A 288,358-nucleotide genomic window follows, 5' to 3' on the forward strand; every position below is an offset into this window, starting at 1 on the left:
GCTCTCACCCAGGGACATAATGAACATCCTAATCAGGCAAAGTAAGTAATCAGCAAGTATCTTAATTAGGCTTGAAGAGCGGTGCTTCAATCAGTCAAGCCTTTACCTGTCTCATTGTGCAGGAGAGGATCTACTGACAACACCTCTTGTAAGCATTCACACAGAGTGGCACATTACAGTTATTGTCACAAAGAGACCACAACTTTTCAAGATACACTACCCACAAAACGTAGGGCATTTAAGTAGAAGTATACAATGATGATTTCCTAATCTGAAACAGTTTATTGAAACAAAAGCATTAATTATAGCTTGGGAGACATCGCATGCTGTTCACAAGTCCACTTATTGACTGTTTAGGCATGGCATCCCACTCTTCTTGAAGGGCCCTCAGGTCATTGATGTTTGGTCATTGAGTATTGTCGTCCATGATGATGGAATTGGGATAGTATTCAGTTAGTATGGGCTTGTCACTGCAATATCAATGCCTGTACAAAGGTGCATGCCAAAAAATAACAATGTCATTGAATAGGCAATTTATTTCATTAAATCAACAGAATATCGAAAACTCATATTATAGAAATTCTTTACACACAGAGTGATCTAATTCAAGCTTTTCTAATTTTCATGATTACAACTAATGGAAACCCAAACTTTATTCATTTTATAGGACAAATGAAAAATAATGTTTAATACATATGTACTGTTCATTAAATACACTTAATACTTGTGGGGGCTCTTTTTGCACAAATAAGTGCATCAATGGTGCTGTGGCGTGGAGGTATCACAAGCAAAGAGTGTATTGATACCATACTCATTAAACCTTTAGCAGTGTGGGTGCCAGATCCTGCTGGAAAATAAATTATTATCTCCTTGGTAGATGACTACTATGACTTTGGACTTGTAAAATACAGTGGACCAACACCAGCAGATGACATGGCACCCCAAATCATGACTGACTGTGGAAACTTCACACTGGAACTCAAGCCACTTGGTATCTGAGCCTGGTTTACCCTTCTTGTGAAGGGAGTGAGTCATGGCCTGCTTGACACCTATCAAGTCAGACAGTCTTCCCCATGGTTCTTAAAGGGACACCATACTAGGGAGGGAAGTGGAGTATGGACCAATGAGAATGAGAGATGGGAAATCAGGGGAGATGGAATTCAGGCGTGGACCAGGCTGTAGAGAACTGAGGGAAAGTGAATAGTTGCTAAGGTGACAAGGCTAGAAACAAAATGAAACACGAGAGCTAAACCATAACATAAATCCAAAGGGGAAAACATGAGGGAAGCTAGACAGTAACATAACCAAAGGACCCTGACTACAAAAACAAAACTATAAATAACAAAACTCAGGGAAAACAGATCAAAGCAAAACTATGGACGAAGATAATAAATCAAAAGAAACTTAACCTAGAATAATCATTAACTAAAGCAAACTGTGAAACTAAAGGGAATAGAAGAAACACCAAAACCTAATAATTAACAAAGAACCCATAAAGGAACCCTGACAGTAAATAAACAAAACCTAAACCACAGAAAGGGAACCAGGACGAGGAGGAACAGAGAAAATAAACTAGTAAACAAAGAGTGCAGGTGAACAAATACCAAAACATAAATAAACACAGATGTACTAAATGGGAAACTAAACTAGAAACTACAAGGAAGACAAGGGAACTAGAAAAACAGCAAACATAATAATTGTTATAATCATAAGAAAACCATACCAAGTAAAAGAAAAGAAACCACTAAAGGAACTAGGAGCGAAGGGAGAGAAAACAACAAACACTAGGAGGCAGGAAATAAATAAACAAACAACCATGACTACAAAACCAAACTAAAGTCAAAACATAAAACCACAACAAAGTCCAAAGATGTCGCCTCACGACAGTGTGCAAGAACATTGACTTTCCCTGTTGTAGACTGGCAGTCAAAAACATGTGCACCTGTATTGTATTGACTGCAAAATGCCTTTTTTCTTACTTCAACACTAAGCCATGCTCCCAACAGGATGATCTATAACTCCAGCTACAAGTATTTCTAGCACACTTGCATGCCATTATTACGAAGTACCTAGCCAAATGCAGCTAAAGTGCTGTATTCTTGAAGGTTGTGTTTAACAATCATAACTTTAAACACATCTTAAATTATTCCAATATAGACCAGGAAAAATGATTGCATTTACCATGTGTAAAAGTTCAAGACAAAAGGGATCTTACTAATGAGTGAGTCCAAAATATAGATTTGGTATACTGATCATCAATCCCATATAACTCCTTCATCAACTGCCTCATTTTTCCAGTGTTCCAAAAATGAGTGTCCAACTGCAAGGTTGAGACTAAATTTGCACCTTGCACTGTGGAAACTTGAATTAATTTGCATATCTCTAGTAACAGAGCAGTCAGTCATCCAAGTGTAAGGCAAAGTGCTTCTCCAGGGGTCAAACGTGGTTTTCACTCTTAGGGTTTGCCTCCTTCTGACCCAACAAATCCAGGACAAGGAGCTGAAGTGAGATGCATTAGCATAAATCTTTCCCATGTCTCTTTTTTTTTTTGCTTCCTTTTGTTTGCCCTTTGGTTTTACACTGATAAAACCTATTTTCTATCTGTTAATTTGAATAAACTTGAAATAAACTTGACTATTTAGAATTTGAGTATTGTTCTTTTCTTTTTTGTTTAGACAGTTGTTTGGACTCAACAAAGGTCAGTTCAAATCATATGCTCTGGGAAGTTTGCTTACCAAGAGGTTTGTTTGTTGTGTGTTTTCTTCCTCAGAAAGTAATTCTACCTACTGCTGCTGTGTTCATCTGTGTCTCTTCCCCAGACGAAGCCATTTCTGCCATAGATGTTGTGTACTGTCCTCTTTTTTTTCATAAAAACTAGTCCTGACAGCTAACTTTGTTAGCTGTGTCTCATACCACTATAGAGGTCAATAACAGAGCTATTGCTGTCAATAACTATATGTACTTTACATGTTTGTTTTTCCTATAGAAAGTACTGGCCCAGTTTTTATGTTAGGTTGTTTCTTTTACCTGGTGAAGCCATTTAAGGAGATATTGTTTCCATTAATTATGTGTACTTTGTTTTCATTTGCATAGAAAGTACTCTTGGCCTGGTGCTTCCATGTTAGGCTGTGTGTGTTTCATTGGTGGAGCTTTTACTGCCATCACCTTTATGTAGACTTCTTGTTTTTTTTCATTAAAATGACTCCTGGCCAAGTTTAGTTCTGTCTCTTCTCTGTGCTAAGCCACTGATGGAGGCATTGCTGCCATTAGCTGTGTATACCTTTCCCTATTTCTTTTCCATAGAAAGCAGCACTAATTCAGTGTTTCTTTTTTATTTGTCTCTTTCCTGATGGTCACTGTTTTAAATGATTGGGCTTATGGGAAACATCAAAGAGGCATAATGTAGGACGAATGGGAATACAAAATTGCAAAGTCAAAGTCAATAACAAAACTCATGCTGTGGTGACAAGACTAAAAATGTTTATTCATGTCGGACTGTTACACAAATTTCTTTTCTGTTTGCAACTTATCTAATAACCATCCCTTGTTTTTCTTATGTGATTTAGTGTGTCAGGCCCCCAGCTCACTACACAGATGCACAAACAACCACTTTTTGACCCTTTATCATTAATTACAAAACAAACTTCCCAGAGATCTGAGTCACAATAACCTCTCAAAGCAGCTAATAAAGTCTGCATCTCGGGACTAACCAAAGTCATTGCTCAAACGTTTTGAACAGTTACAGAATATTTAGACATAACAACATTTCTAGTCACAGATAATGGTCTTTGTGATCCAAAACCTGCCGATGGAAATGGCTAATATTAGATATTTGTTGTTTTCACTTTCGATCACTATCACATTTAAAACAATGAGAGATGAGGTAAGAAGAGTCTGATTGGCCCTCTGACCATCTGCGTGCCACTGTCCCCTCCTCTAATTGACTTCCTGGTGTTTCCTCCCACAGTGATAATCTCCAATCAGCCATCTGCTGTGTCATCTCCGCGCACCACTGCTCTGCCCTTCCCTCTGTCCCCTCTCCATGTTGCCCCTCCCCTCTGCCCCTGCTGGTAATGTTAACAATTTCTATTCTCTCAAAACACACATTAAACATAACATTAAAAAAAACACAGTTTGCCCTGACCTGTCCTGCCTTACATAGTTTTTGTGCCACAGCATTTATGGGGTAGTGTGTTTTGTGGAAAGGCCCTCTTGTGATGGACGTAATACACCAGGACAGATGGCCTCCCCTCCCTCCGACCCCACTACTGCACACACAAGCATTAACATGCACAGACACATGCCTGAAGCACAGCCTGAGCATTTGGTTCGATTGTTATTGCCTGTTCCAGTACTAGCCTTATTCTGTCGCTCAGAGCAGTAGGAGAGAACTACATCTGTGCTGCGTTTGCTTGTGATCTGGAAACAGAAATAGAAGTGAATGAGCCAGTTTTTTAAAAGGACATTCTGCTTACCCTTTGTAAAAAAGTGTCTATGTTGTGTTTGGCTATCCAGTGCTTGCTCTAACATATGGGTATCATAACCAGTTGCACCTTCATGTCATGATAGGGGAACAAGTGAGAATGCATTCTGCTGAGAGTTGATGAGTATTATTTTGTCATTTAAATGCCAAATGCCATGATATTTAATATCATCACATTTAACAGTTAGAAAAAGTATGGAACATAAATAAATCACCTACCTTTTACCTCACTACCTTTCCATTGGTTTTCAAAGCGTAATTTTAAAACACATTTTCTGACACAAAAATTGTCCTTTAAGTCACTCCCTTCAAACTGGATATGCACTTTCATATATGGTCTGATATTGCACTGTCTGGAAACGTGTCCAGTTTGTTTACATCTGCTGATGTAAACAGAAAATATATTATTTTCCTGACAAAAGAGATCTTCCTTAAAGGAATTTGATGAATGAATTTGTGGCCACATGTGTGACGAATGTTTAAAACAGTAAAACGAAGATTTGCAACTCGGATTTAAGAGAAAACATGACTAAAATTTAGGGATAGCACACAGCATAGCTAAAACCATGGCTAACTTTATTTGTGAAAATAAAGTTTATCAGGTGAGGAAAGTTGTTCTTGTTGACTGTGATTTCTATTTTCTATGCATAATCTTTCACTACAAAATGTCTATACATCCATACTCTCTCTGTCCTATAAGATTATTGTGCAGAGTTGTGCTGCTTAGTAGTCGATACATTTTTTTGGATGATGTTGCCCATTGCTTTTTTTCTCCCTTTTTTTTTCCAAATTTGCGCACACCACCTTGATAGCGTTGAATGACAAGACCTCTCACCATTATCAGCTGTTTTTGCTGCGATCAATAGATGCAGAAGGAAAGCACACAGGGTATTAAGTGTGTATGCTGCAGCAACAGGAGGAGTAAATAGAGTGCATCAAGCTGGATTGTGCTGCACCCACAGTTCTATCATTGCATGGCCGCCACTTTTACATTGTTACACACTTTCTATTTATTGTAAAGTATCATGTCACTTTAAGTCAAATGGTTCAAGTCCAAGTAATGTCATCAGTCATTAGTGTGAAAGTCCAAGTCAAGTCTAAAGCCAATACATTTGTGACTTGGTTCTGACTTGATGCATTAGTGTGCACATCAGAGAAACGATGCTAATCAGAAACAGAGCAAAATGTTGCTATAGTTCTAAATGTTTCCAATTACAGTTTTTCCAGCAAGCAATTATTCCCTACCATGGTGAATTACAGGCAAGGCAAGGCAAGTCATCTTATTATTATTAGAGTATGGTGAGTTGATTAATATGTAACATAGTAAAACACATTTTTATGGCATGCACATTATGAATTGTCAACAGAAATTAGAATTAAACTCCTTCAGAATAAAAGTGTTACAAGCTTCAAAGTCATTTTATTCATGGCTTTTGAGTAATCCACTTAACAGATTCACCATTTTCAGTCATAGCAATTTACAGAGGAAGGGTTCATTAGGAAGTGTGCAACAATACTTGTTATTACAAACTGAAAAATCATAGATTAAAGTAAAAAAAAGTATAAAGTTTGTTGTGGAAAAAAAGCCTCCAAGCATTGTTATGATGACGATGACTCAGTCAGGTTTATTAAAGTAATCTTGTGCCATGGAGAGCAATCTGTTGTACTTTCAGAGTTCTTCTGTTGCTCTAACCTACATAGTTGTTATATGTTTGTTATTCACCAGACAGAAGGGGTGTGAAAAATATTTACAGACAAACTGTGGGAAACTGACTTGCTCAATAAGTCTGGGTGAGAACAGACCCTGCCTCTATCCTGCTTTACAGCTTCAGGGCTCGTTCTAACAGGCAGGCGACCTTCAGAGGAAGAGCAGAGTCTCACTCAGTGTCTATAAGCATATTAGGCAAATATAGACAGAAAATAACCATGTGTTAACAGTAATATGATTAGAGAAAGCAAAGTTCAACCCATGAAATTCGATGGAATTTAAGCAAACAGTAAAAAAGTAATTTCAAAATATATAAACAGAAAGTAGCATAAGTTAATTAATGTTTTAGATAAGATTTTTTTCACAGCAAATAAACATTTGGATAAGCATAGGAAATCAATTTATTGGCCTTATCAGGTCCAAATAAGGGGAACTTACTGAAAACATTTCAGTTGAAGACACAATCTTTCTTATCATCACTGCAAATTATCAAGATAACCCTAACGTTAGTCTGCATCATGAATCTTGTGTCTCATCTTCATCTTGATAATATTACTTTCTGTGAGGTTTAAACCTAATTAGGTCAGGCCAGTTTGATGGCCAATCCAGGATTCTGTGCTTTCCCACTCTTCCTCCAGACTCTGCTGAGCAACAGTCCAGTGCTTGTTCTCCTTAGCCCAGGTAACCCATTTCTAACATGACTGGTTCAGGTGTGATTTAACACGAAGAATATGGAAGAATTAGCCCATGTTCCAGATGCTTCTGTGTCTGGTGACTCTTGAAGCAGCAACTCCAGCGTTGCTCTATGTCTTGTAAATCTGATTGCTTTGCCTCTCACCACTGTGGTCATGCATTGAGCACTATGGAAACAGCTAGCTTCTTTAGCAATGACTGTTGGTGCTGTGGTGGGTGTCAGTAACTGCAATTAAACACTTTAGAATGTAATTGTTTTACAATTTTGTGTGTAATGAATTTATTGAATAAGTGAGTTTTAAGTTTTGAGTTAAACAACTGAAATAAATCATCTCATGATATTCCAATTTCTTGAGATGCACCTGGATTTGGATAATGGTTTTTTATGCCGAACATTCCTGTTTCATTACAAGACAACATGTGCTTCTCATATTAACAAGAAAAACAGGTAAGAACATGTCCATGTTAGACTGTGAAAAACTATAGCACCTTCCCCTGCAGATATTTGCATATTTATATGCAGAGAAACATTAATACAAATTAGTTGACTAGTAAAAGTAATTTGAAAACTGTCTGTGATCAAGCTTTGTTTTGTGCTCTGTTTATAAGCATGATCACACCAATCAAAAGATCTCACCCCAAACAACCATCAGCACAAGCTTAGGACACGTTAATTAAAAAATTCACAGATATGCTAAGAAATATGGCCCCATCGAATTGAGCATATCCCAGAATAATGATGTGTTGCAATTCATTTTAGCAGCAATTGTTGACGATTAAACTTTAAAAGTAATTCCTCAGTTTCTGATATAGGTTTTTTTTTTTTTACTTATTTTTATCATTTTAAATCCTGAAATTGTTAAAAACCCTTCTGTTCTTGTTTCATTTTGAAGAAGTTATAATTGACTATTATTGATTTTAATATTTAACATATTTTAATATTGATGTATTCTGGGCGTAGTGTGGTACCATCAAATATGCAACAAGTTTTATTAGTGGGCTGTACAGTGACGCAGTGGTTGGCACTGTTGCCTTGCAGCAGAGTTTTCATGTTCTCCCCTTGCATGCGTGGGTTCTCTCTGTATTCTCCGGCTTCCTCCCACAGTCCAAAAACATGACTGTTAGGTTAATTGGTCTCTCTAAAATGCCCTTAGGTGTGTATGGGTGTGTGCATGGTTGTTTGTTCTGTATGTTGCCCTGCGAGGGACCGGTGACCTGTCCAGGGTGCACTCCGCCTCTCGCCCGTAAACTGCTGGAGCACCAGCTCCCTGGCGACCCGGTATGGAAGAAGTGGATGTAGAAAATGGATGGATGGAGGTTTTATGAGTGAAATATGTTGGATAAAAAGGCTTGCTCAGTGGAGTTATGTGGTTGACTGTTAACGTCATCATTGCCTTAAAGGTTAGGACACAGAAGCTCTCAGGGGCACAACTGTCCTCAATGAGTTACAAAACACGAGCAGTTGGATCCATCTGAAATCTCACTTGCACCTAACAAATTGATTTGTTTACTCTAATCCTGAACCTCTAAGATGTCAACGACCTGTAACAGAAGCCCATAAGTGAGGCCTAGGTTTGCTACAAAGATATCAGGGTTGATGATCAACTATTATATTTAACAACAAGCCCTGAGCAAGGATCTATTTAAGTGATGGCCTTCATTTAGTTGAGAAATTAAGCCTCTGCTACATGTGCTGTGACTATTTACTTTGCTATATGTCTGCAAATGCTCTGTATAAAATTGTGGCACTATAGCCAACTGCTGTAATTATAACTACCGTTATATTTTATGTTTGTATTTATTAATAGATCCAGTGATGCAGACAACTGATATCTTTGTCCTACGGGTTAAGAGTAGCTAAGGCTACAATATCAAAGTGATAAAAGCCGTAATTAAAGGCTAAATGAGATTATAACGCAATAACTCTGGGTTGCTCAAAACAAACGGATTAAAGTTTAAATGCTTCATTTACAAAGACAAGTAATAAAACACTCTTCAGCCGTGTTTGTGGGCATAGACTACAAACTCTGTCATGCATTATTAATAAGTTTAATATTAAATGTAATATATGCATGCTTCCTGCATTTCCTCTCTTTAGATTAGACATGGAGCCACTGATTAAACAATCTGAGTGTCTGACAGGTCATGTGTTTGTGCCAAGATTGGGGCAACAACAATCCTGTTAAACCCATGCATCAAGGAATCTGATGTGTTTAACAAGATATACAGATGGTGCTTACCTCTTTCAGTTTTTCACATTTTATCAAATTACTACCAAAAACCTGAATGTGTTTTATTAGTATTTTACGTGATAAGTCAACACAAAGTAGTGCACAATTATGAAGTGGGAGGAAGAGATAGCATGGCTTACAATTACCTTTCACCAAAAAATAAAAAGTGTGGTGTGCAATGAAGTATTCAGCCCATTATTCTGATACTCCTAAAACCTGCAACTTGTTGACTTCAGAAATCACCTAATTATTGAATAAGTAGTTGCTGTTTTTGTAATTTAATTCCAAAACAAATCCAGCTGTTTTATGAAGGCCTCACATGTTTGTTGGAGAACATCAGTGAACAAACAGCATCATGAAGATCAAGATGCACATCAGAGACTGAAGTAGTCTGAAGCAGAGATAGGCTATGAAACAATGTCCCAAGCTTTGAACATCTCACAGACCACTGTTCAATCCATCATCTGAAAATAGAAAGAGTACAGCACAACTGCAAACCTACTAAGCCATGGCCATCCATATAAACTAACAGGTCAGGCAAGGAGAACATTAGTCAGACAAGCAGCCAAGAAGCCCGTGGAGACGGTGGATGAGCTGCACAGATTCAAATCTTAGGTGGGAAAATGTTTTAGCAAGACATCTCTGCAAATCTGGCCTTCATGGTTGAACGGTAGGAAGAAAGGCATTGTTAAAAGAGTGTCATAAAAAGTCATGTTTAAGGTTTTCCATAACCCATGTAGGGGACAAAGAAAATATGGAAGAAAGCGTTCTGGTCAGATGACGTCCTAAATTAAAATCCTTCAGCTTACATACAAAGCACTATGTATGGTTTAATACCAACACTGCACATCACTCTGAACACACTATCCCCAAGAGGAAACATGGTGGTGGAGATTGGGCTGTCTTCCAGCAGGACAATGACCCCAAATATACTGTTTAGCCAGAGCTATGATGGAATAGTTTAGATCAAACCATATTTGTGTGTTAAAGGCCAGGTCAAAGATAAGACCAAAATCAAATTATCTGTGATAAGACTTTTTGGTGTTCATAGACAATTTCAATTAAATCTTACTAAGCTTGAACCTTTTTCCTGTTAAAAATTTGCAACAGCTGTTTTCATTTAGAAAAAGCGGTAGAAAATGACTGACTGACTGACTGACTTTAATTTTAAATGCCAGTGGAGACACTGGCAAGAGGAGATGAATACACTTTTTAGGTTTTCATTCGTAAAAATGTTTGAAAACCATCCACACGTTTTCTTCCTCTTGACATTTATGTACCTCTTTGTGTTGATCTGTCACATAAAATCTCAATAAAATACATTGACATTTCCAGTTACAACCTTCCAAAATGTGACAAATCTTATAGATACAACAGCCTTCAATAAACCTAAATTACTCCTGTTGGAGATGTTTTTTAATGCAACAGGATTTAATGTACCAGTCCTGTATTACCGTGTTTTCTCTCTTTTCTGATGTGATTTGCTGGTAATTGAGTTTCTAACATATTCCATTATAATTCCAGATAATTGTATGGGGACTAAACTTACTGGAAAAAATTTCTTTCCATTCCTGGAGTAGAACTGTGGAAAAAAAGTATGCATCTTAATTTTTCTATACAACATCAATTACAGGAATTTGACATCATTCATGAAAATCCTCATTATTTGTTGATGAAGCTGGTCTCTTTCCTAAAATAAGGCACAACCAGGACCTGCTGTATATAAACAACGTATACACCCCTAGTCTACCTGTAAATAATTCCAAGTTCTCATTTTATCTGACATCAAATATTTAAGTGGTTCCCAAAGTAATAAAGTTAGGATTGATTATAGGACGCGCCCCTTTGTTTGGATGCCTAAGGCAAGATGAAACCAATAAGAGAAGTAATTAGATGAAGGCAAGTGAGAGAGACTTGAAAAGCTCAGATGTGTAATTTGTACTTAAGAAATTTATAGTGTAAGAAGGTTGAACTGCTTCATAAGAAGATTTCTAACGCCTAAAGTGGACCAATTAAATATTGGACAATATATTACATAAGATCAACTGACATAAATCCTCAGACTTGTAAAGGTGTAAATAGGCATTCTGTCTCGTCTTTTTCCAGTGCATGTATGCCATCTAGTGGTCAATTCTGGTTATCAACCTGGTTCTACGCTTGAAATGACCCTTACAAATCACTGTTACAGTTCGAAAAGTAAAAAATATAAAGACAATAAGTCACAAAATGGCTAGAGGATCTATGCAGGACAAGATCTCATCAATCTCATCCATCATATCATCTCAGACTTGAAATGTATTTCTGATTTTCTCTGTGAAAAATACAGATTTGTGTCAGTACATTGAAACATATGTATATGAAGGAAAAAAATACATAAACAATTAGGGTGCTAAAGCTTGTTTCATAGTTGTTCACATAAACACAAACTCTAAATTTGAATTAAGATGTCTCTTTGTACCAAATAATCATAAATCATTAAAAGTTCATACTGAAACTGATTTAGGCCATAATCACAAATTAAATGAATTTGGGTGTAAAAAAACAACAACAAATGAACAACAACAAAGCCCCTTAATATTGTAGAAAATTACTTAGCAGACATATTGCATATTTTAAGCTCTTGTGAAGGAATTAGCAGCATGAGCATAATGTTATCCAAAACAATTTGCACCCATGGAAAAAGTGTGTAAAAAGCCCTAACATAAAATGAACTTTTATTGTAACTGCTCAATAAAAAAAAAAATATATATTATTCATTTAAGTTTTGGAAAAAAAGTAGAAAAAGCCATTCTTTAAGTTAGGTGCATTTACTCAGTAGATGAAGAAAAATCCCACATCAAGAGAAATGACTCCTAACACTACTTGTACTTCCAGTCAAATATAATAACTGAAGCATTTTCTTCATTTATAGTTTTTTAGGAACTTTGATTAAGTAATCAAGGACTTCCTGTTTCCCTGGGGTTTAACTATGTCGTGACACTGAGCGCAATTTCTTCTTCTGTCAGTCTGCCCCAGGGCATCTGTGGCTACAACACAGCCTACGACTGATGTGTATACAAATAGGTGGATGACTGATTGTAGTCTAAAGTGCTTTGGAGTCATCGGACTTCATAAAGCTCTATACAGGTGCAGGCCATTTACTATTTACATTTCTTGCTACTTTTCAAAATATGATGTGTTGACATTGATAAGTCAATAAATTACTACAAGAAAGTAGCTACTTGTAACAAAATGGCAGTCTCCTTAACAACAATTTATTCAGGGTGTTAATACACACCTTTACCGGAGGTGCCAATTTTTGTAGAGCTGGCTTGTAGTATTTGTCTTGCTGTGTGGTATCTGGAGTAATTTTCTTACATTTTCTATTCTTAAATCTTACACAATAAAGCAGGAGAAAATGAACAACATTGAATTGAAGCTTATAAGAATAGTGGCAAAGCACTTAAGCATAGCTGAAAGACCAGGTTTTTGGTGTCCAAACTTGTGGCGGTGGCATATGGTACTGTCAATGTGCTTGTGCAAAGTATAATATAATATGCTGTTCTCACCATCCATGTTTACTAATGAAACTCCACTTTCTTTTAAACAGTACAAGTCAACATAGTTTTCGTGCTGCCCCAAACTCAGACTTATCCAGGGTACATGGATCTCACCAGCAGCAGTTGCTTTAGTCTTTTGCGGTCCATTTAGCTTAGGTCACCATGTTTACAGCCTTTAAGCAGTCACAGAAAGACATGGACGGAGGATTGATGGACGGACTGACAGATGGACGGATGCTGCTCCCAGCTCACAAGCAGCGTTGTTTCAGTGTTTTGCAGTCTATTTGGTGAAGGTCACCATGTGCTTAAGCTGTCACAGGAAAGTGTGGAACACACGAGTCTTCAGACTCTTTGTCCGAGGAATGTTCCTCGTAGAGAACTTGATCACCTTAAACATATTTGAACAGTTGCCCAAACTGAAGAATGGGAACCAGTGTACAGTCTGTTTGTTCCCATGCAGATTCCAGAAGGAGGAGGAGCAGCGCTGGAAATCCTCGATGCTGATCATGTACTGGCCGGGTCCCCATTGAGAGACCCGCACCAACGTTACAGAAGAGGCAAAGCCACAGGTGTGAGGAGAAATGCCATGAAACACGCACTCTCCAGGCCTCACGGGCACTCCTCTTTCCCAGATCATACCGGCCTCCTCTGCCACTGCCATGCCACTGAGATTACAGAGAGCCATGAGGCACACCTCCTCCAGGACCTCCTTATCAGGGAAACGGAGCAAGATGGCAACAAGGCGTGGCACCACACCACGACGTAGTAACAGTTCCTGCTGCTTAGCTTAGAATGACAAAAAATAATAATAATCACAATTTCCATTAATTCAACATTAACATTTGTTTTAAATTCACAGCATACCTAAACATTTGTTATTTCAAATTATTATTATTATCCAGGATCAAGTTTACTGCATATCCACTGAGAGATTATAGTTACAAAAGTTTGTTGGCCAAGGCAATTAGGCTACATTAGTTAAAAAATAAAACTGAAAAATATAGCATCTGAATTCATGTCAGATTATGTACACTATGTTTTGATAACAGCTTGAAATCTTGAAAACACTGACATAAAACTAAAACCACAGTATAGGAGAAAACCTGCTAGGTCTTTTTATTTTATTATTTCACTTGACTTACAGCTGTCATAAGACATGCGTGAAATGGCTCTTGCTGCATTAATAAGCAGCTCTTCATTTGTGCTGGTCAGAACTGACAGCAGGGCTGTGACCAAGCCTGCATCTCCAAAACCTTTACGAACCACAGCTAAGGAAACAAGAAACCTCTGTAAATAGACTTGTGGAGTACCGCTTCACCGCTGGAAAAACATGCTTCAGTAATAAATAATGAAAAGTATCTATAACTGTGTGAGTAACCTACATTCCTTGGCAAGCTCAGCCACCAGTTTTGCAGTCAGCAAAGTCAAAGGGCCTCGGCTTCTCAGAGACAGAGACAGGATTGGCAGGATCCCACTAATCACAACCTGCTCAGCAGCGCCTTTCTCTGGACACAAAAACAGTTGCATTCAAAATCACAACATTGACAACATGGACATTAATGATGCAGTTAATCGACCTGGAAGAATCAATTCAAAAGACAAAATCAATTAACCCATCTCTTGTTGCTGTATACTTTCAATTTTTAAACATAATAGAGTTGAATTAGATCTCCCAGCCTGTGGACTACAAAGCTAAGGGTTCTGTCCCTGTTGTCCTCAAGTTACAAGACACAAATACAGCTTAACTTCAGCTAAAGACTACCTGATCCCCTCAAACACTGTCACTCATCATTAGTAGCAATGTTGTTTTGAACTAGGTTTTACTCTGTCTGTGGCAAGGAGATCTGGATATTTTGTTTTGCACATAGAAGGAATAATACATTCTATCTGCATTTTGAAGTTCAAATACTCTCAAATATAGTGTCATAAAGATATGACACTAAAAATAAACACACAAACTTCACTTACTAACTCCTTGTCAGATGTAATCTCTAAAATCAACTTACTTTTCTCCTTAATGTTTGCCAGCACTGTTATCAAATGAGGTTTGAGTTCATCTTCAATCAGCTCCACACCGAGAACTCTGATCGCACCCAGTGCATTGTTCAAATTATCTGCAGACAGAGTGTAATACTGAAATTAAGACCCAAAAATGACCCACAAAGTTGGATTGAAAGCTGCATGGAAGCAATCACTCCAACAGCGTTTCTACTTGAAATAAAATCAATGTGCTCATTGTGACACACATAAGGTAAAACAATGGAGCTCTTTAACACACAGTCAGCCTTAGAATAATCACTTTAAACACTTGTTAAGGCATTCATACACATTAAACTTTTTCACATTGTGTAACATTACATCCACAAAGTTCAATGTACCTAATAAGACATAATCTGAAAGGCCGGCAAGGAGAGCATTACTCAGAGAAACAGTTAAGATACCCATAGTAAGTTTGGAGAAGAGATCCACAGCTCAACCATATGGCACAAATATTAGCCATACATCCTACCAAGCTGGCCTTTATAGAGGAGTGAAAGGAGGAAAGGTATTGGTGAAAAAAGCCATAAGATATCTTGTTTGCTGCTTGCCTAATGCCATGTAGTGACCACAGTAAACATGTGGAGGAAGGCGCTCAGATGAGATCGAAATTGAATTTCTTTGGCCTACATGCTAAACACTGTGTGTGGCTGAAAACTAACCCTGAACACATCATCCCAGCTGCCACACGTTGTTGTTGCAATTATGGAAGAGTGGCAAAACAAAAGCCATTGTTGAGTCACCAGCCATGTATGGATACAGCAAACAAGGAAGAAGGTGCTCTGGTCAGATAAGACCAAAGCTGAACTATCTGACCTGCATGCACCATGCTATGTGGTAGAAAAAAAGCACTAAAATCACTCTGAATACAGGAGACCAAATGCTTGCATGAGAGACTAAGTAAAACAGAGCGAACATCAACTACTCATAAAGAAAACCTGCTCTGCTGTCTGGTAATCTCCACATGAACTATTCACATTGAAGTGGTTTAATAAACTATTAAATAGTCTAAAACCCAAAGATATACTTAAAGTTACATAGCTGTGTTTAATATAATGGCAGTATTCAAAAATGTGAAAAAATGCAATATAAACACTAAACATTCGATTCCATATAAAAACATGAAGAAGAAATTTATCAAATCTGTTATAACTCTAAAGGTGAGGAAAGAGCAGTGTCTGCATTTTTCTTTATAAACTCTAATATTTACTGTATAAACTGAAAAATGCTTAAGATTTGGCTTTCCTGTAGATTGCCAAACTAATACAGGTCCTTCTCAAAATATTAGCATATTGTGATAAAGTTCATTATTTTCCATAATGTCATGATGAAAATTTAACATTCATATATTTTAGATTCATTGCACACTAACTGAAATAATTCAGGTCTTTTATTGTCTTAATACAGATGATTTTGGCATACAGCTCATAAAAACCCAGAATTCCTATCTCACAAAATTAGCATATTTCATCCGACCAATAAAAGAAAAGTGTTTTTAATACAAAAAACGTCAATCTTCAAATAATTATGTACAGTTATGCACTCAGTACTTGGTCGGGAATCCTTTGGCAGAAATGACTGCTTCAATGCGGCGTGGCATGGAGGCAATCAGCCTGTGGCACTGCTGAGGTCTTATGGAGGCCCAGGATGCTTCGATAGCGGCCTTTAGCTCATCCAGAGTGTTGGGTCTTGAGTCTCTCAACGTTCTCTTCACAATATCCCACAGATTCTCTATGGGGTTCAGGTCAGGAGAGTTGGCAGGCCAATTGAGCACAGTGATACCATGGTCAGTAAACCATTTACCAGTGGTTTTGACACTGTGAGCAGGTGCCAGGTCGTGCTGAAAAATGAAATCTTCATCTCCATAAAGCTTTTCAGCAGATGGAAGCATGAAGTGCTCCAAAATCTCCTGATAGCTAGCTGCATTGACCCTGCCCTTGATAAAACACAGTGGACCAACACCAGCAGCTGACACGGCACCCCAGACCATCACTGACTGTGGGTACTTGACGCTGGACTTCTGGCATTTTGGCATTTCCTTCTCCCCAGTCTTCCTCCAGACTCTGGCACCTTGATTTCTGAATGACATGCAGAATTTGCTTTCATCCGAAAAAAGTACTTTGGACCACTGAGCAACAGTCCAGTGCTGCTTCTCTGTAGCCCAGGTCAGGCGCTTCTGCCGCTGTTTCTGGTTCAAAAGTGGCTTGACCTGGGGAATGCGTTACCTGTAGCCCATTTCCTGCACACGCCTGTGCACGGTGGCTCTGGATGTTTCTACTCCAGACTCAGTCCACTGCTTCCGCAGGTCCCCCAAGGTCTGGAATCGGCCCTTCTCCACAATCTTCCTCAGGGTCCGGTCACCTCTTCTCGTTGTGCAGCGTTTTCTGCCACACTTTTTCCTTCCCACAGACTTCCCACTGAGGTGCCTTGATACAGCACTCTGGGAACAGCCTATTCGTTCAGAAATTTATTTCTGTGTCTTACCCTCTTGCTTGAGGGTGTCAATAGTGGCCTTCTGGACAGCAGTCAGGTCGGCAGTCTTACCCATGATTGGGGTTTTGAGTGATGAACCAGGCTGGGAGTTTTAAAGGCCTCAGGAATCTTTTGCAGGTGTTTAGAGTTAACTCGTTGATTCAGATGATTAGGTTCATAGTTCGTTTAGAGACCCTTTTAATGATATGCTAATTTTGTGAGATAGGAATTTTGGGACACCTCTGTGTAGCATGGAGTTGACCAACTTCTGGCACCTGTGAAACAGTATTCTGAACCCGGAAGGACTACATTCCCCCGTTCCTCTGGATTTCTTGTTTCTTTTCTCAGAAACAGCACATTTGATGTCATCCTACACGTTTTCTGTTGGATTAAGATCACTGGGTTGGCCCCTCCATTACGCTAATCCTGCTGGTCAGGAACCAATATGCTGTTTGCATACTGGTGTATAGGGTTGTTGTCTTGTTAAAACACCAATTTCAAGGAAACCTCCTCTTCAGCACAAGGCAACATGACCTCTTCAAGTATTTATTTTTATTTAAACTGATCCATGATCCCAGATAAACAATAAACAGTCCAGACACCATCGTTTGACAAACATCCGCATATCATGATGCCTTAGCAATCATACCATCACTATACTGAAGATTCTTAGTCATCCAGGACATGGTTAATCCAAAAAAGGTTAAAAAACAAAACAACTAGACTTCAATTCTTGTAGTTGAAGATGTTTCACTCTTTATCCAAAGGACTAGCATTCGAAGCTAGTGAGGTAAACATTCGAGGCTTTGAATTGAGAAAGTCCTTTGAGTGAGAAGAGCCAAACATCTTCAACTACAGAAATTGAAGTCCAGTTGTTTTGTTTTTCTAACATTTTTTGGACATACATTACTATGGCGGGAGTTTAGTGTTTAGGGTCATGTGACAAACTGTCTTGCTTTCAACTGTTTTACAGAGGTGTCTTCTTATTGTTACGGTGCTCAGTAACTATGGGCCATGTTTGCCATGCTGTCCATTAGCAAGGTGGTTTTCTGTTTTCTTTCATGTTTCTGTGATTTTGGTTTTCATTGTAACATCATTTGATATCATTTTTTCTGAGCAGCCTATCCTTATTAACATTTTTTTCATATGTTTCCCCTTCTCTAGGCAGGTTATTATTCAAAGTGCACTGTTCTTCTAAACTACACATTTTATTGAGATTTTCAGAGAGGAATGCACATTAACCAGCTGCTTCACATCTAAAATATTGCCTCCTTTGTGACAACTGTTTAATGACAGAATGGATGTCCTCACTCATTTAACCTCACACTGCAATATTTTTAAACTTCCCTTTCACTAAGTAGACACACATTTCTTTGCAGATCCAACTATGTGTACATGTGAGACTTGTTATAAATACATATTACAGGTAATTTTACTAAGCCATAAACAAGTCAAAGCCAGCATCAAGATTCAACATGCAGCAAAGCAGACATAATAAAAAATTTTTATTCTAACAATGTTCCACTCACCGTTTGGAGTGTAGGGTTGCAGCCGGCTGGATATTTGTTTGTTTCTGTGAGCCCGAGCTTGTTTATTGGAAAGTGGCACATTAGGGTGCCCCATTTTACTCCGTCCTGCCGTCTCTGAAGTTCTGGTGATGAAACTTTCTCAGACTGACATATTGTGACTGTTCTCTGTTTCCTTTCAGCACTTTCCCTTGGAGTAATTGCTTGTTGCTTTAAGGACACTCACAAGAACCTAAACTTAACTTTTATCTCTCATGCACTCCATACTTCCTCCTAGTGTTTTTAAGCCCAAATACTTTTTTGTTTTATGCCAGCTCTGCCTCTCTCCTGCACGCTCCAGCTGGCTCTCTGTTCCTTATCAGGATTAATACACAGCAAATCCTGACTAAACCTGTGCTCTCATGCAGCCTATGTGAGTGTGTGTGCACTGTTAAGGTATTAGCACTTGGCTGACTCTGTCGAGTTTATTCCTACCACCCCTCAATGTCAGATAATGCCTTTCAGCTTCTAGAACATTTGAGTCAAAAGACGGCTAGATAGATCTGGCATCGATTTTTCTACACAGGTGGATTGTTACGTGGAAACTTTCCAGGTTGTCAGTCTTTAAATTGATTGTAAATGTGCTAAATGTAATCTTACCTTGACCTCTTTCTCTATTTCATCATCACATATATACATCACATACATATTTTTCTAATTCACTGGAAAAGTTCTACTTTATTTTAAGTTATTTTTTGTATAAGTACACAGTTTGTTATAAGTTCATGGGAAATATTTCACGGTAGTCAGACTTTTTAAAAATGCAACCTACAGAAAACAGAGACGGGCGAGAAGGAAGAAAAGATGGATGAACTGATAATGGATGGATTATTGGATGATAGACAAATGGATCGACAGATGTGTAAATTGAAGGCTTTGGATGGATGGATGGATGGATATAGAGAGAGAGAGATAGATAGATAGATAGATAGATGAAACAAAGTCAAAATAAAGATTAAAAAAACATGGTAGCAAAGTGTGTAATTTATTCAGTTAATAAAAGCTGAAAAACTATATTTAACAACTTCGTGTAACTAATAATCTGAATAAATAAAGATGTACTGCAAGCATATACATCTTCTTAAAGTTGGCATTTTTCTAGCAAGTTCACATTCAGACAAATAGGTTTTACTGAAAACATAACATGAAAAATGGTACTTACTTATACTCCATACATAAAAAACTTGCTACACAGAAAATAACATTTCCATATATTTTTGACATTTGTGAAATGTGCTTAATGATGTCCCTAAATATTTAATTAGTTTAAAAACAAGTTTCTTAAATCCAGTTAAACCAAGTAAACTAGTTATAGTAGGCTTTGCCCAGTCCGTTTGAATATTTGGATTATTTACTAAACTGTAAAGAGTGATTCCTTCTTCATTACGTTTATGTACCTGCTGTTGCAGCTAGTTCTCCCAGTTTTTAACAATATCCAAAAGAAATGACTAGTGAAACAAAAAAGTCACTGGCCCTGAGTTAAGATTAAACGAGTTAATTTCGATCTAAATAAAGGTTGTGATTCAAAATTAAATCAGCCAAAAAAGAAAAAAAAATAAATCAGCCAGAGATCAAAACCAGCCATTTTCTCTTGATAGGCTCTGACCAATGATCAATAAACGCAATTCCTACTTTATTAAATACACCAAAACTGACAATTGTTTAATCTATAAATGCATTAACAAACAGCATGTTCTCAGATTTTCAGTTTCTTTTGGATTCAAACTACCTCTTTCAATAACCTCTAGCCCATTTGTTTTTACTTTATAGTCAATATGTGGTACATTTAATTGTTGAAATAAAACAAATAAGATGAGTTTGTTAAAGTTATTATAAGCAATATGAAACCAGCAGCTCAGACCTCACAGAAAAACAGAAATCTGAATAGGTCAGTAAAAGCCTGAAAGATTAATCTCTGCAAACATTCATACAATCAGTCTGAGGGAAAAATCTCATTATTGGTAAACAAAGCCAATTATTAACTGGTTCAGCCACTCTCAACCTTCTTTGACAAAATAACTATAGAAATTAGGACAAATATACAACTTTCCTTAAATCTCAAATGAAAGTAACTTGAACATAAACTGAAAATGGAACTTTTGGGTAACATAATGCTGCTCTACAGGTGCATCTCAATACAATCATTTAAAATATTATTTATTTCAGACGTACAATAAGTCTTTGTGTTCATTGTGATTATTGTAGGCTTACAGATGATGAAACCCCATAATTGTATTTCCCAGAAAAGTACAATATTATATAAGAGCAACAGTAAAGAAAATATTTTTAATACAGAAAGTCATGTTATGCCTACACAATCATGGGAAAACTGGTGACTTCACAGTTGCCCAGCAGACTGCCAAAGAAGGTGTATGTTCCAAGCACATTAGTAGAAGATTTCATGGAAGGAACCGGTGCAAGAGCAAAACAGAGATAACCATAACTTAAGATTGTGAAACACCACCCATTCAAAAGATTGGGGGAGATTCACGCGGTTCAGACTGCAGCTGGAACCTTGTTTACTTTCATCTTCTACTTTCTGAAGTTGAAAGTAAATTTTGTTATTCATTTGAAAACCAAGAGTCCACAGGAATCAGTCTGCAGAAAGAGTGGAGAGGGGCATTGTCAAGAAGAAGACAGAAAACACCTAACCCAACAATACAATTAAGTTCAAAACCACTATTAAAGCAACCTTGGCTTCCTTAACTCCTCTGTGTGCCACACTGATGCAGAGTCATGTGTGCATAGCATGGAGTACTGAGTGCAAATGGATGAATTGATACCATACTGCCCATACACAAACTTTTTAGTAGGTCTAAATTTCTGTATTGAAAATCCTTTTTTTTGTTGGTCTTATGTAATTTTCTGGGAAACAGAATTTTGGTTTTTCATTAGCTGTAAGCCATAATCATTCAAAATAACAGAAATTAACGCTCGAAATACATTGCTGTGTGTAAGGATTTTACATATGTTTCATTTTTTCAATTAAAATGATGAGATTAATTAAGCCTTTTAACAATACTCAAATGATACACCTGTACTTTCTATGCTTTTTTACTCAACCACTGCACACTAATTCTACTTTATCAATATTGATATAGTCTTTAACAAATTGCAGATATTCTGCTAATAGGTTGAATGAAGCCATGAGGAACATTGTAAAAAATAGGAAGTGTTTTAAAGCTGTACCTTCAACAGACTGAATATTCTATCTTGTGTTTGAAAAGGGTTTAGGTGACTGCAAATACCCAGAGTTTAATAGATCACTTTTGTTTTCCTCATACGAGCTTAATTGACTTAGTCTAGCTGGTGTTATGTCCTAGAGTATCTGTTTGAGCGTGATATGGTAATTTTAGCATGTTTCAAACAGTTCCAGGTGCATTCAGTCCACTAGAGACAGTTTCATAACCCAAAGAGACCAGGGTGAGGACATTACTCTGTACATTATCCTGCTTGCTCTGCTCTGCCTGGGACACAACTGCTTCGGAGGTTCCCAACTCTGTCCTTATCTTCTTCCTATCTCTGGCTCGCCCTTTGCTTTTCAAAAGGATCTTCCCTTGCTCCTTTGCCCCTCCACATATCTTGTGCGATCTCTCGTTGTCAGACGACCGCAGTTTGCGTTGGCGCCTGCGTCGAGATGGCAGACCCGAGTCAACGGAGTCTGATGCTGCTCCGCCAGACAGGACGCGAATCTGCTGATCGATTACCATGATGATCATGTCCAGTGCAACGTCCAACATTCCAAGACCAAGGCCATGAGTGACGTTGTCAAATGGACCAGTGTTTACTGGGTCCTTGAAACATTTTCTCATGTCCTCAAGATGGTTTCTGCGGGAAAGAGGCAAAGCGTTAGCCTGACATGCGAAATCACGCTGATTTTGATTCATCGTAAGCACATTCATACTTAGTTTCAATAATTTTGGACCAGTGTTGAACTGTATTTGTCTCGGGGATGAGTTGTTTAGCCATGTTACCATAGTCAATATAATCATGGGAAAAATCTTTCATATCTTCACACAGAGCTCTGGTGTCACCTGAACATGAAACAAACACAAACAGAAAGTTAACGTCCAACTTAGCCATCTTCTGAAATGTACAGTGCCTTACAAAATTACTCAATCTCTGAACTTTTTTCACATTTTGTCACATCATAAGGAACATTGTCGAGTGTTGTCGGCTGGTAAAAGGAGGAGAGATCACAGGGATCAAACGATTACAGGCTTTCAGGAGTGGGAAGAAAATGGACACTACATCTGTATTACTGGATTTCAAAGATAAAGTTCTGCCTGATAAGGTGATGATTGGTTATATGAGCTTTAATGTAAGAGCTTACATTCCACCACCTCTCAGATGTTATAAATGTCAAAGGTATGGACATATTGCGAACGTTTGTAAAGGGAAACAGAGATGTGATAGATGTGGAGGTGAACATCCTTATGGCGAGTGTGGAAATAATCCAGTTAAATGTTGTAACTGTGGAGGAAGTCATACTGCAGCATATGCAGGGTGCAATGGTAAAAAAAGAAGCAGTTGAAATTCAGAAAGTTAAAACTGATAAGAGAATTACTTATGCTGAAGCAGTGAAAGAGGTAAAAAACAGTGATAATGATCCAAAAGCAAATTTTGATAGGAAAAGAGGGGAAGACAATAATCAGTGTAATATTACATTGGAAAAATGTATTCCTTTTCTTGCATATATCATAAATTGCTCAGAACAAGCAAGAACTAAAACTGAGAAAATAAAAATCATTGTAAAGGCAGCTACAATTTTTTTTTTATGTCAAAGATTTGTCATGGGAAAAAATTCATGATGAACTTAGACATGGGGAAGGCTCATCTGAAGCTGAGGCTTCTCAAATTGTTACATACAGGTCCTTCTCAAAATATTAGCATATTGTGATAAAGTTCATTATTTCCCATAATGTCATGATGAAAATTTAACATTCATATATTTTAGATTCATTGCACACTAACTGAAATATTTCAGGTCTTTTATTGTCTTAATACAGATGATTTTGGCATACAGCTCATGAAAACCCAAAATTCCTATCTCACAAAATTAGCATGTCATTAAAAGGGTCTCTAAACGAGCTATGAACCTAATCATCTGAATCAACGAGTTAACTCTAAACACCTGCAAAAGATTCCTGAGGCCTTTAAAACTCCCAGCCTGGTTCATCACTCAAAACCCCAATCATGGGTAAGACTGCCGACCTGACTGCTGTCCAGAAGGCCACTATTGACACCCTCAAGCAAGAGGGTAAGACACAGAAAGACATTTCTGAACGAATAGGCTGTTCCCAGAGTGTTGTATCAAGGCACCTCAGTGGGAAGTCTGTGGGAAGGAAAAAGTGTGGCAGAAAACGCTGCACAACGAGAAGAGGTGACCGGACCCTGAGGAAGATTGTGGAGAAGGGCCGATTCCAGACCTTGGGGGACCTGCGGAAGCAGTGGACTGAGTCTGGAGTAGAAACATCCAGAGCCACCGTGCACAGGCGTGTGCAGGAAATGGGCTACAGGTGCCGCATTCCCCAGGTCAAGCCACTTTTGAACCAGAAACAGCGGCAGAAGCGCCTGACCTGGGCTACAGAGAAGCAGCACTGGACTGTTGCTCAGTGGTCCAAAGTACTTTTTTCGGATGAAAGCAAATTCTGCATGTCATTCGGAAATCAAGGTGCCAGAGTCTGGAGGAAGATTGGGGAGAAGGAAATGCCAAAATGCCAGAAGTCCAGCGTCAAGTACCCACAGTAAGTGATGATCTGGGGTGCCGTGTCAGCTGCTGGTGTTGGTCCACTGTGTTTTATCAAGGGCAGGATCAATGCAGCTAGCTATCAGGAGATTTTGGAGCACTTCATGCTTCCATCTGCTGAAAAGCTTTATGGAGATGAAGATTTCATTTTTCAGCACAACCTGGCACCTGCTCACAGTGTCAAAACCACTGGTAAATGGTTTACTGACCATGGTATCACTGTGCTCAATTGGCCTGCCAACTCTCCTGACCTGAACCCCATAGAGAATCTGTGGGATATTGTGAAGAGAACGTTGAGAGACTCAAAAGTTGTTGTTTTTACAAATAGGAAATTAAATAGTAATGTAAATCTCAAATGATTTGGGAATGTTATAGAAAGGATAGATCAAATGAAATATTTGGGTATCTGGTTTGATAAAAAACTTACATGGAAGGTACATGTTGATAAAATAGTTGGAAAAAGTAAAACACAATTTAAATGTAATGAGATTTTTGAGTGAATGGGGAGCAGATAGGAAAGCATTAAAAACTATTTATATTGGACTAATTAGATCAATATTTGATTATGGATGTATTTTATACAATTCAGCATCAAATAGTTTTTTAACAAAATAGATAGAATACAATATCAGGCATTAAGACTTTGTTGCGGAGCAATGAAAAGTACTCCAGTTTCAGCTCTACAAGTTGAGATGGGGGAGATGCCACTGGCGCTCGGGAGAGAACAATTAGCCACAATTTACTGGACAAATATTAAAGGACATAATGAAGGTAAGGGCTGCAAGGTGGCGCAGTTGGTAGCACTGTTGCCTTGCAGCAAGAAGGTCCTGGGTTTGATTCCCAGCCGGGGTCTTTCTGCATGGAGTTTGCATGTTCTCCTCGTGCATGTGTGGGTTCTCACCGGGTACTCCGGCTTCCTCCCACAGTCCAAAGACATGCCTGTTAGGTTAATTGGTCACTCTAAATTGCCCTTAGGTGTATAAATGAGTGTGTGCATGGTTGTATGTGTGTTGCCCTGCGATGGACTGGCGACCTGTCCAGGGTGTACCCTGCCTTTTGCCCATAGACTGCTGGAGATAGGCACCAGCTCCCCTGTGACCCACTATGGAATAAGCGGTAGAAAATGACTGACTGATAATGAAGGTCATCCTCCATATGTTATGCTGCAACCTTGTCAAGAAAAAGTAAAGAAACAAATTAATAGTTTTGGATGGATAATAATAAATAAAATACAAGATGTAGGAATAGATAACATTTTACTTAGTCCTGTGGTTGTTATTCCTGTTATTCCATCATGGATCTTTGGACAGGCTGAAGTTGATTTAAACTTACTGCAAAAAGGGAGACAGTTAGGAAGGAAAGAGGTGGAAAGTTATATAGAAAAAGAATATTCAGAATATATACAGATGCTTCTAAAATGTTAAATGATAAAGTAGGTATAACATTTGTAATTCCGGATTTAAATATTATGAGAAATAAAAGAATAACAGATAAATAGACAGTGTATACAGGTGAATTAATGTCTATTTTAATGGCTTTAGAATGGATTGAGGAAACAAAACAGAGGGAGGTTTTAATTTGTTCAGATTCAAGTAGTGCATTAATAAGTATTCTAGAGTTAAATTCAGAATCAAGGCAAGATATTATATTGGATATAATTAACTCAATTTATAGGATTAAACATTATGGTTCTCATGTTAAACTAGTTTGGATTCCTACCCACATTGGTGTGGTAGGAAATGAGTTGGCTGATAGTTTTGCTAAGAGTGCAGCAAAAAAGAATATTGTTGATTTAAATATTAAAATAAGTAAAAATGAGGTAAAGAATATTATTAAAATGTATATCAAGAAGAAATGGCAAGAACAGTGGGATAGAGGAGGCAATGCTAGATTTTATTATAGCATCCAAAAAAAAAGTTGGGGAATTTAGGAAATGTAATAGAAGTAAAAAAGAAGAAGATATTATATCTAGAATAAAGTTTGGACATACAGGATTAAATAGTACTCTTAAATTAATTAATAAACATAATACAGGTTGTTGTAATTATTGTGGAAAATTAGAAACAGTGCAACATATTTTTTTAGAATGTAATAAATATGTTCAGGAAAGAGAGGCATTACTTAGAGATTTAAGTAGGAATAAAAATAAATTAGACATTAAGGACTTGTTTCAGAGATTATCTGGAGATGTAGTTTTTAACAGTATTTTTAGTTTTCTAAGAACAGGTATTATGGGAAGATTATAATAGTTAAACATCTGGTCCATACTCCAATCTGGAAGGTCGCGGTAATGCACCTAAAAGTTGTTTGCAGTTCCCCAGCAGAGCCCGCGCAGCCGGGGCCTCAGGCCGGCTGGGTGACGGTACATAGAAAGCATAGTCCTAGATCCCAGCCCACAGGTCACCACCAACCCGTCTGCGTTTCTAACAAATTTTCCCCGCTCAGCGACACCCGCTGAGAAGCCAACTCTGGTAATTGGCAGCTCCATAGTCAGAAACGTGGCACTAGAGACACCAGCGACCATAGTCAAATGTCTGCCAGGGGCCAGAACGGGCGACATCAAATCATACCTGAAACTGCTGCCTAAGGATAAGCGTAAATACAGTAAGATTGTTATTCACGCTGGCGGTAATGACACCCGGTTACGTCAATCGGAGGTCACCAAAGTTAGTGTTGCTTCGGTGTGTAAGTTTACAATGTCGGACTCCGTAATTTTCTCTGGTTCCCTCCCTTAGCCGCATGCTGTCATTCAACCGCTGGCTGTCTAGGTGGTGTCCAGAAAACAATGTGGGCTACATTGATAACTGGCGAACATTTTGGGGAAAACCTGGTCTGATCCGGAGAGACTGCCTCCATCCCACTTTGGATGGAGCAGCTCTTCTTTCTAGGAATCTGGCCGAATTTATTAGTTCTCCAAAACTCTTGACAACCCAGGGTTCAGACCAGGAAGCAGGGTCGTAGTTTAACACTCTTCTCTGCAGCTTCTGTACTGCTACCCACCCATTAGCCTATTAAGACAGTGTCTCGCCCACGGCCAAAATTGAATAGATTAAATCTAATAAAAATAAACACAACTCAGACCGAAAAGAAAACAATTAAATGTGGCTTACTGAACATAAGATCTCTCTCTTCAAAGACTTTGCTAGTTAGTGACTTGATTTGTGAGAATCAGATTGATTTATTTTGCCTCATAGAAACCTGACTGCAGCAAGAGGATTATGTTACTATAAATGAGTCAACTCCTACTAATTATTTAAATTTTCACGTTCCTCAAAATATTGGGCGAGGAGGAGTAGCAACCATCTTTCAGTCTGATTTATTGATTAGCCCCAGACCAATCAATAGCTACAACTCTTTTGAATATTTAATCCTTAATCCTCATCCAAATTGCAAAGCACTAAAAACCACTTCTGTTTGTTGTTTTGTACTGTACACCAGGCCCTTACTCTCAATTTTTAGATCAGTTTTCAGACCTTTTATATGATTTAGTGTTAAATACAGATAAAGTTATTATAGTGGGGGATTTTAACATTCATGTTGACACTGAAAGTGATAGCCTAAATATAGCGTTTAATGCTATCTTGGCTTTGCTCAAAACATTAACAAACATACCCACCTTTGTCTTCATTCTCTGGACCTTGTGTTGACATATGGCATTGAGTGTAAAGACATAACAATATTCTCTCATAACCCTGTCCTGTCTGACCATTTCTAAATAACCTTTGAGTTTAATTTAACCGAGTACTCCACACCTGAAAGAAAATTTCATTATAGTAGATCATTATCAGACAATGCTGTAACAACCTTTAAATAATCTGTTCAACTTTTAATTTCCTCATCATCACTAAAAAACACAGTGGAGGGCAATAATTCTGTTTCTGCCCCTTCACAAATTGATTATTTTGTTCATAGTGTTACTTCATCATTGCGTGATGCATTAGACAATGCAGCCCTCTTGAAAAAGGTAATCATTCATAGGAGGCTAGCTCCTTGGTTTAATTCAGAACTACGTACTTTAAAGAACAATGTTAGAACATTGGAGAGAAAATGGCGCTCTACACACCTAGAGGATTCCTACTTAATCTGGAAAAATAGCCTACTGTTGTATAAAAAGACACTTCACCAAGCCAGAACAGCTTATTTCTCATCATTAATAGAAGAGAACAAGAATAATCCTAGGTTTCTCTTTAGTACAGTTGCTAAACTTACACAGTCATCGCTCTGTTGAGCCATCCATTCCCTTAGCTCTCAGCAGTCATGACTTTATGGGATTCTTCCTAAATAAAATTGATTCTATTAAAAAGAAAATCTTTGACATACTCCCGAAGATGATTACTTCATCCTCAGCAAGTGAGACATTGGAAATAACTGCAGAACCTGATTTGTGTTTGGACTGTTTTGATCTTGTGAAGCTTCCTGAGTTATCAGAAATATTAGCTTCATCTAAACCTTCAACCTTTATGTTAGACCCAATCCCAACCAAATTATGTAAGGAAATGTTCCGTCTGATTACCAGCCCCATTTTAGATATGATTAATCTATCTTTAGTAAATGGATATGTACCATAGGCTTTTAAGTTAGCTGTAATTAAACCTTTACTTAAGAAACCTTCGCTTGATCGGGATGACTTGAAAAATTACAGACCTATATCCAATCTTCCACTCTTATCTAAAATTCTTGAGAAAATAGTTGCTAATCAAATGTGTGAGCATTTACACAGCAATGACCTGTTTGAAGAGTTTCAGTCAGGTTTCAGAGCTCATCATAGCACTGAAACAGCTCTGCTGAAAGTCACTAATGATATTCTTATGGCCTCAGATAATAGACTTGTGTCTGTACTGGTTCTGTTAGATCTCAGTGCTGCATTTGATACAGTCGATCACAATATTCTCTTAGAAAGGCTGGAATTATGATGTAGGGATCAGGGGAACAGCGCTAGGCTGGTTTAAATCTCATCTGTCTGACAGATTCCAGTTTGTTCATGTAAATGATAAATCATCTTTAAACTCCAGGGTTAATTGTGGAGTACCACAGGGTTCAGTACTTGGGCCAATTCTCTTTACTATATATATGCTTCCAATAGATCAAATTATCAGGAAGCATTGGATAACCTTTCACTGTTACACTGATGATACTCAGCTTTACTTATCCATAAATCCTGATGAGCCCAACCAGTTAGACTACAAGCATGTCTTGAAGATATAAAAACTTGGATGACATAAACTTTTTTGCTTCTAAATTCAGACAAGACAGAAGTTGTCGTCTTCGGACCGGAAAAAAAACAAACTGCTGACTCAATCAATAAATGTGGAAGGCATTAAATTCACCTCTGGTAATAAAAGTAAAAAAATGTTGTGTTATTTTTCATCAGGACATTTGATTTAAATCCCATATTAAACAGATTTCTAGGATTTCCTTTTTTCATCTCCGGACCATTGCCAAAATTAGAAATATCCTATCTAGGAGTGACACTGAAAAACTAGTCCATGCATTTGTTACTTCAAGGCTGAACTATTGTAATTCGTTACTATAAGGATGTCCACAAAATGCAGTTAAAAGCCTTCAGCTGATTCAAAATGCTGCACCAAGAGTTCTGATGAAAATTAAAAAGAATGATCATATTTCTCCTATTTTAGCTTCCCTTCATTGGCTCCCTGTTAAATCCAGAATAAAATTTAAAATTCTCCTCCTCACATATAAAGCCCTTAATGATCTAGCTCCATCATACATCAGAGATCTGATTGTTCCATATGTTCCTAACAGAGCACTTCATTCTCAGACTGCAGGTTTACTGGTGGTTCCTAGAGTCTCTAGAAGTAGAATGGGAGGCAGATCCTTTGGTTATCAGGCTCCTCTCCTGTGGAACCAGCTCCCGGTTTTGGTCCGTGAGGCAGACACCCTGTCTACTTTTAAGGCTAGGCTTAAAACTTTCCTTTTTGATAAAGCTTATAGTTAGAGTGGCTTAGTTTATCAGGGAGGGAGTCTTCCTCCCTCCCTGTTGGATGGAGTAAGGGGGAGTCAGGTTTAGCCTAAACCGGCTCAGTTATGGTTGAGGTGCAAACACACCCTCCATTTCTGCTACCTCTATGACCCCTTCTCTTTTCCAATGGTTATAATCAGTCTGACAGAGAGAGGTATCCCAATCCTTGTGGTTTTAGTATAACAATGACCATCAGTGGGACCCTTTGTGGGGTTCCTTGAGACGACATTGTTGTAAATAAGCGCCGCTTAACTAAATAATCTGAACTGAAACTATCTGTGTAGTTATGCTGCTATAGGCTTAGGCTGCTGGAAGACATAATGACCACTTTCACCCTCTTCGCTACATTCTCACACTACTCTCCAATTTTGCATTATTTGCTGTTATTTCAGCTTTTAACCTTGTTCTCTCTTTTCTCTTCCTAGAAGCTACACCTGGCCTGGCTCTGTGTCTACCTGTGACACCTTTCTGGAGAGGGGAATCGTCCGAGCTTCTGCTGGCAACAACTTAATGCTCACCCTCTACCGATGATCCACATGGCCCTGTCTTTCAGTGTTTAACCCTTTCTCTCTCCTAGACATGTCGATTGACTGAGCTTAACTGTAACTAACTGTATGTGCTCTCTTTCAGACTCTAACCTTGAAAACTGGCTCAGAGTTGATCTGTTCTTTCTTTCTAGGTGAAACGACTAAAGGAGCTACATCCATTAACACTTACTTTTCCTTCCCATTCTGCTTACTTTTCCTTCCCATTCTGCTTCTGTCTCTGCTCCCCAGTCGGTCGTGGCAGATGGCCGCTCACACTGAGCCTGGTTCTGCTGGAGGTTTCTTCCCGTTAAAAGGGAGTTTTTCCTCTCCGCTGTCGCTACATGGATGCTCAGTATGAGGGATTGCTGGAAAGTCAACGCCAGTGACTGTCCACTGTCTCTACATGCTCATCCGGGAGGAGTGAATGCTGCAAGTCACTGACTGGATGCAATCTGCTGGGTTTCCTTAGATAGAAAACGTTTTATCCAATTTGAATAAAAAGCTAACTCTGACTGCACTGTTCATTAGTTAGGATTAATTGGAATGTATGTACCTGACTGTTGTGAAGTGCCTTGAGACAACATGTGTTGTGAATTGGCGCTATATAAATAAAACTGAATTGAAAAACTGAATTATAACCACATACTTAAATCTGTATTCCTAAAACTTTATGTGAAAGACTAAAACATACTCTTATGAAGTGGAAGGAAGAGGATCCTTGGTTTTATTATTTTTTTTTACTAATGAAAATCTGAAATATATTCTTTGTGTGCATTTTTATTCAGCTTCCCTGGGTCAATAGGGCTCAGATTTGTGGAGTGTACAGGTCCTTCTCAAAATATTAGCATATTGTGATAAAGTTCATTAATTTCCATAATGTCATGATGAAAATTTAACATTCATATATTTTAGATTCATTGCACACTAACTGAAATATTTCAGGTCTTTTATTGTCTTAATACGGATGATTTTGGCATACAGCTCATGAAAACCCAAAATTCCTATCTCACAAAATTAGCATATCATTAAAAGGGTCTCTAAACGAGCTATGAACCTAATCATCTGAATCAACGAGTTAACTCTAAACACCTGCAAAAGATTCCTGAGGCCTTTCAAACTCCCAGCCTGGTTCATCACTCAAAACCCCAATCATGGGTAAGACTGCCGACCAGACTGCTGTCCAGAAGGCCACTATTGACACCCTCAAGCAAGAGGGTAAGACACAGAAAGAAATTTCTGAACGAATAGGCTGTTCCCAGAGTGCTGTATCAAGGCACCTCAGTGGGAAGTCTGTGGGAAGGAAAAAGTGTGGCAGAAAACGCTGCACAATGAGAAGAGGTGACCGGACCCTGAGGAAGATTGTGGAGAAGGGCCGATTCCAGACCTTGGGGGACCTGCGGAAGCAGTGGACTGAGTCTGGAGTAGAAACATCCAGAGCCACCGTGCACAGGCGTGTGCAGGAAATGGGCTACAGGTGCCGCATTCCCCAGGTCAAGCCACTTTTGAACCAGAAACAGCGGCAGAAGCGCCTGACCTGGGCTACAGAGAAGCAGCACTGGACTGTTGCTCAGTGGTCCAAAGTACTTTTTTCGGATGAAAGCAAATTCTGCATGTCATTCGGAAATCAAGGTGCCAGAGTCTGGAGGAAGACTGGGGAGAAGGAAATGCCAAAATGCCAGAAGTCCAGTGTCACGTACCCACAGTCAGTGATGGTCTGGGGTGCCGTGTCAGCTGCTGGTGTTGGTCCACTGTGTTTTATCAAGGGCAGGATCAATGCAGCTAGCTATCAGGAGATTTTGGAGCACTTCATGCTTCCATCTGCTGAAAAGCTTTATGGAGATGAAGATTTCATTTTTCAGCACAACCTGGCACCTGCTCACAGTGCCAAAACCACTGGTAAATGGTTTACTGACCATGGTATCACTGTGCTCAATTGGCCTGCCAACTCTCCTGACCTGAACCCCATAGAGAATCTGTGGGATATTGTGAAGAGAACGTTGAGAGACTCAAGACCCAACACTCTGGATGAGCTAAAGGCCGCTATCGAAGCATCCTAGGCCTCCATAAGACCTCAGCAGTGCCACAGGCTGATTGCCTCCATGCCACGCCGCATTGAAGCAGTCATTTCTGCAAAAGGATTCCTGACCAAGTATTGAGTGCATAACTGTACATGATTATTTGAAGGTTGACGTTTTTTGTATTAAAAACACTTTTCTTTTATTGGTCGGATGAAATATGCTAATTTTGTGAGATAGGAATTTTGGGTTTTCATGAGCTGTATGCCAAAATCATCCGTATTAAGACAATAAAAGACCTGAAATATTTCAGTTAGTGTGCAATGAATCTAAAATATATGAATGTTAAATTTTCATCATGACATTATGGAATATAATGAACTTTATCACAATATGGTAATATTTTGAGAAGGACCTGTATGCCTAATAGTTTTCCTATCCACCTAAGGTGCAAATCTCTGCAACTCCTCCAGAGTTATCAATGGCATCTTAGCTGCTTTTCTGATTAATGCTCCACTTGTTAGGGCTGGGAGGCCATGTGATGAGAAGCTTGCAGTAGTATCAAACTCTGTTTTCAGATGACGAAATGAACAGCACTCCGTGATATGTTTAAAACTTGGCATATTGCTTTATCCTTCTCCACAGTTTTATCCCTGACGTGCTGGCTGTGGTCCATGGTTTTCATGTTGTTTGTTCTCTAACAATGTCTGAGGCCTTCACAGAAAAGCTGTGTTTTTACTGAGATTAAGTTACCACTGGTGGACTCTGGTAAAGTTAGGTGACGTTTGATGGCAACTGGTTGCACTGGATACTAGTGGTATACAAGTAAAGGGGGCTGAAAAAAACAAAAACATGCAAAACCTTTCAGATTTTTACTTGTAAAACATTTTGAAAATCATGTATCCTTTCCTTCCACTTAACAATTTTGCACTACTTTGTAGTGGCATATTCCGTAAAATCCCAATACAATGCATTACAGTTTGTGGGTATAACATGACAATGTGAAAAAGTTCAGTGGGTATGAATAATTTTGGAATGGTTTGGTATATGTGCCCTTTATTAAAGGCACATCTGTCACCTTCAGTGAGCTTGGAGAATGAGGAGGATACTGCGGTAGTTGTGCTTGGCATGAGGCCAAGGACATTAAGCGACTCCAGAAGAGTTTTCTTGCTGGCTGGGCCTCTGCTGACCCGGGTGTAGGCTGCCAGAGACCGCAGGGACATCTTCTCTGGGGCCTGCAGGCGCCTTTTAATTTCATCATAGGAGATGAGATATTTCCCTGAGGATGAAGTCAGACAGAAGGAGACAAATCAGCGCCAGATAGGTTGAGATTCTGAAAACAAATGTATTCAAAGTACTTTCTGAATAGGTTTAACAAAGAGAGGGGAGACTATTAGATTTCGTGTGGAACTTTTATTAAAAGAAAATGTTACTGCAATCCCAAAAATGTCAGTAATGGTCACTTACGAGCCTTGGATCCTTTCATGTTTGGATCCAGGAGGGAAGACACCTCTGCGAAGGGCATCTCGGCCACAGACTCAGAGTTTATGCTTGAGTTTGCTGGTACCTCCTGATGTTGGGGGACTTCCTCCCCCTGAAGTGGGGCAGAAGCCTGCATCTGTGGCTGAACATGAGGCCGAGTATTGTGCATTTCTATGTGGTTCTGAGCTAACTGAGCCTGAACTTGTGCCTGCTGAGGGAGGACTAATGGATTTTCAGATAAACCTTGCATGTCCATGCCACCTTTTGATATGCTGCTGCCCTGCTCTGGGGACACATGAAAAATGCTCATAATTGGTTTTACAGTTGTGAAAACAATGTTTGCTTGGGGATCCACACCCACCACCCTGGAAGGAGCATCCATATTTTTACAAAAATCTTTCCTTTCAAGCAGAAGGTGCAGAATAGGAGGGCTTAACTACTAGTTTAGGTTTATCTTGAAGCTCTGGATACATAGTCTTACTGCAACTTTAATGGTGAAAAACATAGCTTAATGGAAAACAGCCGGTTCTGCTCTAATCAAGAAGAAACCTTTCAGATGCAGTAGTTACATTTCTTATTGATGCTCCGAATTATTCCTGACAGCACAGCCCAAGATTTATTCTGAAAAAGACAATAAAACATAATTAGAACCAGAGGTTATTTTTCCTTTAAACTGGGGAGTGGATTACAGTGACAGTCGATTAACAAATCTAAAGCAAATGTTTTACAAAAGGTTGAGAAAAACAATTAATGAAACGTTCAAAGGAAGAAAAGGTGATTCAAAGAAACAAAAAAATACATTTTCCAGTCAATGCATAGGCTCCAATGTTTTGTCACATTACAGTCATAACCTTAAATGTATTTTAGTAGGATTTTATGTTTCTATCAACTAGCAAGCTTCCCAGTCCCAGCAGAAGAAAAGCATCTCACAGTATGATGTTGCCACAACTATGTTTTATGCTAGGGATAGAGTGCAGGATGATATAGTTTTCTGTCATATGTAGCATTATTCATGTAGGCCAAAAAGGTACATTTTGGTCTCATCTGATCAGAGCAACTTCTTCCACATGCTTGCTGTCTCACCTTCAGGTCCTGTGGCAAACTGCGAGTGGGAATTCTGGAGTTTCTTTCAATGATTACTGTTTTTTTTTTTTTTTTTTTTTTACAAAGTCCAGATTTGTGGAGTGGATTACTAATAATTGTCCTGTAAAGTTTCTCATACTAAGCAGTGGATCTTTGCAGCTCCATTGATGTCATGGGCATCTGATCCATGCGCTCCTCACCCAACCTATCAGCTTAGGTGGACGGCCACGCCTTGGTTGGTTTATGGTTGTACCATTTTTTTTCAGACGACACATTAAACAGAGCTTTGTGGAAGCGTTAAAGCTTGGGGTGTTGTTTTATAACCTAATAAACTTCTCCATAACGTTATCCCTGACCTGTCTGGTCTTCGGGATTTTCTATGCATTTTGTGTTAGCCAATCACATTGCATTGAAGGTTGTTGGTGTCATGAGATAAATAAGGACAGTTTTGTTCTGAAATGAGGAAACCTTACAAACCAAAGTCAGTTAATATGTCAAGGACTTAATAAAAGGGGTATTTCACTTTGATCAGTTCAAATTAAAAATCTGACACAGTCGATCCTGAATTGATTAAATATTGTACTAGCATACAAGCGTTTTTTTGTCCATATTTGAGAACCATTCCTTTTATTTGCGAACTACAAAGTTGACCAGCCAGCTTCAAATAACAGTATTAAACAAATATTACGGTAAAGTATCTATGCCAGTTATATTAGAACTCGACTGCAGTATAAGACGAAATGAACAAGAAAGGGAGAAAAGGTGTTTTTCCGTGCTCAACTAATGCAGGTTTCCGTCCAAATCTTAAAGGTTATTTAAACTTGGGCTAAACTTTAAAATGATATGCATTGTGAGATAAACAAACTAGCAAATTTCGAATTTTTGAGCTTAAAGCTATCGCAACTTATTTATACCTACAAGTATTTGACGTATAAATTCACCATAATTTTAAGACTAAGCCTTGCTGACTATTGCAGCAACGGTCTAAACTTCAAGCCAACAACACCATAGATTTTAACAAAACCCTCGCATCCAACATTACAAACAACCATCATGGCTGCCAGCCGCTACTGTTGCTTTCGTCTGTTTCGGCCGCTGTGAAACATGATATGAAATTTGGCTAAACCGGCGAATAAAACTGCGGTCCATGTTGACTTTCAGATACACATGCGCCCAGATTTAAGTTGCGACGGCTGACGATGGCGCTACTCACCGAATTGGCGTCTGTTTTTTTCCCTAAAAGACCACTGATCCTAGAACGGTCCGAGTTGAAGACAGCGACATTTTCTCTTCTTCTCCGCTGTTGCTTCAGCGGGTTGCAAATCAGCCATACGTGCACTATCAAGCTTGACGGTAATCAAACCTCTGATTGGTCGACTGACTGATCGATCAGGTTAGAAACGTTTTTCATTGGACAAGCAAAACGTTGTTAGATGTAAAACGCGTTAATTCTCAAATGCACGTATTTTAATGTGCCTCTATTACGCACTACGTAGAAGTACGACGGAATGCATTGTATTGGCTCATACAAATAATAAAAACTAGTCTCCTAATTTTATGAGGTGTTGTCAGCTTTAAACAGCCAAAACTGTAATAGTTTTTGGAGTCCTTTAAAACCTCTTCTCGGAGACAAAACGTCTCATACTCTAAAGACATATATTAATGTCAGTTTCGTTTTACGTGTGTATTTGTTTCTGCTGTTATAGAGATGCATATTTCCCACAATAACTCATACCAAACGATATAATACATCAATATAATAATAATAATATAATAATACATCAATATTTTGCCCAAGTGTTTTTTTTTCCTGTACCAATTTTTGTGCTGTTATTGGAGAAATTATTTAAATGCCATAATCTGCTGTCCACTTGATGTCACTGTGCACCATCTAGTGGACATTTTAGAATATAGCATGTTAAGTACGCAAAACCAGACTTTTTCATTTTTATTCTTCTGAAATGTAATCAGTCCTGCCTCTATTTATCTCAGAATGTAGTAACCAGAAGTTCGTGAAGCCATCACATCGTCATCTGGGTTTAGCAAATAGTTTAAAAGCATAGTAATCTAACAGAATTTGAAGAAAGTAATACAAAACATAATTGCTCTGATATTTAACAAATCAAAACTGACTTCAAACTGATGCAAAACAGGACGTTTGCTCTGATTTATTGTCAAGCAGTGAGAAAAAAAGGCTGTGTCTTTTTATGACATATCAGGTTTTAACTTTAAATATAGTCCTCTAAAGTTAAACTACCAGGAAAAACAAATTTTCTTTACCATCATTCCTGCATCGCATAACATAAGCCAACAGATAACAGACCAGATAAGTGTCAGTAAATTTTATTTAGGAACAAATAAAAAAATTATATAAAATAAAGAATAGAAGGAGCAAATATGAAAATTGTCAATTTCATAAAAGAAAAAGGCATTTGTTAAATAGTTAATTATAAACTGAATCAGCTAATCTGGAAAACAAACACCTTGTGGTGCTAAGGTATGCATCTGCACAAACATATTTAATAAGGAAATATTTGGTGTAAAAAGGCAGATGTGGGGAAAGGATATAGAATCCACAAAATACACACATTTAGTTTTTTTCTCACAAATATCAGTGCTTTACTCTGATATGAACAAACATTTGCTCACATTTTAAAAGTAGGGCATTGCTCCGTGTAGTACAGCACTGACATTAGGATGAAAGTGTGAATTTTCTCTGCTTTGTTTTGACAGATGGAAGTCAGGCTGTATTTACATCCTCAGGCTGAGCTTGCTGAGTGTCCTCGACTTGTTTCATTTCAGGCTTTCATAACAAAAATACAAAAAACATAAACATTCACAACAAACAGCTGAGTTGTATTCACAGTGAGCTTCTTCATAAACTCATTGAAACACAAGATATTTAGCACAGCTGCGGATTAAAGTCAAGATTCTTGACAGGACAGAATGGGCACTGTTAATGTACAAATCTGTGGTGTCTTCAGACGAGTGGATCTAAGAGCCTGATGGTGGCCTTGCCCACAGAGTCCGTACAGGACCGGCACCTGCGTCAAGGCCTCCAGCGTTTGTCTGCTGTCATTTTGTTTGTCATTTTCTCTCTTAGTCCTCAGGTCCCTCACTCAGAGTTTCAGGCTCAGCTGGTGCGGCTGTAGATGCTAGTGTTGGGCTTAGTGTCTGCGAGTGCGCTGGGCCCCGGTGCCTGTGGTGGTGACATAGAGTAGGGGGTGGGGGTGCCGAAGCTGAGGTCCTCTCTTCAGGTTATTAATGCTGGCTGTAGAGGACTCAGTATTTGATCCTATGGAGACAAATTAATTAAATAAAGCGACCCCGGCTGAAGCATTGTCACTTTCTATCCACTGACAAGTGCTTACCTGCTTGTGTGTGTGTGTGTGTGCTGTGGTTAGGCCTGATTTTGGCGATAGGAGGGACCCCTCTGTACTGGGGACGCAGCATGGGGGCCTGGGGTTGGCCGTTAATATGAAGGTGAGGGTCCGATGTGCTGTCCAGAGGCCGAAACCTCTGAGCTGTGATGGCTTTGGTCTGAGGCAGCTGCAAGCGAGAGGAGTTGGGCAATGTTAGAAATGCAACGAGAAATTAGACAACGGAGCATTGAAGCTTCTGTCAGCCTAACAAACCTCCCACCAAACTGCCAACTCTAATCAGAGCTGTCATGATACTGATGACTGTTGTTTGGTATAAAGCTGTACCATTTCGGTGTTCCATATCAGGGATACCCCAAGAAGTGGGTTTGAGAATAGTTTGCATTTTGTGAGTCTTTCAACTGGCAAAAGGTGTGGAAGCATTTTGACCTGACAACACCAACAAAGGTAAAATGTGATTTCTGAGATATATATACAGTTGTATTCAAAATCATATCAGTCCAACATCACTAATCAGATCACTAATCAGATAAGTCACTGGTTTTAGTAGAAATTATATTCCCATATGGCCAACAATTTACTAGTAGGTTAGTTGTGGTAGAATAACATTACACTGCTGATTCTTTGTAATTGAATAACTAATTGAAAGAGCGACTGTTCAAAATAATAGCAGTGTAGATCAGGGAAGGTCATTTGTTCTGTGAAAGGAGTATAAATGTAGAGTAAAATGGGCAATTCCAGCCATGGTAAAAAAACATTGTACTTTGATTAAAAATTTGATAGGAGAGGAGAAATCATATAAAGAGCTGAATAATTTAACGGACTGCTTACCTAAAATGATCTCAAATGCTTTTAAATGTAAACCAAAACTGGGAGAAAATGGAAAACAACCACAACTTTAGTGTTTGACACAAGAGACTGAAGATTAGAAATACTTCTTAGCTGAAAGAAAACTGGTTCTGATTAGTCCACGAGAATGGCACTCCAATGATGTGGCAGAGTCAAAGCCTGTAAATCAAAATACTGTGATCAATAGTGTCAAAGGCAGATGTAAGATCCAGGAGAACCATTAATGTGGATGCCCAAGAGTCAGCTGAAATCAAAATGTCAATAGAAACCTTTGAGTAAAGCAGTTTCTGTGGAGTGGAGCTTAGGAAAGCCAGACTGAAATGTGTCAAAGATCCCATGTTTATCCATAGGGACCCCAACTGCACCTTTCACTGATGGATTAACAACAGCATGCCTAAAATGACTTGGAACCACACCTGTTAAAAGTGAATTATTGCAAATTTCTACAATACATGGACCAACAGCAGGAAAAACTCCGCAGCGAGAACATTGTTTGGACACGTAGATATATTGTTTCAAACAGGACCTTAGAATTTGTCTTATTTAAAAACCTACAATTTGAGAAAAAGGTTCTGATAACTGCAATCTAGACACATCCAAAAAGATGATTGAAAATGCCATGACCTCATGTGTATTTGATCCATCACTTTGTGTCTCTTTTGAAAGATGCTAAGATCTCTACACATGGCCATTTTTGTCCAATCCCCAAACTTAAAGATTGTTAAAGATTATTCAAGATAATATTCATATGCTGCCTTATACACCCTCCTCCAACCCACTCAGGATATAAACTGCTTTTCATTTTCAGCAAGCATAATATTACTGCAGACTGGTGTATATGTGACAATTATAAGACTAAACATCAGTAACTTGCCAAAGTGATTTAAGACAAAGGGGAATTGAAACCTCCAAATATTTAACAATTCACAACATTTAAAAACAACAAATTAAAATTACTCACTCCTTGACCAGTGACCTCAAAGGACCTTGAGCGTCTTTTCTTGCGACGAGCCTCGAAGTCCACCTCACGAGGTGTTTGGTTCTTGCTGGCAGGGTGGCGGTTACGAGGACGTGTCCAGGTCACATGCAGACCAGGTCCCTCTGCTGTGCTGCTGGACAGGTTATCATCAGAGGTGGCATGTCTCAGCTCAGGGCTGGGTTGCCTGCCACGCCGCAGAGGCAGACCTCTAGGGGGCGCCTCAATCAAAGAGAAGTTGCTTTTCTGCTTCTTGGGGTCCAAAGGAGAGGGGGCAGTGGGTAACCGAAGGACATCCACCTCCAGGGCTTTGGAACGTCGACGGGCTGCTTTTACCACAATGTTCTGGACCCCTTTAAGGATCTGCTGCCGTTCTGTGCAGACATGGGAAAAAACAGCTTTCTTATTTTAACTTAACGTGTTCTGCTGAGGTATGAAAGAAAAAGATTAAGTGACATATTACCAAATACTGAGGACATAGTGATGCATATATTTGTTTCTTGAGTGGATGGCAGGTTGTAGAGAGAAAGGTCACGCAAAACCTGTTAAACTTTTTAATAATTTGTCTTATTATAATCATGAAGTAGCATGTATTTTGTTTGAATTTTATGATAACCCTAACCTCTGTAACTGCAGAGGAAACAATTTACCATATCCATGTTTTATAATGAGGTATGGTGTCTACAGGGTGTTACTTTTCCACCATACATAGAATTTTGTATGTAGGACAAAATGTTTCCTTTTGGTGACATCAAACCAGAGCACTTCCATTCACATGTCCAATGTGTCTGTTCAAGACTTGCTATAAACTGCAAGGTTTCTTCTTGCCACTCTTCAATAAAGGCCATATTTATGGAGTGCACAACTGATAGCCCCCTCCTTGAACTGTCACCTTAACGTGGTGGAGGGGTTTGAGTGCTCAAATGATCCTAGAGGCTATGTTGTCTGGGGCCTAAATGCCCCTGGTAGGGTCTCCCATGGCAAACAGGCTCTAGGTGATGGGTCAGACAAAGAATGGTTCAAGAACCCCTCATGAAGAACAAAATATCGAGGCACGTGACGTCGCCCGGTACGGCGGAGCCGGGGTCCCACCCTGGAGCCAGGCCTGGGGTTGGGACTCGTCGGAGAGCGCCTGGTGGCCGGGTTGCTCCTCGCGGGACCCGGCCGGGCCAAGCCCGAACGAGAGACGCGAGGCCATCCCCCAGTGGGCCCACCACCTGCAGGGGGAACCGTGAGGGACCGGTGCAAAGAGGATTGGGTGGCGTACGAAGGTGGAGACCTCAGCGGCCTGATCCCCGGATGCTTAGGCTGGCTCTAGGGACGTGGAATGTCACCTCGCTGGGGGGGAAGGAGCCTGAGCTTGTGCGGGAGGTTGAGAGATATCGACTAGAAATAGTCGGGCTCGCCTCCACGCACAGCGTGGGCTCTGGAACCCATCTCCTTGAGAGGGGTTGGACTCTCTTCTACTCTGGAGTGGCCCACGGGGAGAGGCGGCGGGCTGGTGTGGGTTTGCTTGTTGCCCCCCAGCTCAGCCGTCTCGTGTTGGGGTTTACCCCAGTGGATGAGAGGGTCGTATCCCTGCGCCTTCGGGTTGGGGAGAGGTCTCTGACTATCATTTCAGCCTACGGGCTGAGTGAAGTGCAGAGTACCCGGCCTTCTTGGCGTCCCTGTCGGGGGTGCTGGATAGTGCCCCTCCCGGGGACTCCATTATTCTGCTGGGGGACTTCAACGCCCACGTGGGGAACGACAGTGACACCTGGAGAGGCGTGATCGGGAGGAATGGCCTCCCCGATCTGAATCCGAGTGGTGTTTTGTTATTGGACTTCTGTGCTAGTCACGGATTGTCCATAACGAACACCATGTTCAAACATAAGGATGTCCATCAGTGCACTTGGCACCAGGACACCCTAGGCAGGAGGTCGATGATCGACTTTGTTGTCGTATCATCAGACCTTCGGCTGCATGTTTTGGACACTCGGGTGAAGAGAGGGGCTGAGCTGTCCACTGATCATCACCTGGTGGTGAGTTGGATCCGCTGGAGGAGGAGAAAGCCAGACAGACTTGGCAGGCCCAAGCGCATAGTGAGGGTCTGCTGGGAAACCGTCCGGCGCCTCAGGAGGGGAAGCAGTGCTTTGCCAACACTGTTTATAGTGGGGGCAGGAGACTGCTGACCTCGACTGAGGACATTATCGGGCGGTGGAAGGAGTACTTCGAGGATCTCCTCGATCCTGCCATCACGCATTCCGTGGTGGAAACAGAGGCTGGGGACTCGGTGTTGGACTCTTTCATCACCCAGGCTGAAGTCACTGAGGTGGTTAAAAAGCTCCGCGGTGGCAAGGCTTCGGGGGTGGATGAGATCCGCCCTGAGTACCTTAAGTCTCTGGATGTTGTAGGGCTGTCATGGTTGACACGCCTCTTCAACATTGCGTGGCGGTCGGGGACAGTGCCTCTGGACTGGCAGACTGGGGTGGTGGTCCCCCTTTATAAGAAGGGGGACCGGAGGGTGTGTTCCAACTACAGGGGGATCACACTCCTCAGCCACCCTGGTAAGGCCTACGCCAGGGTATTGGAGAGGAGAGTCCGACCGATAGTCGAACCTCGGCTTCAGGAGGAACAGTGTAGTTTTCGTCCCAGCCGTGGAACACTGGACCAGCTCTATACCCTCTACAGGGTGCTCGAGGGTTCATGGGAGTTTGCCCAACCGGTTCACATGTGTTTTGTGGACCTGGAGAAGGCATTCGACTGTGTCCCTCGTGATGCCCTGTGGGGGGTGCTCCAGGAGTATGGAATCGGGGGCCCTTTATTAGGGGCCATCCGGTCCCTGTACGAGCGGAGCAGGAGTTTGGTCCGCATTGCCGGCACTAAGTCGGACCTGTTCCCAGTGCATGTTGGACTCCGGCAGGGCTGCCCTTTGTCACCTGTCCTGTTCATAACTTTTATGGCAGGATTTCTAGATGCAGCCAAGGGCCGGAGGGGGTCTGGTTTGGGGACCAGTGGATTTCGTCTCTTCTTTTTGCGGATGACGTGGTCCTGCTGGCCCCCTCTAGCCAAGACCTACAGCATGCGCTGTGGCGGTTCGCAGCCGAGTGTGAAGCGGCTGGGATGAGGATCAGCTCCTCCAAGTCCGAGGCCATGGTACTCGACTGGAAAAGGGTGGCTTGTCCTCTTCAGGTTGGAGGGGAGTTCCTGCCTCAAGTGGAGGAGTTTAAGTATCTCGGGGTCTTGTTCACGAGTGAGGGAAGAATGGAGCGGGAGATCGACAGACGGATCGGTGCGGCTGCCACAGTAATGGGGGCGCTGTGCCAGTCCATTGTGGTGAAGAGAGAGCTGAGCCGAAAAGCAAAGCTCTCAATTTACTGGTCGGTTTACGTTCCTACCCTCACCTATGGCCATGACCGAAAGAAAGAGATCCCGGATACAAGCGGCTGAAATGAGCTTCCTCCGTAGGGTGGCCGGGCACTCCCTTAGAGATAGGGTGAGGAGCTCGGCCATCCGGGAGGGGCTCGGAGTAGAGCCGCTGCTCCTCCACATCGAGAGGAGTCAGTTGAGGTGGCTCGGGCATCTATACCGGATGCCTCCTGGACGCCTTCCTCGGGAGGTGTTCCAGGCACGTCCCACCGGGAGGAGGCCCAGGGGACGGCCCAGGACACGCTGGAGGGACTATGTCTCTCAGCTGGCCTGGGAACGCCTTGGGCTCCCCCTGGAGGAACTGGAGGAGGTGTCTGGAGAGAGGGACGTCTGGGCGTCTCTGCTGAGTCTGCTGCCCCCGCGACCCAGTCCTGGATAAGCGGAAGACGACGAACAAACGAACAACTGATAGCTAGCTGAAGAATGAAAATCTGCAGCATTTCCAGAGTTAGCAAAGGGTTCTTCTCTAATTAATACTCTACTTGCTCAGCTTGCCCAGTGTTCCTTGATATTCATGACGCTGTTTGTCCACTAATGTTCTCTAACAAACCTCTGAAACCTTCACAGAACAGCTCTATTAGGCAGACTCTACAGGTCCTTCTCAAAATATTAGCATATTGTGATAAAGTTCATTATTTTCCATAATGTCATGATGAAAATTTAACATTCATATATTTTAGATTCATTGCACACTAACTGAAATATTTCAGGTCTTTTATTGTCTTAATACGGATGATTGTGGCATACAGCTCATGAAAACCAAAAATTCCTATCTCACAAAATTAGCATATTTCATCCGACCAATAAAAGAAAAGTGTTTTTAATACAAAAAACGTCAACCTTCAAATAATCATGTACAGTTATGCACTCAATACTTGGTCGGGAATCCTTTTGCAGAAATGACTGCTTCAATGCGGCGTGGCATGGAGGCAATCAGCCTGAGGCACTGCTGAGGTCTTATGGAGGCCCAGGATGCTTCGATAGCGGCCTTTAGCTCATCCAGAGTGTTGGGTCTTGAATCTCTCAACGTTCTCTTCACAATATCCCACAGATTCTCTATGGGGTTCAGGTCAGGAGAGTTGGCAGGCCAATTGAGCACAGTGATACCATGGTCAGTAAACCATTTACCAGTGGTTTTGGCACTGTGAGCAGGTGCCAGGTCGTGCTGAAAAATGAAATCTTCATCTCCATAAAGCTTTTCAGCAGATGGAAGCATGAAGTGCTCCAAAATCTCCTGATAGCTAGCTGCATTGACCCTGCCCTTGATAAAACATAGTGGACCAACACCAGCAGCTGACACGGCAACCAGACCATCACTGACTGTGGGTACTTGACACTGGACTTCTGGCATTTTGGCATTTCCTTCTCCCCAGTCTTCCTCCAGACTCTGGCACCTTGATTTCCGAATGACATGCAGAATTTGCTTTCATCCAAAAAAAGTACTTTGGACCACTGAGCAACAGTCCAGTGCTGCTTCTCTGTAGCCCAGGTCAGGCGCTTCTGCCGCTGTTTCTGGTTCAAAAGTGGCTTGACCTGGGGAATGCGGCACCTGTAACCTATTTCCTGCACACGCCTGTGCACTGTGGCTCTGGATGTTTCTACTCCAGACTCAGTCCACTGCTTCCGCAGGTCCCCCAAGGTCTAGAATCGGCCCTTCTCCACAATCTTCCTCAGGGTCCAGTCACCTCTTCTCGTTGTGCAGCGTTTTCTGCCACACTTTTTCCTTCCCACAGACTTCCCACTGAGGTGCCTTGATACAGCACTCTGGGAACAGCCTATTCGTTCAGAAATTTCTTTCTGTGTCTTACCCTCTTGCTTGAGGGTGTCAATAGTGGCCTTCTGGACAGCAGTCAGGTCGGCAGTCTTACCCATGATTGGGGTTTTGAGTGATGAACCAGGCAGGGAGTTTTAAAGGCCTCAGGAATCTTTTGCAGGTGTTTAGAGTTAACTCGTTGATTCAGATGATTAGGTTCATAGCTCGTTTAGAGACCCTTTTAATGATATGCTAATTTTGTGAGATAGGAATTTGGGGTTTTCATGAGCTGTATGCCAAAATCATCCGTATTAAGACAATAAAAGACCTGAAATATTTCAGCTAGTGTGCAATGAATCTAAAATATATGAATGTTAAATTTTCATCATGACATTATGGAAAATAATGAACTTTATCACAATATGCTAATATTTTGAGAAGGACCTGTATATGCCAATGAGTTGCTTTTTTAAGGCAGCTGGTTGCAATGGACTTTATTTAAGGGTATCACAGCAAATGGGGGCGAGTACAAATACAAGTCACTCTTTATTTTAATTTTTACATCTATTTTCCTTCCATTGAACAACTTTGTGTTGGGCAATCAAGAAAAGAATTGAATAAAGTACATCAAAGTTTGTGATTGTGTGGTTACTATATGTGAAGAAGTTGAGGTAGTGTGAATACTTTTTCAATACAATCTCACTTTAAGTGAATGCCTATTTATTTTCACGTCATGTTAAGAAATCTTAATGCATCTTAATATGTCTGACATAACCATCAGTTATTAATAACTTCGACCTAAAGTTAAGCGACTTTGAGCTTTTTCCTGTTTTGGAATGGCCCCGTTTTAAACAGGTTTGTGTTCCATTCACAATCACCACATAGTTCTTATACGTTATGCTTATGACGTGAAGATATCTGTTTGTGGGGACAGTAATGTAAATAAATAAAATCATGTAGCTAATCTGTCCCCTTACACTCTGATCTAAGAACACATGGAGACTTGGGAGATTGTGGAAAACAAAACTGGTCCTTTGCAGTGTTTTTATGGAACCAGCTCCAGGTCCATCACTGGAACCATTTTAATGAAAATGAAAGAAAAACAAAAAGGGTCTCTCCAGATGTCAACCAGTTCATGTTGAATAATGTATCTGAAGAAGGACCTTACCATTTCGGGAAAGGGTCATATCCCCCCCAGCTTCACTGCTCTCGGGTGATGAGTCCAGTTGGCTGCTGATGCTGTGGCTGAGATGGCTGTAGCTTGTGAAGCTTTCAGGAGCCAGAGGCTGCAGCTGCAGACATGTGAATCAGAAGGATTCATTATAACTGAACATTCACTGAAGTGAATGTTCCTTTGATCAGTTTAGTTCCTTTTCAAAATCAAATCTTGTGTTGTACATTTTTACTCTGAATATCAAAACCAAAAAGAAAATCAAAGGATAATCAGTAGCATGGAATAAAAAAAATCTTAGAGGGAAACATCTGCTTCAATGAAACGGAAGGGGAAGCTGTTTAAAAAGGGAAAGAAATTGCTGATCAGACTGCATTTATGCATAAGCAAAAAATAAATATTATTGAAAAGTTTTTTTATTGATGTTAAATTCCAAAATTATATAGATTCTACAGACACAGATAAATATATTTCAAGTGTTTATTTCTGTTAATTTATTTAATATGGCTTACAGCTAAGGAATACCCAATATTAACTTCATTATTATGATTATTTGATGAAACCAATAAAAAAGGATTTGCGATACAGAAATGTTGGTCTACTGGAAAGAAGACTCATTTTGCATGAATTACTGCATCAATGGAGTGTGGAATAGAGACCATCAGCCTGTGTTTCTGCTGAGGTATAAGGAAGCCCAGGTTGCTTTAATAGCGACCTTCAGCTCATCTGCATTTCTGGTGTCTCTCACCTTCCTCTTCACAATGGTGTTTAAATCAGTTTGGGTGAGTTTGCTGGTCAATCAAGCACAGTAACACCATGGTCACTGAACCAGTTTTTGGTATCTTTGGTAGTGGGCAGGTGCCAAACCCCATTGGGAAGTTAAATCAGCTTCTCCATGAAGTTTGTCAGGCAAAGGAAGCATGATGTGCTCTAAACGTCCAACAAGATGGCTTTGTTGACTGTGGATTTCTGAAAACACGGTGGACTACCACCAGCAGATGTCATGGCACCCCAAATCATCACTAACTGTGGAAATTGGACTTCAAACAAAATTAACTTCATCTAAAAAAAGAGCTTTGGGCTAATGACTTTGTGACTTTGGATCACTTTTGATGTGGTCTCTGGTTCGGGAGAGGCCTATCACAACAAATATGACAATTGTAGATTGAGTCATATAACTACAACTGTAGTGGCTCTTAACTCATTCCCCTCCTTGTGAATCACTGGGCTTAGCTTTACAAACCTCTCAAGGCTGTGGTTATCCCTGTTACTTGTTTGCCCTTTTCAGGCACAACTTTTCATTTCACTCAACTTTATATTTATATATTTGGATGCCTCACTCTGTGAACAGCCGGCTTCTTTTGTGGCTTATCCGTCTTGTGGGGAGTTTTAGTAATTATCTGCTAGACAACCATCAAGTCAGCAGTCTTATCCATGATTGTTTAGGCCATCACATAACATTTCTAAAACGGTTAATGGCTTGTACATGTATAGCACTTTATCAAGTCCCCAGAGACTCCAAACGCTTCACACTACATTCAGTCATCCACCCATTCACACACTGACAGTGGTAAGATACATTGTAGCCACAGCTGCCCTAGGGCACACAGACAGAAGTGAGGCTGCCATACACAGGCGCCACCAAGCCCTCTGACCACCATCAGTAGGCAAGGCAGGGGAAGTGTCTTACTCAAGGACACAACGACTAAGATAGACGTAGCGGGCGCTCGAACTGGCAATCCACTGGTTACAAGACAAATCCCTGCCACCATCCCCCCGCGGTTGCCCCACTTTCTAGTTTAAAATACTTTTTGATTACTCTTATTCAATATATAAATTTTATAAGAAACAAAAGTCTGAAGTTTCATTAGATGCGAGACAAAAACTAAGAGAAATTTACACTTGAAAAAATATGACTTTTGATGATATTGTAATTTATTGAGATGTACCTCTCAGGAATACTGACCAGAAACAAAACAGAGCAATTAGTGTCCCTCAGGATGGTCCTTACCTCTCTGTTTCCTTTCCCATTTATGTGTATCGGAGGAGGGGTCATTACAGCTGAGTTCTTTATCTGCTTGGCATGAGGACTGCTCTTAAAAACCCTGTCACTGAGGTAGAGAAAATTTGCAAACCAGTCTGTATATATACAGTTTTAACTGCACATTATGGATAAGAAATAGAAAAATTATCTCGACTTACGGCTCAGCTTCAGGCAGAATGGGAGGTAAGGTGTGTCTGCGTATTTTGGCTTGACCTCGTCTGTTGTCTGTCAACACGTTGCGTACGCTCTCCTGGTCAGAATCTACATCCTGTGTGTAATCGCGACCCTGAACTGGCAAAGAGATCTTTGGTAAAGATCCCTCCTGCAAATAAGAGCACAAATAATGTTGTCATTATTTATCAGGTCACTGTAATTTATATTTAAGCATCTTGATGAATTGCCATCACTCTGTTACCTTGATGGTTTGTTTGGTGGTCACCTTGTTCAGGGCTACAGCTCTCTCCAGTTTCCTCTCATCCAGCTCCCTCATGTACATCTCATACAGGTCCTGAAGGTGCAGTGGCACAAGGAGACTGTGGTCTGAAACATAAAAGGGACACATGCAACTAGTAAAAAATTTAAGTAAATACACCTAAAACAACAACCAGATCTTGAGCCTCACTTACAAAGGATGTTCAAGTACCATTTCCATGCAAACCTTTAAATATATCAACAACACTCACACTTTTCTGGGGGTGCCTGACCTTAAACCTTTTGGGAGGGTGTCTGCCATACTGTCAGAAATGTTTTGGGCTATAATACTGAATTTACCTCCTTATCAGTATAATGTTTTAAAAGTAAATTTTGATAATCTGAACACTCACCGTCTATGAACTGTCTCTGCTGCTGAATGAGCTCATCACACAGGTGTCTATGCTGCTCAAAGCGCTGCACCACAAAGTTTTTCTGTCGGATGACGTTGTCTTTGATCAGAGCATGGGACTGCATCTCTGCATTCTCGATCTCCAGCTCATGGACCTTGCAGAGGAGGCCAAGGACTTCACGCTGCTCTTCTGAGCTCACCCTCCGAGGAAGCAGCTCCTCCAGGCGTCGGGCTCGATCCCGGAGCTCCAGAAACCTGTGCTCTAGTAAACCCTTGAATCACAGAGATTATTTTTATTGAAGGCAGGATTATATCAATTTTTTTTATTTAACCACATTTTTAAGAAGCTGACCTTTTGCTTTTGAATCTTCGTCTGTTCGGCCATTAGAGTGACTAGGTTTTCCCGAGCCACTGCTACCTCCCGGGTCTCTGTGCTGTCTGGGGGAGACTCTGGCGAATCTGATTCCTTCTCGCTTTCGTCTTTATTGACACTTTCCTTCCTTCTTTCTGCACGCCACTTTCTCCTGCGTTTACTCTGCTCCTGCTCCCAGCTAGGGAACATAAAACAATAGTTTTTATTAAAAGATTTTTACAGACAGTGGAAATTACATACTCTTTAGGCACAAATCTCCAATAATTATTAACTTGAATAGATTTTCTAGTCAAGGAAATTCATAATTAAGTTTGCTTCATTGTTAATTAAATGCAATCGCTGCAGAGAAATACTTGCTATACACTTATTCATTTAATTAAACTAGACCAGTGCTGGGATAAAAGGCAAAAGAAAATGTATTCGATTTAAAGCCCAGAGCAAAGTTTCATAATTACGAATATAAACTGGAAGTCAGCTGTTAAACAGTAACACAGTATTATTAGATTTTAACTGTTAAGTGTGCTCCACAGGGAAAAGGCCACAGAAATCCGACTGACTCTGCAATGGTGACAAGGTGTTTGGAGGTGTCAATCTGCATCTCCATGTTGCTGTTCTCCAGCTCGATCAGGCTCTTTCTGATCTTCATCTGCTGCCGGAAAGCGTCCAGAAGCTGCTCCCTCAACACGTCCATCTCTGCTCTGCTCTGCTGGCAGGAGTGGGCTTGGACCTCCGCTGCAAAAGAGTAAAAGTACAGAGAGAACAATACTTACAAATGTTAAGATGTGGCTTTTACTCGCTTGAAATAGAAACAACAAAATGTACCCTGGATGTTTCGGATATCAGCTCGGTCGGTGCTCTGCTCTGTGATCTTCTTTTTGAGCCGCTGGATCTCGCAGCGTAGGTCAGAGATGATGTTTGTGTACTGAGCAATGTGGTATGACACATTTATCAGGTTCTTCTTCACCTAAAGCAAACAGTAATGAGAAACAATATTTCTGGGAAAATGCAATCCACATCAAGGTGAGCTATGCTTAAGGTGAAATAAAAGTTTACCCGTGTACGAATGCTTTTGGCACGGTCAGCGTATGTTAGCGTGTTTCGAGACTCCTCAAAAGCTGTAGAGGCGGGGCTAATATGAGCTATCATCACTGTTCTGCTGTTCCCACCAAGTGAGTCCTACCATTGAAAAATGAGACAAAGCTTCATGAATGCAACAGATAACATAGAGCCTTATGCGGCTTTAAAATTGTTCAAATTTTGTTACGTTACCACAAACTTCAGTGTGTTTTATAGGACCAGTACGGATTTTATAGAACAATGTAGTGCACAATTGTAAAGTGTAAGAAGAATTGTACTTGGTTTTAAAACATTTTTGTAACTACAAATCTGAAAAGTGTGGGGTGCACTTATATTCAGGCCCCCAGAGTGAATATTGTAGAAGCACCTTTCATTGTAATTATAGCTGAAAGTCTTTTGGGGCAAATCTCTAACAGTGTTTTACATTTAGAGATTTAATGTTTGGCCAATTCAGTTTTGAATAAAGGTTTAAGTTTAGTAAGACTGGAAAGAGAGCATCTGAGAACATTAATTTTCATTTCCTGCCACAAATTATCAGTTGGATTTAGCTTTGGATTTTGACTAGGCCATTCTAACAAAATTATGATTTCATTTAAAGAACTTCATTCCAGCACTGGCTGCATGTTAAGGAAGGAGAACCTCTGCCCCTGTCCCAGTTTCCGTATTTAGCTCCATCCATCTTGTCATCAACTCTGACCTGCTTTTCAGTCCTTCTGGGAAGAGAAGCATCCCCAACACCATGTTCACAATGTTGATGATATTTTCAGTGTGATGTGTGTTAGCATTTCACTCCACATTTTATTTTAGATGTAGGCCAAAAGGTTAAATCGGATCAGAACACCTTCTTCCACATGTCTGATGTGTTTGTTTTTGCAACTCTTCCTTAAAACTAGATTTCAGAAGTGCACAACTAATATTTCCTTTGCCGACAGATTTTAACATATGAGCGATGGATCACTGTAGTTCCTCCAGAGTTACCACAGACCATCCTGCCTGCTTCCCTAAAAAATGCCTTTCGTGCCCAGCCCCACAGTTTAGGTTAACAGCCATATCATAGGGTAGGATTGCAGTTGTGCCATACTCTTCCCGGTTTTGGATGATGGATTGAACAGTGCTCTGTGAGGTCTTCGAAACTTGAGACATTTTTATGACCTAACTCTGCTCAATACCTCTCCACAAATGTTTCCCTGACCTGTCTGCTGTTTTCCTTGTGCTTCATGATACGGTTTGTTCTCTAATGAACCTCTGAGGCCTTTACAGAAACGCTGGATTTATACTAAGATTAAACTACACACAGGCACTAACTATATGATTTTTAAAGGAAATTGGTTGGACTAGATTATATTAAGCGGTATTAGAAAAAAACAAAAAAAAAAAGGGGTTAACACAAATGCACCACAAACTTAAGCTTTTTATTTTGCAGTTCACAATTCTGCATTATTATCAAAGAAGTTGAAGTTTGTGGAAAAGTCTGACTGGTTCTGCCAGGAACTGCACAAAGGAAGGAAGATAAATAATAAAAGCAAAATGTTTTTTTCAGTTGCAGTACCTTCAATAGGCGAGTCAACTTGCTGTCTCGATAGTTGACGTACTTGTTGCCATTTTTGTCACTTAAGGCATTAATGCAGTTGCCCAAAGCCAGGAGAGAGCGATTGATGTGAGCTCCTTCTTTCAACCGCTGACCTCTATTCTGAGTCTAAAAGAGGTAGAGATCGATGAGTGAGAAGACCTCTGAACTCAGTGTGTGTGTGTGGGGGGGGGGGGGGGGGGGGGTGGGGGGTGGGTGGGGGGGGTGGACTTTCAGGGAGTACCAGGGAGATTTCAATTATATGCGCTTAATGCCTTGGAGTCAAAAAGTCCAAGGATTTTTCTTGTACTGGGAGAATAATAAGTTACATGCCTAATGAACAAATTTGGATTTTAATATACTGGTCCTTCTCAAAATATTAGCATATTGTGATAAAGTTCATTATTTTCCATAATGTCATGATGAAAATTTAACATTCATATATTTTAGATTCATTGCACACTAACTGAAATATTTCAGGTCTTTTATTGTCTTAATACGGATGATTTTGGCATACAGCTCATGAAAACCCAAAATTCCTATCTCACAAAATTAGCATATTATTAAAAGGGTCTCTAAACGATCTATGAACCTAATCATCTGAATCAACAAGTTAACTCTAAACACCTGCAAAAGATTCCTGGGGCCTTTAAAACTCACAGCCTGGTTCATCACTCAAAACCCCAATCATGGGTAAGACTGCCGACCTGACTGCTGTCCAGAAGGCCACTATTGACACCCTCAAGCAAGAGGGTAAGACACAGAAAGAAATTTCTGTACGAATAGGCTGTTCCCAGAGTGCTGTATCAAGGCACCTCAGTGGGAAGTCTGTGGGAAGGAAAAAGCGTGGCAGAAAACTCTGCACAACGAGAAGAGGTGACCGGACCCTGAGGTCTGGGGGACCTGCGGAAGCAGTGGACTGAGTCTGGAGTAGAAACATCCAGAGCCACCGTGCACAGGCTGATTGCCTCCATGCCACGCCGCATTGAAGCAGTCATTTCTGCAAAAGGATTCCTGACCAAGTATTGAGTGCGTAACTGTACATGATTATTTGAAGGTTGACGTTTTTTGTATTAAAAACACTTTTCTTTTATTGGTCGGATGAAATATGCTAATTTTGTGAGATAGGAATTTTGGGTTTTCATGAGCTGTATGCCAAAATCATCCGTATTAAGACAATAAAAGACCTGAAATATTTCAGTTAGTGTGCAATGAATCTAAAATATATGAATGTTAAATTTTCATCATGACATTATGGAAAATAATGAACTTTATCACAATATGCTAATATTTTGAGAAGGACCTGTATTTATGTCAAACAAAAAAGGAAACAGTTTGTTTAAACATGTAACACTCAAAACTATTTAATAATCAAAACTATTCGATGGCTTTAAATTCAGTGAGTAACAAATTGAGTTACCACATCTACACATTAAAGGTTTTTTGTTTGGTTCTTTCTGATTAGCTAGTGCTCCAACAGATGCCATTTACTTGCCTTCTTTTCTTCATCAGAGTTAAATTAAATTACACACTTCGGAGGAGCAAGTACTCCTCTGGTCCTCCTGGGCAAATATTTCTTTGTTGTGCTCAATGCTTCACGGTGGTTATCATAATTTTCATCCAAACAATCTGCATGACTTGTTGAAATAATCTCTGTGGGTACCAACTTGCTTTCACCAGCTGACATTTAGTAATACATTGATATACTCTAGAGTTGGTTTAGTACATTTAATCTTTACATTGGTAACACTGTCTCTTTTCCAGAAACTTTTCTACATCATAAAGATGGAAAATGCACAGTGACGATACATTCAAGTATTTAAATAATACCATGTGTTACTAAACCTCAGTCACTCTGCAATGACAAGAACAATAAAAACTTTGATCATACCAGTTCTTAAACGGTTTTATAATAAAAAAATATAATAATTAAAATTAATGTCATGTAATGTCTTTTGACATTTATGACATTGACATGAAGCCCACATTTCTTCATCAAGTACATTAAAATGTTTATTTTTATTGGTCTGATGTAGTTGTTTTTTTTACAAAATTAATTCATGCACAGTGACAAACTTCCTAAGTGAACAGATAAACAATATAAATATGTATTTTAAAGGGCGTATATCATTATTTAAAGCCAGAAAACCTAGAAATCTTGAAAATAGGAAACATAAAAAGTCAATATTTTCATTTGTTTTAAAGCAGATGAATAATTTTTAAACACTTTCTGAAACAAAAAGAGAATTTTGGCCTCGAAAACAGAAATGGTTAATGAATTACAGATGTTCTGCAGTCACCTGCAGGAGAGAATCTGACCAAACTACAGTATTTACTTAGTTATTAGGTCCTCAAAAATAAGAGATTAATCTTTGTTCAAAAAGTTGCTGCAATGAAAATATAAAGGTCAATATTTGAATAGACTTTATGGGAGTTGCCCCTCAAGTTTGATGTTGTTGTAATTAAACAGAAAATGACAACAACCAAGTGATAAAAGATAATGAATTTGTGTTGCAACTGTCCAATAAATTTCATAACATGGATGTATTAAATGTTATAAAATGGAAACCTTCAACATAAAAAAAAAATGTACTGGTACTATGATAACTCAGAAGTATGCTTCATACAAGTATAATCAAACTTGAAACTACTGATATAAGCATTTAACAATCTGTTGAATGGTTCATACAATGCCTTGCAAAATTATTCATGCTTTTTGTCACAATATAAGTATGAACTTCAGCGTATTTTATTGGGCTTTTATGTGACTGACCACTACAAAATAGTGGATCATTAGGTGACTTTTTAAAACAACTGGAACAACCCCAATTCCAATGGAGTTGGGACGTTGTGTAAAACAAAAATAAAAATAGAATACAATGATTTGCAAATCCTGTTCAACCTATATGCAATTTAATACACTACAAAAACAGGATATTTTATGGTCATACTAATAAACTTTGTTGTTTATTTGCAAATATTCACAATTTTTGAATTTGATGTTTTGAATTTAATGCAATATGTTCCAAAAAAGTTGGGACGGGGGCAACACAAGACTGGGAAAATTGAGGAAGGCTAAAAAAAAAGGCTCAGTCGTTCACAAGCAAGGATGGGGCAAGGTTTACCACTTTGTGAACAACTGTATTAATCCAACAGTTTAAAAACATTTCTCAACATACTATTGCAAGAAATTTGGGGATTTAATCTATTATCATCTACAGTCCATAATGTCATGAAAAGATTCAGAGAATCTGGAGAAATATCTGCACGTAGGCAGCATGGTTAAAAAGCAACATTGAATGCCCGGGGCCTATGACCCTTCAGGAGGCATTGGATTAAAAGCCCATCATTCTGAAACAGATATTACCACACAGTTCATCGCTGTATCTAAAAGTGCAAGTTAAAACTCTACCTTGCAAAGAAAAAGACATAGATCAACAGCACCTAGAAGTGCTGCTGGCTTCTCTAGGCCTGACCTCATCTGAGATGGACAGACACAAAGTGGAAAAACGTGCTGATCTGAATGTGGTCTGATGAGTCCACGTTTCAAATTGTTTTGTGGAAATCATGGATGTTGTGCTCTCCAAGCCAAAGAGGAAAAGGACTATATGGATTGTTATCAGCACAAAGTTCAAAAGCCAGCATCTGTGACCGTATGAAGGTGTGATAGTGACCGTATGAAGGTGTGATAGTGACCATATGAAGGTGTGATAGTGACCATGATATGGGTAACTTGCAGCTCTTTGAAGACACCATTATTGCTGAAAGGTTCGTACAGGTTTTGGAGCAACATTTTCTGCCATCCTTGCAACGTCTTTTTCAGGGACATCCCTGCTTATTTGAGAAAGACAATGCCAAGCCACATTCTGTAGGTGTTACAACAGCGTGAATTCATAGTAAAAGAGCATGGGTACTAGACTGGCCTGTCTGCAGTCCAGACCTGTCTCCCATTGAAAATATGTGGAGCATTATGAAGCGCAAAATGTGACAACAGAGACCCCGGATTGTCGAGCAACTTAAGTTGTACATTAGGCAAGAATGGGAAAGAATTCCACCTACAAAACTTCAACAATTAGCGTCATCAGTTCCCAAGCGCTTATTAAGTGTTCCCGTGCTCTGGGGGGCCTTTGGATGTCCATTGCTCAGATTTCCCCCATGTCTGTGTTGGGTCCAGGGGGGTGTGGCTCCTCACACTCACTAATGCATATTTTTATGGAGAAACCTTATATACACAAGCGCCTTTATACACCCACAGGTGTTTGGATTAAGGTGTTAACATATACATAGATGTTCTATATTGAGCCACAGTTCCTCCATATACATCTTCCATTCATTAATACTGTGCACTTTCCAATAACATTGCAGTTGTTATATATGTTTCTGCAGGTGAGGAAGGAGTATTCTAGTGTCTTGTATTTTCTTCGTCCTTTTTTCTGTCATTTATTCTTTTCGCCTTCTCTTCCTTTTTTTTTGCCAGACCTCTCTCTATTTCTTGCTTCTTTTTTTTTGTTTCCGTCTCCATGTTCATTGCAATTGAAATGATCCCAAAGCAGTTTCTAATAAAGATTTTTTTATATACAGTACAGGTCCTTCTCAAAATATTAGCATATTGTGATAAAGTTCATTATTTTCCATAATGTAATGATGAAAATTTAACATTCATATATTTTAGATTCATTGCACACTAACTGAAATATTTCAGGTCTTTTATTGTCTTAATATGGATGATTGTGGCATACAGCTCATGAAAACCAAAAATTCCTATCTCACAAAATTAGCATATTTCATCCGACCAAAAAAAGAAAAGTGTTTTTAATACAAAAAACGTCAACCTTCAAATAATCATGTACAGTTATGCACTCAATACTTGGTCGGGAATCCTTTGGCAGAAATGACTGCTTCAATGCGGCGTGGCATGGAGGCAATCAGCCTGTGGCACTGCTGAGGTCTTATGGAGGCCCAGGAGGCTTCGATAGCGGCCTTTAGCTCATCCAGAGTGTTGGGTCTTGAGTCTCTCAACGTTCTCTTCACAATATCCCACAGATTCTCTATGGGGTTCAGGTCAGGAGAGTTGGCAGGCCAATTGAGCACAGTGATACCATGGTCAGTAAACCATTTACCAGTGGTTTTGGCACTGTGAGCAGGTGCCAGGTTGTGCTGAAAAATGAAATCTTCATCTCCATAAAGCTTTTCAGCAGATGGAAGCATGAAGTGCTCCAAAATCTCCTGATAGCTAGCTGCATTGACCCTGCCCTTGATAAAACACAGTGGACCAACACCAGCAGCTGACACGGCACCCCAGACCATCACTGACTGTGGGTACTTGACACTGGACTTCTGGCATTTCCTTCTCCTCAGTCTTCCTCCAGACTCTGGCACCTTGATTTCCGAATGACATGCAGAATTTGCTTTCATCCGAAAAAAGTACTTTGGACCACTGAGAAACAGTCCAGTGCTGCTTCTCTGTAGCCCAGGTCAGGCGCTTCTGCCGCTGTTTCTGGTTCAAAAGTGGCTTGACCTGGGGAATGCGTTACCTGTAGCCCATTTCCTGCACATGCCTGTGCACGGTGGCTCTGGATGTTTCTACTCCAGACTCAGTCCACTGCTTCCGCAGGTCCCCCAAGGTCTGGAATCGGCCCTTCTCCACAATCTTCCTCAGGGTCCGGTCACCTCTTCTCATTGTGCAGCGTTTTCTGCCACACTTTTTCCTTCCCACAGACTTCCCACTGAGGTGCCTTGATACAGCACTCTGGGAACAGCCTATTCGTTCAGAAATTTCTTTCTGTCTTACCCTCTTGCTTGAGGGTGTCAATAGTGGCCTTCTGGACAGCAGTCAGGTCGGCAGTCTTATCCATGATTGGGGTTTTGAGTGATGAACCAGGCTGGGAGTTTTAAAGGCCTCAGGAATCTTTTGCAGGTGTTTAGAGTTAACTCGTTGATTCAGATGATTAGGTTCATAGCTCGTTTAGAGACCCTTTTAATGATATGCTAATTTTGTGAGATAGGAATTTTGGGTTTTCATGAGCTGTATGCCAAAATCATCCGTATTAAGACAATAAAAGACCTGAAATATTTCAGTTAGTGTGCAATGAATCTAAAATATATGAATGTTAAATTTTCATCAAGACATTATGGAAAATAATGAACTTTATCACAATATGCTAATATTTTGAGAAGGACATGTATATCAAGCGGAGCCATATAGCATTAGCTGTAATGCTCCACCTGTTAAAGTAAATCTGTTGGGCTTCTTCTTGGCACTCAGACAACAGTTTTGAGTGCTACTCTGCCGGACAGGACACAAAAAAAGGAAAGGTGATGTAACACAGTGGTAAACAGCTGTCCCAGCTTTTTGGAACATGTTGCAAGCATCAAATTCAAAATAGGTGAATATTTGCAAAAAAAGAAAAACGTTTATCAGTTTGAACATTAAATATCTTTTATTTTTAGTGTATTCAATTGCATATAGGTTTAACAGGATTTGTCAATCATTGTATTCTGTATTTATTTACGTTTTACACAACGTCCCAACTTCATTGGAATTGGGGTTGTAGAAACAATTTCTTTTTCGGGGTAAATGAGTAAAAGGAACTGAATACAAATACACAGCACAATTTCCAGATATTTTATTTTGAAAAATAAATGAAAAAAATTGCATTCTTTAATTCCACTTTATTATTATGTGCTACTGTGTGACGATTTAACAAATGCCATCAAAATCTATTGAAGTGTGTAGTTGGAACTTGGGAAAATGTAGAAATATTCCAAGGGTGTGAATACTTTTGCAAAGCACTGTAATCTCTCTCATAAAATGATTTTGATCTTCTGAAGTGAAATTTCAAGAATTTAAGATTTGAACTTAATGTTATCGAAGAGGATGCATACACAAGAACAAAACAATAAATCTATCCACCTGAGCTGCTCGTTCTGAGCCGGCAAGGTCAATCATGAAAAGCCGAGCAAAGCGGACCTCGTGCAAGACGTCACGACAGCGACTCTGCTGCTTCACCGCAACCTGAAGCACAGCGTGGGAGCGAGACGATGTCTTATTAGCAGCTGTTGGCTCCTGCGTTCGCTGCTTGTTGCCCTTCATCAGCAACTCCATGATCTGAGAACATATAAGTAAGGCTGTCATGGGTGTTTAGCTTTTTAATCGTCTAATAAAACCCAACAAGGTATCTTCTCACCTCCTGGGCATTGATGGTAGACACCTCTGTGATGCCTGCTACCTGAATCACACCCTTAGAGTCTTCTCTTAAGTCCAAGAAGCCTGAGGATGGGTTCAGCAGGTCTCTGATCATCTCATTATAGATCTGTAAACATATAGATAGAAATATAAAAGATTTCTCATAAAGTATTAGTCAGTTTGAAGAATGTGTATGCATGCATTTCAAAAGATTAGAATTTCATTGAAATTTATTATTTTTCCCTAATTCAATTCAAAAAGAGAAACTCATAGATATAGATTACACAAAAACTCAAATATTTCAAAAGCGTATTTCTGTTATTTTGGAAGGTATGTGGTAGTTTAATTGCTATTACAAATTATATTAATGTACAAAGACAACATAACATCACAAAATAACATTTTGGTTACAATCAACTTTTATTGGTCTTAGGTAATAGTTAAATCTTTGGAAAAATGCAATTGTAATTAGCTGGAAGCCATAATCCTCAACATTTACAGAAAAATAGCTTTATTGTAACTGTACTGTATGTAATGTATTGAAATGATACGTATTAGTTTTGCTTTTTGAGTTGAGTTACTGACATAAATAAACTTTTCAAAGATATTGCAATTTTCAGGACTCAAGAAGCACATTTTCACCAACTAATCATTAAGAAAATATGTGACCTGGGAACTGTTGTCACACCAGTGCAAGTGGTTTTTCTTACAAAAAGCAAAGGAAAATTCTGGACTATGATGAAATAATTGAAGGCTTTCAAATGACATTCAGTTAAGAGCAGAAACGAGATCCTGAAAAGTGACCACAGAATGACAGTCTGCAATTTGATTTGTCAAACTAACCCTTTGCCCACAGCGTACATGAGCAGATGCTTTCATTCATCCTGACAGCCTAATATTTGCTCAGTTTTTTATTTCTCCAATACGATCACTGCAGGTGGAGTGTAAATAAAGCTCACAGTGTTCTGTGATGCTACCAGCTCCGAAAGGTGTGCTTACTAACACTGTAATAGACAACTTCATCGCTATCTGTTAAGTTCAGCTATTTTCTTTAGGACCAAAGGTGAAGGACTTCTCATTCTAAGAGCACCCCAACGTATTAGTGTGTTCCTGTGCACATGCTATAGTGACTGCACATGTGACAGAAAGCAAGATCCAAACAAGAAAAGCAACAGATGTGTGCACTTTGCTCAATGCGCCCATTTAACCTCTTTGCTGTGAGGCAGTAACAGATTGCTCCCTGGAAACAGCAAACACACACGTCACACATGCATTTGTGTGAGGACTCAAAGTGATGAAACAAATGCAGGTCAGAAAGTGTCTACATTCAGTCTGACATTTTAATAGAAAATATTTGAACTCCCACACACTCAAAGAGAAACCAAAAAGCTACACTGCAATAAATTTGCCCCCGTCTGGCAGTGAAAACAAAAGACGTAATTTTGATGTCAGATGCAAAAACCCTTCAATAGGATGAAATTGTGGCTGTCAAGTGCTTATTTGTGCCATTTTGATTTTCAATTGAAGGCTGACAGTTCTTTTCATATTTGATCTTAGTGTCCAGGACTTTGTCATTCAATTATTTCTGTTTGTCCCATTTATTCTCTTGACAGCCAGAACACATCAGAGTAAATTCTGTTAATATTCTACAGTAAATTCCTCTTTATAAATCTAGTGTATACTCTTACTGTAGATCTAGTTCTTCATATAGAATCAAGCAACCCCCCACTCCACCCCACCCCACTCTGGAACAATAGATTTAAGTGGTTTAGGAAAACGAGATTATGGAGAAACTGACATGAATAAAAAGGCAGAAGAAAACTCAAATTTAAGACAAATGACAGAAAAGGACAAGGTATGGAAAGAAGGTCAGGGAGAATGGGGACTAAAAGATCATGTAGACAGTTATTATATTGAATCAACAACATCTCAAATGATGTGCAGTGTTTGACAATGTTTTTGCCAACTAAAAGATAAAAGTGAAAAAAAAAGAAGAAAAAACTAAATCTGAAATGCTGTTCCACCTTCTTGTTCCACAACCAAGGGTTTGAGTATCCGGCAACTCACTACAATTACTTTCAGGTTTGAAAAACATCTGTGTAGCAAGTAGGAAGTGCCTTTCTCAAGATTTGAAAATGAAATTTACTTGTGTTCAGTCAACATCTGTTATCAAGCAGGAAGATGTTGGATGAAGTTGGATGTTGCAATTGGAAGTCAAACGAACTTCCTGTTTGGTGGTGAATAATTGTTGAGGGCTACAATCAAAAACAGTCGACTTCCTATAAGGTTTGGGTAATGTAACATCATCTGTCATCAGACACAGTTTGAAGTCATATGTATAGGGGACCTAAAATGGAAATCTGTAAAACATGTGACCTTCTGTTCTCAGTGGGTGGAGTGGCCAGGAGGCCAGGAGCGGCAGCAGGAGACAAGAGGGCAAAGTAGTCCACAGCCTAACCTGGCCTCAGTTTGGGCACCTGCAGCACTCCCATTGTTGTACACATTTTATTTTTCGGTGAGTGCAGGATGGTCAGGGAATCATTGGGTGTCATTGAGTGAATTTTTCCTCATCTGCTATCTCTTCTTGCAAACAATTGTACACTCACTCAGCTCTCAGAAGGACACACGATATAGTGCTTTACCACATCTATATAAGATAGCCGTTAGGAAAGATAGACTCTACTATTTTTTTCAAAAACCTTTTTTATGCCTTTCACAGAGAGAGAGAGAGCAAGTGTTCCCAAAACAGACAATAAGAATATCATAGTCTGGAGCAAGGGTACTCATTCAAGGTCTGAGCCCTGCACTGAGATATTCTCAGCAATAGGGAAAACACAAAATCCAACTTGGCAAAAGAAAATCAGTAATTAAAGAGAAAAAATTGTCACATCTTTTCAAGAGCATTTAAATTTTGCAACATTTGTTTTACATTTTATTGCAACAGTCATTGCATTTGGACAAACCCAAGACTGTAGTCTGTGGAACTAGAAGATATTTAGTTTAATGTAGTGTAACATGAATATTCTTTTAACAGTCTAGGTGTTTTAAGTGTTCTCTGTAACCACACGCATGTTCAAGGACAGATCTTGAGCATTTCTACGTTACCTCTAAGAGACTTCTTTGTATTTCTCATAGATGTATACCAATCTTCATAGGAGTATGTAAACTGGTCTTAAGGGAGCACCATGGAGCTATTTACTATTTTTTGGAATTCTTAATACTTGCAAAATGTATAAAAAATTTCAGGTGTTTTGGGAGATGTTCAGGCCTCCAAAAAAGCTTTTCATTTGACATAAGAAAGGAAAAAGCCAAAGTAAAGGAAAAAGAATGAAAGAAGAATGAACTCTTGCATTTAAATAGGCCTTTTCATCTCCTATAGTTGAGACCACTCATGGTAATGCAAAATCATACCTCAAAGTCTCAAATGAGACTTTGAGGTATGATTAAATGAGAAATTAAACTGGCAAGATGAGCCGTTCCTGCTTGTCTTTACAGAGACATGAAGCTCAGTCCAGCAGACACAAAGAAAAATTGATCTAATCAGTCCACAGATTCATCCACAGCTAATCATCCAAAAACAAAGGGAGGCAAAAAAAAAAAAAAAAAAACTTCAAAGACATAAGATTGCACTAATTCACCATCTGAACAAGTTCTTCAAAGAAAAGCACCAACACACAGAGTGAAATACTTGATGGAGGGGGGAGACCACAGAGAATAGTCGGTGTTCCACAGTTAAGAAAATATTTTATAGTTTATTTTCTATGTACCACTGGAGAGCGTGGAGTGGAGAGGAAATGAGAAATCAACTGTGGTTGTTTATGCCCCTGTATTAAACGGGTATGAACCAAAATTCTAATTTACCTGGCGCTATGCACCCAACTGCATTCAGAAGTCACCTTGTTAGTCAATTGAGCCCACCAGAGAGTAATTTACTCCCAGCATGTATCCAGATGCTCTGTTAAGGCCTCAGAGGTTTGTTAGAGAACATTTGTAAACAAACAGCATTGTTAAGGCAAGTAAAACAGCACACAAGTCTGGGAGAAAGTAGGGAACAGCAATGGGAACAGCATGGAACAACAGGAGACCACAAAGGCTTGGGCACCATCTTAACTGACAGGCTGGCCAAGGACAGCATTAATCAGAAACAGCCTTTTTTGAAACACTATGTTTAATGTGACACATTGGTTTGGGATTGTTTCTCTTCAGCAGAGACAGGAAGGGTGATGAAAGATTGAAGAAGCTAAATACAGGATATTCCTTTTAAAAAACTATTACAGGCTGCAAGCAACTTGAGCCAGAGAAAAAGGATTTACTTTCCAGAACAATAACACCCTGAACAAACTTTAAAAGCAGCAACTTAATGTGAAATGTGTAAGAATAATGCAAAAGTAAATCTGTTGGGCTTCTTCTTGGCACTCAGACAACAATTCTGAGTGCTACTACCGCTAAAAAAAAGAGAGAATATGTGGCAAAACTTGAAAAGGGATGATCGCATATGTTTTCCATGTGATCTCTTTGGGCTATTTCGAAAAGATGAAAAGACAAAACATTTATTCTGTAGATGTGCAGAGCTAATAGACACGTACCCCAAAATACTTGCGCTGTAATTGCAGGAAGTTCTGCAGCTCTAAGTATTGACTCAGAGGGGCTGAATACAAATGAAAGCAACAATTCTTTTTCATTGTAAACAATTTTGAACATTATGTATCCCTTTCCTTCTACAAATATAATATAAACTTTGTGTTACACATTAAAAAAATTATACTAAAATACATTTACGTTCATGGTTGCAACATGACAAAGTTTTATAAGACACTGTATGTATTGGAAATAAAAGACTTCAAGTGTGCAAAACAAACAAATTAAAACATTTTTCAACAAACTATTAAATTTGTGTCTATAGTGTATATATATCATATATACATATATATCAGCCCTACTGTAGGACTAATAAAGGTAGCATGACAACAAAAGCATTAACTAGATGATGCTGTCATCCTATAATGAGAGTAATGGATTTGAACTTGCTGGAAAATTAAGGACTTACCTCTAGATAGGACATGGACACGCTGTACAGCATGTCGTCACTAGTCTCCTCAATGGCACAAAACAAGTCATTTAGAGTGCGGACATAGATGCCTGGCTCTTTGTCAGTGCCCAACATGGTATAGGTCTTCCCACAACCTGAAACCCAGCGTAACAAAATTTTATGTTGGTCAAAACTGCACTTAGCAGGTAACGAGGCAAATTTTAACTTCAGGTGTTGGTGAACAACAAAGAATGGATTTCAGCACAAACAATAACTGGTGATTTTTCCCCACAAAACCTATACTAAGTGATAATATGCAAATTGTGTCCTCCAAGGAGCACAAAGAAACAAACATTACCCCAAAAACATTAAAACATTTGTTTTAGCATGGGAAGAAATGTAAATCAAGCTGTGGTATAAAAGCTGAAAGCTTGTGTTATCACTTACTGTAGGATTTTTACTATGTTTGTTAAGAGTTTGTTGTTTGAATATGTTCATGCCCAGGTCTACTAGTCTGTGCAAGTCTAAAAAAAGTCTTTAAAAGCCTTTCACTTTCAATGGAGGCAAAGCATGACTCATTCTCTTATTATAGGTTTGCTGAATAAAAACCACAGGTCTCAAAAAGATTTCATATCACCTTCTATTAGAGGGTGCTGACTAATTCAGGCTGACCATATAGTGATGGTCGAAATAATAAAACATACACTTGAAAAATGACAGACCAGACATCTATCTAGGTCTTGTAGAACATGCACACTCAGACTAAAGCACAAACCTGTGGGTCCATAGGCAAACACAGTGGCATTGTAGCCTGATATGAGGCCTTCAATGAGCTCTTTGGTTGTAGCTCGGTAAACCTCTTCCTGAAAAAGAGGAGGAAAGCAATATAAATAAAAAATGTAACTCCATTTATTTCAGCTTTGCTCAGCTGTCGATTCATTTGAACTCTCCTCTCTAGCTGACCTGACTGGCCAAGAAGTCGAATCCCACGTCAAACATGTAAGTCTTCTCCCTGGAGCGGTTGGCACGCAGGATGTCATCTGGATCTTCCATGGGGTCCATCAGAACCACCATCTAATGATAATGAGGATAAAAAGACTCAGAGTGAGTATGTGTCAGAGCCCACTTTGACATTTGGGTGCCTCGTTGCCTTGATGGTGTTTGTTTTTCTCAATTACAATATTCCAGATGGCATAGGAATGATGTGTGCATCTGAATGTAAATGCAAAGTGGCACAGAGCGGTAAATGCACATCTTTAGCAGCAGCTGTAAGAACTACTTATTTTCAAAGGCAGATGTTTGTAGCAGATGTTTTATAGGTTTCTAGTGAGACGCTTTGTATGTGGTGTAAGGCTGACCTCCACAATGAGACAAGGTACAGTATCAAGTTAATAATCATCAGCAACAGTTGTCTTAATGGTTAGCAATTCACACATTGCTTAAAAGATTGTAAATGTTCTTTATCTTGCTAAAAAAGAAAAACGAGTGTGTTTAATTGTCAGTAAATTTTGTCATCCCTGTTGTTTGTTTTTTCAGTTTTTCAAATTAATTGAGTAGCAATCTCTCAGTGAAGCCCCTGGAGTACAGACATCACAAATTAGTTTTGCACTAATCAAACGTTCTCTTTCTGATCACGGTGAAATTAACATGTTGAATGAAAATGAAAGAACAAAATGGAAGAAAGAGTTTCAAAACCAGGACAAATTGGTATTTCAGCAGTCCCCCATAATTCAAAAATAATTTTGAATCACAGTAAAGGTCACATATAATCACATTTTAGAAAAAGAAGACCTAAAAAACATAAATAAACTGCAAATGACCTTTCCATTGTTTTATTCAAATCAGATCACCAAGTTTAACATGCACTTTAATGAAACAGAAAGGCTGCTTGAGCTTTCCCTGTAAACTGGAAATGCACATTCATATATAGATGATGACATGTCATCTGGAAACTCAGAATATAATTTTCTATTGCTGTAAACAGAAAGTAGATTTTTTTCATGACAAAAAAATAATTTATTGGTAAAATGTTGAATGGACCTTCACTGACAAAATGGGCTGCAGAACACACTGTGAATATACAGTGCCTTGTGAAAGTACTCGGCCTGTTTTGATTCTGGTACGTCTGCTCTACCCTGTCTCCCTGGCTGCAATCAGCAGATTAGATGCACCTGGTGGCTGCTGCAGTGTAGTGCAATCTATGGAATGCCAAGCACCTGTGTCTTCCCTGATATATACTGACTCTGACAAGTAGACGGTGCCAGATTTTTGAAAGCCATCGTATGAGTAGATATCCAGCATTCCTTCCTGTCTGCTCATTGTTCTTGACCTTGCCTTGCCTTTTGGATTTATGCCTCTGCCTGCTCCCTGTCGGACTGTTTGGATTTTGGTTTTCGACCCTGTTTCCTGCATCTGGTTTATGCCTCAGCCTGCTCCTTGCCTGACGTCTCTTGTTCAGATCATTGACCCTGTTTCTGCCCCCGGATTATTGAGCCAGCCTAGCCCTTAGATTATTCAGCCTAAAGTAACATGTCTCTCTTACCTGCGCTGTGGAGATCACGGCCTGCCACCCACCGAGGTTTCTCCTCTGGCTTTCAAGTTCTACCCAAGCAGGTTAGTGACTTTTCTGATCCTTGCAATATCTGGAGAAACTACAAGTCACTAATCCCTCTTTCTGCCCCAGTGATTTCCAGTAGCTGTGGATTTTTACCTGAGTGATGTTTTCCTGTGGCTGAATAAACCTTTTTAAATTTTCAGTACTGTGTCTGGCTGAATCTTGGGTCTGCTTGTTTCTGATCCGTAATACAGCCCCCTTGAACTTTTCAATCTCTTGCCACATTTCAGGCTTCAAACATAAAGATATAAAATTCTAATTTTTTGTGAAGAATCAACAAGTGGGACACAATCGTGAAGTGGAATGTAATTTATTGGATGTGTCAAACTTTTTTAACACATAAAAAAACTGAAAAGTGGGGCGTGCAATATTATTCGGCCCCCTTGTGTTAATACTTTGTAGCGCCACCCTTTGCTGCAATTACAGCTGCAGGTCGCTTGGGGTATGTCTCTATCAGTTTTGCACATCGAGAGACTGAAATTCTTGCCCATTCTTCCTTGCAAAACAGCTCGAGCTCAGTGAGGTTGGATGGAGAGTGTTCATAAACAGCAGTCTTCAGCTCTTTCCACAGATTCTCGATTGGATTCAGGTCTGGACTTTGACTTGGCCATTCCAACACCTGGATACGTTTATTTGTGAACCATTCCATTGTAGATTTGGCTTTATGTTTTGGATCATTATCTTGTTGGAAGATAAATCTCCGTCCCTGTCTCAGGTCTCTTGCGGACTCCAACAGGTTTTCTTCCAGAATGGTCCTGTATTTGGCCCCATCCATCTTCCCATCAATTTTGACCATCTTCTCTGTCCCTGCTGATGAAAAGCAGGCCCAAACCATGATGCTGCCACCACCATGTTTGACAGTGGGGATGGTGTGTTCAGGGTGATGAGCTGTGTTGCTTTTACACCAAACATATCGTTTTGCATTGTGGCCAAACAGTTCGATTTTGGTTTCATCTGACCAGAGCATCTTCTTCCCCATGTTTGGTGTGTCTCCCAGGTGGCTTGTGGCAAACTCTAAACAAGACTTTTTATGGATATCTTTGAGAAATGGCTTTCTTCTTGCCACTTTTCCATAAAGGCCAGATTTGTGCAGTGTACGACTGATTGTTGTCCTATGGACAGACTCTCCCACCTCAGCTGTAGATCTCTGCAGTTCATCCAGAGTGATCATGGGCCTCTTGGCTGCATTTCTGATCAGTCTTCTCCTTGTTCGAGATGAAAGTTTAGAGGGACGGCCGAGTCTTGGTAGATTTGCAGTGGTCTGACACTCCTTCCATTTCAATATGATTGCTTGCACAGTGCTCCTTGGGATGGTTAAAGCTTGGGAAATCTTTTTGTATCCAAATCTGGCTTTAAATGTCTCCACAACAGTATCTCAGACCTGCCTGATGTGTTCCTTGGTCTTCATGATGCTCTCTGCGCTTTGAACAGAACCCTGAGACTATCACAGAGCAGGTGAATTTATATGGAGACTTGATTACACACAGGTGGATTCTATTTATCATCATCAGTCATTTGGGGCAACATTGGATCATTCAGAGATCCTCACTGAACTTCTGGAATGAGTTTGCTGCACTGAAAGTAAAGGGGCCGAATAATATTGCATGCCCCACTTTTCAGTTTTTTATTTGTTAAAGTTTGACACATCCAATAAATTTAATTCCACTTCATGATTGTGTCCCACTTGTTGTTGATTCTTCACAAAAAAATTGAATTTAATATCTTTATGTTTGAAGCCTGAAATGTGGCAAGAGGTTGACCAGTTTAAGGGGGCTGAGTAGTTTCGCAAGGCACTGTATCATCATCACAATATCTGTGTGCAGTGTTCACAAAGGACTTTTTGGAATAAGTGGTGACTAATATTTTTCAAGTGTTATAAACTTGCATTTTTCAAGCTTAATATTTAGCCAGTTGGACAGTGTCTATCGACAGCAGATGCTAAGAATGGACACAAAATAGGTGAAAATAGGCATTTATTGCAATACTAACTGTTATTATTGCGTTTGCAATATTTTCTATCATCGTGTAGCCTTATTGGCAACACAGAAAAAGGATATTAGCACTCTCGCTCTTTCCAAAAATTCTGTGGGTGAGCTTCGCAAAAGTCAACAAGTGAAGAGGATGAATTTTTCCTCATCTACAAAAAATAGTCTATTTTAAGCAATTTTTGTCCCAGGATTAAAAAACAATTGGAAATGTGGTTTCAAGACAAGGAACAATCAAAAGCTAAAGGAAAAGAACACAACACAGTTAAAGCTGCGGCCAGACCACTAAGATGACTGCAAGTGTTTATAATAAAGTTTTTAAAGTAAGAAAATATGATCTTTACTACAGCATTTTAGTTAGTATATTAGTTAGTTACAGTATGTGCTTATTGAGTGCAAAGGATCTGTGGACATCTACAAATCACCTAATAACTGATATCTCCAAAATTTACTCCTGCATACTCGTTTTCTTCCTGTTTGTCAGCCAAATGAAATGAAGATTTTATATCAGTATCTCGACTTCCCTTGCAACCACAACAAGTGTAGCATCAGCTTCAAGTGGCTTTTTAGGACCAAATAACATCAGGAAAATAACTGAAGAAATATTTAAAGTGTTTGATTTGAGTAACAGACACATTTTGATAGCTATATTATAGTGGTAGTTAAACAATCATGTGGCAGTGCAAAAATTATAACGTCTACATGAATGCTGCCACAGTTTAGTGTTTTAAAGTAAAATTTTTGTAACGTGGTCAATCACCACTGTGGTAGATCACATAAAGTCTGGGCTCATAAGAATGTAGCTTTTATTTCCTATTTATTTCTTTATTTCCTTTTTCTTTTTCTCCTCTTCACTGGACAATTATCCATATAAATGTTTTCTAATGAACTCACATTTAAGCTGGACATACTTCAGTCTTTGATGGTCATTGTGTTATGGACGCAAGAGTTCAGCATCCCAAATATAACATCACACTTCAGCAACTTTTGGCTTCACGCTCAACTACATTTGACTCTTGTTTTGTGTTTTACGCTTTTATAAATTTATTTTACATTTCACAATCTCAAACATGAATTTAAATATTGCAAGCTACAAACAGCTAAAAAGAAAAAGTTGTAAAAATCAAGATAGATGCCCTTCAGGAAAACTGAATGTCAAGCAGTATTAAAACATGTTTGTGTCGGGCACAGCCTCTACAGCACTGGTACACACTATATGTGTGATTATGAAGAAACTGAAATGTCAAGTTGTTCTGATTGTGCTGCTTGACATAGCCTTTGTCTAATACATAACCCTTTATTTTCTCGCCTCTGAAAACTGAGTTTCAGAGAAAACAAATACAGTTCCAAAATATATAAAGGTAATTGATCAAAATCTGTCAGGGAAGGTGCAACTGAAAAACTGCTCTGTACCAAACGACTGAGAAAAAAAGCCAATAAAAATAAGGACCGCTTGAGTCTCTACTTATGATGATGCAGGATGATCAGGCAGCTGGGACTTCACCAGGTGTGATTAGCTGGTCAGCTTTGTTCAGCAGCAGAAACCTGAGAGTCCTCTGAGGCCTCTATCGCTGAAGCACACGGCTTGTTTGATGACGCCCTAACCATCGAGCAGCTCACTTTGAAGCCTCTCAATTGAAATTCAACAGCAGAGATTTCACTTCTGATAAACTGACAACACATAAAGGCAGAGGGCACGGCAAGCTCACACAGACTGCAATCAGTAAAAAGGTGAACAGAAGGGGAGGAGGAAGCACTGGAGAAGAAGAAAAGATGGAGAAACTGGAAAGACAAAGCAACGACTGTCTCAAGACAGAAGAAGCATGTGTGCAAAAGAGAGCAGCGTGCAGCATTGAGTAGTACTCTCCTTTTGATCCTATTCCTGTTCTCAAACTTGAAAGAGTGATGAATGAGTTTTCATTTAATTTCACTGAAAAAGTTCTGAGAACAAAGGAACATTTGTTTTAATACCCAAGTTCAGGAGCTCTTCAATATGAGCCAACCCAAAATGCTTCACAAACAGCAAGAGTATACCTTCAACAGTACTACTGAAAAAAACACTGTCAAGAGGAGTTTAGCATAAAGAAAAGCCTAATGTAGGCTCGAATTCAGACATTCTCTTTCATTTGTCCCAGTCTTAAGTTAGATTAGACTCTAAACCCTTCAAATTTCAAACATTTGAAAAATACATATTTTCACCAGAATTATGTGACAAAATATGAATTCATGCAAGCTTTATGTGTGTGCTTGCTTTCTGTTTTTGTGCATAACTAGCCAGACAAAAGTGTGGAGTGGCCAGCATTGATTGCATCCTGGGCAAGCCCCTCTTTCTGTATCCCATTACCCCCCATTCTGCAAATAAACACTAACTTTTTATTATACAGCTTATGCGAATCCTTAAGAACTTTGAGAAAATTGTGAATCTGTTCTACATTAGGTCCTGGTATTCATAATAAAAAGCCAATGCCATTCTTTATCTGTAAGTCATAATCAACAAAAGTACAAGAAATAAAGGCTTGAAATATTTCACTCTATGTATAATGAATCTATATGAGTTTTACTTTCTGAAATGAGTGGCAATTTTTTGATATTCAAACATGTTGAGATCTACCCGTATGAGAGGAAATATGCAGTTAGTTGTATAATTTTTGCTTCATGATCATATGTTGGGTTTTCAATGATGCATTCAGTTTTTGAGACAACACATGGATGGCAGTTTGTTCACAGGATTTGTGGGAATACTAGTCCCAATTACTTATTTTCAAATATAAAGGTTTTACAAACCATGTTAAAAATCTCAATCTCAATCTAAATAGGTCCTAATGTCCAATAAGCATAGGAAGCATTCTTCCATGTTTTTGCAAATAGATTTCAAAAAAATCTTTTTTCTAATTATTAAGTTGCTTTTTGAGTCACACCTGCTTTTTATTGGTCAGGGCCGATCTGCCAACTTCTACGGGAAATCTTCAGTTGTGTAACTAGAGTATTACTACTAAACAGCAAACCCATATGTTGTATTATTTATGCACTCCTAATGAGGCCAATTTTACATGATACAACCAAGACATTTCTGCCTTGTCCATAAAACTGTATACCAGTCATAGTTACATTATCAGTGTCCAATATAATTGCCCAGGGACTGCTTGGATGCAATATTTGGTAACTAAGTTTTTCTAACTTTCCTGGATGCCCATTCCAGGAATTTTTCTTCAGTGGCTGAGAGGCTAGAGCTCGTGGAGAGTGGTTGGGGCATTTTGTAAGGCTGAACAATAAACAGTGTCGTGAAAATGAGTGTTAATCATAATCAATATTGTTGTCAGAGTTTCCATCAAAAACATGAAATTAAATATTTCTCTGAATTTGGGCAACTCTATTTATCAATTTTAGCATGTTTTGTGTAAACATGAGGTGTCAGTGTCACTGATGTCCCTTAAGAAAGCTGATGAGCACCCAACAGCGTTCTTAAATAACTGCAAGTGATGCTGGTATCAAATGTCCACACACACTTTTGTCTCTGTAGATGCTCTTGGGGAAAATCATGAGCTGCTCAGGGTGTTGATAACACCTCTATTCCCATCTGTTACCTGTGTTTCTTGAGTTACACTGCCTCCACAGCTCCATCTGTGAACATGCACATGCACCAGCTGTTGCAAAGGAAGATATTAGTTCTCTAATTTTCTTAAGTCATCTGATAAAACTCTAAGGTGCTGGCTCTCATCACATTGCTTTGATGTCTGAGAATGTGCCTTAGGCATAGAAGGCCAGTAATGAACTGGCCTCACAGAAGTTTTTAACACATGCAGATGCCTGTAAAAATAGACTGTACCTTGTGTTGAGTTAAGAAGCACAGGTCAGGATAAGGTGTTGAGCATTAACAGAGTGTAAGTCATGTAAAGAAAATAGTAAACATCACTCACTGTGATGATAACGCATTTCCTACATGTTATGTGCTTACGCAGTCACATGAAAACGGACATGGATTAAAAATTAAGCATCTCCTCTTTAACAAGAAAGTCTGATCAGACAAAAAGGCATAACGCTTGCCTCACTGGATGACGGGAGACCTACGAATACCCATTCAAAGATCTAAAATGCTAACTTTTTAGGAACCTTGGTCCAACACTGAGTTACTTCAAGCAATTAAGAGGGAAGATAAACTGATCTTTCAAAGGTATGGCATTACAGATATAAAAATTGCTGTCTGTCCTTACTTAGGCTAATCAGAAATGAATACTAAACATGGTGCTCACAGCGTTTTGATTGGTTGCTATCTCCATTTTTAAAATGTATTTTCTGTGCCATAGTGCTTGTGAGGTGGAAACTGGTGGTAAGCAAACATTATACCCAGTTTGACGTTTGAACTGGCTAAATAGAAAAAAAACGTTATCCTCCTTTTTTGCCTAAAACAGGCCTAAGCATGGCTGTGTTAGATGCTGTCTGATTAGCAACTAATCTCAAACAATAACCAACAAAATTAGGCTGATTTCATTTCTTTCTATGCTGCTCTGGTGTCTCTACAAGGAAACAACCTGGATGCAATTCTACAGCTCTGACCTTACAATAAAAACCAAGCTACATTATTCATTAACAATTATGGAAATTTTTTATTTATTTTCTAAAATTGTATTTCTTCTTGTTTTCCTTTATGAAGCCAGCCCATTGTTGTGATTAATATTAATTTGAGAGCTAAACTTATCTAGACAGAAACAGTGAATGAAACTTGCTGCTATATCTACCTTTTTAGAAGCAGTCACTTGTTAGCTGGTTCAGAATCAGAATCAGAATCAGAAAAGCTTTATTACCAAGTACGTTTTTGGACATACAAGGAATTTGTTTTGGCGTAGTCGGTGCAATACAGTACAAATTAAACAGTATAAACATATCTACAATATAATATAAATATATGTGCACAGTTTTAAGTGAGTGAGAGTAAATGTAGAGCAGTATAAGATGCGAGAGCAATACAACAGTGCAGATGATCAGTGTGCAAGTATGGCAGTGCAAGTAAAGCAGGAGTCCAAGCTGAGCGTTAATGTAACACATAGAGTTGCAAGTTACAAGTGTCCAGTCAGCAAAAAAGGGGGGGTGTGGGGTAAAGGGAGAGTGTCAGTGTGGTTTCCGGGCTTTGTCAACAAGGCTGGTGGCAGATGGGAAAAAACTGTTCTTGTGGCGTGAGGTTTTGTTCCAGATGGACCGCAGCCTCCTGCCAGAGGGGAGAGTCTCAAAGAGTCTGTGACCGGGGTGGGAGGGATCAGCCAGAATCTTCCCTGCCCGTTTCAGGGTCCTGGAGGTGTACAGTTCCTGGAGCAACAGTAGACTGCAGCCAATCACCTTCTCAGCAGACCGAATGACACGCTGCAGCCTGCCCTTATCCTTGGCTGTAGCAGCGGCGTACCAGATGGTGATGGAGGAGGTGAGGATGCCCTCAATGATGGCTGTGTAGAAGTGCACCATCAAAGTCTTTGGCAGGTTGAATTTCTTCAGCTGCTGCAGGAAGAACATCCTCTGGTGGGCTTTCTTGATGAGGGAGCTGATGTTTGGCTCTCACTTGAGATGCTGGGAGATGATGGTTCCCAGGAAGCGGAAATATTCAACAGTGTCAATTGTGGAGTCACAGAGGGTGATGGGGGCAGGTGGTGCTGGGTTCTGCCTGAAGTCTACAACCATCTCCACTGTCTTTAGAGCGTTGAGCTCAAGGTTGTTCTGGCTGCACCAGTCCAACAGATGGTCCACCTCCCATCTGTACGCGGACTCGTCACCATCAGAGATGAGTCCGATCAGAGTGTTGTTGTCCGCAAACTTCCGAAGTTTGACAGACTGGTGACTGGAGGTGCAGCTGTTGGTGTACAGGGAGAAGAGCAGAGGAGAGAGAACACAGCCTTGGGGGGAACCAGTGCTGATGGTCAGGGAGTCAGAGACGTGCTTCCCCAGCCTCACGCGCAACTTCCTGTCAGACAGGAAGTCAGTGATCCACCTGCAGGTGGAGTCGGGCACACTCAGATGGGAGAGCTTCTCCTGGAGCAGAGCTGGTATGATGGTGTTGAAGGCAGAGCTGAAATCCACAAACAGGATGCTGGCGTAGGTTCCTGTGGAGTCCAGGTGCCGGAGGATGAAGTGAAGGGCTAGGTTGACTGCATCATCTACAGACCTGTCGGCTCTGTAGGTAAATTGCAGGGGGTCCAGGAGGGGGTCTGTGATGTCTTTTAGGTGTGAGAGCACAAGGCGCTTAAAGGACTTCATCACCACAGAGGTCAGGGCGACAGGTCTGAAGTCATTAAGCCCTGTGGTCCTTGGCTTCTTGGGAACAGGGACGATGGTGGAGGACTTGAAGCAGGCTGGCACATGACATGTCTCCAGTGAGGTGTTAAAAATGTCTGTGAAGACTGGAGACAGCTGATCAGCGCAGTGCTTCAGCCTGGCTGGTGAGACAGAATCCGGACCAGCAGCTTTCCGGGGGTTCTGTCTCCTGAAGAGTTTTGTTGACGTCCCTCTCCTGGATGGAAAGAGCCGTCCCCGGTGTGGGTAGGGGGGCTGGTGGGGTGGAACTTCAGGGTGGGGGTTGGAGGTGCCAAGGCCCCTCTTGAGGTTGGGGAGGTGGGGGTGGTGGATTGTGGCTGCAGGTGTTGGGGGGCGTTGTGGGGGATGGTTGCAAGACTGTCCCTTTGTCTTTCAAAGCGGCAGTAGAACTCATTCAGGTCGTTGGCGAGGCGTCGGTCGTTGATGGAGTGGGGGGCTTTCGGCTTGTTGTTGGTGATCTGCCTGAGCCCTTTCCACACAGACGCAGAGTCGTTGGCTGAGAACTGGTTTTGGAGCTTCTCAGAGTACAGTCATTTTTGGCCTCTTTCACTGCCTTGCCAAACTTGTACTTTGCCTCTCTGTATATGTCTTTGTCCCCACTCCTGAAGGCCTCTTCCTTATCCAGTCTTAACCTTCTGAGTTTGGCTGTGAACCAGGGTTTGTCATTGTTGTAACTCACCCTGGTGCATGATGGTACACAGCTGTCCTCACAGAAGCTGATGTAGGAAGTCACAGCCTCTGTGTACTCGTCCAGACTGTTGGTAGTAGTCCTGAACACATCCCAGTCTGTACAGCCTAAACAAGCCTGGAGATTCTCCACAGCTTCACTGCTCCACTTCCTTGTCGTCCTCACAACAGGTTTGCAGAGCTTTAGGTTCTGCCTGTATGCAGAAATCAGGTGGACTATGATGTGGTCAGATTGGCCCAGTGCAGCACGTGGGACGGCGTGATAAGCGTCTCTAATGATGGTGTAACAGTGATCCAGAATGTTGTCCTCTCTGGTCGGACATTTAATAAACTGTCTATATTTGGGGAGTTCGTGGGTGAGATTACCTTTGTTAAAGTCACCAACGACAATAACTAAGGAGTCCGGGTTGGTCCGTTCCACACTCAGTATCTTGTCGGCGAGCATGCGCTGTATGACCTGCACGTTAGCTTGCGGCGGGATGTAAACACCGACTCTCAGCTCTCAAATCATATTCTTTGAAAGATCAACAAGATCAAATGTTTTCTCTGCTGCTAACCAGTTTAATTTTTTGTTGATTGCTGACAATCTTCAAATCTTACAAGACACATTTTCTTCTCTTTTATGTGTTATATTCCCTAAAACAAACTTCAGATTGGAAAAGGCACATCTTATCTCAAAGAAAACAAAATTTTTATTGACCAGGAAAAGACCGGTAGTTGCATCAACAGTTGTCAAAGATTTTAAAACAACCAGATCAGAAACCCTAAAGACTTCAAAGGTGAAACAAAGTGAAAAGAAAAGTAACTTCTTGATTCAAAGCCCCTGTGGAAATGATATTTGTCATTTAGCTGCAGGTCATGACTCCATTGAACTCGACCCCTGAAGCAAACAAAACAAAGTGGTCAGTGCATGAATTTACCCACGGTGACTATGAAAAAAGCCACTCGTAAAATATTCATATACTTGCAAGAAGCCAAAGTCAAACAACAGCTTGCTAATGCACTGACATGAAACTAATTAGTGTGATGGTGTTTTCTAAACACCATAAAAAAGCATCGGGCTGCGACGAAGCACTGCAGTCATGCCTTTCAGGGCTGATCAACAGCACCTGCTGCTCCACTCATTAAAGCAGCAGGGATCACTTGGTTGGCCATCTTGATGATTATAGCACTGCTATCACCCACCGCAAATCCATAATTCAAAGCCTGGATGTGGTGCGGTTTCACTAGTCACCCAGCCCCTGGGTGCTTTTCTCTGACTCCCTCCAGTGTTGTGTGCCAAGAGGCAAACGTTGCCAACACGGGCAAAAAACGTCAGAACATATATGAGTGCTTTTATAAACAAATGTTCATTACACCTAAACAAAGGCTTGAGTATTAATAACTTGGTGGTTAGCAGATGTCACTGGTATTGTAATGCTTAAAAAGGCCGAACGAGTTGTACTCCTGTGTTGCAGCTGTGCATTCGTATTTCTGTGAGATCCACCAGGAAACTGGTTGGTGACTGATAGCTTGATTGGCTGGTCCAAAACTCAAAAAACAGATCTTCTTATTAGTGCACCTGGGGTGAAAATGTACATTCCCCCCTGGCCAAATGTGAGTAACTTTGCAACTTTTGGAGCTGATGCTGGGGATTTTACTTGCTTGGTGTATTAATTTTTCTTTTCCAGTATAGTTGCATTTACAGAGATCACAATAGAGAACTATAATGTGTGGAACAAACAGTGGCTTGAAGTTTTTTAGTGCCTGGTACAAAATATTTCTTTCACCCTAAATTTTAATTTGCATCCCTGTAGTGAACACTCTATACATTGGGGCAACCAAGTCACACAAATAACAGCATTTGTGGTGTAAAAGTTCTTACTGGATGAAGAAGACTCAAAGGGAGTCAGTCAGAGGAAGCACATCGATTTAAGACACCAGTACTTTTTACTCAGGCACGTTGGATGTTAATTTACAGAGTTAAACTTTTCTTTAGTTATTCACTACTTTGCTGCTTTATTTTTTTTTCTGGTACGAAATGGAGCCATCTACCACTGGATGTCAGTTCGTACCTGGATGTTTTGACGAACTGGTGAATAGGCAAACTGACCCACAGCCAGCTTCAGCATATTCAATTCAATTCAATTCAAAAATACTTTATTAATCCCAAAGGGAAATTAAATGTTGTTGTAGCTCATATTATGAAGGTTTCCTCAAAGAGCCGTTGTAGATGCTGATGGCTGTGGGCAGGAAGGATCTCCTGTAGCGCTCCGTCTTACAGCAGATCTGAAGAAGCCTCTGACTGAAGACACTCTGTTGTTGTAGGACAGTCTCATGAAGAGGATGCTCAGGGTTCTCCATAATGTTCTTCATTTTATGAAGAATCCGTCTTTCCACAATGATCTCCAGAGGTTCCAGAGGAGTCCCCAGAACAGAGCCAGCCTTCTTTATCAGCTCGTTGAGCTTTTTTAAGTCCCTGGCTCTGATGCTGCTTCCCCAGCATATGATGGTAGAAGAGATCACACTCTCCACAACAGACTTATAGAAGATATGCAGCATCTTGCTGCAAACACCAAAGGACCTAAGCTTCCTCAAGAAGTACAGTCTGCTATGTCCCTTCTTGTAGATGGCTTCACAGTTGCATCTCCACTCTAGTCTGTCGTCCAGGTGAACACCAAGCTATTTATACTCCTCCACCACCTCCACTTCTTCTCCCATGATAGAAATAGTTTTTGACTTATTCCTGTTTCTCTTAAAATCAACAATCATCTCCTTTGTTTTAGTCACGTTCAAAATGAGATGATTGTTTCCACACCATGCCACAAAGCGGTCCACCACCTTCCTGTACTCATCTTCTTGTCCATCTCTGATCCACCCCACGACTGCAGAATCATCCGAGTATTTCTGCAGATGACAGGAGTCTGTCTTGTACTGGAAGTCTGAGGTGTACAGAGTGAAAAGGAATGGTGAGAGTACAGTCCCCCGTGGCGCTTCTGTGCTGCTGACTACCTGGTTAGACTCACAACCCTTCAGTCTCACAAACTGTGGTCTGTTTGTCAGGTAGTCTTTGATCCAGGAGATGTTTGAGGCCTCCACCTGAGTCTTCTGGAGTTTCTGACAAAGCAAATCAGGTTGGATTGTATTAAATACACTGGAGAAATCAAAGAACATGATCCTCACAGTGCTACTGGCTTTGTCCAGATGACAGTGGGTTTGTTGAAGCAGATGTATGATGGCATCTTCAACTCCAACTCCACAGCAATAAGCAAACTGAAGTGGGTCCTGATGGTTTACTGTTTGCTTACTCAGGTGGGCCAACAGGAGTTTCTCTAGGACCTTCATGATGTGAGATGTCAGGGCAACAGGTCTATAGTCATTGAGGACTGATGGGTGAGTTTTCTTTGGTACCGGAACAAGACAGGAGGTCTTCCACAACACCGGAACCTTCTTCTGGGCCAGGCTAAGGTTGAAGAGGTGTTGCAGAATCCCACAGAGCTGCTCTGCACAGACATTCAGGACTCTAGGGCTGACATGATCTGGACCTGCAACCTTATTCCTATGCAGTCTCTCCATTTGTCTCTTCACCTGACTTCCTCAGACACACAGGTGGAAGGGGGAAGCAAAGGAAGCATCAGCATCTTCTGATATGGTTGAAGGCAAACATGTAGAAGCAGAAGGGTCTAGGGCTGAGGTGGAAGATAAAAAATGTGAGGTGTTACTGGACAGCTGTGGGTCCTGTGGGTCAAAGGAAGGTGGAATGTCTGTTTGGCTGTGAGCAGGAGAGGAGGATGCGAAGCTTGTTTCTGAACTGAACCTATTGAAGAATGTGTTCAGTTCATTGGCTCTGTCCAGACCTCCATCGGTCTGATCATCCTTCTGCTTGAAGCCTGTGATCTTTTTCATCCCTGTCCACACATCTCTGATATTGTTTTGCTGGAGCTTGCTCTCCAGTTTCTTCTTGTACACCTCCTTGCTGTCTCTTATCTTGACTTTAAGTTGCTTCTGTAAACTCCTCAATAATTCTCTGTCTCCCTCTCTGAAGGCTCTTTTTTTCTTGTTAAGCAGGTCCTTCAGGTCACAGGTGATCCAAGGTTTGTTATTGGGGAAGCATCTCACGGTTCTGGTGGGGATGATGTTATCCACACAGAAGTTTATATAGTCGGTTACACACTCAGTCATGGCATTGATGTCCTCTCCATGTGGCTGGCACAGTGCGTCCCAGTCTGTAGCCTCAAAGCAACCTTGCAGAGCTTCTTCAGCTTTCTGTGACCATTTTCTCACAGTCCTCTTTATTACAGGTTGCCTCTGAACAAGGGGCTTATATTTTGAGCAGAGAAAAACAAGATTGTGATCTGATTTGCCTAGAGGAGGTCTTGCTGTAGAGATGTGTGAGTCCTTGACATTTGCATAAAACAAATCCAATGTTTTGTTTTCTCTGGTAGAGCAGCTGACAAACTGTTGAAACGTTGGAAGTGTAGCAGAGAGTGAAGCATGGTTAAAATCACCAGAAATTGCCACAAAAGCATTGGGGTTTTGTGTCTGTAGCTTAGCAACAACTGAGCTGATGGCAGACACATGCAGTGTCAGCAACAGCGGAAGGTGGAACGTAAACTGTTGCCAAAATAACACTGGTGAACTCTCTGGGTAAATAATATGGACGTAAACTTACTGCCAACAGTTCAATATCTGGACTGCAGAGATGACACTTCACAGTTACATGTCCTGGATTACACCATCTGTTGTTCACAAGTACTGCCAGTCCACCTCCTTTACATTTGCCACTCCCCTTTAAATCTCTGTCTGCTCGTATGGTTAAAAAGCCTGGCAGAGAGACGCTGGAGTCGGGGATATGATCCTGCAGCCATGTCTCAGTAAAACACGATACTGCATGCCCGGTACTCTGGCTAGGTCCTTTGTAGGGCTTGGAGCTCATCCAACTTGTTTCCCAACAATCTCACATTGCCCATCAAAATCGACGGAAGAGATGGTTTGAACTTCTTCCTTCTCTCTCTTCTCTTAGCTCCTGCTCTGCATCCACGGAGTCTCCTTTTCAACTCATCAGGGATTTGGGGTTGTAGCTGAAGTATTATTTGAGCTTTTGAGATATTAATCAGCTGCTCCTGGATGTAAGAAACAACCCCGCTGCCATGGCAATGAATCATAACAAATGTCCCAAAATAGAAAGTATTAAGAAAAATCCTCCAAGCTGCACAGCATCCGACACTGGAGTGGACAGTCATCCAAAAAAAATCAACTGTATCCACCACAAGAGGAATAGTTCGCAAAAAAGAATAAATCAGAATCAAAAGTAACAGAGCTACCCCAACCTGCTGCCACCTTGAGCGGTGCAATTCTAGAATACAATATGCCAGGAAAGAAGAACATATTCAAATAAAGTTGGTCTGTTTTATCTTTTTGAGCGTTCAACTTCTGTTGTGGAATGCGCTAAATTTGAGAATGTGGGCATGATTTAGGAAAACGTCAGAGATTAGTTAAATGTCTATATTCTAATGGGCAGGCATGGGCACATTAGATGACAGTAATAGTTTTAACAAATGGATGATGGTTTTAAACAAACCCTGGTCTGAATCAGAGCGATAGAGCCAATCCGTCAACCTACATGCACAGCTGTCAGGTTTTATTGTTTACATTTGTGTCTTGTCTTTATGGCTCTGCCTTCGACTTCCCATAATTAAGCTGAAAGGGTTGAGCATGAATGCATCACAAAGATTAAAAGCTGTCTTCTGTTCATGTGTCACATCTTCACTTTAATTTCCATCTCTGCAACTATTTCACCACATGCAACATCTTCATTTAAACCCTCAACTCTATTGTAACTATGTAGTTAGCATGGAAGCTTGTTTCAAAACTATCTGTGTGTTATTTTAATCCAAAATAACCAGTGGTTTGGTTGCCATGATGCATAACCAAAACTAAAATACATCATCTTCCATTAGTTTGTATCGTGCACAATCTGGAAGCACTCAGAGTCAAATAGCCTCGAAAAGAAAATAAGTTTACAATTGCATCTTCAGAGACAGAGTGGCACTTATGTAAGTCATTAGAAAGCCTGGACTGTTACTCTGTACAGCTGACTTGCTGTGAGTCATTGGCCGATAAAACATGGTTTTCTTTTCATTTCAACCAGTCTCGATCTTTAATGGAGATGTGATGATACATTTGGCTCACAAAATGGGACACAATAATTTATTTGAAATCTGAAATGTGTTAACAGGAATGAAAAAACAAATATGCCTTTTTTTTTAACATCAATTAGATTCTAATTATACTAATTACACTGATGACTATGATCGGGCTATTATTTAACTTTTCAGTAACAAACAGTATGATTATGTGGAAAGCATCTCATGTTCCCTGTTAAGCATGGTGGACGGGACCTGTAAGAGCGTGGGCCTCTTTTAAAACAAACACATAACTAATTAACATGGCCATCTCAGTACCCAAAGCTAAATCATGTCGAAAACCTACGGGGTGAGCTAAGGAGAGAGAGCATAAGAGAAGAACCTGATTTTATATGATCTTGAAGATTGTGCGCAAAGGAACAGTCAAAGATTCTTCTTGCTCTATGCTCCAACTTTGGGAAATGTTACAAAAATCTAACAGTTGTCCTGTTTGAAAAAGGGGGTTGTACAAAAGATTGAAAGTAGGGTTACCAAGAATTGTGTCACTGTTTGGGATTTGTTTTGTATTGTTCCATGCAGAATACATTTTTACACATTATCAGCCAGGGGTTCCAGTTAATGTGTCCGTTTTTCACCGGGTTGCCTTTAATTCGCAGGAGATTAGTAACAGAGCTGTTACTGCTTGCTGTGTCCAGAATAGGGCAAAGAACAAACAATCAAGATCACAAGAAAACCAATCAGGTCCAAGCAATAACCTTCAAAAGGCAACCTTTTAAACTGCCCTTTCAGAAATGCAACCAAAGCTTCGGAAACTCACACCGGGCACAATTGCACTTGGTTATCCGATAGAAATGCTCAAGCCTTGCCCTCTGTGCCCTGACAATGCCACCAAATATCTTGTTTCAGAGTCTCACTAAGATGGGAGATGTCTTTGGACCACAGTGTACCTGATACAGCGTACCTGATTGTAAAGTCTGTTCTTTAGCTGAAGTGACGTAGGATGTCTGGCTGTGGCGATTGAATGGCAAACCGGTGCTGTCAGATCATGGTTGTTGTAATTCTGACTTAGACACTTGACAATGGACATGAGTTTTAAACTTTTGGGCAATGCAACAGGAAACCTCTGAAGGCCAAAAATTAGAGAAACATTTTGTTTCTTTCCATTCTTCATTTTCTGGTCATTATGCACTGGTTCTGTGTTAAACCATTAATACAGAAAAAAGATTTGATTTGAAAAGAAAAGAAAAGAAAAGAGAAATGTGACATAATTGCCACCAGGAAGATGTCACCATTACAAAAGATATTAAAGATACTATTAAAATCCTGACCACAATAAAATCAGTTTTTCTTGTTTTGTTCTGCCTTTTAGACAACCATTTTAAGAAAACACACCCTTGTGGGTAAATGATGTTGAGTTATTAACTAGTTTTGTTGTTACCTAATCATGTCATATTATCACAAACAAGCATTTGGGGACTGGAAGGAAAGGTCAGCAACTGGATGCTGGAGACTGACACTGGCTGGTCAAAAGGTGAGAGGTAACTTCAAGGCCAGGGGAATCAGCCACAAAGACAAAAAAGGCATTCTTCCACATGCTACAAGGGGTACAGTTTCAGCCCAAATGTGTCAATCTTCGAGAATAAATGTGCGCACGTCCGCAGCAATCTGGCATCAGAAAAAGTGTAGTGAGGGGGAACTCACAGAATTATATATTATTAGACAGAGGCTTAGAAGCATAGCCACTAGCCAGGCACGCTTCAGATATGACCAGCAGCAAACAACTAAACCACTACTTTTTCCTGCTAATGCCTGTTGCTTATAGGAATGAAACTGTTACTACTTTAAATGATTGGCATGTTGTTTAAAAACTTCAAATTCTTTGGTTGCTCATCAAGCTCAACAACTGAGGCACTTTCCAAATAAAGTAAGCTGAAGACAGTAACAGTAAAGTGGGAATTGTTCAAGCATCAAATAGCAACATGTATTCAATTCTGCTGCATTTCAGACTAGCTTTTTTCAAATATGTTTATCTCTTCACTTCATGCAGAGGGAAACAGCAATTTTAGAGAAACCAATCAACCATGTCTTTGGACAGTGGGAGGAAGCCTGGGGAGAACCAATGCATGTACGGAAGGAACATGCTAACTCCATGCACAAAGACCCCTGGCCGGGAGTTGAACCCAGGACCTTCTTGCTGCAAGGCAACAGTGCTACCAACTGCGCCACTGTGCAGTTTCTTCAGAGAAAAACAGATAGAACAGATAACTGTTCTATACATGGGATTTATATTTCTGCCATCATTTATTTGGAACAGACTGAAAGGTACAATTTTAGAAAATATTATATTAAAATCTCCGTTCTTCCATTGATATGATAATGCTGATGACCATCACTTTATGATTTGTCCAGCCTTTCTGACTGTCATGTAGAAGAATTGACTAAAAAGCAGAATAAAACATGCAAAATCAGGTAATGACAAGCTGTGCAACTAACCATTTAGTGGAGTGTCAAGGTAACATCACACTCCGGTTCAAATGTAAAAACAGTAATACCAGACTGGTGCTGGACAGCATGTTTTTTCCAGGCTTGAAGTCCATTTTTTGCCATATAACAGAAAGGAGGATGTCAGAGTAAAACACAAAAAGAACCATTAGCGATTTCAAGGCTTTTATGGCTTTGCAGCACAATAAACTCTTCACAGGATTTAGGTGAGAACATACGGTGTTCTCTTCAAAAACCATGGTTTAAACGTCAGATAAATAAAACAAAAACTAATTGGCAGACGGAGAATTTCATACTCAGTAAAATAAATAATAGCTTGATGCTGCCAAATTGTTCAGATAAAATCCTTGTAAGAAAAGAAAATGAAAATCAAATCAAACTGACTTTAAAGTGTAAAATGATAATTTTGATTGTAAACAAAGGTTTCAACATCTGCAGTATGCACCACACACCTTCAATATGTCAGCTGGCTACACACAACCAAAAATTAACACTTCATTCTGGGACAAGGCGTTATTTCATGAATTAAAAAGGTTGAGAACCACTTCTATAAAGGTAATATATTTATTTTATTGGCCAATGCATTCTCAGAGGCTGCAGTTTACTTCTACGGTAACAACGATTGTCTAAGATAAATACCAGTAAATTTTCTAATCTCTGTTCTATATGGTGCAAATGTCAGAGGTATAAAACAGACGTGGCAGCCAATCACCAGGACCAGACATAAAAAGATATTTATGCATTTTCATCACAAACTGAATGTTTGCAGGTTTCTCCGGCAACTCACTGCAAATCAGCGTTCCTGTTGCAGCACAGTGTTCCATGTTAACACTGAACAATAGTTGAGAATCCAAGCAGTTTCAACCAAGAGCCCCGCCTCCTTGACTCTTAAAACTCTGGCTTCTTGGTTATTAAACCTCTGAGGCTATTTATTTTCCAAGACAAAATAAGGAATTTTACACATAATGAAAAATAAATTAGCTTCAAGTTATGTTTTCATTATGAGGTTATATTTGTACAGTGGTGTGAGAAAATGTTTTTTGTAACAGATTTCTTAATTTGTTTTTTTTGAGTTGTCCCACTTTTATGTTAAAGATCATCAAACACTTTTTATAAAATTACAATACCCAGAAAATATACAAAATACAATTGTTAAATTATTTCATTATTCATGTACATGTAAACCTCATGACCAAACAATTGGCAGCAACTATGGGGGGCTTTCACATGACTTTGCAGTCACGTGACCGCACCTTGGGAGTCATCTTGGGTGGCAGCTGCAGCCTGTTTTCTTTGTTTTAGTGTGATCAGTGAAGCAAAACTCCAGACTATTCTACCACAACTATGGCGAAAGCTTGTTTAATTTTGAGTTGTGCTGCACACAACCTGTCATTCTACCTGTCTGCCAGCTGTGATTGAAAATCAGTGTGAAAAAACAAAAACACTGAGCACACAACGTCGACTACTGTGGCTGAATCGGATATCCAGGGTGGATTTGGACAGCTTGAATCTCACCCACACCCGTGCGTGCAGTGCACATTTTGTGGCAGGTACATAAATAATGCCTGCCTACATTTATTTGAATAATATTATTCTGGAAAGTATTCTGCCAAGACCGTGAGCTGATCAGTTGATTCTGAGCTGTTCACGTCGGGTTATTTTCGTGTGTGTTGGTCGGGATCGGGTCGGGTTGTTATGGCCGCTGGCCCGGGTCTGGTAGGGCTGGATTTTATGAGCTTGATCTATACTCAAACCCCAGCTACAGTAATACCAGTCCACACATGCAACATTTTTTCTTATGCATAAAATAATAAAATTGGGACATTTCCGGAGACAGCTTAACCCGAGGACAGCTAGCCTTAAACGGGGACTGAAATCGGACATTAGGGACGTTTGTTCAGCGTAGTTCAAACAGACTAACAAAGTAATATTTAAAATGTGTTTTACATGATTAAATGAAATATATATATACACTGCTCAAAAAAATAAAGGGAACACTTAAACAACACAATATAACTCCAAGTAAATCAAACTGTCCACTTAGGAAGCAACACTGATTGACAATTAATTTCACATGCTGTTGTACAAATGGAATAGAGAACAGGGGGAAATCTTTGGCGATTAGCAAGACACACTCAATAAAGGAGTGGTTCTGCAGGTGGGGACCACAGACCACTTCTCAGTACCTATGCTTTCTGGCTGATGTTTTGGTCACTTTTGAATGTTGGTGGTGCTTTCACACTCATGGTAGCATGAGATGGACTCTACAACCCACACAAGTGGCTCAGGTAGTGCAGCTCATCCAGGATGGCACATCAATGCGAGCTGTGGCAAGAAGGTTTGCTGTGTCTGTCAGCATAGTGTCCAGAGCCTGGAGGCGCTACCAGAAGACGTGGAGGAGGCCGTAGGAGGGCAACAACCCAGCAGCAGGACCGCTACCTCCGCCTTTGTGCAAGGAGGAAGAGGAGGAGCACTGCGAGAGCCCTGCAAAATGACCTCCAGCAGGCCATAAATGTGCATGTGTCTGCACAAACGGTTAGAAACCGACTCCATGAGGATGGTATGAGGACCACAAATGGGGGTTGTGCTCACAGCCCAACACCGTGCAGGACGCTTGGCATTTGCCAGAGAACACCAGGATTGGCAAATTTGCCACTGGCGCCCTGTGCTCTTCACAGATGAAAGCAGGTTCACACTGAGCACATGTGACAGACGTGACAGAGTCTGGAGACACCGTGGAGAGCGATCTGCTGCCTGCAACATCCTTCAGCATGACCGGTTTGGCAGTGGGTCAGTAATGGTGTGGGGTGGCATTTCTTTGGAGGGCCGCATAGCCCTCCATGTGCTCGCCAGAGGTAGCCTGACTGCCATTAGGTACCGAGATGAGATCCTCAGACCCCTTGTGAGACCATATGCTGGTGCGGTTGGCCCTCGGTTCCTCCTAATGCAGGACAATGATAGACCTCATGTGGCTGGAGTGTGTCAGCAGTTCCTGCAAGATGAAGAGGTTGAGGCTATGGACTGGCCCGTCCGTTCCCTAGAGCTGAATCCGATTGAGCACATCTGGGACATCATGTCTCGCTCCATCCACCGATGTCACGTTGCACCACAGACTGTCCAGGAGTTGGCGGATGCTTTAGTCCAGGTCTGGGAGGAGATCCCTCAGGAGACCATCCGCCGTCTCATCAGGAGCATGTCCAGGCGTTGTAGGGAGGTCATACAGGCACGTGGAGGCCACACACAATACTGAGCCTCATTTTAACTTGTTTTAAGGACATTACATCAAAGTTGGATCAGCCTGTAGTTTGTTTTTCCACTTTAATTTTGTGTGACTCCAAATCCAGGCCTCCATTGGTTAATACATTTGATTTCCATTGATGATTTTTGTGTGACTTTGTTGTCAGCACATTCAACTTTGTACAGAACAAAGTATTCAATGAGAATATTTCGTTCATTCAGATCTAGGATGTGTTATTTGAGTGTTCCCTTTATTTTTTTGAGCATTGTATATACTGTATATATATATGAAATGCAAGCATTATTTTAAGCAATATTTTCTAAATAATAATCATAAAGAAAGACACATATAACAAGCCCTAATGGACTGTCACATATTTTAAAGTGTTTTAAAACTTACCCATCCCTTATTGTGTGATATGTGCGGCCAATCATCCAGATTTATGCTAAACAAACCAACAGGCAGTACATATGGATCCACCTTGTTGATGACCACAATTTTCTTGAGGTTCAATCCCAGCCTGGGGTGTTTCTGAATTGTGTTTGCATGTTCATCCCATGCATGCATGGGTTCTCTGTGGGTACTAAAGCTTCCTCCCACAGTAAAAAAGAGAGTCACCAGGATAGATTGATGGAAAGTAGGCATTGTTCATTTTTAAGAGGTCACAGTGTTCTTATTCTGACACAGCAAAGTGTCATTATGCAGGGAGTATTGCTCAAAGAAACTTAATTCACTTGTTCTTTGTATATTGTAGGGACAAGGAGTTACTTTTACTGGGCTGAGCCAAATAACATGGCAAACGAATGATAATATTAACTTGTCAGGCTCCAAAACATTAAATCAAAAAGATCACCAGGGATGAAATAATATTCTGCACAAAAAGTACTTTTAATGTAGAAATATCTTATATTTTGTTTTGATAATAACTCTTCCACTGTTTTTAAGAGGAGCTCACATTTCTCCTGAAGTCAACCTCATACACTAACAGAAAAACAAGTTGTTATTATGATTCAGATGTTATGGAAAACTCCTATGGGAACTGAGTCCCTTTAGATCCCTAAAACCACACATAGATGCTTTTTAGTTTCCTTGTGTTATATTAACATTACACAGTTTTGAGGTGGGTTTATTTTCCTTACCCTTTATGTCAGCTTTTTGTCTAACATAAACAAAACGATTTTCTCTTAACTTTTTTTTTTTGTTTCTTTCAACTTCCACTTAGAATTTTGCTTCTGTATTCTTTAGAAATACACCGAGCGAGAGATTATTATCTTATGTGGTCTTTATATGTTTTGTCAATAAGAGAGAAATTCAGGCTTCCAGCCCGTAAGGATGGCACATCTATCGCCCTGCGGCTGGACTTTACATTCTGTTTAGAGGTGTTACGTGGCATCAAAGTTAGCCTGGAAACATTGTGCTCCTGCTCTTTTAGAGAAAGAATATAAATAAATAAGAGAGTGCAGGAACACAAATGTATTTTTTGGCTATTTCATCATACACTATTTAATCTTTCCTGTAAGATGCTTCAGTTTTATTTAACTTAAAAAAAACAACAACAAAAAAACACTTGTTATGCTTTGATAATATGTGACACACCACAAAGAGGAGATCATTGACCCCAATTGACTTCTGTATCATCACTCCTTTCAAATTAAATCAGTGTTTAACCCTCTGCCTACAAATGCTTGTGATGTTGTCTTATTAATGCATTTTATTTATGGCAATTTCTAACATACTTTTTATTTTATTTACTGTTATCACATCACAAATATTTATTTTAGGTTTTCAATCAAAACCTTAAATGTTTATTAGGTCAAAAGACTTTTTTGTGGAAAATGAAATGACTTAGCTTTGCCACAATATGTCTGTGAACTAGATAGTATTTCTGTGAATTATTGGCTTTCCAAAATACCTTTTACCAAGAAAAAAAGGACACTGGCTTCCAGTCCATTTCAGGATTCAGGTTAAAACCAGAGTTTGGGCAGTAGAGCTGTCTTGGTGGTGGCTCCAAATCTGGGGAACAGCGAGATTACCAACATGCTTCTTCCCAATGGCACAGCTAGAATCTGGACTTAAATCTGAAAGAGAATCTATGCAAGGAAGCTAATGATTAGAGTGATGGGAAGAAGGCCAACCTTAAGACTTGGAGCTCATTACCAAAGGGAAATCTTTAAAATACCAGGGGAAACATGCAAAAAGCTGGTTAGCAGTTATAAAAAGGTTTTTTTTTTGCAGTAGATTTTTTTTTGATTATTGAGAAGGGTATAAATATTTTTTGATATGCCATTTTTCATTACATGTAAATAAAAATTAGAAAAAGTCAGTGAGTCAGGCATTGTCTACCGCTTCTTCCATAGTGGGTTGCGAGGAAGCTGGTGCCTGTCTCCAGCAATCTATGGGCGGGAGGCGGGGTACACCCTGGACAGGTCAGCAGTCAATCGCAGGGCATTATAAAAAGTATATTATTAAAGTATGCTCCTTTTACAATAATAATAATTTAAGTTCTTAAAAGAATTTGATTCCTAATGCATCAATGATAGTTGAGATAGAGAGATTGCTGACCAATCCCAACCTTCAGTATTAGTGACACATCTGCATAGAGCCTAAACATCCTGCTTAAAGGTATTAGGTGCCCACAGAGGAAGCCCGGAAGTATTATGCTCCTAATTCTTCCCAAAAAAGATGCACACTCTGATTTTGTTCTCACTACCAAAAGGGAAAACATGTTTTGCTTAAACAATGAGATTACACAAAGATATAAAACCTCCTAGGTCATTCCCTAAATTTCACCTCCACAGGGTTGACTGAAATGGCTCAAAAAATGCCTGAGGGCAAAGAATGGAGGAAATGACTCACAGCTGCTTGCACTGGATGGTTTTATCTGCTCACTGTTTATTAAATCAATTTATATTATGTTGAGCTTATGATAAAAAACCTAGTTTCATACATCCAAACTGCTGCCGTAACTCAAGAAGGTTCATCCAGGGTCAAAGGGGGAACTAAAAGATAGTAATCAGACCCACTCAAGCATCCATTCTCCTTCAGAGGCCACTTGTAATGAGCTGCCTCGCCTAGCGCTCTCACCTACACCAATTTAAAGGCAGGAAGGCCACTGAGATGGATCACATACAACACACACAAACAGGGACAGGTGTACTCACAGCGGCTGTTCCACAAGAAACTTAGAGGGAAGGGCAGGGATCCATGGAGTCAGGAAGAGAATGCCAAAACAAGGAGGTTTAGTATGGGACAAGAGGGAAATAAAGATTATCTACTTTCTGGGACAGATAGGCAAGTCAGGTCAACAAATTAACCTATTTTTTAAGAAAGTTGAACTACATTTGTCAATCAAAATGTGCTTCTCCCTTTCTTGTCCTTATTATAGCTCCTTCTCTGAGTAAAGAGTTTAAGTCTTCAAAGAGGACAAGAATGTTAGTAATTCCTTTCCCTTCTCTAACTAAGACAAAAAGCTATTTAAACGTGTTGCCCTGCAAAAAAAAAAACACACTAGACAAAGCTTCCCTTTCTTTAGTTATACTCTTTCTTATCCTATTTCTTATAGAGTATTGTTGCAGTTAAAACCCTCTACCAGCAGAGAGTTCAGTAACTTTCAAGCTAAATAAACTGTCCTTATGGCTTTTTTATGGGACATATTAAATTATGTTTAATAAATTTATTTGTGTAAAAACGTAGCCCATTTTCTGTCGTAAATAAACCAGCCAGATCTCTATACATTAGAATAACCTAAAAAACTTAATGGGATTTAAAAAGTTAAACTAGTATACAACAAACCAAGTTCTGTACCTAGAGGAAGAAACCATTACACCATTGGACATCAACCTGGCCTGACCTAAACTCCAGAAAGAATCTACGGAATATTGTCAAGACAATGATAAGAGACATCAGCTCCAGCTATACAGATGAGCTGAAGGCTGCTTTAAAAGCAACCTGGGATTATTTTACACCTCAGCAGTGCAACAGGCTAATTGCCTAAAGGTGGCTGCAGTTTTAGCAGACTTGAAAAAGGATTCTCATGCAGTAAATCGTAAAGATCTTTTACATCCTATTTAACAGACACTGGTATAGGACAAATTTCTTTGTCATTGCACCAAAAGTGTCTCAATGTGTTTCACCACATCCAACAAGTAGAAGAGTTCAAATATGTTGTTTTGGACACCCAATTTGTCTATCATGTCTATAACTGTAAAAACTAAAGCTTTTGTCTGATAAGGTCATTTCTGCATTTCTGTACATGATGTCAAATTATATTTGTATGCTTCGATCTTGTCACACATTGACCCCAGCTTTGGAATAGTTTGTCACAAGTAACAAAACAGTTGGAACCAGTTGGAATCTTTACATTCTACGTGAAAAAAATTGGCTTAAACACATGTGAAGCCAGCACAGCTTACTCTGGTCAACCGGTCTGTACATATCATCTTCTGCTTTTATATTTTTGATGCAATTGTATTTGTTTTTGCGTATTTCACAGAACCTTTGAATTTAATAACTAAAGTAAATTTACTTTTTGATAATTTGCTAATTTACTGCATTGCACTTGCATAGTCAATAGAAGACGCTATATATTGTGTTACTGTGCAAAGACTTTCTAATTTACAGTAGTACTTCCTAAATGAGATGTGTTACAGCACATGCTTTTAGATGGAGGCAATTTACACTGGCTTTGTAGTTCACAAAGGCAGAAAATGTGCCAATTCACTGGATGTCATAATTGGGAATGCTTCTTTCTATTCAAGTCTTGATTTTTTTAAAGAAAATGCAAACTGTTGGGTTTTTTAGTTAAAACCTGGCTGAAACATTTTTCACCCAGGGTTTGTATTAAACAACCTGCCCCCTGCTTCTTTCCGAAAACCACAGGAAGAAATACACAAGGAAAATTTACTGTTTAAACCCCCTATTCTTATTTTTGTGATCAAACACTTAAATCCTACAACAGACAACAGCAGCGCAGCTTCTAAATGCTGTACCTCACATGCCACCATCAATACCTGGTGACAACACATTTATCCTGACAGTCCAGCTTGCACAATTTACGCAGGTATACCAGTCGATTCATGTATTGATCACAGCCTATTTAACTGTGGTTCTATTATGGCAAGATTTACAACTTTTAGCGGTTCTCTGTCTGAGTAGGTGTGTAAGTGAAAAGAAATAAAGAACAAAAGAAATATAAGAAATGACGTTGTCTCTTTGGAAACGAGGCCTCACTATAAAACATTCCCACCTGGTCACTACAAGCAGAGCTGCTTAGCATGTTTCAGGTTCAAGTAAGGTAAGGTAAGGTAAGGTAAGGTAAGGTAAGGTAAGGTAAGGTAAGGTAAGGTAAGGTAAGGTAAGGTAAGGTAAGGTAAGTTTATTTATATAGCGCTTTTCAGCAACAAGACACTAAACGCTGTAGGAAATATTTTTCATGTTTAGAACACACAATTCTTCAAACATGGTTTTTATAGCTACACATATACAGATGTATTTGTAAAAATGCTTGATTAGTATAGTAACATCATACTGCTAATCAGAGGAACTAAATAACTGGGCTTGGCAAAAATGTATATCGAGATATGCTAAAGTACTCATGACCCTTGAACTTTTTCACTTTCTGTCACATCACAACCACAAACTTTAATGTATTTCATTTGGATTTTATGTGAATCACAAAATAATAGTGGCTAATTTAGAAGTTAAGGAAAATGTTTTTTCTTTTTTAACAGAGAAATCTGAAAGGTGTTTTATGTATTTGCATTTTGTTTAATTGAGTCATTAGTTTTTTGGGCAGTTGCAATTACAACTGCAGGACTTCAAGGAATTCAGACAAAATTTCTTGTCTGTTTTGTTATGCATTAATGCATAAAAAATTGCTATGTATGTTCTTATACAGAGCATGAAAATATGTTGTTTCAACAATTTCTCTGGAGAGCATCTGACACCGACACAGCCTTGGTGAGTGGTCTCTGTTGAGTTGTATCACGCCCAGTTTTCACGTTCTTAGCAGAGGATTAGTGGAGCTTACAAGGCAGACTTGTTATTGTGACAGGAGGACTTTTTTTGCCAACAGGCTTACCGAGGTTGTCCTCACCTGAATGGAGGAGGGTTGGGGGGTTGAGAATGGTTGCATCAACATAAATATAATTTGGGATTATAGTGTAGCTAAAAGATGAATCTGTTTACACCATCTGCAATCAAATCTTTTAGATGCATATGTAGATAGGAACACTTAAATAATATTAAGAAATTTCACGACAAACTATATATCTAGAAACACACCATATTATGTAGTAATTAATTTGTTTGTAAGACAGTATACTCTCAAAGACCATATGGCCTGCGGGTTGAACTCAGACAGATTAGCTGGGTTGCTGGCGGCTGACTTAGCTACCTGAATGGGAGTACCAGATCTGGCTGTACTGGCACAAAGCAGACAACTTAAAGCTGGTTAAGTCTGTGGAGATGAGCGCATTGGATGGATTTAACTCAGGTTAAGCCTTCTGCCACCTGCTCTTTTTTTCTCTGCGTCTTACTCTTCCCCCACCGGACAGCGTGAAGGACCCGTGCTGCTGTGTTTTTATAGGTCCTTATTTACCTCTCCCACCCAATGAGCTTAAAGGAAGCAAAACACTGGTCAGAAGGTCTGATAAAAGAAAAATTAAAATGACTGAAGTCAGGTTATCTGATCTTTATTTAAAAGTTAAGTAAAACTTAATCCTTCATAATTCTTTCAAAAACATTTTGACATAGACTTTCCTTAATTTCCAAGAATCTGACACATGTAACACGTAAAGACACGTATTAACCCTCTGAATGGTTTATACTTAAGAACATTGTTAGCTTTGACTTTAAGGTCTCAGACAGTGTTTTCCTTTCTACCTCATTATAGAATGCCACGAGAGGTAAGCGGTTGCATTTAAGAGGCTAACAGCTACGCTAAATTTAGGCCTTTAGAGATAAAGTTAGTCCTTCAGCTCTGTGAATGAGACACTTGAAAGTATTGTGTTAGCCCACCTCCAATTTATCTCAAATTACAAATACTTATTTCAGTAGTTGGATTCTTTTGGATCGACTAATCAGGGCTAAATGATTTGTCAGCACCACCTTGCAAAAATACTCATACCACTTCAACTGTTCCTCATTTTGTCATGTTTTACAACCCCAAACTCCAAAGTTGTGGAAAAGCTTAAGGCAGAATTAGGTTCTAAACCTATATTCAGAATTTTTACATATAAAAGAGAACTGTTTAATTCATCATCCAAAGCATTAATCAAAAAGATACTCTAGAAGCCCATGGTACCTCTGGAGGAGCTGAAGACATACACAGCTTGGGTGGGAGAGATTTTAAAAAAATGTGTTATTGCTCTCTCAAACTTTACATACACTGAATAATTATGTTTTTAAAAAATGGGAAAGCTCAGTTTATGATTTCATGGCTTTGTAAGCTTCTGATATATAATTTTAGTAGTCTTAACTAACTTAAAACAGTAAAGGTTTAATGTTCGGGATTAAAACAAACACTGCTGCATGTCGCATGGGTAAAAGGACAACGCTTTTCTTTCCAAGATGTGGTTGCTTAAGCTAGAGACAATAACAAGCCTTGCTACATGGGGAGAGGAGGGTGGGAGGTGGGTGTCAGCTCCATAACTACCTTCCTGTTGTTATGTTCTAATCCTCTGAGTCCAAGCCTAGTGATGTCATGGCAGGTAGAAGTGCTGATGTGGTAGCTAAGACTGGATGGAAATGAATTACATCCAATAAACAAGTAAAATCTCAACGCAGCAAATTATCTGTTTCCAGAATTGTTTTCCAGTCCCGTCATTTCAAAACAAGAGCAAAAACTGTTCATCACACCACCACCACCACCCGTTCACTCCACACATGGCATGTTTATTAACAAGGGGGATGCATAATCATATCAGCTGTTGCCGCTGTGTCTTTGGCTAAGAAAAACTGCCAATAAACAGCTTCCACACAAATGTTTTAATTAGCCTGAGATGAGTGGGGAAACACCTCTGCAGGTTCTCAGTCGAGATGCTCTTTAGGCTTTGCACTGCCTTCATCATCATTCCAAATGCTGCTAAAAGGTTCCCATGAGGATCTGGCTGAAGGTAAAACCTAATGGTGAATATGGGTCCTTATGGAACCTAAACATATGGTTTATTTGTCCAAGATCACCAGCAGCATGCTCCAAATGGCGCACATTCAAATCTGTTGTGGATCTAAGTTAACCAGAATATCAGCAAAAACTTAATTTATTTCAGTAAATCAATTCTAAAAGTGAGACTCATATATTAAACAGATTCATTACACAGAATGAAATATTTCAAGATAATTTCTCTTCATTTTGATGATTTAAAGCAAACCCCCCCACCCCCAAAAAAAATCTGTTTTTCAGAAACTTTGAGTATGACGTGAGTCCAGTGAAAAACATTTTTATATTATAATTTGTATTACAGAAATGTGATGGTATGGCCATGTTATGATGATCATGGGGAAGACTGCAGACTTGATAGTTGTCCAGCAGGCAGCCATTAACACCCTTCACAAGCCAGCTTCAAGGAGGTTAAGCATAAAATCATCATTATGAGGGAAGCTAGCTGGTCAGTTTGCTTGCTCACCATTTAACAACATTTTACCTCAATTTTTCAAGCTCAAAAGGAGCTCTTTCTTTGACAAGGATTGGAAGTGATTTCTAATCTATTAATAATCTATGGTAAGAAAATGTATTTATGACTCCAACAAATATTATCTACTAACTGCAGGTATCTCAGTTCTTTAATCCATCACCTTTTACAAGAGTCAGCTGGCTCAAACAAAGATCAGAACCAGAATCAGTGAAAATAAAGCCAATCAATGGAAATTTGTTGTAATGCATAATCTTTATATAATAATGTATAGTTAATTTAAATCATACATGAGATTCCTTTCTTTTTATTAAATGGCACTCTATGTGTATTGTTGTTTGTTTGTGACCCAAGTAAAGTGTAACAAGCAATCAAATTTGATCACATTTTTCTGATTGCCATCATTGTTTATTACCTAACTATCAAGAGACAAACATAAACTTAAAAGCAACGACTTAAGTAAATGGTGATAAAAAGGAAGCAGAAAGAGGTCAAATGACAATGTTTGGGTACAAAAAGGGGGTATGACTGGAGAAGGAGCAAATAGAGACAGAGCTTTTTTAATTATCTGTATTTATAATTTTTTTTTCTTAAACTTGTAGGTTTTATATTTGTTGCATTAAATATATGCTCGACAGATAAACTTTAACTGGTAAAAAGAGAGATAATATTTCTCCTATTTTAGCTTCCCTTCATTGGCTTCCTGTTAAATCCAGAATAGAATTTAAAATTCTCCTCCTCACATATAAAGCCCTTAATGATCTAGCTCCATTATACATCAGAGCTCTGATTGTTCCATATGTTCCTAACAGAGCACTTCGTTCTCAGACTGCAGGTTTACTGGTGGTTCCTAGAGTCTCTAGAAGTAGAATGGGAGGCAGATCCTTTAGTTATCAGGCTCCTCTCCTGTGGAACCAGCTCCCAGTTTTAGTCCGTGAGGCAGACACCCTGTCTGCCTTAAGGCTAGGCTTAAAACTTTGCTTTTTGATAAAGCTTATAATTAGAGTGGCTTAGTTTATTCTGAGCTATCTTCCTTATTTTTTACCTCCGTCTTCTTCCCTCCCTGTTGGTTGGAGTAAGGGGGAGTAAGGGGGAGTCAGGTTTAGCCTAAACCAGCTCAGTTATGGTTGAGGTGCAAACACACCCTCCATTTCTGCTACCTGTACGACCCCTTCTCTTTTCCAATGGTTATAATCAGTCTGACAGAGAGAGGTATCCCAATCCTTGTGGTTTTTAGTATAACAATGACCATCAGTGGGACCCTTTGTGGGGTTCCTTGAGATGACATTGTTGTAAATAAGCGCCGCTTAACTAAATAATCTGAACTGAAACTATCTGTGTAGTTATGCTGCTATAGGCTTAGGCTGCTGGAGGACATAATGACCACTTTCACCCTCTTCGCTACATTCTCACACTACTCTCCAATTTTGCATTGTTTGCTGTTATTTCAGCTTTTAACCTTGTTCTCTCTATTCTCTTCCTAGAAGCTACACCTGGCCTGGCTCTGTGTCTGCCTGTGACACCTTTCTGGAGAGGGGAATCGTCCGAGCTTCTGCTGGCAACAACTTAATGCTCACCCTCTATCGATGATCCACATGGCCCTGTCTTTCAGTGTTTAACCCTTTCTCTCTCCTAGACATGGAAATTGACTGAGCTTTTACTGTAACTAATTATATGTGCTCTCTTTCAGACTCTAACCTTGAAAACTGGCTCAAAGTTTATCTGTTCTTTCTTTCTAGGTGAAACGACTAAAGGAGCTACATCCATTAACACTTACTTTTCCTTCCCATAGAAAGTACTCCTGGATTAGTGCTTCTTTGTTCTTTTTGTGTCTCTGCTCTGTTCTCTCAAACCCCCAGTCGGTCGTGGCAGATGGCCGCTCACACTGAGCCTGGTTCTGCTGGAGGTTTCTTCCTGTTAAAAGGGAGTTTTTCCTCTCCACTGTCGCTACATGCATGCTCAGTATGAAGGATTGCTGGAAAGTCAACGCCAGTGACTGTCCACTGTCTCTACATGCTCATCCAGGAGGAGTGAATGCTGCAAGTCACTGACTGGATGCAATCTGCTGGGTTTCCTTAGATAGAAAAACTTTTTATCCAATTTGAATAAATAACTAACTCTGACTGCACTGTTCAATGGTTAGGATTAATTGGAATGTATGTACCTGACTGTTGTGAAATGCCTTGAGACGACATGTGTTGTGAATTGGCGCTATATAAATAAAACTGAACTGAACTGAACTGAACTGAACAGATCCACCTTAGATCGTTTTGGAGGAAAGAAAAAAGTGCAAGGCTGTTAGATTATTCTCCTCTGGAGTCTGATGTATCAATCAACTTTCATAAGAACCTGGCTTTTATTTTATTAGTGACTGACTATTTTTTTACTTCTTTGGTTTAAAGGAGAAAATTAATTGTGCAACAGAAGTTTCCACAAAAAAAAAAAAAAAGGAAATTGCAACCTTTATTATATGGTGGAAAATATTTGAGCTGTGTTTTGACAAGAATGATAATTAAGTAAATAAAAATTAATATTTAAGTGTATGTTTGTTTTTGGTTATATTTGAATCATAACAAAATGACCTCACTTATTGCTGCCCTAGCTGTTCCTTTCAGTTTTTATTTATGAAAGTCAAACAGTCAACCACAGAGATGCTCAATATTAGAAGTACTCCACAGCCCTGCTGCTGCCAATATAAATTAACCCAACATATTCAGATACTTGTTTATGGAAAATAATTTTTTTCTCAGGTTGCTTGAAAGGTCACTCTCAGGTCTGCATTCACTTACAAATTAAATATGATATTTTAGCTTTACAAACAACTTTAAAAAAGAGCTGCCTGGCTTTAGCGGAGTCCCTGCAGATACCTTATCTCTGCCGGCTTGTGACAGGCAGGAGGGATGAGGGGGAAACAAAGAAAAGAGCTTTCTCCTACACAAATGCACACCAACCCCATCAGTCACATGAGCTCAAAGAGATAAGAGTAAATGTTCGTCATCTCACCTGGTCGTCCACTCTGTGGGCCACAATGGTAGCCCCCTCTTCCTTCTCTGCATCACTTAGGGGTCGAATCCTCAAGGCAACCTACAGCAAACCATGGAAAAAGACAAGACTATGTGCAAATCTTAAATTACATGTTAAAGTTGCTGAGAATTGAATAAAAGCATAGTCCAAAATAGTAATTTTGTCTATTTATCAGTTCAGTTTTAGCATTTAATGTCATGTTAACTCTTGTTTGTTTAAACATTAAAAAGGAAAGGAAAGTGAAGCAGGTAGACATTTTTCAGTCTTTCTAAAGGAGCTTTGTGAAAAATAGAAACAATATTTCACCTGGATTTTATCTGGGATATTTCCTTCAACATAATATATGCACTAAATAATACTACATAATCTGAGTTGATAGTTAACAGACATCGACTCATGATCTCAGGGTAAAAAATGTGCTTCATTTGTGCAGTAAGGTGTCTTATAATAATGCCAGTAAGGCTGATCTATCTCAGATTGACCAAGGCACCAGATGGTAACACTATGGCCCTTTCTCCATTGGCACAATGTGGAAGCTATATTACATGCTGGACAAGAGAGACCAGGCAGCTGAAACAGTCACCTCAATAATTCAGGCGTGCACTGCAGAACACAGTGCAGGCAGAGTAAGTGGAAATTGGAGAAATAATAGCAACAGCAGAAGCCATTGGGAGATATAATGAAAAACAATAGGGGAAAAATCAAAAAATACACAGCAGCCATATGTGTCTTACTTTCGTTGTCTGTAATGTAAATTGTTTGTTCCTGTTTGTGCTTGTCATATTACAACCACAAACCTCAATGTCAACTATTGGAGTTTTATGTAAAAAGCCAACATATAAAGTGGAAAATTGTAAAATAGAAGGAAATTCTTACCAAAATCTAAAAAAATGTGTTGTGCATTCACTCTTCTTGACTCTGATACCCCAAAATAAAATCAATTGCAACATTTTGCCTTTAGAAGTAATTGGATTACTAAATAGAGTCTAAATTAGAATGAAGGCCAAGGAACAAATCATACAAGTGAGGGAAGTTTAAAGCAGGGTTAGGCTTTAAAACAATTTTCCCATACACATCCAATGGAGAACTGTTCAATCAATCATCTGAAAATGGAAAGGGGATGGCACAAAGTTAAGCCAAGCCGTCCACCTAAACTAACAGGCCAGGCAAAAAGAGCCTTAATCATAGAAGCAGCCGATAGGCAAGAAAATAGGTAAGAATATCTGTAGACACAACTGATGGTTTTCACTCTATGGAAGATAGGCAGGAAAAAGAAAAAGAGAAAACCATAATAAATCCTATTTAATATTATCTACATCTAGGGGACACAGTAAACATGAAGATGGTACTCCAGCCAAAAGAGACCAAAACGGAACGTTTTGGTCTACATGTAAAGCGCCTACATGTGGATCACAACTAACAATGTGCATAACTTTGAATACACATTCCCACAATAGAAAATGCATGGTGGTGGCAGCATCATGATGTGAGAATTCTTTTCTAGCAGAAAATGGTTAGAGTTGATTGAGAGATAGATGGAGCTAAATACAGGACACTCCTGGGAGAACACCTGTAAGAGGCTGCAAAAGAGTATATACTGGGGCAGAGGTTTACCTTACAGCAGGACAACCCAAAATTTACAGCCAGAGCTACAGTGGGATGGTTTAGATCAAACTATAATAACAAAGTTTGGGTCCTGTCAAAGCACATACATAAATCAAAATGGTAGTCTATGAAAGACTTGCAATTTGATTTTGATAAAATTGCAATTTTGGATTTTGATTCAGGAAGGTAGAATAGAAATGCATGCCACACTTTGCAGAATTTACAAAAGAAAACATTTCAGTTTGTGGTTCTAAGCTGACAAAATATGGAATTGAGTTAAATATGGAGTTCGAATGGCATAACTACTTTCGCAAATCCCTGTACTGGTTTAATGATTCTGTACATTAATAATTTGTTTTAATATTCAGATTCATGTCTAATATTATCCTTTTATGTACATCACTCAACATATCAGTACAACAAAAACTACACTAAAATTATTAAAGATGTCAATAAAACAGGACACATACATTGCTTTCAGGTTTATTATGAACACACACACACATGTATATATATATATATATATATATATATATATATATATATATATATATATATATATATATATATATATATATATATATATATATATATATGAAGTATCTGACATCGTTTTTAAACTCACAGTTAGTTGGTGGTCCTTTGATTCCCCCGCGTCCTTCATGTTCGCTTCAGGTCCAGGTGAAGATAACAGCATTAACACCGGACGGAGCACTGGACCATCTCGCTCTGCGGTGTGGGCACCTGTATGCCACCCTCCCCTAACACCCACCAGCACCACACGCTTAGAGACTCGGTGACTAATAGCTTCTGCTGGCTAATTATCCCAAACTTTCTCCCCACACTTTTTTACATGCGTAACACCCAACCTAACAATGCTTGGTCGTTACTTTTTGCAATAACAGGCGCTCTATCCTTCGCTGTGTTCGTCAAAGTAAGTCGACGCTCCGCTCCTTTTCCGCTCCTCCTAAATTTCGGATTTCTGCGCAGCAGCTTGGAAACAGGGGAGGGAAATGCATCTCCCTCCTATCGAATAGAAGAAGTATGAGTCAGGTAACGATTGCAGCACTTCCACCTGCTACATTACCTCCTCTCCGCTGTCTGCCTGCTGCTGCTTCTGGGTTTCTTTCTGTCTGTGCGCGTTTGTTTCTTTTGCGTACGTGCGTGTTGTCCCTGGAGACCTGCAGCGCTGGCGTTATCAAGGCAGCTACGGCTACTGTAAACAATAGTAACACACTTCCGATGGTAAAATAAAACCGTCTGATATTTTACTCAGATGAAAGTAAACAGTTATTCATTTTTTCTTTTTTTAGCCCATTTGTCTCATAATCATTATACCACATGTCATAATTATAATGAGGAGGAGATTTATGGATGGAATGTAAAAGGCGAAAGAAAAAAAAAAGTCATAATTAACAGATGTTGCCTCATAATTGTGACAAAGCGTTTGTCCCTTAAAGATTTTTAGTTTTTATCGTTTGTTGTTTTTTTGGGGGTTTTTTTGTCATAGTGAAATGCTTCACATCACAAAATTTTACAAAGACAAGTTGAGTAAACACATAATGCAGTTTTAAAAGATGATTTCATTCATTAAGAAACACCTAACCCTGTGAGAAAATATAATTGCCACGAGTGTTAAATCATAAATTATCTGATTAACGACATTTGTTTGCCTCATTTTCTCTAACCCATTGCTCCAGAACCAAAAGTGGCTCTTTGGACCCTTCACAGTTACCCTTAATCCCTACAAAGAACCAATGCTAGTTTAATATGCTTGTCAATATGTTTTCATTCAAGATTTGCAGAGAGTTTTCACACCAGAATGGAGTAATAGTGCAGTAAAAGTCATTTTCTATGACTTTTTCATACCATTTGTATATCATTTTATATCATTAGGTCAAACTACTTTTATATATATATATATATATTGTAAATGTTCACATTTCACAGAAAAATATGAAATATTCTCCTTTTGTAAATGAGAAGTTTTCCTTTTAAAATCTAAAAATACAAATGAAAAAGTGGTAATTTAAAAATCAATACGTTTTCTATTGTAGATATTCATATATATATATATATGTGTGTGTGTGTGTGTGTGTGTGTGTGTGTCATTGTTTTATAGAGGGACATGTACCTTTTGTGGCTCTAGGCAAATTTTATTTAGCTATATCAAGGGCAAAAATGGCTCTTTGAATTATAAAGGTTGCAAACCCCTGCAATAGCTACAGCAATAAAGAAACGAGCTAAATGAACCTGCTTGGAAAATGGAAGTTCTCTCAATGAAAGAAAGAAACACATTATTCTGATTCAAATTCTGATCTCTAGAAGGACAGAAACAGATAATAAACAAAGGCACTGACATTTATTAGTCTGGAAAGGGCTACAAAGCTATTTATAATGCTTTGGGACTCCAGTGAATTACAGTGAGAGCCATCATTCACAGAAGGATAACACATGGAACAGTTGTGAACCTTTAGAGAAGGTTCCAGCCTACCAAAACTTCTCCAAGAGTGCATCAACAAGTTATCCAGGATGTCATAAAAGAGCACAGAACATCTACAGCACTGCAGGCCTCACAGTGTTCATGATTCCGTAATAAGTGTTATTGTAGCTATTGTAGTAGTAGTTACATGGATTTACTAATTTACTGACCACTCAAAGTACTTTTACTTTAATGAGAGTGTCTTTCACAAACCCACTCTCATTTGATATTACACACAGATCGGTAGGCAACTTGGGGCTAAGTGTATTCCCCAGGGTCACAGCAGCATGTGGGGAAAGTTGGTATCAAACCCACAACTTTCCAATTGTAAGACAATTACTCTTTTGACTGAGCCGTAGTCACCCAATTGTTTTCTCATATTTATCTCCATAAACTATAGTATGACATTGTGATATAATGGCATAATATCCGAAACACGTTGAACTGATTAATTTAGAATTAGATTGTTAATCAACCAGTAAAACAAAAACAAAATGCCACTTGATGAAAACGTGTACTTTTATCCAACATCCAACTGTTTCTGGACTTCTATTGTGCTGTACTAACAGGAGGGTTCCACACCAGGCAAGATTAATGGAACCTGTCCAGTAATACTTTTGCAACATTATGCTGACATCTGCTGGATGGAAGAGAATACACATTGCAGCTTAGATTCAACCTAACGCAAGCTGCAAATTCAACTAAAAATATGTAAGAATCAGACTAAAACATTACTTAGTCAAATCATTCTGGAGAGCATACTCAGACACATGAAGAGGCAGATGTAGAAACTAAATCATAACAAGGCTGCAGGTCCAGATTGTGTTAGCCTCAGAGTTCTAAAGGGCTGTGCGGCCGAGCTATCTGGGATTCTGCAGTACCTATACAACGTTACCCTGACTCCAGGAGAAGTTTAGAGTACAGTGGAAGACGTCTTGTTTTTTTTCTTGTATCTAGACATAAACAGGCAAACAAGAACCTTTGAAGAGCCCCTGGAGTTTGTTTACTGCCATGGAGCTGGCTTTGAAGACACCATCATACACCTGCTTCACCAAACCCACTGACATCTGTACAAAGCACTGTGAAGATCGTGTTCTTTGATTTTTCCAGTGTTTTTAAAACAATTAATCCAGATTTGTTTTGTCATAAACTCCAGAAGACAAAGGCGGAGGCCTCAACAATTGTCTGGATCAATGACTACCTGAGAAACATGCCACAGTTTGTGAAACTGAAAGGTGAAACTGAATGGTGGTCCCCAGTGGTGCCCCTGTGCCGATGGCACAGGGGCACCACTGGGGAAGGCTCTCTCACCATTCCCTGTCACTCTGTAAACCCCAGACTTCCAGAGCAAGACAGAGGGCTGTCACCTGCAGAAATACATGGATGACTCCGCAGTTTCCAGATGTATCAGAGATGGTCAGGAAGCTGAGTACAGGGAGCTGGTGGACCGCTTTGTGGCATGGTGTGAAAACAATCATCTCATTTTGAATGTGAACAAGAGAAATTAGATGATTGTGGATTTTAGGTGAAACAGGAATAGGTCAAAGACTCTTTTCATCATGGGAGAAGAAGTGGAGATGGTGGAGGAGTATTAGTAACTCAGTGTTCACCTGGTAAACAGACTTGACTGGGACACATAGTGAAGCCGTCCCAAGAAGGGACAGAGTAGACTGTATGTCTTGAGGAACATAGGTCCTTCAGCATTTGCAGAATGATGCTGCAGATCTTTTGTAAGTCTGCTTGGGAGAATACATTCTCTTTTGCCATCATCTGTTTGGGGGGCACCATCACAGTCAGTGACTTAATAAAGCTCAACAAGCTGATAACGTAGACTGGCTCTGTTCTGGGAACTGTTCTGGAGACTCTGGAGATGACTGTACAAAGAAGGATGCTTCATAAAATGAAGAACATTACAGACACAAGAACAAAGCTACAAGGGATCCTTCCTGTCCACAGCCATCACCATCTTCAATTGAAAACAGATATTAACACCCAAACGTAGGGGGCTGAAAGCATTATGTTGTGAGGGCATGGAAGAGGGACATGTGAACTTGGCCGAAATAATAACATAAATACAAAGATAAATAATATTTCTAAATGGTAAGTTTTGTCTGACCTATAATAGTAAAAGTGTAGTCTGATTTGATGTCAGAAAGTAAAAAATTAAAAGCATGGTATCTTTTAATGCTAAAATGCTTGAATTGGAAGCATCCAAAAACCTTTTCTAGAACAAGGACTCATCACTCATTGTACTCAAACTGGTTTATTCGACTCACAATTAGATTTTAGGTTTTGGGACACACAAAATTAAGCACCACTCTCAGTGCCTTTACAGTGTAACATGCTACAAAAAATACTATTAATCAACACTGCCTGTATTAAATTCGTACAAAACATTAGTCAATAAAACTGCTGTTTGGATGGGTGAATTTAAAGAAAAATAATACCCAGAATTCTATTAATAATTTTAGCCAGAGCAGCACAGCTTACCAGACTATGATCTGTATTGGTTGGATTAGATATGCACAATAAAATTAATGACCTAATAGACAATAGAAAAAATGGTGATCCTGACATTGCCATGAAAATCTAGAGAAAATATATAAAAATGGCACACAATTAAAAGAACTCTATATAAAAAAGAATGGGATGTTATTTTACAAATTATTTACAAAAGCAAAGGTCTCAAGGTAATCTTTTTTCAGAGATGTAAAGCTTGTGTGAGCATGTAAATAAAAAGTTCTTTACCATTACCTCCTGCAGTGTGCTGTCAGTGCTGGGTTTGTGCTTCACAACTTTCAACTCTGTAGCATATCAGGAAATAATACAATATGTTTAGAAGACTTTGCGTTCATGAGTTAACCTTTAAAGACATGGATATAAGCTGTGAGATATCAGACACACAGTTCAGAGTGGGAAGCAGAAAAATCTTCACTTAAAAATATTTTTTGGAAATCTCATCCAGTCCTTTAGGATGTTTCTGAACTTTCCGCTAGGTATCAAGTGAACAGAAAAACATTTATAGAACAGGTCATGAAATATTGAGCAGGATCTTTAAAAATGTGCAAGAGGTGTCAGTTAGGACCTTTAAATATAGTGCCTTGCAAATGTATTCATACCGATTGATTGAGTTACAGCCAAAAATTGTATGTGATAGACCACAATGTACTGCATCACTGTGAAGTGAAAGGATAATTATACATGGTTAAATGAAAGCTAAAGAAAATTAAACAAATTGGCTAAAATAAAATAAAACGTTGTATTCAGCCTTCTTTACCCCTAAATAAAACCCAGTGCAACCAATTGCCTTGAGAAGCCACAATCATGAGAAACTAAAAGGAATATAGCACAACTACAAACCTACCAAGAGAAGGCCATCGACCTTAACGTACAGGCTGGTCAAGAAGAGCAGTCCTTGGAGCAAAAGGCAATACACCCCTTTAATCTATAGAAGTTGCAGAGATCCACAGCTCAGGTTCAAGAATCTGTTGGCAGGACAACTGTTACTATGAACTCCACAAATGTGACCTTTGTGGAAGAATGGCAAGAAGAAACTATTGTTCAACGAAAGCTATAAGAGGTTCCTCTTAACTTTGTAGGGGAAAAACAGAAAATATGTAGAAAAGGGTGCTTTACTCAGATGAAACCAAAACATAATTGCCAATGCTTTGTGTGGCAGAAAACGTACACTGCACTTCACCAACCCCACAGTGAAACATGGGAATGGCAGCATCACGCTGTGGGAATGATGAACGGAGCTAAAGATGGGGCACACCTGGAGGAAAACCTGTTAAAGTCTACATAAGACTTGAGAGTGGGACAGGTTCATGTTCCAGCAGGACAATGACCTTTAATATCCAGTCAGTGGAATGGAGTAGATCATAGCACTTTCATGTATTAGAATGGTCTAGACAACATCCAGACATTATCTCAACTAAGAATCTGTGGTAAAGCTTGAATATAGATGTTCAGAGACACTTGTCAAGCAATCTGACTGAGCTTGACCATTTTGCAAAGAATTTTTAGTTAAATATATCAGTCTCTAGATGTGCAAAGCTGGTAGAGAAATACCCAAAAAGACGTGCAACTGTAACTGCAGTTAAAGGTGTTCGGCTCAGGACGCTGAATACAAGTGCATGCCACAATTTACATATTTTTATTTGTGAAAAATATGAACATCGTGTATCATTTTTGCTCCACTTCCTAATGAGGCACTGCTTTGTGTCGGTCTATTACATAAAATCTCAATAAAGTATATTCAGATTTTTTGGTTGTAGTGTGACAAAGTCTGAAAAAGATCAAGGGGTATGATTACTTTTGCAAGGTACTGCAGCAAAGAACATTACAGAGTTTTATTTCCATTGGCCTGAAACCGCATAGGCCGGAGTTCTGCACAGAAGAGATGTTAAAGTTCATACGCTATGATGCATCCGACAGCTGCTTCTTGCTTTTTTGCAGGTTCCCTCCTTGCACATGTGTAGAAGTCTAGGCTTGGAAGTCACTTCCAAAATGTCTGCTCTGTTCCTCAGTCATGGAGAGATAAGTAGCCCTCATCGTAGGGGAGTACTGTGAAGGAAAGACGAACACAGACATATATGGATATATTTTACATGTAAACTCAGAGAAGAGTGAGCATTCAGAGCGGAACAAAAAGAGGGGGAAAGGGACATACAGAAGTGGTCCACTGAAAACCTATCTTATGTAATCCTCAGGTCTTTGCAGAGACCAGCAGCGGTATCAGTTTCACAATAGTTATATATATTTTTTTCTGACAGAACAGAACCCTTGATTCTTCTATACAGCTAATAGTAACTGTTCATATCAGCTGCTATCCTCAACAGAGGAACATGATCGAAACTTCAAGTCCACAGAGTTAGCAAAGATAACATTTTCAGTGGAATATTCCATTACTGCCATACCTATTACAGTACCTCCAACAAAATGTATTTCTGCTAACTAAAAATATTTTTTTTACACTTTTACAGGTGCATCTTTATAAATTTGATCATCTTTAAAAAGTTATTTCAGTAATTCCATTCAAAAAGTAAAACTCATATATAGATTTATGTTATGGTCTACACAATCAAGGTGATAACTGATAACTTGAAAGTTGTTCAGCAGGCATTTGACACCCTGAACTAGAAGGGTAAGCAACAAAAGTTAATTGTTAAAAAAGCTGCCTGTTGTCAAAGTGGTGTATCTAAACATATTAATGGAAAATTGAGTGAAAGAAAAAAATATCTTTCCAGATTAAAGTAGACATTTTATTTGGAATAGAAGACTACTGAGTCAGGAGGAAGAGTGAAGAGGCACATAATCCAAGCTGCTTGAGGTACAGTGACAAGTTTCAAATTAGTGATGGTTTAGGGAGCTATGCCATCTGCTGGTGTTGGTCCACTGTGTTTTATCAACCATCTACCAGGAAATATTAGATCACTTCATGGTTCTCTCTGCTGACGAGCTTAATGGAGATGATGATTTCATTTTCCATCAGTATGTGGCACCTGAACACACTGCCAAAAGTACAATATTTGGTTTATTGCCAATTGTATTTATTTCACATCACTGTAATGAATCTGCATGAATTTGTTAATGGAATTATTGAAATAAATAAACTTCTGGCCAATATTTTTGATTTGTTGAGATGCACCTGCCTACGAGGCCTGCTTGCTCAGCACAAATTTTAGATTGTAGTAACTGTACCAAGATTGCATGCACAGTGGGAGCTACCATCCTGCAAACACCAGGGGGAGACATAACCATGTATGTGAAACGAGAAGTCATCCGGAATGAGGACAAGAAGTAGTGAGGGTGAAACCCATGCCAAAACGGGAAAAACTGCACAGGGAACCAAAGTGATATGGAGTGACACAGAGGTGGAGATATTGCACAACAGAGGAAGCAGGATGGAGTTAATCCTGAGGAGAAGTAAAAAAAGACTTACTGGATTTCTATACGGCTGAGAGTATATCTCCAAAAGTTGATAAAAGAAAGAGGGAATATAGAAATGAAAAATACAAACACACAAACACACACATGTGACAAACAAACGCATAAGAAAATACATGTAAGAAGCAGTTAGCTGAAGACGACTGCATGATGCTGCACATTTATAGTCATGGGGCAAAATGTGTATTTTTTGCTGGTGTTAATTAGGATACAAATAATTAAGCATAACATTACATATTCTATTTGATGTCTTGTTAGACGAACAAGATCAGGATGAAGTAAAAAAAAACATCTTCTCTCCATAAAATGCGGTATTGCTTGCAGTATCTTTTTGGAATATTTTAACACACTAAAGTAGCATTAAAATGTATTTATTTTAAATAGAAGTCAATCTAACATGCATTTATGATTCCATCCAACTATACCTGGCTTCGGGAAATTTTTAAAGAGGCTGTGCCTAATGAAACTTTAATTCAAAACATTTCTATTTTTATCCCTTTGATGTACAGTAACAGGAAAAAACTAGCCCAACGGTGTGTGCGAAGGGGAAAATGTTAAGATACAACAGTTAAAGAATAAAGACCTGTGCCATTTTCTCTTGAGAAAGGGTCCTGAGAGAGGTTAAATGGTGGTGTGTCCACACTGAATATTAACTAAGTCAGCAAAACTGATGACTGAAAGGCCATGTATCTCACTAAATATAATTACAGTGGATGTAAAAAGTCTACATGCTGCTGTTAAACTGCCAGGTTTGTGAGAAATGAAAAACAATTTGCTAAATAATTTCAGAACTTTCTTCCACCTTTAATTTGACATATAACCTGTACACCTCAATTAAAACTTAAAAATCTTTAAAGTGAAAAAAATAGAAAATAAAAAACAAAGTTTCATATGTGTGCACACCTTATAACTTCAAAATTGAAATGTACCTACCATCATGTAAAGAGACTGATTAATTTGAAATAAAGTTTAGCTGAACACTTTTCTCTGTCACATTATACAGAAAAAGCTGTGGTCTGCAAAGAGCTTCCAAATCTCATACGGTCTACAGCACCAGCCCCCCTCTGCGCCCCACACCAGTCCCCTTCACTCCCCCCTCTCCCTCACATCAGGCAAGGTGAGGAAAGAGCTGAGGAGGCTGAAAAAGAGGAAAGCTGCAGAACCAGACGGCATCAGTCCCAGTCCCTGTGGATGACCTCTTCTGTGGTTCTGGTTCCTACAACAACGCATGCCATGGAATTGGCCCACTACAGACCAGACCAGTCGCCTTGACCTCTTACCCGATGAAGACCATGGAGAGGCTCATCCTCACCCACCTCCACACTGTCGTGAGCCCCACCTGGGATCTGCTGCTGTTTGCCGACATGCCCAATATCGTAGTAGAGAATGCTGTCATCTACCTGCTGCAGTGGGCGCTCACTCACCTAGACACCGCTGGGAGCGCTGTGAGAGTTATGTTCTTTGACATCTCCAGCTCTTTCAACACCATCAGATCGGAGCTGCTGTGGGGGAAGCTGGAGGATGTGGGAGTGGATGGACACCTTACTGCCTCGACCATTAATTACCTCACTGACCGGCCACAGTACATGAGACTTCACAGCTGTGAGTCAAAGGTGGTAGTCTGCAGCACTGGGGCCCCGCAGGGTACTGTCCCGTCACCATTTCTTTTAACACTTTGCACTGCGGACTTCACCTACAACAAGGACAGCTGTCATCTCAAGACGTTCCCTGACAACTCGGCCATTGTGAGCTGTGTGGGGAATGAGCTAGAATACCGGTTGGTCATCATGGACTTTGTGGACTGGTGTGAGCGCACGACCTGTGCTTGAACACCAGTAAGATGAAGGAGACTGCGATAGACTTCAGAAGAAGGACACCACATCACTCACCTGTGAATATCCAGGGGGAAGACATTGAGACAGTTGTCAGATTTAAGTACCTGGGTGTTCACCTCAACAATAAACTGGACTGGTCCCATAACACCAACAAAAAAGGGCCAGAGTCACTTCTGAGGAGACTCAGGTCCTTTGGAGTGTGTAGGCTTTTGCTCAGGACTTTTTATGACACTGTGGTGGCCTCTGCCATCCTCTACACTGTCGTCTGCTGGGCCTCAGGCAGCACAGAGCGGGACAGGAAGATACTGAACAAGCTGGTTAGGAGGACCAGCTCTGTTCTGGGCTCCCCACTTGACTCTGTGGAGGTGGAGGGTGAGAGGAGGATGTTAGCCAAGCTCACATCCATCATGGACATAACCTCTCATCCACTGCGACAGACTGTAGAGGAGTTGAGCAGCTCCTTTCAGTGGCCGACTGAGACACCCTCAGTGCAGGAAGGAGCGCTACTGCAGGTCCTTCATCCCCACCACTGTCAGACTGTTCAATTCTATCGCATAATAACTAGTGCAATAACCTCTGTATTTGTAAATACCTGCAATAATTGTCAGTTTAGCACAGCCCCCTCCACTTTTTTCTACTGTACATAAGTAATTTTATTTTATTTTATTAAATTTTTACTATTTGTTTTTGCACACCGGAGGAGCTGGAAGAGGTGTGTGGGGAGAGGGACGTCTGGGCGTCTCTGCTGAGTCTGCTGCCCCTGCGACCCGGTCCCGGATAAAGCGGAAGACAACGAGTACGAGTACGAGTACGAGTTTTTGCACATTTACTTTGTTCTTCTTTGATTACACATTATCTATCTATCTATCTATCTATCTATCTATCTATCTATCTATCTATCTATCTATCTATCTATCTATCTATCTATCTATCTATCTATCTATCTATCTATCTATCTATCTATCTATCTATCTATCTATCTATCTATCTATCTATCTATCTATCAATCTATCCATCTATCTATCTATCTATCTATCTATCTATCTATCTATCTATCTATCTATCTATCTATCTATCTATCTATCTATCTATCTATCTATCTATCAATCTATCCATCTATCTATCTATCTATCTATCTATCTATCTATCTATCTATCTATCTATCTATCTATCTATCTATCATCTATCTATCTATCTATCTATCTATCTATCTATCTATCTATCTATCTATCTATCTATCTATCTATCTATCTATCTATCTATCTATCTATCTATCTATCTATCTATTTATCTATCTATCTATCTATCTATCTATCTATCTATCTATCTATCTATCTATCTATCTATCTATCTATCTATCTATCTATCTATCTATCTATCTATCTATCTATCTATCTATCTATCCATCCATCCATCCATCCATCCATCTATCTATCTATCTATCTATCTATCTATCTATCTATCTATCTATCTATCTATCTATCTATCTATCTATCTATCTATCTATCTATCTATCTATCTATCTATCTATCTATCTATCTATCTATCTATCTATCTATCTATCTATCTATCTATCTATCTATCTATCTATCTATCTATCTATCTATCTATCTATCTATCTATCTGATATACCAGGAAACACAGTGAAGGAAGAACAGGATTTTCTTCCAAAATTAATGAAAACATGAGAGGGATACTGGTCAGGGACACTACCAAAAGGTCCAAAACAATACCAAAAGAACTGCAGAAACCTCAGCCAAACACTGGCTGAGTAGTAGAAGTGAAACAATCTCATGCATTCTTCATATGTCTGATCTAGGGCAAAATGAAAGGGTTTTTATGAAGAAAAACATCCACACCTGGCTATTTACACTACATCAAGGTTTCGGGCTGTTTTTCTTCAACTCTAACTAAGGCCTTAGCCAGTTTGGAAGAAATTAAATGAACAGTTCCAAATACCAGGCAGTGTTGGCACAAAACCTTCTGGCTTCTAACAGAGAGCAGAAGAAAATTAGAAGCTTCATCTTTCACCACAACAATGACCCAAAGCATACATCCAGTCCAACAAAGGAATGGCTTCACCTGAAGAAGATGTGACCTATGGGATGTCCAGCCAGAACTCAGTCATGAATCAGATTACACAATCTGTTGGATGCTCTGACGACGGCTGTGCACAACTCAACAGATCTGGAATACTATTGCAAAATAAAAATACTGCCAAGCTGATACACTCCTACCCACAAAAAGACTAAGTGTTGTAATAAAGTCAAAAGGTGATTCCACAAAATATTAATTTAAAGGTGTTCACACTTATTTGAGTTTGGGGTCTTATTTTTACATTTTGTTTGTCCTTTAAAGATTCTTGTTGATTTTCCAAATGGGTTGTACAGGTATAAATCATAATAAAGGTAGAAAAAGTTCTGACATGATTTATCTAGGTGTGATTTCTAGGTTTTTCCATTACAAAGGCCTGACATTTCTGCATTAGTGTCTAGACTTTTCAGAGCCAATTTAAGTTTTCACCCTCCAAACTTATTTACCCCCTCCTAGTAAAGATGAAAAAAAAGCCTTGGTTTAATCTCTTCTTTTAATACCGGTAGCATGATCTCACAAAAATACTACAATAACACTAACAACAACAAAAATATTTATTTCCAATGAAATAAATTAAATTAACAATTTTTTTTAAATTAAAACTTTTTACTTTGATCAGAAATCAGGAAATTAGAAACAGTAATCCATGACTTTCTGTTTCTCTAAAGTATAAATGTGAAAGGAAAAAAGGGCCTATTTCCATTACATACAAGCCACAATGCTGGACGATTACCCATACAGTGGTATGTTTGGAGAACTCAGGATGAATCTCATTTCCCAGAGTTATTGAAAACCATAATGTCACCGTATCTCTTGGCACCTACAAGTACTGGTTAACTATCAATAATTAAAATTTCTTTCAACAAGTTGATGTATCTCATCCGTTTTTGGTGATTCTTTGTACATCAACATTCATGACATAATTTGCCTTCTTTTTTTGGTCATTTTAATGCAATATACTTACAGTAAAATGCTACATGATATTGAGTTGTTCTAAATAAGTAGAATTTTAATATATTACTCTTTAAACATACTTGAAGCATACTTATAATTATGTGGACTGATTAACATTTTATAGATTTAGGGAAATGTTACTTGAGAGGACAAATGGTTGTCCTTATGTTAAGAGGGCCCTATAGCACCAGTGATTTTGTATAAAAAAGGAAAAAATAGAAATTTATATCTTCATGTGTGATTTGACTTATAAAATGTACCATATTATGGATTTTTCCAATGATTTTTGCAGCTGCATGATTCATTTAATTTAAGGCTTGTTTTCCAAGGATAAAATAAGTGTGGAGGGAACTAAATATTAAGTAAAGAGATTAAAGTATATGTGGTTACCTATTTCAATGTTTTGAAGGGTACTTTTACAAAGTAGGTTATCTGAACCACTAAGTAAATTTGCTGCTTTAAAGGCTACATAGTAAGGCTTTGAGGGGAATAACATTAATAAAAAAATTGGTCTCTGGGACCCAACACACCGAGGGGGGTGGGGAGCCTCGTCCTATCAAAGGAACGTTCTCATACCGTGGATTTCCACCAAAAAGAGCTGTCTGGTTCCTACAAAACAACAAAGAAAAGTTGAATAAAGCAACTAAAATGACAAAGGAAGCCCATTCCTGCAACAAATAAGCTTTTTATTTAGCCTTTTACCACTCACATGTACTCAGACATGGGGTGATTGGAGACAGTCGGTGCAGGTGGATGCAGGCTGTTCTGGCTGCCCATGCTGCTGCTGTAGCTGCAGAAGCTGTGTAGGTTAGCGTGGTTGGGGTTCTGAGAGCCTATCCTCCTGGCCCGTGGATTGAACGGATCCTCCTCGTCTATGTCATCGTAATCTCGCTCTCTACACATGAAGAGACAAAACAACAACAACAACAGAGAAACAAACCTTCCACTCAATAACAGAATTTGCATTTGCTGTAAAACATCTTCCTATTTGACCAAAAACCAAAATGTTCACAAATATGCATGAGTCTGCTCTAACGGTACAGTACAGGTGCATCTAAAACAATTGGAATAATGTCATAAAGTTAATTTATTTCAGCACTTCAATTCAAAAATAAAACTCATACAACATATAGGTTCTTTACACACACTGGTACATTTGAAGCTTTTATTTCATTTCATTATGATACTTGTTGCTTACAACTGATGAAAACCCAGAAGTCAGTTCGCAGGAAATTAAAATGTTACACAAGACCAATAAAAATGATTTTAATGACAGCAACGTTAAGTTATGGTCCACACAATCATGGGGAAGAGTGCTCACTTGGTAGTTGTTCAGCTGAGCGTCAATGACACCCACCATAAGGAGGTTTAGACACAAAAAAGTCATTGCATCCATGCTTGTTTCAATTGTTGCACTCATGCAAATTAACAGTATGTTCAGTGGAAGGCAAAATTTTATCATTTAGCCCAAAATAATTCATAACTGTGACAGATTTAGATTTTAAACCATGGTCATTCAACCAAGAACTTGTTTCTGATAGGAAATGTTACAAGTGTCTCTCAAAAGATAATGAAACAATGTCAAACCTATACAAATTTAGAAAAGTATATGTACTGGTATTTTGACAATTTATTTTTGATGATGAGCTCCAAGTCTTTGAGGCCTCCTTGCCATCATCCAAATGTTTAGCTACCTCTACAGCTTCTATATCAGACTCAAGTCAGGACTCTGCTAGGGCCACTCCAAAACGTTAATATGACTTCCAGTCAAAAGAAACATGATGGTGAAATTAAAGACTTATTTTAAACCGAAATCTGCCAAGGGTGTGAATCAAAATTTTAGTTTCCATTAGCTTTGAGCCATTAATGTAAATCAAAAATAAGCATCGCTCAGTATGTGATAATATAATCTAATACACAAATATAACTTTTTTAATTGAGCTGAGGAAACAAATTATGTTTTCAGTGATATTCCAATTTACTGTTATGCAGCTGTATGTAATGCACATGGAGATTTGTGCAGCATGTTCAAACAAGGGGCATTCAGGCAGTAAGGTGAGCCTGAGAACAAACTGACCTGCTGGCGATTTGTCTCAATGCCCTGGGAATGGCACACAGCATGACGGTGAAGGCACAGGCAGCGAGGATTGAGAATAGGCAGAGATATAGCACACCCTCCACGCCATCATAGCACACCCCCACCATTGCATCCAGGTAGTCCTAAGGAGATCAAATACAGAGTATGAAGATCAGCCAATGACAAGCAGTGTCCCTGTTAACCTTACTCCAGTGGACATGTTTGAATTCACAAAAAAAAAGCAACCACAACCATTGTGATTTCCAGCCTCTGGGCAAATATATAAATGCATTAAATAGTAAAAATAAAGCTCATCATTATGGGTGTACACCAGTGGCGATTGCTCTAAAACTGCAAGGGAAGCTCAGCTTCCCCTAAAATGTCAAAAAATAAATGATCAAATATATACTGTTGTGTGTACATTGTCATTGACTAAATATGCGCTACAACACGCTCAACTTTTGTTCAGAATCAGCTTCTTATCACTGGTAACGACGCTGCTTTCCTCTCACTCATTCTCACAGCTTCACAGTGCTTTAAACAGTGAGTTCAATAGCGAAGCAAAAATGCTGGGTTTTGTCCCGCCCATCGGACGCTCAGCATCTCTGGGGGTCTATGGGGCATTGGGCTGGCCATGGCTGTCCCGGACGCTCAGCTTCTGCATGATGATTTGATGATCTGTCTGAGGCTGAATTCCTTTTTAATTGACAGCGAAATGAGTGAATCAGCGATCTTGAAATTGAGCTTCCCCTCCTTGAAAGACCAGCATCCGCCAATGGTGTACACTGTGTTGTAGTCCTGCACCACATTTTTCAATAAAAACAAAATATAACTAAAGTCACTTTAAAAAGTTTAGCGAACATCACCTTTTCTCTCATATTTTTGTTTTGTCTATATCTGCTCTGTTCCAGGTGTACTTTCTTTCTCAAATCTTGTTTGGCCCCTTATTTCTAAGCTGGCCTACTTTGTAATACTGTGATTCCAATTAGGCGGTGGTGAACAAACCTTGTTGAGCCCCCTGCAGTCCAGCAGAGCTGTTAGCTGGTGCAGGCTTGCCTCGGAGGAGTTGAGCAAATGCTGGATACCCAGTAAATCCCTCTGTGTGGAGAGACAATGTTGTTGAAAATACCACAGCAATTATTTAAATCGGAGCGGTCCTCTGATAAAACAGCTCAAACAATTTAACAACGGTACCTCAGCTGTGGGAAACAGGGGCACGGCAAACTGTAGAAGACCCTGGATCTGGATCTGCATGGTGGTGAGGGACCTCTGGAAGATGGTCAGAGGCTGCAAAGGATAAAATAAATTTAAACTGCAAGTGAAGGGCATGCAAATGAGGTGTAGCACAGTCATACAGACAGTCTGAATGCTACATTAGAAATGAAATAATTGCAATGCAGTCACTATTGAATAGCATTTATAACATGTTGTATAAAGTAAAATATGTTTGCACTTCAATAATTGCAAAATTGTCTGAAGCAATCAGTCAAGATAGCAAGGATTCCTTGTGTAGATGAGCTCATTAATTTATAAACCTATAAGTGCTAATGTTTTTAAAAATGTACCATCCAATTAAGTCATTAGCAGTTATCTTTAGAATGACATAGCCAAAATACTTGATTAACTGGAAAGCCCAGTTTTTATTTAACTAATTTGTTATTTGATTACACTTCCCCCAGCTGTTATCAAATATAGGCCAGGACCATAAGCTAGGCTAGTTAGCTTTCAGCTGCTTTGAATAATTTACACTTCATATTAATTTGAAGTATCCACTGGCTTTTTAAGTGGGAAAAGTACAGTAATTTAATTAACATTCTGGGTTTTTTTTCAATAAACTGTTACAAAAAGTATATATTCATACTCAGAAACATGTACAATTACATCAAGCCAACAACTAAAGCTAATATTACCTACCAGAGCAAACTAGTTTAATTTAGTAGTTAGTTTAGTTGTTGAGAATTTGCAGGCAAACTCTAAAATTGCTGATCACAGATGCACAATGCACAGTCTCTCTCTCTCTCTATATATATATATATAAATATAAAGAAACACACCGCTTTTCAGATACCACTGGTTAACATTAAGTATGGTACACTCATGTGAGAATTTTAACTTGCACATGTAGCGCCAAACTGTGTTAACTGACAATGGTTTTCTGAAGTGTTCCTAAGCCCACATTATAATATCTATTACAGAATTATTTTGGTTTTTAATACAGCTCCTCCTAAAGGGATCAAAGGTCATGGCCATTCAGTGTTTGTTTTCTGCCTTGCTCCTTATGTGCAGAGATTCTCTGAATATTTTGATGATACGATGAATTGTAGATGATGAAATCCCTAAATTCCTTGCAACTGTACGTTGAGAAATACATTTCTCAACGTACAGTTTGCATGTAGGTTGAACAGGATTTGCAAATTATATGTGTTTTTTATTTACATTTTAAACAACATCCCAACTTCAAGGGAATTTGGTTGTAGTCTATCACATAAACCCCAATAGAATATGTTAAAATTTGTGGTTGTAACATGAAAAAATCTGCAAAACCCTAGAGGGCATCACTTGTGTGCTTCATACAATGAACATGTAGTGGAGATGATTTATTATATATACATTAGGTGACCAAATCACTGGGCAGATTATATGGCTTCAGTTTACTAAGGTTTTGACCATTGACATCTGTGAATGTCTAATTTGCTCTCTGAACTACTGTAAATTGCCTGTGGAAATGGTGATTTGATGGCCTCAACAGCTGGCTTGTGGATATATATGTCTTACCAACAGGGGGCAGAACAGTCCTCCACACTGAGCACAAAACTCCAGTTTTCATCTTTCCGGAAATAAGACACCTTCACTCCCCATTTAAATATCAAAGTATGACCATAAAAATAATAATATAAAATCTTTCTTTAAAGTAAAATATTATCTTGACAATCACTCAACCTACACAGGAAGCCTGGAAACCCGTAGCCCTGAGGCACAAGCTTAAATTGAAACAAGATGTGGTCAATTACCCCAGCTTTCTTTTTGCTTTAGTCTGATCTGACTTTTTTGCCATGACTGTCTGCAGTACATCTGCCCCAGCTGAAAGTTATAATAGAATGGATTTGTCTTATTATTTAGCTGATATAAAATTCATCTGAGGAGAAGAAGAGAAAAATAAAATAAAATAATGAAAGTATGGAGAGGTGAGAGAAAAATATAAAAAGAACGTATGATAAAAAGAGAGGATGAGCACAGGAGCAATGGCCAAAGCAATGATGTATTAGAATGAATAGATGCATTGTACGTCTTGCTGGAAGTACAGGACATTGATACAGAGGGAAAGGGAAATAAAAAAAAACCCAATACAAAACAGGGAATGCTTGTGTTTTGGCCAATCTGCAGCCAGTTTGCTTATGAGCATTATGCCTGGTTGTGATGTGTGTGGCAGAGAAGGGAGCTTGTTTACCAGGCAAGGGATGCTTGTCTGCCCTCCGCTGCTACTCTGAGGGACATGTCAAGAGCCACATAATAAGCTCGGAGCTATGTTGGGCCAGAGTTTGCAGAAACAGGCTCAGTAAGTTAAGTGATGTACTCAGAATCCTGATTCTACTCCATCAAATTGTTTCTTCAAATAAGCAATTTTATAGTCATTTTTTTGGCTGCTTTGTGTCACTTAGGCATGCTTTGGCAAACAAGAAAGAGAAGCAGAAAGAGGGACAATCTACTAGAAAGAGATGGATGTCTGGATGTAGAGGCTGGGACATGACTCAGGCAGACAGGATGGGACAGGAAAAAAGAGGCTGACAAAGATGAGGCTTGAGGGGCAAAGAAATGAGGTCCGTAGTGAGTAAAGAACTACAAGAATTACAACTGAATGGGTATGTAGACATTTTATTTTAAAAGAACCAGGACATTTGTTTGAGTATAGCCAGTTTTCATGGTGTAATAAATTGCTTGGAATATACAGGTCCTTCTCAAAAAATTAGCATATTGTGATAAAGTTCATTATTTTCCATAATGTCATGATGAAAATTTAACATTCATATATTTTAGATTCATTGCACACTAACTGAAATATTTCAGGTCTTTTATTGTCTTAATACGGATGATTTTGGCATATAGCTCATGAAAACCCAAAATTCCTATCTCACAAAATTAGCATATCATTAAAAGGGTCTCTAAACGAGCTATGAACCTAATCATCTGAATCAACGAGTTAACTCTAAACACCTGCAAAAGATTCCTGAGGCCTTTAAAACTCCCAGCCTGGTTCATCACTCCAAACCCCAATCATGGGTAAGACTGCCCACCTGACTGCTGTCCAGAAGGCCACTATTGACACCCTCAAGCAAGAGGGTAAGACACAGAAAGAAATTTCTGAACAAATAGGCTGTTCCCAGAGTGCTGTATCAAGGCACCTCAGTGGGAAGTCTGTGGGAAGGAAAAAGTGTGGCAGAAAACGCTGCACAATGAGAAGAGGTGACCGGACCCTGAGGAAGATTGTGGAGAAGGGCCGATTCCAGACCTTGGGGGACCTGCGGAACCAGTGGACTGAGTCTGGAGTAGAAACACCCAGAGCCACCGTGCACAGGCGTGTGCAGGAAATGGGCTACAGGTGCCGCATTCCCCAGTCCTGGGCTACAGAGAAGCAGCACTGGACTGTTGCTCAGTGGTCCAAAGTACTTTTTTCGGATGAAAGCAAATTCTGCATGTCATTCGGAAATCAAGGTGCCAGAGTCTGGAGGAAGACTGGGGAGAAGCTGCTGGTGTTGGTCCACTGTGTTTTATCAAGGGCAAGGTCAATGCAGCTAGCTATCAGGAGATTTTGGAGCACTTCATGCTTCCATCTGCTGAAAAGCTTTATGGAGATGAAGATTTCATTTTTCAGCACGACCTGGCACCTGCTCACAGTGCCAAAACCACTGGTAAATGGTTTACTGACCATGGTATCACTTTGCTCAATTGGCCTGCCAACTCTCCTGACCTGAACCCCATAGAGAATCTGTGGGATATTGTGAAGAGAACGTTGAGAGACTCAAGACCCAACACTCTGGATGAGCTAAAGGCCGCTATCGAAGCATCCTGGGCCTCCATAAGACCTCAGCAGTGCCACAGGCTGATTGCCTCCATGCCACGCCGCATTGAAGCAGTCATTTCTGCAAAAGGATTCCCGACCAAGTATTGAGTGCATAACTGTACATGATTATTTGAAGGTTGACGTTTTTTGTATTAAAAACACTTTTCTTTTATTGGTCGGATGAAATATGCTAATTTTGTGAGATAGGAATTTTGGGTTTTCATGAGCTGTATGCCAAAATCATCCGTATTAAGACAATAAAAGACCTGAAATATTTCAGTTAGTGTGCAATGAATCTAAAATATATGAATGTTAAATTTTCATCATTACATTATAGAAAATAATGAACTTTATCACAATATGCTAATTTTTGGAGAAGGACCTGTATATTATTTATTATATAACTTGCAGTGCCATAAAAACCTTAACAGATTTCTTCTTGCCTTTTCTTCCATACTTAAATGTTTCAAATCAAACTCATTTTTTAATCTCTGAGGTATCTTCAGTTATTACAAAAACAATTTTTAAATGAGTTCATTTATATATCCAAACCAACCAGGCCCTATGTGAAAGTGTACCTGCCCCCTAAACCAATTAACTGATTATGCTGCCCTTTGCAGAAACAACTGGTGTCATGCAGTTGTGATAACTGTCTTTAACGTCATTAGTAAAACAATTTGTATGCAAAAGGAGTAAAAAGAACAGCAGTGTATATGAAGGGCAAGACACAGGTGAAAACAGAGAAACTGAGGTGGACCAGATGAAGCAGAGGCAGAGACTGACAACAAAACATGGCTGGAACAAAATAAAAGTCCAAGGTCACAATCTAACCAAGGGAAAATCTTACCGAACATAAACTAAAATGCATCATGGACAGAATACAAGAATTATGAAGAAATTAACCTGAGAAATGAACTAAAGCACCACCTGGAAAACAACCATGATCAGAGGAAAACCCCAAGACGAAACAAATCCCTCAATATCATGACCCAATGTCTGACTTTTGGTATGATGTTCTTCATCTGAAATGCTGTATTAGTGTTACGCTAGATGTAACGGGACACACATCTGCTAACAAGGTTTACCTTTTTGATTATTTTTTACAAAATGTCATCAAGATGTTTATGGGAAATGTGAGTTGAGCCTTTGTGTTATTTTTGGTCAGCAGTGGTTGGCATGGGTGCCTTTTTTGCCCAGTCTCTTTCTTTATTTGAAATCAGGAATTTTGACCTAACTGAAGCTAGTGAGGTCTTCAGGGCTTTAGATGTTGCTCTGGGTTCTTTTGTCACCTCATGGACAATTTGTAACCATGCCCTTGGAGTAAGTTTAGGGGATCCACCCTCCTGGGTTCATCACTGTTTCATGATTTGTGGATAATAGTCTCAAAAGTCTTAAAGTGACTTTCTTATCAGATTTTTCTTTTCAGATTACGATGTGATGTGTTGCTTTTTGAGATCTTATAACCTACTTTGGGTTCTGTTTAAGTTATTACTTGATTATATAGCTCTGGTTGTAATAATACTGACCGATGAATCTCCTTTTTGAAGTGGAAAACTTTTAGCAGTCTTTCTAGGAGGATACACCCCAACAAATTATTTCCAAGTTTAGATCCTGAAATTCTCAGAAAAACTGCCTCGCTCCATCATAGACTCGACTGGCCTGAGAGTGAATATGATTGGCTATTTTGAAATCACTGCCCAGAAAACGCTTCTCCTTTCTAAAAAGAATATGGCAGCACAAGTTTGTGTTCAAAAATTGCACCTGAATGAATAGAATACTTCTAGAACAATGCCCAGTTGTGACTAAAGAAGGGATGCTGAAAACTAAACACAACACATCAGCACTAACACGTCAAACCAACTGTCATACACAGTGGTAATGATTTTGGCTTGTTTTGCAACATGGGTCAAAAACCATCTCCTCAGTATCCCAAAGTGCTCTAAAGTTAAATATGAGGCCATATGTCCAGTAGCCATTAACCAGATAACCAATGGTCCCAAACAAATTAAGGTGCTGAAATGGTCAAGTCAAAGTCCAGATGTGAACGTGATTGAATCAGGACCACAACACAGCTGTGCAGAAACAAATGTTTGCAAATTGATCTAAAGTGTTGTTGTACAGAGGATTGGGCAAAGATTACTCCATCAGGTGTAAGAGTCTACTGAGAGTTATTGATGCTAAGGGCGGTTCTCCATTCTGTTAAAACATGACGTGTACTGTTTTCATGATTGCGTACATAAGAATTTATTCTGTTTGGGTAAAAAAAACATGAAGGTATTTTCAAACAAAATCTGCAGATTTAGGCTGGATCTGCTCAAGATGCTTCATTGAAACAAAGTACTCTAGTCAATTTGTATTTAGCTCTGTATTGTAGCATATCTCCTACCTGCTGGAAAGGGTTGGAGAGAGTCTGATTGCAGTAAAGGTAGTAGTGGACGATATCTGTAAAAAACATGAACATTTGTTATCATGGCAAACACAACCAGGTTACAATTCGGTTTTTTACTATATACTTATTCTTTTATTTACACAGAGGCTCACCTGCAGTGATGATCCCCTTTGTCTGACTCATGACGTACTTGTCAGGTGACACACAGAAATCACTTGTGCCCTGAAAAAGGAAACAAAGCCACACCTTTAAAGCAAGGAATATCTTTTGTGATAATTTGCTTACAAATATTAGTTTCTGAAGAACCGCTTACAACAGAAATAAACCAGTGCTGTCAAATTCTAGGCTATCTACCTGAAATCAACAAAGAAATAAATACTGATACATTTCAATTTATCAAATCCAGATAGAACCACTTTTTAGTTCTGTCAGGCACACCAACTATTGCTACATCGCAGAGTGCTAAGAAGAAACCTGCACTGGCAAAAATAATAAACGTGAGGAGCGACAGTCTCATCTGAACTCTACTGTCTGAATGCTAAATGTCCCAGGGGCCCAGGACAAACACACTGTGCATAGCTTAACCTTCTCTGGGGGTTACACTAATGAGCCCCAAACACTCAGATGTGATAAAGCAAGATGAATCTCTGCAAAAATCCCAACCCTTTTGCTAGAAGCAAAGGATACCAAGGAGCTCTCTGACAGCAGGGTAAGTGTGTGAGAATTCCCAAGAAGACAGATGGGAAACTAAGAGAATGCAGAGTTCTGGCTACACACAACCTATAATAAGACATTCTCCAATGGGGTTTATTCATTATGCATATTTATAATCCTTTCAGGCAGTAATCCAACTATAAACTACCGAACACCTACAGTCTAAATATCCCCAACAAGATATGCATGCATCTGTCAATAGGTGATATGGAGATGTGTGTCAAACAGCATGCGGCCACCTGCAAAGATCCTCAGAAATGCAAATGAAGGCAACGTCTCCACCCTGAACATAGTAGTGATTTACTTCCTCTTGATGTGGAGGAGGTGGTGTAAGATAATCAAAGTGGAGCAACAAAATTCATTCTTATTCAGAGAGACAGAGCACTGTGACACTGTAAAACTTTTTTTTGTTCCTCAGATATGCCTGAATTGGGTTTAAAGACGGTGACGAAGAACGTTTTCCTCACCAAAAGCATGTTTTGGAGAAGTTATGAGCAATCAGTCTCTTACCAGCAGGAGATAGCTGTCTAAGCAATTTCACTTTGCATGAAACAAAGAAATGTAAAATCAACATTTTCTGATGACCAGAATTGGCAGATTTCTAGCTTGATCAGTCCTGACCAATGGCTGGCAGATCAGAAATGAAAGTTCCCCAACAAATGCTTTTTTATTTTTTCCCTGTAGTTTTATCGAGTGTGTGCTTTAGATATTTAGTGTACAGGAATAAAACAGGGACAATACTGTACCTTGCGTCATTCAAAGAGTTGTCTTTATTTTCATGACTATGAATATTGTAGCTTCACACTGAAGGCATCAAAACTATGAATTAACACATGTGGAATTATATACTGAACAAAAAAGTGTGAAACAACTGAAAAATTTTCTTAGATTCTAGGTTCTTCAAAGTAGCCACCTATTGCTTTGATTCCTGCTCCACACACTCTTGGCATTTTGTTGATGAGCTTCAAGAGGTAGTCACCTGAAATGGTTTTCACTTCACAGGTGTCAGGTTTAATAAGTGGGATTTCAAGCCTTATAAATGGGGTTGGGACCATCAGTTGTGTTGTGCAGGAGGTGGATACAGTACACAGCTGATAGTCCTACTGAATAGACTGTTAGACTTTGTATTATGGCAAGAAAAAAGCAGCTAAGTAAAGAAAAACAAGTAGCCATCATTACTTTAAGAAATGAAGGTCAGTCAGTCCGAACAATTGGGAAAACTTTGAAAGTGTCCCCAAGTGCAGTCGCAAAAACCATCAAGCACTACAAAGAAACTGGCTCACATGAGGACAGCCCCAGGAAAGGACGACCGAGAGTCACCTCTGCTGTGGACGATAAGTTCATCCGAGTCACCAGCCTCAGACACCGCAGGTTAACAGCAGCTCAGATTAGAGAACAGGTCAATGCCACACAGAGTTCTAGCAGCAGACACATCTCTAGAACAACTGTTAAGAGGAGACTGTGTGAATCAGGCCTTCATGGTAAAATAGCTGCTAGGAAACCACTGCTGAGGACAGGCAACAAGTAGAAGAGACTTGTTTGGGCTAAAGAACACAAGGAATGGACATTAGACCAGTGGAAATCTGTGCTTTGGTCTGATGAGGTCAAGTTTGAGATCTTTGGTTCCAATCACCGTGTCTTTGTGCGGAGCAGAAGAGGTGAACGGATGGACTCTACATGCCTGGTTCCCACCATGAAGCATGGAGGAGGAGGTGTGATGATGTGATGGTGCTTTGCTGGTGACACTGTTGGGGATTTATTCAAAACTGAAGGCATACTGAACCAGCATGGCTACCACAGCATCTTGCTGCGGCATGCTATTCCATCCGGTTTGCGTTTAGTTGGACTATCATTTATTTTTCAAAAGGACAATGACCTCAAATACACCTCCAGGCTGTGTAAGGGCTATTTGACCAAGAAGGAGAGTGATGGGGTGCTGCGCCAGATGACCTGGCCTCCACAGTCACCGGACCTGAACCCAATCGAGATGGTTTGGGGTGAGCTGCACCGCAGAGTGAAGGCAAAAGGGCCAACAAGTGCTAAGCATCTCTGGGAACTCCTTCAAGACTGTTGGAAAACCATTTCAGGTGACTACCTCTTGAAGCTCATCAACAGAATGCCAAGAATGTGCGGAGCAGTAATCAAAGCAAAAGGTGGCTACTTTGAAGAACCTAGAATATAAGACATATTTTCAGTTGTTTCACACTTTTTTGTTCAGTATATAATTCCACATGTGTTAATTCATAGTTTTTGATACCTTCAGTGTGAAGCTACAATATTCATAGTCATGAAAATAAAGAAAACTCTGAATAAGAAGGTGTGTCCAAACCTTTGGTCTGTACTATATATATATATATATATAATGATGTCACCATTGATTACTCTCAGTTTTAGACGTTAACTAATTATTTTTGGGGGAATTTTTTCTTTTTGCTGCACTTAATGTTAATTTTTTTTGTTATTTGAAGGTAGGCAGGCAGAAAGTGGGGTGAAGAGAGAGAGAAGACACGGAGCACATGTTGCTCAATGCGTATGTGAGTCACAAACTGTCAAAAACCGAAATCTTATTTATTTAAAGTGTCATTGTCATGGTTAGTACTTGTTTTTCTTGCTTTCTGTTTTTGTGCTCTGTTTTAAATGTTGTATTGAATTTTTATTTATTATATACACCTCACCACAATTAAAATTGGGGTCTCCATCAATGTGTTTCCTGAGGGATAAAAAATATTAAAGTAATGAAACTCAGAGGACACATAGAGGGTTGGACAATGAAACTGAAACACCTGGTTTTAGACCACAATAATTTATTAGTATGGTGTAGGGCCTCCTTTTGCGGCCAATACAGTGTCAATTCGTCTTGGGAATGACATATACAAGTCCTGCACAGTGGTCAGAGGGATTTTAAGCCATTCTTCTTGCAGGATAGTGGCCAGGTCACTACGTGATACTGGTGGAGGAAAACGTTTCCTGACTCACTCCTCCAAAACACCCCAAAGTGACTCAATAATATTTAGATCTGGTGACTGTGCAGGCCATGGGAGATGTTCAACTTCACTTTCATGTTCATCAAACCAATCTTTCACCAGTCTTGCTGTGTGTATTGGTGCATTGTCATCCTGATACACGGCACCGCCTTCAGGATACAATGTTTGAACCATTGGATGCACATAGTCCTCAAGAATGGTTCGGTAGTCCTTGGCAGTGACGCGCCCATCTAGCACAAGTATTGGGCCAAGGGAATGCCATGATATGGTAGCCCAAACCATCACTGATCCACCCCCACTGTGGGCATGCAACAGTCTGGGTGGGACGCTTCTTTGGGGCTTCTCCACACCATAACTCTCCCAGATGGGGTGAAAACAGTAAAGGTGGACTCATCAGAGGACAATACATGTTTCACATTGTCCACAGCCCAAGATTTGCGCTCCTTGCACCATTGAAACCGACGTTTGGCATTGGCATGAGTGACCAAAGGTTAGGCTATAGCAGCCCGGCCGTGTATATTGACCCTGTGGAGCTCCCGACGGACAGTTCTGGTGGAAACAGGAGAGTTGAGGTGCACATTTAATTCTGCCGTAATTTGGGCAGCCGTGGTTTTATGTTTTTTGGATACAATCCGGGTTATCACCTGAACATCCCTTTCAGACAGCTTCCTCTTGTGTCCACAGCTAATCCTGTTGGATGTGGTTCGTCTTTCTTGGTGGTATGCTGACATTACCCTGGATACCGTGGCTCTTGATACATCACAAAGACTTGCTGTCTTGGTCACAGATGCATCAGCAAGACGTGCACCAACAATTTGTCCTCTTTTGAACTCTGGTATGTCACCCATAATGTTGTGTGCATTTCAATATTTTGAGCAAAACTGTGCTCTTACCCTGCTAATTGAACCTTCACACTCTGCTCTTACTGGTGGAATGTGCAATCAATGAAGACTGGCTACCAGGCTGATCCAATTTAGCCACGAAACCTCCCACACTAAAATGACAGGTGTTTCAGTTTCATTGTCCAACTCCTGTAAGTATATGGCAATAAAAAGATCTATTGACACTTTCAAACATTGTCTCAGGAAGGGTTGAAGGCTGTACTGTATGTTGTTTTATTTATTGAAATTATAACTGTCTGTAAATGTTCTGTCTGTTCTGTAACTGTCTCTCTGGGTCAGACCCAGAGAGACAGTTACAGAAGAGTTGGCTCAAGTAACAGTTTGGCTAAACTGCCACCATTTTAAGAGACGATAAACTACAGCAGTAATTTGGTTAAAGTATTTCTTCCAATGTTACATTGTTAATTTTTCATTCATGACCTAAAGAAGAACTTTCTAGGCTTTCTTTATTTATCAGTGATTGGCAACCTTTCCACATGGACCTAAAAAAAAAATAGACAAATCTAATTAATTATAGAGATTATAATACTCTGTACATGCTTTTATGCTACCTAAAGGAACTCACTCAGGAAAAACTCTTAACTCTGTACAGCTGTTAAAGGAAAGTTATACAGGGCTTTCATAAAAACCCAAATCTGAAAGCTTGACCTGCTTTTGAATTTAATCCCATGAGTCGATTCATTGACTTTCACAGCAACAACAGCTGCAAGTTTTTCAGGGTATGTTTCTATCACATTTGTACATCTAGAGAGTGAAACTACTGCCCATTCTTGTTAACATATACAGTACCTAAAGATCCCCCACATTGGACAGAGTGCATCTGTAAACAGTAATTTTAAAGTCTGGCTGTGTGGAAAGTTATCCTTCTGAAAGAGCCCACTCCTATCAAAGAACACAGTTTTGTGAAATAGAAATGTTTTGGGTCAACAGCAACGGATAGGTGAGTGGTATAGCAGAGGTGAATGTTTTTCCACAATCAGTGACTTATAAAAGTATTCAGCACCCTTAACTGTGTTGGAACATGTTCTTGTTTTGGTGGATTTGACATAAGCAAAGGTGTACCTTCAACAAGAGAACGACCCCAAACATATAACAAGCGCTACAATGGAATTGGTTTAGATTAAGGAACATTAATGTGTTATAGTGGCCTAGACAAAGTTCACCATTAATGTTTTGTTTAAAAAGCTCATGAACTGCTGCTCAAATTAACAGGAAAAAGTAATCTGCCCCATGAAACTCAACATTAAGCAATAAACCTAACGGAAAAAGGCACATTCTTATGGCAGTTCAGTCAATCAACACTCATCTACCTGATTTCTATTTTTGCAGTAATTTCCTCCACATCAGTCTAACACAGCATGTAGCCTTTTAAATTCTATTTGCACTATTACTATAGAGCAAAACATAAAGAGCTCATCTTGTTGGTATGAGACATCAAGGCTTTGGTTAAATGTAGTGCCAATTGTTAAAGTCCTTGACTTCAGATTAGTTAATTCATGCTAGTGTAATGATGCTGACAAAGTGTGTGTTTGGGTCTTTGTTCTTTAATTGGTCTATATTTAACCAAGTGCAGTTTGATAACAGAGAACAAAAGAGCATGATGCTGCAAAAACAGAACTGTGATAGAAAGACTTTGAAACTGGAGAGTTATGGCTTGGGCTGTATGTTAAAGGAGGTTGTTCTGGTGAACTCCAACCTCCAACCCAGTACTACATTTTTTGTAGTGTGGCTTAGAAATGTGCTCTGAGCCTAAGGAAACTACAAAGTGAACTATTTATTATTTTCTCTCTACATCATCATTATGCTTAGCTATTTTTTTCTGTCACATCAAGTTCCAATAAATCACATTAAGGTTGTAATGGGAAAAGTGTGGAAAAGTTCAAGGTATACAAATTGCAATTGCAAGGCATGGTTATGGCTCTATAAAATAATTACTAAGCCAACCACACCATCATTAGAAAATCAAGGCATGCATAGCCAATCTGGCCCTTAAGATTGTCTTATTGTTTTCCAATCAGCAAGAAGCGGAGATGATGGAGCAGTAACATGGAAAACATGGAAACACAGATGTGTGTGTGGAAATACATAAGCAGTAAAAACACAAAAGAGAAATATAAGTAAATACATATAGAAAAAACTAAAAACAGTATTCAATTGCAGAAATTGTACAAGAATAAATAATTTTTTGGATCTAAAACAAAAAGATGAAAGAAAAGCAGCAGAAATAAAACATTGGTAAAATATGAAGAAATAAAAAACCCAAATTATTAAATGTATACATTTAAAACCTAAAGGGTAAATGCAAACCAATAAATAAATAAATAAAACTATTAATTATCCTTGTCAGGCATTGCAAATAATGACTAGTTCAATGTAGGACTTGTGAGTCAGACAAGAAGGAAGTGAATCAGCTTACCACAGCAGCAGCAAGGTCAGCGCCCAGAGAAGTCCAGCTCAGGATCAGTGTCAGTACACCGAACACCATCATACTGCAGGGACACAAAGCAAAAGCATGATCTCCACGGCTGAACTGATTTATTTATTAATCAAAGGCATGTGAACTAACAGCCTCAGTGAACAATGACCCAGTGGCTCTTTTAAACTTTCTTTACACAGTATGATCTGACCTGCCCGTTCCCATTTTTGGTTTACATTACAGAGGGATATGCAGATGTGATTTAAAATAGCAGTGTAAATATTTTTAGCAATAACAAGGGATAAAATGAACATTTTCCACATTAAAGAAACAGCAGCAGATCATTAATTTCCTTAGGTGTAAAACCTCAAGCCAATTCTTTACCAAGTCACGTTTCTCAAAATTTATGAGATAATGTTGACATGATTTACACAGATGCAAATGATTTTTTCAACAAGTGGACAAACAAAAAAAAATATAGATAATACACTGATCCACTTAATATTATGACGAACTGCCTAATAGTGTGTTATAGTGGCCCCTTTTTTCTGTCAAAGCAGCCCCTGAATGCATGGACACTAGATCATTTTAGATGTGCTGAGATAAATGACACCAAGATGTTACTTATGGAACCTTTATGTCCTGTAACCTGTCTACATTGACTAGACCTGTCTGTCCAGCATATCCCACAGATGTTTGACTGGACTGAGATCTGGGGAACTTTGAGGCCAAGTCAACCTATAATGATTTTTGAACTATTTTTACTTTGTGGCAGGACACATTATCCCACTGAAAGTTGCAACAGCCATCCGGAAGTACCATTACCACGAAAGGGTCCGCAACTATGCTTAGGTAGTTGTCAAAGTGACATCCACAAGGAGGCAGCAGACTATTTCCCAGGTTTCTCTTCTTCCCAAAGTGCATCCAGGTGTCATTTCTTCCCCTAATAAGTGACACACACACACCGCCATCAACATAATGTAAAAAGGATTCCTTAGACCAAGCCCCCATCTTCCAACGCATTGCTCTTTGGTGTAGTTCTTAATCTTATGTGCTGATTGTAGATGCCTTTGGTGGTGGACAGGGATTAGCAGGTGCACCATCAAAGGCCTGAAGCTATGCTGCCTGATTAGGGTATTTCTAAGTAAAGAACTAGAGTATTTGTTCAGACATAAGTGGGAGCACACCACTTAGTCCCCCTGGAATTGTTTACACTAGGGTGTTTGGTGCCTTCAACCAATTGTTGAACTTTACATTTGGGATATGTGGCTTCCAACCTAGTGGAAAAGTGATCTGATTTTCAACCTCACGGAGGTCCAGTCCATCTGTATGTTTTGGCTCATAAGAAGACTGAGGTTGCTTTTAACAGCTATGCAGTCCTTTTATCTCCAAAGCTAGAACTGTCTCTGCATTCTCAGCACAAAGACAAGCTTGTTCCCAATGCATGATGCACTCGGCCAGGGCTGACCCTTTTAACTGATTCAGTTTTTTGGTATTCATGGGCATAATCTTAAGGCAGACTTGCGGAGAAGAGCGTGTCACATTTTGGAGGATTTGGCTTTGCTAGTGTCTTCAAGCCATGATTATCAGCTCGCACTGGAGAGCTTTAGAGCTGGGTGCAAAGAGACCAGGATAAAAGTCAGCTCTGCTAAATCAGAGGCCATGGCTTGAACTGGAAAAAAGGTGGATTGATCTCTCAGCCATGACCAGTATGCCTTCTGGGTGCCTCCTTCTGAAGAGTTTTTTGGGCAAATCCGACAGGGAGGGATCTCGGTGCAGACCCAGGACTCGCAAAAGGCACTAACCTGTTAACATTGAAATGCCCTAGAATGAACCAGAGTTCCGATGGGGCAGAGATGACAGACTTTTCTCATTTGGATCTCTCCTGGAGCCTTTGAGACCAGATCTTGGATATGAGCAAGACACTGGATAGTTTAATGTTTTTATTGGTCTTTTTTATCCAACCTAAGAAACAGTTTACTTTAGTGAGCTATAGGTAAATATAAAAAAATGAAATGGGCCAAAAAGAACATTATAGAATGGCTGTATATTTAAAAAAGAACCTTCAGTGTGCAGGTAATCACAATGCTGTTACGCTTTAAGTGCTTATCTTACTGCCCATGAAGGGTTTTTTTCTGTTGTTTTCCTTCTACCTCTCAATTAAGCATGCAGGGATATTCTAGAAGATTTTGCTACTGTAGCAAAACACTACCCCTTTGTCAGGATCATAACCTGGTCATAAGGACCAGGTTGGTCAGTAATGATTCTTATACTCAACAACGCAATATGTGTCTGTGGATACTGTTACCACATTCAATATGCTGTCACTATAATAATAAGCCACTATGACCATGTTTTATTCATGCTTAAAACTTTTGGGGAACTCTATTCTATGTTTTGATGATACTGTGAGACTGTTTAATTGAGCTCAGCTTGAACAAACATCCAAAGTCTAACAATTTATTGTAGTTGTGCCAACTTTATATACTCCCCTTACAGACATGCCAGAATCTATTTCTATACCTATACTTGTGTGTTAACCTATACCATACATAGTCACTGACTTTCAGCTTAAGTATTCCAAGAACGTCAGGCTCAAATATTTTCTTAGTTTAGAATTACTGTCTATGTTCCCAAAGCTATGTTTGAGGTTATGCTCTGAAACAGGCAGAGGTCAAATGGCAGCAAAGAAAATAGACACAGAGGAAGACGATTCAAAGGCACAGAAAATACAGACATTTTCATACCAACACACGTGTAATTGGGAACCCATTGCATTCTTAAGACCTGAAGACCTCAGAAAGACACTGAAAAGGCCATATTCTTTAAATTCTTTCAGATTTCTTAAGTCATAAGGCAGTCTTAGTCCAGTGTGTAGGAACTCCTTAAACAGGTAACTGTGACAAACTTTAAATTTGATTATTGTAAAATTCCCTGTTAAAGAGAAATACGTTGAGTCCTGAAGAAAAGAAAAGAGATGATTTAACTGTCCTGTCATGAACATATAACACATCAGCAGCCACATGAATGTCTCTGAAGTTGCCACTGGAACATCACTACTAAGCTAGAGCAGAGTTGCTTCATCAACCAGATAATGATCAGCAGTCCTTCTCTCCTCTGTTGGCCTGCATTTGATTATGGCCCTGTAGGCTGATGGGACTTTTTACACCCATGGGAATGCTCAGATTTGGATTCATTTTTCAGTGGACTAAAACCGTGATGTTACCAGTTTAGAATAGAACAGTAGATACATGCAATCATGTGGTCTGCAAGATTAAATCTTGGCAGAATTTAAAAAAGGATTCTGGTCAAATAACAGATCTCATTTATTTGACTATGGCAAAAAAAAAAAAAAACAATCAGCTACTGCTAATTTGACCATCAAGACACTTTGCATTTAACTTCAAATATATTTTTTGATCATCATCATATCTATCATTCAACTATCTATGGCTCAGGAGTAAATCTTTGCAGAGAACTAAGCTTCAGTGAACATGTAAATGGTTATCTCAGTTCTATTCCTCAGTATTCCCATGGCTCTTCTATGAAGATCCTTTCAACCTTTTTTGCGTACATTTAAGCTTTTTGCTCTTGTAGTTTGTGTCCCTGTTCTGTGTGATACCAAGACCCTAAAGAACCCAGACACACCATGAGATAGGATATGAAGAGACGCTTTGCAGACTGCCTATTTTCATTGTAAATCAAAGTATAACCAAAGACAAAACCTTATTTACACTATTGCAGATCCAGTGTTATAATAACATAAATACAGAAATCTGCATGTAAATCTGATGAACTGCATTGGTGTAGATTTTGTGTTAATCTTTTGACACTGCACCCATTTGATCCCTGGTAAATAAATGTGTAAAAAGCCATGAAATGAATTGACCCTTTATAAATCAAACATAATCACACATTGAAAAATCCATTCTTTAATTTGAGTACACTCATTCAGTGAGGGAAAAAAATCCCACATTAAGAAACACTAAGTAAAAATGCCATGGTTAAATGGTATTGACACATAGATTTAAAACAAGCGTGTATAAAATTATTTAATTGCTTTAACTGAAAAAGAAAAGTAAACAATATAATAATGCTATCTTTAACTTTTCCTACTTGTTTTCTTTTATTTTGATACATACGACTTAAGCAAAATGTAGAATAAACACCTGCTAAACTTAACAGAGGTTTAAGTGTGTTTATTGCCCAGAACATTGTACAGTACTACACGTTTGTGTCATTCTGCTCTTAAGAGTAAAACTAATAACAAGCTGACTTTGGTAACTCTATCTGCTTCTGTCTTTCCTATTTAAAGAGAGTAAAAGAGAAATGGGCCTTTGTTTTACTCATTTGTGGAAGTTATGGATGTGTACTTTAAATTCTTAGACACTATAATCAACTTAAAAAATGTATATCAATTGCAAAGGTTTTTTTGGAGTATTCTTGTCACTGTGAGATTATGCTATTGCAATAAAAGATTAATTTATTTTAAGGCTTTTTACAAATTTTTTTAAGGGTCCCAATAAATGTGTGAAATACTGTATGTCCTAAATAATGACTATGTTACCTTGGAAGGCTCCTAAAACATCTTAAATTGATATAAAAAGGTTATTTGTTGCATCAACTTTAAGACAAAAGGTGCAAGGAATTTATTGCTGCTTTGTTTTAAAAATCTCTATGCCCAAATTGCTGGGATTTTATGACCTAAATATCTGACTAACCATGAATGTTTGACATTACTGAAGTATGTGACTGGCTTTAAACAAGCGTTACATTAAGTGACTGGGTAGAAAACAGGAGAAATGCCCTCAGATTGCTCTCTCAGTGCCAGCAGGTCAAGTCTTAGCAAAGCAAGGGAGCGATACTGTATAACTCAATCTTGTGCTCTGGTAGTCAAATAGATTTCTTGACTTCAACAGAAAAGCAGCAAATGGGGTGTAAACCTCAAGCAAGGCAGATCCAGTGAAAAAGTCACAGAGCCCCATGGAGCAGGGCAGATGACGCAATGGTGGATACACACCAGTCACTATGAATTAAATCACATTAGAAAATAGGTTTCCTTCTGTTCTACATATATAAAAACAACTTCACAACTGTACTTACCATAAAATAAAGAAACCTTTTTCCTTAATGAATAAATAATAATTTTAGTCTAATTTTAAATGAGTTAAAAGACAATGTAACCTTCCAAGCAGAAACTCAACAAGACTTGTTCAGTGTGGCAGGCCATTGTCACATTTAATTATATCATACTCCTGGCTCAAATTACTTTTTTATTAATATTATTTTATTAGTCTACAAGAAATTATTTGTTAGAAATAAAATTAGAGGTTGTTAAAAGCTGTTATTTAAAGTAGTTTCAGGAAAAACAAGTTTAAATGACCGTTTTAAAATAAAATGGCTAAACTTATTTAATTCTTCTGTCAAAATAAAGTCCACATTTTTATTCATAAAAAGACAATGAATCCTGTCAAGTTCTGAATAATAATCCAAAATGTACTTTTAGATATTTATAATCACGTTTTGCTATTAATTATTCCACTTACTGATGTCTGACATTGCTTTTCCGTTAGTCATAACATAAATCATTGAAATCTCTAGGAAAATCTTTATACTGTAGTTTCTCTTTAGGTATTTTTCTAGATATCTAAACATATATTTGAGATCTCTAGGAATGGTTTTCATTTTTGGAAATCAACCAACGGTGGGATCATAGATGTCTGGAATGCGACTATATCCTTGTAAAAATTATATTTAATTCTTTTTAAGAATGTACTTTTGGACTCCGCAGCCTTCCTGTGAAACCTTATTCTAGGATGTTAGAAAGAAGGCCCTTACCAAATGTTGCGATTCTGATTCAGGGGGAGCAGTGTGGCTTTTATTGGCCATATTTCAGCTTTTAACAAAAGTCTTGACATATGGATCCTGACTGATAGAATTAGATATTGGATATAAGCAGCTAAAATTAGCTACCTCTAAAGAGTAGCAGGGACCAGCACGAGCAAAAGAATGAAAAGCTATGCCTTCTGTGTGGGAACTTGCTCTGAAGCTCAACATCAAACTTGCCTGCTATGGTGGTTCAAGCATTTGACAGGGTGCCTCCAGGGCACCTTCTTATGGAGGTTTTCCAGGTATGTCCCACTGGGAGGAGACCCTGGGGCAGACAACACATTTGCCAAAGTTACATAGCCTCTTTCTCTCTCTTTGTCTTTTCACCAGTACCTTCTGAGCGTTGTCCGAAGGCTGTGACCTACTTTTTTTGCTTTCAGATCGTAGCTAAACCTTTTGGTGACTTATTGAATATTAAAGAACTGTCTTTTCTCCATTTTGCACTTAGACATCACTTAGAAAGATCATTATTGTTGTATACTATAGCCACAGTAGCCCAAGGATATATCTCGGTGATATATCATGAAGATACGCTTATTCAAGAAAGACTGAAAAATGGAAGCAAATGCGTGAGAGGAAAAAAACTACATTATTTTCTAGAACAGCTTATGGACAGTGTCTTAAAAGGAAAATCCATTTATTATTTTAAAAGTTGTATATTTTTGTTTATCTCACCCATTCAAATTGTGTGAATATTTAAAATTATCCATGTCATGGCAAACTGAACAATATCGCAAATGCAATATTTTGAAAAAAACTACACTTTCAGGTAGCTAATTAGAATTACTGCTTCTTATTAGCTGTAGTTTGATCATGGACCCTTCTCCACTATTACAAAACTAAGATGGCAATAATAAAGGCTGAAAAGTACAGAGCAATTTTGTTCCAGCAATGCATGCACAGTCCTTTCAAGTCATGTCAGAAAAACTACGCAGTTTACAACAGTGTTTCCGTTTGCTTGCAAATGTTCCTTTTAGTAGCAATTGGAAACTCAGATTTGACGCAAAACATCAACTGGGTTGTCTGTCAAGCAAATTACTAATCACTTTGGACATTTGTCTCCATCTATTAACCCTACCTGCTCTCTCTTTTTTTATTGTGCATTGCCTCATGCTTTGGATGGATTAATTAACTCAGACATGCAGTGCCTTGCGAAAGTATTCGGCCCCCCTGAACTTTTCAACCTCTTGCCACATTTCAGGCTTCAAACATAAAGATATAAAATTCACATTTTTTGTGAAGAATCAACAACAAGTGGGACAAAATCATGAAGTGGAATGAAATTTATTGGATGTGTCAAACTTTTTTAATAAATAAAAATCTGAAAAGTGGGGCGTCCAATATTATTCGGCCCCCTTGCGTTAATACTTTGTAGCGCCACCCTTTGCTGCAATTACAGCTGCAGGTCGCTTGGGGTATGTCTCTATCAGTTTTGCACATCGAGAGACTGAAATTCTTGCCCATTCTTCCTTGCAAAACAGCTCGAGCTCAGTGGGGTTGGATGGAGAGTGTTCATGAACAGCAGTCTTCAGCTCTTTCCACAGATTCTCGATTGGATTTAGGTCTGGACTTTGACTTGGCCATTCCAACACCTGGATACGTTTATTTGTGAACCATTCCATTGTAGATTTGGCTTTATGTTTTGGATCATTGTCTTGTTGGAAGATAAATCTCCGTCCCAGTCTCAGGTCTCTTGCAGACTCCAACAGGTTTTCTTCCAGAATGGTCCTGTATTTGGCCCCATCCATCTTCCCATCTATTTTGACCATCTTCTCTGTCCCTGCTGACGAAAAGCAGGCCCAGACCATGATGCTGCCACCACTATGTTTGACAGTGGGGATGGTGTGTTCAGGGTGATGAGCTGTGTTGCTTTTACGCCAAACATATCGTTTTGCATTGTGGCCAAACAGTTCAATTTTGGTTTCATCTGACCAGAGCACCTTCTTCCACATGTTTGGTGTGTCTCCCAGGTGGCTTGTGGCAAACTTTAAGCGAGACTTTTTATGGATATCTTTGAGAAATGGCTTTCTTCTTGCCACTCTTCCATAAAGGCCAGATTTGTGCAGTGTATGACTGATTGTTGTCCTATGGACAGACTCTCCCACCTCAGCTGTAGATCTCTGCAGTTCATCCAGAGTGATCATGGGCCTCTTGGCTGCATCTCTGATCAGTCTTCTCCTTGTTCGAGATGAAAGTTTAGAGGGACCTCCGGGTCTTGGTAGATTTGCAGTGGTCTGACACTCCTTCCATTTCAACATGATTGCTTGCACAGTGCTCCTTGGGATGTTTAAAGCTTGGGAAATCTTTTTGTATCCAAATCCGGCTTTAAACTTCTCCACAACAGTATCTCAGACCTGCCTGGTGTGTTCCTTGGTCTTCATGATGCTCTCTGCGCTTTGAACAGAACCCTGAGACTATCACAGAGCAGGTGCATTTATACGGAGACTTGATTACACACAGGTGGATTCTATTTATCATCATCAGTCATTTGGGACAACATTGGATCATTCAGAGATCCTCACTGAACTTCTGGAGTGAGTTTGTTGCACTGAAAGTAAAGGGGCCGAATAATATTGCACGCCCCACTTTCAGTTTTTTATTTGTTAAAAAAGTTTGACACATCCAATAAATTTAATTCCACTTCACAATTGTGTCCCACTTGTTGTTGATTCTTCACAAAAAATTAGAATTTTATATCTTTATGTTTGAAGCCTGAAATGTGGCAAAAGGTTAAAAAGTTCAAGGGGGCCAAATATTTTCGCAAGGCACTGTATACAACAGAAATATTTGAGATATAGCGTGGACAACTGAAAGACCACCCTACCCAGAGATATTGCTATTCTGGTAATTCAATTGCCCTGTGATGACCCCAAATGTGCCACACAGTGGAGAGTGACAAAAACTGTCAAGCAAAAAGCTAAAATTCTCCCAGCATTCTGTGCCACTTCAGCTTTGGTAAAAAACAGCTTCATGACAACCAAGATGCATACAAGTGAAGAATAATTCTGTGGAGAAGTTCAAAGTAGGGTTAAATAAGAAAACAGAAAACAAAGTTCCAAGCAAACAGTCAGTGTTCACAGAGCAATGAAAAAAATTATATATGTTTTGTTTTCTAAGTAATTTATCTATACTAAATAATGAGGGTTTTTTATATATATATTTTGGCACTAGTGGCCTTTGTTGAACAGTAATTTGACATGAAAGAGGGTGAAGACATGCAGCAAATGGCCCAAGATCAGGAATCGAACCCTGGACAACCATGTTGAGGACTACACCCTTTGCACCTGCTCTACCAACTAAGAGACCCAGCACCCTAAATAATGAGGTTTTAATAGACTTCGATGCCTGAGTCATAGGAATGGAGAAATGGACTTAAATTGGCCAGCCTGCATTAATTTAATTCTGTTACCTTTAATCAGACGCATATAGTGCAAGACAGCTGACAGTGTGGACACTCAAGGTTACCGACACAGTGCTCACTTCCCCTGTAAAACTGTTTATTACTCTTCCCACAGAGCCTTCCTGTATGTCGTTCTAATGATTTTCCTCTGTTCAGGGACGCAGTTTCGATCCATAAGGTTCAAGTTATAAAATGGGTAAGAGCTGGTGTTATTTAACTCACTTTACCCATAGGTTTCTTAAGTGCTCACATGTTGACCTGACAGTTTTATGTCAGTATTCAATCAACACCCCAAAGCAAGAGCTGACCTAAAAAAAACTTATGACTGTGAAGTTTACAGCAAACTTTATGGTTGTTCTTCCCTGTTTCACGTGTGTGTATAAATTCTTGTCAAAGCTGTTATTCTCTGTGTCACAGTAACACCCAGTCAGCCAGTTCAAAGCACCACAAGGAGCTGGTATCCCTCCAGAGTGTAATTTACCTCCAACCACTTCCACTCCACTGGAAGAGAGCCTCCGCTGGGACGGCAAGCACTCTTGACACTAACTCGCCTCATGTGTTTGTGTCGGGTGAAAGGGTAAAGTGGGAGGAGGGATGGGGGTCTTTGTGGTTAGTAGGGCAAGTTAGTTTCAGCCCACTTTGACTAAGAAAGGCAGAGGAACACTCTGCCAAATAATTTAAAACCGCAATTGATTTCTGTCTTCTTGAAAACTCCTTCTGGGCAATAAAATGAACAATAGAGGTTAAAAATAAAAAAAATAAAAAAACATGATATCCAGCATAGCTTTCCTGTGCAATAATAACCAGAGGATCAGCCAAAATATCTACAGAGAAGCAATGTGTGCAGGAAATCTATTTGTTTTCCTGTCACTTCAAATCCATTAAATATTAATGTTAAACACTTTTAACAGACATTGCTAAATAATTAATCATATGCCAAACAAGACTTCACTCATCTGCCATATTTGTGCCTGTTACACATTTTCTAATTCATGTCTATAGCTATTTAAAACAGGTCAAGTGTTTAAGTGGAATAACAATCCTCAGGAAGTTATATTGTAGATAACATCTAATGGTGTAGCTCCCATTTCCCCACAGCTCCCCAGTTCAATTTGTAGAGCAAAGCCACTGAGACAGCAACACTTTGAGATAGTTCAGCCTCCTGCTGGCAGCACTGAAAGGCAAATGGTCAAATAAGACGGGGCAAGCTGAGCCGTATTTGTACATGGATATGATCCAGGGCTTAGCTGCCTTGTACACAGAATATTTCCCATGGGAAGATACAGAATCCAGACACCAAGCTCCAGTGATCTGTTCCAGTTAAATGTGAATTATTACAAACTTCTCCTTATCTCTGCTTCTTCTGTTGCATTTTATACATTATTAACAACCTTCATCACGATATGAGTGTGTTTAACTGCTACAGGAGATAATTTTCTCATCTCTTAAATCTTTTTGAGTGTTTTCTAGCCAGTTTTAGCAGAGGAAAGTCCTGTATTTGTCATGGTTTCCATTTTAACAGTGGACCAGAAATGCTGGATGAGCAGAGATGGTTGGTGAGACACTTTAATGTGGTGAGCAAACATACAGGTTTCACAGAGATCCAGTTCATCAAAAACAATCCTGGTTTCCGGATCGCAGGATACCACAAAACAGTAACAACAGACAGACTAACTTAGAACAAGCCAAATTAGACTACGACACTGCAGGGAACAAAGGACAAAGACAAACTTAAATACAGACGAAGGTGGACAAGAAACCATAGGGCAGGTAATCAAGGAAAACAGACACAGGTGTGGAACAGGCGTGCAGCAAGACAGAGGGGCAGGTGAAACAGTTGAGGAGCCCGACAAGACAAACAGTAAACAAACCCAAGGGACCAGAAAACTATAATAATAATAATAAAGAAACCATTCTAAGTAAATAGGGAAGCCACACTAAGGGAACAAGGGCGAGAGGAGAACACACTGGGAGGGAGAAGGAAACCAGAACAGTCAGGAAAACAAAAACAATAACCAAACATGAATACAAACCAAAAACGAGAAACCTCTAGCTAAAGTAAACAAAACCCAAAAACCCAAAACAAAGTCCAAAATGTCACATCCTGACAGTTTTAGTGACAAGAAAAATCTTTAAGGCAATTGTAGTGAGGCCTGCCTTCCTTGAATTTGAACTTTAACCTACAAAAACAATTTTTTTTCCAGGTAACTTCAAAATGTCCTTGTTGAAATCAGGGTTTAGTCAAAAGTAATTCTCATTACTGCAGGTACAGGTGAAATGACCTCGCTAAGTTGCACTGCTTAAAAATGTTTTGTCTCAATGCTTATCAAAACATGTCAATGTATTGTATATGAATAACCTGATTTAGAAAATTTAGCAATTCAGACAATTTTGCAATAATCCAAAATTAATTGTAACTTTTAAGATTGATTGTTGCCGGTGTCAAACATTGAATAAAAACCTGTGTTTGGGTCAGAAGGATTCCATGGCCCACAAAAATAGTGTTTATCATTATTTTACACCAGATGTGCCAAGATAAACATATTACATACATTTCTGATGTTAAAATTCAATTAATCATCTGATTGATTTAAATGGATAAAGAAATATCAGTGGGGGCAAAGAGTTTTTCAAACCACTGACAGGGGCAGATGCTGAGAGAGACGGAGGTGAGAACTGCATCAGTGGAAACAAGCTGGTTCTGTGAGAGTCAACAGCCATGTCTGAGCCAGAAAGGCACTCTCTTCTCTGTAATAGTGACAGTTCTGGTGCTGAAAGTTGACCAGTTAAGACTGGTTCCAAATGTACCTTTCTTTCATTCTCCTTTCAGATTAAAGTAGGAATTACAACTCAGAAAGGATTCAGAGAGGCTGAAAAACACTTGATGAACTGATTAAAACCTAAACTTTAATCAGTATATCATATGTTAACTCCCTATAGGAGCCATCATTCAGTTTGATTTTTGACAAATTAGCAGACTTACATTATCATTTAATATAGCTGGATATTGCTAAAGAGCTTAAAAGCAATGATAGATTGTTTTCAAAAAGGTTAACTTTGTGTACAAATGTGCTCCTTGCTGACATCTCAGCAAATTAAACTTGTATTGCAACAACAGCTGAGAACATTTTACCTTACTACTTGCCTTCAGGTTAGCTACTTTGGTAATCTCATATTTTACTCTTGCTTTGTAGTGTATATAGTGAACTGTTGTTGCTTCTGCTTTTCATACTTTTCTACCTGCTGTGATTTAGTATTCAAAACTAAGATCACACTTAAACAGCATCAAAAGCAAAAAGGCTGTTTTACAGTACATATAGACTCACGTGGTGAGTAGCCAGCGGGATTGCTTGGCCAGGCCCAGACAGGCTAGCAGGCAGATGATGAGGTCCAAGATGAGGAGCAGCAGGTAGGTTAGCCATCTTGAGAGACAGACAGAAGCAAATATTAAACTGCTGCCAATGAATAGATGTCACTGGAACAGTATAATGGGAATTTCAGAAAAAGACACTCCAGGCCTTTATAGCTCAATATTGTCTCAAAATACAAGCATATTTACAAGTAAAAGAGAGTAAAATATGGTAAAAAAAAAAAAAAAAAGGTTACATAGTTGATTGATCATCTATTTTATGGCCATGTTATGGAAATCTATATTCACAAAAGAAATTTATAGTAAGTATCACCATTTAAAATGACCAGTTTAAAAATTGGGATAGGTATTAAAATTTATTTAAACCAAAATAGCACAATATAGCATTACTGTTGTGAAACACAAGGAGAGATAAATTGCAAGCTACTTGCTACATATAGTGCTACTTGCCACTAGTTGTCCCTGGGCAGATAGACTTTTCTCATTTAATGGTTTTCTTTATGTTTATGACTATTTACATTAGACATAGATTCTCACTGAAGGCATCAAAACTGTGAACAAAAAATGATAAAAAAAAAATATTATCTTTGCTGTAATGACTGAAATATTAACGTTTGGCCGTCTCTCATTGAACCTCTGAGAAGTTCTTTCAAGACTCTTTGGAAAACCATTTCAGGTGACCACCTCATGAAGCTCATGTAGAGAATGCTAAGAGAGCAAAGCAGTAATCACAGCAAAGGGGGGCTATTTTGAAGAATCTAAAATATAAAAAATGTTTAGTTATTTCACACCTTTATTTACTATATAATTCCATGTGTGTTCATTCACAGTTTTGATATGATATAGCCGTTGGTGAGAATCTACAATGTAAATAGTCATGAAAAAAAAGAGACCCATTAAGTGAGAAAAGTGCATCTAAAACTTTTGACCAATTGTGTATGTGAAATAAAAACATGATAGGACAACACATGCAATATAAATTCCCATACCCTGTCCCACAAAATTAATTACGAATTCCATAAAGGTCAATTTGTGCACTTTGCACAAAATGATCAATAACATTCCAGATAATAGAAATCAGTGGATGTGAATGCAGACAAACATATAAACAACTTATCTAAGTGTAATTTCTCTGATGATTTTAGCTCCATTTGTCTACATAAAATTCAATCCATAACATATAGATGAGATAAACTGGCCTTAATGCCAACCAAGTGACATTCCCTTCTGCTTCTGAATAACACAGAAAGTAATCACACCACAGCATCACTCCAGCTGATCCAGTTCCGACTTACAAAAATAGTTTTCATGAACAGCTTGTTGATTTTCTTTATTTTCATTCTTAACAAAATAGCATCATGTTAAATTTTCTAGTAATGTAACCCCTCCTTCCAAAGACTTTCTCTACCAAGCATAACCGTTTGCTGTACTTCGGTGCTGGTGAGAGTAGTCGTACTTTAAAAATATGAAATAAGCGCCAAAAAGCAGACAGGCAACGATTTTTCAATGCTGTTCAACAACAACCCCTTGTAAAATGAGCGAAAATCGAAAGGAGGTAAATATATATGTATTGTTAAGATAGCTAAAGATTTGTTGACTCTATGCACACGTCTGTACACGCAGACACACTGTGAATACCAGTGTATGTGTTTAGGCTAGCTCTGAGGTACCCAGGCGCTTTGTTAGACCTGTTACATAAACCTCTGTGGCTGAAGCCCAGATGTTTTGTGAATAGCCTCGAATCTCACGAAAGAAGACATTTAGAAGTACGTCTGTTAAAAAGATGCATTAAGCCCCAAAGTGGCATTAGACTTTGCATTTTTATTTAGAAACAATCAATTTTGCTTCTATTGTTTTCAATATAATCACTGTCCACTCCACCTAACCTGACAATGAATCAAAAGAAAAATAAATAAATAAATGGTTATTTGTGCACATGCGGCACAGCAACTGCGCAACTCCGCACACAGGCAGAGGTGGACTGGCAATAAGTCCAGATGGGCTGTTGAGTCCAGGGTTTTCAGCCTGCCTTGTTCATTACCCAAGAAGTTACACTTGGCACCTCGAACAGGACTACGGGAGAGTTTATCTGTTCTTTCTTTCTAGGTGAAACGACTAAAGGAGCTACATCCATTAACATTTACTTTTCCTTCCCATAGAAAGTACTCCTGGATCAGTGCTTCTTTGTTCTCTTTGTGTCTCTGCTCTGTTCTCTCAAACCCCCAGTCGGTCGTGGCAGATGGCCGCTCACACTGAGCCTGGTTCTGCTGGAGGTTTCTTCCTGTTAAAAGGGAGTTTTTCCTCTCCACTGTCGCTACATGCATGCTCAGTATGAGGGATTGCTGCAAAGCCAATGCCAGTGACTGTCCACTGTCTCTACATGCTCATCCAGGAGGAGTGAATGCTGTAAGTCACTGACTGGATGCAATCTGCTGGGTTTCCTTAGATAGAAAAACGTTTTATCCAATTTGAATAAATAACTAACTCTGACTGCACTGTTCAATGGTTAGGATTAATTGGAATGTATGAACTTGACTGTTGAGAAGTGCCTTGAGACAACATGTGTTGTGAATTGGCGCTATACAGGTCCTTCTCAAAATATTAGCATATTGTGATAAAGTTCATTATTTTCCATAATGTCATGATGAAAATTTTACATTCATATATTTTAGATTCATTGCACACTAACTGAAATATTTCAGGTCTTTCATTGTCTTAATACGGATGATTTTGGCATACAGCTCATAAAAACCCAAAATTCCTATCTCACAAAATTAGCATATCATTAAAAGGGTCTCTAAACGAGCTATGAACCTAATCATCTGAATCAACGAGTTAACTCTAAACACCTGCAAAAGATTCCTGAGGCCTTTAAAACTCCCAGCCTGGTTCATCACTCAAAACCCCAATCATGGGTAAGACTGCCGACCTGACTGCTGTCCAGACGGCCACTATTGACACCCTCAAGCAAGAGGGTAAGACACAGAAATAAATTTCTGAATGAATAGGCTGTTCCCAGAGTGCTGTATCAAGGCACCTCAGTGGGAAGTCTGTGGGAAGGAAAAAGTGTGGCAGAAAACGCTGCACAACGATAAGAGGTGACCGGACCCTGAGGAAGATTGTGGAGAAGGGCCGATTCCAGACCTTGGGGGACCTGCGGAAGCAGTGGACTGAGTCTGGAGTAGAAACATCCAGAGCCACCGTGCACAGGCGTGTGCAGGAAATGGGCTACAGGTGCCGCATTCCCCAGACCTGGGCTACAGAGAAGCAGCACTGGACTGTTGCTCAGTGGTCCAAAGTACTTTTTTCGGATGAAAGCAAATTCTGCATGTCATTCGGAAATCAAGGTGCCAGAGTCTGGAGGAAGACTGGGGAGAAGGAAATGCCAAAATGCCAGAAGTCCAGTGCCAAGTACCCACAGTCAGTGATGGTCTGGGGTGCCGTGTCAGCTGCTGGTGTTGGTCCACTGTGTTTTATCAAGGGCAGGGTCAATGCAGCTAGCTATCAGGAGATTTTGGAGCACTTCATGCTTCCATCTGCTGAAAAGCTTTATGGAGATGAAGATTTAATTTTTCAGCACGACCTGGCACCTGCTCACAGTGCCAAAACCACTGGTAAATGGTTTACTGACCATGGTATCACTGTGCTCAATTGGCTTGCCAACTCTCCTGACCTGAACCCCATAGAGAATCTGTGGGATATTGTGAAGAGAACGTTGAGAGACTCAAGACCCAACACTCTGGATGAGCTAAAGGCCGCTATCAAAGCATCCTGGGCCTCCATAAGACCTCAGCAGTGCCACAGGCTGATTGCCTCCATGCCACGCCGCATTGAAGCAGTCATTTCTGCAAAAGGATTCCCGACCAAGTATTGAGTGCATAACTGTACATGATTATTTGAAGGTTGACGTTTTTTGTATTAAAAACACTTTTCTTTTATTGGTCGGATGAAATATGCTAATTTTGTGAGATAGGAATTTTGGGTTTTCATGAGCTGTATGCCAAAATCATCCGTATTAAGACAATAAAAGACCTGAAATATTTCAGTTAGTGTGCAATGAATCTAAAATATATGAATGTTAAATTTTCATCATTACATTATGGAAAATAATGAACTTTATCACAATATGCTAATATTGGACATGTATAAATAAAACTGAATTGAATTGAATTGTTCATTTCAGAGCGGCTGCAGAGCCAACCAGAGTGGGAGCCTGGTGCGTATGTGCACAAATTTCACCTTAGCTTCATTTAAAGTTAAAATGGCCTGGCCATGATTGAAAACAGTAGGAACTAGTCCTTATCTGGTACTTTAATTCACTCAAAATAAAAGCATTTAATCCTAAAGAAGCTAAATGCATTAAAACGTATTTTAGATCACTACATTGCATCACAATGCTGCAGCCAGTCCAATAGTGCAGTTCTACATGTAGACAGAAAAAAGGTGTTGCTCAATAAACCAGGAAAATATCTCAAGGTGCCAGTAAGACATAGAAAGACGTAGAAAGAGCAACAGTAAGCCTCGCTCTTCTTTTTCATATCTTTGCTGATTCTAAACATACAGCTCTGTTAAAGGTGCAGTACCATTAATCAGTTAACTGTTTTATTTTTCTGAATAATACATGTAATATGTAATATTATATAAACTAAACTCTTTAAACAAGGATACAGTTTTACTAAAGTTAATACATACATACTGCTTTATGTATATTTTATTAATAACTGTAATATTAGTACTGATTATAAGACAAACAATGGGAGTCAAAGAAAGGTCCAGGGGGAGGCTCAACGTTATATTTTAAAACAACATTGTAAAATGTTTTATTTATTATTTTTGGCATGTCAAATAAAAATAGTTTCTTCATAAGTGGAATGAAGGGCTGGAAAGATGGCAGTAAAACAGAACAGTTTTACTAAAGAAGGAATAGTTTTAATAAAAGGTTTAGAAAGCTTTCTGCATAATTAAAATAAATAAATGGGTTTTTAGGACATTACCATTTGACTAAGATTTAAGAAAATCAACTTTCTACCAGTTTTATTTAATGAAATGTACGAAAGACCCTGGAGCCTGGAGTGGAACACCTTGATGACAGTAACATTTAAAAGGTCATTTCGTAGATGAGAACAGAAGTCCATTTATTTGACCCATGGTTAACATAGTTTCTCTGAGATTATCCGCTTCAGCAAAATGTTTTTTCATGAATTGTAAAATTTCCATCCTTCACTTCAACTACTAACAAAAAAATTAAAACCAAGTAAAATTTGTTGTAGACCTATTTTGCATGATTCACAATAATTGGCATTCAATGAAAACCCAGCCAAGGCAGAGAACTGCTACATGTCCTAAGTTAGTTTAACTGTAAATTACTTATAAACTGGGCTGCTGTCTGGTGCCCCTGGTGGTACCTCTACTTTATAATTTAATTTGTTCCGCGATGGAGCTCTGGAATTATTCATATGTGGAATCCATTTTATTCAATGAAATGAATTGAAATACAATTAATCCATTCCCAACCCCCCATGAATATGAAGGTACTCTAAAAGGTAAAATATTTGGTACTGGGTTAGAAAAAAGATAATAAAATAAGCCTTTAATTAATTGTTGAACTGATGTGGAACAAAAAAGTGCAGAGTAAAAACAAAAGTAAAAGTAAAAAGTTACGCCCTTGGTCGAAGGCCCCTACAGAAGACTGAAAAAATTTAAAATACATATATCTTTTAAAATACAATGGTAAAAACATAAAAAGATCTATTGGTAAAGTAAGTAAAATGACTAAATGAAAACACAAATAAAATAGATAAAACAAAAAAAAACTCAACCTTTAACATAAGTTGTGATTTTATCCTGTTGCACAAACACAGCCTGTGCTTATTTCAGGTTACTGTGAAGAAAACAGCAAAAAAAACAATTGCTCAAGCAAACAAATTTCAGTTACTCTTAAACTGATGAAGAAACAGAAAGGTTTTCAAACCATGCAGTCGTCTGATTAGACCATAAAACAAAATCAGGCAGAGCAAGATTCATATTTATTTATCCAGACACAAATGCATCTAATCTTCTCAGAAACCATTTTTTCCCAACCCAACAATTACTACCCACAGTACTACTGTGCATACACTCATTAACGCTGGTGAGAATGATGCTCATAATACGTGGAAACAATTAGAAAGCAATGGAAAAAAAGAAAATCTAAGCTGGAAAGAACAACAACTATTCTTTTCGGTCTGTAACAAAGTAAAACATGGAAATAAAACCAAAAAGGGAACATATACATTACCACACTCATGTAACACAGCAGTTGTCTGTTAACTTGTGTATTTGAAGACCAGCTTTGTCTTCCTTAGTGGAACCATTTGTGAAAAGTATTCAAGCTGTAGCCGAACACAACAAAATCTGTCCATCTGGCTAATAATCTGTATGGTTGAATGTTCAGATGAAAATAAAAGGAATGTTCACTCCTACACTGAGATCTATCAATCTATCCTACCTGTCATCCGCTGTTGTCTATTTATTTCCACTGGGGTTTATTTTCCTCCACTGTTCTCATCCTTCTTCAGTACTGTGTTGATATTCTCTTCTGTCTTTGATTTACTTTCCACCAACCTGCACTCTCATTACTCAGCAAAACCTCTAATTCGCTCATGCATGACTTTTTATTCATTCCTCCCCCTCTCTGTTTAATCTTTCACCCCATCTTCATGTTTTTCCAGCCTCCCTTTTCTTTCCTACCCTTTCTTTTCTCCCTCTCCTCCTCCTCTTCACTGCTTCGTCCTTGTCTAATCTTTTCCCTAACTTACAGCGTGAAGCGCGAGAAGCTGATGCATCGACATGGGAGGCACTCCGGTGCCACCGTGTTTGCTTCTGTCATCCTTAATCCAATTAGTCAGCCTGGGGAAGGCACGGATACACGAGGGGGTGGAGAGGGTGCATATAAGCATCACAAAAAAAAAAGTTTTCTAAGAAACATTTGGTTAGAGGGAGGAAAATGGTAAAGGTTCAGTACCAAACTTTGCTAACAAAAAAGTTAATGTAAAAGTATTAATACCAATTAAACTTTTTCATATTTTGTCCTGTTATAACCCAAACATATTAATAGACAGCCCTAAATATAATCCAGTCCAACCAAATGCCTTTTGAAATCACCTGATTAACATATAGTGTATGGAATAGATTATGTAATTTATTCTCAGGATAAATCCAGCTGTTCTCTAAAAGTCTCAGAGGTTTGTTGGAGAACATTATTAAACAAACAACATAATGAATGACAAGAAACACAGCAGACAGGTCAGGGATAATGTTTCAGTCAAGTTTAAAGTAGGGTTAGGTAATAAAAGTATATCCCAAGCTTTGAAGTTCAATACATGGCTGAAATTACTCCTTAATGAGTCAAGTTATAGTGGTCGAAATGGTCTAGAGTATTGAAATTCTTATAGTTAGCAGATGACAGATGGAGGTCTGAATGTTCTATAAGTTTTATTACAAACCACACCAGCAGAGCACAAGTGAGACTAAAAAACAATTATGGTAAGTCATTTACTTTTTAAGTTTATGCTCTCTGAAATTAGACAGAAGTTCTGGCTGCTAGGTTTACGCGTTTTGTCCCATGTTTGAAAGACTAGCTGCCTTCTTGTGCTAATATGCGGACTCTATGATGAAACCCAAATTATTTTTACCACATCTGGTTTTAATCACATTTATTTGTGTAGATGATGTGAAAGTCGGATTCAAATTTTAATAACAAATATTCCCAAAACCCCCAACAATTGAAAACAAATGTCATTTTTAAGTTTTGGACTATTTTAATTACTTTGAAATTAATTTAAACTAAAAGCTATAATAAAAATAATTTACTTTAATTTGTAGCTATGCTATGACTGACCTATGACTTATTGTTGTTCATTTCCAGTTAAGTCTCATTATATTTGACATTTTGAACATACAGGGCATTTCATTTGTAAATACACAAATAAAAGCTTAAATGTATTTATTTGTCTTATTCTGGAGGTTTCACTTTATACATTCTAATTTTAAAGTTCAAAATTAATTTAGTTCATATTCATTATTTTGGGGTGTAAAAAATTTAAACATATTTGTAAAAAATAAATACGGTATATAAATAAATTGACTTTTTTGAGAGGAAAAAATATTGTTTGGAAAAAACGATTATGTGAAAGATTAGTCAACAAAAATTGTGTTAGTGGCAGTTGTGGAGTACATCCAACTGGCCAAATATATTATTGACATGCAGAATGTGAATACATGATACCGGAAATAACTTAGCAAACATTGCATCCAAACAGTCCTTTGCGATGACGATATTGCACACACTGATAACGACTTTATGGAGCATCTCTAAAAAAGTAACAACACAGTGATAAGGCAAACTGCCACATTGCTTGTGGAAGCGGATCAGTGTTGATGGGATGGATGCATGGAGCTAAATGTAGAGCAATTCGGAAAGAAAATTGGTTAGAGGCTGAACAGGGTTTGCAAATCATTGTATTCTGTTTTCAGTTACGTTTTACACAACGTACCAACCTTATTGGAATTGGGGTGGTAATCTAAAATAATTCAAGTTTCCTACACTTTAGAGTCAGTAAGTTAGTTCCAGTGTTTGATCCACTTTTTACATAAGTGTGTGATGCATACATGTAAAATGATGTTTCGTCCAATACCAAGCATCCGAGTCATAACACTGGTTTTAACTCCCTACACATGAATTAGGAATATCATTGTCCGGTTGAACTGCTCAGAGGTTACGGCTATAAAACGAGACTTGATATCATATGGTGAACCGTATTTGATTCTCCAAGAACCAAATGATCATATTATAAATGTTCATGTTCATAAAATGTCATACTTCATTCCTGGTCTACAGGGAGTTTGACTCATGCTTGGAAGTCTCCTCACATACATTTCTCACAGCTCACCCAGCAAGGACATCAGTGCATTAAGATGCAATTGGACACAAATAGCTGAAACCGATCTGTAATGGCCTGCATTTTAAAATACACGTTCAACTTTTCTTTCAACTATTTTTGCCTATTTCTTCACCTGTAGTACTCTATACTTGCAGTCTGATCAGCAATGGTTGCCAGGTCCACTTTAGCCCCGTCCCAGTCGGGCAGCCCCAGCAGCTGTTTGATCACGTTGTCCACCATCTGCTGCATGAACTGCAGGGTCTGCACGTAGTCGCCCCTCGTGGCAAAGATCTCATCCAACCTTGCAAGGTGCTGGTGTAGACCAGTCCTCATGTTACCCATTGTGCCTGTCACCTGAACAAAAAAAGATACACTCAATTAGCTGGACGAAATAGAATAAATAGTTCCCTAAATAATTGGTGAATGTTCAGTAAGATTCAATCCTAAACAATAAAAAGCACTCAGAGATCAAATACTTTTATTTCTTGCTCCAAATAAACTGATCTGTTGTAAATTGTTCCCTTGTAGAGAGGACAAATGTCTAAATATAGACCTTTCTGTTGCTTGTAGCAATGCACTCAACCAGGCAATGAAATGTTCCTCCTGTGGGGTCATTCTTTAGTTACATTTGGAAGAGCCTTCGGGATAAAGCTACGTGTATTTGAGCTTTTTTTTGGCTTTTGGCTTTTTTTTTCCAAGTCACTGTGATGCCTCAGAGCATACTTTTAGGATTAATAATAATAAACAATTCACATCAAAATAAATATCATCTTCATTAATGTGTTCTTTGATATATGTATGCTTCTACAAAATTCAAAGCATTTCAGAGAACGTCAAATTAGGCATTAATTTTACAAAAACAAATGTTTTTTTAAGCCATACTAACATTTCTTAAAGTTTACAATAGATGATGGGGGTGTGAGCTAACATTTATTATTGGCTACTTCCTTAAGTCATACAAATATCCAAAAAGAATAAAGGCTGAATTATCCTAAAAATGAGGTTGCTATGTGTGGACAACACTGAAGAGAAGGCACAATGAGGGAGGGATGTAATAGCATAAGGGTCTATTTTAAATAAACACCTTTCAGAGAGCTTAAAGGAGAAATAGTGGAGTTTGTTATTTCTGCTATCAAACAATTAAACAGTTTTACAAATGATTCATTGTTGATGGGCCAATTTTTTTGTTTAAGTCTGCAGTTTTACTGCATCTGATCCTTTCCATTAGGGGAAAGCATGAGCCTCTAAGGTGACGAACAAAAAAAGTTCAGACATTTAATGTGATGAATTACATTTTTGTAATTCCTTGGCAAAGACCATGTTATTAATCATATGGGTGTTAATATTTTCTGTACAAACACTATCCATCTGTTTGTGTTTAATTGCAATACGCTTTGCTCAGAGGGAGAGGTTTTTCATAGGGAAATGTCACTCACAAAGACATCCTGCTATTTGATAATTAAAAAAGCTAATAAATGCCTCCATTCAGCTCTAGGTGCCAATGAATACAGTTTTTTTGTTTGTCAGGGACATGGTTTGTTGAAGCTAAGGAGAGGTGAGTTTGCAAGGAAGTAATTTGCTGGGTTTGTATTTAACTTTCACCACAATTTCTAAAAAAAGACAGAAAGAAAGACTGGAATTTAAAATAAATAGGAAGAGAAAAGTCATTCACAGCTGACTGGTTACTGACTGACAAGCTCCCACAATATGTTTTCCTTATTTGTTTTGGTCTCCTTTAAAATTTCTCTTTTTAAAAACTGACACCTTTTAAAAATACTAGTGAAACATTTAATTTTTACAAGAATGTGAAATAATTCAATCAAAAATGTATTTTAAATTAAAAGGTAAACAACAACACCACTTGGCTAAAGAGCGCTATTGTTACATAGTAGGGACGTTTGAAAATACTGTATCAGGATGTTTGGTGTGTTTTGAGGTGAATCCACAGATAGCACCTCTTACAGGACACCGTCCATAGACTCCAGGAAAGCCAGGTAATCTGAACTGGCGCTTGGCGTATAAACACAGACAACAGTCACAACCTTCCCTGTTACAACCTGAAGTCGGAAAGAAGCAACTGTCTCGCTCACTGGGGAAAACTCCAAAATTGAGGCATTCACTGAGGGTTTGTGAGTATCCCCACCCAGTGCTTCTCTCCATGGGCAACTCAGGAGTAGGAGAGAGTCCAGCCCCTCTCCAGGAGATGGGTTCCAGATTGTGCCACCACAAATTAACACACCAAGGCTCCCACCTTTGCCTGCCACCAAACTGGCATTGCACCCGATCCTGAAGTTCCTCTCTGCAGGTGATGGGCTCACATAGAGGGGGCTTCCTGTAGCTTCTTCTGGCTGAGCCCGCCTGAGCCACAGGAACCCAAGCTCAACCACCAGGTGCTTGCAGAAGAACTCCTTCACAGGTCTGGCTCCGGGAGGGTGCGCTAGTCTCCCTAATCTGGGCGAGGTTTGCCTTTTTTTGTGGTCGGCCATGTCATCAGGAGCCACAATATGCTCTTAGTCTGACCCCTGCAATTTGCCATGGGAGACCCTTCCAGGATCTAAAGCTATGGACAAGATAGCCCTCAGGATCACCAGGTTACACAAACCCTCCACCATGAGGCGATTCAAGGGAGGGCTCAAAATATAATATATAACATAATAAATAAGGAGCATCATAAAAAAAAGTCTTAATATATTGTTAAACATAAAATAGCAAGTCAAAAGAGTATTATGAAGATAGAAAAGCCTCCATAGGCATTACAGCTTCTTATAATTACTGACAATCATTTAGCATGTTTCTGATTAGTCGTTGATGTTGATGTCATCTATGCCATCGTTCTAATCTTTAGGTCCCTCCACCAATTCTCTATCAGATTCTAGTCAAGACTTTGGTTGGGCCACTCCAACATGTTAATAAAACTTCCAATCCAAAGACACGTGTTGATAAAATTAAAGGAATACTTTAAATGTTACAGTATTTTCTGTAGAACAGCTAAACAAGGTAATGGACTTCTGGCTGACCAATTCATGTATCTGTCATTTTTATTTCTCAGATTTTGTAGTCCAAGATTAAGCTTGCGGATGCTGCATGTGGATATGTCTAAATGTTCGGTCATGGGCTGTATTAAACCAATTCATGACACCATCCCCCAGCATTAGGACCTCTTTGAAGTGCCTGGTTAAATTGTATTTTTCATAGAAATGTTACCACATCAGTGGGGAAATTCCTGTTTCTCCACTTCAAGGACAAGTGCCCTCAGCAACCTCCGCCAGTATCAAGAAGGATTTGCCGAAAGACTTCATCTGATTAAGGGGTCAGTTCCTTCTGTCTATTGAAACGGATATGGAAACTATGGACACAGCAAAGCAGTAAATAATGTTAAAATGACGATAAACTTTATTTTAGACAATAATTTATTGTGTCTTGATATGATGTCCTGGCCACTGTTTTGATAGCAGTAGCATTGTGTCTTCTGGTCATGTTAGTGCTGTGTGCTCAATTTTAGCTCCTTGAGGACATAACTGTAATCTCTGTTTTGAAAAGTATTATTACATTAACAGGTTTGCATTGTTTTTGCCGTTTTTCTCTTGTTGCTGCTGTGCTAGATAATTGTACCTCTGTTATCAAACTACAAAAATGGCCGAAGAGGTGAAAGTGGAACGCTCTTTGACCTGGAGGGAGGCGGAGTGTGAAGTGCCTCAGTAGCATTTGAAGAGACCGCACCAAAGCGAAGCGCTCTCAGACGCACCTCAGAACAGGGGTAGAAGATGGGCCTGTGGAGCTAAAATAACAAGGAGTTCAGACCAAAGCATTGCAGTTCCACTCTATATAGACCACAACTGAATGATTTCAGTGTGAAAAGGAAGGATTTAAAAGCATGATATGTCCTCCCTAATCCACTTTTCTTTTTTTTTACTTTCTTTTTCTCTTTACTTTTCATGCTTTGGTCACTGAGCCAAGTGAACCAATAAATAACAAGACAACCCAGACTACAGCTGTTATCATATTCAAGATTATAGTACTCTGTAGTTTATTTGATCATTCGCTGATATTTCCTCCCCCTACAGAATGGGGGAGATGAGAACTGCAGATGCAGAAAGGAATCATATATCTGATCCTTGCTGCTTGTGTGAGAATTAGAATTTTATCTAAACGATTAGGGAACTGGCCAATCTGAGTAATATCTACTCTCTGTCTGGGTCTAATCCTCACCGTGTAAGGTATGTGCACTGATTTAAAAGATAGGATTCTTAACCCAGTCTTTATCTTACTTTGATGTTTTTTGGCCACAGATAAGCTGCCTTTGGCTGTTATATTTTTTAAACAAAGATTTTGCAGTTTAGATTAAAGCGTTTTTGTTGGAGGATGTTCATTTCTACAAGCCAGAGGGAGAAAAAGATCACGAATAAGTGACACAATTTTGATAAACACACACATTGCCTTAGCCTGGAAAAAAGTGACAGTGTATTGCAGATCAAATTTTTAGCTTCAAGTTATGTAAGAAAATATGGATAAATGAGTTTTATTTAAAGCTTTGCTTTGCAAAAGTAGGTATTGTGTCATATTTATTCTTATTTACCCCCCTAAAATGTGTTAAAATGTTGCCTTAAGTTGTTGTTTTTTTTTTTTTTTTCAAAACTGTAAAATTTTATTTATATACTTCATTTGTCGTGGGTTAGGGTTAGGCATCACACGCTTGCTAGGTAGATAGGGACACAAGGGATTCTTAAACTTAATCTTTAAAGGTCCAAATTTAATTTCTACATAAGGTTAAAGGTCTGGACCAACTAGTGATTAGCAAATACTTTTTATGAAATGGCACTTGTGTATTGTTGTTTGTTTGTGACCCTAGTAAAGTGTAACAAGCAATCAAATTTGATCAGAAATGTTCAATGAAACTAGATTTACTTAATATTTTTTTAGCCACCAGCATCACTGCATCTGAAATCGAGAAGTTGCTCAATCCTTTTTTTCAGCTTTAATTTATTTTGTTGAATTTACAGCAAAGCTTCCTCATTTGAAATTGAAGGCGGGAGTTGGAGCATGAAATAGATTGTGGGTTTCAAGTGCTTGGGTAGCTCAGTCACGCCTGAAGATAGACCAGTAACAATGGCCTGCAGTACATCTTTCTAAAATCTAATTTTTTTTTATACCTGAAACTTAATGATGAAGGTGTTTTACCAGTATTAAAATAAGTGTATAATGAAGTTTATATTCTACACTCGTCCCCCACACCTTCAATGAAGCCCTAATATCGGTTATGCCAAATAAGATAGGGATCAAAGGAAACCCTCTAATTGCCGACCTATAAACTTGCTCAATGTAGACTGTAAGCTCTTAACCAAGATCCTCGCAACTCCTAGAAAAGGTAAAACTAACTATTATACATTCGGACTAAATTGGTTTAATGAAAAATAGATCCTCGACAGATAATAAAAGAAAAGTATTGCATTAGCATGGACAGAGAAGAGGTAGATCTCTCTCTCGATGCGGAAAAGGCTTTTGACTGCGTGCAATGGGAATTTTTGCTTATAGCTTTGTCAAAGTTTTGGATATAAAATTCATTCATCTCATGGGTCAAAATGCTTTAGAATAATCCTAGGGCATTTGTATCAACCAATGGTGTGATGTCACCCTTCTTTTATCTAAAAAAAGAAACATGTCAGGGTTGCCCTCTCTCTCCTCTTCTCTTTAATATCTCATAAGAGCCACTGGCTGTCACTATACAGGGAAATGGAAAAATTAGAGGGGTGGAGTGAGGTGGCAAACAACACAAATTATTACTCTACGCAGATGATATACTGGTTCTGTTAAAAGACCCAAGTCACTCAATACCACATCTAATAGACACAATACAATCTTACTCCCGTGTATGAGGTCACAAAATTAACTGGACAAAATCTAAGGCTATGTCAATAACAGGGTTTAGTTGTGGACACTAATAGAGGACTGGTTTTAAATGGAATTCAAAAGGATTGAAATATTTAGGGATTCAACTTAGCAGGGAGGTGGAAGAAATGCCTATGTTAAATTTGGAGCCAGATTTACAAAAAATAAGATTAATTTAGACAAATAGGAGACAATCAGTATTAACACTATGGGGGAAAGTTAATGTAATTAAATAAGGGTGGCACACCAGTTAAATTACGCGTTTATGATGTTGCCAATCACAGTACTACCTGCTGTATTTGCTCAGTATGAGAAGACAGTTAAAAGCTTTTTTATGGTAAAGGTTAAATGCCCAGAATTAAACTGGCTAAACTATAGGCACCCCGAGACAAGGGGGCATGGGGCTACCCGATCCTTGATTGTACTACATTGGTTTTGAGATGGTAAAATTAGCTACAGTGCCTTGCAAAAGTACTCGGCCCCCTTGAACTTTTCAACCTCTTGCCACATTTCAGGCTTCGAACATAAAGATATGAAATTCTAATTTTCTGTGAAGAATCAACAAGTGGGACACAATCATGAAGTGGAATGAAATTTATTGGATGTGTCAAACTTTTTTAACAAATAAAAAGCTGAAAGTGGAGCGTGCAATATTATTCGCCCCCCTTGCATTAATACTTTGTAGCGCCACCCTTTGCTGCAATTACAGCTGGAAGTCGCTTGGGGTTTGTCTCTATTAGTTTTTCACATCGAGAGACTGAAATTCTTGCCCATTCTTCCTTGCAAAACAGCTCGAGCTCAGTGAGGTTGGATGGAGAGCGTTTGTGAACAGCAGTCTTCAGCTCTTTCCACAGATTCCCTATTGGATTCAGGTCTGGACTTTGACTTGGCCATTCCAACACCTGGTTACATTTATTTGTGAACCATTCCATTGTAGATTTGGCCTTATGTTTTAGCTCATTGTCTTGTTGGAAGATAAATCTCCGTGCCAGTCTCAGGCCTCTTGCAGACTCCAACAGGTTTTCTTCCAGAATGGTTCTGTATTTGGCCCCATCCATCTTCCCATCAATTTTGACCATCTTCCCTGTCCCTGCTGACGAAAAGCAGGCCCAAACCATGATGCTGCCACCACCATGTTTGACAGTGGGGATGGTGTGTTCAGGGTGATGAGCTGTGTTGCTTTTACACCAAACATATTGTTTTGCATTGTGGCCAAACAGTTCGATTTTGGTTTCATCTGACCAGAGCACCTTCTTCCACATGTTTGGTGTGTCTCCCATGTGGCTTGTGGCAAACTTTAAACAAGACTTTTTATGGATATCTTTGAGAAATGGCTTTCTTCTTGCCACTCTTCCATAAAGGCCAGATTTGTGCAGTGTACGACTGATTGTTGTCCTATGGACAGACTCTCCCACCTCAGCTGTAGATCTCTGCAGTTCATCCAGAGTGATCATGGGCCTCTTGGATACATCTCTGATCAGTCTTCTCCTTGTTCGAGATGAAAGTTTAGAGGGACCTCCGGGTCTTGGTAGATTTGCAGTGGTCTGATACTCCTTCCATTTCAATTTGATTGCTTGCACAGTGCTCCTTGGGATGTTTAAAGCTTGGGAAATCTTTTTGTATCCAAATCCGGCTTTAAACTTCTCCACAACAATATCTCGGACCTGCCTGGTGTGTTCTTTGGTCTTCATGATGCTCTCTGCGCTTTGAACAGAACCCTGAGACTATCACAGAGCAGGTGCATTTATACGGAGACTTGATTACACACAGGTGGATTCTATTTATCATCATCAGTCATTTGGGACAACATTGGATCATTCAGAGATCCTCTCTGAACTTCTGGAGTGAGTTTGCTGCACTGAAAGTAAAGGGGCTGAATAATATTACACGCCTGAGTACTTTCGCAAGGCACTGTAAACATTGGACTGCGAATTCCGAGTTAGATTGGGTTAATATTGAAAAGTCCTTATCCTCCCCTTTCATGCCAATTGAGGGTCTCTCTCAGAACATAGATTACAAAAGATGTTATGTTACAGTCAAGGGACAAACTAGTTTACTGGAAGCTCTGGCACAGCCATGGCATATGTACACAGAGCGATCAGAGTGGTGTGTTCATGTTGTTGGGACCCACAGCCATGGATTTCAACATTAAACTCCGGTACGGACCTTTCTGGAACTTTCAAAATATATTGCATTCAACAGACTTTCAGCACAACTTCAGAAGGGGGAAGGGGGGTAACAGAGGACTTCCCATGATGCCACTGCCCGCATAAAACCCCCCACCTTCCCACAAGTCTTTCTCTTTCCACACGGCCTTCCAGAGGGACCGGTCAGGAGAGGCCCAGCGCGGTGGTGTCTCTTTGCTGGCAAACAGACATAACCTTTTCAACTGGATCCAAGGAAGTCATACGATCATTGATCATATGCAAATTTAAGTACGAATGAAATACTGTCTGTGTGTCCGGTATTTTCATTCATGAACGGGGGTAATTAAGGTACAAGCATTGCTTGACTGTCTCTCCGAGCCCTGTAGGAGCAAGCTGTGTTCGAGAGAAACTCCCTGCAAAGACGCGGTCTCCCAGTCTGGAAGGAAGACAGCAGAGACCGCAGCAGACAGGACAGGCCGCCCAGCTACAGCTCCGAAGCTAACCCTTTTGTTCAGAGAGCGAACGCACCTTCTGATCGTGAGAAGCTGAGGAGGTTAGCGGGAAGCTAACCCTTTGTTCACTGTGGATACCTTCTTCGAACTTCGCCATTGGACAACGTTTCCTCACCACGGTTCATGAGATTAGGTGTTTTGGGCAGAGACAGATTAACAGTTAGGATGAAATTATCTGAACGTTTTCATTCTATGAAGTTTGTTTTTGTTTTTGTGAAACTCGGCTATCTTAGTGCTAGCAGGCTATCTGCAGTACACGTGCCCTGTTTGTGTTCTGTGTTTGTGTGTTTTTAAGTTAAGTCAAACTTTATTTAAAGGGTGATTTTAAACACAAAAGATTGCTCATAACGCACTGTCTGCGCTTATGCATTTTAAAGGTATGTGTTGATTCTGGTGCTAAGCTATCCGCTTCTTTGTTAGCTTAACTGCTAACCGGTAAGAACACGTGCTTGCTACTAAAGAGTATTCAACAGAAAGGTTGTTGGTTTTCAAGCTAGTGAATAATAGTTCCTAAACATCATTTACTAAATTTGATAACTAAGTAAACACCATTAAGCCCCATTTCTCCAGAAAGATTTGGCTCTTTCCAAAATATTTCCTAATAATATTTCTTCAAATATTATTTCAATAAATAAAAGCAGCTAATTAGACACCCTTGAGAAATGGTCATCCAGAAGGTTGGTTTTATTCAGCGGATCATTATTTAAAACATTATTTTATTAAAATAATATTTTATCTGATCTTGCATTGTGAGTGGTTGTCTAAACGTTTGCTGATTATTGCTTAAGTTGGTTCCAAGACTAACTTAACTTCACTTCCAGATTCTTCAAGATAATACTTGGTTCTCAAACATAAACATTGCATGGTAATGTTGCATCACTCTTTTTGGTCATGGTTTTCAATCATCTTTAATCAACTTGTTTATATTGTACATAGCCCATTAGTCTTTGTTATTCTTTAATTCTGCTTGGTAGTTTAGTTTGATTGTTTTAGCATAGTAAAGAGTTTGTTGATTGAAATATGTTTGACTATGAGTTGACTTATTTTTGTTAATAAATTCTTGTATTTTAAGAAATTGTGTGAATTCATTCCATATATGTGCAGAGTTTCTGCTGTTCAATAATGTCAGAGCTCATCTCACACCTTTTTATTTTGTCCTAATACCATCGCCTTACTGAGCTGGTATTCACAGAACAACCCTTAACAGACCGAAATATTATTTGATAAAATATTAATATTACATAATATTCTCAGATTCATAATCACAACAATGTCCTACAAATATTTAATGAAGAAATATACACTGCTCAAAGAAAATAAAGGGAACACTTAAACAACACAATATAACTCCAAGTAAATCAAACCTCTCTGAAATCAAACTGTCCTCTTAGGAAGCAACACTGATTGACAATCAATTTCACATGTTGTTGTGCAAATGGAATAGACAACAGGGGCAAATCTTTGGCGATTAGCAAGACACACTCAATAAAGGAGTGGTTCAGCAGGTGGTGACCACAGGCCACTTCTCAGTACCTATGCATTCTGGCTGATGTTTTGGTCACTTTTGAATGTTGGTGGTGCTTTCACACTCGTAGTAACATGAGACGGACTCTACAACCCACACAAGTGGCTCAGGTAGTGCAGCTCATCCAAGATGGCACATCAATGCGAGCTGTGGCAAGAAGGTTTGCTTTGTCTGTCAGCGTAGTGTCCAGAGCCTGGAGGCGCTACCAGGAGACAGGCCGGTACACCAGGAGACGTGGAGGAGGCCGTAGGAGGGCAACAACCCAGCAGCAGGACCGCTCCCTCCGCCTTTGTGCAAGGAGGAACAGAAGGAGCACTGCCAGAGCCTTGCAAAATTACCTCCAGCAGGCCACAAATGTGCATGTGTCTGCACAAACGGTAGAAACCGACTCCATGAGGATGGTATGAGGGCCCGACGTCCACAAATGGTGGTTGTGCTCACAGCTCAACACCGTGCAGGACGCTTGGCATTTGCCATAGAACACCAGGATTGGCAAATTCGCCACTGGCACCCTGTGCTCTTCACAGATGAAAGCAGGTTCACACTGAGCACATGTGACAGACGTGACAGAGTCTGGAGACACCGTGGAGAGCGATCTGCTGCCTGCAACATCCTTCAGCATGACCGGTTTGGCAGTGTGTCAGTAATGGTGTGGGGTGGCATTTTTTGGAGGGCCGCATGGCCCTCCATGTGTTCTCGCCAGAGGTAGCATGACTGCCATTAGGTACCGAGATGAGGTCCTCAGACCCCTTGTGAGACCATATAATGATGCGGTTGGCCCTGGGTTCCTCCTAATGCAGGACAATGCTAGACCTCATGTGGCTGGAGTGTGTCAGCAGTTCCTGCAAGATGAATACGTTGAAGCTATGGACTGGCCCACCCGTTCCCCAGAGCTAAATCCGATTGAGCACATCTGGGACATCATGTCTCGCTCCATCCACCAACGTCACGTTGCACCACAGACTGTCCAGGAGTTGGTGGATGCTTTAGTCCAGGTCTGGGAGGAGATCCCTCAGGAGATCATCCGCCGTCTCATCAGGAGCATGCCCAGGCGTTGTAGGGAGGTCATACAGACACGTGGAGGCCACACACAATACTGAGCCTTATTTTGACTTGTTTTAAGGACATTACATCAAAGTTGAATCAGCCTGTAGTGTGTTTTTCCACTTTAATTTTGTCTGTGACTCCAAATCCAGGCCTCCATTGGTTAATAAATTTGATTTCCATTGATGATTTTTATGTGATTTTGTTGTCAGCACATTCAACTTTGTACAGAACAAAGTATTCAATGAGAATATTTCATTCATTCAGATCTAGGATGTTATTTGACTGTTCCCTTTATTTTTTTGAATAGTGTATTTTAACTGGGAAAGAGCACATTTGTAACTATCTACAGATTAGGAATTGTGTCATGTTACACACCCAGTAAATAGAGGAAAACAACATTTCAGACTATTTTGCCCTGCCAGCACACCATCACGGTGCCTCAATGTTTTATAGAACAATTAACTACGCCGTTAGCAATGACTGTAAAAATTTTAAAACTATCTGGGAAAAAGACTTGGGGACTGTGCTTAGAGATGACGAATGGACAAGAATTATTTTACTCACTGCAAAGTACATAATAGAAGATAAATATAAACATACACAGATTATGCAAAGATATTATTGGACACCAGTCAGATCGAATAGACTTGCTCTCAGTATGATCCATTGTGTTGGAAATGTCAAAACAATGCAGGTACTCTTATACATTGTCTCTGTGAATGTCCAGTTATTAAACCCTTCTGGTCAGTTATTGTATATATTCTTAGCGATTGGTTGGAAAGAATAGTACCACTCTGTCTATGATTGTGTTTACTTGGTGATAAAGAACCTAGATATCTAACATATCAGGAGCAAAATCTTCTGTTATCATGGTTGGGATGTCAGTAGCAGATAGGGTTATTCTTGAGCACCGGAGGTCTCCTAAAAATCCAAAGGTAAACAAATGGGTCAACATGATGGCTAAATGTTTTTTATTCTATTATTACTGTTATTACTTTTAATCAGTCTCGTCTTTATGTTATTTAATTGTCTTTATTTTACCTCACTGTAAGGGATAATTAACATGATTATACTGTGATTCTGTAATGTGCCCTGAGAACTGCTAATAAAACTTAATTTATGAATTAAAAAAACACAACAAACCTCTTTGTTTGATATATATATATATATATATATATATATATATATATATATATAATATATATATATATATAATATATATATATATATATAGAGAGAGAGAGAGAGAGAGAGATTATTTCAGCCTTTTTATAAGCATTACACTGAACAGCAATGATTCCCTTTCTGGAAATGTTATTTTCTCGTCTTTTAGTGGCCTCAATTAACATACAGCTAATTTTGAGTCTTTCTCACCTCATAAGGAGGATCCAACTTTAAAGGGACATTTTAATGATACAAAGTAGCTGTTTCTTTTTGGCTTGTTCATTCACCAAAAAAACATATAAGAAACAAGTTTACCAGTAAATCTGAAAATTGTCAAATCCATATAACCTTCTTATCAGTATCCAATCAGTATGTCATAAGTTAAAAGACAAAGAGCAATTTCTAAGAGCCATTTTTAGCTCAGACAATGTTAAAAGGGTTTCTATTTTAAAACGTTTATATCAGATATGACATAGTTGTAGTTATTCAAAATCAAGTGGTTCTGGATTGCCTGTGACTTGGAAAAGCTTAGATTCACCAGTTCAGAATTATTTATTTTTTGGATCTTTTTTGAAAGAGTTGTATTGGATTACATAAGTACCACATACAGAAAGCAGAATCCATCTAGCAAAGCCTCTGCTGATCATGATCCCTGGCTTTTGTCAAAGTTAATAAACCTATATAAATAAATGTCCTGGTCCTGAATTTAAAAAGAGAAGTTCTTCTTGCTTTAAGGCTCACACATTAAAAAATGCCCTTTGTGGTACAGTTTAGTCAGCTGGAGTAGAGGTGGTGAGGAGCAGGAGAAAAACGGTGCAAGCTGAACTTTAAATCAAAACCAACATCTTGTATTGGCTGTAAATCCAGTTTTACCATCGTCTCCATACTGATTAGTCTCATGATCTCTGTCTTCACTTTGTTAATGATCAACTGTCTAAGATGGACAATAGAAAGTTCAATTTCTTGACCAATACATGTCTTTTAATCCTAACAAAGATAAATATTTTGCTATTTTCTGCAATTACAAAAAAAGTGTGAAACTGTGCACTAGTTTGGGATTGCATTTTCTATCCAAATACTCAGTGAATGAACCAGACATCAACCCAGTTCACTGGGTGATTACTTACACCCATCTTCAAACAATAGAGTTATTATTAACACCCCCAAACTCCTTAAATGTAACATCAATCCTGTTATAACACAGAGAAAGCATCTCAACTTTTTCCAGATTTAACATCCTTGTTTAGGATGATATAAGCAAGGGATTTCTTTAAATCACAGTCTCAAATAGACACATCATAAGCATATATTCCAGACCGCAACTAATCACCGTCTCAACTCAAACAGTCAACAGTCTTCCTTCCTTTTTCTGTTCTTCTCTGTGAGCTAACTTTCTTTCTAAACTCTCTTGGAGCTGGGCTAAAAGGCATTTATGTGGGCCAGAAAGGAGTTTGGACCTTATTGTCAAAAGTTTTCAATACCGATTTCAGTTCCCAACTCTGCCAATCAGGCGTCCTAGCATTGCTTCTTGTTCTTCAAAATCAAAGGGCTTTGTCTCCTCGGATCATGGTTGATTAGGTGGGGGGAGACTGGGAGTTGTGTGTGGCACACTGGGCTCTTTGTCCTGCTCAAGAATTAGACTCCTTAACAGTCTATAGCTGCATGCAACAAACTCACTTATGCAGACACACATGGGACTAAGCGTTGTGTGTGTGCACTTGAAAAATAAAAGCCACCATGTCTTATAATGTGTTTGCACAAGTTCACAAATTCCAGTGATCTTTGTGGTAATGATTTCTCTTTTCTCGCTTATGTGACACTGAGAAACAAAATGGGGGACGAGTCTAGAAATTTAAATGGAGACATTCAGTATCAATGCATGCAATTTGGAGATGAAAAAGAGATGCATGCCTCCATGTAATCCAAGTTTATCATGCAGTCATATGGAGTAAAGCAGTGGCTACGGCTGGCTAATGCCCATAGAGTGAGAACTAATCCCAAATGCATCAGCTCAACTTGTCGGACATGTTTTCAATTTTAATAATTTATGAACAGCCAGGAAGATGGTGTTTACACTCTAATAAAATCTGAGATCACTTTCTCTTGCCATTGCTGTTAAATTACCAAACATGACATAGAATTTCGGCGAAGCGAGAGCACTGTGGGCTCTTTACTCTCACAGCAAAGTGTTTATTACCAAGGCCGCTTTGAGTTGCAGCACTGAGTAGCTCTCACAGCAGCACATTAATCTCCATTAACACAGATGGAGACTTAATCCCTGCTCTTCGACAGCTAGAGGGCCCAGGGTCAATGCCTGAGAAGATACTTTTGCAGAATAGCTGCTGGTTATAAATTACCAAAAGAAAAAAAGAAACACCATCAAGGTCACTTTGCCCCACTTGCAAGCCAGAATAATACATAGCAAAAGTATACAGATCCCCAATACAGAACTCTATTTATTTTAGTGGTATTTTATGTAATATATTAATGCCTAATTCTTAAGTGGAAGGAAAAAGTGTTTTCAAAGCTTTCAACTTATAAAAACCTGAAATGCATTATGTGCATTCAGCCCCATTTACTCTGATTGCTCTAAATAAAATCCACAGCAACAAATTGGTTTCAGCAATGCACAAGTATGTGTAATTCAATTTCAGTATAGATCCCACGGTTCTGTGAAGGTCTGTGTTTGACAACATTCTTAAACAGACAGCATCATGAAGGCCAAGAGAATTACATTATAAAACAACTGCACACCCAGCAAGACATCTCCATACATCTAAACTGTGTGGCTGGGAAGAGATGGCACTAATCAGAAAAGCAAATGGTAGCTCTGGAAAAACTGCAGGGATTCTTTGCTTAGGTAGAAGCATCTGTGAGCAAAACCACTATTGTGTCCTCCATAAAACTTAGCTTTACCATACCGTACCACTTCATTTATAGTGCACTTTAAAAACAACATGACAGCTGACCAAAGTGCTGTACACAAAAAATCAAATAAAATACATAAGAACTATAGGAAATATAAAATAGTACAGGTACATACAAAAGATTTAAAATGTAAAAGATTAAGACAAAGATGCTAACTTATTCTGGGTTAAAAGCCAGGGAGAAAAGGTGTGTTTTTATAAGAGTTTCAAAAATAACAGGCCTGCCTGACCTCCAGCAGCAGCTCATTCCACATTTTTGGAGCATAAACTGCAAAGGCTCCGTCTCCTCTGCATTTATAGAAGGTCTTAGGGATAGTCAGAATCATCTGGTCAGCTGATCGTAGGGCACGAGTTGGCACATAAAAGTAAATAAGCTTGTACAAAGGAAAAGGAGCAAGACCATTAAAAGACTGAAAAACAAATAAAAGCATCTTAAAAGGGATAAAATCTGAACAGGAAGCCAATGAACAGACGCTAAAACCGGAATAATGTGCTCTTGTTTACTTGTACCAGTTAATCATGCAGCAGCATTTTGAACCAGCTCTAAACGTGAGAGGGAGGCCTAGCTAACGCCAATCAAAATAGACTTACAGTAATCAAGGTACTAGGTAATAAAGGCATGAATCACTGTCTAGGTGACATTTAGACAGGAGGGGCTTTATTTTTGACAGCCACTTCAACTGAAAGAATGGGGACTTAACCATAGTGTTAACATGTGAGTCAAGTTTCAGTCTAGGGTAAACTTTTACATCTAAGTTAGTGATGTTGGATTTTTCATGGGGGGGAATCAAAAGAAGGGATACAGCTAGAGCCACTGGGCCTAAAAAGCATGATCGCTGTATTTTTTTCATTGAAATGAACGAAATTCAGAGCCATCCAGTGACATCTAAAAATAGCACCAAATGGAAGCACATAAAGTGAGAACAACACAGGATCAAGGATGGAACCCTGGGGTTCCCCCAGGGAAAGGTAGCAGAAGCTGAAGTAAAATCATCCATCTTGACAGAAACTACTATCAGAGATAGTACCACTGCAAAGCTGAGCCAGTGATACCAACCCACTGTTCAAGTCTAGAAATGAGAATGTCATGTTCGTCTGTGCCAAAACCAGCTGTTAAATCTAAAAACACAAGTAAAACACAGTTTTAACAGTTTTAATTGGGGCCACAGAATTAAGAACAGTGTGACATAAAGAATTAAAATATAAAGAAAGCTCCTCAGTATTGAAAGACACAGAGGACTGTGATTGTAAATGATTAAAAACAGCTGGGAAATAAGCTGAGATGGAAGGGTTAAAAACACGACAGTGCTGAGCAGGAGCGCAGGGTTTTCCAGGTTGAATAAAAGGAATAAAATCAAATAAAACAGGCCTGTGGTCAGAAAACAATGTTACCAATGGAGAAACCATACAACACAACAAGGTCTAGTGTGTGCATATGTATATGGGTTGGGCCATTTACCGACTGAGTCCTTCACCAGAGGATTCCCAGAACAACACACATGAATATTAAAATCCCCAACAATAAAAATTCGCTGATATTTGGACGTAATGTCGCCTAAAAAGTCAGAAAAGTCCCATAAGAAGTCAGCAGCGGAGAGAGGTTGCCCAGTTCAAAATAGCTCAGTTCAAAACTGGACAAAACAATCAGGAGGGACAACTGCTTACATTTAAAACTGATTTATAAAAAGTTGCCAAACCTTCTCCGCAACCCAAGGACCTTGGGGTATTAAAATATGAGCAGCCGCAGGTAATAATTCTGAAAAAACACTGGACTCACCCGGAGAGATCTATGTTTCTGTCAGGCAAAGACAACAAGGCTCAGATGGTCAACTACCAGGGTCATTTAACAAAATTTAGGTACTTGCAAATCTTTTGTAAACTACCAGAGATTTCTCCACAGATGAGGAAAACAGAGTGTTTAAAAATGTGTTTAATACATTTATCTAGGCCTCTCGCCCGCAGAATGCTGGCGATAGGCACCAGCTTCCCCGCGACCCACTATGGAATAAGCGGTATAGAAAATGACTGACTGACTGGCTGACATTTATCTAGAGATGCACAGGTTTTTCCTATAGCCTATAACAATTTCTTTGAGACCTGATCTGATTAAACTGTGTAATATTAAAGGATTCATACTTCCTGTTTATGTTTTTACCTCTTAGTAAAAAGCTGATTTAAAGGAACATTTGCCGCATCATTAGTAAGAAATTTTGCAGCTGTAACCTCGATTTAGACATCTAAGTGACAGGTGGGTAAAAATAGCAGCATGTGCACACAAGCCGAACAGGAGTGAGTGCAATGCTTTGTTTTCCGCTGAGGCCGCAGTGGCCGGAGGAGTGTTTTTGTGTTAAGAGGCTGTCAATTTGCGCACAGCAGTTCAAAGCTATAAAAAGACCATAAAAACATTTAAAGGCATACTAAGTTGAGTCCTTTGAGATTTTCTCTTTGCTTAGCTGTTTGCATTGGATTGTCTGAATGGATCAAAACAAAGTTGTTGTTTTTTTATACAACCTAAAACATATCAAGAGGTTTCTTTTAGGTCAGTCGTGAAGCCATTTAACCCATTTATTGTGTAGCATCAACAGCAGGGACTGAACTTACCAGGCTGTCTACACCACCCAGGGTGTGGTTGGCATTGTACAGGGAGTATGTCAGCTGATACACGCCGTCATTGGTCTCACTGTTGCCGTAGAAACCCACACCCACAGAGATGCTGCAGGGACAAGGGAAAGGACACATAAGTCTTTAATAATGTATTTAGTAGAGCAGAACACCATAGCTGCTAATAACGTATTTAACTTCTATATCCACAAGTCTATTGCCTTGCAGTAAGAACGTCAAGGGTACAAATTCCGGTCTTGGGTCTTTCTGCATATAGGTTGATATCCGGTTACTCTAGCATCCTTCTATGTCCAAAACCATGCATGTACAAACAAAGAGAGGAGTGTTGGAGAGGAGTAGAATTGCTTGATTTTCAGCTTGACTGGCTGGTTGGAAAAGAAAACATGTCATTGTACCTTACCTTGGCACAACTGGGTCAGAGTAACAACAATACTATTTGGTGTGGAAGTCATAACTGAGGAAGAAGAACCCAAAGTCAGCTACTTTCATTTTCAGTGAGGTTTACACCCCCATACCATCACAGATGCTGGATTTTGAACTTTGCGCTGATAACAATGCGGATAGTGCTTTTTATCTTTGGTCCAGAGGAGACAACATCCATGCTTTTCAAAAACAATTTGAAATATGGACTTGTCAGACCACTGCACACTTTTCGAATTTGCATAAGTCCATCTCAAATGACCTCAGGTCCAGAGAAGCTTGCCACGTTTCTGGGTGTTTTTGATATCCGGCTTTTGCTTTGTATGGCGGAGTTTAACTTTCACTTGTAGGTGTGGCAATGAACAGTGTTAACTGACAATAGTTTTTGAAGTGTTCCTGAGCCTACGTGGTAATATCCATAACAGGAAGATGTTGGTTTTTAAATGCAGCGTCCCTGAGGGATCGAAGGTCACAGGTATTCAGTGTTGGTTTTCGGCCTTTATGAGCAGAGATTTTTTTCCAGATAATCTGAGTATTTTCATTATATTGTGGACTGTAGATGAAAACCCTAAATTACTTACAATTGTACGTTAAGAAACGTTGTTCTTAACCTCTTAAGCCCCAAGGGGTTTCTGTAAAGTTTGTGCTCAAAATACACCTGGAATGTTCCAAACAGGTTTTTTGAGCATTCCTCAGCTTTCCCAGTCGGTTGCCCCTGTCCCACCTTTTTTGGAATGACTTGCAATCATCAAATGCAAATGAGTGAATATATGCAAGAAAGTTAATCAGTTTGAATATTTTGTCTTTGTAGTGTAATCAATTGCATATACAGGTCCTTCTCAAAAAATTAGCATATTGTGATAAAGTTCATTATTTTCCATAATGTCATGATGAAAATTTAACATTCATATATTTTAGATTCATTGCACACTAACTGAAATATTTCAGGTCTTTTATTGTCTTAATACGGATGATTTTGGCATACAGCTCATGAAAACCCAAAATTCCTATCTCACAAAATTAGCATATTATTAAAAGGGGCTCTAAACGAGCTATGAACCTAATCATCTGAATCAACGAGTTAACTCTAAACACCTGCAAAAGATTCCTGAGGCCTTTAAAACTCCCAGCCTGGTTTATCACTCAAAACCTGAATCATGGGTAAGACTGCCGACCTGACTGCTGTCCAGAAGGCCACTATTGACACCCTCAAGCAAGAGGGTAAGACACAGAAAGAAATTTCTGAACAAATAGGCTGTTCCCAGAGTGCTGTATCAAGGCACCTCAGTGGGAAGTCTGTGGGAAGGAAAAAGTGTGGCAGAAAACGCTGCACAACGAGAAGAGGTGACCGGACCCTGAGGAAGATTGTGGAGAAGGGCCGATTCCAGACCTTGGGGGACCTGCGGAAGCAGTGGACTGAGTCTGGAGTAGAAACATCCAGAGCCACCGTGCACAGGCGTGTGCAGGAAATGGGCTACAGGTGCCGCATTCCCCAGACCTGGGCTACAGAGAAGCAGCACTGGACTGTTGCTCAGTGGTCCAAAGTACTTTTTTCGGATGAAAGCAAATTCTGCATGTCATTCGGAAATCAAGGTGCCAGAGTCTGGAGGAAGACTGGGGAGAAGGAAATGCCAAAATGCCAGAAGTCCAGTGTCAAGTACCCACGGTCAGTGATGGTCTGGGGTGCCGTGTCAGCTGCTGGTGTTGGTCCACTGTGTTTTATCAAGGGCAGGGTCAATGCAGCTAGCTATCAGGAGATTTTGGAGCATTTCATGCTTCCATCTGCTGAAAAGCTTTATGGAAATGAAGATTTCATTTTTCAGCACGACCTGGCACCTGCTCACAGTGCCAAAACCACTGATAAATGGTTTACTGACCATGGTATCACTGTGCTCAATTGGCCTGCCAACTGTCCTGACCTGAACCCCATAGAGAATCTGTGGGATATTGTGAAGAGAACGTTGAGAGACTCAAGACCCAACACTCTGGATGAGCTAAAGGCCGCTATCGAAGCATCCTGGGCCTCCATAAGACCTCAGCAGTGCCACAGGCTGATTGCCTCCATGCCACGCCGCATTGAAGCAGTCATTTCTGCAAAAGGATTCCCGACCAAGTATTGAGTGCATAACTGTACATGATTATTTGAAGGTTGACGTTTTTTGTATTAAAAACACTTTTCTTTTATTGGTCGGATGAAATATGCTAATTGTGTGAGATAGGAATTTTGGGTTTTCATGAGCTGTATGCCAAAATCATCCGTATTAAGACAATAAAAGACCTGAAATATGTCAGTTAGTGTGCAATGAATCTAAAATATATGAATGTTAAATTTTCATCATTACATTATAGAAAATAATGAACTTTATCACAATATGCTAATTTTTTTAGAAGGACCTGTAGGTTGAACGGGATTTGAAAATCATTATATTCTGTTTTTATTTAAGTTTCACACTACGTCGCAACTTCACTGGAATTGGGGTTGAATAAACTGCTGTTTTACAGCATCTATTCCCGTAGACTGTGTGATGTCGCCTCTGTTCCTGACAGAGATAATAACCACTGCAGGAAGGCCCTAACCACTTCTCATCTTTTTTCCATCCTAACCATTTTTGTCTGCCTTTTTTCAGTACCATGCTCACAATATGGACAGAAAAAAAAAACAAGGAAAAACTGATTACATTTTTAAAAATCTGGGAGCTACACTGCCATCATTAGATAGTGTCATGATACTATAAAGCTTCAGTGTTTGTTCATCGATCGACTCCAACAAATTATAAAATCCCTGGCAAAAGATGCTGAAGATACTGCAGAACTGCAGGTTGTTTCTCTTTTTTTAGTTACTGGGAGTTAATAAGACAGCATGCCTACTTCCGATTAATGCCTCAGAACTGTGTATGAACTTCTTGTTTGGCAAGCAGCTCATACACAGTTCAGGATGGCTCCTAACACCCTGGTTTTAATACAGATTTAAGTTAAAGCAGAGAACTTAATGACAAATCAAGAACAGGTGAGTGAAAAATCAAGAGGGAGAAAAACTAAATACAGGGAGTAGCACATTTTATAAAAACCGAAATGAGGAAAATACCAAATGGATATAAATGCTAACCATTACAAAGACATAAGTTCTCCAGGAGATCGGGAGCAAAAAATTATTTACTTTTAAACTTTTATGTTTTTAGAACATCTATAAACAATGAGAAAAATCATCCATCCATCCATTTTCTACACCCGCTTCTTCGAGACACGGTTGCGGGGAAGCTGGTGCCTGTCTTCAGTGATCTACGGGCAAGAGGCAGGGTACACCCTGGGCTTTGTCGCCAGGGCATCGCAGGGCAACACAGATACACACAGCATAAACAACCATGCACCCATTCACACCTAAGGGCAATTGAGAGAGATCAATTAACTTAACAGTTATGTTTTTGGACTGTGGGAGAAAGTCGGAGTATGCATGCAAAAAGACCCCCAGCCAGGAGTCAAAAACCAGGACTTTCTTGCTGCAAGGCAACATTGCTACCAACTACGCCACCGTGTAGCCCCTGAGAAAAAAACCGTGCTTCTCAAATGAACCCAAAAATAACCGAAAACCACCCCCGAGATAATCAAATAAATTATCAGAGGTAAAATAAGGTAGACACAAGATTCAAATAAAATAAAATAAAAGATGATAAAATTTATACATCTGTATAATTCTTAAAACCAAAAGGCAAAACATCAGTCTTAAGTACCAGACTTTAAATCTGTATGATTCAATTGTAAAGTGTCTTGAGATGACGTGTTGTGAATTAGTCCTACATGAATAAAACTGAATTGAATTGAATTAAAATAAAATAAAGACAGTCTAGAGCAGATTTAGAGGGAAAATGTCTACCACTGGTTTGGGCCTTGTTTTCTTCAGCTGAAACTGGGACCTCAATTAAGGTGAAGGGAATTATGGACAGCTCAAAATGCCAGTTAATGTTCCTTCAGGCTTCTTCTAGAAAGCTGAAGATGAGGAGGAACTCCATCTTTCAGACTGATGACCACCCAAAGCATTAATCCCAAATCCACAAGAGAATGGCTTCACCAAAAGATAATTAAATCGTGGTATTGGCCCATCCAACTCTCTAACCCGAATTAAAATTCAAAGAGTGACCTGAAGAGTGTTGTGCTGCGTTGATAATATTATAAATAAATAGAAATAAACAAGGGTGGTTTTGGTTTCCACTGTGTTATTTTTATTTCTTTCCTACAGCCAAAATTCAGGTAAAAGTAAACTCTGGTTATGCTAATTAAAATGCAATATTCTTTGCTCCAGCTTATATGAAGTTAGCAGTCCGGTGTCACCCCAAACCACACTTCCAGCACTTATGAGTTAAAACTTTAAAAGTAATACATACAATAAAAATTCACATCAAACGCAAAACAAATATGCTAAAACAGGACCATCGAGTTAATGCATTTTTACCAGTTAAAAGATAAGCTGAAGCAATTCCTAAACAATACAGAGAATTCTTATCTAGCCAGTACACAAACCTAAGGCTTTACCGTAGTAATAATGTCACAATGGAGAAACCTTTACTCTAACAAATGTATTCATCTTATTTTATAAGAAAAATTGCTGCCATATGTGTTTCACAGGAAAATATACCACTCTAGTGACAAGCTGCACACATCTTAAAAATCCATAACATTTCAGGTTTTTCTTATTGGAAGAGATGCTCTGATGTTAAGCATATTCTTTATGTGACAGAGATCATCTTGTAAAAATTGATTTTTGCTCCAAGAAGAGTCAGGATTTTGAACTGACCCATCTTGGCTCCAGATACAGGCCAGGATGGGTCAGGTCAATACCAAAGGGAAAACCTTATGTAAGCCTTTTCAACACTTTTCAACACAGAATCACCTGAAGCCACTGATCTTGCAGAGTTGCTATGTTTGGATGAAGCAGAACAACAGAAGCTATTTTCCTAAATACTGCAGCAAAGACATGAGCTCATTAAAGTGACCTTCTGCAGATAAACCACACAATTTGAAGGTTTTGTCCAAACTGTCAAGGAAAAAAGGGGAAGAAAACAGCAAACCGACAAAGTGCAGATAGCAGAGATGCAAAAAGATCACTGCTTTAAGGAGGCATCTGCAGAGCCATTCTCTGCTACAGGATATGACCATGATATGATATGATATATGATATGATATGATATATGATATGATACAAATATAGCTCTATATAACAGGAATATAACAGTACAAAAAACTGCATGAACCTGGCCAAAAGTTAATTTACGTTGCATTAGCTGTTAGTGGCTGCTAGAGACAGAGGACTACTTGTGACGTTTATAAAGTCTAGTCTGCAACTACGATTAAGATAGGGTGCCCTTTGGTGGTTGTTCTAATTTGAATTTTTACCACTTATATTTAAGCGAAGCATCAGTCATAAATATCAGAACGTTTAATAGCATGATAAACAATGGTATAATTTGTTATTTCAATTTAAAACAATAATTCAATTCAATTCAATTCATAAATACTTTATTAATCCCAAAGGGAAATTAAATGTTGTTATAGCTCATATTATGAAGGTTTCCTCAAAGAGCCGTTGTAGATGCTGATGGCTGTGGGCAGGAAGGATCTCCTGTAGCGCTCCGTCTTACAGCAGATCTGAAGAAGCCTCTGACTGAAGACACTCTGTTGTTGTAGGACAGTCTCATGAAGAGGATGCTCAGGGTTCTCCATAATGTTCTTCATTTTATGAAGAATCCTTCTTTGCACAATGATCTCCAGAGGTTCCAGAGGAGTCCCCAGAACAGAGCCAGCCTTCTTTATCGGCTTGTTGAGTTTTTTTAAGTCCCTTGCTCTGATGCTGCTTCCCCAGCAGATGATGGTAGAAGAGATCACACTTTCCACAACAGACTTATAGAAGATATGCAGCATCTTGCTGCAAACACCAAAGGACCTAAGCTTCCTCAAGACGTACAGTCTGCTCTGTCCCTTCTTGTAGATGGCTTCACAGTTGCATCTCCACTCTAGTCTGTTGTCCAGGTGAACACCGAGGTATTTATACTCCTCCACCACCTCCACTTCTTCTCCCATGATGGAAATAGTTTTTGACTTATTCCTGTTTCTCTTAAAATCTACAATCATCTCCTTTGTTTTAGTCACGTTCAAAATGAGATGATTGTTTCCACACCATGCCACAAAGCGGTCCATCACCTTCCTGTACTCAGCTTCTTGTCCATCTCTGATCCACCCCACGACTGCAGAATCATCCGAGTATTTCTGCAGATGACAGGAGTCTGTCTTGTAGTGGAAGTCTGAGGTGTACAGAGTGAAAAGGAATGGTGAGAGTACAGTCCCCTGTGGTGCTCCTGTGCTGCTGACTACCTGGTTAGACTCACAACCCTTCAGTCTCACAAACTGTGGTCTGTTTGTCAGGTAGTCGTTGATCCAGGAGATTGTTGAGGCCTCCACCTGAGTCTTCTGGAGTTTCTGACAAAGTAAATCAGGTTGGATTGTATTAAATGCACTGGAGAAATCAAAGAACATGATCCTCACATTGCTGCTGGCTTTGTCCAGATGACAGTGAGTTTGTTGAAGCAGGTGTATGATGGCATCTTCAACTCCAACTCCACAAGCAAACTGAAGGGGGTCCTGATGGTTTACTGTTTGCTTACTCAGGTGGGCCAACAGGAGTCTCTCTAGGACCTTCATGATGTGAGATGTCAGGGCAACAGGTCTATAGTCATTGAGGACTGATGGGTGAGTTTTCTTTGGTACCGGAACAAGACAGGAGGTTTTCCACAACACCGGAACCTTCTTCTGGGCCAGGCTAAGGTTGAGGAGGTGCTGCAGAATCCCACAGAGCTGCTCTGCACAGGCCTTCAGGACTCTAGGGCTGACATGATCTGGACCTGCAGCCTTATTCCTATTCAGTCTCTCCAGTTGTCTCTTCACCTGACTTCTTGAGACACACAGGTGGAAGGGGGAAGCAAAGGAAGCATCAGCATCTTGTGATATGGTTGAAGGCAAATATGTAGAAGCAGAAGGGTCTAGGGCTGAGGTGGAAGATAAAAAATGTGAGGTGTTACTGGACAGCTGTGGGTCCTGTGGGTCAAAGGAAGATGGAATGTCTGTTTGGCTGTGAGCAGGAGAGGAGGAAGCAAAGCTTGTTTCTGAACTGAACCTATTGAAGAATGTGTTCAGTTCATTGGCTCTGTCCAGACCTCCATTGGTCTGATCTTCTTTCTGCTTGAAGCCTGTGATCTTCTTCATCCCTGTCCACACATCTCTGATATTGTTTTGCTGGAGCTTGCTCTCCAGCTTCTTCTTGTACACCTCCTTGCTGTCTCTTATCTTGACTTTAAGTTGCTTCTGTATAATCCTCAATAATTCTCTGTCTCCCTCTCTGAAGGCTCTTTTTTTCTTGTTAAGCAGGTCCTTCAGGTCACTGGTGATCCAAGGTTTGTTATTGGGGAAGCATCTCACGGTTCTGGTGGGGATGGTGTTATCCACACAGAAGTTTATATAGTCGGTTACACACTCAGTCATGGCATTGATGTCCTCTCCATGTGGCTGGCACAGTGCGTCCCAGTCTGTAGCCTCAAAGCAACCTTGCAGAGCTTCTTCAGCTTCCTGTGACCATTTTCTCACAGTCCTCTTTATTACAGGTTGTCTCTGAACAAGGGGCTTATATTTTGAGCAGAGAAAAACAAGATTGTGATCTGATTTGCCTAGAGGAGGTTGTGCTGTAGAGATGTATGAGTCCTTGACATTTGCATAAAACAAATCTAATGTTTTGTTTTCTCTGGTAGAGCAGCTGACAAATTGTTGAAACGTTGGAAGTGTAGCAGAGAGTGAAGCATGGTTAAAATCACCAGAAATTGCCACAAAAGCATTGGGGTTTTGTGTCTGTAGCTTAGCAACAACTGAGCTGATGGCATCACATGCAGTGTCAGCAACAGCGGAAGGTGGAACGTAAACTGTTACCAAAATAACACTGGTGAACTCTCTGGGTAAATAATATGGATGTAAACTTACTGCCAACAGTTCAATATCTGGACTGCAGAGATGACACTTCACAGTAACATGTCCTGGATTACACCATCTGTTGTTCACAAGTACTGCCAGTCCATCTCCTTTACATTTGCCGCTCCTCTTTAAATCTCTGTCTGCTCATATGGTTAAAAAGCCCGGCAGAGAGACGCTGGAGTCGGGGATATGATCCTGCAGCCATGTCTCAGTAAAACACATGATACTGCATGCCCGGTGCTCTGACTGGGTCCTTTGTAGGGCTTGGAGTTCATCCAACTTGTTTCCCAACAATCTCACATTGCCCATCAAAATCGACGGAAGAGATGGTTTGAACTTCCTCCTTCTCTCTCTTCTCTTAGCTCCTGCTCTGCATCCACGGCGTCTCCTTTTCAACTCATCAGGGATTTGGGGTTGTAGCTGAAGTATTATTTGAGCTTTTGAGATATTAATCAGCTGCTCCCGGTTGTAAGAAACAACCCCGTTGCCATGGCAATGCATCATAACAAATGTCCAAAAATAGAAAGTATTAAGAAAAATCCTCCAAGCTGCGCAGCATCCGACACTGGAGTGGACAGTCATACAAAAAAAATCAACTGTATCCACCACAAGAGGAATAGTTCCCAAAAAAGAATAAATCAGAATCAAAAGTAACAGAGCTACTCCAACCTGCTGCCACCTTGAGCGGCGCAATTCTAGAATTCCAATAATACTAATCATTGGAAATTCTGCCAAGTAAATTTGAAAAAACAGTAACAGTTTCATAACAATTTCCTGCATAAATGCTAATGCAATAAAGGAGAAAAATAAAACTGATGTCTGAGGAAGAGCAGAGATTTGCTCTCATGATCTCTTTGCAGATCATCAGCATGTTCTAAAATTTTTGGAAGAACCTTTAATATTAGGTTAGGTTAATATTAGGTTTTACCCTCAACACCATTGCTAAATATCATATTTACATGTTTGTGCATGCAGACAATGCATGTCAAACATAATGAAAGCTGTATTCATTCAACAAAATGTATGTCCTAAAATAACCCCTGGTGATTATGACCTAGAGCTCTGCAGTTTTTAATAATGATTGCCTACACAACGTTCCTCAGCCAACACAGACGAGGCATTCCAGTTTTAACCAAGTTATCCAGATCTGCATCAAATTGTGTGGGTTTGTCCTTTAATTTTGCTTAGCCTCTTCACCGATTTAATTAAATTCATGTTTGGAGGTGAAACGACATGCATTAATTTTTGCTAAAACGCAAACATACAATTAGAAGTGATCATAAATTCTCTGAGGAGAAACAATGTGCCTATTTGAATAAAAATTACAAGGAACCATTGCTTAAATGCAGAGCTTATCTCAGGCCTACAGAGCTTCACAGTGAGCTGTGCCTCTTTGTTTTGGCTCCCCCACCTTGGTTTAATGTTTTGGTCTATTGTTGTATTGCCTCTGTCTGTTTTAACTGCCTTAGACAGCAGTTCTATATAAAAAAAAACCCTGATCATGAAGCAGTACACAGTCAGGGAAAAATGCTTCAGAACAGTGGAGGATTCAGCAGATGTGATAAGCTGTACCTTTTTCCACCTTTTTGCACCTGAGCATTACTATTAAATGCTTTGATCAGTAAAGCTGATAAAAGAAGATAAAAGTATTTTTGCTAACCTTCTTAACATAAAAATAAAAGTTTCCTGTGTTTATAAAAATAATTGTGTTTTAAACTGTCTTATTGCAGCTACAAACCAAATTGTATTTATTGCAATTTTATGTGATAGACCAACACAAAGTGGCACATAACTGATATCATGACGAGACCTGTCAATCAATCCAGTAGGCTTCTCAGCAACTGATTAATCAGCAATCACAAGTTGTCCCAAAGTGAAAAGGCCCCCCAACCTGCAGGAGCTGCACTCATTTTTACCCCACGGCAACATTGCAGTCATAGGGATTTCATGAAAAATCTGAGAAGAAAAACGGTCAAATGCTGCCATTGGGGAGCATGCAATCTAGACACACAATACCCTGAGCATTTAGAGGGTGGAATACAGTTTATTCTATTCCTAAAACATAAAAGAAGTCTTTATTAGCAGGTGAAAACAACAGTGATCCATGGGAACTACCACATGTTCATCTGTACAAAGGTAATTGCAAGCAAATCTTCTGGTTTTTTGTCACAATTATATTGTATGCTTAATGGTTAAATTAAAGATTAATGCTTAAAGCTAGTTGTGCTTTGTTTTGTGTGTTTTGTATGTAGATATATGATAACTTCTTTAGAATAACTTCTGGCTGCATAATTTTAGTTCTTGTTTGCTAAGATTAGTTAACCCTACACAGAATTTGCACAAAGCATTTAACAGGTTGTGTAATGTAGGGTCACCACAGCTTTTTCACACACAGCCAAGAAATTTGTGCCCTTCATCACTCTTTCTCTGGCTGTGGAAGATTTGGGCTTTAAAGTCAATTTGTCCATGGTTGCCTTGAAATAACTTCCCTGACCTCATGTACGACTCTTTAGAAAATTATTATCGTGTCTGCCTTAATGTTGACTGATAAGGCAAAAATGCCTTAACAAATGCCTCAGGTAACACAGTGAGCTTCACTATCTTTGCCATTGCAACTATTTTGCGCTGGCTGACTTTTGTTTATCCTGGGTTTCGCGTGGCAGGAGAGATCTTACAATGAGCGTCATGTCAGTTGTGTAGTGGGTGCAAAAGAATACATGATTTTTAAAATGTTTTACAAATAAAACTGAGAGGTGTTTCATGCATTTTTATTCAGTCCCCACTGACTCAATGCTCTGTAAACCCATCTATCTCAGGAATTACAACTGCAAGTCTTTTAGGGTATGTTGCACCTGCTTTTTACATGTAGTGACTGAAACTTTGCCCATTCTTTTATGCAAAGTAACTAAAGCTAAGCCAGAGTGGAGAACATCTGTGATTGCAAAATTCCAGATTTCCTACAAATTGTTAATTGGATTTAGGTCTGGGCCAATCTATGACATAAATATGCTTTAATCTAACTCAAAAATGAATTGGGTTTTCAGCTCAAGACATGCAGAGACAGGCCTTGAGGACTGACATCAGATCCACTGATCTAAGCCATTACACTGTAGCTATGATTGTATATTCAGGGTCATTGTTCTGCTGGAGGGTGGACCTCTGACCTAGTTTCAAGTCTTTAGCAGCCTTTAACAGGTTTGCTTCGAGGAATGTTCTGTATTTATTTCTAACCACCTCTGACCTGCTTCTCTGTCACTACTGATGAAAGCATTCCCAAAGCATGATGTGGCTGCCATCATTTGTCACTTTGGATGCTGTTTTCAGGACAACGGGAAGTGTTAGTTCTCTACTACACTGGTAGTGTAAAAAGTTCAGCTTTAGTCTCATATGACCAGAACACCTTTTGTTATATGTTTGCTCTGTCCCCTACATGGCTTGTGGAAAACTGAAAAAGAGACTTCTCAAAGCTTTCTCTCAGCAATGACTTTCTTCTTGTGGAGTTCACAACCAATAGTTTTCCTACTAAAATACCTGTGGAGTTATGCAGCTTCCCCAAAGTAATCATGAGTCTTTTAGCTGCTTCTCTGATTAATGCCTTCCTTGTCCTCCCTTTCAGAAAATTTCTCACAATATGGGAGAATGTTCGTAAATTGCCAAGAACCCAGTTTTCTCCAAAAAATCTGACAAAATGGACCAAAGTGAAGATGACTAAGCAGATAACATGCATTTTGGCTCCATGCAACTTAATCTGTGCTGAGTTACTTTGGGTTTTAGGCTTTATTTTAAAACTTCTAATTTAGGATTTTAGAATATGCATCTTCAAAGAGGATAAGAGTGGCGCATTTGGGACACTCTCCATTTTAAGTAGCTAACATAAATAATTAAACTACACATAATGAATACTGGTTCACTTGGCGTGAACAGCAGCTACTAGGAAATTTTAAAGGCAAAAACCACTGCATAAATATATGACACTAAGTGTTAAAAGATTAATAGCGTTTCTTTTACATCTAGCATTTAATCTAGCATACAAGGATTTTTATTATTATGGTTTTATTGGTGAAAAATATCTTTAACATCAAAAGCTTCCCAAAAAGGGTTAGGGGTTAAGGTTGCTAAAACGTATTCATATTATGATACTTATTTCCCTTTGTCCTTACGTATGAAATTTGATGAAATGTTACCAATCTAATAACGTGTCAAGGTGATTTATGTTCAGATACTAAATATATTTATCACAAATGCCCAATGTAACAAAAATGTCACAAAATAAAATATAATTTTTTAGTAATGTGATTTATGAGGTCTATTTAGTCTGTGCTATAAACCTTATATATGTTTTTTGTAAGCAGCATTGAGTAGGGATAGGTACCGAAATTCGGTACTTCTATAGATACCAACCTCATTCCGTTGGAACTACCAAGTACCTATTCATGTAAAATCAAATGTTGCCATGTTTTGGTACCTAAACACATCATTGTGGCATGGAGGGAGTGGAAGAGTGGACAATTTTCCATGCTGGACATGAACACAGCATTGCACGCACAAGAGCGTAATAAATACGTCAGTAGCCGCTGCTACAGTTAACAAAGCATGTCTGATAGAAAGCCCTCAAAAACAAGGCTCTACTTTCAAAATGTGATGCAGATTACGTTTCTAATACTTCTAATCTGAGGATACACCTGGTTAAGCACAGGATTTTTATGAAGGCTGAAGAGTGCACAATTTTCAACAGCCTCAGATCTACGGCTACAACTCCTGAATTTGACACCGTTAGCACGCCTGCATCCATTAGCGACTTGTCGTCTGCAGCCAGCCGTCTGGGAGAAGAAATGTTTAAAATAACTGAGATGTTAAAACAAACTGCTGGATGTTGTTTTAATCTATGTTGAATTGAAAAATTTTAGGATTTTATTATCAAACTAATTACCATTTATTAACACATAAACACACACAAAAGTACCGCAAATTGGTAGCAATGAATACCGACACCGATTCCGAGGTACTGATTATCGGTTCAAATGTGAAAGGTACCCATCCCTAGCAATGGGTCTGGCTAATTGAGTTTGAGTTTAACAGGGAGCTTCAGTAGACAGAAAGTCTCATATTGGTTAAACATAACCAATAAGGGACATAAATCAGTGGTTTACACAACCACATGCCATTGTGACTTTGTCAATTAGCTTAAAAACTAATGTATTTAATTCTTCGGTTTTAATTTAATATCTCCCACCAGTTGATATGCATGGTTGTCAGATGGTTCAGTCTTTTCTGTCCTGGAAGCAAATTCAGGTATCTACTTTGTGCACTCCCATCTACTCAAAAGACCCGCTCTCCTGATGTTGGCAGAATGCCAAACTTTCAAATTGAAGATTTAACTATTATTTCTAGGACTGTCCAATTATGGGGAGAAAGAACATCCATCCATGTTTTAATATTAAAATCATTCTTTTTATCTCATTGGATCACTCATTGAGTTTGGAAACACATTGAACATTGCAGGAATATACCTCCAAAGTGGAACATGGCCAAACAGTTGAACAATTGAACAATCAAAAAGGCACAATTCTAACAATACATCAGTTCCCTCTATAACTTTTGCTAAAATGAACGGGTGAAGCCAGAGAGTCAGAGAAAGGAAAATACAGAAGTAAATGGAAGACGATTGGGGCAACACTGGAGCCCTAATATTGGAGTCTGACAATTTGTAAATGCCATGAAACACAAGTCCAGACTTCCATTCTTTAGTATATTCTGTGACCTTTTTAAAACCAAACCAAGTCCTATGAAAATGTTCAAAGAGTAGGGGTTATCAGCGAAATGTTATTAACCATTTCTTACAGTTCAAAGAGAATTTCCAGAGGCAAATCAAAGACTGAATTCATCGAAAGAAAGAAGGATGCTGACTGTCTCTTAATAGACCCAAATTTTGAGCATTTGCAAAATTATAAAAGGAAAACTGTATAAGAATAAATACAATAATTAAGCAAAGGAACAGATGTAAGATAAAGACAATTAGAAAGAAAAATTCTGTGAACTCAGTGTTTCAGTTAAGACCCCCCACCCCCACCCCCCACCCCCAAACACACACACAAATTTGCTAATTCTTTGAGCACAAAAGCTCATGTTAACTGACGAAACTTTGAGACATGAAAACACAACAAATACAGTTGGTCAAAGCAGTTTGTCTGGCTCAGATATTCTCACCATGTGATAAGACCTGCAGCAACAGCCGACCAGGTGACACAGCAGGAGTTGGGCTTCTTGGTTTCCTCGTCTTCGTCTTTGTGACAGCAGCACAGACAGCTCAGATAGATGGCCAAACACAGTAGGTTAAGGCCAAGTCCTGCTGCTGCCACACATCCCAGGAATATGAGAGACTGAAGGGGAGAGAAGGGGAAGGAGATTATTTGCTTTAGAATCAAAGGTAAACAGAGGGTGGGGGAGTCATTCTGTAATTTAGGGAACCTTTTATCCCACTGATGTTAATATTTATTTATTTCTCAGAGAAATCATATATTATGTATGGAATGACATGATGTAGCAACATTTCTACAAGCATTTTTGCATCACAGAGCCCAACAATTTGTCTGGATATTCCTACATTTAAGTGTATTTATGTCTGATTTGGAGTTTACAATGTTTGGGTCTCAAAATATGAGCTTTAAAAACAGTTGTAGTCGTGAAATCATTCTTTAGAATTGAAAAAGGTAAACTTGCTTGCATGTAAAGGCCCGCAAAACATCCATGAGTATGTATATCAACAACCGGTTCTAACAAACACAAATGTTTTGGTGTAGAAGCCTTGAACCACAGAAACGTACACACATACATAAACACACATGCACAGCAATCATCAAGCCCTTACCTTTAAGGGTGAATGTCACAACTTTTTTCTTCATAAAATCAGTTAAGCTTCCCCCAAAGATTTCAGTTTACATCTTTCCTTCAGTTCTGCAACTAGCTCAGTTTGAATTGGAACTATAAAAAACAGCACTGTGCTGTTCAGCGTTCTTCACTTATTTGAACTAGTGGTCTGGGACTCCAAATAAAATAAAAAACTTATCTGCAAAGTTACTATGATTTCTAATAAGACACATATCAAGGCAGATTATGTCAGCGGCTTATAACAAAGCTACATACATTCTGGTAGCCTGTCTCCAGTTGGGAAACAGAAACCTTCGCTTACATTTGCTTCTCTCCTCATCTCTCCATTAACCCCCATCCCACCTCCTGTGAAAGACAGAGTGGAGTGACCAAAATAGCAACAAGACTGTAACAGCCTCAAATGAATTCACCATCCATCTGTGAGCAGATGGGCTTCTTCAGGCTCTTGCTTTTTTTAACGCTTCCTCTTCCTTTTTAGTTTGTCTGAAATCCTTGTAATGCTGAGCCATCTGCTCTTTGTCTGTGATGCCATGTCTCCTGCATCCCAAGTGATGCGATTAGAACACAGGAATAAAAGAGTCTGCTGGATTATTTCAGATTCTACAAAGTTGCAACCTGAAAAATTCCCCATAATACTGAAACCAGAACCAGTTTATACAATCTTGAGATTAAGTTGAATAAAGAGATGCAATATTATGAATTTCTGAAAAAATGCTGTGTGAGGAAAAACAATTTTTTTCTAGCTAGCAATGGAGTGAATTCGGTCTGTTGATAAGACACAGTAATAATATAATAAATAATAAAATAATAAAAACTTAATACAAAAGTAGGGGCATAAATAAGAGTTGTTTACACTGTACAACTGTACAAATTAGTTGCTATATGGCGCCTCAGTGTACGCAATTAGACAGTGAATGTGGCAACTGCTTTGCTCTGACAGATGGATGTCCCTGTCTATAAAGGTGGGTCAAAGAGACAGAAAAAGAAGGTCCCTGTCTCATCTTGTGTCTGGGTATGAATTGGGTTTTGAATTAAATTTGAGAGCATAACCTGAGTGTGAGTGAAATGAGCATAGCAAGTGAGAAGACGATGTGGGGCTCATGTGGTTAATATGATTGTCAGGGAGAGGGGGTTGTGTCAAAGACACTCTCAGATTATTTGAATAAGGAGAATAAGTAGGGGACGGTTCAAAGGTGCCCGGCAGTTTTTGTCATGATAATATGCAGGTTAGCCGATGGTCTGCAGCCAGGCATTGCAAAGAACGATTTACTTGAATTAGGCAGTATGTGACTGTCTTGTTTAAACTGCCTTGCTTCTGTCTTGTGGTTTGTCTGCAGCCAGGCAGTGCAAAGAACGATGGACAGCTTAATGGGACGGAGTTCAAAATTGAAATATCTGATTAGAAAAATAAAGGGTAACATAAACCATAGAAGTAATCAACATGTGTGTGTGTGTCCAATGTTTTTTGGTCTTAAAATTTGGACATGAAAATCAATTCACAATTGTTTGGATAACAAAATACATTCACTGTGGTTACGGAAAAAATTCGACCAAGAACAGTTTATACCTTTTAAATTAGTTCTTGTTCGCTCACTGTTCATTTTTCTCTGTAGTCCAGAGCTAAACTAATAGCCCTATGCATTATGGAGAGCCCACTCAGTAAACGGATGCACACAGTGACTGCACATGGTCAAACACATGCACTTACCCACAAAACCAAAAAAAGCTTCTAACCAGTTCTCCAACCTTCCATTAAGTCAAAAAACACTATTTATCTTTTATTGACCTGTAAAAAATCAAGGGTTCTGCACAATTTCAAAAAAGTCTGGAATAGTAGGAAATTTTGTATTTTCAAGTTTTATTTTCTGCCCAATTGTCTACATGTTGTGTGTATCCATCCATTCAAATGTTCACAATTTTAAATAAATCCATCCATCCTTTTGATGCAAATGTACAAATGCTTTCAGTTACCAGTGAATTTTTTTTTAAAAACTGAAATAGGTGAACATTTGACATAGAACTCAGCTAATTTGAGTCACCAAAAGCGAGGAATTTGTTTGTAAAAAACACAAGTCAGGAGCATAAATTTGGTCAAACTAAACTGGCTTATGTTAAACCCCGCCCCCCATTATTGTGTACACCGCTAATTCAAGAGGCTCTACTGTTCTTTTCCTCTTGCAGTCTCAGTAGACAAGGGGGGGTGGGTTATGCAAAAGGCTGGAGGCAACAACACAGGAAAGACAGGAAGAAGATCTAACTGAGTGTAAAGACAGTCTCTGAGATCTGGGCAGCCTCAGAAGAAGGGACAGAGGATCACAAAGGCGGTGGTGACATAATTATTGGGGGGAGGGTTTATGTGTGTAACTCATGGTAAAACTGAGGCTGAATGGTGAGGCAGTAGAAAGAGTGAAGACAAAAAAGGCAGCATTGCAGATTGGACAAAGACACTACAGGGTGCAGGGGGAATGTGTATTTATACTGCAAAGAGATGTAGCTAAATCATCCAAATATCAACCGCAAACACACTCTTCTCTACCATTACAATCCTGTTGTAGAGACTTTGCCCTGAAGGGGATACGTTGCATAATTCTACAATTTTCATCAAATACCAAGCACATCAATGCAGAAAAAATTTAATTAAAACTGCATGACAAAACCACCATGTTCTCTTCCCTCACTGATGAATAAGAGACTCATTACTCAAAGAAGAAATCAATTATGGAGGAGCAGCAGAAATCCACACCTCAGGTGGGTGAAAATGTTGTTATGTTGTATTTAGTTGTGTGCTCCACAAATCTGACCTTTATGAAAGAGTAGCAAAAGCCAGCCGTTTTTGAAAGATAGTCATTGGATATCCTGCTGGCAGTGTGCCACAAACCATGTAGGGAAAACATAAATCATGTGCAAGAAACCAACATCCGAAATGGAACGTTTGGCCTACATATGTGTCAGAAAACACTGCAAATCACCCTATTCACAGGTTGTTTATCAAAACAGCTCTTTTTTAATGCTGTCATTAGAAGCAGAGCATTTGCAGTACATAAGCCAGTCACTGTTAAAGACCTCGTTTTATTTTCACACCGATGCTATCTGTCAAAGAAAATCAGTGCTTGTATGACTTAAAGTGAAACTAACTAGTGTGCTGAATACTCGGTAAACAAACAAAAAAACATTCTAGAAACACACACACCAATGAGACAAAGGAAGAGGCCTTAATGAGGCAACACTGACCTGGGTCAGAAAAGAACCCCGAGGGCATCTATTATCCCCAAGGACACATCAGAGGCATGATGAAAGCCAGAGGGAGAGTGATGGCACAGATGGGACAGTGAGATAAAATGAGAGTGATCCTGTAATGGCCTATTACAATACCATCAGAAAAATATGCCAAACACTAACTCATTCATAGACACACATTTAAAACCACTTAACCAAGAGAGAATCTCTCTCCTTTCTCTTAAAATACCAGAAGCACAGAATAAACAATAGATAAAAGGATGGATTATTGAAAACCTCCTACATGCGTATGCCAATAGGAAAATCTGGGTAATGATACAACAGAAATGAATGTATTTAATGTTTACAAAATATTATAATGTAAGTTTTTGTAAATCTATTGACCTTCTTATATTTTTTATTTCAGATTCATTTTTTCATATTAGGAATGCTTCAATCGGATGATGAACACAAATAGATGGATTTCAGCTAAAATGGTGACCGGCCAGTTGGACACTTAAAACATAGCTTTTGTACAGACATTTTAACACAATAAAGAAGACTTGTTGTTACATTAAACAAAGGAAATGAATCCAGAGGATAAATAAAAAAATCTAAGAGGATACAAAAACAGAAACTACATTGGTACGTGTGATGATAATACACGATATCACTTGGGAGGGGCTTCAGTGGACAACAAGAAGGCTGACCAAATTACAACAAATGTCTCAATTTTATCCTTTTGACTCTTCCATTTGTCCTAAAACATGTTGGAATTTTGTTCTTCTTTCCCATTGGAAGCATTCCTGTTCCCACTCCTTGCATTTCTTTCTAGGATTAGGTCATTGACAGAGCTATTGTTGATGCTGATTCTGTGTTCCTTTTGTTTTTTCCTGTCCAGTGACTCCTCTCTTATATGTAGAGAGACACATGATTGCAATGTTACGACAGCTTCTAACATGAATAATAAATGACCTTTTACAGCAGGAAGGTTAATTGTATTACACTACAATGTTACAATAAAATGAATAGAAGATTAAACAATATAGCACACATAAGAAGATATTAGTTTTTATTCACACAGTTATTACATTACAGCTCTAATTTACCCCGAATGGAAGTCCTGGGGAAGCGAATCTTCATGTTTTTATGTATGCAAAGAAAAATAACTACTCATTAGATTATAAAGAAATATGATACTTATTAAGTATTTTGTGGCACAAGTATCCTTTATTCACAATAATCAGACAGGGAATGAGCAGGAAGATAAAGGCAGAAGACAAGCAGCAAAGCTCCCAAGGTTGGGAATCAAACCACAATGGCTGCATTGAGCACTAAAAGCTCTACTGCATCATGTGCTGCTGTGAAAATATGCAATAGTTTGTTGGATTTTTTTGGTTCAAATACATTCTGTGTTTTTTGTGGATTTCGAGTACCTGGTCTACAGGTACACCTCAGGAAATTGGAATGTGTTCTGATGAGGCTTATTTGTCAGATTAAAAGTAAGATTATAATCTTAAATGTGTCATGATCCTTGTGTGTGTTGATTTGTATTAGTATTGGTTTTCCGATCATTTCCTTGTTTATTTATGTTTAAAAGACCTTGCCGTATTTAGTAAATTTCTCTGTGTTCATTATTGTTATTTGGGTCTTACTATATAGATTCATTCCTTTGTGTTTAGTTTCTTACTTATTTCTTATGTTCCTTCCTTTGTGCAAATTATTTGTTCTATTTTGTTAGGTACATAGGGTCAACAGTCCAGCTTAACGGCGAGAGTGATAAGATACAAGTGAAAGATACAAAATTCAGTGCTGAGTAGAATATGTGCAGCTACAATACAAGCTTCTTGTGCTTCATTGTCAATTATTATTATGCATGAGATGTATAGGTCAAAAGAACTATTTATTTAATAAAATCCTGTTTTTATTTCCTCTTAAGTTTATATATTTATACTTAATGCTTGTGTGTGCTTGAAACCAAAGTCAAATTCCTTGTTTGTGCACTTAATCTTGGCCAATAAAGCTGATTGGGAAAATGTTTTAAAACTGTGCATTATACACTTATCCATAAAATGCGACCTGAATAAGTGATTTTTGATGAAGACTGTATTGCTGCACCACTGTGAAGAGCAGAATAAGCTGCAAACCTCTAAATAAACAAAAAAAATTGGTAGGTGACTGGAATCAGCTAATTTTACTTGACTGGTCAAAAACTAAACATTCAACCTTTTTTTCCCAATCAGTGAGCAAACCAACCTAGGAGATAACAGGCCATGCTGACATCCCTCTCAGGTGTAGAAGTTGTTTCTAACTAAAGAAGAATAATACTGTAGTTTCTACAGAGAAATGTCAAATGTTCATTCAGGTTACCACCACAGGGAGTAGTAATTCAGCAAATAAGAGGAAACATATGAAAGCAAAGATGCTTTGTTTCATCCTTTTGACAATACCATGACTGTCTGTTATGGAACTGGATTAATAAATGTTGGCATTTAAAGGTCTACTTTGCAGGAAATAAACACAGAGTTAATATTACTAATCACTGTAATCAGGCTAATCACTAATAGAATATGATAAAAATAGTTCAAAATGTCACCTCTGTAATCATGTTGTTTTTCTTTTGAAAATTACAGTTAAATCTTGTTTACTTGCAGAGCTGTGTCACGCTCCCTGCTGTGGTTAACACAATATGTGACTTCCCCCTCTCATCCTAATATAAATACATAATTACCGATCACAGAACCATTTCTTAAGGTTTGTGCATAGCTATAGAAAATGAATATGAATATAGGAAGGAAAATTTAACAATAAGTAAGAGCGTTTCCATTTCTGATATTATGCTAAACATGGATGTTGCTTATTTTAAAATTATCTTGCAGAAATGTTTTTGTGATGTGGGGAACTTCATTTTGAACTGCAAAAAAACTGAAGTTGGTGAGCAATTAAATTTGTTTTAAATGAGTAAACAACATATGCTGTAATTCTTTTTCTTCAGTAAATACTTCAGTCTGAAAACATATAGGATTTTACTGTTACTGTAGATTTCCAGTGCTGCAGAGAGAGACAGCTCTATGACTTTGGGTCATTTCTGAAAAATCCTTGTTTTATTTGACTATAAACGTGTTATTACCATAGATGAGGGATAAATTAACAGTAGAAAATACTATTTTGTTGTTATTTAGAGCTATTAATGCTGTTCATTTGTACAGAAAACAAAATGTATGGAATAAAGTTTTGGTGTCAGGCAGATACAAATCCATAAATAGTAAATTCTTAATGCTAAGTTGCTATTGAAAATCAATTTTAACTATATGACTGGGAAGCATAATTGCAAAATAAACAGTGTGTGCACATCCATCTGCATCTGTGAATTTCAAATGCAGGAGTAAGTTGTCTAACAGAGGAAGTCCAGAAGTTTAAAGATGTGCTAAATGCAAGCTAAGTGATATGAAATGTCTTTCCCAACAGCAGGTGGCAGACAGCTGTGCGTAGTTGGGGAAGGTCTCCAGGCACTTACATAAATATCCTGTGTGTGTGTGTGTGTGTGTGTGTGTGTGTGTGTGTGTGTGTGTGTGTGTGGCTTAAATGGACAGTGACATTTCTTCAAAATGAAGGAGGTTAAATGAGTGTCAGGTCAGTTACTGAGATAAGAAGACATGGAGGAATGAGGCAACCCCACCTTAAATGTCAAAGTCTAGTAGGCTGCTAAAACTTTTGTTCCACTAAATGAGGATATATGTTAAACATTCTTCTTTCTTTGATGCAGTGCTTTAGCAAAATGTTTGCATAATCAGAATTCCCTCACTGACTATATAAGGTTGAATCCCCATGAAGCAAACACCTCTACCCAAATTTTAATGAAACAGCCTAAACTCACTGTCTTGCTTCTTCACTTTTTGTTCCACTGATGTACTTGATTGTATATACCAGGGACCAGGACCTTTTCCAGAACGGCCTACTCAACTGAGCCGGCACACAGAACTGTCAAGCTGTCCTCTGCATTTGTCACACAATCTTAGGGGTGAACGGATGGCAGGTCATTCAAAGAGAGTTCAAGGAATGGCCTTATTGTAACAGGGATAGATGATAACAAATTCAGCTACAAACTTTGTTGAAATATTTTTGACATACCAATTAGATGGCCACTACCCTGCATGGTAGGACACTGAGTCTTTTGTTATAGTATTTAAAACTTTGTCTTCTTGGGCAAGTGGATGACTGCCTAATCTTTTGAAATACAGTAAAGGCTTTAACACAGTACTCTACTTGGTCTGGTTTAGCACTTTTAAATTTATATAAACCCTACTTTAAAGATATATAAAACCTGGCATTTCTTTTATGATGTCCTGATGCAGCATTCCTTCTTACTATGTTTTAAAAACATATTATGCATTCCTTGGTAATGATGGATTTCCAAAGCTTGAAATCCACCACTCTATACAACGTTTACAAGCTTCTTCATTAGGTACACCTGTTCAATAACTTGTTTACGTAAACTGCTAACACCCAATCTCATGGGAGCTGCTCAATGCTGAGACCTAAAATATGGAAAAATAGGGATTAACATGACTTTGAATGTAGCATGGATGTTTTTTAGATTATAAGGTCAGAATTTGGAGTTAAAAACATCAAATCATGGAAATATCCTATCTTGTATCAATGGTTCATACTGATGTTGGTGGTATAATGGTTTGGGGGATATTTTATTGGCACACTTTGTGCTTTAAGTATTGATGCTCACCCTCTTAATCTCCTTACAGTGTAACAGATGTGTCACCATCAAATCTTCAAACTGCATGATATAATTATGTCAATATGAACCATTTTTTAGCAATGTTTCTGACTGCTTTTGGTACCATTACGTATTAGGGCGATTCTAAAGACAAAAGGGGGTCCGGCCCGTTATTGTCATGCTGTACCTAATTAAGCGACTTGTGAGTGCATGTTACATTTGCAATGCACAGCTTTTCGGTACAACACATTTGTATAGACAGTGCACTGAATTGTCCTGAATGAAGCTATTGGTGCTTTCTGCAAAGTAACATCAAAGCAAGCAATAAAGAAGAAAAGATATCAGGTATGAACCCACAGGTAGACCACTTACAAAGTTGGTAACCTACAAATTCTTCTATGATAGTCAGTTTTTGCAAGCTAGATTTTATGTCATTACTGGATTTAGAAACAGAATATTCTTAGATATTTTTTTCTTTAATAACATAAATTTCAGTGTCTTTCTTTAAGAGCTTGATCCAGAACCAAATCTTAAAAGTTGAACAGCTGAAAGCTGGTGAGATTACATTCAGGGGCATCAACTTTTTGCAAGCAACCAAGCAAAACTCACTGAAGACAGGAGCTCAGAATAGATGTATAATGATATTTAAGGCTGAAACTACACTGTGATTAAAGTTAAAAACAAAACCAAAAAAAGAGCTGAAAGGCCAACAAAAAATAGACACATTTTTGGTGCATTAGTATGGACATGGTATCAGGTGCATTGTTCAATAATTTGATGTTGATAAATGGCATTTATACACTCAGTCTGCACCATGATTAATGGAAATGAACATTGCTTGTGATGTTCCTGCAAAATTCCTTTCTGTTACATTGTGACAGACATTGTAACAGTGGTTTTCTGTCCATAAGGTTTCTCAGCGTTGTTTATACTGGTACTCTTCTGGAGTACCAGTTCAGAAATAGTTTTCTACACAGACACACAGTGAAATAGTGACTTGGCAATGATTTGCATGGAAGTAAGTTGATTATTACAAAGTTTGGCAGGTTTAGTAAACTTCATGCTGGCTACAGGCTGTGCTCCATTTGCTTGTGGTTGTCTATTGTAAATCTATTGGAACACCCACTAAAGCTGGGATTTGAAAGTAAAAAATGCAATAAGGCAACTGCATGTACTGTATGAAATGTAATAATAGGTGAAGTAATTACTTTTTGGTTTTGCACTTTTTATGTCATTAAATCAGTTGGACATAAAATACTGTAGAACTTCTGTTAGTGAAGATTAGAGCTGCCCAATATATCGAATCATAAGTTTCAACGCAATATCATTATGCACAATATCCCAATTGCAAAGGGCTCCTTGGATACCATATTTGATAGGGTATTATAAGTTTATTGGTATTCATTTAGGCTCTGCATGACAGTAGTATATTTAGCCTGTTGGATGGACACTCACTACCACTGATCCCAGCGTTTAGAGAAAAATATGCTAAATCCTGAATGGTGATCACAAAACAGAAGAGTTAGGGACATGTGGGTTAACTATCACAGATGACATCACAGAAAATTCACTGATACTATTGCAACTGCATGTTTTCTATAAATTTAGCAGCCCAAGAAAAGATATTGCCACAGTATTTGAAAGTCACACAAAAACATTATTATCTGCTTGTATTTGCTAATGGGAGTTAGCAACAATGAGCAAAAATTGTTCTGTTATTCTGGCTTTTAAAGCAAAAGGAATATAGTTATAATCTATAATAAATACTGAACTTAGATTGGAAGTAAAAGAAGGCCTTGGTTGGATAGACTCAATGCGCTGTTGGTCGGTAAAACGTAAAATAAACAAAAAAACAAGACCTTTGTTTAGTCGCTTTAGCTTATGAAGATTTTCTTTTCAGTTTCTTTAGAAAAAAAGCTATTTCTTGTCCCAAAAAATCTTGGTGAACCATGCTTACACTGACATATCAGGAGTGCAACAAAGCCCTTTTTTTTTTTTTTCTTGATACCCTCTCTGACGTCGATGCCGGAGACCCTTCCCTCGCTCAGGGAAGTCAAGGGGTCATGATGCTGATGCTACACCCCCACAACAAAGGAAACCCAACCCCCCAGCTTCCAGGGAAGAGCAGGTTTCATTGTTGTTTACACTGGAGGGGAATGTGGCTGCATGAATCTACTTGTCCCACTTTGTGGAGCTTTGAAAAATGGGCAAATGTTGATCTGACCTGCTTAATTTCTCAGTGACCTGAGCTACTACAGCAAATGCAATAAACATCTCCATTACTGTGGATAATCAAAAAATGGAGTGGTGTGAACACTGTCTGACTGAATGTTATCAGATCAGCATGAGGGTTGCAGAATCCCTTATTAGTAATGACCTCTCCAATCTATCTAATCAAGTGGTGATAACTGGCTTCGAGTACTATCGAGACAGATTGGAGTTAATGACCTTGTGGAAAGCCACAGGGAAAATCATGATTGCATTGTGTATGCATGTATGACTCGAACAGGAAGCACAGAAAAAAAAGTCTGTTCTGGAGAAGCTCAGCTGAGGTGAATAGCTGATTTAACAATGAGTTACCCAGCCATCAATGCACACAGAGGGAGGCTGAGGTGGGACAAAGAGCATGGGAATCAGAAGTGACAGATTTAAGATTGATTTTCTTGTGGAGGAGGCTACAGGAGTTGGTAAATTTCCATTGCAATCAGGGAGGCTGATAGGTGAAAGGATAATAGATTTTTAGCTGTTGGCACAAATAATGTTCCATTTGCTATCGAGCAGGCTGAGCAAAAGTACAACAAATTACCACAGTTTGAGCAATTAGTTGGTAAATCAAAAAAATCTTGAAGAAGAAATTCTGCCGATAAAGGAATGCTAATTTTATTTAATAAGGAAACAGATTTTTACTTTAGTGAGAAATAAAGATACATAAATGGATCTGATGGAATCATTGAAATTGGTTGAGGGAGGTCTGACATTAGCATACAGAAAAGGGAATGAAATGATGATCCAGGCAAAAAAAAACACAAAAGTGAAAGAAAACAAAACAGAAGTCTGGAAATCCAGATTGTCTGGACGCACTCGGCTGAGCAACTTTCTTCAGAAAATAATAATATGAAAAATCTCTGAGGCAGAACAATCAAGCATATTAAGAGAGTGTGTTTGCTCCTCTAATTGAATAGTACTATACATCTGTGGGTTGTTCATTTATCTCACATCCTTCTAAGTTGCATGAATCACAAGACAGAAGTTTTCTACAGAGTGGTGTCTGAGGTGGACATTTCTTTGTTCTGGGTACAGAAGGCATGAGTTCAAGTAAAGGTATGTTAACTATGCCAGTCGCAGGTCTGAGGAAAGATTTATGACACAATCTGGGGCATGTGAAAGGGTTAGTATGGTTTTACTGCTCTTTATTAAACATTGTTTACACATAGTGGACAGTGCTGATCTTTTTCATTAAATGGTTTTGTTTACAATAGATGTTATGCTGGCTGAAAGTTTTTAAAGTTTTCTTTTGGACTCAGTGAGTTTTTTAATTGTTTTCAGTGATTCAAATGCTTACAATGACTCATAAGGCTAATGATACCCACTTAACAATTCAACATTTTCATGTCAGATCCAGATAGTTTAAGGAAAACAATAAATGGTTTTTCAAACCTTTTTTTTATTTTTGCAGCATTACCTTCCGCTGCACTTCCAAGTGCTAGTCTTTTGGTGCATGTCTCTACTGGCTGTACTCATCTAAAACATTTTGCCATTTTTTCTCAGGAAATTGACACAAGCTCAGTCAGAATGGATGGATAGCATCAGTGAGTGTAATTTTTAAAGTATTGCTACCGATTCTAAATTAGATTTAGACCATGACTTTGACTAGGTCATTATAACACATAAATATCCTTGGATCTTCCATATTCCATTGCAGTTCTGGCTGTATGTTTAGTGGTTGTTGTTGTCCTAAAAGGTGTAACTTTTGCTCCTTGCAACTCTTACCACTTTCAATTTCCCAACTGTAAAAATTACATCCCTACAGCATGATGCCCATACTGGTTTCAGGGTGTTTTCCACCACACTTAGGGTTTTGCATGTTCAGTTCAGTTTTGGTCTTGTCTGACCAGAGCCCCTTCTTCCACCTTTGCTGTGTGCTCTACACATGGCTTATGGAAAACTTTAAATTTAACTTTGAATGGCTTGTTTCAACAACAGCTTTATTCTTGTTCCTGTTCAATAAAAATCGGGAGGGCATTGCTTATTTTTGGCCTCCTGAAATATTCTTCTATTGGAGCTGTGGATTTTTTTTTGTTAAGGTAGATGACCATGTCTTGGTAGGTTTGCAGTTGTACTATTGCTTTCCATTGGTTGCCCTGGACTCTATATGTGTATCGGAGAATACAAGTGTACGCCACTATTTTTGGATTTCTACTTATAATAAAGGTTGAAGAACAATGTACCATCCTCCTTTTGCATCACAATTATGCACTACTTTGTGTTCATCTATCACACAAAATCTCAATAAAACACATTGTAGTTTGTGGCTTTAATGTGTCTTTTCTATATGTCTTTAAAGTAAAGTAAGTCAACCCTTTGCTGGGCCTTTTCCGCAGCTTCTTACACACAATCTGTTTAAGATTATTTTGTCTGCTGCTTGTCCACTTCTTTCATTTTATAAGCACACCTCACAAAACATGCCCTGATGGTCAGATACAAAGACTGGACAAAAAAAACAGTAAAAAAAATCAAAACTGCAAAATCTTCAGAAAATCTGGAGAAGCTGAAAGGCTAGACTTTAAAGGTCAATAAGGTTGTCCTACTCCTTTTTTGCACCCAATCAAATGTGTTCGCATTACAATGAATTAGTTAATTTTAACATGACATATCTGTATTAGCTGAATGTGAAACTCTTTAATCTCTGGGGACAATCACAAACTGAAGATCAAAGATTATTCCAAGCTAGAACAATTACTAATACAGTTAAACTGAGATTAGTTTTTATTGGAGACGTTGACATTTGCAGCTAATAATATTTTAATCCGATGATGTAACACCTAGCAGTTTAAACTATTTTTATTCACACTGAATTGCAGGAAACTATTCTTATATAAGATCCTTCAGCAGTTTTACCAAGTTTTGTTTCCATCCACTTAATGTCTTCATCCTAGACCTTCAATATTAGTTAAATACTATACTAAAAATCACAAAGTCACCAATTAATTTGTTTTAGAAACTACTTAAATAGCACCAAGAGTTACATTATAAAATGGGTTTGTTGGTCTGTCATGAGCAAAAATGTATGCCTGATTCACAAAGCAGAAAGTGGAGAGAGAACAGAGAAGTCAGATGGACACAGACCTTCTGACCTACACATGATGCCTGCCTCAACACACTCACACAAAAAATCCAGAATGAACTAGGCCTCTATCCTATTTTTGGATAAGCGTTTTTCCTTTTTTGTCCTCTTTCTATCCTCTAGGCTTCTGCACTGGAAGTGATGAAGCAGAAAAATATATTTCCATATCTGACAGATCTGGTGGAGAGGGATTGAAACATGAGAGGGAGAGAAACGTATTCTTTGCACAAAACAATTATCATCGGCGAACATGATTTAGGTTTTCCTGAAGTAACCAAACTTACAACTTGTAGAACAACAAATAATCCACTACAGCAGTTTATGTGTGATGGTATGAGAGTGGTTTAGAAACAAAGCTGCTTTTTCTTCAGAACTGGTCAGTCAGCAGGATGAAATTCCCCTAAATATGTGACTGGTAGAAGAAAAGAGGGAATACCCTGATTAATGTCAGAAGACAAAAATTAGAGAATGCAGATGTTGCATTACTGACATCACTGACTTAAAGAGTAAAAACTAGACACACATGCACACATAGTCAGACAAAGAACAGTGGAGGACCTTAACCTCTGAAATTCCTTCAAATTTCATGGATAGAAGCCAAAACAGGAACTTTTGCAAACATTACAATTGGGTAATTACAATTCCTCTGACAGAGCATGTGTTCTGGGTTGTAGCCATCGCTCAGTTGCTCAATACAATCCACACAGGCAGCCAAACAAACCTTAACTCAGCAGTTTATGTACAACAGAATGAACTCAACATTAGACGAGTGAGTTGAAGATTATGCGTGACTCCATTACACTGAATTATTTACCAATAAACAATGCAGAAACTCATCTAGGCTACAGTTAGTCACTTTGGAGAAAAACACAAAAATGGAATGACCACCAATGTCACGTTTAATAGTATACAATAAGATGCAAGTCAGGTCATAAAAACAAAACTGTTTAACACATAGCACAGGGATTTTCTGTGCATGAACAACACAAAAAGGGCTTAACTGAGGGACAGAGGGTAAATTATACAGGTCCTTCTCAAAAAATTAGCATATTGTGATAAAGTTCATTATTTTCTATAATGTAATGATGAAAATTTAACATTCATATATTTTAGATTCATTGCACACTGACTGAAATATTTCAGGTCTTTTATTGTCTTAATACGGATGATTTTGGCATACAGCTCATGAAAACCCAAAATTCCTATCTCACAAAATTAGCATATCATTAAAAGGGTCTCTAAACGAGCTATGAACCTAATCATCTGAATCAACGAGTTAACTCTAAACACCTGCAAAAGATTCCTGAGGCCTTTAAAACTCCCAGCCTGGTTCATCACTCAAAACCCCAATCATGGGTAAGACTGCCGACCTGACTGCTGTCCAGAAGGCCACTATTGACACCCTCAAGCAAGAGGGTAAGACACAGAAAGAAATTTCTGAACGAATAGGCTGTTCCCAGAGTGCTGTATCAAGGCACCTCAGTGGGAAGTCTGTGGGAAGGAAAAAGTGTTGCAGAAAATGCTGCACAACGAGAAGAGTTGACCGGACCCTGAGGAAGATTGTGGAGAAGGGCCGATTCCAGACCTTGGGGGACCTGCGGAAGCAGTGGACTGAGTCTGGAGTAGAAACATCCAGAGCCACCGTGCACAGGCGTGTGCAGGAAATGTGCTACAGGTGCCGCATTCCCCAGGTCAAGCCACTTTTGAACCAGAAACAGCGGCAGAAGCGCCTGACCGGGGCTACAGAGAAGCAGCACTGGACTGTTGCTCAGTGGTCCAAAGTACTTTTTTCAGATGAAAGCAAATTCTGCATGTCATTCGGAAATCAAGGTGCCAGAGTCTGGAGGAAGACTGGGGAGAAGGAAATGCCAAAATGCCAGAAGTCCAGTGTCAAGTACCCACAGTCAGTGATGGTCTGGGGTGCCGTGTCAGCTGCTGATGTTGGTCCACTGTGTTTTATCAAGGGCAGGGTCAATGCAGCTAGCTATCAGGAGATTTTGGAGCACTTCATGCTTCCATCTGCTGAAAAGCTTTATGGAGATGAAGATTTCATTTTTCAGCACAACCTGGCACCTGCTCACAGTGCCAAAACCACTGGTAAATGGTTTACTGACCATGGTATCACGGTGCTCAATTGGCCTGCCAACTCTCCTAACCTGAACCCCATAGAGAATCTGTGGGATATTGTGAAGAGAACGTTGAGAGACTCAAGACCCAACACTCTGGATGAGCTAAAGGCCGCTATCGAAGCATCCTGGGCCTCCATAAGACCTCAGCAGTGCCACAGGCTGATTGCCTCCATGCCACGCCGCATTGAAGCAGTCAGTTCTGCCAAAGGATTCCCGACCAAGTATTGAGTGCATAACTGTACATGATTATTTGAAGGTTGACGTTTTTTGTATTAAAAACACTTTTCTTTAATTGGTCAGATGAAATATGCTAATTTTGTGAGATAGGAATTTTGGGTTTTCATGAGCTGTATGCCACAATCATCCGTATTAAGACAATAAAAGACCTGAAATATTTCAGTTAGTGTGCAATGAATCTAAAATATATGAATGTTAAATTTTCATTATGACATTATGGAAAATAATGAACTTTATCACAATATGCTAATTTTTTGAGAAGGACCTGTATATGGGTTTCAACATTCTTTGCAAATCATATCCTTGAATCTGTGGCATGCTTATGAATTCAGCCCCTACTAATTCAATACTTTGTAGAACCACCTTTTCTGCATGTATCGCCATAAGTCTTAGTATGTTTCTATTACATTTGCAAAATATCTGAAGCTAAATCACATTTAAGAGAGCAAGTTTCAAGTATTGTTATTGTTATTCGCCGTCAAGATGGCGTCGCAGATGGTCGCCTCGGCGTGTTGTTGCGCATTGTTTTGTTTTGTTTTTTGCTTTAAAACGGTCTTCTGTGATGGTACCCGGAGCTCTCTCACCAGAGAAGAACTCATGAACATCAGGGCTACTACACCAGAGGAGTTATTTCCAACTTTTCTGCCTACTGCTCTGGAATTTTTGGACATTCTGGTCAAAGGTGCGCTCACCTTTGTTCACGCGATGAAACGCCGGAAGAGAGGGAAACGGGCTGGGGTGCTGGTACGTCTTCGCCAGCGTGGACTATGAACACGTTACCTGGAATATTTCTCTCTAACGTGCGCTCACTTCCCAACAAAATTGAGGAACTACAACTGTTGTTGGGGAAAAACAGGGACTTTTATTCATCGGCAGTTTTGTGCTTCACGGAGACGTGGCTGTGTGGATTGATACCGGACTCTGCGCTGCAGCTGGCAGGATTCCAGCTCTACAGAGCAGACAGAGACACGGAACTCTCCGGCAAAGCGAAAGGTGGAGGAATCTGTTTTTACCTCAACAGTGGTTGGTGCAATAACGTGACAGTGATTCAGCAGCACTGTTCTCCAGACCTGGAATCCTTCATCATAAACTGTAAGCCTTTCTATTCCCCCCGTGAGTTCGCTTCGTTCATCCTGGTCGGTGTTTACATCCCGCCGCAAGCTAACGTGCAGGTCATACAGCGCATGCTCGCCGACCAGATACTGAGTGTGGAGCGGACCAACCCGGACTCCTTAGTAATCGTCGTTGGCGACTTTAACAAAGGTAATCTGACCCACGAACTCCCCAAATATAGACAGTTTATAAAATGTCCGACCAGAGAGGACAACATTCTGGATCACTGTTACACCACCATCAGAGACGCTTATCACGCCGTCCCACGTGCTGCACTGGGCCAATCCGACCACATCATAGTCCACCTGATTCCTGCATACAGGCAGAAACTAAAGCTCTGCAAACCTGTTGTGAGGACGACAAGGAAGTGGAGCAGTGAGGCTGTGGAGAATCTCCAGGCGTGTTTAGGCTGTACAGACTGGGATGTGTTCAGGACTACTACCAACAGTTTGGACGAGTACACAGAGGCTGTGACTTCCTACATCAGCTTCTGTGAGGACAGCTGTGTACCATCATGCACCAGGGTGAGTTACAACAACGACAAACCCTGGTTCACAGCTAAACTCAGAAGGTTAAGACTGGATAAGGAAGAGGCCTTCAGGAGTGGGGACAAAGACATATACAGAGAGGCAAAGTACAAGTTTGGCAAGGCAGTGAAAGAGGCCAAACGACTGTACTCTGAGAAGCTCCAAAACCAGTTCTCAGCCAACGACTCTGCGTCTGTCTGGAAAGGGCTCAAGCAAATCACCAACTACAAGCCGAAAGCCCCCCACTCCATCAACGACCGACGCCTCGCCAACGACCTGAACGAGTTCTACTGCCGCTTTGAAAGACAAAGGGACAGTCCTGCAACCATCCCCCACGACGCCCCCCAACAGCTGCAGCCACAATCCACCACCCCCACCTCCCCAACCTCAAGAGGGGCCTTGGCACCTCCAACCCCCACCCTGAAGTTCCCCCCCACCAGCCCCCTACCCACGCCGAGGACGGCTCTTTCCATCCAGGAGAGGGACGTCAACAAACTCTTCAGGAGACAGAACCCCCGGAAAGCTGCTGGTCCGGATTCTGTCTCACCAGCCAGCCTGAAGCACTGCGCTGATCAGGATCATCGTCCCTGTTCCCAAGAAGCCAAGGACCACAGGGCTTAATGACTTCAGACCCGTCGCCCTGACCTCTGTGGTGATGAAGTTCTTTGAGCGCCTTGTGCTCTCACACCTAAAAGACATCACCGACCCCCTCCTGGACCCCCTGCAGTTTGCCTACAGAGCCAACAGGTCTGTAGATTATGCAGTCAACTTAGCCCTTCACTCCATCCTCCGGCACCTGGACTCCACAGGAACCTATGCCAGGATCCTGTTTGTGGATTTCAGCTCTGCCTTCAACACCATCGTCCCAGTTCTGCTACAGGAGAAGCTCTCCCAGCTGAGCGTGCCCGACTCCACCTGCAGGTGGATCACTGACTTCCTGTCTGACAGGAAGCAGCGCGTGAGGCTGGGGAAGCACGTCTCTGACTCCCTGACCATCAGCACCGGTTCCCCCCAAGGCTGTGTTCTCTCTCCTCTGCTCTTCTCCCTGTACACCAACAGCTGCACCTCCAGTCACCTGTCTGTCAAGCTTCTGAAGTTTGCGGACGACACCACCCTGATCGGACTCATCTCTGATGGTGATGAGTCCGCGTACAGATGGGAGGTGGACCATCTGTTGGACTGGTGCAGCCAGAACAACCTTGAGCTCAACGCTCTAAAGACAGTGGAGATGGTTGTGAACTTCAGGCAGAACCCAGCACCACCTGCCCCCATCACCCTCTGTGACTCCACAATTGACACTGTGGAATCTTTCCGCTTCCTGGGAACCATCATCTCCCAGGATCTCAAGTGGGAGCCAAACATCAGCTCCCTCATCAAGAAAGCCCAGCAGAGGATGTTCTTCCTGTGGCAGCTGAAGAAATTCAACCTGCCAAAGACTATGATGGTGCACTTCTACACAGCCATCATTGAGTCCATCCTCACCTCCTCCATCACCATCTGGTACGCCGCTGCTACAGCCAAGGATAAGGGCAGGCTGCAGCGTGTCATTCGGTCTGCTGAGAAGGTGATTGGCTGCAGTCTACTGTCACTCCAGAAACTGTACACCTCCAGGACCCTGAAGCGGGCAGGGAAGATTCTGGCTGATCCCTCCCACCCCGGTCACAGACTCTTTGAGACTCTCCCCTCTGGCAGGAGACTGCGGTCCATCCGGACCAAAACCTCACGCCACAAGAACAGTTTTTTCCCATCTGCCACCAGCCTTGTTAACAAAGCCCGGAAACCACACTGACACTCTCCCTTTACCCCACACCCCCCCTTTTTTTGCTGACAGGACACCTGTAACCTGTAACTCTATGCGTTACATTAACGCTCAGCATGGACTCCTGCTTTACTTGCACTGCCATACTTGCACAATGATCACCTGCACTGTTGTATTGCTCTTGCATCTTATACTGCTCTATATTTACTCTCACTCACTTAAAACTGTGCACATATATTTATATTATATTGTAGGTATGTTTATACTGTTTAATTTGTACTGTATTGCACCGACTACGCCAAAACAAATTCCTAGTATGTCCAAAAACGTACTTGGCAATAAAGCTTTTCTGATTCTGATTCTGATTGCCCTGTATTTTAACGCCATTCATTTTCCATTCAATTCTGATCAGGCTGTGCTAAAGAAAAGCATTCCCACAGCATGTTGCTGTCACCACTAATTTCTATGGTGAGGATGGTGTGTTCAGGGTGACATGCAGTATTGGTCAATAAAAGGAAAATTTTGAAATTACATGACCTACAACTGATCTGTCAACTGATCTCAACTCCCCAACATTGGCTTATCCTCTGATTAACGTATCAGTGTAGGTGGATTGTACTTTATCAAACCTCTGAGGCCCTTAAAGGGCAGCTGTGTTTATTTATACCTATACACTAAATAGGTGATTTTATATGGCAATTGGTTGAACTGGATTTTATTTGAAGGTATCAGAGGAAAGGGGGCAAAATACATATGCAAGCAACATTTTTCAAATTTGTATTCATAAAAACATTTTGGTAATCCACATATTTTCCTTTTAACAATTATGCACTACTTTATGATAGCCAGTAACATCAAATACTTTACACTGTAAACTCTGGTGAAAAAAAATATCCTCAACTTTTCTGAGATTTATGTGAACCTTAGGGTAGAATTTCTGGGTAAACCTAACAAGGTTGAAAGGTAACAGTTAAGATGTAGATGGCCAAATGGATACATAAAGCCAGTTTTGATGTGAAAGAAAGTCATATAGACTGTGAGAAATAAATAGTTGGGGGGTTCCCACTTTTGGTAGAGTAAGTGCACTTGGTTGGCATTTTTTTCACAAAGAAGAAGTAATTTTCACCTGCTGAGACACACCATCCTTCCGGCCTACACCCTATGGCCATGAGTGTACGTCTCAGGAGTCGAGAATTGAAACTAGCAGCATCAGAAGATGAAAAACATATTCCCCTACTCTGTCTCATTCTGTACCTTTCTAAGCACCAAAACAGCCAAAAATCCAATTTGGATGAGTTGTCAACTGAATGTGAAGGAAATAAAATAAATCACTGCAATTCCTAATAAGAAGAAGACAGAATAAATATTAGGATGTATAACATAGCTGCGATAACTTAAAGAATTTATTTCAAAGTGAACTATACTGCAGCCAAATATAATATACATGATACAATAAATTTGGTGATTAACCCTTTCATGGATAGAGGTCACTACAGTGTACAACTGATTAAAAGTGTTTTTTTCTATTTATATGCCTGCAATTTTGGGCACTGCTGCATATAGTCCACTCTAGTGGAAGATATTGCATCATCCCATACAAAAAAATCCCATTGGCTGGTCATTACGATGGGAAAAAGTAGTCAGTGAAACCAAGATGGCTGACAGACAGGGAGAAAGACCAAACACCTCGGCTATTTCAGTTTCTACCTTCTATAAAAACATACCATTGCAGGTAAAAAAATATATAATTACATCAAGTAACATCTAAGGTGACATATTATGGAAAGATTTTCCAAGTTTTGATTTTATATTCGGAGGAAATACAGATTAATCATCTGTCCACTCAATTGTACATCATGCATCACAAGCTATGTTTCAACTTCAATGCAATGTCAATTACTACCAACTTTGTTCTTGAAATCAATTCATACCCTATAATGTTTTGACTGTAAATCAACTTCTTTATGTTTTTATAATGTAATTTGAGTTTTTTCTATATATCCTTTTATTTTGTAGAGCTCAAAAAGGCATACAGGGTAATAGAGCAGTTTCCAGACTCAAGTGAGGAAGACTGTGCTTCTGGTAGCAGTGATGAGGAATGGCTGCCAGTATATACAGGCGCAAGCAGAGAAGTATGATCAAGCAGTGATAGTGAAGGTGAAGAATCTGGAAATGTTGCTGAGGGAGTTGAGGCTGAGGAAGGAGTTGAGGCTGAGGAAGGAGATGAAGCTGATGAAGGAGATGAGGCTGTTGAACCTGAGGGACCACCACCTCCCAGAGCTCAGGGGAAAAAAGCAAAAGAAAAGAGTGTCAGAAATGTCTGGAAAGCTAAGGATAAACGGTTTGAGGGAGACCTGCCTCCTTTCTTAGGAAAGAGCAAGATGAATGTTGAGGGAGCAAATCCAATAGATTTCTTCATGCATCTTTTCACCCAGGATATGATCGATGACATTGAATACAATGCAAACCTGTATGCTGTCCAGAAAGGAAAACACAAGCTGACATTGACCTCAGAGGAGTTCAAAACATTTCTTGGAATTAATATGGTAATGTCATATGTCAGATATCCAAGATCCAGAATGTACTGGTCATCAGACACAGGAATTCGTCTTGAACTGATAGCCGATGCAATGCCAGTGAACAGATTCAAACAAATTCTTAGTTACATGCACTTTGTTGATAACTACTCACTGGATCTCGAAAATGTTGACAGGTTTGTCAAAATCAGACCAGTCTTGGATGCACTCAAGGAAACCTTCCACTCAGCACTTGATCCAGAAGAATTTCAGTCAGTATGTCAATGTGATACATGCTATAAGATACTATGAGAGAATATGCACAGTTCAGAGACTTGACAAGAACACAGTATAATAAACACCAGTTACAGTGAAGATTCTGAGGATCTACAGTTCAGAGACTGTTGCTTGTGCCACACTATCCTCCTCAGTTCAAAGACACTCTATATTTATTTTGTAACCTTGTTTTACATCCCTTAAGATAAATAAAAACGACTAGTGAAAAAAAAAGTTTTATGTTCATGTTAACTTTTAAGTTTATCAATAGAGCTCAAATAGAGAGGCCTACATAGTAGTGGAGGAACCACCATTCCAACAGACTACCATATTACAGCTGTATAACTAAATTATAACTATACCTATGTAAGTACCATGTTGTTATATTGATGTTTTTTTGCAGAACAAATGCATGAAGTACACCTGAGTGGACAGAAAAATATTTCTTTATAGAATAAAGATAGAATTGTTTTTTTCAAACCTTGTTTTACATCCCTGAGGATGTATAAAAACACTTTATAAAAAAAAAAATCTTGACCGAGTTTATCATAATTCATGCATGAAAGGATTAATATGGCAGCAGGTTAAATTCTTTTTTTTGAGTTATTTTAAAGTTTTTAGCATGTTAAACACAGACAAGAAGAGGTATAAATATTATTTTCCAAGCTACTCATAAAACAGAATGCAGTTTAAGAGCAAAGATTCAAAAGCTCCACCGTCAAAGTTATACAGGTTCATCGCAACGTTACATCAGTGACAAAGTTCATTTATTCTAATAGTTCAATTCAAAAACTAATTAGTTATATCGATTTATTACACACAGATTTGGCTTACAGCTAAAATTGTGAATATTACACAAGAATTCACTTTTTGAATAAACTTACTGAAGCAAATTAGCTTTAAGTTGATATTTTAATTATTAGAGAAGCACATGCAAGTTAACTATCTTCTCCTTGAAATGTCCAAGTTTTCGGTACATATTTTGTTAAATAGGTAAGAAGAATGTATTCTATAAAAATAAATGTCCATGTAGCCTGTCCCATTGTTACTCAACACAGGGGCATGAGTCCATGAGGACCGTTTGAGCTTTATGGTTAAAAAAGATCTCCAGAATATAATGGCCAATCCTGAGTTAATGGTAAGGGATCGACTGCAACGTGTGATTCAGTAACTGGAATATGCAGAAAAGGCTTGATTTGTACTGACCATCAACAAAAAAAACTATTTCCAGTAGGTGTTGGACTCAACCTGGGTTGACTTCTGTCAAAGGTCATAGTTATGGACCAAAATTAGGGGCATTTCTACAACATGTAAGACATATTTGTTTCCTATGCTGCAGAGGGCTTAACTATATTCACCATAAATTACCAACTAGTGAATATAAGGAGTCTGTTCTGCCTTGATAGTGTGAGAATATTTTGGAAGCTATAGAGTGAGGTAATTTCATGCTGCTTCTTCCCCATACAGACTATAATTGACTTGCAGAATATTTTTTTTTGATTGCTATGAAAACAACTTTAAATTTAAAATGTGGAAGTGAGACCTTAAACCTATTTGAAAAAATTCACGTCTGACTTTCTCAATGTAGGAAGGCCACAGAGCCCCGGTTCTGGAGACCTGCGCCAATATGCTGCTGAAATTAACTTAAATGTTACTTATTCTCAGCGGGATGAAACTACTCACACTAAGGAAAGCTGAGCCATAACCTTAGGAAAATTAAAGAGCAAATATATTTAAACATTCATGGGACTTCAAATGTTCACGGGTTGAGCATTAGTCATCTGATCCCAGTCCAAAGGGCGTGTGAAATATTCCTGCCGCATGTGGAGATGGGAATCAGTTTAACACCCATGACAACATTTTCCCACAAGTATGGCTTAATGCTCTTTAGTGGTGTAATGCCATAAGATGTTCTTTAAGAGAAATCCCTAAGCTTGCAGTTCATAATATATGACTAGTTTTTAGGTCTGAATCACCAAATACATTATTTACTGCTTGGTGATTACCTCAGAGGGAAGGACAAGAAATGCAGAGACTTCATGGGCCACTTTTATAGAAAACAATGCTAAGGTAAATCTACACTGCTCAAAAAATAAAGGGAACACTCAAATAACACATCCTAGATCTGAATGAATGAAATATTCTCCATCATGTCTGTCAGATGTGCTCAGTGTGAACCTGCTTTCATCTGTGAAGAGCACAGGGCACCAGTGGTGAATTTGCCAATCCTGGTGTTCTCTGGCAAATGCCAAGTGTCCTGCATGGTGTTGGGCTGTGAGCACAACCCCCATTTGTGGACGTCGGGCCCTCATACCATCCTCATGGAGTCGGTTTCTAACCGTTTGTGCAGACACATGCACATTTGTGGCCTGCTGGAGGTCATTTTGCAGGGCTCTGGCAGTGCTCCTCCTGTTCCTCCTTGCACAAAGGCGAAGGTAGCGGTCCTGCTGCTGGGTTGCTGCCCCCTACGGCCTCCTCCATGTCTCCTGTTGTACTGGCCTGTCTCCTGGTAGCGCCTCCAGGCTCTGGACACTACGCTGACAGACACAGCAAACCTTCTTGCCACAGCTCACATTGATGTGCCATCCTGGATGAGCTGCACTACCTGAGCCACTTGTGTGGGTTGTAGAGTCCGTCTCATGCTACCACGAGTGTGAAAACACCACCAACATTCAAAAGTGACCAAAACATCAGCCAGAAAGCATAGGTACTGAGAAGTAGTCTGTGGTCCCCACCTGCAGAACCCCTCCTTTATTGAGTGTGTTTTGCTAATCGCCAAAGATTTCCCCCGGTTGTCTATTCCATTTGCACAACAACATGTGAAATTGATTGTCAATCAGTGTTGCTTCCTAAGAGGACAGTTTGATTTCACAGAAGTTTGATTTACTTGGAGTTATATTGTGTAGTTTAAGTGTTCCCTTTATTTCTTTGAGCAGTGTATATCTGAATAATTAAAATTAATTAATTAACAGAACTTACAGGAAAACGTGAGTATAACTGGATTCTTATTCAAACCTTTTCAATTCATCATTTGATTATCAGATTGGAGAATTGGTCAACATGAAAACTGTTAGCTGAGCACTCCATAAACTACTGAACAGCTACCAGAAGTGCTTTTTAAGTTAGTTAGAGGACAGGGCAAACAAGTGGAAGAAAATGCTTTGGTCAGAGAAGACCAAAACGTAACTTTCTGGCCTACACAAGGGATGCTATGAGTGTTGAAAACCAACAACCTGAACCCACTACCCCCACAGTAACACATGGTGCTGGTAGCATCATGCTATGGGGACGTTTTTCTTCAGCAACTTCAGCAACAGGGAAGCTGGGCAGGGTTGAAATGGAATGCTTTAGATCAAAGCCGGTTCACGTGTTAGAATGGTCTAGTCAAAGTCAAGACCTAACTTAAATTGGGAATCTGACGCACGACACCACCAGTGTCTGTAAAATCACAGTTTACATACAGTGGGTACAAACGCATGCCACAACTTTCAAATGTATTTTTGTACGACAAATTTCAAACCATGGATCATTTTCTTTCCATTTTTACATCATAAACAGCTTTGTGTACTTTAAGGAAAAGTTAAAAAGGTAAGACAAATATTTTAAGGCACTCTATCAAATAATAACCTTCTAAACTAAGAGTTGAGTACCCTACTAACTGCGCAACCCCAGGGGCAGGTTATGCCCCACTCTTATGCGTCCAGGACAAAGATTGTAAAACAGACCCCCTGTATCCCATCTTCGCTCTACTGACCTGCTGGTAGTTCTCGTCTTCCGGCTGGAAGCTCTTGTCAGTGGGCTGAAACCTAAGGTTGATGTGGGGAAAAGTGTGAAGCCAGTAAGTCCACCAGGGCGCAATGTAATCCACGCGAGTCAAAGACATCCCTGCCCGGACTGAGGATAAAAAAAAAGTTGGGCTGCAGTTTGAATGATTAGCCTCTCTCTCTCAATCCCTGATGTTGGCGGTCTGGTCCGCAGCCCCGAGATCTTAATCAAGTCTCACATGAAACAAAGACAACGATAAAAGCATGCTCAGTTTAACCAGCAACTCCAGATCACAGAGAGGGGAATAAAGAAAACATGGGTTGAAAACAAATCCAGCTCACATGGCAGAGGTGACGCAAACTGAAATCCGGAGAGGAATTATGGTTTTCCTTTGCAAAGAATCTAGTTACTCTGCGCTCATGTCTCCGTGTCCGTGGACCTTCACACACTATCCGACTGACAGCTGCTCTAGACAGCACTGTCAGCAACGGGAGCGCGCACGGATAGCGAGGGACAAGAGGCGACGCGGGAGCGCGCACACATCGGTCTCCTCAAGAGAAACTGAAGAGATCCCTGCAAAATAAATCTGTAATTTAAACCCACGGGTTAGCTGTTACAAAATAACAGCACAAATTTTGTTTGTTATATTTTATGGGCGCTTTATTGTCCGTGGATTCAACATCTGCACTGCCATCTGGCGGTCAAGTAAAATATTTACAAACAGGCGCCTCCAGAAAGTTATGGAAAGGTTGGACAGATGGGATCCTGATGGTTTCGGCGCGGTACACCAAAACCAGTAACATGTAACATAATTTTGAGTTTTATTATGTTGCTGTGTTATAGAAGGGGTGAGTGATGGATTTAAAAGTGGTATGGTATAAAGGTAGATCAATGAAAAGAGAAACGTGCAGATAAGTTGGTCACAGGAAGCTGAAGAAGCTCTGCAAGGTTGCTTTGAGGCTACAGACTGGGACGCACTGTGCCAGCCACATGGAGAGGACATCAATGCCATGACTGAGTGTGTAACCGACTATATAAACTTCTGTGTGGATAACATCTTCCCCACCAGAACCATGAGATGCTTCCCCAATAACAAACCTTGGATCACCAGTGACCTGAAGGACCTGCTTAACAAGAAAAAAAGAGCCTTCAGAGAGGGAGACAGAGAATTATTGAGGAGTTTACAGAAGCAACTTAAAGTCAAAATAAGAGACAGCAAGGAGGTGTACAAGAAGAAGCTGGAGAGCAAGCTCCAGCAAAACAATATCAGAGATGTGTGGACAGGGATGAAGATCACCGGCTTCAAGCAGCAAGAAGATCAGACCAATGGAGGTCTGGACAGAGCCAATGAACTGAACACATTCTTCAATAGGTTCAGTTCAGAAACAAGCTCAGCATCCTCCTCTCCTGCTCACAGCCAAACACATCCCACCCTCCTTTGACCCACAGTTGTCCAGTAACACCTCAAATATTTTATCTTCCACCTCAGCCATGGATCCTTCTGCTTCTACATGTTTGCCTTCAACCAGAAGATGCTGATGCTTCCTTTGCTTCCCCCTTCCACCGGTGTGTCTCAAGAAGTCAAGTGAAGATGCAACTGGAGAGACTGAATCGGAATAAGGTTGTAGGTCCAGATCATGTCAGCCCTAGAGTCCTGAAGGGCTGTGCAGAGCAGCTCTGTGGGATTCTGCAGCACCAGCATCTTTTAAGTCTGTTGTGGAGAGTGTGATCACTTCGGTCATCATCTGTTGGGGAAGCAGCATCAGAACCAGGGACTTAAAAAAGCTCAAAAAGCTGATAAAGGCTGGCTCTGTTCTGGGGACTCCTGTGGAACCTCTGGAGATCATTGTGCAAAGGATTCTTTATAAAATTTAGAAAATTATGGAGAACTCTGACCATCGTCTGAAAATTATGGAGAACCCTGAGCATCCTCTTCATGAGACTGTCCTACAAGAACAGTGTCTTCAGTGGCTTCTTCAGATGTGCTGTAAGATGGAGCGCTACAGGAGATCCTTCCTCCCCACAGCCATCAGCATCTACAACGGCTCTTTGAAGAAACCTTCATAATGAGCTACATTTAATTTCCCTTTGGGATTAATAAAGTATTTTTGAATTGAAGACAGCCTGGCCAGTGAAGGCTTAACTAATTTAGGAGTGGTCATTGCTCAGCCACCGCCTTGTTAGTCGCACAGAAAACTAAATTTGTGAATTTCCAAATCTTTATCGTTAAGATACAAAAAAAATATTTAAGCATAAATTAAAACTAATTAACATTTTCCCTAGTTGAATCTCATTCTCATTTTGAATTCAAACAAAACTCTTAAGACACCACTGATAAAACGACACAATGTAGGCATTTTACTGTCCAACTAACTTCTGCACAAAGCAAAAAGGTTAATACATTTAAGCCTAGTTTATTAAACACGAGGAAAGATATCAAGACAAAAGTTAAATAAATTAGCTTAATTCTAGTCATCCAACGTTAATACAAGAAAACGTAACAAAGCTCCTTATATAACCTCAAAATCCAGATGAAGTTATACAGGAAGATGTTAACTTTTATGCAGCACAACCAAGTTCACCTGTGTTTCATAGATCTGAGTTCATGAATCATATCTACAGTTTCTTAAGGCAATAAGTTGTACACACAAAAGTTAGGAAGTTTTGATAGTTATTTCTCAGTAAACCTGTGCAAAGTTCTGTCTGGATTTTTATCTCGAAGCACCCGTATAATCCATCCACAACTGGGATAGGACATTTACCTAGTCATTAATACTTGAGCATGTACTTAACTAAATACTCCATAATGGCTTCACTAACGTATAAACATCTTACCAGGATCAGGGTATACCAAGCTTGAAAAACGTTTAAATCTTAATATCCCCACAAGTTAAACTTCTTCTAAAAAAGGTGAAGGGTCATAGAGAAAGTGTTTCCCCTCCTGAAGCTGTTACTGCACACCATCTGCCTGTTGGCTGCTTGGAAATATGATGAGCTGCAAAAAGCAGAAATGGTGTGGAAACAAAAAGTGGCACCCATCACTTGGTAAACCGTTTCAGTGTACCACAACCATATGTTCAGTGTTGGACTGTAGGCGCTCCCTGAGCAGACAGCTCAACTAACGCATCAACTACTAGTTAGTCTCATGATGTTCTATCAAGAGAAGAATGGCAAACAAGTATATTGTGGAATTCAGCATTTACTTGAAAACAAAACATAGGTCTCTATTCCACTTTTCCCCATCAAGTCTATGTATCAAAATGTTGCTGGTAACTTTATAACTGCTTTTAGCAACAGGAATAATCAGTTTTCTCTTAATTCAAAGTAACTAGACCATGTTGTACCTTCTGGTAAAAACCTATAAATACCATATTATTCATTACGGTTATAAAACTGTACGAATGTCTACTTTCACACACCTTTTTCAAGGGATATCAATTTTAAAAGGTGAGGTAAGTATTTACTGGATAAGTCTGACAAAAAACTCCAATAGGAAGAAAATGGAAACGTTTCAACACTATCCTGCTCAACCTTACTTTCATGACACCAAATATTTTATGATCTAGATTTAACTTACAAGCAAGATAAAAAAGGAAGCATACAAAATGATACACTTTTTCCCAATTTTTATTACAATTATCTGTACATCTTGGATTTACTTCAGCTCCTTGACAGCCAGACCTGTAAAAGAAGGACAGCAGGTTAGAAAATATTCGACTTTAAATCATGCCAAGATGGTGGCTGATTTTCTGCAGTAGAAAGTGAGATTTTGTTTTCCAGCAGGTAAAATACAGAGCATGGTCAAGACTGCAGACAAATTCTCAACTGGCATTTCAGATAAGCATGAAAAAATAAAAAATATTAGTCTAGACACATGCAGAAACCTTTCATCCATTTTCTACCTTCAAGCAAGGCTTTGGGTTTACTATAATACTGTCAAAGGATATTATGGTATACATCAAATCACACCCAAAAGATGGTTGTAAAAAGTTTCCATTATAGAAAATATGCCAGCTGAATAGTTTTAATTCTACCTGTCATAAGAATGGTAAGAGAAACAGCAAGAAACCTGCATTTTCATTAATTTCTCTCATTTCTTTTGTCCCCTTAAGCTGCTGTAAACAGTAGTTCTTTAGTAACAGCAAAGGTACTCTAGCAGCTCTATGCCTCCAACCACAGAGCAAATCAGATGCAAATTCATCAGTGTATATTATTCTCATCTTCTCTGAGAAAATTGTTTTTATATAGTTTCACCCTCCCCCCACCAAAAAAAAAAGCATCTAGGCTTTCCCTTGTAACAGACACTGAATCCATTGTTATGGCAATAATGACTGATTCACTATGTGTAGTTCCATTTATACTTCAATTCTAAAATCCACTTCAGCCATGTTTATGCCAAAAGGACACCAACAAAGAGTTCAAAAATGTACCATTTAATTTTTACTACTCACTTTAAAAGAAATGCAATTACTTTAAACCATTAATGGTGTTAGTTCAGATTTGCATTTATTATATAAGCCAGCCATATCCTCTTCGACTCAGTGAGGAATCGTTTTATACGGCCTTGGTCTGTGGAACAGCCTGCCTAAAGACCCGAGGGCAGCAGAGAGAAGACTGAACAATTAATGTTTTGGTTTGGCTTTTAGCTGACTCCAATTGGACCGTTTTGGATTTTACCTCACCACATTACATTTAAACCCCTCAATTGCCCCTAAGATAATTAGTTTTTACTGATATTTACCCCAATTGGATTTTTGCAACCAGTTTTAAGACACCAAGCCACTAATACAATTTAAATCCTTTTTACTGGGAAAACTGGTGCAGAACACATTAACTTTATTTATTTTCCTGCCCAGTGAACATAATGAGTCTTCCCATAATGCCACCTGCTTTTAATTTTTGTTAATGTTCTGAACCACTCATTACTTTATATTCTGTAATAATCTGTAAAAATGCAGACTATCAGTATTTTTCTAGCATGTTTCTGAGGTCATGCTGATAGAACAAGCCTGTCAGGAAAAACTACATTTGATTCAACATGTTCTTAAAAAGAAAAAGCTGGTTTTCTAAAGCTCCTCCCTTTGATAAAACACATTCATTTCTTTACCTAACTGGGACTTCTTTGAACAAAGAAGGGCCTTTTGCAGCCTAATCATATTATTACTGACCTGGGGGCAGGGACTGTTTGAGCTTCTCTGCCTTCTCCTTGTCTGTGATGACAAGCGTGTACAGGTATCTGCTGCAGCGCACCTTGAACTTGACGTTGTCCTTGTTCTTCTTGATCTTTACAGCTGAAAAGGCACAGAATTTTTTTTAATCAATTTTACTGCTAAAGATGCAAAAAGGCTTTCTAACCATTAAACTCAAGGTTGAGTTTTCTTAATCCTTTACCAGTTTAACTACATATTACTGGCACTTAAAGGCAAAACACACACAAGATTTGTTTTAGAAATAGATACCTGGAGATCATTATTTATTTATTATAAAACAGAAAAACCACGCCATGTAATTAAAGTAATTATGGTCATCACTTTGATAGGGGGCCAAGACTCAGTTTTGGCCAAACCACATTCCCTTCAATTTTAGGCTCTCTCCCCATGTTTCTAAGGGAAGACGGCATCCAAAACATTTCTAAGGAGTAAAGGAAGGGACACATTTCTAACGGCACATTAACCACTCAGCCGTTTTATCTGAAGTGCTTATATATCGCTTTTGGCTGACTTAAATATTAAGGATTTTAAAAAAATTACAAAACATTTACAACAACAAATAGAATTAAGAAAAAGTGAAAAAGTCCTAACCCTAGAAAACAGAGTTCAGCCTTTATTTTCTTTTTAATAGGGTCCTACACATTTCCAGTTCAAAAGTTCATACGTATCTAGACTCAAACTTCTAATTAGGGCTGCATAATATTTGAAAACATGTGATATACTGTTGGTGAATGTCAGGACAACAGTATGACGTACAATAAACAAGAAAACAACATAATTAAAATGCCATGTTGTTGTGATATAAATGGTAAATTACGTTTTAAAAACTTTCTCAGAAACATTATGGAATTTATCTTGTACAATTCAACTGAAATGAGCTGCAGGAATTTTCAACAATCAATGGCTGTGTTATACATTAGATAAGCTCCTGTATTTTTAATATGCCTGGATTAAACAGTTATGTTGGATGTCAGAATTACATTATTTGAAAAAAATACAATAAAAAACATTTAGGCCCTCCTAAAGTCTACTTAAACCTTGTGGCAGAATGCTTTATTGATCTAATTAAAACAAAAGTAATATTTAGCCATTATTCCAAATAGTAGCTTTGACAAAAACAAAAAAAACAACACTTAACATCCCTGAAAGAACACCGTACCCCTTCGCAAAATGTTAGTGGCAGCATGACGCTATGGAGTTACTTTTTCCAGATGAAGCTTGGGTTTTTTGTTAATGTACATCCACATCGACAAGAAAATGTTATAATGACTGGAAAATTAAATTTTAGAATGGCCAATCACCTGAAGAGGTGGACAAGAGATGTCCTCGAGAACTGGCAGATTTGGAGATCTTTTGCAACGTAGAGTGGGTATATATGGACAACTCAAAACTTTACATGCTGACCGACACTTATGAAATAAGACTGAATGCTGAAATTGAATCAAAGTGTTTAAATAAATTAGCTAAAGGGTGTGCACACTTAAGAAGCTAAACGGTAAATAAATTAAATGTATATAGGGCTTTTCTAGTCATAATAATTGCTATTCTACATTAACTCAATCGCATTCACAAACGCACGTTATGCAGGTTAGTAGCCAACTTACGGTAAAGTGCCTTGTCCAGGGGCACATTGACATGTGGCAAGAGGAAGTTGGAACTGAACCAACAACTTTCGGACTTTTCACTGAACCACAGTCGCCCACACCTTCTTCCAAGCTTATTTTCCAGTTTAAATGTACAGTATGTGTCACAAAGGTTCCAAAATGATCCTTCCTGGGAGTTTTTTTACACATCAAAAATCCTGGCATTTCAACAGGGGGTGGAAACTTTTAAAGACCCACTGTGGGTCAAATAACTTAAGCGCATTCTAACCGTATGATTCGTAAGAGTTGACAGCAGATTTTAGAGAACTATTAAAACCCCTGGTTTCAAGTTCAAACCTCTTTAAATACACACCTACCAATGATGAACGAACTGGTAGTCAATTGCGTAGAATGCCTTTACTTTAATAATATTTAAACTAATACTCTATTAAACAGCAGCGTGGGACATTTTGCCTTGAAACAAAGAGACATTCGGACTGCAGTCTTGCAATCCTTCAATTAAGACGTGGGACTACTTCACATGTCTAACTGGCCACTGCGCTAATTAAGCATGTGCTGACAAATAAGCAGATTTGTGTTATATAAATGCTTGAAAACTTTAAATAAGGTAAATCAAGTAGTTTTGTCATGCCAAAGCTTTAACAAGCTTCACATATTGCATGTTGCTGACAATGATAAGAGGGTGCTACTCTGGCCGTGTTTATTTCAAGTCATCTCAACGGAAATTCTGAAAACAGCAACAGAAATCTTTAGGAATATACACAAAATAAACTCTTTGACCTAAAACTGTCCAAAATGTTTCAGCTATTGAACCTAAATACATAACACCTCACAATGCATCATTGCAAATTCGCACAGTGATTTAGAATCCCCTTTATTGGGAACGTTTGTGCACACAAACAAGGAATTTAACTTGGCTTATATATATATATATATATATATATATATATGTAGATTTGGTAGAAAGGATTTTTAAAGAGAGTTTTGTAAAATATATAATTGCAGTCTACAATCTGTGTTTAGATTTTGAAGTCTTAACATTAAGGAAAGCATGCGATATATTGAAATAACTTAAATTATCAACAGGGAAAACTAGCGAGAAATATTTTACTTACACTTGGCATCCTTCCTCCTGGCTGTCAGCAGGAAATCTTTGATTTCTTCTATCTTGCGAGGCTACAAACAAACGGAACAGGCAATTAGCAACGAGTCTGGAAGCATAAACTCGGACTGACTGAGTTGCTGATGTTAGTGGACCGGTGGAACTGAGGTTTCTGTAGAAAACCAAAACCCAGCACTTGGTCCATCCTTTATTCTTGCAAGTTTGTGAATGCATCACCGGCACATCAGCCTGCGATGTTTGGACTTCTTGCTGCGTATAAATAACACCTTAAACTGACGTTTTCGGCTATGGCCAAACTCGGTCCTCCTGGCTTGTACCAATCATAATATATGTTGTAATTAACATCAATACGAACCCTTAAAACTGCACTAAAACGTCGCTGAAGTGATGCATGGCCCATCAGCGACCCATGAGCTGCGTTTTGCTAATGCTAACATCCAATGCTAGCGCCATGTACGCTCAACTAATTTTAGCACCAAACCAACTTTTAAGCCTCCGATGCACCCACAGGTAACAAATACAAAAGCAAAGACTGTATAAGCACTGTGACTTTTGTTTTTAAATTGGATAAAAATCCTTACCATGTTGCCGTGTGAGCGGACTGAGGGCTGCGGAAGGAGAGATAAAGCCAAGAGTCAGTTTACAGAAACAAATAGATTTAAGAATAAAATGTGTACACTACGATGGGATTGAAAGATTATACAGTTAAACTTCGTAAATAAAATCTTTGCAGCTATGATTGAAAGAGAGGATGGATGAGGATTTATTCGATAATTTAATCCGTCTGTAAACGTGAAACTTACACAGTCAGCCAGTGAGGGGACGAAAAGGGGCGGGACTTCCGGTTCAACACACATTTATGTTTCCGTACGGCAAGCGCCGGAGACCATAAAAACACAAAAGCGAACAAACAATTACTGTAAACCTTTTATTTTATACAAATTCTCTTAAATAAAGGACATTTACTCTCAGACAGTTTTTTATTTTTACTCACAGTCACTTCCACATCATACTAAAACAGTGTGTTGAACACTTCAAAAGTGATCTGCCTGATCAACAGGAAAAATAGTTTCCTTAGCCAAGAAGAATATAACAGACAGACATAAAGCTGAAACAACTTTCCCATTGATAGGCTTATCAAGAAAATCAGAGATTAATTAGCATAAATTGTTCCCTTTTTTGACAGAAATTTACTATACAAGAGCAACTGAAACTAGTCTGGCTTTGACCTGTGAGCGGCAGCCTACAACAATGATTAGAATTGTAAATCAATGTAAAGAGCTGTTAAATTTAATAAATAACTTATGTATTCAGTTTGTGTGTTGCCCTGCGATGGACTGGCGACCTGTCCAGGGTGTACCCTGCCTCTCGCCCATAGACTGCTGGAGATAGGCATCAGCTTCCCCGCGACCCACTATGGAATAAGCGGTAGAAAATGACTGACTGACTGACTTATGTATTCAAGTATTACAGTGTAATTACAATTATCAATCATTTTCTTGAACAACACACTCCTCATGCAGACCAGAGTGTCTATAGGAACAAGGCACTCTGGTAAACAGAGTCCATCTATGTGTAATTTATTCTTAATACAAATGCAGCTTTAGAGGTTAATTATAGAACATTAGTGAACAAACAGCATCATGAAGACAAAGGAAAACACCAGGTAGGTCAGAGATAAAGCTGTGGAAAAAAATTACAGCAGAGTAGTTTAAATATAACACCAAGAAGAAAAACACAGAACACATCTCTCACATCAAATGTGAAAGAATTCTGGCCTACTCTTTCTTACCACTTTGCAGACATTTGTTGCCATTCTGTTATAGGTTTGCTCTGTTTTGAAATGTTCTTCTATTGATGATACAGTTTGGGTCAAGCTTTAACTGTCAAATATTTGGTCCCACATCTGGTCTCACATTTGACCCAAGATCTTTTTGGTATACAGAGGCATTTAATGGTTAACTCAATAACTACAAGCTGTGGCCTAAATCATCAAACCTCCACCACCGTGCTTAACAATTGATATGAGGTCTCTTGGCAGCCCTTCCGTTCAAGCCAGACTTGTTTATTCTTCTAATTGTCCTGTCATTACCAGTAATGTCTAACATCTTAGGCATGTAGAATTTAAGATAGAGTTTTTTGTGATTTCTCTGAGCATTACACCATCTGACTTTTAGGTTGTTTTGCTATGACCTAAAAGTCAACTTCTAGAAACACTGGAAGCCATCTTTAATGTTTTTCACTACTGAATATTCTTTGTTAAAGACTGATAATGCAATAATGAACTTCAACTTGTTTGCAAAAGGCTTCATAACCCTTCCCAGATTGGTGGGCTGCAACAATTGCTTCTCCAAAGTTATTGCTGATGTCTTTCCATCCTGGCATTGTTTTAATACTGCTGCTACACTAGCTTCTAATTGTCCTCCTATTTCCTATTATAGAAGTAGCAAGGTTGTACATAGATTTAGTCAGACACAGCTTTTCCTTTTTGGCTTCTTCTTTCTTTAATAAAAATCTGGATATCAGTTGTCGGTTGTATTTTTAACTGAAATAGTTTGGAACCTGATAAATATTAGATTGTTTTAATATGTTCTGATATGTAAAACCGAAAAAAAAAAAAAAAAACAACAACAACAGAGGGTTTACTTTCTTTTTACCATGAATGTAAGTTTTAAAATGGTCTTTCAAGATAAAGCTTGAAGCAGTAGGAGAACCACAAAAGCACTAGCGTTTGCAGTGAAGTCGTCAAGATTGATGTAGATTGAGGATAAAATGGCAGGTATGAAAGCTTATTTCCTGTGATTTATTATCAAAATTTTTTTTTAGATAAAGGTAAACAGCAAGTCAGGTTTGGAAAACGTAAACAAAAAATCCAACATATATCATTTTGTACTTAGCAAATGATCATTGTTTGGTTCACTCATGAGTTCAATTTCATTTTTCAGAGAAAATAGATAAATCTAAATGCTGCTGCATTAAAAAGTCTTTAGGTGTATGAATGTTCACAATGAGGGAATTTATTATATCCACAAACTAAAAAGAAAAAGTGTATTTCTCTAGCAGTATAGAATAGTTAATGAGCCACTTCTGCAATGTTGTGTGGTAAGCTCAATGGGGCTAAATTTATTTTATTGTCTTGTGTGTAGGGGGGTATTTGTCTCTGTTTTTATGCACATAGATTTTGTTTTAGAGGATGATTTTTGTGGCTCAGAAAATAGTGATATAATAAAGAGATCCATTGCTGTTAATTCTGTTCTATTTGTTAGTTGTTCTACATGATGTTCAACATTCAAATTACATGGATTTTGAAAGATATGTATATCTTGTTTCACTTAGACCCACTCAGCCCATGTGTCTTAAATACCCTATAAGTGCAACCTATCTGTCAGAGAGTTTGGTCCATATTGACATGATAGCATCACACAGATGCTCACAGGCCTAACCCCTCTGTACATGTCCTCCTGGAAATGTTTTGCTCAGGATTTAAATTTTTCTAAATGAGGTGAAATAATAGTATTAATAGTAAAAAAAAAAAAAAAGAGGTTGAAGATTTTTCCCTGAGTTTGGCAACTCCACATGTTTTTTTGACGAAAATTCATGATTGTGCTGGGTTTGAGGCCCATAGTGTGGGAAACTACGAATTCTGAAAGCGGTTTTAAATAGGGTTTGAGTCCCTTTGAGTAGGGTTTGAGTCCCTTTGAGCAGGGTTTGAGTCCCTGAGAGTTTTATGTTTAAAGGAGTCAGAAGCTAAGATCGGGCAAAACACAAAGGTTTGAATGCTGTGTTTTATTCGAGTTCTGTCTCGATAAAACCAGATTACAGATGTGATAATTCATGAAACACATAGTCTGAAGTCCCATGAAGCTATAAGTTACTGTGAACAGGTTGTATGAATGTGTTACTGGTCTGTAAGACCAGTCACAGCGAGAGCATGACTGTGAGTTATAAATGACATTTGTGGCAAGACCAGCATGAGAGAACTATGAGCTGAAATAGGATAATTCAGCAAAAATAGTCAGACTTGGAGGACATCTAGTGGACTCCAGAGAAAAGTACATAATACACAAACACATAAATTGTCTGAGCTGTGCACAGAAGACATAATCTGTGAGACAGACGTCAGGCGGAGTGAGTGAGAGCGCGAACAGAGAGACAACGCTGCAGTCGGCAGAACTCTCATAAGCGGTTGAGTGAATGCAATTATTCTGTCTGGGAAACCTAGTGGTGTTAACAAAGGACAGATAATTGATTGCTGTTGACTGAATGTTTCATATAATAAATTACATTGTGGTGTCTTGAGAATTGATTAGAACATTCTGGAAACTCGGGACATAGCCTGCCATATCTTCCGGCTGGCCACAATACATAAAAGTGTAAAACATGGACCAGGTTGATAGGGAGACTGATGACTCAGGGTGGGGGGCAGAGGCACCGGTTTGGAAAACGTTTAAGGAACAGGTGTATGTTGTAAGACAGCTGGTGCAGCAGACTCAGGAGGAAAAACAGTCTGAAAAGTTGATTAAGAAAATATGCAATGTTTGATAAACCTGACATCACACATACAGAACCACACAATGACAGGAATAAGGAAACAGCTGACAAACCACCGCCCTATGCACCTCCCCCGCCGTCTGCTCAGCCACCTCCCCCTCCTACATCTCCTCCCACAGGGCTGTACCCTGTACTTGACGTCAAAGAAGGGCATGTAACTGTTCGTGGGTTGTCCAGCCCACAGGCTGCTCTCACCTCTTGTCCCGCCCCTACAGCTCCACAAAAAAACAAAACAAAAGGACTTAATTTCTTTCTTATCTGAATCACAAGACTCTCAGTCCTTATTAGCTTTAATGCTAATAAGGACTTTGCCACTGATTAAGAAATGTTTAAATCATTTTCAGATAGTCCTTTAATTTAGTTTTGTGGACTTTAAAGAGATGCCTCTCATTTGCTATGAAATGGTTGAATGAAAGTAAGATTCCCTGGGGGATCTTACCACACTCTGCGACAAGCTCTCACCCATAACTGAGGGGGCTTCTATTTGGTTACAAACATTAGATTCCCTGACGGCAGGCAGCACTTTGGCTCTAGGTGACTACCGCGCGATTGCAGCACGTTGCATGAAACCACACACCTGTAGAGAGGTTGAAACTACAGCTCACACCACCTTCGCCCTAGATTCAGACCCTTTCACTTGATATTCCCAGTGGATACGGGACGCGCTAAGGGACCTATACCCTGTAACCAGGGGGCGCACTATCCCTAAATTTGAATGGAATCCAAACACCAATCCAAGAGAATATTTGGAACAATGCCAATCCATGTGGCAAACGCAAACAGGAACTAATCCAGCCAATGAGGGCTCACAGAGGGATTGGTTCAGAGATGCTGTGCTAAGAGGCTTACCCACACAAGTTAAAACCAACATGGAAGACAATCCTGATGTGCCAGGGGCTGATACTGGAACGTGGGATCGCCATTTAATTCACCATTTATCTAAATAAGAGAGGAAAATAAGAAAGATGAGGAAGAACTTAAAACATTACAAACTCAGTTACTAAAAATGCAGTTAGTTGAAGCAAAACAAAAAGCAGGGGAAAAGAAGAAGGAAGGTAAAACCCCTAAAATAATGTATGAAGGTGCTGTGTCCCAACCACCACAAGCTCCTCCATTTCCTGGCCACCAGGACACGTTTGCGCAGGGGCCTATGACCTCTGGTCCTCATCAGACACATGCTGGTCGTTTCAGGGGACGAGGTGGGCCCAGGGGAAGGGGATTCCAGCGAGGGCCGCCACGGAAGTGGGGGAATGCTGATGTGTGCTACTACTGTGAAGAACCAGGCCACTGGTTTCGTGAATGTCCATACAAGAACCCTCAAGGAGAGAATGGATGGTATGGTCCACTTGCAAGACCAGCAGGTCGCCCCCGCAGAGGGAGAGGTGGTCCGCCACGTGGAGGCCAACAGCAGCAGCCTTCACTCCAATTGCCAGCCTGGGATGAGCCCAGTCTCTGGCCAGACCACCACTGAGGGTCCCCACAGAACCCCCCGGACAGAGGGATTGAGGACCCCTTACTCTCCGTGACGGTGGATGGACAAAGTCTTCCTTTTCTAGTGGACACTGGGGCTACATGCTCAACCATCAAACAAGCCCCTCCCAACACTCTCTCCACAAGGACTACCACTGTCATGGGGTTTTCTGGGGCTAAACAGGTCCTACCTTACACCAAGCCCCTAAGAACTGAAATAGGAGGGCAAACTTTGAACCACAGTTACTTAGTGTCCGCAACCATTCTGTGTGGTTCAAACGGACTGCAGGTGCACCTTCCTAATGGCACCCAACTTTCATGTGGCAGCAACACACACTTTTCACATGGACAGTATTTAATCCAGCCCTTACCCAATCCTATGGCTGACATTTACTGGGTCTTGCTACACCCAGAAACCACAGCGTGCAGAGGTGTTCTCTCTTCCTTCCTTCGGTGGAAATCCTGGATCTCCACTCTGGCACCCTATATTCCTCCCCCTGACCCGCTGCATGTCACCCTGTTTTATGACAGAAATAACTGTGAATGCTACCAGGAAAGCTTTGCTGATGAGCTGGAGGGTAAGACGTGGGACATTGTCACCACTGACATTTATGTAGCTCCAGAAGGCGTCTGTACAGTTATCGAAAGAACAGGAAGGGTGGTTTGAAATGTGGGCTGATGGCGTTCCGTACGTTTCTTTAGCCCTCCATCCAGGACATGAAGCACGTGAGTTAGGGGGGGAGTTAAAACGCTCCCTCTCCCTACAGGATTGGCACCTCTCTTCCACTCCTAACCTCTCCTATTCACCTTCAGGGAACACTTTTCGCATTCTTAATCATTCCACAGATGTAGGCACCCTGGAACATGTACAGTTAGACAGACAACATGGTAGAGAAAAATCACATCACCCACTGGCAGCTGCAGTTGTACAGAGCATGCCCTCCACACTCTGGGCAGAAGGTCCCATGGACGTGGGCCTCATACACTGTACTCCCATTACTTTTCAGCTTACTTCTGATCAACCAATCTGGAGGTCCCAATACCCTCATAAACCCGCTGCTGAACTGGGCATTAAGGACACAATTGAGGGTCTGTGGAATGCCGGTGTATTAGAGTCGGCTGACTCTTCCCTGTGGAATACACCTATTTTACCAGTTGAGAAAAAAGGAACAGGGAAATGGAGAATGGCACACGATTTGAGGGCCGTTAATGCAGCACTGTCCACTCCTACTGTCCCTGTTCCAAATCCTTATGTTGCTCTCACTAATCTTAATCCTGAACATGCATGGTTTACATGCATTGACCTGGCCAATGCTTTCTTTTGCCTGCCTTTAGCTGAAGAATGCAGGGACATTTTTGCTTTCACCTGTAGATCACATAGGTACCGATACACTCGTTTGCCACAGGGTTTTGCTCTCTCCCCAGGAATCTTTAACCAAGTTCTTAAAGACTCCTTACAGGACTGCCCACTCCCACCACATACTACACTCATCCAGTATGTTGATGACATTCTCTTGGCCACACCCACTGTCACTGAATGTTTGGAGGCTACTGCTGTAGTTCTTTCACATCTGGCCAAGACAGGCTACAAAGTCAGTAAGGCCAAACTTCAAATCTGCCGAAGACAGGTGGACTTCTTGGGCAGGGTGATCTCCCAGCCAGGGACCGGTATGTCCCCTGCGCATCAATCTGCAGTACTTTCTCATCCAAAACCACTCTTCGTGAAAGACATGTTGTCATTTCTGGGCCTTACAGGATACAGTAGATCATTTGTCCCCAGCTACACTGATCTCACAGCTCCCCTTAGAGACCTAGTGAAAAAACAGGGCATGATAAATCTCACTGCCCCCTTGGAATGGACCACAGAAGCTGAAGAAGCTTTTTATCTCTCTCAAAACAAACTTATCACAAGCTGCGCACTTGGCACACCCTGACTACACGCTGCCATTCTATTTGGATGTTTCTGTAACAGCACACACAGCAAATGGGGTGCTGTTCCAGAAAAAAGGAGTTACTAGAACTGTCCTGTCCTGTTATGTTGGACAACATGGAACAAAGACATCATGAATGCACCAGACATGCAGTAGGGATGGCTAAAATAATCCAGAAAACAGCCCATGTAGTTATGGGACACTCCCTCCGCATTCTCACATCACATGGAGTAGTGGTTTTTGTGAACTCAAAGACATTCACACTATTACCACTGAGACAACAGAGACTGAGCAGGGTGCTGGAAGCTCCTAACATCACATACACACATGAGGGCATAAATATGGCAGACAGAATGACGTCAGGAGAACCACATGTCTGTGCAGAAAAAGTGGAGTTTCATGAAAAGATCAGACCAGACCTACAAAGCACATCTCTGACAGATGCTAGAAATCTGTATACAGATGGTTGCTGTTTCAGACATGACACACAAGGACTTAAAGCAGCTTATGCAGTGGTGGAGGACTCAGGGTCGGACTTTGTAACAGTGAAAGCGGAAAAGCTGACAGACACACAATCAGCACAGAGAGCAGAAGTTTTGGCAGTGATAGCGGCCCTAGAATTAGGAGAAGGACAAAAAATAAACATTTACACAGACTCAGCATATGCCACAGGTGCAGTGCATGTTGAACTAAAGCAATGGTTGAGAACAGGGTTTAGGACAGCAGGACAGAAATCCATTAAGCATGAACAGGAAATGAGAAGGTTGGCTGAAGCATTGCTTTTACCACAGGAGGTGGCAGTTATCAAGTGCAAAGGACATGACAGCAGCAATACCAGAGTAGCACTGGGAAATCAGGCGGCAGATTAAGCAGCGAAGCAGTGTGTTGGGCATCAACCAAAAAATATATTGTTGTGTTCAGAGGTAGGGTGGACACCAGAGCCCACTTTGGAGGAAGTAGTGAGACTACAAAAGGGGGCCTCACCAGAAGAAAAGTCGATGTGGAAGGCGAGAGGAGGCAGTGAGGACCAAAATGGACTTTGGAGGAGTCCAGACGGACGTCCAATCCTGCCACCAGGGCTCACTACAGCAGCCCTGGAGGAAGCCCATGGCATGGGGCATGTAGGGACCATACAAATGATAAAAAATCTCGAATACTGGTGGCATCCTTATTTAAAACCAATGGCAGTGCATTGGATAAACTCATGTGAAATATGCAGACAGTTCAATGCCAAACCTACCTTGAAGCCAGCGCCAGGGAAATTCCCAGTGGATCCTATTGCAGGGAAAGAAATCATCATTGACTATACAGATATGACTGAGAGAGTGAATGGGTTCAGATATCTGCTAGTGTGTGTGGATGCTTTTACAGGTTGGCCAGAAGCCTGGGCCACAAAGAAAGAAGACAGCAAGTCTGTGGTAAAGTGTTTAATAAATCATTACATTCCCAGACATGGTTTTCCAGTCAAAATAAGATCAGACAATGGCACCCACTTCAAAAACGAGGAGCTCAGAGAAGTGGAGAAATTTTTGGGACTTAAACATTCCTTTGGGACAGTGTACCATCCACAGTCCCAGGGAAAGGTGGAAAGAATGAATCAGACCCTCAAAATCAAATTGGCTAAAATCTGGGCACAGACCAAAATGAATTGGGTCACAGCCTTGCCGTTAGCCTTGATGTCTGTAAGAAGCTCCATGAATCAGAGGCATGGTCTGACTCCGCATGAACTGCAGACAGGGAGACCATTTCCAGGTCCCCAAACCAGGCTACCTTTTCTAAATGAATGTGAACAGTCTATGTCTTACCGTGATTATTACAGATCTCTCCACAGTCTTGTTTCAGCGTTCTCTAAACAGGTCCCAGCAGAACCGGAGACCAGAAACGGCACCACCACCTCAGAAGCTCAGTGGGTCCAGCTGAAGGTGATCAAAAGGAAGTGGTCAGAACCCAGGTTGACCGGTCCATTCCAGGTCACAGAAAGGACCTCACATGCGGTGAGACTCAAGGGTAAAGGCGACACCTGGTACCACTGGAGTGAAGGAAGATCAAATTTCTCACCCCACTGAAGGGGCAGAATAATCCCCAGGGGTGAGAACGCAAGGCTCCAGGTCTGTCTACACCTGGGAGCTGAAGAGGAGAAAGAACATCAGGAGAAGAGGCGACAGTGATTGAGTTTCCCTCTCACTGAAAGTGGTAGAGTTTTCCCTCCCACTTGTAAAATACTGAATAAAAAAAAAAACTGAACTAAAACTTTTGTATCTCTATTAATTTCTTTTTTTTTACAGGTATCAAAGATTATATTACTCACAAGTATTACCAGGAATAATCATGGGGAGCCAAAGGGTAGGACCAAAACCCTCTAAGGGTTGGGTCATGGGATGTTTGTGTGCCATGTATCCGACCTCTGGTTGTAAGATTTATCACCTCCACTATTGAAGGGAAGGCTTCTCAGCATCCCACCATGATGCCACTGTTAGAGGTAGACGGTGATGATGAGGAGCAGGAAGGCATGCTGAAGATTTAAAGTTGCTTACAATATAATCTGCAGGCAATTTAGGGTGAAGTCTTAATTGAGACTTCAAAAGGGAAAAATGTTGGAAAATATTTAAAATACTTAATAAGGTCTGCATTGCTATGCTCAAGTTAGGTTTAATAATGTGTGAAATAAAATGTATTGTGTAACTTAGTGGCTTGCTCAAAACAGCTGTGTATGTGTGTGTGTCTGACTTGGCTTGGTCTGCCCGGCACCAGTGAAGATATTTCTGTACATGTCTGAAAATAACAACCAAAAGTAGAATAACAGGAATGTTGTGAAGGTCGAACAGACAGCTGAATGCCAGGTGTAAGAGTTCAACTGACACTCAGCTAAAAATATGTGTTTTTTCTTTGTAATTGTACATGCCTTGCTTTTGAATAAAAACCCTGTTCTGGAAAGGAAAAGTCAGAAGTGTTTCTGGTGACTCAGCTGGAACACCTCTCCCCGGCCGGGCGGAAGAAACTGTGCAGACTCTGTGCTTCCTTTTATTATTTAGTTTTACTAAAACAGTATAGCATATGACTTAGTTTTTCCAAAACAAACGAGCACGCAGGAGTTTCTGGGAACAACTCCATCAATATCCTTGGGCGAGAGATGAGGTTCACCCTGGACAGGTTGTCAGTCAATCACAGGGCAACACATAGACAGACACTCATACCTAAGGGCAGTTTAGAGAGACCGATTAATTTAACAGTCATGTTTTTAGACTGTTATTTTTGGAGGAAGCCAGAGTACCCACGCTGAGAGAACCCAAGCGTGAACAGAGACAACATGCAATTTCCATGCAGATAGACTATAGGCCAGGATTCGAACTCAGGACCTTCTTGCTGCAAATAGGAGCGTGGCCACATTGGTGGCTGTGGGTGGGACCAGCTAAGCCTAGAATCTGATTTGCCACCCCACGTGGCCACCCCTACCAAAGCTGTCAAGTAGTTTGTATAGCGTTTGCAAAATGGTGTCCAGTGTTGCCAAGTTAGCACTTTTGTCACTAGATTTAGCGCCTTTTCAAACCCCCTAATTGACTTTTATTCAAAAAAGCAACTAGTGCTTACACACAGCAACCAGCTACAACATGCTGCAGGTGGTTCTCACAGCATGGAGTCACAACTGGCAATGAGCTTCACATGTACAGCATTTTTGTTCATTCTGATGATGTTTGTTTTAGGAACAAAAGCATAACAGAATAAAACATACACTTACTGGCCACTTATTATCCTGGTGGAAGTAACAATCAGAAGATGGGTACACTGTGGTCATAAAGGGATGGACATGGTCAGCAACAATACTCAGGTAGGCTGTGGTGTTGACACGATGCTCAATTGGTACTAAGGGGCCCAAAGTGTGCCAAGAAAATATTCCCCACACCAATACACCATCACTACTAGTCTGAACCGTTGATACAAGGCAGGATGGATCCATGCTTTCATGTTGTTGACGCCAAATTCTGACCCTATCATCCGAATGTCGCAGCAGAAATCAAGACTCATCAGACCAGGCAACATTTTTTCAATCTTCTATTGTCCAATTTTGGTGAGCCTGTGCGAATTGTAGCCTCAGTTTCCTGTTCTTAGCTGACAGGAGTGGCACCTGGTGTGGTCTTCTGCTGCTGTAGCCCATCCGCCTCAAGGTTCGACATGTTGTGCATTCAGAGATGCTCTTCTGCATCCCATAGTTGTAACGAGTAGTTATTTGAGTTACTGGCATCAACAAGGCATTTGCGCCCACAGAACTGACACTCACTGGGTATTTTCTCTTTTTCAGACCATTCTCTGTAAACCCTAGAGATGGTAGTGCGTGAAAATCCCAGTAGATCAGCAGTTTCTGAAATACTCAGACCAGCCCATCTGGCACCAACAACCATGCAATGTTCAAAGTCACTTAAGTCACCTTTATTCCCCATTCTGATGCTCAGTTTGAACTGCAGCAGATCGTCTTGACCATGTCTACATGCCTAAATGCATTGAGTTGCTGCCATGTGATTGGCTGATTAGAAATGTGCATTAACAAGCAGTTGGACAGGTGTACCTAATAAAGTGGCCGGTGAGTGTATACTGTATACAGAAAAGAAAAATAATTTAGCACAATAAAGAAAAAAAAACGACTGAGTCAAAATTAAATTGGTGCTGCAGGGTTGAAGCTTTTTAATGGTAGATATAACTTTGGCAGCTTTATGATGGTCTAATTTTTTTTAAACCTATTATTAAAAAACAGAAACATTACAGAACAAAAGCAGAACAAAAATATAATAGTGTACACTATAGATCTTAGACTACTCTTCTACAATCTGTGCCCCAACCTGCCCCTACCAAGAAAAAAAATTCTAGACACGCCCCTGGCTGCAAGGCAACAGTGCCACTAATTATGTCACCATGCAGCCGGTCTCAGAACATTTTCATCACATTACAAGCAGTGAACCAAATATCTTGTTACGACTGTTTGCTTCTTGCTTGTAGGAAGGTGCTAAAGAGGCCTCCATCATGCATGTAGTCAGAAGTAGACATTTACAGTTTTGAAGTTTTTGAGTTTAAAATGCAATTTATACAATACAATTTATAGCATCGTTTAGTATGAGGGAGCTACATCACTTACATTCATGATATTCAAGCTGCAAAAAGTCTATAAAAAAAGGTTTATTTTAAATATTCTCTGATCAGTTATTGTGGGAGAATATTTTTACACAAAGGTTCTGAAACAGAGGTGATGGAGTCACTCATATGTTGGAATATGGAAAAAACTAATAGACAAGTAAAACCCAGACCAGCGATGATTTAATATATTTAATAGATTTGCGATATGAATAGAGACAATACAAACCATGCAAAATAAGCATAGATCTGAAAACACACAACATCAGGTACATCATCCAGCCCTCTAGTTATACACGATGCCTTGTGGCATTCATATCATTTTCACCTTTTTTCCTATTTATGAATTCGCTTTAATCATGTTTGTTAAATTTGACTTTTTTTGTCGTTTTTTCCTTAAAATTTGTATTGTGAATTATGTAATTTTCAAATCAGATTTATTTTTTAATCTGCAATAGAAATGAAATAAATCTGACTTTGTTAAAAATTAACATTTTTAATTGTATAAACAGCACATTGATTATATTTTCCAAGGTCATTGTAAAACATATAGAGTGATCAGATCTGTTTTACAGTATACAACAAAATAGCACTCAACCTCTTTATCAATAGTTGCAGGTTTGCTTTTTTGCTTCTATTGAGACACGCATGATGCACCTTTATTGAAGTCCAGCCTGATCTGAAATTTTTTTTGTTGTAGTTTTGGTCTTTCAGCAATAGAGGGCAGCAAAAGTCCACCAATGTAAAATTAAGGGATTCTCATCCTCACTTGTTACATTTGGAGACGCTGTGTGCAAAGGAATCAGATCCATCTGTATCCAACTCTCTGTGCTGTAAAAAGGGGTGGGGAGCTGATCTCTATTTCGGGTGCTCATACAAATGCCTTATATTTTGCATACTGTGTCATAAATAACAATAACTATTATAAAATACAGCCCAGACATTGTCAGTCAGTCAAAGAACTAAAGAATCACAAAGTAATGTTACCTTTTCTTTAAATCTCTAAGTCCTTTCCTAAAGTAAACTTTCTGTTGCCTGTTAATATTAGTATTTTTATAAACTTGTATTCTCACATTATAGTCTCACCTCCGAAGAGAAGTGGATTCAATGAGCGTCGCCTCAGGCAGCGTTTATTTATTTACACAGCTGCAGAGTGTTGGTACATTCATACAGCATGGAAATCTCATCTGAGGTCCTCTTTTTTCAGAGTACACTTGGTTTTAAAACAGTTTCCTAAATCCATGATTCCCCTTTTTGTGTGAAAGAAGTAATTGGAATAAAAATGCGTAGCCTCAGGCTGAGGGATGATCGTACTTTGTCGCTGTGCTCCGGCTTATTAAAAAGACATATAAAAAACAAAAATTACGTTAGCTGGAAGATCCCGTTTGACTTTTAGCGGACGCATGAAGTGAAGATGATGGAATTTCAGGAGCTTCCCCGCAGACGTTGCAGGTAATGACACACATCATTTCTGCCTGTAGGCCTGCATGGGTAACAACACATGCTGGCCTACCTGAGACCTAATGACTAATTCAGAAGAAGACCCAATTATTAATCACCTTTTCATCCACTGAATGGGTGGGAATCTCCCAAAAATAACGTAAAATGTTTTACCCCAACATCTTTATTGAATTTGCATCCATCATATTTAAATCTATATTTATCATGAATACTTGAAAATAGAGAAGATGAGTTGGTGTTCTTGCATTTAAGAGTACTTATTTAAAGAGTATTCATTGTAGAAAACCTCTTGCTGTGAAAATAAGCAATAAAATTAATGTGAAATTTGTGTAACTGAAGTTATGTCTAAGTTTCATTAGAAAAGCAATATGAGAGTTCTTTAAAAATCCTCTCCACCACGTTGTTCCCCTTATCTTTCCCTGGTTTCTGAGCAGATTGATCCGTCAAACATTGATTCCTGGTTCAGCTTCCTTATCAGAGGCAAACCTAAAGTACATGTGCGGATGAGAGGAGATTATTAGAAAGTCTGCAGGTTTACTCTGACTGAATCTCAATTGCTTGTTTTTGTTACAGAAGCCAAAAAAACTGCTGAGGAAATTTACTTTCAGGTTCTCATTTATCACGTTCAAAGACTTGTGCAATGCTGCAAACAACTTGTCTGAGAAATCAGAGCTGCTTTTTGTCATGACTCCCCCACTGGTCCTATCTCAGAAAACAAGGACATTCAAGAGAGCAGAATTGAGAGGAATGAAGAGCTTTCTGCACATTCAAATGCTGCCTTTAAAAACATTCTGCTTCTGTAGTGGGGTTTTGTGGAGAACTTGTCTGTAGTCACAATTTTACCTTTAATGGAGCACGGTCCGGATGATTTCAGTTTGGAAAGAAAATTAGAAATTCTAATGGTAAAGTCAAACTAACTTATACTTATTTATTTTTACACTTTTCTTCTGTCTTTTATATAAAACACCTTCAAGCTGATACTGATTTAGGGTAGAATATGTTCAACAACATACACATGAACATGTCACATGCAAAACTGAGGCATGTTCCAAAACTTTTGTTTTAAAAATCTTTTTTTTTATAATTCAAACAACAACAAACAAAAGTGTAAACACAAACTTATCTGGTTGGTACAGAGTAATTCACATTAATTCTAATATATTGTACATATTTTAGTAAAAGATATAACACATGAATACAATTTATTCTATCTCCTAACAGGCATATGGCAGGTGTCAATGGAACCATTACATCCATCCAGTTGCTCAACAAATCAACCACCTCAACCCAAAAGGGTTTGACCATTTTGCAGTGCCATATACAGTGTAGAAAAGTTCCTACTTCTGACTTACATTTCCAGCATTTATTATCCTCCATCAATTTCATTCTATGCAGTTTTGCCGGGGTATGATAATATCTATGTATTATTTTGTATTGTGTGAGTTTTCCCCCTCACCTCTCTGACGTATCTTCCACAATCTACCAAAATCCCTAACCACTGCTCCCTTCCTATATTTAATCTCAAATCATTTTGCCACAACAATTTAATATTCGTAGATTCTTCCTTGCTTGAATGTTTGGTCAATTTATAAAACATTGAAGATGTAATTTGTTCTTGTGGTAATTTTAAATAATCTAGGATGGGGTTCTCAAAGTCAGTTTGAATTTTGGGTTTCACACTGTTTCTAATTTGTAAGTATTTGGGAAATGTTTCCCTTCCAGCTTATATTGATTTTTAAGTTCTTCAAATATTTTAAAAAGCCCATCTTTAAATAAATCTCCTATTATCGAAATACCGCTTGATTTCCACTGTCTCCATTATATAGGCATTTCCCAATGCAAATGGACGGATATAGCCATAAAGTGGCGTATTTCTGTAGATTATCTTTCAGTTATAGGAGTCTCCAGTTTTTCTACTTGATCTGTGTTAAGTTGGGGCATTTTAATATTAGAAAAAAACCGCTCCTGATCCTTTTGTTTATCACTCAGTACTACCGATGTATATACGTTTTTATAATATTGTTCAAACACTTTATTTATATCTTTACCTGAAGTTACCGATTTATTCCCTTGTTAAATACATGAGATTGTATTTGTAAGGAGTTTTTCTCTTACCTGTCTCGCTAGTAATTTCCCAGCTTTTTCCCCTCTCTCATAAAATTCGGATTTTAGCCAATGTAGAGCATACTCTATCTTTTGGTTGTAGATTCCATTCAACTGATATTTAAGGTTGCAAAGTTCCTGATATTGTGATTGAGAGAATCTTTCTGCTATTTGTTTCTCCCTTCTTTTAATTTCTGTTTCTAATTATTTAATCTTGGTAATGTTTTCTCTTTTCCTTTTTACAGAATATGCTATCATCTTTCCCTTCACATATGCTTTGGAAGCTTCCCAGACTGATGAGATGCATTCTGTGCTACCTGTACTTATTTAAAAAAAAACCTTTAAGTCTTCAGCTAATATTGCCTTAAACTTTTTATCTTGTAGTATTGATGTGTTCATTCTCCACCTGGACCTCCCAACTACACCGGATTCAATCTTTACACCCATTTCTACCGATGCATGGTCTGTGATACCGATATTCCTAATTTTGCAATCAATTATTTTTTCCATCAAGTGTTTTGGAATTAAAAATAGATCAATTCTTGAATATGATTGATGGCAATGTGAAAAGAAGGTGTATTCTCTTTCACATGGGTTGATCATTCTCCAGATATCTATGAGTGCCAAATCTTCCATTAACATACAGGGGTTGGACAATGAAACTGAAACACCTGTCATTTTAGTGTGGGAGGTTTCATGGCTAAATTGGACCAGCCTGGTAGCCAGTCCTCATTGATTGCACATTGCACCAGTAAGAGCAGAGTGTGAAGGTTCAATTAGCAGGGTAAGAGCACAGTTTTGCTCAAAATATTGAAATGCACACAGCATTATGGGTGACATACCAGAGTTCAAAAGAGGACAAATTGTTGGTGCACGTCTTGCTTGCGCATCTGTGACCAAGACAGCAAGTCTTTGTGATGTATCAAGAGCCACGGTATCCAGGGTAATGTCAGCATACCACCAAGAAGGACGAACCACATCTAACAGGATTAACTGTGGACGCAAGAGGAAGCTGTCTGAAAGGGATGTTAGGGTGCTAACCCGGATTGTATCCAAAAAACATAAAACCACGGCTGCCCAAATCACGGCAGAATTAAATGTGCACCTCAACTCTCCTGTTTCCACCAGAACTGTCCGTCGGGAGCTCCACAGGGTCAATATACATGGCCGGGCTGCTATAGCCAAACCTTTGGTCACTCATGCCAATGCCAAGCGTTGGTTTCAATGGTGCAAGGAGTGCAAATCTTGGGCTGTGGACAATGTGAAACATGTATTGTTCTCTGATGAGTCCACCTTTACTGTTTTCCCCACATCCGGGAGAGTTACGGTGTGGAGAAGCACCAAAGGAGCGCACCACCCAGACTGTTGCATGCCCAGAGTGAAGCATGGGGGTGGATCAGTGATGGTTTGGTCTGCCATATCATGGCATTCCCTTGGCCCAATTCTTGTGCTAGATGGGCGCGTCACTGCCAAGGACTACCGAACCATTCTTGAGGACCATGTGCATCCAGTGGTTCAAACATTGTATCCTGAAGCCGGTGCCGTGTATCAGGATGACAATGCACCAATACACACAGCAAGACTGGCGAAAGATTGGTTTGATGAACATGAAAGTGAAGTTGAACATCTCCCATGGCCTGCACAGTCACCAGATCTAAATATTATTGAGCCACTTTGAGGTGTTTTGGAGGAGCGAGTCAGGAAACGTTTTCCTCCACCAGTATCACGTAGTGACCTGGCCACTATCCTGCAAGAAGAATGGCTAAAATCCCTCTGACCACTGTGCAGGACTTGTATATGTCATTCCCAAGACGAATTGACGCTGTATTGGCCGCAAAAGGAGGCCCTACACCATACTAATAAATTATTGTGGTCTAAAACCAGATGCTTCAGTTTCATTGTCCAACCCCTGTATACATACACACACACACACACACACACACACACACACACACACACACACACACACACGCACACACACACACACACACACACACACACACACACACTTGGCAGCCAGCAGTGGCAATGCCAGCATGTCTGCTGTCTCTCATGACCCCAGTCTTATTGCTCTTACCTGAACTACTCAACACACAGTGTCAGCATTGGCGATCAGCAGGTCCCAATAAGCCAGTTATTATTTCCAGGCCTTTCTTTGCTCAGTGTGGGCTATGTGCATGTATTCATCTCCCAACACAAATTCAACCCACAGGTACAGTCATTAAGACCATAATTTCACCTAATTGAAGGCTGATCTTACATTTGTTCACTGAAGCGATTGTTCAGCTTTTCTTTGGAAGTGTGCCTGTGCGGAGTACTAATGAGTTGTCAGTGTTTTACTTGCTGCAGAACTCAGGTAAGTCAGATATTAGTTTGGAGAAACAGGTGGGATGTATTTAAGCCTAAACAGTCACTCAGAAGAAGAACAACAAGCAGCAACCATGCATACGCTGGCCATCTCAACCTTTCTTTTTGAACTTTTGAATTTTTAATCATTTTTATGGGTCAAAATTAAAATTAAAGAGCTGACCAGTCCATGCACGAATCGGAACCACAATGAATGGAAGTTTTCATTTTTAGAAAATCATATAGAATTAAAGTAATTACACTTGAAATATTGAATAAATATTTATCTTCATAATTCATTAAAATGACTTAGAACAAAGAGAGATAATCTGACAAGTAAAGACGATGGCGCAAGTGTGCGTGTCAAGTTGTCTACCACTTTCTGTTTTTCTTCTGTTTTTGCTGTTGTTTAAATTGCTGGATGTCAAACTATAACAAAACATTATCACCTCCAGACTCAAGCAGTGGGTGGGCATCACTGGCTCAGCTCTGCAATGGTTTTGGTCCTACCTCTCTGATAGGATTTTCTGTGTCATAATGGATTTTACCTCTGCTTCTGCTGTCCTCCCCTGGGGGTACCTCAAGGCTCCATTCTTGATCCTCTCCTTTTCTCTATTGTTGATATTTAAAAAAAGCATTGTGTGCCAATTAATTTATATGTTGATGACTGTCAAGTCTATTTCCTTTTAAAACCTTATGGTCCAATTGAGCATCTCTTGATTGTCTTGTTGACATCAGGAGATGGATGGCAATGAGTTTCCTTAATTTTAATTAAAAAAAAGACTTTTCCTCTTTGGCCCAGCATGAAAAATCTGGTATTGTTAATTCAGGTGTGAAAATAGACCCCAGCCTTACACTCGACTCACATTTCAACAGTGTGCTTAGGTCCTTTTTCTTTCAATTGAGTAGACTGTCAATAGTAAAGCCCCTTCTGTCTAGATGCCACCTAGAGAATGCTTGTATCACCTGTCAAAATAAGGTGAGATCTTTCCATGTAATCCATGCAACATTTAGTAACTGCTCACAGTTAACTCCATAAAAGTTACAATAAATATCCTTATATCCTTATGTGTAATCCATGCAATAATTATTAAAATACACAGTTGAAGCAGTAGGGAGTGAAACAAGCATGTTCTCATATTCTGGAGCTGAGAGACTTGAGAGGCCTGTGTGGAGCCATTATCTGCCACATATTATCTGTCTTATCTTTTGCAAAAATATAAACAAGTATATCCAAAGAAATGATGTATGATGATTTTACATTCTTTCACATGTATTAAATGAAATTAGTAACCTTTGATTAACAAGTTAAAAGATGTGTGATTGAAATGTGGGTAAGAACTCAGAATTAGAGTAAAAAAACATTACGGTTTGACATTCTCAATCAGCTATGTATAAAAGAGATGTAATGTTAATCATTTGTGAAGCATGAATAAAAAGAATGAAGTGATGGTTTTGTAACTGTGTTTTAAAGTAAATGCTGAAAGCTGAAGAATGGAATGTGTAATACTGTGTAAAGTTTAAAACTGAGCAGATTAGGGAAAGAACTGTAGGATGACTGGGAGTGACAAGAGCCAGCTGTATGCTGACAGCGAACCTTTTGGATGCATACACTTTGGAACACTTTAGAACACTTAATAAAAGAATTTCCATTACAAGGCTAACGGGAGGAAGGGAGGATGCGACTACAGCCAGCTGCGTGGCTATTACCGGCATCTACAAGGCCGGAAAACAGCATTAGTAGGTCACGATGACAATGACTAAAGTATTGAGCAATAACCAAGAAGCTGAGCTGAATAGGTTGCGCAATAACTGAGAAGCCTAATAAGGGGCTGACTGGTGAAAGCATTAAGCACCATAAAAGCAATGCTGAAGGAGGGAACTGCGGTTGTTTCCTCGCAGAAGACCAGCGAACAAGATCGGACAGAGAAAAGAAGCTTAGGAGTATGAAATAGAGACCAGAAAGATGACCCAGTTCAAAGAAAAGCTCCGAGCCATCCAAGATGACGACAAAGAGAGTTTGCTTGAGGAGTGTAGCGAGTATGGCAGATCGGATCATAGAAAAGACCACAGAGCTGACTCAGAGAGACCAAGTTATGATTTAATGAAAGACCTTTCGTTGTCCGATGAGCTAACCCCTCCCTCCTACTTCCCTATGTGTAATGGAATTGCTCAATCCAGCTCTCCATCCAACGGGTCCGAACTTCCCTAAACCTGAAAGATCTTACTAAGCAGGTTTACTGAAAGTTCTGTTTAAGCTGGTGTCGGGAAATGACTCGCCTAGCCGCTGACAGCCTTCATACAAAAGTCTCGCCCTTCTTCAACTGGAGGTCTGGACGACCGAGTAGCCTATCGCAGTCATCCACACTTTCAACAGTCCCTTTTGTTCACGGTTGCTCATTCCCTAATTTTACAACTGGCTCTTGGTATATGGGCTAGGTTAATTTTAGGGGCTCGGCACGAGCCCCAAGGGCGCTGTTTTAACAAACTTGGCTAAGGCAACCTATAAAAACCTCCTAAAATATCTTGGAACCAGGGAACAAGGCTTTTTACCACCAATGAAAAACCAAAAATACGGTGACTCAAATAATTGAATGTCCACGATTTAACTAAAATTTTATAGGCTTTCTTTAATTAGCAACGCTTTTGCAGGGGTCAGTAACAGCTTAAATTCGGCAACACAAAATAATTTAAATAATAGAAATGAATCAATCAACTCAACCTGTCTTTCCCTGATGCTGAAACTAGTGAGTTTGGAGAGGCTTTGAAGACCGAGGCTCATCCATGCACCTGATGGAGAAGTTTCTTCTGGTAACAACGAGTAGTTTCTTGAAGGGAATACGACTTAATCTTCAGGTTTCTTCCTTTAAGTGGCAGGCACTGATACTCCAGGCTTCGATTGTTAAACAGGATCTTTGTTGTCATATATCTCCGAAGACAGTAGTTTCCAGAGGCTGAAGAATTGAAGGAAACCCGGAGACATAAATGAGGTTGATTCAGGACTTCCAAAAGCCTGAAATTTAGAGCAATCACCTGTTCACCGATCAAGTTCACTTCTGTTGACTGGATTAAAAGGCTTTGGATGAAATCAGATTCTTAATCTTGAGGCACAGTCCTTCTGGGCACACGGGTTGATCCTCTTTTTAATGCAGTCGATCAGCAGGGCTGTGTCTCTGTTCCTTTTCCATCTAAGCTTCTTTTCTCTGTCCGATCTTGTTCGCTGGTCTTCTGCGAGGAAACAACCGCAGTTCCCTCCTTCAGCATTGCTTTTATGGTGCTTGATGCTTTCACCAGTCGGCCCCTTATTATGCTTCTCAGTTTTTGCGCAACCTATTCAGCTCAGCTTCTTGGTTATTGCTCAATACGTTAGTCATGATCATCGTGATCTACTGATGCTGTTTTCTGGCCTTGGAGATGCCGGTAATAGCCACGCAGCTAGCTGTAGTCGCATCCTCCCTCCTGTCGCATCCTCCCTCCTGTTTAGACTTCAAAAGGTTCGCTGTCAGCATGCAGCTGGCTCTCGTCACTCCTAGTCATCCTCCAGTTCTTTCCCTAATCTGCTCAGTTTTAAACTTTACACAGTATTACACTTTCCATTCTTCAGCTTTCAGCATTTACTTTAAAACACAGTTACAAAATCATCACTTCATTCTTTTTATTCATGCTTCACAAATGATTAACGTTATATCTCTTTCATTTATAGCTGATTGAGAATGTCAAACCTTAATGGTTTTTTTACTCTAATTCTCAGTTCTTACCCACATTTCAATCACACATCTTTTAACTTGTTAATCAAAGGTTACTAATTTCATTTAATACATGTGAAAGAATGTAAAATCATCATACATCATTTCTTTGGATATACTTATTTATATTTTTGTAAAAGATAAGACAGATAATATGTGGCAGATAATATGTGGCTCCACACAGGCTTTTCAAGTCTCTCAGTCCCAGAATATGAGAACATGCTTGTTTCACTCCCTACTGCTTCAACTGTGTATTTTAATTATTATTGCATGGATTACACAGAAGGATATAAGGATATTCATTGTAACTTTTATGGAGTTAACTGTGAGCAGTTACTAAATGTTGCATGGATTACATGGAAAGATCTCACCTTATTTTGACACACCTCACACCTGGATTATTGTAATTCTCTTCTGATTGGAGTTATCCAGGCCTCCCTCTCACACCTACAGCTGGTACATGAGGCTGTCCAATTTTTAACTGGTACAAACAAACGAGAGCACATATCTCTAATTTCATGGTCCCTTCTGTGGCTTTCTGTTCAGTTTCAAATCCATTTTAAAATTATTGTTATTTGTTTTTAAGTCTCCTAATGATCCTGCCATTTCTTATGTGTCTGTGCTGCTTTGCCGTTTCATGCCATTGCATGCTTTTAGATCGGTTTAACCAGATGATTTGACTTTCCCAGAAACATTCTGTAAATCCTGAAGAGACCGAGCCTTTGCTGTTTTGGCTCCTAAATCGTGGAATGAGCTGCCACTATAGGCCAGGCAGGCTCCATTGCTTGCTGTATTTAAAAAAAAAAAAATTTCTTCTTGGATTTTACCCAGTGTGAGTTGTCACAGTGTCCTAATCTTTTATTCTGTGTATGTACTCGTACTTTTTAAAATATTCTGGAGCTCCTATGTAATATCATATAGCCGTTTTATTGTTTTTATTCTTGTTTACTCTCTAACATTTTTAGTACAGCACTTTGGTCAGCTGTTATGTAGTTGTTAGAAATAAAGTGGTATGGTATGGTATGACATATGTGAATATGAAATGGTTTGTTTACAGGTACTTAATGAAATGAGGTTGAGACAAAGTGGTAACACAAAACCTGGGTAGGAATTGGAGAAGCTGTGATCTTACTCAGAGCTCCACCATGCATGCTTTGGCCTCCACTGACATTGTTTTCGAGAAAGAAAATAGTGAAAAACATTTAACAATTTACTAATGCAGAAAGCAACAAGATATGCAAAAACATTTAGAGGAAAAATTAAGAAAATGTATGTTTGGTTGATAATTTATTTGTTGTAACAATGCTTCCGTGCAATGAGTCTGTTGAAGAGTCTGCTTATTTTCCTTAAAATTATGTTTACGTTTGTACAGAAAATGCATTTATGGGTTAAACGGCAGAGTTAAAGATGTGGCCTGTGCCTATGAGAAACTTGACAATACCCCCTGTCAATGCAAAAATCTTTTTGTGGAGGATGTGTGATGTCTGGGGCATCATCTCTCTCCCTGGAAAACAAGGCTTGCCATCTTTGCAACAACTCTCAGAGCAGAGCGATATTGACATGAGATTCTGCATCCAATGGCAATCCTGCATCTCCTCACATAGGGACCAAACTCTACCCTCCAAGATGTCAATGCCTGCCCCCACAGAGTGCACTTCATCAGAGACCACCTCCAAGAATTCGGTGTGGAGAGGATGGAATGGCCTACATGCAGTGCTGACCTCAACCCCACTGAATAGTTTTTGGCTCAGGTTTAGCGTGCTGTTCCTGCCAGAGTGACCAACACAACCAGATTGGTGAACTAGTGACAAATGTTTGTTAAAGAATGGGATTACATTCTGTAGCAGTGTGAGATCTATCTTGTGATCAACAGGAGGTGGAGATGATAGGTTGTTGTGGTTGTGTACAAATCTTCCATGCACTACTGAGGATCCTGTTTGTTAGAATAATAGGTTTTTAAATTGCCTTTATATCTTCTTTCTTCAAACCTCAATCATCTAACTCAATAAGCATCACTAAACAAGAGTCAGTATGAAATAAAATCTTTGCCTTTGGCAGAATTTGGAATGTTTTTCATGGACAATACCCATATACTCAATTCTGGTGCTCAACCTACAGATGTATTATTGCTAGATTTTACAGTTATTACAGTTTAGGTTTTATCCTTAAAATACTTGTTGAAAAAGCATACAGGGATGTTGTTTTTTGATATAGGTTTCTGCCCAAGTCTCCCCACTAACATCTTTACTGCAGATTTCCATTAACAACTCTTAAAAAAAAAAGGGGCTTAAAACAACCGCAGTCTAAAAGAGAAAAAACAATTTGTCATCAAAATGTCGGTGATTATCCCTCAGGTGCTTCAAATGAACTGATTGGACATCCAAGGTATCTGCAGCCTCTTGTAAGCTTGATACGTGTACACACAGGTAAAGAGTGTGTTTAAAAAGCTTAATTTCAACTGGATAATTTCCTAACTTACCTATTTGCACAAACAGATACATGGAATAAAGTACTAGGCCAACCATTCAAGATCATAACTCCCAATCAGAATAAATTTAATATTAAAGTTTTATTTCATTTAATAACTGTGAAATGTCAAACCAGCTCAAATTAAGCCTGAAGAATTAAATGCATAAGGGGATTATAACTGGAATATCTAATTAAAGCACTGAACCTAACATAGTCGCTCAAAACCTAAATGTTACTAATGTTAGAGTGGAGCTACTGTTACTCCTAAATGCAATCTTATGTGGGGGTTCAGAAACATTTGGATGATTACAACCAAGTTAGAACAGTTTTATTTATCTCAGTAAGCTGTTTGGTGGACCAGTGACATCACTTCAAGATTTTACAATGGTTTATCACTGCATTTCATTACATTGAATAGTGAATAGATGAACAGTGAAAAATAAAATTTTCATGGTGTTCTAAAGGACTTTTTATGGCCCTTGTTTGACAATTTCAAGAGAAGGAAACAATTTGCACTTTAGGAAAAGAAAAATAGCAACAGAAATGGTGTTGCAGCACTAAAACCCAAAGCTGATCAAAAAGTATTCAACCCAACGCGTAGAAAGTAATTCAACTCATTTATAGTTCTCTTCTCATCAGCAACATCATGATTCTTCACTTCAGGAGTTTATTGAACAGGAATATTCAACTCAAAAGTAAAAGATCATTCTGTTCTATGCTATTCTAAACTTTGACCATGACCCTTTCCCTTACCTTCGTTCCTTATTTTCATGATCATTTAAGAATTCGTTAGGTGCTTTGTAATGGAAAATTATTTTAAAGTGCCCTGATCTTTCCTTCTCCTCTCTCATTTGATTCTGTGTTTTATCACTTAGAGGTGACCTTCCATCTACATCTCTCCTCTGACCTCTGTGTTTTATTGGTGTTTAGTACTTAAGAGGAGATGACCTTTAAATTCATTATCAGGAGGTTTATGGTTAAACATTCCCTGAAGGGTTATGTCCCGAGAAAGAGCAGATGGGTGTTCTCCTAAATGACTTTGTTACCTCTGACCTGGGGAGGGTCTAGGAACCATAAAACTAAACTCTTTGAAGTTGAGACAACACCCTCATTTTGCCATAAACATGATTTGTACTTTGTGTTCATTGCTCTGCTTAACTGACTTGCTCTGTGACAGAGTCATTCAAACGCTGACTGCCTTTGAATAAATTTTATGAAGACAAAGTCCGGACTTTCTTTTGTTGTGAGTTAATTTCTCTCCCACTTTGATAAGAAAATCCACAACAGCTTGTTGTAAACAGAATTTATTTCATCCACAGAAGTCACTTTGACACAGTTTTAATTTCTTAAATGTCACTTAGCCCTGAACCTCTGTCTGCCCACATTCTCAAGTTCTGGTTCTAAGCATTGCTTAAGAGCATGTACACCCTTTAATGGAGACAGTATTCTCAGATGGATGTAGCCTCTTACCGATGGATAATGCACCAAAAGCCAAAGTTAGTTTAGGAGTTGTTAGAGGAGTACAAAAAAATCATGGGGTGTTGACTTGGCCTGTAAATTCCCAAGATCTCAATCCAATGGGCCATGTGTGGAATGTGCCCCAACTCACAACTTAAAGGACCTTAAAATATCTGCTGGTACCATACTGTTGGCGCACCTTCAGGGGTACCTTCAGTCCATGTTGATTCGAATGTTACATTTTGCATGTATAATGTTAAACCTGTGTAGATTAGAGAAACCTGCATTAAATTTAAACTTTTGCTCCCAAATATTGTTAAAAATCATGGAAGTCGTTGGTTAATATTATTATTATTATTATAATAATTATTATTATTCCCCTGAAGAATGGTTCAAATGAATCATTCTGCTTGGTATTAAGACATCCGGTTTGAACTTCACTATGAAAGAGCTATTCATTGTTTTTCTATACCTGCTTAATACTCACAAGGTTGCAGATGGACTAGTACCTACAGTGTGAAGTGCAGTGTTAGTTTTCTGCCAGGCATAAAGTATTTCATGTCAAAACGCTCAGTTTAGGTTTCATCTGACCAGATGTGTCCCATACTGAGAGAGCAAATTAAGCACTGAAAATTCCTTACTTTTTAGTTTAGACATCAGCCAGTACTACTCACTGATTTTTCTCTTTGAAGTGATGCATATGCATATAGAAAAGGCTACAAATACTTTATATATTTATTTATAGGCGTACATTGCAGAATTGTTTTAATTTCTCAATTTTCCTGATGTTTTTTGACAGTACTTGAATTCCATTGATTCTATTAGGTGAAGAAGGAATATCCCAAGTCTACATAATGTCTATATCTTACTCGCTGCTTTTATTACCATTGGCTCATTATGCTCTCAAATAGCTGTACCTTCCAGCTGTTCTTTGTTACTGATAATTAGATGATGATCTGTACCAAAAAATATTAAGATGAATTCTGAGGGCAATGGGGGTTATTAAAGAGTGAGAAAAGGCCATCTTCGATTAAGCTATAAAATGACTAGGGGGCACCTTAGGAAAATGGGGCTTAAAATCTATGTTCAAATACCAAAAATCACTTCAGCAGCACTCTATATTTTGTGCAACCACTACTGTTGCATTTCTACTGCTGTATAATGGTATTTTGAAATCTCTCACTTTCTACCTTCTCCTCTTGTGTCTCTGAATATTCATCAAATCTCTCCACCGTCATACTGTTAAAGTGGGCTGAGATATTTATGATCTCAGAATGGGTCTATTTTTCCATTCTGTACTTCTGCTGCACCCACTGCAGGTATGTAAATACAAAAAATATGCCTTTAGAGTCAAGTCTGGAACCCTCACATATACTGTACATAATTGTAGCATATTGTAGTGTTATTTCTTTTTGAATGGTAACTGATGATTGTCTTTGAAAAGCAACAATTGTTTATTTTACATTACTGACATAGCACCTGCAGGAAATTCCATAATTTTCTCCAGTATTACAGATAAGAAGATAGCTCCATGTGTTAATAATGACATCTAAACCAGAGATAATTTATTAGAAAAAAACAGATATATTTACATCTGATAATATTTTGATGTGCCCTCCCTGGATGAGAAAAGTCATCACCTTCATTTAATTAACCTGTCCCACCAGGAAGGCACTTGAGTAATTAATATTTCTCAGCCTGCTGCAGGTTTTTTAACATTAACTGATGCAAGTAGTTCAAAATATTGTCACACATAAGTATTCATATTCCTTGAAAAGATTCACATTTTGTCATTTCAACCTGGAAAGACTCACATAATGGAGAAACAACAAGAAGACGGTTAAAGAGTTTATTAATGAAAGATTATTTCTTTGGCGCTCAGACCCCTGAGGAAGACGTAAACGGTGAGGATGAAGTGGGTTTGAATAAACATCTTAGGATTATGATTAGGTATGTCTGCCCCCGCTGGGATCTGATCCTGGTGGTGCCGTAGGCCTTGGTATGGAAGGAGTTGGGAGCCTATGGTGGAGAAGGGGTGGAGGAGGGTTGAAGCTCAGCAGAAGAGTGGCATCTTCCATGCAGAAGGTCTTTAAAATTGATCCCCTGGGAGATGATTGGCCGAGGAAGAGTGCGGACCTGCCGTTGATTGGAGCAGCCAGTGAGGAGTGATTGGACGTGGCGGGGTGGTGAGTCTTCCATGTTGAATTTTTGTTTAAACTCCATTACAACCAAAACTTCAATATTGAGATTTTATGTGATAGACCAACACGAAGCGGAAGGGAAGATACACATTGCTTTCAAACATTTTACAAATTAAAATCCTAATTGTATACAGTTTTATTTTGGGGTATTAGAGTAAAGGGGAGGTACGGATGCATGCCATGCTTTGCAGATTTGTGAATTATTTTCAAAATCATATACCATTTTCCTTCCACTTCACAATTATGCACTACTTTGTGTTGGTCTGTCACATAAAATCCTAATGAAATACGTTAAAGTTTGTAATTGTAATGTGACAAATTGTAGAATACAAAGGCACTGTACCTAAGATCAGCTGAGTACTACTGAAAGACATGTCAGCAATACCATGCCACATCACATTCTGCGACATTCTGCGACACTTCTCCATCCCAGCTCATCACACACAGCTGCCTTATCTTGAGTGCTCCGTCTCCCTTTTTAATACTCATATAAGCATATTTTTTTTACCTTTAGGAAGCACATCTACAGCTCCATCTTGCTACTAGCCACAGTGTTTGGTTGGTAACTGACTCGCTGGCATTGTCAGCTATGTTAATGGTCAACAGCAAATCTGCAAATATCATTCAACATAGTTCAGAAATCTCTGTGGATATCTGGAGTAAATCATATCTGTGAAGATCCCAGTCACTTGAGTTCACTGAATGATGAATCCGACTTACTTTGTAAAAACGTTTTCAAGCTCTTCAATGAAATATAAATTTTATTTATTGTATATTTAATTGATTAGTTTATTTAAAATTGAGATATACACAATAAGTAATTGTTTGCATTAAAAAAGGAGTAAATTTGTTCATGAGGTGCATTTGAATAATCAAATCACCTAAACACAGACACATAGAGGTAGAGCTGCATAAATTATCCCATCATCGCAGTTATGCTTTACGTGGAGCAATTATATTAAAATATAAAAGAATGGATCGCCATGTAGTAAAGGACTTGTTTGATGACCCTCTGACTAAAAGTAAAATTTTCTTTAATTAAAGGAATGAACCAAATCCATCTGCCAAGTACTCTAAAGAGGTGGCTTGGATGGTGTGCAGTGATACTCCTAAAAATGCTTAGAATGCCTAAGGACCCAATGTTCAACATCTTTTTTAATAAACTCTGAAGAGAAAAATGCATTCCTGTAAAGCAGCATGCAACACAAAGAGCTATGGGTTCTGAGACAACTTTGAACTAAATGTTTGATCCACCCCCCATTTAGAACAATAAATTAGAAAGAGTCACATTTATTGCAGGTTTTTGTGATGTAAGGGAGAGTTGTTGCAAAATCTGCTTTATTAAATGTGGTCTATAACTTTAAATTGTATCAGACTGAGGCGGGTACACAAGAAACAGAAGTGAACTACTGTCATCAAACTGAGTTGCTAGCTCTGCTTTCCATTCTCTTCTGATTTTTAATTGTTGGGAGGGATCAGTTCCCAAAATAAAAGTGTAACACCTGAAAGTTAGTGCCTTGATGTCAGATGGCATTCCAAGGAGTTTTATGAGGAAAAATTGAGAAACAGTCAAAAAACGTTTTCAGGTTAAATTTATTGGCCATACCTTTGAAATCTGAGAAACTACCATTTAATTATAAGTCTTTGAATAGCACCATGCCTCCGTTATACCAAAAACTGAAGGCAGGATCTGTGTATACTAGTTTTTTAGAGTCAAATGTGAGGATGTCTGTCCAGCAGCTGAAACTTCACTCAAACTAGGTCATCAGCAGAGTAATGATTCCAAACACAGCAGTAAATGTACAACACATGGCTAAAAACGAAAAGAATCAAGCTGTTGTAACTGACAATTCAAAATCCAGACCTCAACCTGATTGAAATGCTGTGGTGGGACCTTAAGAGAACGTTTCAGAAATAAATGTCTTTAACCCTTAATAATCAATGAAAAGTTAAACAACAATTTAATGAGTTCATCCATCCACAAACACGCACACACACACACACACACACACACACACACACACCTAAGGGCAATCTAGAGAGACCAATGAATCTAACAGTCATGTTTTTGAATTGTGGGAGGAAGCCAGGACAGAACTCTAGATTTGAAAGGAATGCCCCCTTTCCCCATCACTGCCTGTTCTTAATATGTTTGATTCAAACAAATTCATTATATGCACAACACAAGCACATCATAATGTACAAATAAAAAGCTAATTTAATAAATAATCCGAAAGCACAATCTTAAGACTCTGGTCTAATCCAATATTTTTGATTTTCTCATCATTTCAGTCCACAGCTGCAGATTACCTTAAATTATTTATTCCAATTTAAAGGAAACGGTCCTTTAAAGCTCAGTTTTGTAGACCTAGAGATCACATATTTAAACCACAAGGTTAGAGATTAGTCATTGAATTCTGAGAAGGTCATGCACATATTCATGCACATATTCAAACATTTTGCAGGACATTCTTTAAAGTGCAAAACAGCGATAACAAAAGTTTTGTCCTGGAGAGGAGTGGAGCTGTGTAAAAATAGCAACTTGGGTATAGATCAAAGAGAATATTTATGAAAGAGATGTTAAGGGTCTCCGAGGGAAAATTAGGTCATTTCATACCAACGTGTTTAATGGATACTAGATTGGAAAATGCAGCTCCAAATTCTGCTTTTAATTTTAAATAATTTGGTTGCAAAAATAAAAATAATCTTAACGTTTTCTTAATGTTTAAAGCTGCTTTACTAAATTCATATAAAATCTCATTCAGAATGACACTGATGCCAAAAAGTTGTTTAATCCAAAGGAAGATTTTTCCTTTTCTGCCAGAATTCAAATATAATAACAAGACTGATCTAAAAAAGGGGAACATGAGCATTACATTCAGCTAGTTTGGCACATATGGATAAGTTTGGATTGACAGAGAGAGCTGCAGCCTGTGCCTGTGATTAGCCGAGCTATAAGACCACGATTGGACATCATTTGTCAGATGATGGCAGTAAAGCCAGATACCCATGCAGCGCTAAACAGTTGTTATGGACTTAGAAAAAGTTGGACAAAATCATTTCATCACTTGTTTATCAAATTTATTCATAGAGTATTTTCAACGACAGCACTTCTGCCAGCTTTTCTGTTCATGCAACAGATTTCTTCTTGCTTTGATTTGATCTTATATAGACTTGTTAGGGATGTGAATGTGCTCAATCAGGAACTACTGTTGTTCAGTTAATGTGGTCTCTAACCATTTTTGGAAATCTATATCTTGGAAAGGAGAATTAAAGTCATGCTGCATAAAAAAATGGTTTATATATATATATATATATATATATATATATATATTTTTTTTTTAACCAACACAATTTTAATAATTTGAATCATGAAATTTACAATATTATTGAAACAACTGTATAATCATGGAGCAAGAAAGCTTCTATGAATGCCACATATAGACATATTGAAAACTAGACATCTTCAGAAGTAGTTGGAGTGGCACTTTTCTATATGACTGTCAGTCTCACATTGTTGTGGAGGAAGTCCTGCTGTTTTTATACCAGTGGTTCAAATTATATTGGCAAACATATTTATGCTTTGCGATTATAATGATACAAATAAATAAACAGATGATGCATGACGCTTACTCAGCCAATAGTCAGAATCACAAGACTCTTCCACTCTTATTTTGTGGGTTGAAGTTGACAAATTTTCCAATCTAGCCCCATGTTTGACTCTGGAATACTTTGATTTACATAGGGGTTTACAGTCAACTCAATTGCTAAAAGGTACCCATATCCTGTAAATTTAAGTAAATTGTGTTAATATAACACCTTTCCCAGATAAAAATCATTAAGTTCTTTACAAAGACAGAACATACAAACAAAGCTATACAACTTGATTAAAAATACATAACAAATAATTAATAAAATGACACAATTAAAAACAAATATACAATAATACTAAAAAACCTAAAAATAAAAACTCTTAAGGAAAAGCACATTTGAATAGACACTTTCTCCAGTAGCTGTAAAACAATCCCAAACCATCATTCCTCCACCACCATGCTTGACAGCTGCTGTGAGATAATTTTGCTAGGGCACTCTGTATTATGGCCAAACATGTCTACTTTGGTCTCATCTGGCCAAAGCACATTTTATAACTAAGCTTGTGTTTATCCAAATGCAACTTTCCAAACCTGAGACATCTGTTTCTCAGAGAGAAGATGCTTTCATCTGATGGCCCTTCTATATAAGCCATGCTTGTTTTTCATTTGTGCTGTCACAAGCTCTGACATTTAACATGTTACTTAGGACTGTAAAGTCTGAGATGGAGCTCTTGATTTATTATTTTTTTTGTCATTTTCTTTAACCATTGCAGATTTTCTTACCATCTGCATTCCACCATGGCACTTATTTGAAATGAGGTATTAGTGCTAATTTGCTGTGTTTGAATTTAACATGGTGCTGTGCTTTATTTACAGACTTTAGTATCATCTGTTCAAAGGACATTATTCCAGAGGTTTTGTGCTTCATTTAGGTGCAACTTTGCAAGTTGTGCTGTCATGATATTTTAAAAGGGAAGAGGGTCTCTTATTGCAAGCCTTCCAAACAAGCCATATTTAGTTAATTGTGGTTTTTATAACTGTAAAGCCATGAACTGAATATGTAAACGGAGGCCTGCAGGTTCTAAAATGGAGCTCCTGGCTTCCTTGTGATGTCTCTGGGTATTACACAGCCAACCTTGGGGTATATCTGCTGGGACGTTCACTGCTGGGATGATTTGCAGCTGTCTATATTTTTTTCACTTGAGCATATTCTTTCTGACTGCTAAATGACAGACTTCAAATTGTTAGGGAAATGTCCGTATCACCCGTTCCACATTGATGACACCAATAATTGCTTCAGTGAAGTCCTTGCTTATGTTTTTCCAAATTGGCATTGTGGTAACACACACCTGCATGATTTAGATCAGCAAACTACAAGCAGCTGTTGATCAATTAATCATCTGCATTAATTTAGCAGCAACTGGCAATTTGTGTTTCCACTGATGACAGTGACATTTCTGGAAGCCCCTTCCACAGTCTAGTTGTGAAGAATAAATACTACCCAGAACAACAAGCTTATCATGGTGCAAATGTAACCAAAGGTTGGACAGATGCTATAAAACTGTTTATGCCATTCACCCACAACCTCTGAGCCAAACTTACTCTTAAGAGGCACTGAGCCAAGTGCAGGACTGCTAGATGAATTATGGATGATCGTACAGGGCAAACACTGGGCCATAAAGCTGTTAGACCTGTGTGACATTCCTCACTCTATAAAATTGCACTTCCTGAACTAATTCCAGATTGTCCTTCCCAATCTAAACTTAAGGCCACAGCCTTCAAAGTGTTTAGGTCAGAGTTAGAAAACATGCTGGAGTCTTTTTTATTCAACTTTTTTCATGTTTGCTTTTGTTTGCTTTTTTTTTTTTTTAAATGCACTAGGTGCCCTTTGGCATCAACCTCAGTTATGCAATAGTCTCTACAATATATGTCAATAGAAACAAAAAATACCTTAAGAGAAAGAGGGAGAAGTAGTGGAATATGTTAAAGGAAAATTGTTTATTGTTACTCAATTGCTTGCCCCTATCCCTTGATAACATGACATAAAATACTCTAAGCTGATGCAAAATGAGGTGTTCTGTTTCTTTGTTTGTATGGGCACTGCACAGTGTGATGCCTTTTAATAGCATTCTCAACCCTTAAATCCTCTTCACATTTTGTCAAGTTAAAACTACAACCTAAGTGTATGTTACTGGGATTTTATTTGCATTCATTCCCCCCAGATCCATATTTTGTTAAACCATCTTTTGTGTCATTTACAGCTGGAAATCTTTTAGGTTTGAGTTCTGGTGAAAATCAATTTTTAAGTTCTGCCTCACATTCTTAGCTGAATTTAGATATTTTCTTTGACGTGGCCATTCTAAAACATGAACATGCTTTCATTCTAAACCAGTTTATTGTAGCTCTAGCTGTATGTTCAGGGTCGTTGTCTCTTACAGCATTGTTCCGTTTAGTATTCCATCAACTATGACCACCTCCCTGACCACACCATGTTGCTGCCAGCACCATCTTTTGCAGAGGGAAAGGTGCTTTCAGTGTGATAGTTTAGCCTTTTGAATGTAGGCCAATAAGTTCAGTTTTAGTGTTATCTAACTAGAACAACCTTCACATTTTGTGGTTCCCTCTATTTGAATTGTGAAAAACTACATAGAGGACTTCCTATAGTTTTCACTCTTCCTATGGAAGAGAACTGGGACCCTAGTCTCAAAGAAGACCATTAGCAACTCACTACGCTGCCATGGATTAAAATCCTGCAGCGCACGCAACGTCTCCCTGCTCAAGCCAGCACATGTCCAGGCCCATGTGAAGTTTGCCATTGACCATCTGAATGATCCAGAGGAGGAATGGGGGAAGATCATGTGGTCTGTTGAGACAAAAATATAGCTTTTTGGTCTAAACTCCACTGCCATGTTTGGAAGAAGAAGAAGGATGAATAGAACCCCACGAACACCATCCCTACCATGAAGCATGGAGGTGGAAACATCATTCTTTGGGGATGCTTTTCTGCAAAGGGGACAGGACGACTGCACGGTACTGAGGGGAGGATGGATGGGGCCAGGTATCAGATGATCTTAGCCAACAACCTCCTTCCCTCAGTAAAGGCATTGATGGGTCGTGGCTGGGTCTTCCAGCATGACAACGACCCGAAACACAGAGCCAGGGCAACTAAGGAGTTGCTCCTTAAGGAGCATCTCAAGGTCCTGGAGTGGCTTAGCCAGTCTCCAGACCTGAACCCAATCGAAAATCTTTGGAGGGAGAAGGTCCTAATTGCCCAAAACTTGAAGGAGCTGGAGAAGATCTATATGGAGGAGTGGTCTAAAATCCCTGCTGCAATTTCTGCAAACCTCATCAAAAACTACAGGAAAAGTCTGATATCTGTAATCGCAAACAAAGGTTTCTGTACCACATATTAAATTTTGTTTTTTGATATATCAAATACTTATATCATGCAATAAAATGCAAATTAATTACTTAAAAATCACACAATGTGATTTTTAAGTAACCCTAACCCTTTTCTGGATTTTTGTTTTATGTTCCATCACTCACAGTGAAAAAGTACTTATGATACAAATTAAAGACTTCTACATGATTTGCAAGTGGGAAAACCTGCTAAATTGGCAGTGTATCAAATACTTGTTCTCCCCACTGTATGTGGTAAACAAACTTTAGGCTGGTGAAACAATAAACTCCCTTAACATGTTGACTGAGAAACAATAACATTGTGCATTACAAGTAAAAGGAGAGTGGGTGTTACAGTGAATATAGTGATTTTCAAGGTGATTAAAAAGCCATTAGTGGAATGGGTTTCTCAGGAAATTCATAAGATAGTTATTCACCACCCAGTTTGGAACCAGGAGACACTGTAGGAAAAAAAGATGAAAAAAAATGACTGTTATCAGATGAAGATATTATAACAAATTGCCCAAGTGGGACTGCTCCCCCACAATCTCCTGGATATGAGTTTAATCGCTATCATTTGGAAAGATGGGCTTTAATTTCTTCTGGCATTTTCTCATCAAATGGCAGGATCCTCACAAATGCTTAATGTTTTTTTAACTGGGAATTTAAAGAAGTAAAAATCACAAATTAAGTCATATGTCATCTGTCAGCGTCTAGGACTGTGAAGTTAAACAAATAACATGAAGAATACTGCTGGCGGAACATTTCCAAGAGGGCAAATGGCCATTCTTTCATAAACATATTTTTGAAGAGTAAAAAAACAAGTTCTCACTGCGCAGAAACTATTACCGAACTCTGAGATCCCATTATTTTGGTGTCATTGAGGAGTTCTCGCTGAGTTGCACACAGAGTCTGATTTTCTAATGTATATTTGTACTCTACATTGACCACAAACTCAGCTTCCATTTTAAATTATAATCATGATGTAAATCTATTTCCTTTCATGGCTTATTGGCTCCCATCATTCATTCCATACCCCATTATTTTAAGGAAGATTGCTTCTTTGTATTTGATGATAGGACTTCACCAGCCAATTTGCCCACCAGATTCAACGGAGAGGTGCGAAGTTAGCCTGCAAAGATCAAGTGATTTTAGGAGAGTTTTTTTCTTTACCTAAAAATGCTAGTTTTTATATGCTTTCTTTACAATTGACCACATAGGCAAAAGGTTACATTTCAAGCAACACTTCAAATCAGGAAGTTTTTTAGGGCTCTCCTGATTCAGATGATTTAATTTACATATCAACTGGAAAGGTCTGTTCTTTACTGCGTTTTTCTGTTTTGTTCTAATTATACAATGGGGGTATCATCTTCCATTGACTTTGAACATTACATAGCAACGTTTTACCCTAAGGATTTGAACTGAGCACACCCTAGATTGCATGCACCCTGTAGGACCAGACTCCAACCATAAAATTAAACATTAAGGCAGCTACAGAAAAAGTATTTAATGGCTCTAACCTTCTATCTAACATGCATGCTTTCGAGTATACCCTACATAACAGCCCAATTTATCTTGTATTTATGCCAATAGTGGAGCTTTGAGAATTACATCGACTCTTTCACATTTTGTTGTTACAACCACAAACTGCAATATATGTGATTGGGATTTTATGTGATAGACAAACACAAAGTAATGCATAATGAGGAAGCTGAAGTAAAATGATACTTGGTTGGGTGTTTTATAATTTGGAGAAAGAATGACGTGCGTCATGCTTCTACCAGCTTCACACATCTAGAAACAAAATCTTAGCTCCTTCTTATGGCAAAATAGCTCAATCTCAGCAGAACTGGATGGATAGAATCTATAATCAGACATTTTTAAGTCTTGCCACTGATTTTTAAATAGATTTAGGTGTGGACATGGACTGGGTCATTCTGACACATGGATTGTCTTATTCTAAACCATCATATTGTAGCTCTGGCTGCTTGTTCAGGCTTGTTGTCTTACCGGAAGGCGAACCTCTGCCCCCAGTCTCTAGTCGTTTGGACAGGTTTTTTTCAAGGATTATCTTGTATTCCACAAATCTTCTCATCAGTTCTTAGCAGCTTCCCTGTCCCTTCTGAACAAATCCATCCCAATATATTGATGCCACCATCATGGGATGGTGTTTTCAGGGTTGCAAATAGGCTGCCAGACATACTGCTGTGCATGTGGGCCAAAATACTCAATTCTGCTCTTATCTAACTAGAATACCTACATCCACATGTTTTCTGTATTCCCTGCCTTGTGGCAAACTGTAAATAGGACCTTTCATGGATTTCTTTTAACAAGAGTGCACGAGAGTTGTCCTGTGGGCAGATTCTCACACCTTAGCTTTGGATCTCTGCAGCTTGTCCAGAGTTACCATGGACCTCTTCTAAAAGGTTTGAAATCAGGTTAGGATTTACAAGTGCTTAACAATGAACATTATTTTTTCATAATATGCTTGTACTAAATTTACTTCTTTAAACTACTTCTTGATAACTGTGAAGGTGCATCTCTAATTTTCAGACATTAGTCTTGATACATTCCACAAGGTTTGATTTAGTTGAAATCTGTTTCAGCCCTAAAATAGGGCAACCTGGTTATAAACTTTAACTATTGATTCTGTTTTCATGTTGTGCACACACTACTTCCAAATTAGTTTGCACTGTGACCATTTATTTTTAATGCATGGCATCAAAAAAGGCAAACAAAACATTATAAACAAGAGTTTACAATGCACTACTGAGAGACATACAGCCATTTGGTCCTGCATGCAAAGAAAATAGTTTTCCCCTATACCTTGTTGAAGTGTGACCGTGCCTCTGTTACAGTCATCAAAATATATTTACAAAAGTTCACTTTTTTTTTGCAAATACAACTTCTTTCAAAACAGTAAGTTACTTCTGTGAGCTGTCAGTTATTTAGTTGGAGGAAGAGTGACAGATGAAGTTCCTTAATGATTCCTAGAATGTATTTTTGCCACGCTTATGTGACTGAACTATTCCAAACATAAATTTTACTTGATAGTCAGATCAGCTACGAGGACCTCACAGTACAATATACAGCTGCTGCCTATTATCTTGCTGGACCGTGTCGAATACAATGTTAGGAAAGTTAGCACACTATTTTGTTCTACAGTAACACTTTCTCCATATTTAGATGACATTCCCATGATTTTACATAGTTCCTATTGACATCAAGCCTGCATCTTTGACAATATGTAACAAAAGTTGATATTAACTCAAACCAGTGTTTCACAAACCTGGACTGCAGGGCAACATGTTCTGTAGGTTGTAGATGTGGGGGATAACAAGAAGTCTACACATGTATGTTACAAGGAGAGGAAGGTTAGGAGAAGGCTACAAAAAATCCAGTATATGGTTGTCTGATCGTAATTCTGTAAAAAGAATTGTACTATAAAACAAATGTAACACTGTGTCAAGGATGTGTACTTATAGATACTGTTGCTAATGGGAACGTGCTCACAATGGATTTAAGCCAATTTGCTCATGTGAACATTCATATTCTCATTTCCTACTCATATGTTTCCATCTTATCCCTTCCTACTTCTATTATATTCTTATAAACAAACCAGTTCATACCAATGTAGTTACCAACTGCAAATGAGTTTAAGAGATAAATAATCATGTAGTTCATAAATAATCATAAAAATGCACATTTTTGAAGAATAATTTCTTTCATGTAATCCATTATTTCCTGAAGATTTTATATTGCACTTTGCTTCCATTGAATGCTATTTTAATCCCTATTTTGGCCAGATGACTTATAAAATTAGTCATCTGATCAAAATAAAAACAGATTATGATCCCTAATCAAATCAATATAACAGTGAGCAACTTTCTCTTTATATAATATTTATCAGAGCTGCATTACCAGACATTAGTAGGTTACAGAAAGTAACTTTATTTAATCAATAAATTACCAAAAGAGCAATAGTAGTATGGAAGGTGAAGGGACAAAATGACTAGGCCTCTGCCGGCGACATTTAAAACTAAACACCAACTGGTTCTTGTCAAAAACTAGCCCGTCTCATAACTCCTCCTTGCCAGTTCCTGTCCATCTCATTACAAAAAGAAAACTATTTAACTTTATGTTAATTCCTTGGCTCTTCTGGAGAAAGTGGAAGATGAAACAAAGATATCCAACACAGCATTTCCAGTGCAACATCAAAACTTTGGATTTCATAGGCGGTTCACATTTTAGCTGTGGTGCAGTTACTTATATTGTGCAACTGAATGAATGAATCTAGCTGTTTTCTTTGACAGTTTGAGCAGTGCTTCAAGTCATGAAAACTGCTGCTGATTTAGAGAGAAAGTAACATCCAGCAGGTGATCATCAGCAGGTGTGACCACCCCCATAAAAACAGCACCTTTGGCGGTTTGCTAGTGTGAAGCATAAATTGCAAGGAAGACTCCCATTATGAGAAGCAACTGTTGGTGCACAAAAGTCTGGGTGAGGGGTATAAGGCCAATTTCAAACAATTTGATGGCCATTATTCTATAGAGAGAAAGCAATATGAACAATGGGAAAACATTTAAAACCGCTGACAGGAATGTTTGTTCCAGCAAATTCACCTCAAGTTCAGGCTGTGAAGTGATAAGTGAAATTGCAAAAAAACACAAGAGTTTTGTCTTGGACTCTACCAGCCTCAGTTGGCATGTTAAAGGTTAAAGTTGATGACAGGACAGTCAGATACACTGATTTAGTATGGGTTGGGTGGAAGGATTAAGGGAGAAAGTGCCTTTTCTCCTAAAAGAATATGGCAGGATGACTTAGGTTTCATCTGAACAAACCACAACAAATCCATTCAGTTAAATAACTTGGCACCAAATTACGAAAGTTGTCTTCTCAAGGCATTTTACAGGATAAACAGGTCTGATTTATATACAAATATCTATAATTGACAGATTGAATTTCAATTACATACAATCCAATTCAATTATAATGCAATCAACAACAAAAGACCAAAATAAATATATTTGGCCATTTGCACAGCACCATGTTCAGGGAAAATCAAATCATATCAGCACACTGGGATGAACACTGGTTACCAACTGTAAAGCATGGATTTGGAAGGATCAATTTGAATTATGAAAATAAAAAAGTAAGATATAAAGAAGAGTGGGCCAAAATTCCTCCACAGTGATGTGAAAAAGTAATAAAATCACACTGAAAACAGCTAGTAAAAGTGACCAGTACTAATGGTTATTAAACAAGCTACTGAAACATAGTGTACACTTAGTTTTGTCACTTTATTGAAAGTGTTAGCTGTTTTAAAAGATAAAAAAAAAGAACTTTGAGAATTGTGAGACTTTTTGATCCAAAATAGATCTTCAAAAGAAATTATTCTTATGCATTGGATCACTCAAACATTGATCTAAAAACAATGTGGATTATCAGAATACAAGCAAAAGCTGCAATGTTAATAAAGATTTGGTCAATGCTAAAGGTTTCAGTCACAAGTGCCAATTGTCTGTAGCAAAAATAATAAAGAATGAAGGTGTGACAGAAGAAAAATCAACTTGTGCTAAAATAAAAGAGTGTAATAGCTAAATAATGAATAAAAAGTTTAAAATATTTAATCAGAATTTCTGTCAGTCTCAGAAAAAAGGGGACTGTGTTGAAGTAATAAATTAAATAAAAACATTTGGACTTAAAAAAAAACCTTTAAACACTTAATATGATAAACTCAACATGCTTGCTTTTTAAACCCAGTTTCTTCACAGCTAGTATTTTTCGGACCGTCAATCTGACATACGTGTGCGATGATTCACCTTGGCTGTTGACAAGAGCCAAGTCAGGTGTTTACTTCAGTCTGCAATCAACTGTCTGCTTTGACACTGAGTCTCCATGATCTTGTCAAAAGACACACGCATGACAGGGTACATCAAATGCACACAGATGCACCGACTCATTCAAAAGCGTGCACACACGTGTCACACAGAGATGGATCCGGCATAGGTTGTTAAGCCGGCGGCTGCCATCAGCGGGATAGATCTGTTCACCATCAAGCCTTGTCATTGCTGCCATCTTAATTTTGGCCTTGGAAAATCCAAAAATTAAACTCGTTTAACCCTACACCAACACCAGTAGCATCTTCTGTTCCATGCTCACAATAGAAAATGTAGCAAACATCTTTATATTTTTTCCTTTTTCATATCCTCTGATGATTCTTTTGGGATAAAAGATGTACAAGACAAATAAAAACTGTCATTATCTCACTTTTGCAAACACTTGCCACTTATTTAATCAAACATTACACTGTGAGATACATTTCTTGCTTCCTAGTCGATCTAAAGCCCACATGGGGTCATATATGGAGGACCGATCCTGACAAAATTAAAAATAAAAGCAGAAATAAATATATTTTCTTTTTCCTTTTCCTTAGACATGCGTTTTCATCAAGAAATGTATATATTTTCTTTTTCCTTTTCCTTAAACATGCGTTTTCATCAAGAAATTTATAAATTTTGTTTTTCCTTTTCCTTAGACATGCGTTTTCATCAAGAAATGTATATATTTTCTTTTTCCTTTTCCTTACACATGCCTTTGTTCTTTTGACATTTCCTCGGCTCTCTTTTTGCTTTACCGTATGCATTTCTCCTTCATTATGCAAATGAGGAGGGCTGCCTTCTTCTCTCCAGCTCCTCTACTATTGGTCAATAAACAGGAAGGAGGAGGATACATGTGCAGGCCGAGGGTGTGTCCCAATTCAGGGGCTGGATTCTTCCAAGTCCGTACTTGTGGGCCGATTACGTCACAGCGCGGCGCGCTGTCAAATGCGGCCGACAAATGTGTCCTTCTTTTGCCCGATTTGAAGGATGGGTTGTTGTGAGTATCCTTCGCGGTCCATCTTTTCTCATGATTCATTGCGGGTCGAAGTGGTTTGGTCAAGCAGGGGTAGCCATGGCGGACCACAGTGGCAAAAGCTGTGAGTAAACTGTGAAAAATTACACTTTCTCTGACACAAATGAACTTTTACAATATTTTTAGGTCAGGAATATAAATGTGTAGACATGAAAAATCTGCTTGATTCATCAAGACATCGCTTAATTTCAACCGTGCTCCGACGTGTTCGGAGTTTTCCGCTCCCACCGTAGTAACAGCCGGTTTGCTTTGCCAGCCCTGCCGTTGGTGGGGCGAGCTAGCCCGGTAGAGATCTGACCGGACTATCGGCACTGAGCTCCTGCTGCCAGTCATCACAGTGAACGTTAAACACAAGTGATTTCTAACAGTTTGTGTTAGTATTATTTTAATGTATTGTGTCATTTGTTCATGTAAGTCGATTTGACATTACAGGTGATATTAAAGTTAACCTGAATAAATGGACAATTTTATGTAATCCTACCGTATCGCTGGAGAGTGTGATTGAGAATAAATAAGCTTTTAAATATTCATTTTTGATGAAGAAATGTGGTATATGTGTTTTTAAAAGTATATTTATAATTCAGCTAGCATTATAATTCGTGATTCCAGGTACAGCTGAAGAGAAATACACTTTCAAATGTAAGCAAATCTCATTAAAGAAGTGAAAAGTTTGAAAGAGCTTGTTTTAGGCATTTGCATAGAAATATTTTAATATGTTCTGCAAATTAAGGCAAATGTTAAATTAAAAAAGGCTTTTTTTACACTGATATTAAGCAAGATGTTTTTTGTTTTTGTTTTTGTTGTTTAGGTACAAAGGAGCAGATGGGCCAGTTTATTAACCTCAGGGGTGAGAATGAGCTAAAAACTCAGCCACCGTGGCTTGGAGGTACAATAACAACATTCTTTACAGTTTCTGTCCAGTTTCCAAAACTATTTTTCTAACTTTCATAAATATCCATCCAGTGATTAACATATTTCTTTTGGTTTTCCCTCTTTCCTTTTGCTTATTTAGGACAATTCTGGAGAAGATGGGCCAACAGGTGTCTTTATGCAGCTAACGACCTCAAACAGGTGCTTCTAATTCAGAATAATAAGTGGAGAGGAGGTTTACGTTTTAGAGGCAGACTAACAGGTCTTTATGGGCCTGAATTTTTGCTGATTGGCAGGTGTTCAAATATTTATTTGCAGCAGTAACACACAAATAAATTATTTTAAAAAATCATTGGTTTTTCTTTTTTAGATTATGTCTCACAGTAGACGTGAACCTAAGATGAAAGTTTGAGACCCCTCCATGATTTCAAAGTTGGAGAACTTGCAAAGTCGCAGGGTGTTCAAACACTTATTTTTCTCTCTCTTTATCTATATATCTATCTATCTATATATATATATATATATATATATATATATATATATATATATGTATATACACTGCTCAAAAAAATAAAGGGAACACTCAAATAACACATCCTAGATCAATGTGCTGACAACAAAATCATACAAACATCATCAATGGAAATCAAATTTATTAACCAACGAAGACCTGGATTTGGAGTCACCCACAAAATTAAAGTGAAAAAACACTACAGGCTGATCCAACTTTGATGTAATGTCCTTAACACAAGTCAAAATGAAGCTCAGTATTGTGTGTGGCCTCCACGTGCCTGTATGACCTCCCTACAACGCCTGGGCGTGCTCCTGATGAGACGGTGGATGGTTTCCTGAGGGATCTCCTCCCAGACCTGGACTAAAGCATCCGCCAACTCCTGGACAGTCTGTGGTGCAACGTGACGTTGGTGGATGGAGCGAGACATGATGTCCCAGATGTGCTCAATCAGATTCAGGTCTGGGGAACGGGCGGGCCAGTCCATAGCTTCAATGTCTTCATCTTGCAGGAACTGCTGACACACTCCAGCGACATGAGGTCTAGCATTGTCCTGCATTAGGAGGAACCCAGGGCCAACCGTACCAGCATATGGTCTCACAAGGGGTCTGAGGATCTCACCTCGGTACCTAATGGCAGTCAAGCTACCTCTGGCGAACACATGGAGGGCTGTGTGGCCCTCCAAAGAAATGCCACCCCACACCATTACTGACCCACTGCCAAACTGGTCATGCTGAAGGATGTTGCAGGCAGCAGATCGCTCTCCATGGTGTCTCCAGACTCTGTCACGTCTGTCACATGTGCTCAGTGTGAACCTGCTTTCATCTGTGAAGAGCACAGGGCGCCAGTGGCGAATTTGCCAATCCTGGTGTTCTCTGGCAAATGCCAAGCGTCCTGCAGTGTTGGGCTGTGAGCACAACCACCATTTGTGGATGTCGGGCCCTCATACCATCCTCATGGAGTCGGTTTCTAACCGTTTGTGCAGACACATGCACAATTGTGGCCTGCTGGAGGTCATCTTGCAGGGCTCTGGCAGTGCCCCTCCTCTTCCTCCTTGCACAAAGGCGGAGGTAGCGGTCCAGCTGCCGGGTTGCCCTCCTACGGCCTCCTCCACGTCTCCTGGTGTACTGGCCTGTCTCCTGGTAGCGCCTCCAGGCTCTGGACACTACGCTGACAGACACAGCTAACCTTCTTGCCACAGCTCGCATTGATGTGCCATCCTGGATGAGCTGCACTACCTGAGCCACTTGTGTGGGTTGTAGAGTCCGTCTCATGCTACCATGAGTGTGAAAGCACCATCAACATTCAAAAGTGACCAAAATATCAGCCAGAAAGCATAGGTACTGAGAAGTGGTCCGTGGTCCCCACCTGCAGCACCACTCCTTTATTGATTGTGTCTTGCTAATCGCCAAAGATTTCCGCCTGATGTCTATTCCATTTTCACAACAGGATGTGAAATTGATTGTCAATCAGTGCTGCTTCCTAAGTGGACAGTTTGATTTCAGAGAGGTTTGATTTACTTGGAGTTATATTGTGTAGTTTAAGTGTTCCCTTTATTTTTGTATATATATATATATATATATATATATATATATATATATATACCACCAGAACATGACTACTGTATGCAGGCAAGTATAATATTATAGATGTGATTATTGTTTGAGGGGTATAACTAATTGTAATATTTTGTGATCACCATCTTGTAATTCTGCATATTTCTGATTACATCTTAGTGATGTGGTCCAGCTAGCCCTTTAAACTTGATGGATGAAAGAAGCATCACAAACATCTGCAGACCACCTGTGTGATGCTTCGCTCACCATCCAGAAAGACAAACCACAGGTCTCAGTTGCAGCATCCCATCAATTTCTCTGACCTTGCAAGAGATTTAGCCACACTGTTCAGAAAGACATCTGCCTTTTTGTTCTGTTGAAGAGGTGCTCCAGGAACCGGTCACTCAGGTTGATCCTGCTGTCGCCCTAACCCTAACCCTAACCCTAACCCTTATTTCTTATGTAGCACCTTATTTTGGTGCCATTCTTTGGAAAACAGTCAGTCCATTCTCTGTGCCCTCATGTCCTCCCTGATCAACTCCATCATCTCCTCATCTCTTTCTTTTCTGACCCCTTCCTGCTGGCTCACTGTCTTCCTTCTCCGTCTGGTTGCCCACCGCTCCGCTTGGTCCTGGAGTGTCCTCAGGGATGGAGGCAATTAGGACAGGAGGTGTTGTGGAAGACCTCTGTCCCAACACCTCATCCATAAGGACAAACCAGGTCCAAGTAGCAGCAGTGGGCTTTTCACTGACTCCCTCTCCTGACCCTGGATACTTAAAATCCTATGGTTAGAGGGAATAAAAAAAGAGTTGACTAAACAGAGAAACCAATAAGTGCCAAATGCAAGCACACTTGCATTTGAAAGTGTACTTCTCTTCAGCTGTACCTGGAATCACGAATTATAATGCTAGCTGAAATATAAATATACTTTTAAAAACACATAAAGCACATTTCTTCATCAAAAATGAATATTTAAAAGCTTATTTATTCTCAATCACACTCTCCAGCGATACGGTAGGATTACATAAAATTGTCCATTTATTCAGGTTAACTTTAATATCACCTGTAATGTCAAATCGACTTACATGAACAAATGACACAATACATTAAAATAATACTAACACAAACTGTTAGAAATCACTTGTGTTTAACGTTCACTGTGATGACTGGCAGCAGGAGCTCAGTGCCGATAGTCCGGTCAGATCTCTACCGGGCTAGCTCGCCCCACCACCGGCAGGGCTGGCGAAGCAAACCGGCTGTTACTACGGTGGGAGCGGAAAACTCCGAACACATCAGAGCACGGTTGAAATTAAGCAATGTCTTGATGAATCAAGCAGAGTTTTCACATCTACACATTTATATTCCTGCACTAAAAATATTGTAAAAGTTCATTTGTGTCAGAGAAAGTGTAATTTTTCACAGTTTACTCACAGCTTTTGCCACTGTGGTCCGCCATGGCTGCCCCTGCTTGACCAAACCGCTTTGACCCGCAATGAATCATGAGAAAAGATGGACCGCGAAGGATACTCACAACAACCCATCCTTCAAATCGGGCAAAAGAAGGACACATTTGTCGGCCGCATTTGACAGCGCGCCGCGCTGTGACGTAATCGGCCCACAAGTACGGACTTGGAAGGATCCAGCCCCTGAATTGGGACACACCCTCGGCCTGCACATGGATCCTCCTCCTTCCTGTTTATTGACCAATAGTAGAGGAGCTGGAGAGAAGAAGGCAGCCCTCCTCATTTGCATAATGAAGGAAAAATGCATACGGTAAAGGAAAAAGAGAGATGAGGAAATGTAAAAAGAACAAAGGTATGTGTAAGGAAAAGGAATAATATAATATATAAACTTTTTTATGAAAACGCATGTTTAAGGAAAAGGAAAAAGAAAATATATAAATTTCTTGATGAAAACGCATGTTTAAGGAAAAGGAAAAACAAAATATATATATTTCTGCTTTTATTTTTAATTTTGTCAGGACTGGTCCTCCACAGTCATAGGCCTGGTAAGCCTCTTATTTAAATTGCCATCTTATCAGACAAAATATTGTCCAGACATGGTTTAATAAAAAAAGAGCGGGTGGTAATAAGTCTCGGTCAACTCAATTGCCTTTAAAATAGACCCACTGGCATACAGTGAAGCAGTTTTTCTGTTACTTCAATGTTTTCAGGATTCCTAGGCTGCAGCTGTCCTCAGTGAGACACAAAGAATACAGCCACCACTGCATAAACTGCAATAAATTAATTTTATTAAAATAAACTTGAACTGAATTTTACTTGGGGCAAAGTAGATACAGGATAATCAGCTTAAAGTAGGTAAAACGTGACCAAATTATAATCCAATTTAATTTAAAAGAAAACACAAGGATCAGCTTTACTAAATTCCTTCTGATGGGCATAAACCATAGAAGTGCTTCATACCCCCATTGGTGCTATAGATTTATATCAAAACCGGTCTATCCACTTTTATTCTATTTACATTGAAATGGCTGCATAAGGATTTTGTGGCTTTCTGTTATCTGTCAGTCTGTCTCTTACCAATACATTCACCGTTCAACCCTCTTAATGCCTTCTGATTCAGGATATGCTCTAATCTCAAATCTCTATCTTCTAAAGGCCATATGCCATGCTTCTCTTTTGGGCCTGCCTACGATTGCCTCCCAGTAAGCACTTTCCAGGGAGCTCTGTGGGAATTGCTCTTTTTGATTTGTATTACCTGAACGACAACAGAGATGCAGGGAAGGATCCAACTTGTTTTCTGATCTCTTCCACATGCCAGCAACACACTCTGTCCCCAGTGGGCCTGGATGATGCCTTCTGAGAAATACAACCTTTTTTTTGTATTGCTTCTCAGTTCCAATGCTGCCATTTCAATTCTAATAGTTCAGTGAATCTAATCCAGTTGGAGCTTTGAGATATCTGTGGTCACAACAAAACCATTGAAGGGATTCTCACAGGTTCAGCACTTTGGTTATAGGAAAACTTACATCATGATGATCATTTGAGTCATTGTTACTTTTTTTCAGCAGCTCCAGAAAATCTTTCTTCATTTGATTAATTGGTATAGTTGATTGATCTTATGCTGCTTCACCCACATTCACATTACATGCACTCATACACATGTCTTATTAATTTTAGACTTTTAATGATGCATTTTTACAACCTATTGTTAGGTTGAGCTAATAATTCAAGCTATAACTTCAGTGATTATTAAAAACAAAAACTATGTACAGGATGTACAAGATTGAATTTATTGATGCTTTACTCCAATCCACATAAGATAAAAATTACATGTACCATCTCAAATATAAGGTCCCGTAGCAAGTTGCAGGTAACCACATGCTTTTGGTAGCTGTCAACTATCTTCTTGTATAATTCTGACTGGATATTTGACCACTGCTTTGTCAGAATTGGTAGAGCTCTTTAAACTGTTTGGTTTCCTGGCACAGACATAACTTATGAGCATAGTCTATATATTTGTTAAGGTTGGCTTCATCCATTCCACTGATGTGTGTTTGATATCAATGCCATGTTGGAACATCCAACTTTTTCCAAGAATCAACCATCTGACCCAAACTGACATTGGTCAAGATGTTAAGACATCACCCAAGGACCACCAACACCACTGCTGATGTGAGCATAATAGCATGACGGAAAGGGTATCAACAAAGAAGGCATAATCTGCTCCAAAATGGTCATCTTTAAGCTCAACTGAAATTTGCAACTGCCCATAGGGAGAGCCAAATACCATCTGAGAAACATTAGGAAACACTGAGCTGTTTGGCCTCAGTGGTAAGAAGTATTTTGGGAGGAGTCAAGTTAAGGTTTACTAAACCAAACCATACCATACAAACTGTCAAGCATGGGGATGGCAGCATGTTGTTGGTCTGCTTTGTTGCCAGTGGTCTTGGTGCATTACACAAACTAGAGGGAATAATTTAGAAGGACAACCTCAAACATTTTCAACTTTACTAAAAAGGATTTAGATCATGGGTCGGCAACCTTGACAATCCAATGAGCCATATTTGCTTTCATTTTTAATAAATTATTATTTTTCTTGATCTGTAAAACCTACGTGAACCTTTGGAAAGAGCAGGCTTATCCAATTTTAATAACACCTACTAAATAAATGGGTTTAAATGTTTTTTTTGTTGTTTAATATTTTAGTTAAATTAAAAAACAAAAATTTCAACTTTAGGTTTTAGATCAAGAAAAATGTCAAACTCTTACAAGACGACAATAAAAAAATTTCTTAAATTAAACTTTACAAATTTATGGAAAATGCAGGATGAAACATGTAGATTAGAGCCTAATGAAAAAAAAAAAATGAACTAAAGAAAAAAAATATTTATTCTACCATTAGGTTTAGTCTGGTGTGGAAATGTAATGAAAATATAGCATGAAAAAACTGAAAAACAGTTAAAACCTTAGGCTTTTTTACCTTTATATTTAAAACATTTCTCAAGTCTTTATCATTTTTGGCCAAACTTATGAAGAGCCACTGTGAAGGACCCAAAGAGCTGCACATGGCTCCAGAGCTGCAGGTTGCAGACCCCTGATCTAGTAAGAAATTGATTGATCCCAAATACATCAAAACTGGTATTAAAACTGGTATTGGAGTATGAAGTAAAACAGGCTAGCATTAAGCAGTTCAAATGGCCTCTGACCTCAACCCTATTGAGAATGTATTGATTATACTTAATAGCGAGACCTGTGGTGGAAAGCCAAACCCTTAGCCCTACCAAATCTGCGAAGAACTGTGAAATATCCAGTTAGAATTTTGTCAGAAATTTGTTAATGAATACATTAATGATGTAGTGAAGGTTCAACTAGCAAAGGGAAATTTACTGGTAAAGTTCAGAGGGGTGTGTAATATATGTATGACCCTTTATGTATAATTTAACCTGCATGGATTTGGGAAAACTCACAGTAAATTAAAACACCAAATTGCACTGAATTCTTATTTTTAAAGATTATTAAAGTTTTTCTCCATTACACCCTAAAAAAGAGTTTTGTTCAAATAAATCATTGAATGCCTTAGTAATTTTCATGCTAAGGTGACTTTGGCCCTGATCTTCAAAGATCCCAAATAGGGGCTGCTAAATTGCTTGTGTAAAAAATAATTGCATGTACAATAAGGGGGCGTGTTGCATGTGATTTTCAAAAATTGCACAAGCAATGGATAACAGGGTGCAGACTGCCCTATTTATATAAGGAAATTGCGTGTGCTACTGGTTGGCTGCTAATGCACATGCAGAAGGCTGAGTTTGAAGTTGTTTTGCGAGCAGATGTTTTATGTTTGCGGTCCAGACGGAAGCAGCAAAGCAAAGACTACATAGCTCTGCAATGACACAATGTTACTGTCAATAATGCAATTAGTCTTGTTTGGTGACAAGGTTAAAGCATACACTTGTCTTTTTCACCACATGTAATAGGCTGCCATAAAATGGTAATTTCTCACCTGTTAAGAAGTGATTGTAACATCCAGTTTGTAAATGAAGGTTTTAATCTGACTTCTAGTGTCTTGATTTCTTTCCTATCAATTAAAATAATAATCTCAAAGCATAGTGGGTCCTTTGCATAATGTGCAATTACAGTTACGCTGTGTGCACCTCTCTGGCGGATCATCATGTGCGCACCTTTGCATGATCAGGTTTGTGCTTCAGCAGAAGAGGATCTTACTGACAGCGATGGTGTGCTGGAATGATACAGATACAAGAAAAAAGGGTTGCAAGGAGTTTTTTTTATAGGAGATATGTCATGGCTTTTGTTTGTGATTGGCTCCATATCAGACCTCAGATAATTCTACATAGAATCCTTTATTTTCATCCATTTTCATAATTTTTTTTTTTTTTTTTTTGACAACCCAAATCTGTTGAAACATCTACAGAAGGTTCTCTCTCCGTCATCTGTCCTTCTATCTATACCTCCTTCTGGCCACAGTGACAGCAAACATTTTTGCGTCCCAGTTAGTACCTGCATTTCACACATGCTAAATCTAGAAACAGCACCTGCAATTCGTTTCAGGTTTGATAAATCGCGGGGGTAAGGGATTATCTTTGCATATCCTCCTCCCATAAATTTGCGTGTTTGGATGTCTTGCATATTTATGAAGGCAAACATGCTAAAAGGTCTGCGCCTGCTGTTCTGCTGATTTTACACACGCAATCCGATTCGCACCTCGTTTGTAGATCAGCTTTGCAGACGCAAACATGTTTCCATGTGGTTTTGTACACGCAAACCTTTTGAAGATCAGACCCTTTATGTAATATTCTGACCAGAAATCACAATGAATGGAAAAATGACAAACAACAGCTCTGTGTAGCAATGCCACCATAGTCCCATGGCCTCATTGCCCTAAAGATGTTACTGCTTGGATAAATCTGTCTAAAGCTGAGGTTGTCGCAGACCCAAACACAGACAGGACATCAGGAGAAGAAAAGTGGTGGGGAGATTTTAATCAGAATAAAAGAAACTTAGGGTGTATTCACACTTGCCACGTTTGGTCCGTTTTAAACGAACCAGAGTTCGTTTCCTCCTTGGTCCGGACCTTTTGTGCAGGCGTGAATACACTCAAGCGAACCCTGGTCCGGACCAAACAACCGGACCGAGACCCACTTTTTGAGGTGGTCTCGGTCCGCTTTCAAACGGACTCTGGTGCGGTTCGCTTATGGTCTGAATACAAACTGGCCCCGATCCGAACCAACTACAAAAAGCGTACGTCTCTTTGGACCTAAAATGCCACCGTAGCCGGTAGGAAAGGTGTGTGTTGTAAGGTAATCATACCTGATAAGCTGTGTGTTGCTTAACAACGCTACTGGCTTGTTGTGGGACAAGGCACGTAGAGAACGTCGGTGTTCAGCACGCATTCTCCGACGGGGTTTCAAAATTATAAATGGAACGTCTCAAAGTCTGTGTTGAATGAGCTGCTCTTCACCCTCACAATAATATTGCAGCTGTAATAACGGCACAAATATGCAGAACAGAGGCGCTGCACGCAGCACGTCTACAGCTGTTTTCCTAAATGTCCGGGTCTGTGCTCTGTCCCGCCCCCATCATTTCTGTCCGATGGGAACAATGATCGTCACCCGCGTGGCTTTGTTTACAAGTAATAGTTCACTTGCAAAAAGTACAATGTGAAAACAAACCGCACCAAATGAAAAAAATAAAGTTCGCTTTTGGTCCGGACCAAATGACTTTCCTGGTGTGAATACACCCTTAGAGAAAGTAGAATGAGGTAAACAGGACATTGAACCGTGGAGAGAGCGACAGAAGAATCCAGAAATTAATAATAAAACGAGAAAGTATTAATACTAAGGGAGTGTGGTTAGTGACACAGAAGTCAGGTGAGAGAAATCAGAGAAATGGGGAATAAACAAGCAGGAAAATAAGAGAAGCTGATGAGTAAACATTAACAAAGAGATGGCTTAACAGGACGCAGAAAGGATCTCACTGATCAAAACTAAAAAATAATACTAACATAAGAGTCTGAGCCAAAATACACAGAGAATAGAACACAGAAAATAACTAAGAACCTCAACAAAATGAATTTATCTCCTGCATGTAACAATTTCAGTGACTTAAAAAGACAACATAAGTGAAAAACACAAACAGCTGTAGATCATGAAAGCATATTTTTCAATCATAAGGATAACCATTTTATCGTCTGTTGCTGCAGACCTGGTTAAAATCCTTTTTATTTAAGCCAGATGTGTTTAAGAAGGAAAATACCCTAAACACTGCTATAGTGACACATTTCTCCACTGGAGCAAACTATGGGTTTACAGGTCCTTCTCAAAATATTAGCATATTGTGATAAAGTTCATTATTTTCCATAATGTAATGATGAAAATTTAACATTCATATATTTTATATTCATTGCACACTAACTGAAATATTTCAGGTCTTTTATTGTCTTAATACGGATGATTTTGGCATACAGCTCATGAAAACCCAAAATTCCTATCTCACAAAATTAGCATATCATTAAAAGGGTCTCTAAACGAGCTATGAACCTAATCATCTGAATCAACGAGTTAACTCTAAACACCTCCAAAAGATTCCTGAGGCCTTTAAAACTCCCAGCCTGGTTCATCACTCAAAACCCCAATCATGGGTAAGACTGCCGACCTGACTGCTGTCCAGAAGGCCACTATTGACACCCTCAAGCAAGAGGGTAAGACACAGAAAGACATTTCTGAACGAATAGGCTGTTCCCAGAGTGCTGTATCAAGGCACCTCAATGGGAAGTCTGTGGGAAGGAAAAAGTGTGGCAGAAAACGCTGCACAACGAGAAGAGGTGACCGGACCCTGAGGAAGATTGTGGAGAAGGGCCGATTCCAGACCTTGGGGGACCTGCGGAAGCAGTGGACTGAGTCTGGAGTAGAAACATCCAGAGCCACCGTGCACAGGCATGTGCAGGAAATGGGCTACAGGTGCCGCATTCCCCAGGTCAAGCCACTTTTGAACCAGAAACAGCGGCAGAAGCGCCTGACCTGGGCTACAGAGAAGCAGCACTGGACTGTTGCTCAGTGGTCCAAAGTACTTTTTTCGGATGAAAGCAAATTCTGCATGTCATTCGGAAATCAAGGTGCCAGAGTCTGGAGGAAGACTGGGGAGAAGGAAATGCCAAAATGCCAGAAGTCCAGTGTCAAGTACCCACAGTCAGTGATGGTCTGGGGTGCCGTGTCAGCTGCTGGTGTTGGTCCACTGTGTTTTATCAAGGGCAGGGTCAATGCAGCTAGCTATCAGGAGATTTTGGAGCACTTCATGCTTCCATCTGCTGAAAAGCTTTATGGAGATGAAGATTTCATTTTTCAGCACGACCTGGCACCTGCTCACAGTGCCAAAACCACTGGTAAATGGTTTACTGACCATGGTATCACTGTGCTCAATTGGCCTGCCAACCCTCCTGACCTGAACCCCATAGAGAATCTGTGGGATATTGTGAAGAGAACGTTGAGAGACTCAAGACCCAACACTCTGGATGAGCTAAAGGCCACTATCGAAGCATCCTAGGCCTCCATAAGACCTCAGCAGTGCCACAGGCTGATTGCCTCCATACCACGCCGCATTGAAGCAGTCATTTCTGCCAAAGGATTCCCGACCAAGTATTGAGTGCATAACTGTATATGATTATTTGAAGGTTGACGTTTTTTGTATTAAAAACACTTTTCTTTTATTGGTCGGATTAAATATGCTAATTTTGTGAGATAGGAATTTTGGGTTTTCATGAGCTGTATGCCAAAATCATCCGTATTAAGACAATAAAAGACCTGAAATATTTCAGTTAGTGTGCAATGAATCTAAAATATATGAATGTTAAATTTTCATCATGACATTATGGAAAATAATTAACTTTATCACAATATGCTAATATTTTGAGAAGGACCTGTATTTTGTTAGTATTTCAGAATTTTGTTTTCTTGTCTTTATCCTCTGTTTTATGAGTAACTGGGCATATGTTTGCACCTAAATCCCACATTGCCAAAATGTCTGCTTAGAATAAAAATTCAGGATCTAACATTCTTCACATAAAATTGTTTTTAAAAACTTTTTAAAAATGTACTTTTTTTTTTTTTTAATCCTTACATTGGGTGATTGTGACTGTGTGTGCCTGTTTTTTTTTTTGTTTGCTTGGGGGGTGGTGTTTCCCAGGGTCCTGGGCCTCTGGGTCCATGGCTGGATCTGCCCGGGCGTGGATGGCTGCCGGTGGGGCCTGTGGGCTCGTCGCTGCGGCTCCCTGGGGCTTCTGCACTGTCACTGCTGGGTGGTTCCCCTGGGACTCTCCACTGCTCTTCTCTGCGGGGGTTGCGGTAGTCCCGGCGGTGGTTCTCCTGGGGTTCCTGTGCTTTGGGGGGCCTTTAGATGTCTGTGGCTCGGATCTCCTCAGTGTCCGTCCAGGGACCATGGGGCAGGCCTGTGGGTCCTCACACTCACTATTGCATATTTTTGTGGAGAAACCTTGTATACAAAAGCGTGTCCACTCCCATACTCACAGGTGTTAAGCTTCAGGTGTTGACAGATACACAGATGTTCTATATTGGGCGGCACCTCTCACTAAATACATTTTACATTCAGAATTACCGTGTACTATTTTGTTAAAAAAAACAAAAACAGCTGCAGGTGTATAAGCAAGCAGGGTGTAATCTTGTATTCTTTTCATCCTTCTTTCTCTCCTCCACTCTTTCCTCCTTTTCTCCCATTTTCCCCCATCTCTCTCTTTTTTGAGCTTCTTTTTTCCTTTTCATTTCAGTCTCCGTGTCCGTAACAATTGAAATATTCCCAAAAAAGTTTATAATAAAGTTTATTTTATAAATATCAAGCAGAGCTTTAAAGCATTAGCTGTGATGCTCTGCTTGTGAAAGTAAATCTGTTGGGCAATTTCTTGGCACTCAGACAACAATTTTGAGCGATACTCTGCCGGACAGGACAGAGTAGAAAAAAAAAAAATTTTAAAACTTACTTTCAAAGTAAAATTGCCACTAAAAAATTTGAATCCCCAACGGGGTTGGTCAAACCTTAAAGCTTGCATGCTGGAAGCAAAAAAACGTTATGGTAAAGCATAATCACATGTTTAATGTAGCATAATTTAACATGTTGTTCATCACAGAAACTGTTAGGCCACAATCCGTCTATAAAACTAAAATGATTCTCTTAAGGTGAAGGACAAATATAACAAATCATAAATTCCTCTAAGCTTCTGAGTTTATTTTCTAAAAGGTGTCATCTTTGGATTGAGGTTTGGACCAAAGTGCAGAGAAAATGCTGGGAGCAAGATGAATAACGGTAAGAAGGCTTTTAATATCCTTACTCACAGAGACAGGAACAGGAGTATGGCAAACTCCAACCAGACCAGAATACCAGACATGACAGGTCTGACACGACTAACACAGGTAACACTCACATAAGGAACCGGCAGCGAACAATGAAAACTAAGGAGCTTAAATACAAACAGACAATACATGGAGAACCAATGAACAGAGGGACAGGGTAATGAAGAGAAAACTAGGAACAGGTGTGACACAGACTGCAGGGAGACAGAGAAAAAACACAAACACAGACTCAGAAACTAGCTGGGCATGACAAAAGGACATTTCTATGTTGAATGCCAGTCTTGGTACCAAAGCCACATGTTTATTTATGTGCATCACACTTGTAGTCCCAAGACTTTTGCGTCAAATCTTTGAGAGGCAAGTCCAGGTCTCGGGCTCCAATCTCAATATCTCGACTATGACAGTATTACTTGTTTCCTCCTACGAAGCAATGCCGTATTCATATTTTCCGCTTATGCATACAGTACAGACAAACTCTTTTACTCTATCTTTGTATTAGAATTAGAATCAGCTTTATTTCCAAGATTTTACAGACAAACAAGGAATATAACTTGGATACACTTTGCTCTCAATAATAAAGAATATGTTTTTAAATGTACATATACACAATTGACTTTACAATGGAATATGATGTGAGATCAGTCCAAGTATGCATGGTGGTGGTCTGGAAGAGTCAAGTTTTCATCAGCCTGGGGGAAGAAAATGTCTTTGTGGCAACTGGTTTTAGCAGACAGCGCTCCTTAGCACCTACCTGAAGGTAAAAGCCTAAACAGTTTGTGTGCAGGGTGTGCTGGGTCTGCAGAGATTTCAGCTGCCCTTTTCCTGACCCTAGACCTGTATAAGTACTGCATAGAGGGAAGGTCAGCCCTGATGATTCTCTCTGCAGCCGTAATTGTTTGTTGCAGTCTGGACCTGTCCTGTTTTGGGGATGAGCCAAACCATACTGAGATGGACGAAGACAGGACAGACTAAATTATTATGTCAAACTATGTCGAAATAGTTCATACGAGCATAAATAAACTTCTTCCGTGTTTTTACAGAGAAGCCAGATCACTTCTCTATTTAGAAAAAAATCATTTTTCAAGCCTAAAGGCATTTTTTACATCCTCCAGAGATTCTCCTTGGCTGACAGGATTTCAGATTGTTCAAGCATTTTTCTGTCCACAATTTCTTCATCACAATTTTCTTGTATATGGCCAAGGGTCTGTTTTCAGTGGACAACATCAGGGTTTTCATATGTAAATGCTCTCATTTAAAAAAGGGTAGTTCACGATCCAAGGATCACAACAACATATTGTGAACATAACAGTAACATACAAGGGCTGTCCTTCATATCACAGACTCCCTATACTAAGACAGTTATGCAAAAGCTTGACTGACGTTTGTAAAGGGTCATCAATATTGCTAAAGTTATTAAGGCACAGTTAGCTGACAGGAATATCTAGCTATTTAATTTCAGATATATGGCTTTGGTTTGACAGCAGAAAGCTGAACCTTAAAGGGGAGAAATGTAATGTTTTAGTAGGGAAGCACTGGAAGATTCTAAAATAAAAAAGTTAAAAAAGAAAACAATATTATAATTTTAAATTTGGTCCTGGACAGTGGTGGCGGTAGTAGGGGTTCGTCCTGTAACCGGTGGGTTGCCGGTTTAAACACCTGGTCCATCTGTCTCACTTGTGTCCTTGAGCAAAACGCTTAATCTGCCTCGCCTGCTGATGGTGGATAGAGGGCTCGGTGGTGCCAATTGTATGGCAGCCTTGCTTCTCTCAGTGGCTACAATGTAGTCTACCATGAATTGGTGAATGACTGATTGTGTACAGCGCTTTGTGGTGCAGGCCATTTATCATGATATTTTGTGGTATTTATTGCAATAATGATAAAAGTGATGATAAAAAGTAAAAAATCTAGTGTTGTCTTTTTGGCAGTAGATTTCACGTTACTGCATTCAAAAGCCCTAAAAATACAAATACTGTTCTTCAACAAAAATCAACAAAGAACAAATTACCAATCATTTAATAGGCTATGTCAAACAATGCAATAGTATTGCTAAATAGCACACAAAACAGAATGTTTAAAAATTTTTAAAAACTTAAAAAAAAAAGTTTTAGTTGCTTCTCTTTTAGAAAGCAGTGAGGAATTGAAAGTAACAATCCTAGCAATACTCTCAACTTTAGGCTATGTAAACATATATAGTTTATAGCTATAGTCAGAAATCAAACCACTTATGTATATAAAAAGCACATAACAATAATGATAAACAGTACATTAATAATTTTAAACAGGGTTTGATTTTGCATTTAACTATATAGTCTAGAATAATATTTTATTATTATTGTTTAAAATACAAGAACATGCTGGCATCTAACAGTTTTAGAGTGATTCAGCATGGTTTGAGGCTAGATGTCAGCATTTCAAAGGCATTCCAGATTAGACTGAAAGGGATTCAGTGTTAATGCATATTTGATACACTGATAAAAAAGGCTAACAGAATAAAAAAATTAAAAATGCAAGGCCATATGCTTAACAGCTGAGCCTCTTATCAACCTGCAGTTTATCTCTTTAAGCTGAACGATGGAGTGCAGTTAATTTTAATGAAGGTGTTAGGATCCATAATTGAACAACAAAACATCTTAGCTCTGTTATTCATTTCCTCTTAATGTAATTGTTTTACACATGAATGTAATACAAGCCAGGCAGTAAAATCCAAAGGTATGAAATGTAATTGATAAGCATCATTAGATTTAGCAGATATAATACAACAGAGCTGCAAACAGTAAATGAAGCAGTTGCTGTGCATTAATTCATATTTTAAAAAGATATTGTTCAACACTGTGGTGGAAACAAGTGTCCTTTTCAATTCAATTCAATTCAATTCAAAGATACTTTATTGATCCCCGAGGGGAAATTTTATAACCTTAACAGTATCATGTAGGATTTCTTGCAGTTAAAAAACAAAATCGAATCAGGGTAAGGTTATGAGGATCTCACCTCAGTATCTAATGGCAGTCAGGCTACCTCTGGCGAGCTCATGGAGGGCTGTGAGGCCCTCCAAAGAAATCCCACCCCACACCATTACTGACCCACTACCAAACTGGTCATGCTGAAGGACATTGCAGGCAGCAGATCGCTATCCACGGTGTCTCCAGACTCTGTCACGTCTGTCACATGTGCTCAGTGTGAACCTACTTTCATCTGTGAAGAGCACAGGGCACCAGTGGCGAATTTGCCAATCCTGGTGTTCTCTGGCAAATGCCAAGCATCCTGCACGGTGTTGAGCTGTGAGCACAACCCCCATTTGTGGACGTTGGGCCCTCATACCATCCTCATAGAGTCAGTTTCTAACCGTTTGTGCAGACACATGCACATTTGTGGCCTGCTTGAGGTCATTTTGCAGGGCTCTGGCAGTGCTCCTCCTGTTCCTCCTTGCACAAAGGTGGAGGTAGCGGTCCTGCTGCTGAGTTGCTGCCCTCCTACGGCCTCCTCCACGTCTTCTGGTAGCGCCTCCAGGCTCTGGACACTACGCTGACAGACACAGCAAACCTTCTTGCCACAGCTTGCATTGATGTGCCATCCTGGATGAGCTGCACTACCTGAGCCACTTGTGTGGGTTGTAGAGTCCGTCTCATGCTACTACGAATGTGAAAGCACCACCAACATTCAAAAGTGACCAAAACATCAGCCAGAAAGCATAGGTACTGAGAAGTGGTCTGTGGTCCCCACCTACAGAACCACTCCTTTAATTCAATTCATTTCAATTCAATTCAATTCAAAAATACTTTATTAATCCCAAAGGGAAATTAAATGTTGTTATAGCTCATATTATGAAGGTTTCCTCAAAGAGCCGTTGTAGATGCTGATGGCTGTGGGCAGGAAGGATCTCCTGTAGCGCTCCGTCTTACAGCAGATCTGAAGAAGCCTCTGACTGAAGACACTCTGTTGTTGTAGGACAGTCTCATGAAGAGAATGCTCAGGGTTCTCCATAATGTTATTCATTTTATGAAGAATCCGTCTTTCCACAATGATCTCCAGAGGTTCCAGAGGAGTCCTCAGAACAGAGCCAGCCTCCTTTATCGGCTTGTTGAGCTTTTTTAAGTTCCTGGCTCTGATGCTGCTTCCCCAGCAGATGATGGCAGAAGAGATCACACTTTCCACAACAGACTTATAGAAGATATGCAGCATCTTGCTGCAAACACCAAAGGACCTAAGCTTCCCCAAGAAGTACAGTCTGCTATGTCCCTTCTTGTACATGGCTTCACAGTTGCATCTCCACTCTAGTCTGTTGTCCAGGTGAACACCGAGGTATTTATACTCCTCCACCACCTCCACTTCTTCTCCCATGATAGAAATAGTTTTTGACTTATTCCTGTTTCTCTTAAAATCTACAATCATCTCCTTTGTTTTAGTCACGTTCAAAATGAGATGATTGTTTCCACACCATGCCACAAAGCAGTCCACCACCTTCCTGTACTCAGCTTCTTGTCCATCTCTGATCCACCCCACGACTGCAGAATCATCCGAGTATTTCTGCAGATGACAGGAGTCTGTCTTGTACTGGAAGTCTGAGGTGTACAGAGTGAAAGGGAATGGTGAGAGTACAGTCCCCTGTGGTGCTCCTGTGCTGCTGACTACCTGGTTAGACTCACAACCCTTCAGTCTCACAAACTGTGGTCTGTTTGTCAGGTAGTATTTCATCCAGAAGATTGTTGAGGCCTCCACCTGAGTCTTCTGGAGTTTCTGACAAAGCTAATCAGGTTGGATTGTATTAAATGCACTGGAGAAATCAAAGAACATGATCCTCACATTGCTTCTGGCTTTGTCCAGATGACAGTGGGTTTGTTGAAGCAGGTGTATGATGGCATCTTCAACTCCAACTCCACAGCGATAAGCAAACTGAAGGGGGTCCTGATGGTTTACTGTTTGCTTACTCAGGTGGGCCAACAGGAGTCTCTCTAGGACCTTCATGATGTGGGATGTCAAGGCAACAGGTCTATAGTCATTGAGGACTGATGGGTGAGTTTTCTTTGGTACTGGAACAAGACAGGAGGTCTTCCACAACACCAGAACCTTCTTCTGGGCCAGGCTAAGGTTGAAGAGGTGCTGCAGAATCCCACAGAGCTGCTCTGCACAGGCCTTCAGGACTCTAGGGCTGACATGATCTGGACCTGCAGCCTTATTCCTATTCAGTCTCTCCAGTTGTCTCTTCACCTGACTTCTTGAGACACACAGGTGGAAGGGGGAAGCAAAGGAAGTATCAGTATCTTCTGATATGGTTGAAGGCAAACATGTAGAAGCAGAAGGGTGTTACTGGACAGCTGTGGGTCCTGTGGGTCAAAGGAAGGTGGAATGTCTGTTTGGCTGTGAGCAGGAGAGGAGGATGCGAAGCTTGTTTCTGAACTGAACCTATTGAAGAATGTGTTCAGTTCATTGGCTCTGTCCAGACCTCCATCGGTCTGATCATCCTTCTGCTTGAAGCCTGTGATCTTCTTCATCCCTGTCCACACATCTCTGATATTGTTTTGCTGGAGCTTGCTCTCCAGCTTCTTCTTGTACAACTCCTTGCTGTCTCTTATCTTGACTTTAAGTCGCTTCTGTATAATCCTCAATAATTCTCTGTCTCCCTCTCTGAAGGCTCTTTTTTTCTTGTTAAGCAGGTTCTTCAGGTCACTAGTGATCCAAGGTTTGTTATTGGGGAAGCATCTCACGGTTCTGGTGGGGATGATGTTATCCACACGGAAGTTTATATAGTTGGTTACACACTCAGTCATGGCATTGATGTCCTCTCCATGTGGCTGGCACAGTGCGTCCCGGTCTGTAGCCTCAAAGCATCCTTGCAGAGCTTCTTCAGATTCCTGTGACCATGTTCTCACAGTCCTCTTTATTACAGGTTGCCTCTGAACAAGGGGCTTATATTTTGAGCAGAGAAAAACAAGATTGTGATCTGATTTGCCTAGAGGAGGTCTTGCTGTAGAGATGTATGAGTCCTTGACATTTGCATAAAACAAATCCAATGTTTTGTTTTCTCTGATAGAGCAGCTGACAAACTGTTGAAATGTTGGAAGTGTAGCAGAGAGTGAAGCATGGTTAAAATCACCAGAAATTGCCACAAAAGCATTGGGGTTTTGTGTCTGTAGCTTAGCAACAACTGAGCTGATGGCATCACATGCAGTGTCTCTCTGGGTAAATAATATGGACGAAATCTTACTGCCAACAGTTCAATATCTGGACTGCAGAGATGACACTTCACAGTTACATGTCCTGGATTACACCATCTGTTGTTCACAAGTACTGCCAGTCCACCTCCTTTACATTTGCCGCTCCTCTTTAAATCTCTGTCTGCTCGTATAGTTAAAAAGCCCGGCAGAGAGACGCTGGAGTCGGGGATATGATCCTGCAGCCATGTCTCAGTAAAACACATAATACTACCGGTACTCTGGCTGGGTCCTTTGTAGGGCTTGGAGTTCATCCAACTTGTTTCCCAACGATCTCACATTGCCCATCAAAATCGACGGAAGAGATGGTTTGAACTTCCTCCTTCTCTCTCTTCTCTTAGCTCCTGCTCTGCATCCACGGCGTCTCCTTTTCAACTCATCAGGGATTTGGGGTTGTAGCTGAAGTATTATTTGAGCTTTTGAGATATTAATCAGCTGTTCCCGGTTGTAAGAAACAACCCCATTGCCATGGCATTGCATCATAACAAATGTCCAAAAATAGAAAGTATTAAGAAAAATCCTCCAAGCTGCACAGCATCCGACACTGGAGTGGACAGTCATCCAAAAAAAAATCAACTGTATCCACCACAAGAGGAATAGTTCCCAAAAAAGAATAAATCAGAATCAAAAGTAACAGAGCTACTCCAACCTGCTGCCACCTTGAGCGGCGCAATTCTAGAATTTTATTGAGTGTGTCTTGCTAATCGCCAAAGATTTCCCCCTGTTGTCTATTCCATTTGCACAACAGGATGTGAAATTGATTGTCAATCAGTGTTGCTTCCTAAGTGGGCAGTTTGATTTCCCAGAAGTTTGATTTACTTGGAGTTATATTGTGTTGTTTAAGTGTTCCCTTTATTTTTTTGAGCAGTGTATTTACAGTAACAGCTTTGGTTTGTTGCTGACAAGAGTTGTTTAATGATCCCAGGGATAGCTGGGCTGAGTTTAAGTTCTTTATTAAAAACAAAAACCAGTATTGTTGAACTAAAAGTTCTCCAGGAAAGTTAATATCATTTATGAGCACATTCCTTTGATCTGGTTTATGCTGAAAAACGTTCAGTATGTCACCCTTTTGACCTCTTAACACAGCCTCAAAGTAATCTAGAACTCCTCTGTAGAACTCCTTTACAGGCCTTTTTTTTATGTGAAAGAGGTTATTTCCCACAGTTAAGCCTACTCCTTCAGCAGCAGCACTTCAGACAGATTGTGGTGAAACACAACTGAACAAAGAGTAGTGATTACGATGAAGTTCCAAATCATCCTTAGAAAGTGAGGTCTTCTTTGGCATGAAATCGGCCACAAGAAAAACACCTAACTTGTACATGATGTTTAAAAGTGTATATATTGACTTATTAAAGTGGTCCTTGATCATGAGGTGGTGAGGCATGAAGTTTTATGTTAGAAGATTACAACAAGAACTAGGACTTTGTATCTCTGCTGAGATCTGGAGGGGCTCAATGGTTATCTGTCCTTTTCTCATTTAAGTGGGAGATTAAATTGGGGGCTTGTCTTCGGTCATGCATCCCTTAGAGAAATCTTGCACTGTGATGTTAATAAAGTCTTAAAGTCTGTAGGGAATCACTCTGGTGCTATCTTTTATGGCCATGAATTAGCCATTCTTGTTCAGAGAGCTGTTCACAGGGTCTGCAGTTTCCACTGATGTCCTTTCATTTTCGTCGAAAACAGATTTATACCAACCCCTAACTCCAACAAGAACACGTTGTCCTCAAAGGACCTGTTAACACTGCTCAAACCATGGGAACTTGATGTCTAACAGTTATGGTTTGCTGGTTTTTCTTTATAATTTGTCTTTATATACAAAAGAAAAGACAATTATTTAAAAACAGCTGATTTAGTTAGTCTATTTCTTTGTATGAGAGCATTCTTTAATCTTTATTGTTTTATTTTACTGTAGAAGTAAAATGTCAACCCTAATACAGAAAAAAAGATTAAATAAAATAAAGTTAAAATACTTACAAGGTACAAAATATATAAAAGGATCTCCAAAATATGACTTGATGATTTGTGGAGAAACGTTTATTGTCAAGCACAGGGCTATAAGAAAATACATCTCAACAATGCAGGATCTGGATCAAAAAATATGTATTTATTTTTTTCTGTTACACCACCCACAGTGGAGGTGTTTGATTAGTGGCTCCAAGGCACAGCGGCCATCCTTACTGGACTTGTTCCATTCAAAATAGATGCTTCTCATAAAACTATCCGCTGCTGAAGTCCAGTTCTGGACTGGACATTTTTGTCTTGGCAAACCACAGCAAGACATGTCCAGTGTATGGTAAAGCCACATTTAGATGTGTCTAAATTAATGGGAAGCACTATGGCATGTAGGCTATGCACTGCAGTTTGTTGTTATTCTGTCTAAATCATTCAAATTTATTGGCTGCTGCTTAGAAACCTGATGCTTTGTCTTGATTCAAAGTTTTTCATAAAGACTCTGATCTAGAGATAGGCTAAGTCGCTACAGGACTAATGGACTTCTTCTGCAATCCTCTCCATTTTTGCATTGTTAGTATGTTTTCTGTGCTCTTGTTCAAGATTGTATGGTTTCTTGTCCAGTCTTCTCCATGCGGTTTACTCATTCTGTATCCTTAGCAGAAAACCAGCTCTAAAGTATAATTTATCAATTTCTATTCTTGACTGTGGGGTAGGTGTTCTTTGGATCATACTAAACAATCTTCCTTCAGTTAATGCAGGTTGACCTGAATGCCTTAATTTTGGTCTTGTTTGAACATACTGTAGCTCTATCCCCTTTAGCACCTTTGAACCATTGAGATTATTTGGATGAAATTCAGATCCTGGAGGAATGGCCTTCTGTTTTCCTGTTTCAAAACGCATGATTTGATTGATTGGTCAACTACCAGATCTAATGACAAAGAAAGTAGGTTATTCAGGCAATTGATTATGATGTGTTAGAGCAGGGACAAAGCCAAAATGTCCTCCCTGAGGAGCTGATTTGGATCTATAAATGTTCAGTGGTGAGCTTAAGACCAACCTCCTGTGTAATTCCTGATTATCCCAAACCCATGAAGTGAGATCTCAAATAAAACTCTAGATCAAGGGCAACTGTTTGTGATTTTATATGTACTTTATTTTTGAAAAACTGAAGAAACCGTTTTTACCTTCTTACCAAACCTCTTGCTGTTAGTCCTCTAGCCCATTCCATCGTCAAGACTCTGGTATAACTTCAACGACCAGATGTTTTAACAGATGGTGTGCAACAGATTCAGATGTGAAACACACCCCTTTGACAGCATTCAATGCATTTCTTATTTTAAACAGGGGATGAAACTGCACACAAAATCCTGCATTCACCAATTGGTGGCAGAAGAAGAGCCTAAAGAGCAAGTCCATTTCACAATAAGTCTCGTAAGTGTAACTTTATAGCTGTTTTTAGATGTCTAAGTAACATTCTGCAAATTTTTTTCTCCCTGTTCTTGTACAATGTAACATGCTTTTAGACTCTCCCTTAGTGTTCTTCCTATTTTGTGACTGTCACTCAAGCTGTATACAGACTATTGCGAAAATGGCTAGGTGCTCGATAGGGTGAAATTTTAGGTTTTCTGTGACATGATTTTTTTTCTAGATTTTTGGTTCATTACGATTAAACCACCCTCATAAATCAGGGACTTCTCATTTCCTTGAAAAGGAGCAGACTTAAGAAAAGCTGTGGATCGAATGCTTATTTTCTTACACTGTGGAGAAAGAAATGCTGAAGATGTTGACTTTGCCTAACCCTTTTAATGTATAGTTTTTCTCTTCAATTACCGCCTCTTAAGTCTTGAAGTCAGCTTTCTGAGTTAAATTTAAAATAACAGGATGAAATTGATTACTACTGGAACAATAAGATTTGAAGTAAAATGTCAGGAATAATATTCAGCATAACTACTTGAACCTTCTGATGGCAAGAAGCACTCACAAGTCACTGAGCAGATCAAGATCGAGAAATGGAGAGTTTCAACGAAGAGGTGGGAAATTATTCATAAAATTGCAATATTGTCATTTTGCAGCCAAGTTAGGGCTAAAAAATATTAGTAATACATAATGTTTTTTATAGTTTTACTTTGAAGTGAGCCACTTTCATTGCATTAAAACATAACCAAACAAATACAATTTTTATAGTTTTAGAGCAGACAAATCTAAACTTTTTTCTCCTACAAAATTCAAATTGGATGATAATAATCAGTTAGATGCTTACTTTTTAAACTTTAATTCTATTAGGTTACCCATCTCGGCTAATTATTTAAGTACAGTTTTCCAAAAGTTAAATTCAAATTAATATTTTTGAGATTTTCTGAGCTGCTTCACACTCTATTAAAGCCCAATCAACTGCATCCTGCATGACTGTTTAATTAAAGCTGAGTCATCACCTGGTAAAAGTTTTCTACTGTCTGTAGTTAAGGAACTCAAAGAGGGTTCACACAATTACTTAAATTTCACAGATACTTCAGTATCAAACTGAATGTTTTTTTTATTTTTATTTATCTTCAGAATGTTTTAAAGAGTGACAGTTTGTGGGCCAAAAAAAGAGAGATGGTTTGAAGGCCTTTCAGAATGGAGTGTGTTTGATTACAACATAAAGAGCTTAATTAATAAGTAATTTATATAATTTTATTCATGCCTATCAGGCTTAACATAATGACAACCAGCCTTGGTGGTCATAAAGTGTTGGTTCCCGCTTTTGCTGCTAAAACTCCTTTGGCCTATCAAATCATGGCTCTACTAGACCACTAAAGGCGTGCTAGCACTAAGATGTTAGGAGCTGATGATTTAGGTTTGTTAGTTGTGAAGTGGGGCCTCCATAAATCAAACTTGTTTGTTCAGCACATCCCACAGATGACTGACTGAAACTCTTCGTTATGCTCTTCAAACAGTTCCTAAAACACTTTGGCATTGTGGTAGGATGCATCATCCTTCTAAAAAAGCCCACAAACATTAGAGAAAACCGTTTCCATGCAAGGGTTAACATTGTCACAATGCTTGGTTATAGGTGTCAAACTAGCTTCGAAATGCATTGCATGGCCCAAGGTTTCACAGTGGAACATTGCCCAAGGCCTCATATTGGCTCTAGCATCTTTCCTTCCAAACATAGTTTATTCTGGACTTAGATGTCCTTTGGTAAGTGATGCACACACAAAGTATTTCATGTATTGTAAAAAAAACATGACCAGACCATCCTCCTCCATAGTTAAGTTCTGATGTCTGCTGTATGCACCCATTTAAGGTATTGTTCAGCAGTGAACAGGGGATCAGCATGTGCACACTTAGTGGTTTGTACACTTTTTATTCTGAAATTATCTATCAGAACCAGCATTTCAGAAAAGACATGTTGATATTGATATAAAGATGTTAGAACTTCTTCAGCAAGAAATATGTAATAATCACAGATTTCTAACAATTAAATGCTGGGTGACATGTAAGAAAGGACCACTAACCACATACAGAAGCTGAGTGTCTTTTTTTCTTCAAACATCAAATCGAAAAAGAGTTGTTTTTCAGTTTGGATCTTTTGTTATGATCCTTAGGTGTCATGTGTGTTCTCCATCTGTGTTTGTGTT

General features: G+C 39.2%; 5 protein-coding genes and 1 long non-coding RNA gene across 8 annotated transcripts; 1 reads left to right on the plus strand and 5 right to left on the minus strand.

The window, feature by feature from the left end:
- Positions 1-5,883: 5,883 nt before the first annotated feature.
- Positions 5,884-19,034, minus strand: si:dkey-21e13.3 (uncharacterized protein LOC100150043 homolog). The gene is made up of 5 exons (XM_047376470.1): positions 18,693-19,034; positions 14,661-14,768; positions 14,037-14,159; positions 13,797-13,922; positions 5,884-13,440 (listed from the first exon to the last, which is right to left on the minus strand). The coding sequence occupies exons 1-5, from the start codon at positions 18,784-18,786 to the stop codon at positions 12,968-12,970; spliced, it is 924 nt and encodes a 307-aa protein (XP_047232426.1). The 5' UTR covers positions 18,787-19,034; the 3' UTR covers positions 5,884-12,967.
- A 660-nt stretch (positions 19,035-19,694) lies between these two features.
- si:ch73-127m5.2 (uncharacterized protein LOC561202 homolog) lies at positions 19,695-36,930 on the minus strand. Its single transcript, XM_047377700.1, has 5 exons — positions 36,778-36,930; positions 34,467-35,102; positions 34,078-34,278; positions 22,633-22,762; positions 19,695-22,556 (listed from the first exon to the last, which is right to left on the minus strand). Exons 2-5 carry the CDS (start codon positions 34,861-34,863, stop codon positions 22,091-22,093), a joined length of 1,194 nt encoding a protein of 397 aa, XP_047233656.1. The 5' UTR covers positions 34,864-35,102; positions 36,778-36,930; the 3' UTR covers positions 19,695-22,090.
- Positions 36,931-37,891: 961 nt separating this feature from the next.
- kif19 (kinesin family member 19) lies at positions 37,892-103,227 on the minus strand. The gene is made up of 20 exons (XM_047376172.1): positions 102,533-103,227; positions 100,282-100,362; positions 66,164-66,274; positions 65,976-66,063; positions 65,219-65,355; positions 60,173-60,298; positions 59,899-60,093; positions 52,968-53,114; positions 51,395-51,517; positions 51,164-51,305; positions 50,899-51,073; positions 50,321-50,519; positions 49,970-50,240; positions 49,561-49,685; positions 49,304-49,467; positions 49,113-49,212; positions 47,099-47,222; positions 40,755-41,143; positions 38,936-39,113; positions 37,892-38,859 (listed from the first exon to the last, which is right to left on the minus strand). Exons 1-20 carry the CDS (start codon positions 102,602-102,604, stop codon positions 38,732-38,734), a joined length of 3,075 nt encoding a protein of 1,024 aa, XP_047232128.1. The 5' UTR covers positions 102,605-103,227; the 3' UTR covers positions 37,892-38,731.
- Positions 67,582-67,956, plus strand: LOC124874698. Its single transcript, XR_007039870.1, has 2 exons — positions 67,582-67,813; positions 67,884-67,956. It is a non-coding gene; the product is annotated as an uncharacterized LOC124874698 (long non-coding RNA).
- Positions 103,228-106,636: 3,409 nt separating the features above from the next.
- Positions 106,637-212,590, minus strand: ttyh2 (tweety family member 2). Of its 2 annotated transcripts, XM_047377819.1 has the most exons (15): positions 212,091-212,590; positions 185,807-185,979; positions 171,152-171,263; positions 153,476-153,696; positions 144,378-144,473; positions 131,763-131,835; positions 124,899-124,968; positions 124,744-124,799; positions 118,493-118,585; positions 118,304-118,396; positions 117,299-117,441; positions 115,931-116,116; positions 115,752-115,830; positions 110,334-110,360; positions 106,637-108,955 (listed from the first exon to the last, which is right to left on the minus strand). In XM_047377819.1, exons 1-15 carry the CDS (start codon positions 212,217-212,219, stop codon positions 108,875-108,877), a joined length of 1,632 nt encoding a protein of 543 aa, XP_047233775.1. In that variant the 5' UTR covers positions 212,220-212,590; the 3' UTR covers positions 106,637-108,874. The 2 variants fall into 2 exon arrangements, with proteins under 2 accessions (XP_047233775.1, XP_047233776.1); XM_047377820.1 differs by lacking the exon at positions 110,334-110,360 and having other exon boundaries at positions 212,091-212,589.
- Positions 212,591-215,710: 3,120 nt separating this feature from the next.
- Positions 215,711-220,932, minus strand: rpl38 (ribosomal protein L38). 2 transcript variants are annotated; one of them, XM_047378117.1, is made up of 5 exons: positions 220,842-220,932; positions 220,620-220,646; positions 220,031-220,091; positions 217,270-217,392; positions 215,711-215,782 (listed from the first exon to the last, which is right to left on the minus strand). In XM_047378117.1, exons 1-5 carry the CDS (start codon positions 220,893-220,895, stop codon positions 215,757-215,759), a joined length of 291 nt encoding a protein of 96 aa, XP_047234073.1. In that variant the 5' UTR covers positions 220,896-220,932; the 3' UTR covers positions 215,711-215,756. The 2 variants fall into 2 exon arrangements, with proteins under 2 accessions (XP_047234073.1, XP_047234074.1); XM_047378118.1 differs by having other exon boundaries at positions 220,620-220,639; positions 220,842-220,920.
- Between the last annotated feature and the right edge of the window lie 67,426 nt (positions 220,933-288,358).

Source organism: Girardinichthys multiradiatus, chromosome 10 (assembly GCF_021462225.1).
Source record: "Girardinichthys multiradiatus isolate DD_20200921_A chromosome 10, DD_fGirMul_XY1, whole genome shotgun sequence".
Taxonomy (NCBI): Eukaryota; Metazoa; Chordata; class Actinopteri; order Cyprinodontiformes; family Goodeidae; genus Girardinichthys; species Girardinichthys multiradiatus.

Coding starts and splice junctions, on each gene's coding strand:
- kif19 (XM_047376172.1), bottom strand. CDS start 102,604: ATGCTGTTATCTTCACCTGGACCTGAAGCGAACATGAAGGACGCGGGG. Junction 60,299..65,218: donor TGTCCATGTCCTATCTAGAG/GTAAGTCCTTAA, acceptor ATATGTTTACAG/ATCTATAATGAGATGATCAG. Junction 60,094..60,172: donor CTACCATCAATGCCCAGGAG/GTGAGAAGATAC, acceptor ATATGTTCTCAG/ATCATGGAGTTGCTGATGAA.
- ttyh2 (XM_047377819.1), bottom strand. CDS start 212,219: ATGTCTTTGACTCGCGTGGATTACATTGCGCCCTGGTGGACTTACTGG. Junction 153,697..171,151: donor TGGGTGGTGTAGACAGCCTG/GTAAGTTCAGTC, acceptor TTTTTTGTTCAG/GTGACAGGCACAATGGGTAA. Junction 118,586..124,743: donor TCTCCAACCCTTTCCAGCAG/GTAGGAGATATG, acceptor TATCCTTTGCAG/CCTCTGACCATCTTCCAGAG.
- si:ch73-127m5.2 (XM_047377700.1), bottom strand. CDS start 34,863: ATGGATGCTCCTTCCAGGGTGGTGGGTGTGGATCCCCAAGCAAACATT. Junction 34,279..34,466: donor CATGAAAGGATCCAAGGCTC/GTAAGTGACCAT, acceptor CTTCATCCTCAG/GGAAATATCTCATCTCCTAT. Junction 22,763..34,077: donor ATTCTCCAAGCTCACTGAAG/GTGACAGATGTG, acceptor TTTCATGTTCAG/GTGACACCAGAGCTCTGTGT.
- si:dkey-21e13.3 (XM_047376470.1), bottom strand. CDS start 18,786: ATGGGGCACCCTAATGTGCCACTTTCCAATAAACAAGCTCGGGCTCAC. Junction 14,769..18,692: donor GCAACCCTACACTCCAAACG/GTGAGTGGAACA, acceptor CTCTGTCTGCAG/ATAATTTGAACAATGCACTG. Junction 13,923..14,036: donor GGCTGAGCTTGCCAAGGAAT/GTAGGTTACTCA, acceptor TTGTTTCCTTAG/CTGTGGTTCGTAAAGGTTTT.
- rpl38 (XM_047378117.1), bottom strand. CDS start 220,895: ATGTGTGTTGAACCGGAAGTCCCGCCCCTTTTCGTCCCCTCACTGGCT. Junction 220,647..220,841: donor TCCCCTCACTGGCTGACTGT/GTAAGTTTCACG, acceptor CTCCTTCCGCAG/CCCTCAGTCCGCTCACACGG. Junction 217,393..220,030: donor CAGGAGGAAGGATGCCAAGT/GTAAGTAAAATA, acceptor GTGCCTTTTCAG/CTGTAAAGATCAAGAAGAAC.